This window comes from Coenobita brevimanus, chromosome 35, assembly GCF_032717465.1.
Source record: "Coenobita brevimanus isolate Jiangsu-jjx chromosome 35, ASM3271746v2, whole genome shotgun sequence".
NCBI lineage: Eukaryota > Metazoa > Arthropoda > Malacostraca > Decapoda > Coenobitidae > Coenobita > Coenobita brevimanus.
The window spans coordinates 16,356,764-16,643,440 of record NC_136988.1 but is presented as its reverse complement, the minus strand read 5'-3'; the positions used below and the strand labels follow the sequence as shown (position 1 = coordinate 16,643,440).

General features: G+C 41.6%; 1 protein-coding gene, 1 non-coding gene and 1 pseudogene across 2 annotated transcripts; 1 reads left to right on the top strand and 2 right to left on the bottom strand.

Annotated features, from left to right (window-relative positions):
• Positions 1–88,399: 88,399 nt before the first annotated feature.
• TRNAM-CAU (transfer RNA methionine (anticodon CAU)) lies at positions 88,400–88,472 on the top strand. Its single transcript has one exon. It is a non-coding gene; the product is annotated as a tRNA-Met (tRNA).
• A 15,912-nt stretch (positions 88,473–104,384) lies between these two features.
• On the bottom strand, positions 104,385–281,850 carry LOC145396193 (all-trans-retinol 13,14-reductase-like). The gene is made up of 15 exons (XM_080269632.1): positions 281,673–281,850; positions 253,067–253,078; positions 249,010–249,128; positions 237,966–238,110; positions 237,191–237,323; positions 213,010–213,172; positions 209,807–209,927; positions 177,524–177,625; positions 176,850–176,873; positions 165,915–165,992; positions 148,357–148,553; positions 146,246–146,360; positions 140,842–140,990; positions 109,131–109,281; positions 104,385–104,539 (listed from the first exon to the last, which is right to left on the bottom strand). Exons 1-15 carry the CDS (start codon positions 281,848–281,850, stop codon positions 104,385–104,387), a joined length of 1,842 nt encoding a protein of 613 aa, XP_080125758.1.
• On the bottom strand, positions 160,737–160,851 carry LOC145396282 (5S ribosomal RNA; annotated as a pseudogene).
• Positions 281,851–286,677: the final 4,827 nt, after the last annotated feature.

Genomic DNA, 286,677 nt, shown 5'->3' with positions numbered 1-286,677 from the left:
CATATCATATGGCATTACAGCAACATGCAAAAGTCTTTCCTAGTGTTACAAAACATGAGATCTCCCTAGCATTCAGTCATAGGTACTTGCCAGTATCCCTTTAACAAATCAAACTTACTTATGTACCTAGCCTTTCCGATCTTGTTCTATGCAATCTTCCACACGAGGGAGAGGGTAAGTGTCTGTTTTGGTTATCTGATTAACACGTCTGTAGTCGAATGCAAAGCCGCTGTGACCCACCTGGCTTAGGGACCAGAGTGACAGGAGAACTCCACTCGCTCTGACAGGGCTCAATCATCTTGTGGTCCAACAGGTAGCCAAGCTCCTTCTGGATGAGAGGAACTTTCACTGGGTTCACACGGTAAGGAGGCAGTTTAATTGGCTTTGCGTCTCCAACATCGACATCATGCATCAACACAGTGGTTCTTCCTGGAGTGGCACGGAACACTTGCGGGTACTCCTGCAGTAATGCCGAAAACTCCTGCCTTTCCTCGGGAGGTAGATGAGAAAGCTTAGTCTGGAGATCATTCATGATATCAGGATTCTTCCCCAAACTATCACTCAGGCTCATACTGCATGGGAGAGCTTCACTTGCAGACTCGGGTGGAACAGCTACAGTGCAGACTGGATTATTTTCGTCCCGCCTGTGATATAACTTTAGCATGTTGATGTGACATAGTTGCTTGTTCTTTCTACGATCTGGTGTGGCGATGACATAGTTGACATCACTGAGTTTCTTCTCCACGAAATAAGGACCACTAAACTTGGCTTGAAGAGGTTGCCCATGAACCGGTAGCAGAATCAAAACCTGATCTCCTGGCTGAAAGTGGCGTAACCTGGACTTCTTATCATACCAAGTCTTCATCTTCTCCTGAGCAGCTCCTAAATTCTCTCTCGCCAGCTGTAAAGCAGTGGACAGCCGTTCTTTGAACTTCATCACATACTCCAGCAGGTTGACGTCATCTTCCTCCGACAGCCAGCATTCCTTGAGTAGCTTAAGGGGTCCTCTTACTTCATGGCCAAACAGTAGTTCAAAAGGTGAGAAGCCCAGTGATTCATTTGGAGATTCTCTTGCGGCAAACACAACGAATGGAAGACCTTTATCCCAGTCTTTCTGATGTTCCAAACAGTATTTCTTGAGCATCGATTTGAGTGTTTGATGATATCTCTCCAACGCTCCTTGGGTCTGGGGATGGTAAGCTGAAGACGTGATCTGGGTGATGCCCAACTCTTTCAGAGACTGCTTGAAAACATTTGACATGAAATTACTTCCCGGTCTGACTGTACCTCCTTGGGCAGACCAAACTTTGTGAAGAACCCTAGCATTTCCTTAACCACGTTCTTTGCTGAGATATTTCTAAGTGGAATGGCTTCAGGATAACGAGTAGCCATATCAATCAGGGTCAACACATAAGAAAATCCTGAAGAAGTCTTAGGAAGAGGGCCCACAATATCCACCAACACACGGGTGAAAGGCGCCTCAAAAGGAGGAATGGGAACTAGAGGTGCAACCTTTTCGGTCTGATTACACTTCCCCACAACTTGACAGGTGTGACAAGACTTACAATACCAGGAAACATCCCTGAAGATACCTGGCCAGTAGAAGTGTTTCAAAATGCGTGCCACAGTCTTCCTCACTCCAAGGTGTCCTGCCAAACTGGAATCATGAGCCACTCTAATGATATCCTGCCTACAAACACGAGGGATGACAACTTGATGTACAACCTCCCATTCACAGTCGGCTGATGCTGTTGGGGGTCTCCACTTCCTCATAAGTACTCCTGACTTTATATAATAACAAGTAGAAGCACCAGCTGACTCTTCCTCACTGCAAGCAGAGTTAGCTAGACCTTTCAACTCAGGGTCAGCAACCTGCAACTCAACCAACTCTTGACGAGACAAATTATCAACACTACGGGGTACTGCCTCATCTGGTGAGTGGTCCAAATTAGCAAGAAAAGTGTCAGCTAGGATAACATCATCATCATCATTATCCTCTAAATCACCAGTAACTTTAGACTTAGCCCTAGTGACAGCACATGCAGGGAACACATCAGGGACATCACAATCCTGGGTCGCAGCCACTGGCTCACTAGACAACTGAGGAGCTGGACACACTTGACTTCCACCAATATCATTTCCAAGTAAGAAAGTTACACCTGACATTGGGAGTGTCTCAACCAACCCAACCATAACGGAACCATTAACAAAACCAGACTCTAAATTCACTCTGCACAGAGGGACAGAGAAGTAATTATTCCCTACACCTTGTAAGATTACAGTTTCATCAGAGGAATTAACATTAGAGCCTAGAACACTGGTCAGCATAAGGGATTGGCAAGCACCTGTATCACGATATATTTTAACTGATTTCCTGTCATTACTGTCCAGAGGACTGACAAAACCATCAGACAGGAAATTAGCACATGAACTCTTGAGAGTGTCACCCACGTTACTGCTCAAAAGAGGAGCTCCATCATGAGAATTTAAGTTACCCCTCAAAGCAGGTTCAGTTAACTCAGTTAAAGAATTCTGGGAACTCTCAAGGGTGGACACTAGACCAATTGACTGAATATTTAAAGACTCCTTTTTGTTCACATCACGCTGTCTCCTGAAACATTTCTCCGTAGTATGACCAAGCTTACTACAATAAGTACATTTACTTTTCTGAAATCTAGAGGTGAAGCTGGTATTTACTTCCTGAGAAACATCATCTTTATTCTCTTTCCTGTTACCTGTACTCTGAGTAGAGGCAACGTACTTACTCTCAGCTTTCCCTTTTTCTTTAGAATATCTCTTGTGAGTGAGAACATATTCATCAGCTAAAACTGCAGCATCAGACAAATTATCTATTCTTTTCTCATCAAGATATAGGCTTACATCTTTATAAATACACCTTTTGAAGTCCTCCAGCAAAATCATCTGCTTAAATTTACCAAAATCAGAATCCACATTCTTAGAATTTAACCACTGCTCTAACAGATCTTCTTTGATTTTTGCATACTCAACATGGGATTGCTTATCTTGCTTGTAAGTTGTCCTAAATTTTACTCTATAGGCTTCAGGAACAAGCTCATAGGCCTTAAGAATCAAGCTCTTAACTACATCATAATTATCAGATTGATCCTGAGGCAAAGATGCATAAGTTACTTGAGCTTTACCGGTGAGAACAGTTTGAAGGAGTACTGGCCAATACTTTTTGGGCCAATTAAAACCTGTAGCTACCCTCTCAAACAACTGAAAATACTTTGTTAAATCAGATTCATTAAAAGGAGGGACAAGTTTAACATTTTTAGCCACATCAAAATCATCAGAGCTAGATGATCCAGTTCCACCTTGTTTCATGTGATACTCATGGTCTGCCTGAATCCTAGCAATTTCAACTTGTGCCTCAGCCTCCTTAGAACGGGCCTGAAATTCAGCCTCCTTAGCACGAGACTCCGCCTCCTTAGCACGAGACTCCGCCTCCTTAGCACGAGCCTCCTGCAGGGCTAGCTGTAACTTAGCTAATTCAATCTGCGTTTGCTCATTTGGAGGAGTTACATTAAACAAGCTTTCATTAATCATGTCAACAATTTGATCTTTAGAATGATGAGAGCGAACAGCAATTCCCAATTGTTGAGCAACAAGCTTAAGTTCATTCTTTGTTCTGTTTTCTACATCACACACTGTTTGCACATTTGACAAAAAGTCTTTGGCTTCATCAAGTGTAGTAATAGTAGACATCATGAATAGGTAACAGTCACAAAATATCAAGCAATATCCTTATGATAATATCCTGAATATCCTGATAAGAGGCCGCCAAATTTATGTTACGGAACAGAGAAAGATAATGTACACTTTAAGTGAGAATACTAAAAATCACTACTGTCCCGTAAAGTTCCAGGTTCAAAACAAAAGAGTTAGGTAAAATTACAAGTTAAAGTTTAATGCTCAAACTAACAACAAAACATTCAGGACTCATAAGGATAATGTAATGGCAAAAAACAGGTTAAATATATGGTTAACTGCACTAGCCTCTATTAACACGAAATTAGCAAGGGTAAATTTATCTAAGTCAGACCTGATAAAATGAAAATTCACTGGGTAATGCTCAGTTAACGCAAGATAAATTATTACAGTTATAAAATATTATTATTGATGACTGACATAAAGAACCTCACATGAATTACAGAAACTTTACTAGGCCTAAGAATTAACAACTTATGCTATACAGTACAAGAACAAAATGCAATAACACTTATACTCAAATTACACAGCTGCTAGATGGATGGAGACTTCCTGAGCACTCACAATAATAACCGTACAGGGGAGGACAGAGATGTGAACAAAATGAGGAGTAGATCTAAGTGGCAATTAATGTAGAGACTGAGCTCATTATATATGGGCCGGCAGAGCTTGATACAACTTGCAAGAAGGACGCGCAAATGAAGCCATGGGGACAAAGAGTTGACAATCCTGCTCTGAACAACAGAAAGAACGACTTCCTCTACTATAACGGTAGAAGGGGGGAGTGAGGTAGAACACGCTCGTGATCAAACAGGCAGCACACTGTACGTTAGAATTACACAAAGGATGATGAGATCATAGGCTATGTAACAATATATATATATATATATATATATATATTTATATATATATATATATATATATATATATATATATATATATATGGATTTCTTAGTTAGGAATGCTAAAGCGGTGTGTGGTGTGGCAAGAGTAACAACAAAGAAGAAAGGTACGGCATGGTGGGATGAGGAGGTAAAGAGAGCGGTGGAGGAAAAGAGGAAGAAGTGGCTAAAGTGGTTACAGGATAGGGGTTCAGTTGAAATAAGAACTGAATATGTTGAGAGCAAGAAGCACGTAAAGAGACTAGTGAAGAGGAAAAAGAAGGAGGTAAATGAGGATCTAGGAAGAAAATGAATGCGAACTACTCTGAAAAAAGAAAGTTATTCTGGAAAGAGGTGTGGAAACGTAGAAGTGAAAGCGGTAAGAAATGGGATGGTGTGAAGGATGCAGGTGGTAGATTATTAACCCATGGAGATGAAGTAAGGACCAGATGGAAAGAATATTTTGAAAGCCTGATGAATGGGGATAGAGAGAGCAGAGCAGCTGTAAACATGATTGGTTTTGGGGGTGTGCAGAGAAGGAATGCAGTGCCAGGAGACGTGACACTCGCACAGGTGAAGAGTGCTGTGAAGCGGCTGTAAAATGGGAAAGCAACTGGGGTTGATGAGGTGTATGCAGAGATGCTTAAATGTAGTGGAGAGAATTGAATGAAGTGCTTGTTGGAGATATGTAAGAAGGGATGGATGAGTGAAACTGTGCCTGCAGAGTGGAAAAAGGCTGTGACTGTAGCCCTGTAAAAAAATAAAGGAGAACGAAGTGAGTGTAAGAATTATCGTGGCATAAGCTTACTGAGTGTGGTAGGGAAGGTATATGGAAGAATTATTATAGAGAAAGTAAGAGAGATATCAGAAGTCCTAGTGAGTGATGAACAGGGTGGCTTTAGGAGTGGCAGAGGATGTGTGGACCAAATATTTGCAGTGAGACAGATAGTAGAGAAGGCTTGTGAGAAGGACCATAAGGTGTTTATGGCATTCATGGATCTGGAAAAAGCATATGACAAAGTGGACAGAGAAGGATTGTGGAAAGTTTTGCGCATGTACGGTGTAGAGGGTAAGCTGTTAGGTGCCGTCAAGAGTTTTTATGATGGTAGTGAAGCATGTGTCAGGGTTAATGGGCATCTAAGTGAATGGTTCACAATCAGTGTGGGCGTGCGACAAGGTTGTGTGATGTCCCCATGATTGTTCAATGTATATATGGATGGGGTGATGAGAGAAGTGAAAACACGAGTAATGGAGAGAGGGATGGCATTGGTAATGAATGGTGATGGATGGAATATCTCAAATTTGTTGTATGCTGATGATGCAGTACTGCTTGCAAGTACCGGACAAGAACTTGGTAGGCTAGTGCAGAGTTTTGCTGATGTCTGTAAGCGTCGTGCCTTGAGAGTAAATGTAGAAAAGAGTAAAGTGATGGTTATTGAGAGAGAAGGTGACTCCCAGTGCAATGTAACAGTGAATGGAGAGAGACTGGAATTGGTGAGAGAGTTCAAATACCTGGGTACAGTGATAGAAAAGAGAGGAAAATGTGCAAAAGAAGTTGAAAGTAGAGTGACACAAGGAAGAAAAGTAGCTGGTGCAATGAAGGCCTTGATAAGAAACAGAGCCTTGAGTGTTGCAGCTGCACCAGGCTTACATGAAGGAGTGCCAACTTTAACATATGGATGTGAGACTATGATGTGGCATGAAAATGAAAAGTCAAGAGTAAGAGCAGTGGAGATGGGACTGCTGAGGAATGTATGTGGAGTACAGAGGGTGGATAGGATACGAAATAATGTGATTCGTGAAAGATGCGGAGTGAGGAAGTCAGTGGACACCAGAATTGAGGAGAGTGTACTGAGATGGTATGGTCATGTGGAGAGAATGGATAACAATAGAGTGGTGAAGAAGGTATATCTGAGCGAATTGGAAGGAGGGAGGAGGCGAGGTAGGCCAAGGAGAAGGTGGAGAGATATGGTGGATGAATGTGTGAGGAAGAGAGGTTTGGAAGTCGGTGAGGCTAGGGAACTGACAGGAGATCGAGCTGGCTGGATGAATTTTGTGAGGAGATATGCATGAGCAGGGATTTTTGGCACCCTTTTTAACGTGGCAGCATCTGGACTGCCTCTGTCAGATACGATATGTGAAGCTACAGAACGTGGTGAATGTTTTTGGCGTATCCGATAGAGCCAGGATTCCGGGGGCTTGAATGATGAGTGAATGGAAGCGTGGCCCATTGGATTGGGCAATTTTGGGCTGTCTGGACATTGCTACTCCTCACCCTGCCCTTGGGTGGGAAAGGAGGTCCGGATTATGATCATGTTTATATATATATATATATATATATATATATATATATATATATATATATATATATATATATATATATATATATATATATATACCAGTTGTGTGTGTGTGTGTGTGTGTGTAGACCACACACACACACTCATCGGGTGCATGTGCATGTATCGTCCTAGTGCTGGGATTTTGAATCAGGAGGTAATTTTATAATGCTTAATGTGTATGTGACTATGTATCTAGTTAGGGTATCTGTGTGTGTGTGTGTGTGTGTGTGTGTGTGTCCTTGTCTATGTATATATGAATGTATCATATATATGTGTATGTTGCACATTTCTATGTATGCACGCCTGCACACATACCCATATTCTTATACATGTGTACCTGTCCTGTACAGTACATGCAGTATGTCTACGGCTACATGGTCGTGAATATATACATATATGTATAGATATATACGTATATGTATGTGTGCATATGTGCCTTTCTCTGCATACGCATGTACACACGTGTGTATCTATGTACCACTTTACTAGTCTGAAAATATGTCATGATAATTGCTGTAACAACTGACGAGGAGAGTGTATGTGAGTGAGGTGGATGGGGGAGAGGCCAAGGATGAGGTGAAGGGATGGAGTGGAGAGGTATATGAGAGAGGAGTGTGTGAACTGGGAGCACTGCAGTGAAATGGTGGGGAACAGGGCGACATGGAGGAGATTTGTTTGTGGCCATCCCTTATGGGATTAAGGCGTTTGGCAATTGATGGATAGATAGATAGTATAGCCTAGACAGGCAATGTATATACGGTGCGACGAATGATCGAATTATGAGAAATCCGGTCAAAAAATCGTGTGTAATTTAACTGTTATTTCTTTAACAATCTGATTCGGAGAGAAAATTTGCTAAAGTTAACGGAAGTCTCGCATTTAGATCTCCAGCTAGCCTTGGCAGACTTCTATTTTGCTTAAATATTCATTGAAAATGCAAATAAATATATTGACAGGCATATTATACCCTAATTCCCGATATTTTTGGTAATTATCCGTAATTATTATCCAACATAAAATTTTTATGATTTGCGGCTTGTGTTCTTTGGGTTATATTTAGAGCAGTAATGCGACCACTGGACCATTTCTTGGCGTCTGGGATGAACGCTGGCATTTATGTAGGTTATGTTCTTTGTACTGTTTAGAGTTTATGATGCTAGAACTGTGCTTAGAACAGGTAAAGAGAGGCCACCTGGTGGTGGTGAATGCCACCAAGGGAGGTTGGTCAGCTGCCCTTAAATGTACTGGACCACTGTAGCCTAGCCTAGCCTCCGGCCCCTATACCTCGTAAGGAGGGTAGGCTAATTTCTGGCAGTCTTATGCAGTGCCCTGCTATCTACCATCCTACCTACCTGCCTACTGCATAACAACTGACACACCACTGTGACGTGCTACCTACCCACTTACTATAGTGCCTAATATCTGTTTACCCACCAACTTGTCTACCAGCCCACAACAGTGCCTACCTGCTACCACCAGTCTCCCCAGTGATTACCTACTTACCTACCAAAATACCTAACTACCTCCCTCCCTTCCACAGTCCCTATCTACCTACCTACCTATCTCTCACAGTGCTAATTCACCTATCTTCCACAGTGCCTAGCTACCTACCACAGTGTCTGCCTACCTACCTACCTACCACAGTTTTTAGTGACCTACCTTCCTAGCACATGTTGTACCTACCTACGTACCTACCTACGTACTACCTACCTACCTACGCCTATACCTACCTACCTACCTAAATACCTACCTGACAAAACTGGTAGTTACTACAAGCATTCTGTTCATTTAACGTCAAATGATTTTACTGAGCTACGTGTGAGTTATGGATAACATCTTTTAAATATTACTGATGTATAGTTTTGTAAATTGTATTAATACAGTAACTTACTTTCATTTCAGTATTTGTTAGACAATGAACCACAACACAACGAACAAAATTGCGAAAGGAATTTTTCGAGATGAAATAATCCTTCAAGTTCCAATAATTTTCTGATGCTGCTCGAGGGAAAACATTCATTTGAGCACCTCACGAAGGGAAAGAATTTTTAAAGAATAGCAGTTCGTCTAAGGATTGCCTTCCATGCCTCTGCAAGGGAAGGAAATTTTAGGAATACGGCCGTGCGTGTGTGTGTGTGTGTGTGTGTGTGTGTGTGTGTGTTTTCGTGTGTGTTTTAATAGAAAAGAAACTTACCTGGCACTTACTAACCCATTCACGAGTTGGATCGATGGTAATGGAGATATTTGGTTGAGGTGGAGATAATAATAGTAGTTGATGGTGGCGGTGGTGGTAATGATGGTAGTTGGATATGGTGGTGGTGGTGGTAATGATGGTGGTTGGTAGTTGGTGGTAGTAATGGTGGTATTTGGTTTTGGTGGTGATAATGGTGGTAGTTGGTTGTGATGATGGTGGTGGTAATTGTGGTGGTTAATAGTGGTATGATGGTGGTTAGCGGTAGTAAGTGCGGTGGTGACAATCCTGTTTGAGGTTAACCAGCCATTAATATTGGTGTAATCATCATCATCATCATCATCATCATCCTATAGTAATGTGTGTGTGTGTGTGTGTGTGTGTGAAATATACAAGTCCTTATATTATCGAATGTTATGGAAAGCCATAGAGAGTGGAAGAAAGAAATGGATTGATGGGAAAGGAATAGACAAGAGATGGAAACAAGGACGGAGGAGGGGAGGAAGGGAGACGGAGGATATGGATAAGGACGGAATATAGGGAAAAATATGAAAGAAGGAATAACAATTGGAGAGGGGATGGAGGAGAATGAAGGAAGTGTGCATTTCAGGGAGGAGGAAGAGTTAGAGAGAAAGAGAAAGACAGATGGAGGGACCATCATGGGAAAGGGAGGAAAGGAAACTGAGGAAAAGGGAAAAAGGAGAGAGGAGGAAGTGGAGGAAAGGAAAGAAGAAGGGGTTTGAAGGAGGGAGGTGGTGGAAACAGACATTAGAGGAGAAGAACTAGTGAGGGAGGGAAGGAGGGACTGGAATTCACCGGCTTTCGGTCATTCTGAATTTCTGCCTTGAACACTGGCTGGTGAAGGTTTCAACGATTTAAGATTTTCTTCCATTTTATGGTGATATTGATTTTACTTTGTATTGTAACGCCTGAGTAGTTTTAAAGCTTGCTCAGATAATTGAAATTGTAATAGCTGACAACAGATGGGCAACAGAGCTGTGTGAGAGGATGGGTGTGGAGTTTGGAGTTGGTGTGAAGTTCAGGTTTTGAGTTAATTTTAGTTTTCATTGTTACTGGATATTTTAGTGTTGATGTTTTTATTATTATTTTTTTTTTTTTTGTGATGGATTGAAACGATTTCTTTTTTTCAGTATGTCGAAAACAGCATGTCATGAAGGAATAATGTGGCCAGCCTTTATTGTTTCAAGTCATTTAGCTGTTATAGGCTTACCACCACTACCCTACCAAAGTACCACCACAACTACTAGCGCAGCCACAGCCATTCCTTTGAGGGAGGTTTTTATTGGATACTGATTTGGTGAGTATGCTACCATTTCAGTTTATTATGCTTGGTACTTCTGTGTAGGACCCCATATTATATTTACAAATCATAATAGATAGATAGATAAATAGATAGATAGAAGCAGGGAGTCAGATGATGAGAAGTGGGTCTGTGAGAATCGAGCAGTTAAACATGCTTACACACTCTTAACACTGAGGAAAGCTGACGACAGCGGCCAGTAAGGAGATGATGCAGTTAGCAGTCCTCTCGTGAACAAAGACCTAGTCCATCCACGAGGAACACACGTGACACACTGCTACACCAGATTTTAGGAAAGAGAGTTTAGAAGGGGACAAGCATCCTAGAGACAGGTCACGGGAGAACATTTGAGAGAGAGAGACAGATAGCGAGACAGGGAGGTAGCTACCCGGGACTTATACTGTTCCGTGTGAGAGACTTGTTAATATTTCCAAGACAAATAAAAATAGTCCCATACTATTCTTTACTCTCTCCTGTTACTACATGACATTTGGTAGCAGCGAACGTATACGAACCTCGTCTACGAATCAACATTAAATTCTACAAAATATCAAGATTGAAAACAAGAATATCTCTCAACCAACAACATAACCAGCTCCTGACGCTTCTCTCCATCCAGCCCCTCCGTCTCCCAGATCATCATGCTGATGCAGAGGTCAAGAGATCACACGACGCCTTGCAAGTAGCTTAACGACAAACCAGCAAATCTGCGGACATCGTCTCCGAATTAAAAGCAAATTTCTACAAAAGCAACCGAGACTCTACAAGATTAGCTTCAGTTCTACAGTGAATCACTACAAAATACAGCCTACAGTGCAAATAGTCTACAAGTCTACGAAACAATTCTATAATCTTCACGTAACTTCAAGCAGCAACAAGAAGAATATAAAACAAAGCATAAAGAAGAGGAAAAAGGACCACAAATCCTCGAGGAAGAACAACACAAACGAAGAGTGAGACACGACTCATAACCACCAGACCTCATCCTCTCTGCACATCCAAAAACGCTGCAGGAGTGAAGAGGTCAATACACGCAGCAAAACACCAAGTCCATATTCTCAACTCGTCTTACTCTCCAGTATTCACTCAAGTTACTCATCGCTACTCATTCACTCACCACAGCTACCAGTGTGGGAAGCCGACGTCACCATGTGCTGAGATGACATCACAACGCGAGTCTGCCATGCCAAGCAACGTGTGACTGACACCAGGCACTTCTCACCCACTACTCATTACTCATTATTCACATAGCTCCTACTCATATTCACTTATTTTCACAGTTAAGTTGGAAATTCGACGTTCTATGCTGAGGTTTGCCTGGGACAGCCGTTAACCACTACAAATACCAGGCCATGGAGTTTCCTGAGTAATATCGTCCATCAACACACCACTAGAATTATCAAGAGATCTTCAATCAAACCTGTATTTTCTTCCGAGATCGACTTGTATCGACACACCTCTACGATCTGTATCAAGTGGGTAAAATTATACTTGCTCATTTCTTCTCAGTGCTAAAAATTAGCTATATTCAACTTATTTACTCATCTAGTTTGCTAGGACATAAATAAACAAGAGGCGTATTTCATAACATCATATCTTAATGACAGGAATATTTTCGCCACCACCCACGTTAATACCAGATGACACACAAATTGCCACAACATCAGACTCACAATTAAGAGACAGCCCACCCTTGTACAACCTCACCACACGCTAAAGATAAAGAAACAAATGGAGTTTCGATGATGAGTGGGAAACTTCAGACATAGAGAGTGTCGACTTTGCAGCTGCCTTGCATACGTATGCCAATATACTTAACAGGGTTTTGGTCATACATATCCCAGCTACCAAATGTCATGTAGTAACAGGAGAGTAGAGAATAGTATACTATTTTTATTTGTCTTGGAAATATTAACAAGTCTCTCACACGGAACGAGTATAAGTCCTAGCTATCTCCTGTCAAATCATAATAGATAGATAGATAAATAGATAGATAAAGCAGAGTCAATGATGATTTGTGTCTAGAATCAGCTGCTAAACTGCACACACTCTTAACACTGAGGAAAGCTGACGACACCCAGTAAGGAGATGATGCAGTTAGTATCAGCAGTCCTCTCGTAACAAAGACCTAGTCCATCCACGAGGACACACGTGACACACAACTACACCAGATTTTAGGAAAGAATAGAAACAAATCCTAGCACAGGTCATCTTAGCGATTTGAGAGAGAGAATAGATCAGACAACACTACTTATAAGCCTGCTAGACTTGTTAATATTTAAGACAATAGTCCCATACAATTCATTCCTGTTACTACATGACACTCACAGTTTTCTAATTTGAACACATTAAATATGGTATGTAAATATTTGTCTAACAGTGATCACCAAGTTCCTTTGTCAGTTTTGTCTAGATGATACTAAACCAGGAAAGCATTATCAGATAAAAGATCCTCAACCCATTTTCAGTCTGTTGATACGTCAGTTGAAATACTATTCTTCACATACTTGACTCAGATTTGCTGCACATTTCATTAGCTCACCAGAAAGCAATGGAATCAACATGACATTTATTCTAGTATTAATGAAGTATTAATATAAAGATAGAGATAAAGTTGAATACATAAGTATCAGTCAAAATTCCTAACTCAGAATCCCCTCACAAAAAAAAATGCACAATCTTCGTATCATTTTGTGCCACAGAAAACCACCGTAGACAATTATTCCCACTTCTTCCTCTCTCTCAGAAATAGTAGTGTTTCATGTTCCATAATCAAAATATCTTCTTCTGAACATCAGAAAATGGTCACAGCAAGGTGAAATAATAGTTTCATTACATGTGCAAAACTTCATGTCTGTAAGGTCTCAAATAGAAGAGTAGACTCCACATCGCCTACTTGTGTAGAATCTATATTTTCAATGTGCAGGGTAGACTTCGTTCTAAATATCAAATACTTGAAGAGAAATGATTCTTGTTTAGAGGAAGATGAGACTCCCATTTGATTACTGTAGAGACAATCAAAGTACATACATGTTTTAATGAAACCTCCTTGCTGATTAATTCGAGACAGATCTCATTCCTCTTAAACACATAATGATACCAGAATTATATGCAACATCCACCAGCTCAGGTTATACTCATCAGATGTTCAAATACATACTTGAACACAATATTAACATAAGTATTAGTTTCCAGTGAAAACAAACTTTATAGTAAACAAGGAGAATTACTCACTAGACAGAAGCCAATGAAACGTACATGTGTACTAAGTTTATACATTATCATATAATTATGTAAACCATGGCTGATTGTTCAAATGAAACTGAGGTAGATTTTTTAATTTGCTATTTTCTTATTGTGATAGAACCAACAATATATATTTAATACTTTTAAATACAAATTTTTAATCTTCCAATATTTAGAGTGATGTTAAGCCAAACCATGAAGAAAAATTACGAAATAACACTGTATTCAGTATATAACAAATGAAATATAGGCAGATGAAACTTGTATATTTATGGTTGAACAATAAATAATTCATTAATAGAATAGAATAACAATGTCTGTGCTCATGTTTAAAAGATACAGTAATTTTATGATAATAGTTCAGTAGAGACATGTTACATTGTTTAAATTGAAAAATACTTCTCATTTTATATAATATAAATAAGAATGTACTAGAGGAAAAATCTAGACTAATCTGATAATTTTTGAAGAAAATATTATCTTGTGATCACAAATAATAGAAGGCATCGTAAAATAAAGCGACAATCTTTTTCCTATTAACTTTTTGTCTAAGAATGTGCTTCCCAGACCAACATTCGGATTTATGTGAATATTATCTTCATTCTTGTTTTTTATTTATATCTCCAGTGAAGAATCAGTAGTAATTAATAATGATACTGTTCTTTTTAATAATAATTATACCTATAGAATGATTATTACATGTTGCTTAAAATATGAATTTGGAGTTCATTTGGGATAATAAATTGTTCTTCTATCACTATTTTAAGTAGAATATTGACAATTCTAGATGTATTAGATTTAAATTTAGTTGTGCCAATTTGGAGATTTATTTATCTGGGCTAATATTTTGATCTGAAGTACAAATCTTGCCGCCTTCATTCTGAGATCTGATTAATCAAAATACAAGAGCAAAAACAGATGTTTATCAAGAATGTAACAAATACTAGCTATTATTGATAATAAATAAACGCAGATAAAATTATATGTAACAACTAATGAAGAAGGACATTTTGGTATAATTTCTAATAAATAATCTTGTTTTGTTATATTGGATTACTATACTGTTTAATTCTTTTTTCTTATAAATGTTATTGAATGTATTGTCACAGGATACATATGACTATCTTGTATCAGAATACAATGATAACAGCATTTTAGCGTGATAGAAATGTAATAAACAGGCACTTGTGATGTGGTGTTGGAATTTACATTGACGTAGATATCCTTGATTATTATCGCAGACCATAAATATGATATATACATATGTTATAAATATATACTAATACTCTACATGGTTATGAGGAATGTCAGAGTATTGTTGCCTGTACATCGTTTCATAACATTGTCAACTCTTGAATTTTTATAAATTGAATTAAATACAGTATACATAATATTGTACTCTAGCCAGCTCTCTAGCACTCACTTTTAACAAACACGTCGTTAAAGTGTATAAAAGTCTACGTGGCAACTAGTCCCCTTACACTGTTGCCAGACAAAAGGACTCACATCACACGAGTAGACTTGCTGCGAATTTATCCTGACGACTATACAGTCAACGGCAAAAGTTCGCTCGCCCCCCCTGCCTCTCCATCATCTGTGATTCAGACTCGTGAATGCGAAGCAGTGGACACAGGTGCAGAATACTGCTAACAGATGGCGTGGTGTGATGCGGTGTTGGGGTGGGGATTGGGAGGGATATGGGGAAGTTCCTCCGTAGAAACGAAGTGACGTGTCAAGTAAGCGACCAAGATAATATTGAGAGAGAGAGAGGGACAGAGAGAGAGAGAGAGAATGGGAGTAGAGTGACTATGAAAGCGTGAGAATGCTAGCGATACAGAATGAGGGAGAGAGAGGGAGCTGCATAAGCAAGAAGACAGAAGGACCGATGAGATTCGCTAGGAAGATATATTGCGGAACAATTAACTCCTTCTTCATTATCCAGTAACCCGCCACCATTCCCACAGCAGTGTAGTTTCAGTAAAATATATGTTTCATATGATTTTCATCTTTTGCGTTTCATTGTCTTATCTAATTCTGGTTAGCATACCTTTAATCCGTATGGCCCCTCGCCCTTCATACTCCGCCTCTCTCCCGACCCATCCCACCACACCATCTGTTTGCGATACCATGCACCTGTGTCCATTGCTTCGCATTCACGAATCTGAATCTCAGAGATGATAGAGCGGCAGGGGAGGCGAGTGAACTTTTGCCGTTGACTGTACAAATATGCTTTAGAACTCATTAGCCCTTTGACTACAATAAAGTGCTACCTCAACGCTAGTTGAATTTTACGAAAGACAGCTGAAGGCTAAATCTAACTCATCGATCTCAAGGAGTCTGTCTGTCAATATTCTTGCCACACATGTGCTATCTATCCCTCAAAATGAGGATGGCGGACTGCAGAAGGGTAATTTCAGCTTCAAGTCCCTCACATTCATATGCCGATAAATATGAACCCACAACTGTGTTAAGGGCTCTAGTAAACAAATTTTTCAGTAAAAAATACAATTTGCATAGTAACCAATGCACCTTTTCTTATATAGTATAATACTACTTCTCTATTCAAGTTAATGCAAAAAGTATCTAGTGATCTTAATTTTCCTTCACCCTGATCTCTTCCAACTAAGGATGGGGTGAGGTAGGGTACAAAAGCAAGAACAGAAAATACAATAGGGGAGTACTTATACCTGTCATCTCAGCCTCTTTATCCACCTCTGAATGTGGTGAGGCACGGTTCAGAAAAAAGGGGAGACTTAGCCAACATTTCCTTCATTTGTTCATTTATAAAGGCTCTAATATGCTTGAATATATCGACCTAGGTCATCTAATGGCAGCTCTTCATGTTGCTTGATCTCTAGCAGCTTCTCTATTCAGCCCCTTATCCCTGAGGTCACACTAACATCCCAAGTGTTTTTCAATTTCCCTCTCAACCCTACCCTCAGCATTCACACATCTCACCCTCTGCACCCAGGTCTTTTAATGGCAGCTCTCCATGTTGCATGATATCTAGCACCTTTATTTAGCCCCTTATCCCTGAGGTCACACCATGAACATTAAGTTTTTTCCAATCTCCCTCTCACAACTCTGCCCTCAGCATTCACACTTCTCATCCTCCGCACCCAACTATCCTCCATCACCTCCACATTCCCAACCATCTCAATCTACTGTACCTCTTCTCATCACAGCACCAATACTCTCAAGTCCTATCTTTCCCCCCAAACCATCACAATCTACCCTTTCCTCTCAGTTCTACCTTCAACTTTCACACCTCTCACCTTCCACTCTTATCCTCCATCCTCGTCACATACCCAGTGAAATGGACTACACAGTTTCTATTACTGCACCTATATTTTACCTTTGCTCTCATCCATACTGGATAAAACAGGTAGATCTCAAAGTTTCAGTCAATCTTTTTCTTACATGGTCTACTGTATCTTAACATCAGCATCTAAATACTGTACAAGATCAGATTAAAAATTATGCTATTTAAAGAAGCGCTATGGCAAATGTGTATAGCCAAGGAAGTGACATTCTGGCATTAAGCTATATAAAACTACAATAGAACAAAAATCTAACAAATTAAAAAAAATCTACCTCAGTTTCATTTTGATTTCTCAGCCGCATGAAAAATTCTTACCACTAGAAAATTCATACCTGATGGAACTGGTCCACTCGCACAACTTTAGTACGCAATAGACTACGCAAAATTTCATTAACTTCATAGTTACGGAGATGGGGATGAGTCTCCTTGTTTACTATAACCAGTTTGTTTTCACTGGACTGAACTAATACTCCTATTTCAATACTGTGTGGCTGCTTGAATTCAAGTATCTATCTATCGCCAGACATCATAATCCCATAAGGGGTGGCTATAAACAACTTTCCTCCACAGTACGCTGTCCTTTGCCATTTGGTTGCGCTTCCTCAAACCCTCCTCTCCCATCTCTCTCCACTCCATCCCTCCACCTCATCCTTGGGTATAATGTAGGAATGAGAGTCTTTGGTCAATTCAGTCTTCCATTATTACCCAACTAAACTAACGGCTGAAAATGCTAAGGGAAGTTATCAGGTTAAAACAACTACAGTACTGTACTTATTCGAAGAGTCTTCTGCCCCTCTCCTCCTAGCAGTCAAGGTCCCTCGCTACTTGAGTTCTCCAGGGAGTCTCCCATCGTTCCTCCTAAACAAGAATCAGGCTGCCCTCTCTGCAACCAGGATATCTTGATACTTCGTTTTCACCCACACCAACGAAGGGTCACCGTAGGACCACCACTGCAATGACTGCAGAAATATAGTACAAAATTCTTACATTCAGAGTAGGCAGTTACATAGTAGATACTACTACTACCTTCTATTTGCCATTGATTTTCTCTTACACCGACCATTTTGCATAGTTCATTGGCAGAACATGATAATGCCACAACTAGTTTACCTTTTCACAGCATCTCTTTGTGACCATTTTCTAGTATTCATCTACTGTTACAGCTCAAGTTACTTAGATATTTTACACCAAGTTAAAGTGACGAACATAGAATCACATTCTATTAAGTTTCTGTTACAGCTAAGTATTCAAAGTGGGAAGTAATTGCTCTACGGCTGGTTTTCCTGACAATGGGTCACTCCTACAAAATATACGAAGATGTGGTTGCATGGACTTTGATGAGCCTTAGTTCTGAGTTAGGAATAAATCCTTGACTGCCATACTGCTTTTACTGTATATTGGCCTAACTTTGCAATCTCTCCATCTTGAATGCCAAGTTTTAATACTTCATTAATACTAGAATAAATGTCATGTTAAGGGAAGACTGTAGAGCCATTCCATTGCCTTTCTGCCAGTGAGCTAAGTGAAATGTTACGTAAAAACGGAAATCTGAGTCAAGTTAGTGTGAAAGACCCATAGTCAAAATTACCCTCCCAGTCTGACTACACTTGGCCATCAACGAACTGAAAATGGGTTGAGGATCTTTACGAAGAGTCTTGGTCATGTTACGAATGCTTTCCTGGTTAATTAGTATCATCCCAATACGTTTACACTTGGCCACAAACTGACAAAAGGAACTTGGGATCACTGTTAGACGAAATATTTTACATACCATATGACTTTTAGAATGTGAAAATTAATGCCCAAATCCTCCAGAAAAACCATGTGGAAGTGTCATGTAGTAACAGGAGAGGTAAAGAATTGTATGGGACTATTTTTATTTGTCTTGGAAATATTAACAAGCCTCTCACACGGAACGAGTATAAGTCCCGGGTAGTTACCTCCCTGTCTCGCTATCTGTCTCTCTCTCTCAAATCGCTAAGCCCTTCTCCCGTGACCTGTGTCTAGGATCGCTTGTCCCCTTCTAAACTCTCTTTCCTAAAATCTGGTGTAGTTGGGGTGTGTCACGTGTGTTCCTCGTGGATGGACTAGGTCTTTGTTCACGAGAGGACTGCTGATAGCTAACTGCATCATCTCCTTACTGGCCGCTGTCGTCAGCTTTCCTCAGTGTTAAGAGTGTGTAAGCATGTTTAGCACTGCTCGATTCTCGCAGACACAACACCTTCTCATCATCTGACTCCCTGCTTCTATCTATCTATTTATCTATCTATCTATTATGATTTGACAGGGAGGTAGCTACCCGGGACTTATACTCGTTCCGTGTGAGAGACTTGTTAATATTTCCAAGACAAATAAAAATAGTCCCATACTATTCTCTATCTCTCCTGTTACTACATGACATTTGGTGGCAGCGGTGGGATATGTATGACCGGACCGGTGAACCCTGTTAAGTATATTGGCATACGTATGCAAGGCAGCTGCAAAGTCGACACTCTCTATGTCTGAAGGGGTTTCCCACTCATCATCCGAAACTCCCGTATTTGTTTCTTTATCTTTAGCGTGTGGTGAGGGTTGTACAAGGGGTGGGCTGTCTCTTAATTGTGAGTCTGATGTTGTGGCAATTTGTGTGTCATCTGGTATTAACGTGGGTGGTGGCGAAAATATTCCTGTCATTAAGATATGATGTTATGAAATACGCCTCTTGTTTATTTATGTCCTAGCAAACTAGATGAGTAAATAAGTTGAATATAGCTAATTTTAGCACTGAGAAGAAATGAGCAAGTATAATTTTACCCACTTGATACAGATCGTAGAGGTGTGTCGATACAAAAGTCGATTTCGGAAGAAAATACAGGTTTGATTGAAGATCTCTTGATAATTCTAGTGGTGTGTTGATGGACGATATTACTCAGGAAACTCCATGGCCTGGTATTTGCAGTGGTTAACGGCTGTCCCAGGCAAACCTCAGCATAGAATGTCGAATTTCCAACTTAACTGTGAAAATAAGTGAGTATGAGTAGGAGCTATGTGAATAATGAGTAATGAGTAGTGGGTGAGAAGTGCCTGGTGTCAGTCACACGTTGCTTGGCATGGCAGACTCGCGTTGTGATGTCATCTCAGCACATGGTGACGTCGGCTTCCCACACTGGTAGCTGTGGTGAGTGAATGAGTAGCGATGAGTAACTTGAGTGAAGACGGGTGAGTAAGACGAGTTGTGAATATGGACTTGGTGTTTTGCTGCGTGTATTGACCTCTTCACTCCTGCGTAAGCGTTGGGGGTTGGGTGGATGTAGCAGAGAGAGGAGGGTGAGGTCTGGTGGTTATGAGTCGTGTCTCACTCTTCGTTTGTTTTGTTGTTCTTCCTCGAGGTATTTGTGGTCCTTTTTCCTCTTCTTTACTTGCTTTGTTTTATATTCTTCTTGTTGCTGCTTGAAGTTACGTGAAGATTATAGAATTGTTTCGTAGACTTGTAGACTATTTGCACTGTAGGCTGTATTTTGTAGTGATTCACTGTAGAACTGAAGCTAATCTTGTAGAGTCTCGGTTGCTTTTGTAGAAATTTGCTTTTAATTCGGAGACGATGTCCGCAGATTTGCTGGTTTGTCGTTAAGCTACTTGCAAGGCGTCGTGTGATCTCTTGACCTCTGCATCAGCATGATGATCTGGGAGACGGAGGGGGCTGGATGGAGAGAAGCGTCAGGAGCTGGTTATGTTGTTGGTTGAGAGAGATATTCTTGTTTTCAATCTTGATATTTTGTAGGAATTTAATGTTGATTCGTAGACGAGGTTCGTATACGTTCGCTGCTACCAAATGTCATGTAGTAACAGGAGAGGTAAAGAATAGTATGGGACTATTTTTATTTGTCTTGGAAATATTAACAAGTCTCTCACACGGAACGAGTATAAGTCCCGGGTAGCTACCTCCCTGTCTCGCTATCTGTCTCTCTCTCTCAAATCGCTAAGCCCTTCTCCCGTGACCTGTCTCTAGGATCGCTTGTCCCCTTCTAAACTCTCTTTCCTAAAATCTGGTGTAGCAAGGGTGTGTCACGTGTGTTCCTCGTGGATGGACTAGGTCTTTGTTCACGAGAGGACTGCTGACAGCTAACTGCATCATCTCCTTACTGGCCGCTGTCGTCAGCTTTCCTCAGTGTTAAGAGTGTGTAAGCATGTTTAGCACTGCTCGATTCTCGCAGACACAACACTTTCTCATCATCTGACTCCCTGCTTCTATCTATCTATTTATCTATCTATCTATTATGATTTGTAAATATAATATGGGGTCCTACCACAGAAGTACCAAGCATAATAAACTGAAATGGCTTTAGCATACTCACCAAATCAGTATCCAATAAAAACCTCCCTCCAAAGGAATGGCTGTGGCTGCGCTAGTAGTTGTGGTGGTACTTGTGGTAGGTGTAGTGGTGGTAGGCCTATAACAGCTAAATGATTTGAAACAATAAAGGCTGGCCACATTATTCACCTTCATGACATGCTGTTTTTCGACATACTGAAAAAAAAGAAATCGTTTCAATCCATCACACCAAAAAAAAAAAAATAATAATAAAAACATCAACACTAAAATATCCAGTAACAATGAAAACTAAAATTCCACACTCAAAACCTGAACTTCACACCAACTCCAAACTCCACACACCCACTCCTCTCCACACAGCTCTGTTGCCCATCTGTTGTCAGCTATTACAATTTCAATTATCTGAGCAAGCTTTAAAACTACTCAGGCGTGTTTACAATACAAAGTAAAATCAATATCACCATAAAATGGAAGAAAATCTTACCAAAATCGTTGAAACCTTCACCAGCCAGTGTTCAAGGCAGAAATTCAGAATGACCGAAAGCCGGTGAATTCCACCCCGTCCCTCCTTCCCTCCCTCCCCCCCACTAGTTCTCCCCCCCCCCTCTCCTCTAACCTGTCTGTTTCCACCACCTCCCTCCCTTCAAACCCCTTCTTCCCCTTCCCCTCCTTTCCTCCACCCCCCTTCCTCCTCTCTCCTTTTTTCCCTTTTCCTCAGTTTCCTTTCCTCCCTTTCCCATGATGGTCCCTCCACCTTCTGTCTTTCTCTTTCTCTCTAACTCTTCCTCCTCCCTGAAATGCACACTTCCTTCATCCCCCCTCCCTCCTCCATCCCCCTCTCCAACCTTCCCCGTTACCCCCTTCCTTCTTTCCATACCCCCTCCCTCCTCCCTTCCCTCCATACCCCTCCTCCGTCCTCCCTCCCATCCATACCCCCTCCTCCGTCCTCCCTCCCGTCCTCCCCCTCCTCCGTCCTCCCTGTTTCCATCTCTTGTCTATTCCTCCCTTCCCATCAACCCCTCCATCCCCCCCCCCTCTCTTTCTTCCACTCTCTATGGCTTTCCATAACATTCGATAATATAAGGACTTGTATATTTACACACACACACACACACACACACACACATTACTATAGGATGATGATGATGATGATGATGATGATTACACCAATATTAATGGCTGGTTAACCTCAAACAGGATTGTCACCACCGCACTTACTACCGCTAACCACCATCATACCACTATTAACCACCACAATTACCACCACCATCACCACAACCAACTACCACCATTATCACCACCAAAACCAAATACCACCATTACTACCACCAACTACCAACCACCATCATTACCACCACCACCACCATATCCAACTACCATCATTACCACCACCGCCACCATCAACTACTATCATTATCTCCACCTCAACCAAATATCTCCATTACCATCGCCACATCCAACTCGTGAATGGGTTAGTAAGTGCCAGGTAAGTTTCTTTTCTATTAAAACACACACGCACACACACACACACACACACACACACACACACACACACACACACACGCACGGCCGTATTCCTAAAAATTTCCTTCCCTTGCAGAGGCATGGGAAGGCAATCCTTAGACGAACTGCTATTCTTTAAAAATTCTTTCCCTTCGTGAGGTGCTCAAATGAATGTTTTTTCCCTCGAGCAGCATCAGAAAATTATTGGAACTTGAAGGATTATTTCATCTCCGAAAAATTCCTTTCGCAATTTTTGTTCGTTGTGTTGTGGTTCATTGTCTAACAAATACTGAAATGAAAGTAAGTTACTGTATTAATACAATTTACAAAACTATACATCAGTAATGTTTAAAAGATGTTATCCATAACTCACACGTAGCTCAGTAAAATCATTTGACGTTAAATGAACAGAATGCTTGAGTAGTAACTACCAGTTTTGTCAGGTAGGTAGGTTGGTAGGTAGGTAGGTAGGCAGGTAGGTAGGTAGGTACGTAGGTAGGTAGGTAGGTACGTAGGTAGGTACGTAGGTAGGTACAACACTGTGCTAGGAAGGTAGGTCACTAAAAAACTGTGGTAGGTAGGTAGGTAGGCAGACACTGTGGTAGGTAGCTAGGCACTGTGGAAGATAGGTGAATTAGCACTGTGAGAGATAGGTAGGTAGGTGGGTAGGGACTGTGGGACGGAGGGAGGTAGTTAGGTATTTTGGTAGGTAAGTAGGTAATCACTGTGGGAGACTGGTGGGTAGGCAGGTAGGCACTGTTGTGGGCTGGTAGACAAGTTGGTGGGTAAACAGATACGTGGGCACTATAGTAAGTGGGTAGGTAGCTACGTGGGCACAGTGGTGTGTCAGTTGTTATGCAGTAGGCAGGTAGGTAGGATGGTAGATAGCAGGGCACTGCATAAGACTGCTATAGATTACCCTCCTTACGAGGTGTAGGGGCCTGAGGCTAGGCAAGGCTACTGTGGTCCAGTACATTTATGGGTAGCTGACCAACCTCCCTCCCCTGGTGGCATTCACCACCACCAGGTGGCCTCTCTTTACCTGTTCTAAGCACAGTTCTAGCATCATAAACTCTAAACAGTACAAAGAACATAACCTACATAAATGCCAGCGTTCATCCCAGACGCCAAGAAATGGTCCAGTGGTCGCATTACTGCTCTAAATATAACCCAAAGAACACAAGCCGCAAATCATAAAAATTTTATGTTGGATAATAATTACGGATAATTACCAAAAATATCGGGAATTAGGGTATAATATGCCTGTCAATATATTTATTTGCATTTTCAATGAATATTTAAGCAAAATAGAAGTCTGCCAAGGCTAGCTGGAGATCTAAATGCGAGACTTCCGTTAACTTTAGCAAATTTTCTCTCCGAATCAGATTGTTAAAGAAATAACAGTTAAATTACACACGATTTTTTGACCGGATTTCTCATAATTCGATCATTCGTCGCACCGTACATACATTGCCTGTCTAGGCTATACTATCTATCTATCCATCTATTGCCAAACGCCTTAATCCCATAAGGGATGGCCACAAACAAATCTCCTCCATGTCGCCCTGTTCCCCACCATTTTACTGCAGTGCTCCCAGTTCACACACTCCTCTCTCATATACCTCTCCACTCCATCCCTTCACCTCATCCTTGGCCTCCCCCTCCCCCTCCCCCCATCCACCTCACTCACATACACTCTCCTCGTCAGTTGTTACAGCAATTATCATGACATATTTTCAGACTAGTAAAGTGGTACATAGATACACACGTGCGTACATGCGTATGCAGAGAAAGGCACATATGCACACATACATATACGTATATATCTATACATATATGTATATATTCACGACCATGTAGCCGTAGACATACTGCATGTACTGTACAGGACAGGTACACATGTATAAGAATATGGGTATGTGTGCAGGCGTGCATACATAGAAATGTGCAACATACACATATATATGATACATTCATATATACATAGACAAGGACACACACACACACACACACACACACACACACAGATACCCTAACTAGATACATAGTCACATACACATTAAGCATTATAAAATTACCTCTTGATTCAAAATCCCAGCACTAGGACGATACATGCACATGCACCCGATGAGTGTGTGTGTGTGGTCTACACACACACACACACACACACACACAAGCTGGTATATATATATATATATATATATATATATATATATATATATATATATATATATATATATATATATATATATATATATATATATACATGATCATCATCCGGACCTCCTTTCCCACCCAAGGGCAGGGTGAGGAGTAGCAATGTCCACACAGCCCAAAATTGCCCAATCCAATGGGCCATGCTTCCATTCACTCATCATTCAAGCCCCCGGAATCCTGGCTCTATTGGATACGCCAAAAACATTCACCACGTACTGTAGCTTCACATATCGTATCCGACAGAGTCAGTCTAGACGCTGCCACGTTAAAAAGGGGTGCCAAAAATCCCTGATCATGCATATCTCCTCACAAAATTCATCCAGCCAGCTCGATCTCCTGTCAGTTCCCTAGCCTCACCAACTTCCAAACATCTCTTCCTCACACATTCATCCACCATAACTCTCCACCTTCTCCTTGGCCTACCTCGCCTCCTCCCTTCTCCAATTCGCTCAGATATACCTTCTTCACCACTCTATTGTTATCCATTCTCTCCACATGACCATACCATCTCAGTACACTCTCTTCAGTTCTGGTGTCCACCGACTTCCTCACTCCGCATCTTTCACGAATCACATTATTTCGTATCCTATCCACCATCTGTACTCCACACACATTCCTCAGCAGTCCCGTCTCCACTGCTCTTACTCTTGACTTCTCATTTTCATGCCACATCATAGTCTCACATCCATATGTTAAAGTTGGCACTCCTTCATGTAAGCGTCGTGCAGCTGCAGCACTCAAGCCTCTGTTTCTTATCAAGGCCTTCATTACACAAGCTACTTTTCTACCTTGTGTCACTCTACTTTCAACTTCTTTTGCACATTTTCCTCTCTTTTCTATCACTGTACCCAGGTATTTGAACTCTCTCACCAATTCCAGTCTCTCTCCATTCACTGTTACATTGCACTGGGAGTCACCTTCTCTCTCAATAACCATCACTTTACTCTTTTCTACATTTACTCTCAAGGCACGACGCTTACAGACATCAGCAAAACTCTGCACTAGCCTACCAAGTTCTTGTCCGGTACTTGCAAGCAGTACTGCATCATCAGCATACAACAAATTTGAGATATTCCATCCATCACCGTTCATTACCAATGCCATCCCTCTCTCCATTACTCATGTTTTCACTTCTCTCATCACCCCATCCATATATACATTGAACAATGATGGGGAAATCACACAACCTTGTCGCACGCCTACACTGATTGTGAACCATTCACTTAGATGCCCAATAACCCTGACACATGCTTCTCTACCATCATAAAAACTCTTGACGGCACCTAACAGCTTACCCTCTACACCGTACATGCGCAAAACTTTCCACAATCCTTCTCTGTCCACTTTGTCATATGCTTTTTCCAGATCCATGAATACCATAAACACTTTATGGTCCTTCTCACAAGCCTTTTCTTCTATCTGTCTCACTGCAAATATTTGGTCCACACATGCTCTGCCACTCCTAAAGCCACCCTGTTCATCACTCACTAGGAATTCTGATATCTCTCTGACTATCTCTATAATAATTCTTCCATATACCTTCCCTACCACACTCAGTAAGCTTATGCCACGATAATTCTTACACTCACTTCGTTCACCTTTATTTTTTTACAGGGGAACAATCACAGCCTTTTTCCACTCTGCAGGCACAGTTTCACTCATCTATGCCTTCTTACATATCTCCAACAAGCTCTTCATTCCATTCTCTCCACTACATTTAAGCATCTCTGCATACACCTCATCAGTCCCTGCTGCTTTCCCATTTTTCAGCCGCTTCACAGCACTCTTCACCTGTGCGAGTGTCACGTCTCCTGGCACTGCATTCCTTCTCTGCACACCCCCAAAACAAGTCATGTTTACAGCTGCTCGGCCCTCTCTATCCCCATTCATCAGGCTTTCAAAATATTCTTTCCATCTGATCCTTACTTCATGTCCATGGGTTAATAATCTACCACCTGCATCCTTCACACCATCCCATTTCTTACCGTTTTCACTTCTACATTTCCGCACCTCTTTCCAGAATAACTTTCTATTTTCAGAGTAGTTCGCATTCATTATTCTTCCTAGATCCTCATTTACCTCCTTCTTTTTCCTCTTCACTAGTCTCCTTACGTGCTTCTTGCTCTCAACATATTCAGTTCTTATTTCAACTGAACCCCTATCCTGTAACCACTTTAGTCACTTCTTCCTCTTTTCCTCCACCGCTCTCTTTACCTCCTCATCCCACCATGCCGTACCTTTCTTCTTTGTTGTTACTCTTGCCACACCACACACCGCTTTAGCATTCCTAACTAAGCAATCCATATATATATATATATATATATATATATATATATAAATATATATATATATATATATATATATATTGTTACATAGCCTATGATCTCATCATCCTTTGTGTAATTCTAACGTACAGTGTGCTGCCTGTTTGATCACGGGCGTGTTCTACCTCACTCCCCCCTTCTACCGTTATAGTAGAGGAAGTCGTTCTTTCTGTTTTTCAGAGCAGGATTATCAACTCTTTGTCCCCATGGCTTCATTTGCGCGTCCTTCTTGCAAGTTGTATCAAGCTCTGCCGGCCCCTATATAATGAGCTCAGTCTCTACATTAATTGCCACTTAGAGCTACTCCTCATTTTGTTCACATCTCTGTCCTCCCCTGTACGGTTATTATTGTGAGTGCTCAGGAAGTCTCCATCCATCTAGCAGCTGTGTAATTTGAGTATAAGTGTTATTGCATTTTGTTCTTGTACTGTATAGCATAAGTTGTTAATTCTTAGGCCTAGTAAAGTTTTTGTAATTCATGTAAGGTTCTTTATGTCAGTCATCATTAATAATATTTTGCATCTGTAATAATTTATCTTGCATTAACTGAGCATTACCCAGTGAATTTTCATTTTATCAGGGCTGACTTAGGTAAATTTACTCTTGCTAATTTCGTGTTAATAGAGGCTATTGCAGTTAACCATATATTTAACCTGTTTTTTGCCATTACATTATCCTTATGAATCTTGAATGTTTTGTTGTTAGTTTGAGCATTAAACTTTAACTTGTAATTTTACCTAACTCTTTTGTTTCGAACCTGGAACTTTACGGGACAGTAGTGACTTTTAGTATTCTCACTTAAAGTGTACATTATCTTTCTCTGTTCCGTAACATAAATTTGGCGACCTCGCCAGGATATTCAGGATATTATCATAAGGATATTGCTTGATATTTTGTGACTGTTACTTATTCATGATGTCTACTATTACTACACTTGATGAAGCCAAAGATTTTTTGTCAAATGTGCAAACAGTGTGTGATGTAGAAAACAGAACAAAGAATAAACTTAAGCTTGTTGCTCAACAATTGGGAATTGCTGTTCGCTCTCATCATTCTAAAGATCAAAATGTTGACATGATTAATGAAAGCTTGTTTAATGTAACTCCTCCAAATGAGCAAACGCAGATTGAATTAGCTAAGTTACAGCTAGCCCTGCAGGAGGCTCAGGCTAAGGAGGCGGAGTCTCGTGCTAAGGAGGCTGAATTTCAGGCCCGTTCTAAGGAGGCTGAGGCACAAGTTGAAATTGCTAGGATTCAGGCAGACCATGAGTATCGCATGAAACAAGGTGGAACTGGATCATCTAGCTCTGATGATTTTGATGTGGCTAAAAATGTTAAACTTGTCCCTCCTTTTAATGAATCTGATTTAACAAAGTATTTTCAGTTGTTTGAGAGGGTAGCTACAGGTTTTAATTGGCCCAAAAAGTATTGGCCAGTACTTCAAACTGTTCTCACCGGTAAAGCTCAAGTAACTTATGCATCTTTGCCTCAGGATCAATCTGATAATTATGATGTAGTTAAGAGCTTGATTCTTAAGGCCTATGAGCTTGTTCCTGAAGCCTATAGAGTAAAATTTAGGACAACTTACAAGCAAGATAAGCAATCCCATGTTGAGTATGCAAAAAGCAAAGAAGATCTGTTAGAGCAGTGGTTAAATTCTAAGAATGTGGATTCTGATTTTGGTAAATTTAAGCAGATGATTTTGCTGGAGGATTTCAAAAGGTGTATTAGTAAAGATGTAAGCCTATATCTTGATGAGAAAAGAATAGATAATTTGTCTGATGCTGCAGTTTTAGCTGATGAATATGTTCTCACTCACAAGATATATTCTAAAGAAAAAGGGAAAGCTGAGAGTAAGTACGTTGCCTTTACTCAGAGTACAGGTAACAGGAAAGAGAAAAAAGATGATGTTTCTCAGGAAGTAAATAACAGCTTCACCTCTAGATTTCAGAAAAGTAAATGTACTTATTGTAGTAAGCTTGGTCATACTATGGAGAAATGTTTCAGGAGACAGCGTTATGTGAACAAAAAGGAGTCTTTAAAAATTCAGTCAATTGGTCTAGTGTCCACCCTTGAGAGTTCCCAGAATTCTTTAACTGAGTTAACTGAACCTGCTTTGAGGGGTAAATTAAATTCTCATGATGGAGCTCCTCTTTTGAGCAGTAACGTGGGTGACACTCTCAAGAGTTCATGTGCTAATTTCCTGTCTGATGGTTTTGTCAGTCCTCTGGACAGTAATGACAGGAAATCAGTTAAAATATATCGTGATACAGGTGCTTGCCAATCCCTTATTCTGACCAGTGTTCTAGGCTCTAATGTTAATTCCTCTGATGAAACTGTAATCTTACAAGGTGAAGGGAATAATTACTTCTCTGTCCCTCTGTGTAGAGTGAATTTAGAGTCTGGTTCTGTTAATGGTTCCGTTATGGTTGGGTAGGTTGAGACACTCCCAATGTCAGGTGTAACTTTCTTACTTGGAAATGATATTGGTGGAAGTCAAGTGTGTCCAGCTCCTCAGTTGTCTAGTGAGCCAGTGGCTGCGACCCGGGATTGTGATGTCCCTGATGTGTTCCCTGCATGTGCTGTCACTAGGGCTAAGTCTAAAGTTACTGGTGACTTAGAGGATAATGATGATGATGATGTTATCCTAGCTGACACTTTTCTTGTTAATTTGGACCACTCACCAGATGAGGCAGTACCCCATAGTGTTGATAATTTGTCTCGTCAAGAGTTGGTTGAGTTGCAGGTTGCTGACCCTGAGTTGAAAGGTCTAGCTAACTCTGCTTACAGTGAAGAAGAGTCAGCCGGTGCTTCTACTTGTTATTATATAAAATCAGGAGTACTTATGAGGAAGTGGAGACCCCCAACAGCATCAGCTGACTGTGAATGGGAGGTTGTACATCAAGTTGTCATCCCTCGTGTTTGTAGGCAGGATATGATTAGAGTGGCTCATGATTCCAGTTTGGCAGGACACCTTGGAGTGAGGAAGACTGTGGCACGCATTTTGAAACACTTCTACTGGCCAGGTATCTTCAGGGATGTTTCCTGGTATTGTAAGTCTTGTCACACCTGTCAAGTTGTGGGGAAGTGTAATCAGACTGAAAAGGTTGCACCTCTAGTTCCCATTCCTCCTTTTGAGGCGCCATTCACCCGTGTGTTGGTGGAAATTGTGGGCCCTCTTCCTAAGACTTCTTCAGGATTTTTTTATGTGTTGACCCTGATTGATATGGCTACTCGTTATCCTGAAGCCATTCCACTTAGAAATATCTCAGCAAAGAACGTGGTTAAGGAAATGCTAGGGTTCTTCACAAAGTTTGGTCTGCCCAAGGAGGTACAGTCCGACCGGGAAAGTAATTTCATGTCAAATGTTTTCAAGCAGTCTCTGAAAGAGTTGGGTATCACCCAGATCACGTCTTCAGCTTACCATCCCCAGACTCAAGGAGCGTTGGAGAGATATCATCAAACACTCAAATCGATGCTTAAGAAATACTGTTTGGAACATCAGAAAGACTGGGATAAAGGTCTTCCATTCGTTGTGTTTGCCGCAAGAGAATCTCCAAATGAATCACTGGGCTTCTCACCTTTTGAACTACTGTTTGGCCATGAAGTAAGAGGACCCCTTAAGCTACTCAAGGAATGCTGGCTGTCGGAGGAAGATGACGTCAACCTGCTGGAGTATGTGATGAAGTTCAAAGAACGGCTGTCCACTGCTTTACAGCTGGCGAGAGAGAATTTAGGAGCTGCTCAGGAGAAGATGAAGACTTGGTATGATAAGAAGTCCAGGTTACGCCACTTTCAGCCAGGAGATCAGGTTTTGATTCTGCTACCGGTTCATGGGCAACCTCATCAAGCCAAATTTAGTGGTCCTTATTTCGTGGAGAAGAAACTCAGTGATGTCAACTACGTCATCGCCACACCAGATCGTAGAAAGAACAAGCAACTATGTCACATCAACATGCTAAAGTTATATCATAGGCGGGACGAAAATAATCCAGTCTGCTCTGTAGCTGTTCCACCCGAGTCTGCAAGTGAAGCTCTCCCATGCAGTATGAGCCTGAGTGATAGTTTGGGGAAGAATCCTGATATCATGAATGATCTCCAAACTAAGCTTTCTCATCTAGCTCCCGAGGAAAGGCAGGAGTTTTCGGCATTACTGCAGGAGTACCCGCAAGTGTTCCGTGCCACTCCAGGAAGAACCACTGTGTTGATGCATGATGTCGATGTTGGAGACACAAAGCCAATCAAACTGCCTCCTTACCGTGTGAACCCAGTGAAAGTTCCTCTCATCCAGAAGGAGCTTGGCTACCTGTTGGACCACAAGATGATTGAGCCCTGTCAGAGCGAGTGGAGATCTCCTGTCACTCTGGTCCCTAAGCCAGGTGGGTCACAGCGGCTTTGCATCGACTACAGACGTGTTAATCAGATAACCAAAACAGACACTTACCTTCTCCCTCGCTTGGAAGATTGCATAGACAAGATCGGAAAGGCTAGGTATATAAGTAAGTTTGATTTGTTAAAGGGATACTGGCAAGTACCTATGACTGAATGTGCTAGGGAGATCTCATGTTTTGTAACACTAGGAAAGACTTTTGCATGTGCTGTAATGCCATATGATATGAAGAATGCACCAGCCACATTTCAAAAGCTCATGAATGTTGTAACAGAGGGTTTGGCAGGGTGTGTTGTTTATATTGATGATGTATTAATCTTCTGTGACAACTGGAAAGTTCACCTATGCCATGTCAGTAAATTTCTTGACCGTTTGGTTCAGACTAATCTTGTAGCTAATTTATCAAAGTGTGAGTTTGGTCAAGCTAAAGTTCAGTACCTTGGGTACGTAATTGGTGATGGACATGTTGCACCACCAGCAGCTAAGGTTCAGGTTATAAGTGATCTTCCCAGACCTAAAACTAGGAAAGAGATACAAAGATTTTTGGGAATGGTAGGTTATTACAGGAGATTTGTTCTTAACTTTTCAATTCTTGTATCACCACTTACAGACCTACTGGAAAAGGGAGTTGAATTTGTCAGGACCGATAACTGTGAATCCTCTTTCAACAAACTTAAAGCTATCCTATTAAGTCAGCCAGTGCTCGCTACTCCAAATTTTGCTAAGCCTTTTAAGATGGCTGTTGATGCAAGTGATACAGGAGCTGGGGCTGTTTTGCTGCAAGAGGATGATCAGGGTATTGAACACCCTGTATCTTATTACAGTAAGAAGTTCACTCCACCTCAAAAGAACTACTCAACTACTGTGAAAGAGCTTTTGGCCTTGATTTTGGGTTTACAGCATTTTTCATTTTATTTGTGTTCTGGTTTTGACCCCATAGTCATTTATACCGATCATAACCCACTGAAATTCCTTAGTAAGTTTAAAGATAAAAATCAGAGATTGACAAGATGGAGTCTACTTCTTCAGGAGTATTCATTAGACATACAGCATGTCAAGGGGAAAGAAAATGTTATTGCAGATTGCTTATCTAGACTTTAGACAGATTGTTTTAGAGTAATAAGAAATTTCCTTTGTAAATTTCTTTTTCTTTGTGGGGAGGTGTTACATAGCCTATGATTTCATCATCCTTTGTGTAATTCTAACGTACAGTGTGCTGCCTGTTTGATCACGAGCGTGTTTTACCTCACTCCCCCCTTCTACCGTTATAGTAGAGTAAGTCGTTCTTTCTGTTGTTCAGAGCAGGATTGTCAACTCTTTGTCCCCATGGCTTCATTTGCGCGTCCTTCTTGCAAGTTGTATCAAGCTCTGCCGGCCCATATATAATGAGCTCAGTCTCTACATTAATTGCCACTTAGATCTACTCCTCATTTTGTTCACATCTCTGTCCTCTCCTGTACGGTTATTATTGTGAGTGCTCAGGAAGTCTCCATCCATCTAGCAGCTGTGTAATTTGAGTATAAGTGTTATTGCATTTTGTTCTTGTACTGTATAGCATAAGTTGTTAATTCTTAGGCCTAGTAAAGTTTTTGTAATTCATGTAAGGTTCTTTACGTCAGTCATCATTAATAATATTTTGTATCTGTAATAATTTATCTTGCATTAACTGAGCATTACCCAGTGTATTTTCATTTTATCAGGGCTGACTTAGGTAACTTTACTCTTGTTAATTTCGTGTTAATAGAGGCTATTGCAGTTAACCATATATTTAACCTGTTTTTTGCCATTACATTATCCTTATGAGTCCTGAATGTTTTGTTGTTAGTTTGAGCATTAAACTTTAACTTGTAATTTTACCTAACTCTTTTGTTTCGAGCCTGGAACTTTACGGGACAGTAGTGATTTTTAGTATTCTCACTTAAAGTGTACATTATCTTTCTCTGTTCCGTAACAATATATATATATATATATATATATATATATATATATATATATATATATATATATATATATATATATGCATGTACACAGAAATATATATACATATACATATTCAAGTATACACACACACACACACACACACACACATATATATATACTGTATATATATATATAGATAGATAGATAGATAGATAGAGGGCCATCGTTCTTCTCCTAGATATATCAACAGTGGTGTTCCTCAGGGCTCTGTCCTACCACCAACTCTCTTCCTTTTATTCATCAATGACCCTCTAAAAAAAAAAATAAAATGGGAGAAATGGAGTTCCCCCGAGCTAAGCCCTGTATTGGACTATATAGCCCCGCTAGGGTTACAGGAGGGAGCTACCCCTCCCGGCACGGCAGCCCGGGCGAGGCTCGAACTTGCAATTCCCCGATCACAAGTCCAGCGCGCTACCACTGTGCTACCGTGCCCCCCAGTGACCCTCTAATCTGTACATCTAACCCTATCCACTCATACGCTGAAGACTCCACGCTTCACTTTTCCATTCTTTTTCCCGCAACGTCCATCTCAGCAGTTACTTCAGCAAAAAAGGGATGAGGCTATGGCACACCTAATGTCTGACTTGGCTCGTATCTCTGACTGAGGTAAAAATATTCTTGTTGTTTTTAATGCATCAAAGACACAGTTCTTACACCTATCAACCTGACACAATCTTCCACAGGTTTACCTTCTAATGTTTAATAATACTCAGCTTAATCCTGTATCATCCTTGAACATGCTTGGGGTTTCATTCACTCGGCACTTATCTTGGAAAGATCATATTACATCTCTTGTAAAATCTGCTTCCAAGGGATTAGGTGTGCTAAGCCGACTCCGTTCCTTCTTTACCCCTGCACAATTGTTGACTCTACTATATGCAGGGGTTTTATCCGCCCCTGTGTCGAGTACAACTCTCATGTGTGGGGAGGCTCCCCACATACAGCTTTTCTCATTAGGGCGGAGTCAAAGGCTTTTTGTCTCATTAACTCTCCTCCTCTTACTGACTCCCTTCAACCTCTGTCTCTTTGCCGCACTGTTGCATCTTTATCTCTTTTCATCTTTATCTCTTTTCTATCGCTACTTCAATGGTCAGTGCTCCTCTGAACTGTCTGTTTGCATTCCCCCACCTCTACGACGGACGCGTAGCACCCGTCTAGCAGCAAACTTTCATCCCTTTTCTGTCCAACTCTCTAATGCAAGAGTTAACCATTACTCCCAGTCCTTCATTTATGGAACAGGTCAACTCTGGAACTGTCTCACTCTGTCTGTATTTCCTGCTTCCTATGATCTGTCTTTCAAACTCTGTGTGTCCAGGCATCTCGAGATCATTGGATCTTGAATTTGGCTCTCTCTTGTATTTTGTTTTTCTCTTGGAAGGAACAGTTATTCCTGGCTTGTGGCCTTTGGTTCTTTCTTCCCAGCATAATATATATAAATCATCAGCAGCAGCCATTTGAGTATCCACTGCAGGACCGGCCTATCCTGACCGAAGTCGGGACAATACAGCCAATGTATCTCTACAAAGTGGCTTATGCTGTCTTGTAGAGATTGTATGTAGAATGAGAAGTGCTTTTAAGTGTAATTGTAGTGTTGGAGTGGCTTTGGATGTGTGTGTACAGTAGTCTGTGAACCAAGTGTAATCGGCCCGCGCAAGCCGACTGGGTGCAAGCATGCAACACTGGTTCAACCACAGCACCCCTTGTGTCCGCCAATGCAGTACGTGGCCTGGTGAACACTCCCAAAGTTTATTACCCTGGCGGGACGCTAACCCTGGCTCACCCGTGTACGAGAACGCACACTGTACCACAGACGCTCTATATATATATATATAATCATTTCCTGTGGCACCCTCGGGGATGCATAGGGCCTCGATGAACTCACATCACCACATCCTATCTTGTGCTAACTCCTCAAGATCTCCCCAACACTCATCTCCAGCTTCCCGTCTCATTGTCCTCACCCACGTCTCTTTTGGCCTTCCTCTACCTCTCCTACCAAGTGCCACCCACCCTGGTGTACCTCGTACTATTCCCTGTCTGCAATACACACGTCCTAGCCACTTCCATCGTGAGAACCATCATGCAAGGAATACTCTGCCAGTTACCCAACGTATCAAAGTAACTCCGAAAAGCGTCAGAGAAAATGACTACCCGAGAAGGATCACTAATGCAATCTTCATTTTCTGTCTGTCAAGGTGCACTTATCATTTTATGCTTGATACAGTTAGCCGTTCTTGCCTGACCTGCACCGACATCATTCCACAAAGTAATGGGGATTTCCCTGAATCGAGAATGAAGCATGCAGACTTCATCTGGCAATATCTTATATGAATCCATGTATGTGGTGTCTCACTGTCTAGCAAGTAGTCATGAATCTTCAGTATCAGTAGTCTTCTGTGTACTGAAAGACCTAAAGCTTGTTTTTTTTTTTTTTTTTTTTTTTTTTTTTTTTAAAAAGGGCTAATTTATGGCCCGGCCTTCACTATAAGTGAAGGATATCTAAAAATGAAAGAACCTAAAGCTTGGCGGGCCCACAGGCCCGGCCCGGTCCTCCTACGGAGAGAAAATCTCAACACCTAAAGCTGCTAACGGGCTTCACTTGCTCATTTCCACTCTGACATTCAGGTGGATAAATCTATAACAACCTAAAGCTGGCTTCTCTCCATCATGAATGTTGACTTGTAGAAAAAGAGTAACGCTAGAATATGGTGCTAGTCACAGTGAAGTACTGTGGTAAGGGCGAAGAGCCGTAGCATTGTTTCTGCCCCTGGACTGCATGAGATAAGCTTCAAGTGAACGAAAATCTGGGCCCAAGAATGAGTGAAAACAATGTAGACTGTTGATACAGGCAGGGAAACAAACAAATCCAACAAATCCTGGTTCACCTCAGTTCACTGACAATTTTAGATGTGGGAGTATATTTAGGATGATTGGTGTCCGTCAGTCACTTATTAAGGAATTTCGGAAACGGGGGATGTAACTTCCGCAGAATTTTTGCGAAGCCCCATTTTAGGGCCGTGATGCAATATCATTTAGAATATCGTCCTTGTAGCTTATTCCTGATGCCGCCAGACGCCTTTATTTTGTATAGTAGAGCCCCTAGATGTAAAGGGGTTAATGAAGACTGTATGTAACCACTCCACAAGTATATATCAAGCGGTAATAAATCGTCTGGGGAAAGCAAAATTAAAATTCACAACACATCCTCTGGCTGAAGAGGAAAACGATAAAAATCAGTGGCCATTATCGATTACCAGGAAGCAAATACACAGTGTCCCGGGAGCAGAGAAGTTTGATTTTCTCAGGGTGATTTTTCTCCCATTTTCCCTTTTTTTTTTTTTTTTTTTTTCCTTTCATTCAACCTAACCTGTCCTAAACTAGTCTAACAGATTTACCTAGCCGACAAACACACTAACCTAACCCTGTTCTTAAAAACAAACCTAACCTAACCTAGACTTCCGTGGATAAGAAGTGCATTAATGGTACACAAAACGGAAATGAGTATCCCAAGAGGAAAGGACATAGCTTTGTGAAATGAGAGATAAGTGCGTAAAGTATAAAATAATAATAATAATAATAATAATAATAATAATAATAATGTATCAACATGGATCCAAACCTCAGCTGTTACGGAATTACATTTACTGATGGCCTTATGGGTAAATTCACGATCTACCCCAGGGATCTCGGCTAAAAATATGAGACTCCAACTCGCTTCATTATATTTGGTGATTAACTTAACCACATAATTTTAGTTGTGGCGTAATTTACAGATCGGGGAGGTGCATACCAAGAACGCTAAGTTTCCAGCCAAATTGAGAACTATTACTAATTTGATTCGCAACATATCATTCTATTCAGACACATTACGTTCATGCTTCTTTTACTTCTATTGTGTGATGACCTCTTATACTGTATGTTATCATCATGCTGTCACAAGATGATTATATTTTGCCCAGGCGAAACTTTCTGAACTGCAGATGCTCCTATCCTTTTTACCACAGGAAGTCTATCCTAAGCTGACGTAAAATTGTTCGTGAGTCGAAGGAATATAGGTGAGATTTCGTTTTCGCTTTGAAGAGACTGAAGCTCTGACTTATTCACTGGTAAAAATCTATTATGAGCGTCAGTATGTTCTTTTTCCCTTTTTGTCTGCGTAAATGGCGGAAGATCACGCATAATGCTTACTCTGTACTGATGTTATTACGATTTTAGGCGTGAGTAACCAAGAGGGGTTTTCCTGATAAAGCCACCAACACCCTGGGCATTACTATAGTCGCGGCGCACGACTCTGAGGTTGTCATTATCGTACCCTGGCAACGTTCCATTCAAAAATGCGTCCGATTTCGTATCATATCATACACGAATCATATTATTATGCACGAATATATTATACACTAATATTATTATACACGAATATATTATACACGAATCACATGTGTCTCATATTATACACGAAGTCAAACGCACTTTTGAATGGTAGGTTGGCAGAGCACGCAACAACGTCAGAGTGGCGCGCCGCGACTATAGTCTCAGTCATCTTATATTCTTCCTTCCTCTCTCTCTCCCTTCCTTCCCTCCTTTCTACACTCATTCATTCATTTCCTTCCCTCCCCTTCCCTTCCCTTCCCTTCCCTCCCCTTCCCTTCCCTTCCCTTCCCTCCCCTTCCTTCCTTCCTTCCTTTCTTTTTTTCAGTGCCTTCAGTATATATATGTAATACAGGTTTTTCGTTTCTCTTAGTACTGCAAATAAGCCATCATCCCCTTTTCTCCTTCCTCCTCCCCCCTTCATTCTTTTTTCCTTTTTTTTTCTTTCCACTCTTTCGTGCTGCTACCACATGAAAATCAGCCTACCTACCGGTCTGGCTGACTGTTTGTCCGTGTGAATGTCTCTGTATCGATTTTTTTTCAACTATTCGTAAAGAAGCGACGTTGGAGTTTGTACTCTCTCTCTCTCTCTCTGTTCGTGCATCCCCAGACCATATTTATCCCAGCCCATGCAGCCGGGTCTCATTAATTAAACAGGCAAAAGAAATGGACAGCCATCCAAAATATATTTAAAAATTATTCGACATTAAGTAAAACGGGGCACATTCTTCAAGGCAAAATAGAGTATGATTAAATGAGGCTTCTCATGGTAGGGGCAATCTAGTATTCGTTTTCAGCCAATACGGGGCAACTATTCGGCTGAGAGTGAGTCACAGGAGCCTGAGGGTGTAAATACCGTCACCATTAATCCCTCTATGATCAGAATAACTCTAGCGATCATTTCCAGCTGACATCAGACGACCTTCTTCAGCTGAGAGTGTCATAGGAGCCTGTGTTAAAAATTATACTCTATATGTGTAGATCAGATATTCATTCTTAGATCTTTAGTGGAAACGTTTCTAGAGAAGGGAAAGAAGTTGATGCGGCCTTCATGGATTTGGGGAAAGAAAATGACAGGGTGGATAGACAAGGATTGTGGAAAGTATTAAGAGTATATGGAGTAGATGGGAAGTTGTTGAATGCTGTGAAGAGTATGTATGATGGTGTTAAGGCTGCAGTGCGTGTGGATGGTGAACTGAGTAAATTTTTTTCTTTGAAGGTTGGGTTGAAACAGGGATGTCATGTCTCCATGATTGTTCAATCTGTACATGGATTGGGTAATAAAAGAGGTACTGTACAAGGTAGGGCAGTGGATGTTGGAGTGCCCCTAGTCAGAGAGGGTAGTGTTTGGAAACTCCCTGTACTGTTGTTTGCAGATCATACTGTGTTGTTAAGTGAAGACGAAGGGGAGCTGCAAGGCTTGGTGGATGAGTTTGGGAGAGTGTGTAAGAAACGGAATCTAAAGGTGAATGTAGGGAAGAGTAAAGTGATGGTCTTTGAGAGAGGTGAAGTCAGTGAATGTACAATGAGGTTGGATGGTGAGGAAATGGAAAATGTGAGTACGTTTAAGTGCTTGGGGAGTTTGATGAGTAAGTATGGAAGTTTGGAGGGTGAAGTGCTTGAAAGGGTACAAAAAGGAAGAAAGGTTGCTGGTTCCTTGAAAGCAGTGATAAGATACAGGGAAGTGAGCATGGAAGTGAAAAAGTTACTAAATGACAGTATTGTGATACCAACTCTAACGTTTGGAAGTGAAGCTTGGACGTTGTTGGAAGGACACAAGTCAACAGTGAGAGCAGTGGAAATGAGTTATTTAAAAGGAGCCTGTGGAGTCACATGGAGAGACAGGCCGACAAATGAGGATATAAAGGAGCGTTGTGGTGTGGATGTGGATGTGATGGGAAGTGTTAGGAGGAACACACTGAGGTGATTTGACCATGTCGAGAGGATGGAGGGTGAGAGACTGACGAGGAGAGTGTATGTGAATGAGGTGGAGGGGGAGGAGAGGGAGGGGGAGGAGAGGGAGGGGGAGGCCGAGGATGAGATGGAGGGATGGAGTGGAGAGGTATATGAGAGAGGGAGGTGTAAGTTGGGAGCAGGGCAGTGAAATGGCGGGGGACAGGGCAACGTGAAGGCGATTCGTCTGTGGCCATCCCGTACGGGATTGAGGCGTCTGGCAAGAGATAGATAGATAGATGAAATACTACTTATACTTAAAGGCCATACATGTTTGCACTGACGAAGCTCCATGCACGCTCCCACTTCCCTTTGGTTGGACAACACCGCTGAAACCAAATCTGTCTATCTATCTGTTTCTAACCAGAAGCCTTCATTGCGGAGAGGGTGGTCACAAACGATCCGTCTTCATGTCACCCTGTCCTTTGCCATCAGGCTGCCTTCTTTCCAACTCACACCCCCTCCCTCACATACCAATTAACTTCTGACAATTAATAAAGAATATTAACAGTGGGGTATCTAGAGAGGGGTCGAGGGAGCCAGGTTCCCCCCTCCCCCTCCTTTTTTTAATTTGTAAGCCTTGTATCTGTTTTTCCTGCAACAAGTTCACAGAATTATGGAATCAAAGCAGTAATACATGTTTGAAAGTTCCAAATAGTAGATTTCAACCCTGTTGAGGAACTCGCGTAATTAATGGTTGTAACAGAGATGTGATAATGCATAGATTGTTCCTTGTTGTTACTCTAAGTTAGAAATACACGACTGAAGTACAGGGGCAAAAGAGAGATAGGTTTGAGCTTCAGCTTCAGACAACTCCTGGATCCGTCCCTTATGACATTCTATTTAGCGTTTTCCATGAATGGGAATTAATGAATAAAGTTCTATTATTCACAATGATGAACATTAAATAAAGGCTGTTTTTTGCTTCCACTGGGTTGTAAAGAAACGAGTAAAACCGATACTTTATTGTTTGAGGTCAGAGCAACTTGAAGAGCTTGGGTAAGATTATGGAAAATGATTGATATTCTTAAAGTACATTTGCCTCTTGTTGTCTTAGTCTTTACATAAGTATTTTAAATCGACCAGTGTAAATTTATTAGTGGAGTTAGCACGGGATTTTGTTCTGTTAACAGAAATCCTGATCATCAGAGCGTTGACGAAAAGTCGCGAATTATTGTCTTTCGATGAACAAACGGAAATTACATTCTGTTTTAATTAAATTATGATATACTGGAAAGCTAACAAGGTTCCATGAATTAATTATTGAAAAGAAACCCTGGCTACCGGTATACGATTTAATTCATTGTATGCGATACCAATGCTGGTGAATGAGGTAAAGTAAGAGCAATATTCACTCGTATACAGATCAACCGACGCCAGAAACATGTATTACTACTAACAGTTTCACAGAAGAAAAGCTGGTCTCTGGAACTGCTGTAATAGTTCCTTCAAACCCTAGTGCCGTAAAATATAACAAATACAGGTTACTACTGCCCCTGTGTAACATCGATTAAAAAGAAAATTACCGAAACAAATACTTTACGTTAAAACGAACCTTCTCTTAAGTTTCTAAACCTTAAACAATTTGCTTTTTGGTACCGCCAGAAGTTACTGTTCAGCTAAGTTATTGCCTGTCCTTCTCTAATAATTTATGAAACAAAATTATATGGAATAGAGATCGGCTGGTTATTAATTAAAGTGCTATGGATTTTCCCCGTCATCCCTTGATAAACTTTGCATCACGTGAATACAGATTGACATTCATTTAGTTATTTTTACATACTAAATTTTTTTCGCTCTAATATTTATCCTGCGTCCATACTCACTGTTACACATTATTTTAGTAAGCCCCTCAGTGTGAGCTGAAGAAATTCTTTAGCAATAGCAAGAATGAAATAAACAAAACGCCATGTTCACTGATGTTATTTATTAATGCAAACAGCTTCTACCTCCGTCAAAAGGTGAGGTGTCTCCTAAAAGCAAAAAATACTCTGGCATGAGAGAGAAAAGAACTTCATTACAAAAAACTGTGACAAGAATAAATAAGCCAGAGAACCCAATCAGAATTACTGTTACGAAATATATTTCCGAGAGTTAAAATACAAATACTGTTTGACTTAATGTTACCAGCCTTGTTTTACTCGCATCAAACTACATTTTCTGAGGCACTTGAGTTTATTTATTCAAGGGGCAATGAATGCGATGATAAGGTCACTGTGTTTGTTAACGATTTGTAGAAGAGGAATTGGTTGACATTTCCTCAAAGGTCGTCTGCCTTAAAAGACCGACATGATGTGAGATTCATAATTCAGTACCTGATACGTTTGTTAGTCATTGCACTCCTGATCACAAGAGGCCAGAGGTCCGTAAGGTATGGTGTGCAAGGCAGATATGCTTTTGTGAGTGAAGTGGATGTGATTTTATGAGTGTGGATGGAATGGGTGTCGCTTTGTAGGTGTCGGTGTGGGTGAAGTGAGAATGAATGTTCTGGCTGTGGGTGTGGGTGTAATGGGTGCATGTGAGTTGGTGTGTGTGTACTTGGTAAGAGCTAAGGTGTACGTGTTGATGTGATCATGTGTGTGTGTGTGTGTGTGTGTGTGTGTGTGTGTGTGTGTGTGTGTGTGTGTGTGTGTGTGTGTGTGTTTTACTTTTTATACGTTCTTTATTTCTATTAAATTTCTAAGGTTATAGAAGCGAATGTCAAAATTTCTGAGGAGCTATTTCAAATACTCCTTTCTTTTCTTTTTTTTCAGGTAGGTATCCTCTATGTATATACACGGATATATACCCTATACAGATGGATATAAAGGAACATTGAAAGACAGAAGTAATCAGACAGACACACGAACTATTCCACTGCACATCATACCAACAAATAAAAATCAATTACCTTCTGCGTGCTGTGCATTAGACTCGTTTGGATACAGTAATTGCACTAATAGGTACAAATGCAGTTGTTATAGTAACTGGCTAATTCATTACTACTGTGAAATAATTACTGTGGGTGTATTATATAGGTGTGTGTGTGTGTGTGTGTGTGTGTGTGTGTGTGTGTGTGTGTGTGTGTGTGTTCTTACCTAATTGTATCTTTGCAGGAATGAGTCAAGCTCGTAATGTCCCGTGTCTTAAACCATATTTATCGTACATATCCTTAAATTGTGAATTGTTTTGGCACACACTATTTCATTCGGTAGTGCATTCCATTGATCAATTGCTCTGTTTGGGAAACTGAATTTCCTTACGTCTTTATCACCTCTCTTCTTATGCAGTTTTTTGCAGTGTCCTCTTGCTGATGCTTCTCTATATGTTAAGTAATCATTTATGTCTATTTTCTCCTTCCATGATATGCACTTATATAGCATTATCATGTCACCTCTTTTCCTTCTGTCCTGTAGTGTTGGTAGATTCAGTTTATTTAGTCAATCTTCGAAGCTTAGGTCCCTTAAGCTTGGTATCCATCTTGTAGCGGCCCTTTGAACTTTTTCTATCTTGTCTATGTGTTTTTTGAGATGAGGACTCCAGACTACTGATGCATATTCCAGGGTTGGTTTAATTAATGATGTTATTATCCTTCTTAGCATGTCTTCATTTATGTATGTGAATGCTATTCTCATATTTGCAAGCAGAGTATACATGTTCCGTACTTTCTCGCTGATGTGGTCAGCCGGAGATAGTTTGTTATTGATAATCACACCTAGGTCCTTCTCTCTTTCTGATGTGTGTAGGGTTTTATTTCCTAACTTATAATCCCAATCAGGTCTTTTTCCACTTTTACCAAACTTGATTACATGACACTTGTCCACATTGAATTCCATTTGCCAGGTATTACTCCATTCATGAAGTTTATTTAATTCTTCATGTAGCTCTTTACAAGAGTCTGTGTTAGTAATTCTCCTTTGTATTTTTGCATCATCTACAAACATATTCAGATAGCTCTCATTTCCAGTGTTACTGTTTATATCATTTATATACACTAAAAACATGATTGGTGCCAGCACCGAACCCTGTGCTACTCCACTAGTCACTTCTTTCCATGATGAGTAGTATCCTCTTAGTACTGTTCTCATTTCTCTTTTTATGAGAAAATCTTGCATCCAACAAAACAGTTTGCCTCGAATTCCTCCTTGATGGTACAGTTTCCATAAAAGTCTTTGGTGTGGTACTGTGTCAAAAGCTTTCTTGAAATCTAAATAGATACTGTCCACCCATCCTTCTCTTTCCTGTATTGTGTTTGTTACTTTGTCATAGTAGCTCAACAGATTAGTAACACATGATTTTCCTTTTCTGAAACCAAACTGTCTTTCTGTTATCATACTGTGTTCTTCTAGATGATTTACCCAAGCTTTTCTTATTAGCTTTTCTAATACCTTTCTTACAACACTGGTCAGTGATACTGGTCGGTAGTTGAGTGGATTTTGTCTATTTCCTTTCTTGAACAAGGGAACAATATTTGCTGTCTTCCAAATATCAGGTAGTTTACCTTGACTCAAGGATTTCTTGAAAATTAAAAATAATAGTTTACTTAACTCCTTTGCACATTCTCGTAGTACCCAACATGAAATTTCATTAGGACCACTTGCTTTTCCTCTGTCTAATTTACTTAACTCCTCCTGTATTACTTTTTCTGCTATTTGTATATCTGGTAGTATGTGTGGACATGCATGTTCCACATAGTCCCTTTCAAAATTTTTTTCTTTTGTAAAAACTAATTGGAAATTCTTATTTAGTGCTTCACAAATATCTTTCTCTTGCGTATAAGTGATTCCCTCGTCCGTAATGGATTGTATTATATCTTTTACTTTGGTTTTGCTTCTGATGTAGCTGTAAAACAGCTTTGGTTGATCACTGCTTTTATTTATTATATCCTCCTCAAACTGTTTTTGGGCTTCCCTCCTTATTCTTATATAATCGTTTCTTTCCTGCTTGTAATTATTATACGCCCTTTCACCATTGTGTCTTCTGTATCTATTCCACAACAAATTTCTTTCTTTTGATTTTTTACATTCTGTATTGAACCATTTCTGTATTTTCTTATCTGCTTCTTTGTGCTGTGGGATGTACTTCTGGACTCCTATTTCATAAAATTCACAGAATTTTTTATATACAGCATTTAAATCTTGTCCTCTAAGCTCATTTTCCCAATCAACTTCTAAGAAATACTTCTTTAGGTCTTGATAATTTCCCTTTTTATAGTTTAGGCTCCTTTTTGTAACTTTCATTGCTGTTAACATTGTCATATGCTATCCTGAAGTTGTAATTTAGTACTGCATGATCGCTTTTGCCGAGTGGAGGGTGATATATTAAACTGTCAATATCATTTTCTTGTCTAGTAAATATTAGATCTAGCACTGAAGGTACATCGAGTCCTCTTTTTCTGGTGGTTTCCCTCACATGTTGCGTTAGGAAAAACTCTTGCACGAGATCCAGGAGCTTTTGGTCCCAACAGCTTTTTGGCTAATTATATCTAGAGTATTCCAATTTATATTTGTATTAAAATCTCCAGTTAGTATAATTCTTTCCGATTTCTCTTCCATTTTATGTAGTAATGATCTTAAACTCTGAATTGTACTCTCTGCCAGATCCTCATATTCGTCTCTTTCCCATGTGTTTGCTCTGGGTGGCATGTACAAATTGGCTACAATTACTTTCCCTTCAGATGTGTTGATGTCTACTGCTATCAGTTCTACTTGTGATGGTATATCTAGTTTTATTTCATTGACTTTTAGATTTTTCTTAGTTAATATTATAATTCCTCCTCCTTTTTTTAAATTTCTGTCTCCATATATTGTATTCCTCTAAGTTTAGTATGTCATTGGATATCCTTGGTGTTAATTTTGTTTCAGTTAGGCATATGATTTGTGGTTCATTTTCTCTGACATAATCATTCATCTCTAGTAATTTAGATACCATTCCATCCACATTTGAGTACATCAACTTTATCATCTTGTTTATATACTTGTCATGACATGGTTTTACTACCTTCCTCCTTTTTATTCCATCCTGTTTATGTACCACTTTCGTACCTGCAATCCTATTACTTTGTAAAAAATTTTGTTCTTCTCCTCTTCTGATCTTCCCTCATTTTTTGTTTTTGCTTCCTCCCTCTTCTCTTTCAGTAATTCCAGTTCCTCTTGTGTTAGGCATCTTTTTATCCATACATTTTTGAACTCCTCTTTTTCCATAAGATTCTTTGTATTTTTTAGTATCTCTTCCACAGTGTTTACACTCTGGAAAGTCACCTTTAGAGGTCTTGTCTTGCTTTTCTCGTATTTCCCTAACCTTTTGTGTTCCTCTATGTCTTTACTACGGATTTCCTCTGATACTTCTTTCAGTAAGCTCATTATATTTGCCATCTCCTTTTTGTCTCTTGTGATCTTGTTTTTTACTTCTTCCTCTTGTATACCAGTGATTACTATTGATTTGTTTATCTCTACTGAATCTCTGACTAACTTTGGATTGCTTTGGATTATTCTTTTCACTTCCTGTTTAATGCTTTTTTCCTCCACCCTTGTTTCTAAGTCTTTCTTTACTTTCACCATTTCAGCATACGTGGTTTCCACATCATTTTTGTAGCTTTGCACAGCTTCATTCACCTGTGTTATCTTTTCCTCAATATCACTGCTTTGGTCTATCAGACTGCTTACTTGTCTAATTGTCTCTGTATCATTTTTGAACTCTTCCATAACACTTTCGTGATTGACTACTGTACTTGCCATTTCACTCATTTTCTTCCTAAGTGTACTCAATCCCACTGTTAGTTCAATGATGGTTGTGTCTTTCTTGTTGGCCTCCCTTCCTAGTTTTTCTATTTCTTCCTTTTGCAAGTGCATCTGCTTCTTTATTTCATCAATTTCATTTTTGAAAGCCATTTCTAGTTTGTGTACACGTTCAACCAGTCTATTGTGCATCTCCACTTCAACCAGTTCTTGGTAGAAATCATCATCTTGCTTTCTACCTTTATCCCTTTTCTTTTCCAAATTTGCTTTACTAAAGTATGTGTCCATTTTGCAATACTAAAAGCACAAAGTACATGTACTTACATACCCTGTGCAGCTGTAGTCTAAACAAACCTCAGCTGACTGAGCTCATTCTTTCACCTCTCGGTTCTCTTTTCTGTTTGAACAAGTCTTGTTTAAACTTCTTATTATTTTTTTTTCTTTTAATAATGAAAAATCATTTAGTCTAACCTGGTACAGAGCTTGACTCATATAAAGATACTAATTTAGGTAATGCCACTGGCCGTGCTGGTTCGGAGCGCCGACGTCGCACGTCTGCTATCTGTGACTCCCACTGTGTGTGTGTGTGTGTGTGTGTGGACAATCAAAGCTCAGCCCCTGCCATACAAGCACAGTTTCTACCTTGTCACATCACACCAGCCTCAGATCAGTGCCAGGACCTTACTTCCTGGCCAAGCTGAGGAATCAATACTGCTCTGTTCTCTTCATCTTAGCTGATATCGATTTCCCTCCTGAATTTCCCGTCTCGTGAAATCGATAGCTGTGGACACATTAAAAGCAGAAAATAAACGTAACTAAATTAAAAACATCTTCTCCTTATTTTGAGAAAATTGATGGAAGAAAATGTTGAAAAATATTGTGCTATAAACTGAAGAAGATCTGCGTTCTTGTGTCTGCGTAAAATAATAGTGTAAACTATTGGTAATAAATACTAGTATCTCACCTAACTTCTTGATATAATATACATTTCTTTTCCGAATCATGTATAGCAGTTTGTATTACAGATGAAAGAGATACGTGTTGCAATATTTAACAGGCTCCTACTCTACACATTTTAATTTGGATACTCTTTCATGCTCCACAAAGTATTTCACGATTCTGTACAAAGTTTCATCTTCCACTGTTTGCCGGGGTGGGGGGGGCACCAGTAGTAGACTAGAGCAGTGGGATGGGGTGGGGTGGCCGCAGTGAGGTGGGATGGGAGCAGCAGCAGTGAGGTCGAGTGGGTACAACAGTGCAGTGTGGAGGGTACAGACGGGGTGAGTACAATAGTGAGGTGGGATACAGCAGTGAAATGGGGTGGGTGCAGCAGTGGTAATGGGTGGATACAGCAGTGAGTTGGGTGGGTACAGCATTGTGGGGACTGGGTGGGTACAGCAGTGAAATGGAGCGGATGCAGCAGTGGGGTGGGGTGGGTGGACACAAGAATGATTTGCAGATGATTCAACAGTGAGATGGAGTGAGAATAACAGTGAGTTGGAGTGGGAATAACAGTGGGATGGGGTGGGTACAGTAGTGAGGTGGACAGGGCTTGTCAGAATACAGAGACAACCGAATAATGCTTTTTCTTTATATGCAGACAATTCATATCACTGTGTACGCTTGACACTAATTTGTTGATCATCTGTCAACATCGTAAAGCTCATCTACGCTAGCATACACGATCCTAGTATGATGTGCACTGCATTAGTGATATAAACCTTCGCATCGTTAACTTTACTGACGCTGTCAGTGTGAGAATAATGCTATATATACATTCTTAATGCAATTTTACCTTAAAAGCTGTATCCCGCTTATTACTATTGCTTTTTTTTTTATGCAAGAACGAAGGAACCAAAGGACAGGAGCCCGCAAACTGTTCCCTCCAAGAAAAAAACAAAAACAATACAGAAGAGAGCCAAAATCAAGATTCGTTCATATCGAGATGCCTGGACACACTGCGTTTGAAAGACTGGAGATCATAGGAAGCAGAAAATACAGACAGAGGGAAACAGTTCCAGAGTTGACCTGTTGCATAAATGAAGGACTGGGAGTAACGGTTACCTCTTGCATTAGAAAGTTGGACAGAAAAGGGATGAGAGTTTGTTTGTGATAATACAAATGAATTTATTTTTGGATTTTTATGTAATTTCTGCTGCGGTAGTAATAGGTGAATGTACTGGACTACACACGAATTAGATATGCAGTACATATATACTAGACGGCTTCTGTAACAACATACGAAATAAGCAGCAAGTTTTACATTAACAGAATTAATGACGATAGATAAGATTTAAGTACGTATCTCATCTAACTCTGCTAGTTAACAATAACTACTTAAATAAAGCATGATTATTTTCCTTCCCAAAACATTAGCATGCAAAGAATGTTCCTATAAGTGAAAAAGTTTCGTATATTATGATCTGACCATGCAAATAATATGGTCATTCGCCTTGACCTCCGATCGGGCAGAATTACATAAACGTGAGTCTGTCTCCGATCGTAAAATCCTAGCATTATCATTACAGTACTTAATGGCTTAGGAGAATGGAACGGAGAGAGAGCGAGAGCTAGAGTGGGAGGGAGAGACAGACAGGCGGACAGACAGACAGACAGAAACAGACAGACAGGTAAACAGACAGATATTGAATGGTAAACAGAGACAGACAGATAGAGAGGGGGAGATTAGAAATACAGACAAAGGAGATAGACAGTGAAAGAGCCAGAGAGATAGCGAGGAAGATTATTAGACAGGCTGACAGATAAATAGATAGACATAGGCAGAGTAATGGCATTAAGTATAACGCTGGTAATCCTCAGACCTGGGAAGGTTTCCTACAACTGGGTTGTTGCTGCCTTTATTACATAACTCCGGTCTGTCTAGTTGAGTAGACCAGGCTAGAATTGAGGAAAGTCGTTTGGCGCTAACTAAAACAAATACCTACCTATCTACCTATCATTTTATCTAACTATCTATCTATCCATCTATCTACCTATGTGTCTATCTATATCTCACTGCCAAAATGAAGGGCATTTTCGTTAGTCTGTCTCCTTGTATCTCATAACATTCTCTCAGACCCAAACAGTTCACCTCATGTGTAAAGTTAAGAATATAATCCACGTGTACCGCTTGATTTTTCATTTAAAGCACACAATGAGCACTACATTAACTATACATACCGCATAACCTACCCTACTCAGCACATTGATTATCTTCACGATTGAGAGGAGGGGTAAACAATGCAGTTGATGTAAGATAAAGTCCATTGCACTGAAAATCCATGGGGGGGTTGTGGTGTACGAATGAGGGAGGGATTCGGGGAGAAAATGGTGGGAAGAGGAGGGATTCGGGGGAAAAATGGTGGGAATGGAAGGATTTGGGGTGTAGGGGTGCGTGGGGAGGGACTTCGGGGTGTAGGGTGTGTGTGGGGAGGGAGTTCGGGGTATAGAGGTGTGTGGGGAGGAAGTTAGGGTTAGGGGTGTAGGGAGGGTGTGGAGAGGAAGTTCAAGGGCGAAGGGTGGTTGGTTGAGTGAGCGGGTAGAGCCAAGATAACCAGAGCGTAAACACGGTGTTGTGGACATGATTTTGGTACAATATATTCCCGCACTTCCGTAAAAGGGGGAGCCGGTGATGCGTTGGTTAGCACATCCAGTTTGCAGAGAAAGAACTTGAGTCCAATTCTTGACCCTGTCAGACCTAACTCGTTTTCCCCTTCCCCGTGTTCATTTTGAAGTACACAAGGTAAAAAAAAGTACCGGTGCACAGTTGGTCCGAAACAATTTGACGCCACGGACGATGGACTCTAGAAATGTTTGATGATTTTTTTCCCCCTTGTTGACAAACATGCTTACAGAAGTATGTAATAGATCAGTTTCTTACTCATGGTTGATATTGTTACTGGATGTATATTCAGATGATAATCAATTAATTTTCCAAGTACTACACAAACTATACTGATCATTTCGGATATCATCGTACCCCTCCTGCGCGATACCTTTTGTACCTTGCGTACAGTAATGGGCTTGAATTTCAATGAGTGAAAAAGATTGTGTTTTGGAGGCAGACTGAACCAATGAATATTGGTTCCCTGCGCTAATGACCCTTTTGCAATTGACAGGCAAAAAAAAAAAAGAAAAAGAAAAAGAAAAACTAAGCATTTTTCTCTTTCTAGGATTCATTACTTGGCAATTTTACAATCCGTTCTTAACCCATATACGCGACGTGAAGTTAATATTACACAAGTTCAGTCTTTCCCAAATCAGATTTCGAGGATAATGTCCATTCCATCACAGGCTTTCACTGGTCTGTCTTTATGCAGGCCTAGCTTACCTCGCATTATTTTAACTGACAGGCCACGGAAATGAACCGCCAGTTGCTCTTAGCGCATATAAATGAAAACTGACTGAGGTCCTCGTCCAGCTGTGTTTATTCTGAGACAACGAATATGTACTTTAGCAACATATACCACAGCGGAAGCATGTAAATTTTCAAATCAAAGGCCTTGTTATCTTCAATTACCTCATCCCTGTCATGAAATCCGTACTAGATAACCAGCCTCTCCCTAGCTGCCTAAATTGAATAAATCGTTTGGCTGTATTATGACTATAAGACTGGTGAGGATTTTTATCGTTCTGAAATGGTCATGCGAGTAGAGAGTGTCCTATAAAACAATATATACTGCTTAGAACCAATGTCCCTGATTGATATGATGCGTTATGGTTCTGTACTTGGTTGTATAAAATCTTCTGTGGCTAGGGACGCAGTTTAGTATCTTATTCGGGCCAACACGAGACAACTTTGCTTAGCTCAAGGCAAATCCTGTCACAGTGTTTCTTGATAACTGCGTTCGTGTGTGTGTGTGTGTGTGTGTGTGTGTGTGTGTGTGTGTGTGTGTGTGTGTGTGTGTAACATGTCCCTACAGTTGATAGAATCCGAGGCGATAATGGGTCAGAAACCAATATTATCCGTCGACAAACGTACCGAATGTCAACTCTCATATAATAACCAGGGAATGAATGAATGGATGGTCATAATACTGAGCTTGTAATCCGATAACGCAAATGCGAATCCCAGTTCAGGCTACCCAGCGGAGTTTTAATTGGGAATTATTATTATGGGTCTGTTTTAACTAATGTCGGTACTCTTACGAATACTTAAACCCACCAATATGTCTAAACGCTTTCATGGTCAAGATGAAACTAGTATTCTGTATAATCTTATAAAGATATATAAATAATCATCATCAATATATGTGGAAGGTGCGGACGCTCACCATCCACTCACTCGATGCAATGGTGATCTCGGGTGTCTGCCCTTTCCTCTCCCATTCTTTTCTTTCATCTTCTGTCTTTCTTTCCTTCATTCTTTCCTCGTCCTTCTGCCTACGGGTGACTTTACTTTCTCTCATCTGTCTTTCTTTCCTTCATTCTTTCCTCTTCCTTCTGCCTGTGGGTGAGTTTACACTGAGTGACAAGCCAAATAGTTTCCTGTACACAAGGAAACCATTTACTACGCTGGGTGGTAACCATAAAACCAAATTATGGCGCCTGGTGGTTAGTGGGTAATTACGGTGCTCCAGTCTGATTGAGCCGGTGAAGGTTTATATCCAAGGGATGGTTGGGGTTTAATGCTCACGTACTGCCACTCAGGGATGAGGGAGGCTAGTCACTCTCATATTAAATGTCAGGACCAACCTGCCTAGCCCCGGGCTCCTACGCTCATCATGAGGCAACGTAGGATTGGATGATGGATGGATGGATTATCAATATCAGTCTATGTATGTATGTATGTATGTACAGTATGTCTATACATTTTGCATGTGTGTGTGTGTGTGTGTGTGTGTGTGTGTGTGTGTGTGTGTGTGTGTGTGTGTGTGTGTGTGTGTGTGTGTGTGTGTGTGTGTGTGTCTTGCAAGTATATGTCTAGTCACTAATGGAAACTACAAATTCATGTAGTTGTATAAGCAGGTAAAAAATTTCATGAATTTTTATGAGAAAGACTGGCATCAGTCATATGATTTGTTGGTAGAGAAATACGTAGTGAATTACGGTTTTGCAGTCTATTTACCTGTTAGAAGACGATGGAAGATCACTGCGTTTACGCACTTGGAATCCTTGTCACTTAGAAAAAACAAAAATAACTCGGAATGGAGCCTCCTGGAAGTCGGAGGATATACGGGAGCTAATCACTCATCTCTCTCAATGACGCTGTAGCAGTTCAGTACTTCCTGAACCCACCAGTCTTGATGCTCCGACCTGGCGATAAGAGACAGTTTCACAATTTGTTTCATCCCCGTCCGAGTAGGTCTAAGCAGTCATAAGAACTTACGGAGCACGGCTGGTCTGTTTACCCTATCTCGTCCTGTGTATCTGTCTGTATGTTTTTTTTAATGAACAGTAGACCCATTATCTACCATTATATGTAGGTTACGATTGCCCCATAAGTTAAATTACTTGAGTAATCTGCTGGTGAATAACAGGTCCACGAAAGGATTGTTAGTTATCGGAAACTTTAAGAAGCATAAAGTTTTGATTATGAGAATTCTTGCAGCTGAATATTATGCTGAAAAGTTATCCATTTTTGTCATAAACTAATCAGACACCCATATAGATGCTTGTGTCAGGTAAGGTAGCTACGTTACTATGAAAGGTTCTTACTTTTCTCCCTCTGGTGCTTCCTTCTTGTTCTTTTCTGAGTTTCCGAACAAATGAACAAAAAATACGACAGGATGTAACTGGGTTTTGTTATGGTTTTGAGACGGTGAAGAAAATATACGAAACTCTGCCTAAAGTATAGCTTTTGAAGAGGAAATAAAGATGCTTATGGAAGAGCAGTGATGCTGTGAGAGGTTGACGTTCGTTTGTTTCAATTTTTGTGTGAATTCATATCTCAGAGTTTTCCTATATAACTGTCCAAGTCATTATTTTTAGCATATGAAGGATGTTTGACTCAACAGTAAATAATACACACGACTAGAAATGCACAGTATAAGTTCAGCAGAGCCATACACAGTGAGTTAATAAAATACGATTATCAATTCTATTATTGCTGTGTGGTCTGGCTCTGAGAGATGATTTTATAAATTGCTAGTGCAGAACAGTTATTCATGGCTAAACTGGTAATAATCTATCTATCTATCTATATACCTAGGCTGCTTCCCCCAAGGAAAGGGAGGTAGCCGAGACAGGACGACACACTCCCCATTTACTCATCCATTCAAACACATTCATTCGCATCTTAGCCCCAAAGGGGCTAAACGCAGTGCCCTTCTTCCAAATGTGCCCTACTAATCGCGTATGAATATGTTAGTAATTATCATAACCTTTTCTTAAATGCTAGAAAGTGGAAAAAAGTTTCCATATTTTAGCGTCTCCTATTCGATTAACATGGAGTATATTTTGTCTATCTGTCTATAGCAAGACGCCATAATCCCGTAAGGGGTGGCCATTTGTCTGAGTTAGTTGTTTTACAAGGAAGAGGACTTACCTTTACTCCAGTCCTTCATGTATGCAACAGGTCAACTCTGGAATCGTCTTCCTCTGTATTTCCCACTGTCTATGACCTCCAGTCTTTCAAACGCATTGTGTCCAGGCATCTCCAAATGAACAGATCTTGAATTTGGCTCTGTGTTATCTTATTATTTTTTTCGTGGAGGGAACAGTCTTGCAGGCTTCTGGTCTTTGATTCCTTCTTTCTTGCATAAAAAAAAAAAAATCCTCCAACTCACTTGCAGACACGCAGGGAACACGTATGGGTTGGTTATATGGTTACCACCCAGCGCTGGCAATGGTTTCCTGGCTTACAGAAAACCATTAGGCTTGTCACTCACTGTAAAGCCACCCGAAGAGGGATGAAGAGTAATAAAAAGCGACAGGAAAGATGAAAGAAATAGGAAGTGAAGAGAGCTAACAGAGAAAGAATGATGAAGGTGAAGGAGTGAGTAAATGAAATCCAAGTGTCAGATAGCAAAGATCATATGGCACAAAGTTATGATCTGGAGGTATAGTGCGGAGTAGGGAGGACAAGGCAGAGGATAATTAGAAACTAAAGGGGGGATTTTGGATTACGTAAAGGATATGAAACACCAACGGAAAGTCCTTAAACTATTCATGTCATGAAACCAAATGTGTAACCTGATAAGAGTAGAGGGGAAAAAAAGGCCGGTATAAACACAGATATATCAAGAAGAGAGGTATGACAGAAGAAAAGAAGAGAACAGTATGGAGACAAATATGGGAAACAAAAAGGCCCCTTTTAGTCGCCTCTTACGACAAATAGGGATACTGGGGAGGTATTCTTCCCCCCCCCCTCCCCAGTGGGATAAAAGTGAAGGAAGAAGTAGCCAGCACTGCACCAAGTGAGCGGACTATGGTTGCCGCCATCTTCCACCTAGTATTTTGTCATTCAGTATAAAAGCTCTAGAACAAATCTTTCTCGCCTTATGAGACAAGATCACAAAGCCAGCGTCAGTGGAGTACAGGACAGGTTTCAAGGAATAACATGATTAGGATACGTTTCACTCCTGCTTCTTTGTAAAAATACCTTCTTCACCACCTGCATGGATAAATTTATATCTATCTATCTATCTATTGCCAGTCTCTCACCCTCCATCCTCTCGACATGGCCAAACCAGCTCAGTGTGTTCCTCCTAACGCTTCCCATCACATTCACATCCACACCACAACGCTCCTTTATATCCTCATTTGTCGGCCTGTCTCTCCATGTAACTCCACAGGCTTCTCTTAAATAACTCATTTCCACTGCTCTAACTCTTGACTTCCAACAACGTCCAAGCTTCACTTACATACGTTAGAGTTGGTATCACAATACTATCATGTAACTTTTTCACTTCCTTGCTCGCTTCCATGTTTCTTATCACTGCTTTCAAGGAACCAGCAACCTTTCTTCCTTGTTGTACCCTTTCAAGCACTTCACCCTCCAAACTTCAATCCTTACTCATCACACTCCCCAAGTACTTAAACGTACTCACATTTTCCATTTCCTCACCATCCAACCTCAGTGTACATCCACTGACTTCACCTCCCTTAAAGACCATCATTCACCTTTAGATTCCGTTTCTTACAAACTCTCCCAAACTCATCCACCAAGCCTTGCAGCTCCCCTTCGTCTTCACTTAACAACACAGTATGATCTGCAAACAACAGTACAGGGAGTTTCCAAACACTATCCTCTCTCACCAGGGCCACTCCAACATCCACTGCCCTACCTTGTACAGTACCTCTTTTATTACCCCATCCATGTACAGATTGAACAACTATGGAGACATGACACATCCCTGTTTCAACCCAACCTTCAGAGAAAAAAATTTACTCAGTTCACCATCCACACGCACTGCAGCCTTAGCACCATCCTACATACTCTTCATGGCATTCAACAACTTCCCATCTACTCCATATACTCTTAATACTTTCCACAATCCTTGTCTATCCACCCTGTCATTTTCTTTCCCCAAATCCATGAAGGCCGCATCAACTTCTTTCCCTTCTCTAGAGACTTTTCCACTAAAGACTAAGAATTAATATCTGATCTATACAACCTCTTCCGTTCCTAAAACCTCCCTGTTCTTCTCCAACTAATTCCTCTGTTATTTCCCTAGATCTGTCAATAAGTATCCTACCACACACTTTTCCTATTACACTAAGAAGACAAATGCCCCTATGATTACCACACACTTCTTTTTCCCCTCTTCCTTTGTACAAGGGAATAATTATACATGACTTCCAATCCTCCGGGACTCTACCTTCCTCCCAGGCCAATCTGCACATCTTCCACATCCATTCTACTATTATCTCTCCCCTATGCTTCAGCATTTCACCACACACTCCATCAATTCCTGGGGCATTCCCCACTTTAAGTTTCTTCATTACTTCCACAACTTCTATCCTACTGATTTCTTCCTGTCTTCTCACCTCCCTCCTTCTCCCAGCCATTCCCCAGCCACTTATATTCGCACTACTTCCATCCTCTACGTTCAACAATTCCTTAAAGTGTTCTCTCCATCTGCTCACTTTTTCTCCCTTATCCACTAGTAATCTACCATTTTTATCTTTCACTCCCTTGCTAACTTCACTGCCACCCTGTCTTACTCTCTTCACCTCTTTCCAGAACATTTTCTTACATTCCCTCCACTTTACACTCAAATTCCTTCCAAATTCCTCATCCACTCTCTTCTTACTTCTAATAATCTTTTCACCTCTCTCTTCCTTTCTGCATATAACTCTCTCTTCCGCCTCTTAGCTTCTTCCACGCCCCTATTTCTCATCCATTCATTGTATGCTTTCTTCTTTTGTGCTATAGCCTGTCTTACCTCTTCATTCCACCATGCTATTTCTTGCACCTCCTTCAGTCTTCTTTTCACTCCACATACCAGATCACATGCTACACATATTTCTTCTGTGAATATCTTGCACACACCTTCCACATCCCTCATCTGCTCCAATTCATATTTGCCCAATCGTTCCTCCGCTTCTCTCTTATATTCTGCCTTTTTCTCATCCTCTTGTAACCTTTCCACTCTCCTCGCAACTACTCCTTCCTCCCGTCCCACCCTTCTTCTAGTTCTCCATCTTACTTGGATCTTGATTCTGGCCACCACCAAGTAGTGGTCAGAAAGTCCATTCCCCCAACGTTTATGAGTTCTTGCATCCATTACACATCTTTGCATCCTTTCATCCACACACATAATCAATCATTGCCTTCCTTTCACTCAGTTCACCACCCACCCTTCTCACCACTCGCCATGTATACCTGTGGATCAATTTGTGCCTGATGAGGGTATTGGCTATCACCAACCCTCTCCCAGCACAAATGTCCACTAAAGCACTGCCATTCTCATCTATCTCAGCAGGCACACCCCATTCACCAACTATTCCATCTACCTTCACATTCCCTATATTACCATTCATATCACCAATCAAAAACACTCTCATTCCTTACAAACTTTTGCATGCACACTTCATTTGTCCAGAACTCTTCTCTCACTCTGCTAACACGATCTTGCGTTGGCGCATACACGCACACAATCGCCTACATTTGTAGTCGAACTTTCAATCTTACCCAGACAATCCTTGAGCCAACTGATTCATACTCTCTTAGGTTCTTCTTCCAACTTTTAATCACAATAATACACACTCTTTCTTTTGCTCTCTTATTCTCACCTAATCCTGCACATATACCCCATCCATACTCCCATTCTCTCACACTCTCACCTGTACATTTAGTTTCAGTTACTCCACATACATCCACTTTCGCATCCTCAAGCACCTGGACAATCTCTCTCTCTTTCACCTCATCATTCGCACCCCTTACATTCCACGTCGCGATCCGTACCATGTCCTTTTTCCGGTCCTTGGTCGTTATCTTTTGGTCAGTCCTTGTCCGAGGCTTCTTGTTCGTCTTTTTAGTTAGCTGTTTTCCGGGGAGGGGCACTAACCTTCCGCCAACCCTTTTAGTCGCCTCATACGACAAGCAGGGATACTGGGGGAGTATTCTTCAAAACACCCCTACTCCAAGGGGAATAAAACTGTACTAGTTGTATCCATATTTTTGTTCTCATATATAATTATTAACTATATTTTTTATTATCTATTATCTTATCTACCTGCAGTATATATGTATATATATCATAACTTACGTCAGACTTACTTTTAGCATATTTAAAGATTCACATAGCATCACATAGCTTGCCTCACAGGCATTAGCATCGAACATTCAATGCACTGTCAGATTCATTCCCACGCCCCACTGTGAGCTTACAGCCGGCAGTAATAGCTAGGGAGTGGGGATAGTAAGACGTACTCATATAGCACTCAGACTTATATTGTGTAACCCCCTTGTACCTAAATGTATAATAGTGTTTGAATAGTCAAATATTAATTTGTTACACCAGACTTTATTTAACCTCTAAGCTATTCATTAATACACAGTTTGTGAAGGTAAACCAATATACAAGTGTGCTATGAGTGAATAAGGGAGGAGAGGGAAATGAGGGAAATATCAGCAAGCGACACAGAATGATATCGGCAAGCCAGCTACCCCAAACATCGAGAGGATGCACATCGCAGTTATTCATCTCCTACAAACGTGCCAGGCCTGATCTGTGGTGTCTGGTACAACACACAGCTAACATCAAAGTATATTATTCACCAGATAAACTTTAGAAAAATACAGAAACTATTCTGGCTCCTCACGTACAGACACTCCAACTGTCTTGGTTCACCCCTTCAGTTCGAGGACCTCATTTTTACTTATTTTTTGTGCTTGAAGACGATTTTATTCACCTCAGTAGAGACTTCTCGAATTGGAAGAATTATCTATCTATCTATCTATCTATAGCCCGATGCCCTAATCCCGCAGAGGGTGGCCGCAGATAAAACGCCTCCAAGTCACTCTGTCACCCACCATTTGACTACCCTCCCCCCAACTTACCCCCCCCCTCCCTCATATACCTCTCAACTCCATCCCTTCACCTCATCCTCGGTCTACTCCTCCCTCTCCCTCCCTCCACCTCACCTACATACATCCTCTTAGTCAGTCTTTCATTCTCCATTCTCTCCACATGTCCAAACCACCTCAGTGTATTTCTCCTAATCTTCTCAACCACATCCACATCTACCCCACAACGTTCCTTCACTTCTTCATTCGTCAACCTGTCCCTCCACGTCACTCCACATGCTCCTCTCAAGTAACTCATTTCCACTGCTCTCACTCTTGACTTGTTCCCCTCTTGCAAGGTCCACGCCTCGCTTCCATACGTCAGGGTAGGGATCACAATACCATCATACAGTGACTTCTTAACTTCCATACTCACCTCCCTATTTCTCATCACTGCTTTCAGTGTACAACAACCTTCCTTCCCTGCTGTACCCTTTCACGTACTTCATCCCCCAAAGTTCCATCCTTACTCATCACACTACCCAAGTACTTGAAGGCACTCACATTCTCCATATCCTCACCATCCAACCTCACTGCACACTCTGTGACTTCATTCCTCTCAAACACCATAACTTTACTTTTGTTCACATTACCTTTCAGCTTCCTCCTCCTACACACTGTCCCAAATTCATTCACCAAACCTTGCAACTCCCATTCATCTTCACTCAACAATACTGTATCATCAGCAAACAGCAACATCGGAAGCTTCCAAATCTCACCCTCATTCATTAGGGCCACCCCCACATCCACTGCCCTACCTTGCACCTCCTTTACAACCCCATCCATATATATATTAAACAGCCATGGAGACATCACACACCCTTGTTTCAGTCCCACATTGAGATCAAAGAACTCACTCAGCTCACCATCCACTCGCACCGTAGCCCTAGCTCCCTCGTACATACTCTTCACAGCACTCAACAATTTCCCCTCCACTCCATGTATTCTTAATACCTTCCACATACCTTGCCTATCTATTCTGTCATAAGCTTTCTCCAAGTCCATGAAGGCAGCATACACTTTCCTTCCCTTCTCTAGATACTTCTCCACTAAACATCTTAGAACAAATATCTGATCTACACACCCTTTTCCCTTCCTAAATCCCCCTTGTTCTTCTCCAACTAGCTCCTCTGTCATATGCCTAACCCAATCAATGAGTATTCTACCATATATTTTACCAGTCACACTAAGAAGGCAAATACCCCTATGGTTACCACATACTTCTCTCTCTCCTTTTCCTTTGTACAGAGGAACAATTATACCTGATTTCCAGTCCTCTGGAACCCTTCCGTCTTCCCAAGCCAATCTACACAACTTCCATATCCACTCCACAACAATCTCACCCCCATACCTAAGCATTTCACCACACACTCCATCAATTCCTGGGGCTTTTCCCAGCTTAATCTTCTTCATCGCTTCCACTACTTCCGCCCTACTGATCTCTTCCTCCCTCCTCTCATCTCTTCTTCTCCCAGCCATTCCCCAACCACTTATACTCACACTGCTCTCACTCTCTACATTCAACACATCCTCAAAGTGCTCCTTACATCTCCTCAATTTCTCTCTCTTCTCCACCAACAATCTATTATTCCTATCTTTCACTCCCCTATTATTTCCCCTTTCACACTGCCTTACTTTCTTTACCTCCTTCCAAAACAATTTCTTACTCTCCCTCCATTTCACACTCAGATTCCTCCCAAACTCTTCATCCACTTTCTTCTTACTCTCCTTCACCAGTCTCTTAACCTCCCTTCTCCTGCTCACATATACCTCTCTCTTCTCTCTCTCATCTTCTCCCCTACCTCTACTCGCCAACCATTCACCATATGCCTTCATCTTTTGTTCCACAGCTCGTTTCACCTCACCATTCCACCATGCTGTCCCTTGCACACCCTTGCATCTCCTCCTCACTCCACAAACCGCCTCACACGCTGCGCCTATCTCTTCCGTGAATATCTTACATACGTCTTCCACCCCTTCCATCTGCTCTAGCTCATGCTTTACATTAATACTTCCACTGCTACGTTGCTTTCCTAGACTGAATAAAATCATCTGGGTGCTGTAGAAACAGAATAAAAATGAAGTCCACGCGCTGAAAAGGTTTAAAAAAAAAATGGTTTAACGCCAGGTATCCCCGAAGGGCTAAGGCGTTGCCCCTGGGTAGAGGACTTTTGGACTGGAGCGTGTAGCATTTTATGACCGGATGCCCTTCCTGATGTCTACCAATGACCCCTGGGTGGATTCGATCCTCCGACTCATCGGTCAGAGCGGAACGCTCTAACCCACTGAAATGACCACAATGCTTCTGCCGCGTCCTCAAGCCTTTAACCCCTTCCCGACGATGACCTTTTTTTTTTTTTTTTTTTTTTTTTTTTTACCCCCAACAGATTTTATTCAGTTTAGGGGACAGCTTTAGAAATGGAGGGATTAATGAAGGTACGGAAGGCTATAGCTAATCTCGCAGTTCAAAGTCTCTCCTGTGCTGAATATAATCGTCTGGAGGTAGCATTGTGGAATCGGACTGAAGGCTTTGAAACCAAGGGCTGTATTTTCGTCAGTTTAGGGGGTTCCTTGTTACTTCATTATCATCTTACACTGTATTTGACACGTCAGCATTTTCATGTAATGTTACCACCATTATTTCTGCAGATGACACGTTAACATTGTATTGTATGTTATTCTAACTTGATGACAAGAAAACAGATATAACATACAAGGGAGTACTAATCACTGAAATACAACGTCGCCTCCTATACTTCATTCTTGCTATGTCCACACGATTTTATTTACTTTTGTCGAGACGCGTCGAGGTGGAAGAACATGGTATAGCTTCCATCGATTCCTTCATTACGAGCAGCTCTCCTAAACTGAATATAATTCTCTGCTGTCAGCAAGAATGAAACAACACAATGCGCCATCGTAGTGAAAGGGTTAAGGTACAACATGCAAAATACAGGGTGGTACATATATAACGCTCCTCTTCCACTCCGCTGGGTGATTCCTCGTGTGTTGCGGGAACGGCGCTGTTACCGTTATCGATGTTTATCCAGTATTAAGCATTCATGCCCTACTTCCACTGCCAATATCCAGGGCTTCACCAGCAGACTGAGCCGTTCCTTCAACACACAAATGTCCATCGAGCGAGTTTCTAGTGGAGTGCTTTTAACGGACCATCCAGTATATCGTCAAGGAAGATATGTTAGATAATGCCTCATAAACTCACGAGAATACAGTACCCAGGTCTTCCACCCCTTCCGTACGATATCGTCGTGGCACTTTCATTCTCACCACAACCACACGATTTTCCACAGCACAACAGAGGCTCCAGAGAGAGAAGAGACAAGAGACGGTCTCCCTTTATCCCCTTTCATCTAGAAATGTCCCCCACGGTTGAATAAAATAGTTTGACGGTAGTTTTGAGATTATCGTACAAAGCCAGGGACGTACTTAGGCAATTTACTTAGGCTAAACCCAGACGATTTTATTTAGTTAAGGGAAGTTCTAGCAATCAAAGGTGTAATTAGGATAATATTAACCGCAATGCTTTAAATACGTAGCGACGTGTCTCCTTACTGTGTTCATAGTTAAAAGGAGGACGATATCTCTGCATCCTGTACGAGCCAGTGTAAATTAACACTTTGCTTTCATATTTATTCCCGCTTGGCCTACAGTGACAACGTTCCCCGGAAATGTTGGGGCGTTTATTAAATGGCAGAATCTAAATAAAAATATAATTACTAGACCTTCTTTCAACTGAACAAAATCGCTTGTGGGAGTCTGTATAAACTGCCCTTGAGCGTCCATACCAGTGTAAATATTAAAACAATGAAGTATTTTAACGTCCTCAGTATGACGTCACATATCATCCTTGCTACCGAGACGGCTAATATATATCATATTATAACAGAGGAAATATTTAGAGTTCCGATAGAGGTGAAAGGAAATCATCAGCCACCTTGAATATCAGTGTTCCATCCTGATCTAAATCATCTCTGAGTACTCAGATTAAAAAAAGAAAACAAGGCATCACAGTGAAGGGGTTGAGATGTTAGCCACTTCAGTCAAACAACGTATTTTTCATTTTAACCTCGCTACTTTATTTAGGCTAAACCCAGACGATTTTATTTAGTTAAGGGAAGTTCTAGCAATCAAAGAATTGAGACACAATCTGGCCGCACTACGGGATGGTACTACTATTCTGCGGCCAGGTTGTGTTAGGAAGAATATCGCCACCGTATTCCCTGCGTGTCGTAAAAGGCGACTAAAAGGAACGGGGTGAGGGGACTAGGGACCCCCTCCTCTGTTTTTTAGTTCCTAAAAAGAGACAGGCCAGAGAAAGGGATGGGGGATTGAGTTATCCCCGTACCCTGAATATTGGGTCTATAAATGTGCGTGGATGTAGTACGACTGAGGCTAAAAGGGAGGAGATTGGGAGAATGTTTGTGAGACGAAAGTTGGATGTGTTAGCTCTGAGTGAAACGAAGATGAAAGGGAAGGGTGAGTCTATGTTTGTAAGTGTGAATGGAAGATTGTCAGGTGTTGATAGAGGAAGGGCAAGAGAAGGTGTGGCCTTGTTAGTAAGTCCAGAAGTACAGCAGTGTGTGATTGAATGGAAGGAGGTGTCATCGAGACTGATGTGGGTGAAAGCGAAATTTGAATGTGAGTTGTGGGTGTTTGTGAATGCATATGGGTCTGGTAGTGAAAGGGATGAAGAAGAGAGGGAGTCTTTCTGGAATGATGTTGATGAGTGTCTGCAGAGTTTTGGAGCGAATGTGAATGTGGTAATGATGGGAGATCTGAATGCTAGAGTGGGAAATGTAGCAGTTGAAGATGTAGTTGGTAAGCATGGTGTGCCTGGAAGAAATGAAAATGGGGAACGAATGATAGGGATGTGCGTTGGGCGAGAGATGATGACTGGAAATACCCTTTTTGAAAAGAAAGATATTTATAAGTATACATGGGTGAGACAGGAGGGTGGAAGGGTTGTTGATAGAGCATTAATGGACTATGTGGTTGTGTCCAAGAATGTAATAGGAAGATTGTTGGATGTGAGAGTTCTGAGAGGGGAGGGTGGAGGTTCGTCTGACCACTACCTGGTGGAGGGAAAGTTAAGAGTAGGTAAGAGATGGGTGAGAGCTAGGAGGGTTAGGTGTGGTAGGGAGGTTTTGAAAGTGTGTGAGTTGGATAAAAGAGAGCAAATGATAGAGTATCAGGAGAAACTGAAAGATGAGTGGAACGCAATGAAAGTCCAGGAAAATGGCAGTGTGGAGGAGGAATGGCAGTTGTTTAAGAGTACTGTGGTGGGGCATGCGGAAGAGGTGTGTGGTGTGAGACGTGTGGGTGGTGGTGTGAGAAAAGTAAATGAATAGTGGTGCGAGGAAGTAAGTATGGCTGTGGCTGAGAAGAGATGTGCATATGAAGTGTGACGCAGAGGAAGGATGAGGTGTCATATGAGAGATATAAGGAAAAGAGGAATAGGGCGAGAAGGGCTGTGCGTGATGCTAAAGTGGCAGCAGATGAGAGGTGGGGTAGGCGGTTAACTGAGAATTTTCAACAGAATAAGAAAAAGTTTTGGAAGGAGGTGAAAAGGGTGCGAAAGGGAGAGTCTGGGAAGGAAGAGCGAGTAAAAGCAGAGGATGGAAGGATGTTAATTGAGATGGATGCAGTAAGGAAGAGATGGGCAGAGTATTTTGAAAGATTGTTAAATGTAGAGGAGGAAAAGGTGGCTGAGATTGTGGCAGATGGAAGGGTGCAAGGAATAAATGTGTTGGGAGAGTTGAATGATTCTTTGATCACGAAGGGGGAAGTGCAGGAGGCAGTAAAGATGAAAACACAGAAAGCTGCAGGTATGGATGGGTGTGCTGTGGAATGCCTGAAGGGTTGTGGAGCGATTATTGTTGACTGGATAGTACGATTATTGAATGTGTGCATTGTGAAAGGTATGGTGCCAGTTGACTGGGCAAGTGCTTGTGTGGTCCCATTGTATAAAGGCAACGGTCATAACCATGAATGTACTAGCTTTAGGGGTTTAAGTCTGTTGAGTGTTGTAGGTAGGGTGTATGGTAGAGTGTTAATTAAGAGAGTAAGAGAAGGTACAGAGGGAGTGATTGGTGATGAGCAGTGTGGCTTTAGGAGAGGGATGGGATGCGTGGATCAGGTGTTTGCTGTGAGACAAGTGTGTGAAAAGTATTTAGCGAAAGGCAAGGATGAATTTAGAGAAAACGTATGATAGAATACTGTAGATAGGGAGGTTTTGTGGACTGTTTTAAGATTGTATGGACTTGATGGTAGGTTACTAAAAGGGGTGAAAAGTTTTTATGTGAATAATAGGGAGTGTGTAAGAGTGGGAAATACTGTGAATGATTGGTTTGCCATGAGAGCAGGGCTGCAGCAGGGATGTGTGATGTCGCCTTGGTTGTTTAACATTTATATGTGTGGTGTTGTAAAGGAGGTGAATGCAAGAGTTTTAGGTGGAGATCTGAGTCTAGTAAATGTTGATGGTAAAGAGTGGAATCTGAAGCAGGTGCTGTTTGCAGATAATACTGCACTGGTAGCTGATTCAGAGGAGAGATTGAGACAGTTGGTAGAGGAGTTTGGAAGGGTGTGTGAAAGGAGGAAATTGAAAGTAAATGAGAATGAGAGTAAAGTGATGAACTGTACGAGGTTGGTAGATGGTAGGAGGATGAATATAGTTTTGAATGGTGAGTTGCTTGAGGAGGTAGAGTGTTTTAAGTATTTAGGGTCACATGTTGCTGTGGATGGAAGAATAGATGCAGAAGTGAAGTTTAGAATGAATGAAGTAGGAAAGTTGCTGGGAGGAATGACAAAATTGTTTAGATGTCGTTCGCTTAGAATTTATGTAAAGAGAAGGCTGTATGAGGGTGTTTGGTACCGACGCATTATATAGGGCTGAAACATGGAATATGGGTGTAACAGAGAGGAAAAGTGGGAATGTAATGGAGATGAGGTGTCTGAGGAGTATGTGTGGAGTGACGCGTATGGATAGAGTGGGAAATGGTGAAGTGCGAAGGAGAACTGGAGTTGTTCAGGAGATGGCTGATGGAGTTGAGCAGTGGGTGTTGCGATGGTTTGGGCATATGGAGAGAATGGATAATGAGTGATTGGTGAAAAAGATAACTAGATCTGATGTGAGAGGTGTAAGGCTGAGAGGGAGACCACGAATAGGATGGACGGACAGTGTGAAGAGAGCGTTGGATGCGAGAGGGATGTCTATTGAGCAATAAAGAGTGGCTGTGCGTGACAGAAATAGAGAGAAATTGTGCATGAATAAATGATGACGCAGACCTGAGGGGATATTCTCCCGCATTTGGTCTGATCACCTAATCAGGTCAGGTGCAGGTAAGGGGATGGGTCTATTATGATGTGGCATGGGTAAACCAGCTCTGCTGTTGGGCCCTGCTGCAGATGTCACTGATTGCACTGCGCCCCTTTGGGGCTAAGATGCGAATGAATGTGTTTGAATGGATGAGTAAACTGGGAGTGTGTCGTCCTGTCTCGGCTACCTCCATTTCCTTGGGGGAAGCAGCCTAGGTATATAGATAGACAGATACTTTCAGAATTTATTTAGTTCTCTTGTAGTGAAGGGGTTAATGAGGGCTAAGTCTAACCTCCCCAGTTCGAAATTAAAAGCATGAAGGTAGGAAGAGTAAATAATAAAAAAGAAATCACGTCGTCAGATTGAAGGAAAAAATAACAGAATAATTGTGAAAAAAAAAAAAATCCCAAGCGAAGAGTTTACATACTGGTTACTGTAAAGCTATGGTTGCGGACAAAAATAATGATCCACTCCAGAATAAAAAATAACAAACTTTTAATGAATAATTTATGAATTTCTTGTATTAGACTAAATTCTGGAACAATATTTTTGTCCGGAACTGGACAATGGGAACTTGAAAAAAAAAAAAAAAAAAAAAAAAAAAGCCAGGCTTCACTAAGTATGGTTAGCCAGGTGTCGTTGGATGCTCCGTTTGTCCCAAGATAACATTGTGTATCATCTGGGTATGGGAGAGGGGAGACGGAGAATTGTCATGAGAGGGTTGGGGAACGGATGGTTGGGGAAGTGAGGAAAAGGAGGAGGAGAGTAGGTGGGGAGGTAGTAGAGAGGGAGGTCCCGTATGTGCAGTAGCCGTGAGATAAGGAAGTAGGGAAGAGGAGAGGGAGTGGCAGAGAGGTGAGGATGTTTGGGGGAAAGGAGTGGGTGAGGGAGTACAGACAAAGGAGGCTTGTGTGAAAGGGTGAGGCTGGGACATACGTGGAGGGGCAAGGCTGGGTGATGGTGAGACAGAAGGGATTGAAGGAGCAGGGATAACAGCAGGGGTGGTAGTTACATGGGAGCTGATTTGTGAGAGCTGTGGGCTAGGCAGAGAAGGAATATGAAGGTGAGAAAATACAAACAAAAGGTGGCTGTGTAGTTCCTCGTACTATTGTTACAGAAATCGCAGGGGAAGAAGGGGGGAAGGGTGAGCAGCTTGTTGCAGGGCACGGGGAGGGGCAGGGGTTGAGAGGGAGAGGAGGGGGTCATGATGTAAAGCCAGCGGTGGGAGGGTGTTTCGGCTGATGATCAGTAGCAGGGGTGGCGGTGGAGGCAGGAGCAGTGGCAGGGCAGTGATGCCCGTACGCCCACGCTAGGGGCACTGGAACTGCGGTTAATGTAGGAGAAGAGGGTGGGCAGCCATGGGGTTGGCAGAGGTTGGTGGGGCGGGTGGTACGGGCAGTTCCGGGAACTCAGATGAGTGGGGGTCAGGTGCACAGGGACTGGAAGAGTAAGCAGTGGCAGTGCCTGACAGGGCAGGTTATGGGTGAATGGGGGCCACTGCACAGACCACACAGTACTGCAGACCAGCAGTAGTGTGAGATGTGGCCGGACTCATAACAGCGATAACACAAGGGCTGTGATGATGTGGTCTCTACGAAGGTACAGTGGGAGAGGAGTACCTCATAGCTGTATTTTAAAGAGGAGGGAGTCCTCTCGCTCCCATACAACAATGGGACTGTTCATGGTTTCACCCAAAGAGTTGTACAGGTGACGTGCCAGCTTGGCGCCAGGTATGTTGTATTGGACTGTAACAGAACAGTCAGTTGCCAGGTGTTTTACTAAGTACTGTGGCAGCTTTGGGGGGCGAATTAGGGCATCTTGAAGTACAAATCTGACACCCATAAGTCCCTCAGTTGTTAGGGATTGGATGAGAACAAGATAATTCCTGTCGATGTAGATGTTAGAAGGTGCAGAGACATAAGGCGAACAGCTTCTTCAGGGTGTCGAGTGATGAGGTGGTGGATGGATGCACGCAGGCACCAGACACAACGGACAGCAGGTGTGCATGTGCAGGGAAATGCTAGGCACACATATTGGTCTCATGGCATGACAGGAGGGAGCCAGGGCTTGGGAGCGGGGGTTGGGGCCACAGGAGTAGTGCTGGTGGCGAGGGTAGAGGCAGGGTCATCACGGCTGAAGGGGTGTGAATTTATGGAATAGGGTCGTTCTGGGTGGTTGGTATTTGGCGCCGGGATGTTGGGGTCAGTGACTGCCAGTTCAGCATTACCCCTTGTTGGGAAGCATGAGGATCTATCATCGTCATCATCACCACGAGCACCATCGACCTTGATGCATTTAATTGTTCCTGTAAAAGGTTCGTTGGATGCAGCAGGATCACCAACAACAGCCAGGGCTGAAATGTGAGGGGCATCAGTGTCTGGTGGGGAGTGTGTGCGATGGTGTACAACACTCAGGGGGCAGCACTTGGTGTAGCAGCAGTTTGTGGTGTGGTGCTGGGGGGCTGGCACCCTACTTTAGTTTGGCTTTGTGCTTCCCCTTACCCATAATTCTGACCTTGCTGGGTAGGCTATATACAGTATGTTATTAACACTGCACAATGAGTAGGAAGGATAGCCCAGAAAGCCACACTAATGCCCGGGATAGGGGACACACACGTCTGCATGCCACCAAGGCAGGGCTAGGACTGTGGAAAAAAAAAATACTATCTAGCTCTTCCTCTTAGCTTGTCATTCCTTACCATTTTCTGTTGCACCCTCAATGAAAAGAATGGCTATTTAAAGCATAACTATTAGAATTTCTTGAGAGGCCTATACTCGATGACCTTCACCAATATGATATCCATAACTTCAGGCAGAGCAAGTAGCGAAATCTTAAGACTTTTTTTGGGGGGGAGGTGAAGCTGCAATGATAGTAGGCGATACGCATTCGTGGGCGAATGCTTTGGCTTTTATTAAATACACTACTACCTGATATTGTCTCGCTCATTGTGCTTCACGTGTTTTAAGTAACAGAAAATTTTTATCTGTATTAAACTCCTTTAATTAACCTTCCTAATATACAGAATATCTGTGAGTTTCCATTATTGATTTATCTGAAGAAAACATAATTATCCTACAGTGTTTTCTACATAATTTTTTGGGTGATGGAACTGGATTGTTGGTGGCAAGGTTAAAAAAGATTTCATGTGTTATTTTCCCCACAGTGAGCTAAAAGTTGTTGTTATTAGGATTTTGTTGATATATCACACGCAACTTACAGACCGGAAGCTTATTATTAGAATTTGGTCAGGCCTTTGATCCAGTGCAAAAAGGATTCCCTTAAGAAAGACAGAAAGGACAGACCAAGAGGTGATGACCAAGGATTGTGCAAAGGACATGGTACAAGTTTCAATGTACAGTGGGCTCGCATAGTGTGCGAGAGATTGGGCGATGCACGAGCTCGCGCACTGGGAATTCATTTACTAGGAATACATAATCTTATGGGAATAATTACATATGGGCGGTAACCCCTCATACCTGGACATTTTTTGGCTCTTAGAGACATAATAAAGGTCATATGTTTCAGACATTGTACTAAAGCTATAGCTACAATAACAAAAATATGGGTAGTCACCTTAACAACAGTAGACAACAGGCCTGATGACCCTTAAAAAACAGGGGATCCGAGGCGCGGCAACACTTACAGCGCCGCACTCCCGCTCCCTGGTACCCCAAGCTGCGCAGTAGAATGCCCGGGAATTTCTGTGCATCAACATGACGACATGTGACGCGCTTTGTGAGGGGTGGTCGCGCACTAGTAGAAAATGGCATTTTTGAACCACTCCTTGCCTCTGCCTCGCGTTCTGTGCGGTAAACTAGCGCATTAAAGGGTTTTTGGTTATGATTTTTGGTCACTCGTGCACAAGGCAAATCGCGCACTGCGGTGATGCGCACTGTGCGAGCCCACTGTATAATGTAAGGGGTGCGAATGATGAGGTGAAAGAGAGAGAGATTGTCCAAGTACTTAAGGCTGCAAAAGCGGACATATGTGGTTTCACCGAGGCTAAATGGCTAGGTGGCAGTGTGAGAGGGTAAGAGTATGGATGGGGTACACGTGCAGCAGTAGGTGAGAATGAGAGGGCAAAAGAGGGTGTATGCAATGTTGTGTGCAAGAGAAGAAAGAAGAGTATAAGAGAGTATGGATCATTTGGTTCAAGGATTGTGTGAGCAAGACTGAAAGTAGGATTACAAACGAGGGCTATTGTGTGTGTGTGTGTGTGTGTGTGTGTGAGCGCGCACGCTAACGGAAGACCGTGCAAACAGAGGGAAAGAAGAGTTCAGGGCAAATGTGGAAACGTGCATGGAAAAGTTTGAGAGGAATGAGTGTTCTTGATTTGAGATATGAATGGGAAAGTAGAGAATGTGAAGATGGATAGAGTACTTGATGAGTGGGATGTGTCTGCAAAAGGGGATGAAAATGGAAGTGCCCTAGTGGACGTTTGTGCAGGGAGGACGTTGGTGATACCCAGTACCCTCTTTAAGGACAAAATGACGAGTGATGAGAAGGGTGGGTGGTAAACTGAATGAGTGGTAGGCAATGATTGATTATCTGTGTGTGGATGAGAGAATGAGAAGGTATGAAATGGATGCAAGAGCATACAGAGGATGGGGGAGTGAACTTTCTAACCACCACATGGTGGTAGCAAAGTCAAGGGACAAATGAGATAAACAGAAGAGAACAGGAGGAAGTAGTCCATGCAAGGATGGTAGAAAGGTTGCAACAAGATGGAAAAAGGCAGAATATAGGAAAGAAGAGGAGGAATGATTGAGTAATATGATTTGGAGCAGATGGGGGAGGTAGGTGTTTGCAAGTCATTCATACAAGAAATCTATGCTGCATGTGAGTTGGAGCGCGAGGTGAAGAGAAGGAGAAAGGGGATGCAAGGAACAGCATGGTGGAATGAAGAGGTGAGACAAGCTGTGGCGTAAAAGAAGAAAGCATATTATAGTGAGTGGATGAGAAATAGAGGTGTGGAGGAAGTTGAAATGCGGAATAAAGAGTTATATGTAGAAAGGAAGAGAGAGGTGAAAAGATTAGTGAGAGAGAGTAAGAAGAGAGTGGATGAGGAGTTTGGAAGAATTTGAGTGTAAATTGGAAAGAATGTAACGAAATATTCTGAAAGGAGTTAAGAGATATAGACTGCGCGATAAAGAAGTTAGCAGGGAACTAAAAGACAAAAATGGTAGAGTGATAGTGGAAAAGGAAGAATCGGTGAGCAGATGGAGAGAACACTTTAAGGAATTGTTACACAGAGAGAATAAAGTAATGAGAGTATAAGTGGCTGGGAAATGGCCGGGAGAAAGAGGAAGATGGGATATAAGTAGTGGACGCAAAGAAGAATGTCAAAATGGGAACAAAACCAGGAATTGATGAAGTGTGTGATGAAATGCTGAATCATGAGGGAAAGATAGTGGTAGAATGGATATGGAGGATGTGCAGATTGGCCTGATAGGATGGTAAAGTCCCGGGGGATTGGAAGTCTATCTATCTATTTATTGCCAGACGCCTCAATCCCGTTTGGGGTGGCCATAAACAAATCGCCTCCAAGTCGCCCTGTCCCCCGCCATTTCACTGCCCTGCTCCCAACTCACACACCCCTCTCTCATATACCTCTCCACCCCATCCCTCCATCTCATCCTCGGCCTCCCCCTCCCTCTTCCCCCATCCACCTCACTCACATACACTCTCTTCGTCAGTCTTTCACCCTCCATCCTCTCCACATGGCCAAACCACCTCAGTGTGTTCCTCATAACGCTTCCTATCACATCCATATCCACACCACAACGCTCCTTTGTATCCTCATTCGTCAGCCTGTCTCTCCATGTGACTCCACAGGCTCCTCTTAAATAACTCATTTCCACTGTTCTCACTCTTGACTTGTGTCCTTCCAACAACGTCCAAGCTTCACTTCCGTACGTTAGAGTTGGTATCACAATACTGTCATGTAACTTTTTCACTTCCATGCTCACTTCCCTGTTTCTTATCACTGCTTTCAAAGAACCAGCAACCTTTCTTCCCTGCTGTACCCTTTCAAGTACTTCACCCTCCAAACCTCCATCCTTACTCATCACACTACCCAAGTACTTAAACGTACTCACATTTTCCAATTCCTTACCATCCAACCTCGCTGTACACTCACTGACTTCACCTCTCTCAAAGACCATCACTTTACTCTTTCCTACATTCACCTTTAGATTCCGTTTCTTACAAACTCTCCCAAACTCATACACCAAGCCTTGCAGCTCCCCTTCGTCTTCACTCGACAACACAGTATGATCTGCAAAGAACAGTACAGGGAGTTTCCAAACACTATCCTCTCTCACTAGGGCCACTCCAACATCCACTGCCCTACCTTGTACAGTACCTCTTTTATTACCCCATCCATGTACAGATTGAACAACTATGGAGACATGACACATCCCTGTTTCAACCCAACCTTCAAAGAGAAAAATTCACTCAGTTCACCATCCACACGCACCGCAGCCTTCGCACCATCGTACATACTCTTCACAACATTCAACAACTTCCCATCTACTCCATATATTCTTAACACTTTCCACAATCCTTGTCTATCCACCCTGTCATATGCTTTCTCCAAATCCATGAAAGCCGCATACAACTTCTTTCCCTTCTCTAGAAACTTTTCCACTAAAGATCTAAGAATGAATATCTGATCTACACAACCTCTTCCCTTCCTAAAGCCTCCCTGTTCTTCTCCAACTAATTCCTCTGTTCTTTCTCTAACTCTGTCAATAAGTATCCTACCATACACTTTTCCTATTACACTAAGAAGACAAATGCCCCTATGATTACCACACACTTCTTTTTCCCCTTTTCCTTTGTACAAGGGAATAATTATACCTGACTTCCAATCCTCCGGGACTCTACCTTCCTCCCAGGCCAATCTGCACATCTTCCACATCCATTCTACTACTATCTCTCCCACATGCTTCAGTATTTCACCACACACTCCATCAATTCCTGGGGCTTTCCCCGATTAACTTTCTTCATTGCTTCCACAACTTCTATCCTACTGATTTCTTCCTGTCTTCTCACCTCCCTCCTTCTCCCAGCCATTCCCCAGCCACTTATACTCGCATTACTTCCATCCTCTATGTTCAACAATTCCTTAAAGTGTTCTCTCCATCTGCTGACTTTTTCTCCCTTCTCCATTAGTAATCTACCATTTTTATCTTTCACTCCCCTGCTAACTTCACTTCCACCCTGTCTAACTCTTTTCCCTCTTTCCAGAACATTTTCTTACAGTCCCTCCACTTTACACTCAAATTCCTTCCAAATTCTTCATCCACTCTCTTCTTACTCTCTCTTACTAATCCCTTCACCTCTCTCTTTCTTTCTACATATAACTCTCTCTTCCGCCTCTCAACTTCTTCCACACCCCTATTTCTCATCCATTCATTGTATGCTTTCTTCTTTTGTGCCACAGCCTGTCTCACCTCTTCAGTCCACCACGCTGTTCCTTGCACCCCCCCTCCGTCTTCTCTTCCTTCCACACACCACATCACATGCTGCACATATTTCTTCTGTAAATATCCTACACACTCCTTCCACGTCTCCCATCTGCTCCAATTGAAATTTGTCCAATCGTTCCTCCACTTCTCTCTTATACTCTGCCTTTTTCTCATCCTCTTGTAACCTTTCCACTCTCCTTGCAACTAATTCCTCTCGTCTTTCCCTTCTTCTATTCCTCCATCTTACTTGAATCCTAATTCTGGCCATCACCAAGTAGTGGTCAGAAAGTCCACTCCCCCAACCTCTATAAGCTCTTGCATCCATTACACATCTTCGCATCCTTTCATCCACACACATAATCAATCATTGCCTTCCTTTTATTCAGTTCACCACCCACCCTTCTCATTACTCGCCATGTATATCTGTGGATCATTTGATGCCTGAAGAGGGTATTGGCTATCACCAACCCCCTCCCAGCACAAATGTCCACTAACGCACTCCCATTCTCATCTATCTCAGCAGGCACACCCCACTCACCAACTATTCCGTCCACCTTCACATTCCCAACTTTACCATTCATATCACCGATCAAAAACACTCTCTCATTCCTTCCAAACTTTTCCATGCACACTTCTACATTTGTCCAGAACTCTTCTCTCACTCTTCTAGTACTATCTTGCGTTGGCGCATACACACACACAATCACCCACATTTGTATTCCAACTTTCAACTTTAACCACACAATCCTTGACCCAACTGATACATACTGTCTTATGCTCTTCTTCCATCTTTTACTCACAACTATACATACTCCTTCCTTTGCCCTCTCATTCTCACCTACTCCTGCACATATACCCCATCCATACTCCCATTCTCTCACACTTTCTCCTCTCCATTTTGTTTCAGTTATTCCACATACATCAACTTTCGCACCCTCAAGCACCTGGACAATCTCTCTCTCTTTCACCTCATCATTCGCTCCCCTTACATTTCACGTTCCGATAACCATGTCCTTTGTCCGGTCCTTGGCCGTCATCGTTTGGTCAGTCCTTGTCCGAGGCTTATTGTTTGTTTTTTTAGTTAGTTGTTTTCCGGAGAGGGGCACTAACCCTCCGCCAACCCTTTTAGTCGCCTTTTACAAGCAGGGATTCTGGGGGAGCATTCTTGAAAAAAAAACCTACCCCCAGGGGGGAAGTCAGGTATAATTATTCCCCTGTGCAAAGGAAAAGCGGGAAAAAGAATTGTGTGGTAATGAGAGGGGCGTTTGTCTCCTTAATGTGACAGAAAATTTATATTGTAGGATACTTATTGACAGAGTTAGGGATATAACAGAAAAATTCTTTGAAGAACAATAGGGAGGTCTTAGGAAGGGAAGAGATTTTGTAAATCAGATATTCATCCTTAAGCCTTTCGTAGAAAAGTTTCTAGAGATGGGAAAGAAGCTTTGTGCCATCTTGATGCACTTGGAGAAAGAATATGACAGACTTGACAGACAAGGAATGTTGAAAAAATTAAGAATATACTTATGGAGTAAATGGGCAGCTGTTGAATGCCGTGAAGAGTATGTATGAGGATGCTGCAGTGTGTGTGGATGGTGAACTGAGTGAATTTTTCTATCTGAGCGTTGGTTTGAAGCAGGGATGTGTTATGCCTCCATGGTTTTTCAACCTGTATATGGATGGGGTTATAAATGAGATACAAGGTAGGGCATTAGATGTTTGAGTGGCCCTAATGAGAGAAGGCAGAGAAATAAAGTCACTGAATGTACAGTGAGGCTGAATGATAAAGAAATGGAAAATGTGAGTGAATTTAGTACTTAGGAAGTGTGATGAATAAGGATGGAAGTTTGGAGGATGAAGTGCTTGAAAAGGTACAACAGGGAATAAAAATTGCTGATACTTTGAAAGCAGTGATAAGAAATAGGGAGGTGAGCATGGAAGTATAAAAGTCGTTGCATGACAGTATTGTGATACCAACTCTAATATGGATGCGAAGCTTGGACCTTGTTGGAAGGACACAAGTTGACAGTGAGAGCAGTGGAAATGAATTATTTGAGAGGAGCATGTGAGGTCCCATGGAGAGACAGACCGGAAACGAGGAAGTGAAGGAGCATTGTAGTGTGAATGTGGATGTGATAGAAAGCGTTCGGAGAAATACACTGAGGTGGTTTAGTCATGTGGAGCGGATGGAGACCGAGAGACTAACGAGGAGAATGTAAGTGAGATGGAGGAGAGGAGAGGGAGGGGAAGGCCGAGGATGAGATGGAGGGATGGAGTGGAGAGGTAAATGGGGGGGGGTGAGCCTGGGGGAGGGCAGCGAAATGACGGGAGACAGGGCTATATACAAATGATATGTTTGTGGCCATCCCTTACGGGATTAAGGCATCTGGCAATAGACAGGTAGATAAATGAATAAAGTAGAACGTCTTCGGACTGGAAGGGTTAATGAGACACTCATTATATAACTCACACGTTTGTACCAGATACTTCTTTTCATTTTCATCTCACTCCACATATAGGGTATACAATATTGATAGTTGGTAGGATTTTCAGTAATAATTTATGTGCTAAATCACGCTTATTAGTAATGCATTTACTGACATTCGTAACGAGATGATGATTATGTCACTCATCAGGCACAACGAACCGTACAACCACGTAAGTTTTCTACGGCACAAACTCACATTTAGCTTATGGTGTGAAATTTACGAATAATACTTTATTGACTTCACTGCTTCAGCAGTGAATAACATTTTAGCTGACGGGAAGGCTGCTAATAATGAGCAAGAGATAAAACGAGGAATTGGGAAAGAACAAAAAATGTGACTGGGAGAACAGGAGAGCTGAGTAAGCTGATGAGGAAGAGAATGAGTATTGAGGGAAGAGAAAAGAAGGGGAGGGGGAGGGGAGTTTGAAACTGACAAATTAGAGAAAATGGTGTGAAGAGGAAAAGAAACGAAAAGACAAGCAGAGGGTACAAAGAAAACAGAAAATACTGTAAAAGAGTTTGGAAGTGAAAAAAAAGATGGTGTAAAGCAAATGTTAGAAAGAGGAGGGAAGTTACAGACATTTGAGTAGGGGAAATAAACAGGAAAGGGAGAGAATCGACTGGCGCTACAGTCTACTCCTCATAAATATATATAAATATATATATATATATATATATATATATATATATATATATATATATATATATATATATATATATGAGTAGACTGTAGCGCCAGTCGTACAGGGTAGTACTCCCGAGGTGATTGGCAAGCTGGTGATAGGGAGAGCTGGAGCTCACGTTTCATAAGCCCTCAGGACTTGATTCAGACCATCTCCCTTTGCTGAACATTTTCAGTGCTTTCATTTACTCAGAGAGTAGGCCAGCATACTCTCTTAATACCTCTACCTTCAACTGTCTACACTACACTACATGCACATATCACAACCTCTGTTCCCACTCCCTTTACCAATGGCCACTGCATCATTACTATCAGACGAGGTGGTACCTCGGATTGCCACCATCGGCAGGGTAGGGCTGGCAGCACAGGGTCCTCCCGGTCACCATCAAGCGGCTGTGCCAGCAGTGACTGTTGCAATTTCCAGTCATGCTCGTCAGCAGAGAAGTGAAGGTGTGGCCTTATTCTTCACCAATATTCGTGGCCTTAGCACCAATCTAAATTCAGTTCATTTTTTCCTACAGTCCATATCCCCTCTGGCCCTATTCCTCACGGAACCACAAATCTCACCCTCTACCAAAGTATCCCCATTTAGTTTTCCTGGTTATCATCTCACAAACTTCCGTAACAAGGGTGGCACCTATTTTTATATTAAATCTCAATTTACAGTTGACACTATTTTAAACTTCACTTGATCCAGATTTGATTACTCACTGTATAAACTAAATTGTCTAAATATTACCATATATATGTAGTCTATCGTCCCCCCAATGCTTCTTCAGAACCCTCTGTCTTTGACTCCATATCCGCACAGTTGAGTAACCTTAATCTTGCCCTTAGCACCGAAATAACCAGTGTGATTTTAACGTACATAATGTTGAATGGTTACGGTACTGCATTCTGCCAGGACTGACGATGCTGGTCTACAGTGTGAGCTGTTTACAGAATCGTTTAATCTCATGCAGCTGGTAAAGCAACCAACCAGATTACCAGATAATCCTGACCATAATGCCCATCTCTTGGATTTATTCCTGACAAATAATCGAGATCAATACAGGATAGAGGTACTGTCACCACTTAGATCCTCTGATGACAGTCTCATCAAAGCTTCATTAGTTAGCCCCCTCCCCCCCAACCTCCCTCTTCTGAACCTGTCAGGGTGACCCAATGGCACTTTGATAGGGCAAACTGGGATCTTGCTGACGTTCCATGGCAGTCTTTCTTCTCTTGTGATGCCAGTTCTACCCAGTCTTACATTTGCAACTTAATACTAGCTGGTAAGGATTTATACATACCAAGTCAACAGTTCACCAAAAGATCAAATTCTCTGAAATGGTTTGATAGCAACTGACGTGCCAGAGCAACAGCCCAAAAGTCATTAGCTTATAACTCGTACTTAAAATAAAAAACATCTGAATGACTCTCTTAACTTAAAGTTGCTAGAAACCATGTAAAAGCTGTAATATCTCCCTAAATCAAACTTTCTTAAAAATCAAAGCATCAAAACTCCTTAACAACCTCTAATGACAATAGAATATTCCGGTCAACTCTCAATTCTTTCAATAATAACTTTAACAAGTCATCATCCATTCCCTCACTAAAATCTTCAGATGGCAACATTACAAGTGACCCACGTGGGAAAGCAGATATTTTTGCCAGCACATTTGCCAGAAAATCTGCCATATAAGAAGTCAGCCAGAACGTCCCAGTACTAGAACATGACTCTCCCGAAATTGTTCCACTTAAAATTCAGATAAGATACCTAAAATCCATCCTAGACAACTTACCTGCCAACAAAGCTCCGGGCCCAGATGGAATTCCTCTAATTGTTTTGAAAAAATTTTCTCCAGAACTTGCCTCTGTTCCAGCTAAATTATTCAGATTATGCATACGTACTTCTTCATTCCCTAATTCATGGAAAGAAGTCAATATCCACCCAATTCCAAAGAAAGGAAGTTCCTCTGACCCCTCTTATTACAGACCAATAGCTGTCACATCTTCTCTTGTAAAGTATTTGAAATTTTAATAAAACACCTTGAGTCCAACAACTTAATAAGTGATAGACAATATGGTTTTCGCCACGAAAGATCCACCATTGACATACTCCGTCTCCTGATGCATACCATCCATCAATCAATCGACCTACATGGAGAAACTCATGCAGTAGCCCTTGATATTTCTAAAGCTTTTGACAGAGTATGGCACCGTTCCCTGTTGTCCAAACTCCTTTTGTTCCTCTGCTTTCCTCATATCTCAGTGACAGGAAAATAAGAGTAAAATTAGATGATGTATATTTCAATTTCCACTCACTTAACGCCGGAGTGCCACAAGGATCAGTTCTGGCCCCATCCCTGTTCCTCGTTCATATTAATAATCTCTAGTCTGTCACCCACAATCCCATCCATTCATATGCTGATGACTCAACACTTCACAGTTCATTCATATTCAGACACCCATCTACAAAGTCAAATATCTCTAAGTTTCAACTCAGTACACCCATCTCCATAAATCAAGACTTATCTAAGATCAATGAGTGGGGACAAAACAACCTTGCCTCATTTAATGCTGGTAAAACCAAATATATACAATTTACTAATAGACATATAATGCCTGATTCGTATCTTACCTTCAAAGCTACCAATATTCCCATCCCCCGAATTTGTGAAATTCTCGGCATCTCACTTAACAATGCCCTCAGCTGGACCTCTCATGTCAGATCACTTGCTAAAACTGCCTCAAAGAAACTTGGATTATTGTACAGAGTCCGTAACTTCTTCACTGACGAGCAGTTAGCTATAATTTATAAGTCATGTGCGCTCTCAGCTTGAGTACTGCTCATCCTTGTGGAGTGGATATGGAGAGGTTGCATTAAAACAACTAGACAAAATCCAGAACAGAGCTGTTGGAGTTATTAATAACCCTGCTGTTATAAATAAACTACTTCCCCTACAAGTAAGAAGGAATGTTGCCTCCCTTGCATTATATTACAGATATTTTTATGGCAAATGCTCAGACGAAGTTGCGTCCATTGTGCCACCTCTCCACGCCTTTCCACGAGCCGCACAGGCATCTGCTAGCACTCGTGACTTGAACGTCACTCAGCCATATTGCAGAACTTCTGCCTCTCAGAATTCTTTCATTCCCCGAACTGCATCTTTCTGGAACTCACTTTCCCAGAGTTGTTTCCCTCCAAATTTCAACCCACAGCTGTTCAAGTCCAACTGTTACAGATATACTATGAATGGAGGACACCAGTAATCTGGTGTATGGATTATTTTTTTTTTTATTCATATGTTTTTCCTTCCTCCTTTCTGTTATTTAATATACAATATATATATATATATATATATATATATATATATATATATATATATATATATATATATATATATATATATATATATATAAAATTTATTTATTTATTTATATTATATACATACATACATATATATATGTATATATATAATCCGTTGCAGCAGCTATTGCAAGTCCACTGCTAAACAAAGGTCTCCCCAAGCCATCTCTACGAACTCCTTGACTGGGCCAAACTCTTCCACATTTGCCTGGAAACTTCTTTATCTCATCTACCCACCTCCTGTGTTGTCTTTTCTTCTACACTTGCAGTCTTTTGGAGACCAGTCGGTCAGCCTTCTGTTCCATCGGGTATTTAGTATTCTTGCTATATGACCCCCTCATCTCCATTTTTGCTCTTTTATAATTTTTGTAATGCTTTTGGCTTTAGTCTGCTCTCTCATCCAAGATAGTCTTTTTCTTTCTCTCAAAGATATTTCTAAGATTCAACTTTCCATTGCTCTTAAAGAAGCGATTATTTGGTTTTCCATCGATTTTGTCAGCTTCCAGGTCTTACAGCTATTATGTCGTAGCTGGGATTTTACATTTGTTATATAGCTTACTTCTTGTTTCATACACACTGGGATGTAGAGTGGTCCTTATTACTAAGGGAGAAAATAATTTCTGGAATATTTTGTTTTCAGGCAGTGTATATTGTGAGTTTAGGTGTAAACTCTTGAGACACCAAATTTTAGTCGAATTGGATGATATTTACTGGTGTCGCATCTTACCCAAAGGTTGAGCCTAATAAGCAATATTCTTGTTGTGATAATCATTTTTATTTGAAAAAAAGTGTTTGCTTTACTTCATTGGAGGCTAGATTCTAATAACACTCGTATTTGTTTCTTTTATCAAGGATTTGCCTTTTGAGTTATTATTAAGCACTTATTTACTATGACCAAAATGAAATTGTCAAAGCCAGTGATGAAATGCAGGAGCAAATCCAAGATTGGCTTGTTGGCCAACCAAGTGAAAGACGACTTGGAAGTAAGTTACCTTCTTCTGGAGAAGTGTTCACGCAACTTTTCTACCTAATGCGAACAGAGACACGAACACTGAGGAATTCAGCATGTGTTCTATCTGAGGAACTAGGGGGATTCTGGGAGAAAGCTCGCATTCCTGCATCTGAGCCACGGAATCGTATCCCCCAAATCGAATCTCTCTATAAAGATTGAAGAAAGGTGAAGAAGAGTAAGAGCCAGAATAGAGAAAGAGAGGAGAAGAGAAAGAACTTTCAAGAACAAATGAAAGATCTCTTTGATACTGCACACACGAATGCCTTCGACTTCATCAAAAATCGTGAGTATAAGGAATTTCTTGTGATTCAGAAAGAGAAAGGGAGGCGAGGCTCAATTCTGGGTGATGATGTCAAACGTCACCGGAAAGAACGAAGACAGAGAGACAATAGATTGAACAGGAGAGTATGGAGCGTAAGGAACGTCATTGAGCACCATGAGAGAAAATAGCGGAGCTGGAAGAAAGCCCAACTAGTGATGAAGACGAAACAGGTGACGATTGCACAGATATAGCATGTCCTTCCTTTTCGGCTGCAGCTCCTCCTCTGAAACGCCAACAAGCACGAAAAACAGTTGTCACTTCTCCAGTTGCTGCTGCCTTAGATCGGACCAAGAATTCAGACCGTGATGCCGTCCATCTGCTATCTGCGACCATTTCTGTCTGTGGACAAGATCCAACAATGTATACTTTCAACAGGCAAAGTATCCCTAGAGATCGAATCAAGAGTCGGACGGAATCTGCAGAATGGCTGAAGAAATCATTCCATCCGACTGTGCCACTTGTAGTGCACTGGGATGGAAAACTAGTTCCCGATGTAACAGGAGCAAATGTCACTGAACGTCTTCCAATTCTCGTCTCAGGTGATGGAATTTCAAAACTTTTGAATGTACCCAGTTTGGAATCAGGGACAGGAAAGGCCATGGCCTATGTCATCACTGAAACCTTGAATGACTGGGGTATATCTGAACGTGTGGTAAGAATAGCACTAAACACCACTGCCAGCAATACCGGATTGTGGGCAACAACAGTTGCACAAAGATCTCCTCTACCTGGTTCGTCAGCATCACGTTTTTGAGATCCTTTTCCAAAAAGCCTTCACCATTTGCCCTGAACCGCCCTCTGGTCCCGACATTCACATATCCAAGCTGTTCAAAGCCAAGTGGACTACAGTTGACAGAACACGCCTTCAGACCTTGAATGACAATGAGGAAATGCCGGTGACTGATAGTGAGCAATGTGATGAGCTCATGGCATTTTGTATGAAACAGTTGAAAGAAATCCAACCTCAAGATGATTATCGAGAACTGATAGAACTGTCCATTGTTGTCTTGGGTGGTGTACCGTCCTGTGGAATACGGTTGCAGTGCCCTGGTGCTTGCCACCATGCCAGATGGATGGCTAAAGTTATATACATCATTAAAGTCTATCATTTCCATCATCAGACAAGTATCACACCGTAGCAAGGCCGACGATTGAAGCAGTTTGTTGTGTTCATCATGAAGCAATTCCTGAAATCATGGTACATGGCAACAAAAGCAGCTCTAGCTCCAGCAAACGATCTGAGGCTTCTCCAGGAATTATCACTTTATCCAGACAAGAACATCTAACAAGTCTGCTTAAAAGCATTTGGTCGTCACTTGTGGTGTTTGTCAGGGCAGTCAGTTGGATTAGCCTTTTTTTTTATATATATATCTAACTGTTGACCCTAAAGAGAAGCGAAAAATGGTGATGGCTCTTATCGAAGAAGGAAGCAAAGATCAACTAAAGAGAGCAACAGTTGAACTTGAGGCGATCACTGAATCAGAAAAGTTTCAAGTTTTGTGGCCAGTTACACCAAGAAGATCTTCACACTGCTTGGTCTTCTCCATTCATTCCTAGAAATCGATCTATCCACATGGGAAAGTCGTGAGGATTTCAAGAAAGCTGAGGGCCTCGTCCAGGGGGCTACAAGTAACAAGTGACTTTGTTGAAAGAAGGGTGAAAGAGGGGTAGAACTGGTTCAAGAGTTTAATCCAGAGTTGACCAAGAACGAAGATCAACAGCAGCTTCTTCTCCAGGTCGTTGAGCAATACAGGCAAGTGTATCCGGATGCGAAGAAGGCTACAGCTGACAGCAATTACAAGCCATAAAACTAGGCAACAATGAGTGGGAGTTGGGTTCCAATGATACCACCCCTCCCCCTGTCAGGGGCTAATACTCTGCAAAGAGGGGGCCTAGAAAACTCAATGGCATATTAACATTACGCCACAATAGTACAACTCTGAACATAATGCGGCATCAATTTAAATGATCTAATTAGCATGAAGATTTGCATACACTATTTTTTAATCAATAGGAACGAAGTCCGACAGCAGCTGATGCAAATTTTTCAAGCTGAAAATTAAGGACCATCCTATTGGAAAGCTACTTTTTATGATGTCTCCTAATTTACTGTAAGTTTTTCCACCAATTGCAATGTGTCATTTTACTTCTTTGTCATGGTGTTTCGTTAGTTTTATATTTGCTTCAAGCAGTTGTAATCCTCAACTTTTTCAACAATGTCATCGTTTATTTTGGTGACGTACTTTTGTGTATTTGGATTAAACATTACATTAGTTTTACTCCTATTCATTATTAGCCCCACTCTGACGCTTTCTCTATTTACGTCATTTAACATTTCTTGCAATGTCTCTGCTGTTTCTGAGATTATGACACTGTCATCTGCAAATTTTAACTTGTTTAAGTTTTCTCCATCTATGTTTATTCCCTTTTTCTCCCATTGTAGTTTTCTGGTAGTACTTTCAGGGCATGCTGTAAATAATTTTGGTGAAATTATACCATTCGACGCACGCCTTTTTCAGTTTTTTTTTTTTTCTGAGGCTTTGTGTAAGTAAACAGTAGCAGTTCCCTCTTTATACACTTATAAATTTTCAACCAGTTTTACAATGTGGTCTTTTACTCCTTGTTTCTGCAATGAATTTATGTTAGCTATGTGCGCTTCTGACTCAAAACTCTTTTTTCAATGGACAAAAACCGAAGCACAGGTGTTTATTATATTCTGTAGTTTTTCTTTTTTTTTTCAATTAGCTGCTTCATTGTGAGTACAAGATCAGTAGTTGAATGCCCGGTTTGGAATCCTGCCTGCTCATAAGGCTGGTTTTCTTGCAAATTTATTGATAATAAGCTAATAGGTCAACAGTTACGGTACTAACAATCTTTTGAGTCGCCTTTCACGTAAAAGCAAAATATCTGTTTCATTGCACTATGTTTTGGGAATAAGTGGGCGAGCAGGTTTTGAACTTCTACTCTTGCATCCGACAGCAAATCTGCTACTATTTCATCTTCTCGGAACCTTTCCACTTTCATACTTTTAAGGGAAATTTTTACATCGTCAGGTGTTACCTCTGGTTTTTCACTTGTGTCGAATGAAGAATTTAGCTATCGGTACTATTGTCTTTAATGCAACCAGTTGTTTCTAAACCTTTTCAACTCCCTTCATCATCTTCTCTCTGCATTTAATGACTTCACCATTTTTAATTTCAGTGACATAATTTGTTGCTTTCCTAGTGCCATTTTTCTTCGGACTTGTTGCAGACTTTTTACTTTTTTTTTTTTATGTGATCCATATTTCTCTTTCGTTTTTGTTTTTTCAGATGGTTAGGACACAGAGAATGGATGAGGGAAGAACAATAAAGAGATGGAATTGGACGCCGGGTGGTATAAGATCGATAGGAAGACCGAGAAAGAAGTGGCGAGATGGTGTGGAAGGAGTACTGGTTAGGCATGGAATGAATAACAGTGATGAACTATCAAGAGGCCTTAAAAGGACGAACCGGAGACTGCTGATCCACCTGACAGGCTAAGCCTACCTAGGAGTGGATGTGAAGTGAAGTGAACTGAAGTTTTTTTTTTCTCTGTCTCCTGTTGATAAGCTTATTTAATTCTGCTCTTTATGTTTCATCGTTCTTTGTTTTTAATTTCATCTTTCTTTTCATGAGCTCAAAGGCCAGTTTTTAATACTTGTTGGCTTTGAGTGTATTAACTTTCCCTATAATCTCCACTGAGTCCCTTGACACTTTTGTTAGTCTATCATTTTACTCATCAGTGTCACACTCGCCGTAACTTAGAGCTTGAAATTTGTTCTTTATTTCTAACTGAAGGTGGCTTTGTTTTCATTAACTTTCATTACGCGTATCTTGCTATTTTTAATCATCTTCTTTCACTCTAATACTGAATCTGGTTAGGCAACCCACCATTCTATGGTCACATCCTATATTTACTTTCTTGATAACTTTAACATTAATGGTTGTGTTGTTTTTATCTAGTAGCATTAATGAAGTCGATTTCATTCTTTGTTTCTCCATTCAGGCTTCTCCAGGACCATTTCCTCCCTGTTCCTTTGTGGAAGAGTGTCTTCATTACCTCCGCCAAGTAGGTTATGTTTTACCCCCGTTGGTTTGTTTTTTGTTTATTTGTCTGTCTGTCTGTTAGCAGGATTACTCAAAAAGTTATGAACGGATTTTGATAAAATTCTGTGGAAGGGTGGGCCAAGGGCCAAGGAAGAAATGATTAAATTTGGGGGCGGATCCGGATCCGGAGTATCCCGCACAACATCTCCAAAAGTTCTCTGTGAATTTCCATGAATTTTTGTGAAAAGGTGGGTCATGATCCAAGAAAGAATTGATTAAATTTGGGGGTGGATCCAGATCCGGATCCACGGATCCGGATTCTTTTTAATGGCAATGGCATTAGCTGAGGTATGTGTTCTCTCAGAGGTTCCTAGGTACTCTCGTGCTATACATTTCAGCAAATTTTACCACAATTTCACCTCTGTCATTCCTCTCTACTGCTCCGATATTTCCCTCACATACTTCTCCATTTTTCGGTTTGCCAACATTTTCATTGAAGTCTACCAAGAATATAGTTAATCTGGTCTTTTCTTCTTCCATAATATGGGAGATATTGTCGCTGCATTTTTCCATTTCTTCGTCTATGCTTTGAAAGGATGGTGCATACACTTGTATTACTTTTAGGGTGTATTTTTTTGCATAGTCTAATTACAATTCATGATAATATTTCAGACACTGTTGAAGTTAACAATGTTCTGTTTAAATATTTCCGTTAATTAGTGTCACGGGGTTTTTAAAATAAATGCAATTATTAAATGATAATGCTCAATAATACTGAAGAGCAGGGACAATGAATTGTCTTGCTAAATCAAGCAATGATTACTTTATACCGGCCCGCTTCGCCGACTCTCTCAGAACGAGAATTTATAAACTTTCTCAACAGTACACAGCAGAGACTAATTACTCAATTGCTGTTTATTAGTACTGTTAGCCTCTGGAGAAAGTTACTTCACCCCTGACAATAAATAACTAATACTATTAATAATATCAGGTTCTTGCTGATGCGTAACTCCTAGAAGGCACAACGGATTTTAAGCTTAATACAACAAGACTGGCCTAAGTACCAGTTATGAATAGCAAAACGTTTATGCAAGCTAGGAGCTATTAGGGAAATAAGCTTAATTGTGGAGAAATGAAACACGAGTTTACATTACATTAAGCTCAAGAAAAAGAACTGTTAAATTTATTGATTACAAAGAAATAAATTTAACGTTACATTTCAAATGAATTCAAAATAAAGAGATCGCACTCACTCACTCACTCAAAAGCTAAATTCTTAAACCTAGAAAAAAACAACATGCGGTGCAGCTGGCCAGCATGTGAGGAAACAGCACACTTAACTAAACTCTTAAACCTAGGAAAATATGAAAAGGAAATACTGGTCAATGAATGTAGTGTATCACCAAAGAAGGGTGGGAACCTGGAGAACTGTAGTCTAGTGGAGTCTGGGTGCTAGCTGACCTCTCACTCTCTCACTGCTGGAGCACAGAACCTCACTCCGTCACGACAGACACTTGACTGAATTCAAATACGATGCGTGTGGTAGGAATATGCACAGGCCACCGGAAGAAGGCGTGGCCAACGGTCGAGGCAAGCAGGGGCGAACAATAAAGAAACAATGATATCGCTCAGTAGAGCACTTAATGACGTGCATTAGATCGGTCACTTTTGAAACAGTGACGAATGTTTTGAAAAGTATACCACCGAAATGGAGAGAGAAACGGTTAACTGAACGATACACAGTGAGTTTTCCACTAATAGTTCGTGGCTTCTCACAAAAGGAAAATGTGGCGAATTTGATTCATGACTATTAGAAATTCTGCAACACTGATTTTTTTCACTCTGCCTCCCTTTGTAATATAATAGGTGGTTGCTGTCTTGGAGCTGAGTTAATATTTCTTATTTTCTGTGAATCTCACTTAGACCTATAATATCCCAACTAATGTTTTCTAATTCAGTAACAAAAGTTTCATGTCCGTAATAATCAGTGAGGCTTTTGACACTGCATGCGTAGATTTTCATGGATTTCTGTTAATTTAACATCTTTGTCGATGATTTGCCAAAGTAGTGCCTACTCACTTTCGGTGACATTGTGCCTGTAAACGCAGGAGGCAGCACGGTTAGACCATTAGTTTATATGATCTAACAGGAGCACATGAAAAATCATTAGCATTAGTTATAATTGGTTGGAGGTTAGTGGCAAAGAATATTACCTCCCTGCCACATATTCTCATGTGAGACGGAATTTATGTGCCACCTTATTCATTATACTCGGTGGAGGTCAATATATCTACAGAGGGTCCCATGGTCCCCACTGCCAAAGACAGTACCTTGTATATAGGCTGTATACGAGGCTTTCCCCTATCTGCCACACAGAGATGTACTAGGTAGCAGTGGGATCCTGTCCCTATAATATACGAGTCTCGATAGCACTGTAGGTAGTGCATGAGTCTCATAATCTCAAGGTCGTGAGTTCGATCCTCGCTCGGGGCTACCCCCTGGAGGTAGGGAGGTTTAAAGAATAATCCCCGAGTATCCCTGCTTGTCGTATGAGGCGACCAAAAGGATTGGTGGTGGGTTAGTGACCCACTCCATAAAAAGAACTAACTAAACAACCAAACAAAGCGCCTCAAACCAGGACGCACAATACGTTGATAACCAAAGAACGGACAAAGGACATTCTAAGGATGAAAATGTGGAATGTGAGAGGAGTGAATGATGAAGCGAAAGAGAAAGAGAGATAGTTCAGGTGCTTGAGAATGCAAGAGTGGATGTATGTCGATTAACTGAAACTAAATGAAAAGGTGAAAGGGTGAGAAAATGTGAGTATGGGGAATATGTGTGTGAGTTAATGAGAATGAGTGGGCAAGAGAGGGAGTATGTCTGATAATAAACAAGAAGTGGAAGGAGAATATAAGAGAGTATGGAACAGTGGGTGCAAGGATTAAATGGGTGAGAATGAAAGTAGGTAGACAAGCTTCGGCGACTGTATGTGTGTATGCGCTGACAGAGGACAGAGTGGCAAAAGTAAAAGATGAGTTTTGGGTGAGTGTAGATGCATGTATAGACAAGTCTGAGAGGAGCGAGAGTGTTTTTGATTGGTGACATAAATGGCAAAGTTGGGAATGTACGAGTGGATGGAGTGGTTGGTCAGTGTGATGTGCCAGCTGAAGTAGATGGGAATGGCAGTGCTTTGGTGGACACCTGTGCTAGTAAGGGGTTGGCAATAGCTAACACCTTCTGCCGGCATATGATAATCCACAGGTATACATGGAGTCATGAGGAGGATGAACGGTGAACTTGTTGAACGAAAAGCAATGATAGATTACGTGTGTGTGTGGATGAACGAATGAGAAGACAAGTGTTGGATGCAAGTGTGTGGAGAGGGTGGGGGAATGGAATCTCGGATGCCCAAGGTAAGGCTGCAAAGAAAATAGGTGAAGAGATGAAGGGGAAGACAGGAGGAAAAAGCTCCGGTGAAGAGAGTGGAGAAGTTGCAAGAAAGTGAAAAAATGGCAGAGAATTAAAGCAGCGTGAAAGAAAGATTGGGAAGGTATGAGTTAAAGCAGATGGAAGGGGTGGAAGAAGTGTGCAAGATATTCATGGAAGAGATAGGCGTAGCGTGCGAGGTGGTTTGTGGAGTGAGGAGGAGATGTAGGGGTGTGCAAGGGACAGCATGGTGGAATGATGAGGTGAAACGAGCTGTGGAACAAAAGAAGAAGGCATATAGTGACTGGCTGGTGACTATAGATAGGGTAGAAGATGAGAGAGAGGAGAGAGTGGCATATGCAAGCAGGAGAAGGGAGGTGAAGAGATTGGTGAAGAAAAGTAAGAAAAGAGTGGGTGATGAGTCTGGGAGGAATCTGAGTGTGAAATGGAGAAAGAGTTAGAAATTGTTTTGGAAGGAGGTAAAGAAAGTAAGACAGTGGGAAAGGGGAATTAGCAGGGGAGTGAAAGATGGGAATAATAGATTGTTGGTGGATAAGAGAGAGAATATGAAGAGATGGAAGGAGCACTTTGAGGATTTGTTGAATGAAGAGAGTGAGAGCAGTGCGAGTATAAGTGATTGGGCAATGGCTGGGAGAAGAAGAGATGAGAGGAGGGAGGAAGAGATCAGTAGGGCTGAAGTAGTTAAAGCAATGAAGAAGATCAAGATGGGAAAGGTTCCAGGAATTGATGGAGTGTGTGGTGAAATGCTGAAGTATGTATGAGATTGTTGTGAAGTGGATATGGAAGTTGTGTAGATTGGCTTGGGAAGAGGGAAGGGTTCCAGAGATATAATTGTTCCTTTATACAAAGGAAAAGGGGAGAGAGAAGTATTTGGTAACAATAGGGGTATTTGCCTTCTTAGTGTGACTGGTAAAATATATGGTAGAATACTTATTGATAGAGGTAGGTTTATAACAGAGGAGATAGTTGGAGAAGAACAAGGGGGATTTAGGAAGGGAAAAGGGTCTGTAGATCAGATATTTGTTCTAACATGTTTAGTGAAGAAGTATCTAGAGAAAGGAAAGAAAGTGTATGTTGCCTTCATGGACTTCGAGAAAACATATGACAGAGTAGGTAGGCATGGCATGTGGAAAGTATCAAGAATATACGGAGTGGATGGGAAATTGCTGAGTGCTGTGAAGAGTATGCGCGAGGGAGCTAGGGCGATGGTGCGAGTGGATGGTGAGCTGAGTGAGTTCTTTGATCTAAATATGGAACTGAAACAGGGATGTGTGATATCTCCATGGCTGTTTAATATATTCATGGATGGGGTTGTAAAGGAGGTGCAAGGTAGGGCAGTGGATGTGGAGGTGGCTCTAATGAATGAGGGTGAGGTGTGGAAGATTCCGGTGTTGCTGTTTGCTGATGATACAGCATTGTTGAGTGAAGATGAATGGGAGTTGCAAGGTTTGGTGAATGAATTTGGGACAGTGTATAAGAAGAGGAATCTGAAAGTTAATGTAAACAAAAGTTATTGTGTTTGAGAGGAATGAAGTTACAGAATGCACAGTGAGATTGGATGGTGAGGATATGGAGAATGTGAGTGCATTCAAGTACTTGGGTAGTGTGATGTGTAAGGATGGAACTTTTGGGGATGAAGTGCTTGAAAGGGTACAGCAGGGAAGGAAGGTTGTTGGTTCACTAAAAGCGGTGATGAGAAATAGGGAGGTGAGTATGGAAGTTAAAAAAGTCACTGCATGATAGTATTGGGATCCCTACTCTGACGTATGGAAGCCAGGCATGGACCTTGCTAGAGGGGAACAAGTCAAGAATGAGAGCAATGGAAATCAGTTTCCTGAGATGAGTATGTGACATGGAGGGACAGGCTGACGAATGAAGAAGTGAAAGAACGTTGTGGAGTGGATGTGGATGTGATTGAGAAAATTAGAAGACATACGCTGAGGTGGTTTGGACATGTGGAGAGAATGGAGAATGAATGACTAAGAGAGTGTATATAGGTGAAGTGGAGGGAGGGAGAGGGAGGGGGAGACCGAAGATGAGGTAGAGGGATGGAGCTGAGAGGTATGTGAGGGAGGGGGGATATATATATATATATATATATATATATATATATATATATATATATATATATATATATATGCAAGAGAATGTCAATGTCGGTCAGTCAGTCTGTCTGTCTGTCCTCTATTAATGCATATTAAAGAACTCTTAACATCTCTGATTGGTGTAACTTTTATGACAAATTTAAATAAGTCCATTACAGTTACTCAGGTGGAGGTTCGGATGGCCAGTATTAAAATTACTTAGAATTAATCAAGTCAGCATGGTGGAAACATGGCAGCCAATTACCGTGAAGTTTTTTCAATTTTTTATAACCATACCATTTTTAGCTACAGTGGGTCAGATGAGTGGACATATAGGTGGGACGAGCAGTTTTCTTGGGGTGAGTGAGCATGCCTTAGTGGGTAGGTGGGTGTGGAAGGGAGGCAAGGTGGGTGGAATGGGTAGGAGGTTGGGAGAGTGTGCGTTGTGGGGCTTGGTGGGTAGGGTGAGCAGGTAGAGTTGGATGGATGTGGTGGTGAAGCAAGGGTGGGTGAGCAGGTTGGCTGGGTGAGTGGGTGGGCAGGCTGGGTCCGTGAGTGGGAGAATGGGAAAGATGGATGGGTGACTGGAGAAGCAGGGTGAGTGGGAAGGGTTGGTGGGTTGGTTGGTTGGTAGCAGAAATATAGGTCTATTGTAGGAATAGGTCCATGGGAAATATTTCCCTGGGGAAATGTGCCCAAGGAGGAGCATAGGTTCAATGGGTAAAATGAGACCCCAGGGGGGAAGTGACCATCCAGGGTCCAAGGGAATGATGGTATACATTATCATCGGTTTTTACCCGGGCAACGCCTGGTACCTCTGCTAGTTAAACATAATATAACCCCTACGATACGCAATTCGATAGATCGAACTTCCCTGAAAACTTGTACAGTATATGGAGCCGATTATTCAGCTCTTACGGAGGTAAAAAGTTTTATGCCCAAGGGTTAGAGCTTGAATTTACACACCTTATGCCGCAATCCAGAGCATTTTAGACCAACTGGCTCATGAGCTATAGCCTGTCAAAGTTAAAAAAAAGTTACCCTTCTAGTCGAGGCAACTCCAGTTATCTATGCACTCCCATTCCATCCCACCCTCAATCCTCCCCTCCGATTACCTTCCTAACCCACTCCCATCACCCCCCTCTCTTCCTCTCCTCCCCTCTCTCCCCTGCCCCCACCCTTCAGAAGTTTCTAGCTCATTTTTTTTTTTTTTTTCAAACAATAGCATGCATTATAATTATGTCGATACCCGTATCCCAGACCACCTTGGAGAGAGCTCCAACATACTTGATCTCTTCCTTACAGCTAATCCTTCTGCTTACACTGTTAATCTTTTCTCTCCATTGGGCTTCTCCGATCACAACCTTATCACCTTAACCTGTCCTATCACTCCGGTACGGCCTGTGGACCCTCCAGGGAAACGTCGCCTGTGGCATTTTGGAACCGCAGATTGGGAGACCGTCAGGCAGCACTTCTTTGATTTTCCCTGGAGTGATTATTGCTTCCATGGCCAGGAGCCATCTGAGTGTGCCTTGCACATTACGGAGGTTATTCTCTCGGGCATGGAAACATACATTCCTTTCTCATATCCTTTGATTAACGCAAGAAAGCCTTGGTTTAATCACGCTTGTTCTAATGCTGTCCACAACAAGGAGAGGGCCTACAAAAGGTACCGGAGCCAACCCACCCCTGAATCACATCATCTTTACGTTTCTGCCCGGAATCGTGCTAAGTCTGTTCTCCGCTCTACTAAAAATAATTTCATCCATACTAAATGCTCTCAACTCTCCAACTCGAATTCTTCCCGCTCCTTCTGGCACCTTGCCAAAAACCTTTCTAACAACTTTACCTCATCATCCTTCCCTCCTCTTTTCTACTCTGATGGTTCTGTAGCTATTTCTTCTATTGATAAAGCAGATTTCTTCGCACAGACTTTCTCCTCTAATTCCACCTTAGACGATTCAAGTGCTGTTCCTCCATCACTTCCCGCCTCTGACTTTCTCATATCTGACATTAAAATTTCTTCAGTTGATGTATTTTCTGCCATCACTGGCCTCAATACTAACAAGGCATATGGGCCTGATGGAGTCCCTCCTGTTGTTCTCAAGAACTGTGCTTCTGTGCTTACACCCTGCCTAGGCAAACTCTTTCGCCTTTGTCTGTCAACTTGTACCTTTCCTTCTTGCTGGAAGTTTGCTCTCATTCAGCCAGTCCCAAAGAAGGGTGACCATTCCCAACCCTCCAACTATCGTTCAATTGTGTTAACGTCCTGTATTTCAAAAGCTTTCGAGTCAATTCTCAATAGAAAAATTTTAAGGCATCTTTCCTCTCACAACGTTCTTGCTGATGTCAGTATGGGTTCCGTCAGGGACGCTCCACTGGCGATCTTCTCACCTACCTTTCAGACTCCTGGTCATCCTCCTTTCGGGATTTTGGCGAAAGCTTTGCCATTGCACTTGACATTTCAAAGGCCTTCGATCGAGTCTGGCATAAATCTTTAATTGCCAAACTGCCCTCTTACGGTTTCTATCCTTCTATCTGTGCCTTCATTGCTAGCTTCCTTTCTGGTCGTTGTATAGCCGCTGTTGTAGACGGCCATCGTTCTCTTCCTAGATCTATCAACAATGGTGTTCCTCAGGGCTCTGTCCTATCACCAACCCTCTTCCTTTTATTCATTAATGACCTTCTAAGCTGTACATATAACCCTATCCACTCATACGCTGATGACTCCACCCTTCACCTTTCCATTTGGTTCCCGCAACGCCAATCTCAGCAGTTACTTCAACAAATAAGGGATGAGGCTATGGCACACCTAATGTCTGACGTGGCTCGTATCTCGGACTGGGGTAAAAATAATCTTGTTGTTTTTAATGCATTTAAGACTCAGTTCTGACATCTAACAACCCGTCAAAAACTTCCACAGGTATACCCACTAATGTTTAATAATATTCAGCTTAATCCTGCATCATCCTTGAACATGCTTGGGGTTTAATTTACTTGGGACTTATCTTGGAAAGATCATATTACATCTCTTGTAAAATCTGCTTCCAAGAGATTATGTGTGCTAAGCCGACTCCGTTCTTTTTTTATCCCTGTACAATTGTTGACTCTGTACAGGGGTTTTATCTGCTCCTGTGTGGAGAAGAACTCTTATGTGTGGGGAGACTCCCCACATACAGCTCTTCTCAATAGGGTGGAGTCAAAGGCTTTTCGTCTCATTAACTGTCCTCCTCTTACTGACTCCCTTCAACCTCTGTCTCTTCACCGCACTGTTGCATCTTTATCTCTTTTCTATCGCTACTTTAATGGTCACTGCTACTCTGAACTGTCTGCATGCATTCCTCCACCTCTACGACGGGTGCGTAGCACCCGTCTAGCAGCAAACTCTCATCTCTTTTCCGTCCAACTCTCTAATGCAAGAGTTAACCATTACTCCCAGTCCTTCATTTATGCAACAGGTCAACTCTGGAACTGTCTCCCTCTGTCTGTATTTCCTGCTGCCTATGATCTCCAGTCTTTCAAACACAGTGTGTCCAGGCATCTCGAAATGAATGGATCTTGAATTTGGCTCTCTCTTGTATTTTGTTTTTCTCTTGGAGAGAACTCTTATTGCAGGTTCATGGCCTTTGGTTCCTTCTTTCTCGCATTAAAAAAAAAAACTTACTCCCAACACACTTCCCCCCAACACTTCTTCCCTCCCCATCTTTCCTCCCCCCATCCCCTTCCCTCATAGCTGTGTAGCTGTCAAAATAAAAACGAAATTGAGCCAAAGCATGCAAAATCTTTTTCTTTGTGTTACTTATACACTCCACCATCCCCTCTCCTCTCACCTCTTCCCCCAATCCCCTCCCCTTTTCCCCCATCCCTTCCCCTCAGAGCTGTTAAATTAAGTAGCTGTATGAATTTCAAGGAAAAAAAAAAAAAAAAAGCTAAAGCATGCAAAATAATGATAATGGTGTAAGGGGAAGAAAACACAATTACACAATTTCCCCCACCCCAAAAAAAAAATAATAATAACATGCAAAAAACATGGAAATTCATTAAAAAAAAAAAAAACATGAAAAACACACATTCTATATTTCATGCATCGGTGTATGCACTTGCACATCAATAACATGGTACTGAATGAAAACATCTATCTATCTATCTATCTATAGCCCGACGCCCTAATCCCGCAAAGGGTGGCCGCAGACAAAACGCCTCCAAGTCACTCTGTATGCGACATAAATAGTAACAATGACGTATAATACTCTAGGTGGGAGGGGGGGGAACCACAGTGGCCTGATGGAAGATGGAGGAGGAGGGGGAGGGAGGGAGCAGGAGGCGGTCAGAGGCTAGGGAGGGGGAGAGGGAACAAAGGTATTGGGGTAGAGGAAGGTGGCGAGAGGGCACTGGGGGAATCACCCCCCCACCATAGGTAGGGCCCGGATTCTCCTCCCTCCCTACTCAGGACTTAGTTCTCATTCGTTTGCACTGATATACGTCACAGTCGGGCCGAAGCCTCGTGTCTGCAGTTTTTTTTTTTACAAAGGCTCCTCTATTGATCACATTCGGAATCTAGCAAAATTCTGGAAAAGGATCATTCGATCCTATTAGTACTTTAGGTGTTAAATGCTATAGGAGTTTTGATACCAATTTTTACTTAGCTACTTCTTGCCCATATTTTTGTTTGATATTCAGCATAGGTGAAAAACATGGAGGAGGGGAGGGGAGAATCAGGAATGATACCCCCCGTTTCCTTGCTCATTGTTGTGGTGGGGGGGCTTTAGAAAGGCCGACTGGGACTTAATGTGTAGGGGAACTAGAGCAGGGTACCTTAATGAACTCCAAAGTGTTTGGGAGTCTGGTTGCTAGGTGGATGTTGCACTTGTATCTCCACTCTGCTCTACCCACTACCTTCTCCTTGGGCCCCTGTCGCTGCCTCAACTAATTTTGCAAAACTCGTTTCTTCTACAATTGCTTCTTCTTTCCTCTTCTCCTATGCTCCCTATTCTATCTTTAGCTTTAAATAGAGTGGAAATTTCCACATTCATCAAAATTCTCATCAATGACCTCGAGTAAGTTGCAATAGGAAGGATAAGGGTGTGCCTATGGTCTACTGGTCTGGCCAATTATATGGATCATGGTGGTTCGGCACCACCCTAGTGTGTGGACCTATGCAGAGGTAGATCTCTGCAGGGGCAGATCTGCTTCTACACAGTAGGACTCTCAGTCAATAGCCGGTGGCCCATCATTGTGCTGGGAGACCTAGTTCTCCCACATGGTGTTACTATCCCTTCTAGGGTAGGGTAGGGAGTGCATACTTGGAGCTTGATCTCTACTTAGTTCATTGGCCAGGCCTCTAGACTCTGCATTCTGTCCATTTTTTTTTTCTTTCAACAGTCACGATGAGCCTTGTCCTTCCTTAGTAAAATTATGGATACAGTTTCAGGCTCTCCCTCCCCTGGTTCTGCCGATTTGTTTACCCAGACAACGACCCCAGCTTCTCTTCATGGTGCTTCTCCAACTCCTTCCACTATTCTCTTGCCTGCTTCTTCCTGCCCATCTACACCAACTCCTATCTCACAGTCCCTTCCATGTACAATTCCATCTACCCATTCCTCATCCAGAGAAACCCTTGCACCTTATCTACCTCAGTTGCTTCCTCCATCTATCCGCCCTGTTTCTTCAGCTTCCTCGTTCTGTCCTTATACTATTTCACGACTAGTTACTTCTACTTTGACCACCTCCTTTTTGGACCTCCAGAACTGGTCTCAGTATTTTAACATTACTTCCCAAACGGATGACCTGTCCCTTCATCTTTCTCTGCTATGGCAGGTTGGCTTTGATGTAACAGTCTACGTAAGATCGAATGGCTTGCGCCTCCTCAAAGTCCAGAATGGTGTACAAGCAGAGAAGTTCAGAATATTAGCAGACTCGTCAGGAAATCCAGTCCCTGTTTTTCCTGATGTTCAATTGAATTCCTCAACTGGTACTGTCTGACTTCCCTCATACATCTCTTTTAGTAGACCCTTCTCTGAATGTGCTGAGGATGTAAAACTCATCCTCCCTGAACAGCATCATCAAATCGTGTCCCTGCAATGTTATACAATCTCTCCCAAAGGATGCTGTCAACAACCAGCAAACACTGCCAAGATAGTTTCTGAGTCCCCTGACCTTCTCTTCTCCGTTATTATTGGAGGCACTGTCCTTTCCATCTAGGAATAAGTTTTTTTCCTCTTCATCATTGCACTTCCTGCTGGAGATTTGGACACTCTGGAAAATACTACCGGTTTGCCCCAATTGCTCTCAGGCTGTACACCTAGGGTCCATCTGCATGTCTACTTTCCAGTCCTGCCCAAACAGTGGGAGGCAACATACAGCTTCCTACAGTAGATGTCCAACCTACATTTTTGAAGCAGAAGTGTCTCACATCAGGTGGAAAACGGGGCTTACCCTTCGTGACGCTCATCATAAGGCACGTCGCTTGGGGCACTCCCCCGGCATCTCCTATGCCTGTGTAACAAGACAGACTCCAATATCATAAGTTCCAAGCTCTGCTTCTATTCCTCTCTCAAATTCTCTTGCCACTCTTCCTGATTCCTCTTCTTCCCCTCCCTCTCTTGTTCATTCTGCTCCCTCCACCCCACCTCCTTCCCATACTCTATACTCCCATTCTTCTCCTCCCTCACCTTCTTCTCCCCAAACTAAGAAATGTAAACATATTCCTGGTCTCTCCCCCTTTTCCTCTGCAATTCAGCCTATACAACCTGTCCAGTGTCCCCCACTCCTCCAGACAACAGTACCAAAATGCTATACCACCAGCTCACACTCAACCTTTGTCCTTTCCAATGGAAGCAGAATCCCTGCAAAGTACCGTCAATTATCACCATACCTCTTCCTTGTCTACGCTTGTCACTGCAGAAATACATTCCCCCCCTTTCTCTCTACTCCCATTCCTTCCATCTCTCCTGCACCTTCTCCTCCCCTTTCTACCTCTCCATCACCTCCTCTTCCTCTCTCTTCTGTTTCTCACTCTTCCTCCGTTCAATCACCCTCCTCCTCTATGATCTCTAGGTCCTCCCCATCTACCCCGATCTCTCCCATTTTTTGTTTACCTATGCCTGCTGAATACTCTCTCCCTCAATGTCGTCAGCAGTTTCTGCGCTCTTTCCACACGTGATTTTCCATGGTTCTGGCACTCCTTCACTGGAATATTAGAGGCTTCTGTTCTCATCGTACGGACCTTCGTTTTCTTATGTCCTCCCACAATCCTCTTCGTATCTACCTTTAGGAAATTTTTCTTCATACTTCCTTGGTTCCTATTCCTTGCTGTATTTTTTTTTGGATCCCCTCCTTCATATGACACTGCCCTTCTTATCCGCAATGGTGTCCCCTTTGAACCTCTTCCTATTTCTTTCAGCTCGTGTCTTTCTCCATTGGTGGATCACTGTTACTTCTCTCTATTTCTCTCCTTCTGTTCCTCATGATTTTCCTAAATTTGTCACGTTCCTTCATTCCCTTTCTCCCCCAATTCTTCTTGGTGACTTCAATTGCCGACATTCACTGAGGGTTGACTCTATGATCACTATGAGGGGACATTTATTGTAACAGTTTCTTAAGATTTTTTTATTGTTAATACTAGCACCTCTACTTACCTTGATCTCCGTATTCATTCCCTCTCTTGTTTGAATCTATCCCTTTGCTTCCCTTCAGTTTCTCTCCATTTTCATTGGTCGGTATTAGAAAACACTCATTTTAGTGATTGCTTCCCCATTATCTCCCTCTTGCCTCTTACTGTCCTCTTCCGCATCCCCCTCGTTGGCAGTTCCATGCTGTTGACTGGGAGTTATTTTCTTCTCTTACAGTGCCCCCACTTCCTCCTTCATTTTTTCGTCTTCACAAGATATGTTGTCCTTTTTCCTTGTCCATGTTTTAAGTGCTGCCCTCACTGCCATTCCCCGAGATACACGACCGTCAACTGCCAAACGTGTTCCTTGGTTAACTCCTGCTTGTTTACGATCTCTGCTTGTGGAACATGCCACTTGGAAATGTTTTCATCGTAAACAGTCTACACGCGATTGGATTCGCAGCCTCCTCATATTTCCCCAAGCTTCCGCTGCCTTGCGTCGTACCTTTCTCCAGGCTAAACGTTTTAGTTGGAGAGACTATGTTTCTTCCATCACTATAAATAATCCTACTGCAGCAGTTTGGTCCAGACTTCGTAGATTATCAAGCAAACATTCCCACCCAAAGCCCCAGTTCTTCACATCGATGGCCAGTCTATAGCCGATGCTTCCTTATTTGCAGATGCCGTAGGTAATTATTTTAGTCTCATTAGTAGTGGGTCTCATCTTTCTCAAGAATTTCATCGCCTTAAATCTGATTCTGAATCCGTATCGATTTCTTTTATGCTGTCAGCTGAGGGAGCTCTTAACACTCCTTTTCTCTTTGTGAATTATCGTCTTCACTTAAATCTTGTAAGAATATGAGTGAGGGACTTGATGGTTTTCATTATGATATGCAAAAACACCTCTCTCCACAAGCCACATCCTCTCTTGGCCCTTTATAATAAATTCTGGACGAAAGGTTTCTTTCCTTCTGATTGGCATATAGCGATGTTACTCCCGTTTCTTAAATTTGGTAAACCTGGACACCATCCTCAAAATTACCGTCCGATAGCTCTGACTAGCTGCTTATGTAAACTGCTTGAGCAGATGGTCAACACTAGGCTCATGTGGCGCCTTGAATCCCGTAGTCTTCTTTCTCCCTTACAGTTTGGGTATCACAAAACATGCAACACCTTACATTCCCTTCTCAAACTCGAATATTTCATCCGTTCTGCTTTTTCCCTCCGTCAGTCGGTCATTGTCATCTTTTTTATTTAGAAAAGGCCTACAATACTGCATGGCGGTATCATTCTTCGTTGCCCTCACTTCCTTGGTATGCATGGTGACATGGGTGTTTTTCTTCATAATTTTCCTTCCCTCCGGACCTTTCGTGTCCATCTAAGCGACCTTCTTTCCCGTTTACCCAGCATGAAGGTGTCCCCCATGGCTGCGTCAGTACAACCCTTTTTCTTATAGCCATTAATGGCATTTTCTCTTCTCTGTTCCTTTCTGTTTCAGCCTCTCTGTATGTTGATGATTTAGCTGTTTATGCTGCTGATTCAGATCTGCTGCGACTCCAGTCCCTTCTTCAGTCCGCCATTGATGCAGCTTCCACACGAGCTACTACTCATGGTTTTCGTTTTTCTACCTCTAAGTCCTGTGCAGTAACGTTTATTCGTTCGCGAACCATACCCCAGCCTTCTCTGTGCTTATATAACATCCCTCTTCCCTATCGATCTCAACCACATATTTTGGCCTCACATTTGACACTTGGTTAAATTGGAATGCACATATCTCTTCCCTGAAGTCTTCTACTCTTCATCGTCTTCGTTTGCTACAAACGCTGTCTCATCTTTTATGGGGTGCTGATCGCGTCACACTTCATCATCACTCCATCTTTATTCTTTCCAAACTCGATTACGGTTGCCAGGTTTACACTTCTGCCTCCACTCACATTCTTTCAAAGTTAGATTCTGGTCACCATACTGGTCTTAGTTTAGCTGTTGGTGCTTTTCGGTCATCTCCCAGTATAAGTCTTTGTGCTGAGTCGGGCATTTCCCCCCTCTTTTGTCGTCATTCTCTTCTCACTGTCACGTCCTATACACATCTCCTTCAGTCCCCTACGAATAAATTACTCCACCCTCCCAGCCTTCTTCAGCGCTGTTTTCGCCCAACCTCCCATCTCCTTCCATTTCCCCTTTGGGTCCCCACTCTTCTTCAATTGATTTTACCTTTCCTCCTATTCTTCCACTACGCCCAGTTTCTTTCACACCCTGACTTCTGCCTCCTGCTGTGGTCTGCCCTTCTTTTCTCACTTGTTCTAAGTCTTTTCTTCCCTCAGATATCCTTCGCTCCCTTTTTCTCGAACATATGTCCAGTCACTCTTCTGCTACGCATATTTTTACTGACGGCTCTAAATTCTGTAAAGGTGTTGGGTTTGCTGTTATGTTCCTCGACTCCTCCTTTCACAGTATGCTTCCCTCCATTACCAGTATCCTTACTACAGAACTGAATGCTATTCGTTTTGCTCCGAAATCTCTTCTGAGGTTCTCTTCTTCCACCTTTGTTATATTTTCCGATTCTCTCAGTATGCTCACTTCCTTACACACCACGCCCTCTTCTCATCCTCAAATCACCCAGATTCAGGAGTGGCTGTTCCGACTTTCTGTTAGGAAAAAGTCGGTCCTCTTCTGCGGGGTTCCTAGCCATACTGGAATTACAGGTAATGAACAGGCTGACTCATTGGCGTGCTCTGCTGCTTCCTCCTCTAGGTCCTCCCTCCCGCCCCATTCCGGCTTTTGATTGTTTCCCTCTCCTAGCCCTCCTCTTCCGTGATCGTTGGCAATCCTCATGGGACCAACAGGTTCACAACATACTTCATAGTGTTAAACCCTCTGTTCTTCCAGGGCACACAACAACCCACCCCAATCGTCGATGGGAAACAATCCTGGCTCGTCTTCGCTTAGGTCATACGCACCTAACTCACGGTCATTTGATAAGGCATGATCTTCAGCCCACCTGTTCACACTGTGACTGCCCTATGACTATCCGTCACCTTTTTCTTGATTGCCCATCTACATTCCAACAACGTCTTGCAGAGTTCCCCTTTCTTTCCTCACTCAGTCGGCCTCCACAACTTGCTGATTTCCTAGGTGACTCTCCCACTTTTTCTATTTCCAGTATTATCCCTTTTCTTACTGCACTTCATATCACACTTATAATTATCTACCCTCTCCCTTCTACCTTAGTGCCATATTGCCATATTTTGCCTTGGTGCCATTTTTTTTTTCAGTATTCCTTCCTTCCTTTCTTCAGGAAAGATACTGTGAAGGGAAACAAAATTTATATGAGAAAGGAAAAATGGAAGTGATTCTCTCTCTCTCTCTCTCTCTCTCTCTCTCTCTCTGTTACAGTCGTTTCATCATTTAATACAACAAAAAAGTGAATGACTGCACACAGTAGCATTGGTCTAATCATCTTTCTTAGTTTGATCTCAAAAGTATTGTACCAATATGTGTGTGAAAGTCAAGGACGGGAATGTTGTCCTGTTCTGTGCTTTGCATATGCTGTGTGTCGACTATGTGTGCTCATAAATTACCATAGGAGTATGGTTTGGCCGCACCTGTTGACGCAAGAAAATTAACAGGTAGTGATAAATATTCAGCACCCTGAATTAACAAACAGTGAAACGAGAAATTATCTACGTTTACAGTTTATATTTGAATAGTCAAAGAACATACCTAACTAAATGTGCTATTGCCTAAAATTTACAATAAATATAACAGTATCATATATAGGACTTAGCTACATCTTTTGCCATAAAAAGAAAACAAGGAAAGATGTAACTAAAAGCTGCTGTAAAACTTGTACAAATGCTGAGAAGGGAGCATATCAACAACTGAACGCAATGTCAAAATAAGTCTTGGTATGCAGGCTACTCTGACAAGAAACGTAGGATTATACTGTCATCTATACAGATAAAAATAACAGAAGGGCAACTTACCCATCCAAGTTTTGATTATTGAAATCTAAAATTTTTTGACAATAAACCTCGAAATATAAGAAAAATATAATAAAACAAAAAGTAATATGCTGTGACACAAGTGAGGGGAAAGACTAATTAAAAGAAAGTCGATTCTAGCCCTTTACAAAAAAGGGGACAAAAAATAGTATGAAGAAAAGATGCATTAAAATAACTATAGCATTTAGCTTAAATGAATATGCTGTTGCTTATTGTCAGAAAATTAGCAACAGATGAGAGCATGAGAAGCAACATGTCTGAAACAGAAAAAACACAATGGAATTGCTCATTATACCATTGTATGGTGTGGTTGAATAAGTGTCTGGCCCAATTCACTAATCAGGCTGTTGATAATTCTCCTGCTGTGGTACAGTGATTTTTTATTTCTTCGGTATCATTAGATATGAAAAAGTGTTCATGGTGGTTGCACCAGTCACATCAAGAAAGCAACATAACCACAAAAAGTGGTGCCAGGCACAACAAACCTCGTCCAGCAGCAGTTATTTTATTGCTATTAAATACTGAATCGGTACTACCATTTAGTGTCAGTAAACAATTAAAGTCTAAGGTGGTGGTGCACATGAAATGGAACTTGTGATCTGTCATTATGATTTGTAAAATATTTCATAATGAGTTCCAAAGTTGATAATACTAAATATCTCCCGAATTTCAACTTCTGCTAGCCCTGTGAAACTCTTTGACCTTGCATTTCATCTTTCAAACTGGAAGACATTTAGATATAACAAGTTATAGCCCCCTGAATATCCGTGACCTTGAGTTTGACTTTTCAAAGCCACTCCAGGTCAAAGGTATTGGTGCCAAATGAAAGCCAGTATAAGAGTTCCTTTATGCTGATGATAGTAAATATCTCTATCTTCAACCGGTTTCAAGTTATTGCCTTTTGAAAATCTGTGACCTTGATTTTGACTTTTCAGGGTCACTCGATTACCTCCAAAATTTAATCACTTCTTTTCATGATCAGTGCCCACATACCCTGAAAGTTTCATGTACTTTCATTCAGCTGTTTTTCCGTAATACTGCTAACAAACAAAGAAACTAAGACACAAAGAAACTCGACCAAAAACAATACCTCGACGAACTCCGTCCCGGGCGAAGTAATTAGATGTTGCTTTTGTAATAAGGTAAGACTAGATTAAGTTGTCTTAATTTCTGTAACTTAGGGAGCAGAAAGAAGGGACTCTGTCAAGCATAAATATCAGGAGACATCTCTGCGAATGTTAAGGCTCCCAAATTAGTTTTGTTATTGTTGCTTCTTGTCAGCTTCGATGCGTTTGTGAAGTGATGTGAGGTCTGATATGAGATTGCGCTGCAGGACTGATGAGGCACAAAGGAGGCCTCCATATATTGCCCCAGTGAATCCACAGGAGCACACGTCTTGTCCTGTCAGGTACAGACCTGCAGACACAGCAGGTAAAACATTAACCGACAGAAACAATTACTGAATGGCCAACTTAATAATAGAAGCAATAAACTTAGCAACAAGGCCAGTGACTGAAATCTTTGGCTATCAGAAATGACTGAACACCGGTACTTAAATTTCAATAAAAACAATTACTACATTATTAACTTACCACCACAAACAATGAATACATCGTTACTTACCAACATAAAGCATTATCAAATGATTAGAGTGCCAACAAGTTCAGGGAATAAACGGTGAACAAATTAACAAGAATAATGGGTAACTACTTCGTTTGCAATAAAACAAAGAAGTTGTTAATCGGTCCCATTTTATATGCAACAGGACAATGATAAAATAACTTGCGTACAAGCCAGCTGATAAAATGATCAGTTTACCCACAAGAACATAATTAACAATCCAGTGAGGATTCAAATAAACGTTTCCTTTAAGAATTATTTTGAGAATATTATGTTATTTTTTTTCATCTTAAGTTGTTGAAAATTTTCGTCGTTTTGTGGTTTTCATGCAGCTCAACGGCACAATAAGACATGTGCAACGTTGCATCACTTCCATAACATTTCCTCACAAATTAAACTCCATTCCACTATTCATTTTATGTTCAAGTGCAGTATTCATGATAGAGAGACGGCAGTCCTAGACAGATTAACCACTTCATAACGAAGATGTCTTTTTCGTATTATACTTATTGCCACCAGACTATTTTGTCCAAATCAAAGAAGGCCTCTTGTAGTGTGTGGGTTAATGAAGCCTGTAACCAACCTCGCCATTTAAGAAAGCCTATTCTGATATGAATGTGAAACTTCTGAACATATTAAGAACTAAATACAAGATACGTAATTTAGACTGAAACGGTCAAGTAGACACATTATACTTACTGGTATTCTTCAGGCAGCCCACAGCAAGGCTACCCATACCACATCATTCTATTGCCAGAATAAACGTGTTGGATTTCTGATGTCATTGAAAGGCGGCCTCTACTCTGTTCACCCTAACTTGGCCTAGTTATTACCATCTCTTCATCTTACGTAATGACTCTAATGAAAGGTTAACACAAGAACATGGCTACTGAATGGCGGTATGATCGTAGCATTTGATTATGTTGCTACTGAGCTGTGACAAAAAAAAAGCTATGGTCCTTTCACCGCAAGAAGTCCGTTCAGGGTGGGGCCCACCTGGTGAATCACCTGTAGCGATGTTGCCAAATCAACCGTAGTACATGCCTCTCTCTCTCTCTTATTTCCCATCTATGTGCTATTTGAAATTGTTTTTTATATTCTGTTTATAATAAAGGAAGCTATATAGTACATTGAGTATCACTTTTTAGAATTATAACAATTTGAATGAATTCTATGACACGTGGCAGTGCTTTTTTCCCATGTTGCCATGCCGAGGTCGGCGAGGGACCCAGGGTCAGAGAGAGGATTAGGCCTACAGGGGAAACCTCTTAAAAATAAAACGCACCTAGACTTTTACCTCATAGATGGTGTGGAAAAAAAGTTGAAAATAAATAATAAATATATATAATATACATATATAATATACATATATATAAATATATCTATCTATCTATCTATCTATCTATCTAGAGAGAGAGAGAGAGAGAGAAACAGGTGGGATGGGGGTAGGTAGGGAGAGTGATAATCCGATAATTGGTGGTCAGATTGGCAACGTCGCACTCGGGGAAATCCCAACTTCTGCCACACCCTGAACGGACTTCTTGCTGCGAAAGGACCATAGACGATAATCTTCCCAAGGTTAAGGTATATGAAAGATAATACACGGTGTCTTATATGTCTCCCGTATACCTGTTATTTTATTTTGATTACATTCGTTATGCACATTTGAAGAGAGAACTACCTTCTACATGAAGACGACAAAAACAAGCTTATCCACTCTCCTGTGTTGTTGTTGTTGTTATTATTATTATTATTATTACAGTATCATTATTATTACAGTATTATTATTATTGTTATTATTATTATTATTATTTATTTATTATTATTATTATTATTATTATTATTATTATTATTATTATTATTATTATTATTATCCACCTATTACATAGAAGACTTTTTTTTTCCTTGGTATTATTATTTTTCCAGCTTCAGAAGTACGCGACGATTCCAGGAGATCGGAGGCTGCAGAAGGAATCTGAAGGGCCCAGCATGTGTCCTGGAATGAGCCATTGGTGATGGAAAAAAATCCAAATCCTTTACGTGCAGTGGCAGAAAGAGTCAGATCAATATTATGAGTGAATGAGATAAGGTGGTCGTCTACTGGAAAGTTCAATGGGACCTGAGCAAGTATTCTGCAAATGAAACTTAGAAGACAGATTCCTGAGAGCTTATTTCGTTTTATAAAAAAAAGATACAAATCTCTCCTATGGGGTCAAGGCCATTGTAAGATATAGTAGGCGGAAACTAATGACTGTCCATAGGACTGTTACAGAGTTCAAGTTATTATTATTATTATTATTTTTATTATTATTATTATTATTATTATTATTATTATTGGTGGATATCTTTGTTTCTGTCATTATTTTTAATATTATAATAAAAATTATTATTATTATTATTATTATTATTATTCCGTCACTTTTAGTCTCTGATTTTCATCATATTATTGAGGATGTACAGCACGATGACCCTATTACAGTAACCCAATTTCAATGACCTTGACCTAATTTTCTGGGTCACAGGTCCAGAAATGTCCAAAAATCATGAATTTTCAACCTTAACTTACTCCCAAACTATTATAGATACATGAACATGGAAAGAAACCAGATGAAAAAATTATTTTCCAAACATTTGTACGGAAAAAATCTAAAGGTTATTCATGCGTGACATTATGATATTTCGGATGCCTGACTTTACAAAACTTTTCAAATTTTCTTCCATACAGGAAAAACCAAAATACAAATGATGCACCTCCTGGCTCTAGTCTTGGACCAGGTCTGTATAATTTTTGGTGGCAGTTAGACCTACAATTTCTGAATCATTAAAAAAAAAAAAATGGTTTCAGTGACAACTCTATAGTATTCTCAAGAACACAGGTCCAAAATGACCAAAAATCATAAATCTTCAACCTCAATTTCCCAGAAATCTGTTATATATACATTAACATGGAAGAAATTCACTAAAATTATTTTCCAAACATTTGTATAGAAAAAACCTTGTCATTCATGAATGGCATAATATTTTGGACATCATACTTTTCAACTGCTCTTCCATACAGAAAAAAATAAATAAATAAGGTACATCTTGACCCTAGAAGTTTTGCCTGGTCCTGGACCAGGTCTGTATACATTTTGGTTACAGTTTGACCAACAGTTTTTGAGTTATAACAAAAAAAGTTAGTTGTCCCTGTCAGCAAAATTCTCGTAAGTGGAGATCAGTAACTGTCTCTGACAGTTACAGGCTTCTAGTTTATTATTATTATTATTATTATTATTATTATTATTATTATCATTATTATTATTATTATTACTGTTATTATTATTTGTATTATTATCCATAGAGCGACCTATATCTCTGTGTACCACGTGAACGCGGGACAAATTATATTGCCTGTGGTCTATAAAGATGCCATGTAAATTGCTTTGGCCATTATTGCTCGGCCATTATTCATGTCAGTATAAACGAGAGGTTAATGTTCAGTTGTAAGCCATAGCTCCTACTGTACTTACTTTGTAATCTTATCCCAGACTGGATGGAAATAAAAGTCAGTGATTCACAGCAATGGCCTTAGTTCAGTTTAAGGCGGTCATTTGGAACTTTGTTAGACTGCACGAGAAACAGTCCGCCATGACGCTACTACTCGTCCAGTTTGGCAAACTTTTCCGAGTACCAGCAACGGGTCTTGTTGCAGTGTGAAACCATTGCTACCATTTACTGTGCTCTCAAGCAGGGGTGTGAGTGAAGGCTGAGAGTAAACTATGGCTTATCATTGTACCAGTTAAGAGGGTTCCCTAGCACCTATTCATTACATGTCTATGTCTGCATATGACAAGCTACTAACATTATGTGGGTAAATATGCAGTCTGTATCGACTTATATATATATATATATATATATATATATATATATATATATAGATATATATATATATATAACTTTGGGAAATGATGGATGATGAAAATCTAAGCAAATTATGTTTAAGAACATGTGTCTAAATCTCAACCGTTACGGAAATACAATTACCGATAGCCTTATGGGCGAAAATGGCCTCTTTCAAATTCGCCCATAAGATCATTAGTAAATGTAGTTCTATAAAGGCTGATATTTGGACCATGTTAGTATAGCATTTTTTGCTTAGAACTACCTCAACTATCAATTACCAAAGTTATGCCCTTTCCTCTCGGCACACCTTGTATATGTGTGTGTGTGTGTGTGTGTAGGTAGGTAGGTAGAGAGACAGACAGATAAACAGACTGATATAACAGAATGGTAATATATAGTACGCAAAATATATCGCTTACGAAAAGGTTTAAGAAAACCCCCTCAGCCGCCAATACTATGATGCCACGATGCAGATCCTTTACCACACTCAAGCCATAGTATTCACCTGGTATGTCAGTGTCAGGGCGCAGGAGGGCATTGTTCCTGAGCGAGTATCGGTCCCTGGTGTGGTCCAGCCCATAGATCTCACCCTTGGCTGATCCCAGGTATTTACGTTTGGATACGGGTGTCCTGATGTTGATGTAGTCAATGTGATCCTGAGGAGCATGAAAAAAAAAATGACTTACTGTGATGCCTTTCGACTGCACGTGTCATTAAAGCAGACAAAACTTTACTTGAATTCCAGTCTTCCTTGTAATAGGACACGGAACAAAGTTACATCCTAGTTCTCATTTGTACGGCTGGGTGAACATGCACATGGGGTGAAACAAACTGCATCAAAGAGTCTGACTGGCCTGAGAATCAAAGTGAGAGTATTTCACTTATAGGCTGTACGTACTAACATTTCTGAGGGGTAAAGAAGCCAAACAATACGTAAGACCACTGAGCAAGGACTCGTATTTAAAAATAAATTTGCTGTTAATGGCAGTACTCTGAACTTTACCTTGGCTTAAGTCGCCACCCCTCTGTGAGATGTGGGCCCGTAAATTAACTATCAAGATTTCAGGTGATCTTATAAAACCCCGCCTTCCCCATTGGATGATATACTGAGATTAGATGTTACACCTACAGAGTGTACTTGATCTTTGACATTCATATAATCTTTCAAGGCGCAAATAGGAAGTTTTCTTTCTGTGTTGCCCAATGTCACCCCAAGGCTGTTCACAGAAGCTCTGGTGTTCTCAGCCTGGCTCACAGATTGGGTCAGCGCGAAACATCCAGTTCCTTACTTTTACATTTCTCTCACCCTACTGGTGAAGCAAATATCTCCCGATATTTATTTACTGATACGGAGATCAACAGAAGACAATATAAATAAACAACATTGATATAAGTGAATGATAAGAAAAGTATGTGATAATGCATTATGCTAATAATAAGAGTTACCAGTTAACATGGAAAACATCAACCCAACTTAATGTACACTTAAGCTGGTAAATTCGCACCCACCCTAGATGTTTGTATCACCTGAGCTGGTAACACTGTGTGAGGGAGGAGTCAGAGTTGGTGGAACATAGTAGAGCGAAATTAAGTGTTAAGTAGATGGCCACTAATATACCAGTCAAAATGTTCTTGCAGATGGGTCTGGTACGATGTTTTGCATAATTGATAACGATGCGGCATGTAAAAAACGCCCATGAATGTTAATGAACGTACTGTAATATCACGTGGTAATGCCAAGAACCGCTGTCGTCGTAAGGCATCTGTTAATCACGTAATAATTGTGGTAGATGGCACTTTATTAGCAGGTGGTTACTGTGAAACTCCGTCCATGCAGGATTCTGCTCAACATTGTTAATTACAAATATGTAATCATGTAAGATGACACTTTACTTCATTATCCTCTATAGGTGCGACACATAGATGTCAGAATGATATTAGTAATGGTTGTGGGTGTCATTTTACGAAATCTTGGATGAATCAGTGACACATATTCCGTTATTCGATGCAATTACTGTCCCATACAAGCTGTCGCATTAAAAGCTCAACGCTGGCACTAATAATAAGTATGACTCAATTCCCTTTCACTGATATAGGTGGTAACCATATCTTGGATCAATGCCCCATGTCGGTAACGTCAATTATTACCGACGAATCTTACCAAACCAAACCTAATATCTGATACTAAATATGAGAGACGAGGGATACTGGGAGGGGTAGTGGATGGGGACGGTGTGTGTGTAGAGGTCACAAGACATGACAATAAGTCCATAATTATTGCATGGTCCCCTTTGCCACAGTTACTGTGTTTGTATTTAACAATGCTGAGCAGAATCCTGCATGGTCAGAGTTTCACAATAGCCACCTGCTAATAAAGTGTCATCTACCATAGTTATTACGTGATGATTGACAGATGCCTTAAGACAACATCGGTTGTTGGCATTACCACGTGATATTACAGTACGTTCATTAACATTCATGGGCGTTTTTTACATGCTCATCCTTATCAATTATGCAAAACATCCTACCAGACCTATCTGCAAGAACAATTTGACAGGTATATTAGTGGACATCTACTTAACACTACATGTCGCTCAACTAGGTTCCACCTACTCTGACTCCTCCCCCATACAGTGTTACCAGCTCAGTTGACACAAACACCTAGATACGGTTGGAGAAATTTCCGCGTGGGACACCGCGTAGAAGGCAGCAGGACCGGCAGCGAAATTTTTTTTCCTGCCCAGTTCCGTCACTTTGCACATATGGCAACGTTGCCCTGTGTTTAGTTTGGCAACGCCGCGCAGCAGTGAGCCATAGGTCATATAGTTTTCGCTGCCTTAGCTTAAATAAATATAAAAAGGGGCCATACCACTGTCTTTACTTCGTCACTCGTGTGCTGAGAGAGAGAGAGAGAGAGAGAGAGAGAGAGAGAGCTTGAAACAGTATAAAATAATAACATGCAGGGTCATCAATAAAAAGTGAGTATGCAAGGAAGATACTCTCTACACTTTGCTAAAATTAGTTATATGTTGATTTAATGAAAATACGGTACGTCTTAGGGGTGGTACATGACTGTTCGTTGAGAACACTTATCAGTAACATATGTCGTAGGCCTATACTACTTTACCTGTCATTTCTTGTCATTGCTCCCAGACGTACGATTCAATCAGCTGTCTTTACAGGAGAGAGAGAGAGAGAGAGAGGTTAATGACCCATAATATTTTATCACCTAAAACGCTTTTCATGATCATTCTTAAGGGTTAACCTTGGTAATTTCTGCTGCAAGCTGGGAAATATTGGTATCAATGATGCCTGAATATCAATGTTTCATTAGACATTTTCTTAGGTATATATGTCAGGTTAGATTTCAGATTATTTTCTTGTTTTTCTTAGGTATATTAGTAAAATCATTTGTCAGGTTAGATTTCAGATTATTTTCTTGTTTTTCTTAGGTATATTAGTAAAATCATATGTCAGGTTACATTTCAGATTATTTTCATGTTCTCATGTCCTTTATTTCATGTTAAGTGTGCTTGAAGGGTTTTTGTATTTGATGAAATGCAAAGCTTTATTTGTTACGGTATAATCGTTATTAAATATTAAACACCACCAGGCACCATATGCTATTTCCCATGTGCTGATGACAGGCATTGGGTCAGACATGAGACATTATAGACCATTGTGTGCAAAATAAGTAAATCAAGAGAAACAAGGAATTAAAAAAATAAACTCAATATATTCTATTTGGTAATAGCATTGGGCTGGGAACACATTTGCTGATCTTCAGTGAGGGACTGAATGTAAAATAATGATTGGAAAATAAGCAATTATTGTTGTCATATTAAGGGTCTACTTTGTTGTTCGTGAATAATCTCAGACAGTCTGTGCAACTGACCCAGTGATGCGCCATTGCCGATTGTAAACACAGCTGATTGAATCGTACGTCTGGGAGCAATGACAAGAAATGACAGGGAAAGTAGTATAGGCCTACAACATATGTTACTGATAAGTGTTCTCAACGAGCAGTCATGTACCACCCCTAAGACGTACCGCATTTTCATTAAATCAACATATAACTAATTTTAGCAAAGTGTAGCGAGTATCTTCTCTCTCTCTCTCTCTCTCTCTCTCTCTCTCTCTCTCTCTCTCAGCAGACGAGTGACGAAGTAAAGACAGTGGTATGGCCCCTTTTTATATTTATTTAAGCTAAGGCAACGAAAACTATATGACCTCTATGTCTCTATTAGTCTTTCAATCCATGTAAAATATAGATAGTCAGGTATTATATTTATAGTCAAGCATAAAAAAAGTAAATAATTGTGATGAATACTAAACCTGGCATCCGATATGGCTCACTGCTGCGCGGCGTTGCCAAACTAAACACAGGGCAACGTTGCCATATGTGCAAAGTGACGGAACTGGGCAGGAAAAAAAATTTCGCGGACCGGCAAATAATTTGATCTGGTAACAGTGTTGAGGGTAAAGGAGGGGTGGGACTTGCGGGGTAGGTGAGGGATTGCGGGGTAGTGGGGGGGTAGCTGTGTGGTGAGAGGGGTGGGAAGTGAGGGATGGGGGGGAAGTGGGAGTACCTGTGTGTGTTGGGAGAGATGGGAGTGGGGGTAGCGGAGTGGTGAGGAGAGGCTTAATAGCCACTTAATGTAATATAATTTGCTTTGATTTTAAATGAATGTATTTTTATGATAGGGGAACGCACGAAGTAGCAATAAGCTGTAAAGTGATGGTTCATGACATTATGAAAACTGGTCAGTTCAGTGATCACGCAAGGCTGATATAAACACACACACATCACCAACACGTAACATAAAATAACTCGCCCCCCTTCGGTATCCATAACAACCCTATTGTAACACAGACTACAGACGTTTACCCAGATACGTCTCAGAAAAGTTGCTCACACATTCTTAATTGTAACGTAGATATGTAGTGTATGGAAAATAAAGTAAATATAATATTCCATTTCTTCGTTGTTTCAGTCAGCTGTTAGTATTTTTTACTCCAAAAGGCATTAAAGTATGTCAGATATTAAGACAAATACATCTTTGTTAGCTGTCAATGTGAATTTGATATATTTCCTAAATCGCAAGCACATGCTGGCTGCTTGTCACAAACTAATTTAAGCATAAACCAGACCTAGACCTTTTCAGGTCAATCAATAGCGTCTGCGTGTGAGTGTGTTGTGCAGTGTATAATACTTGGTCTCTCGCTGTCTAATTCAGTTTGTCTCACAGAGACTCATAAGTAGGCTTAGAATAATCATGCATTTCCATATGTGCGTATGCAAATGCATATTCTAGCCATTTATGAGCGAAAGTGCATATTTCTACTTGTTTATTTATACGGCATATTCTTTTAAATTTCCTGGGTATTATACCTTCTTCAACCCGTAATAATATTTAAAGGCATAATATCCATCACATCATGGTGAATTATATACTGCTTAATCGGCTGTGGTTGAGAAGGCCGTGACTTGATGGTCACAGCTGAATGAGATGGATTCGTTTATCACCACTTGACTCACCAGAGTCTGAGACGCATATATATATATATATATATATATATATATATATATATAGATATATATATATATATATATATATATATATATATATGGATGGTGTTGTAAGTGAGGAGAATGCAGGAGTTTTAGGTGGAGGTCTGAGTCTGGTGAATGTTGATGGTGGAGAGTGGAATCTGAAGCAGCTGCTGTTTGCAGATGATACTGCACTGGTGGCTAATTCAGAGGAGAGATTGAGACACTTGGTAGAGGAGTTTGGCAGGGTGTGTAAAAGGAGGAAATTGAAAGTAAATGACAATAAGAGAAAAGTGATGAAGTGTACGAGGTTGGTAGATGGTAGGGGGATGAATATAGTTTTGAATGGCGAGTTGCTTGAGGAGGTAGAGTGTTATAAATATTTAGGATCACATGTTGCTGTGGATGGAAGAATAGATGCAGAAGTGAAGTTTAGAGTGAATGAAGTAGGAAAGGTGCTGGGAGGAAAGAAAAAAGTCTTTAGATATCGTTCGCTTGGAATGGATGTAAAGAGAAGGCTGAATGAGAGTGTTGTGGTACCGACTGCGTTATATGGGGCTGAAACATGGAATATGGGTGTAGCAGAGAGGAAAAGTTGGAATGTAATGGAGATGTGGTGTCTGAAGAGTATGTGTGGAGCGACGCGTATGGATCGAGTTGGAAATGATGAAGTGCGAAGGAGAACTGGAGTTGTTCGTAAGATGGCTGATGGAGTTGAGCAGAGGGTGTTGCGATGGTTTGGGCATATGGAGAGAATCGATAATGAGCGATTGGTGAAACAGATAACTAGATTTGATGTGAGAGGTGTAAGGCTCAGAGGAAGACCATGAATAGCATGGACGGACAGTGTGAAGAGAGCGCTGGATGCGAGAGGGATGTCTGTTGAGCAAGGAAGAGTGGCTGTGCGTGACAGAAATAAATGGAGAGAAATTGTGAATGAATAATGATGACGCAGCCCTGAGGGAATATTCTCCCGCATTTGGTCTGATCAGCTATCATGTCAGGTGCGGGTAAGGGGATGGGTCTATTATGATGTGGCAGGGGTAAACCAACCCTGCTGTCGGGCCCTGCTGCGGATGTCACTGATTGCACTGCGCAGTTGACCCTCGTGCAGTGTGGTGCAGTGAGAATCTTTCCCTTCTCCCCTTTGGGGCTAAGATGCGAATGAATGTGTTTGAATGGATGAAATGGGGAATGTGTCGTCCTGTCTCGGCTACCTCCCTTTCCTTGGGGGAAGTAGCCTAGGTATATATATATATATATATATATATATATATATATATATATATATATATATATATATACAGAGCTGGGGATAGCGCCGCTACTATTTTAATAGCGATGGTGGTAACGCAATTATTTTTTTTAGCCAGTAGTGGAACTGAGAGCGCCACTACTTTTTGGCTGTACTCACACGTTACCGTACTCCTCGCTACTCACGCAACGAATACAGGTCCGGAGTTGGTGAGTACATACAGATATGCCGACGGTTTGGTTGTATTTATTAATGACGAAATAATACTTTCGTCAATTCTGTCAATTAATGATGTTTGTTCTACATTACATCAGTAGTTTATAATTATTTATTAGCAATGTGGAGTAATTAGACATGAATTTGCTTGTTAATTATCGATTATTTTAACCTGCCCCATCCCGTCGATGTATGGGTACGTTGCAACGATTTGCATTTGCCAGTCCCAGCGACGTACCAGTACGTCGTGCAATTGCAAGGTCCCTAATTTGCACAATTTTCAATTTTCGTGCGTGATTTTTCGTATGTATACACGGGACACCTTCCTCTATTCCTCTACAAGATGCCAAGCAGGGACAATGCCTTACACCGTATAACCTCCCCCCTCCCCCCCTCACGCCATTGTCTTGGCAAAGGACCTGTTACCAGTGACCTGGCTAATAAAGATATTCAGGGCCAGAGTGATTCCCCAATCGATGACAATGTGGAGGACAATGTTTACATAGCATTAGAAGAAGAAACAACCAGAAATAATGATCTGGTAATGTGGCAAAAAAAGGTCAGGTATGGTGATTAGTTAGTGAGTGAAACAATGCTTATAATGCCTTTATTACTGCTTGAAAACCAATATACTCTCATACTACATATTCATTCGTACCAAGTAAATAAATAAATACCGTTTATGAGTGGATAAAATAGTTACCCTCCCATAGAACTCGTTTTCTTTGGTGCCAGCATGTTAGAAAACCCAGTCAGGTAAGGAGGAACTCCTACCTGGATTGGGTATTTTAAACCTCAGGTGAGCGATTTCTCTATGAATTTTCGATGTTTCTCACCAAAAGTGAAGGTTTTAGCCAAAGAAAAAAAAATCGAAAATACCTCGGGACTGGGGGATGTCGGAGGTGCGGAAAACCTCAGGACGTGATGGGTTAATTAAGATAAATAAGAATGTCAGCTAGATGTAGGCAACACACACACACACACACACACACACACACACTGATCCACCTGGTGAACAAGCCTACATCTTTTCTATCCTTAATGACCTAGAGCAGCTTGTACAGCACCCTACCCGTATCCCAGACCGCCTTGGAGAGAGCTCCAACATACTTGACCTCTTCCTTACAACTAACCCTTCTGCTTACACTGTTAATCTTTTCTCTCCGTTGGGCTCCTCTGATCACAACCTTATCACCTTAACCTGTCCTATCACTCCGGTATGGCCGTTGGACCCTCCAGGAAAATGTCGCCTGTGGCATACTGGAGCCGCGGATTGGGAGGCCCTCAGGCAGTACTTCTTTGATTTTCCCTGGAATGATTATTGCTTCCATGGCCAGGAGCCATATGAGTGTACCTTGCACATTACGGAGGCTATTCTCTCGGGTATGGAAGGATACATTCCTTTCTCATATCGTTTGACTAACGCAAGAAAGCCTTGGTTTAATCATGCTTGTTCTAATGCTGTCCGCAACAAGGAGAGGGCCTACAAAAGGTACCGGAGCCAATGCACTCCTGAATCACATCATCTTTACGTTTCTGCCCGGAATCGTGCTAAGTCTGTTCTTCGCTGTTTTGAAATAATTTCATCCGTACTAAATGCTCTCAACTCTCCAACTTGAATTCTTCCCGCTCTTTTTGGCACTTTGCCAAAAACCTTTCTATCATCCTTCCCTCCTCTTTTCTACTCTGATGGCTCTGTAGCTATTTCTTCTACTGATAAAGCAGATTTCTTCGCACAGACTATCTCCTCGAATTCCACATTAGATGATTCCGGTGCTGTTCCTCTATCACTTCCCGCGTCTGACTACCTCATGGCAGACAAAATTTCTTCAGCTGATGTATTTTCTGCCATCACTGGCCTCAATACTAACAAGGCATATGGGCCTGATGGAGTTCCTCCTGTTGTTCTCAAGAACTGTGCTTCTGTGCTTACACCCTGCCTAGGCAAACTCTTTCGCCTTTGTCTCAACTTGTACCTTCCCTTTGGGGCTAAGATGCGAATGAATGTGTTTGAATGGATGAGTAAATGGAGAGTGAGTCGTCCTGTCTCGGCTACCTCCCTTTCCTTGGGGGAAGCAGCCTAGGTATATAGATAGATAGATAGAAGTTTGCTCTCATTCAGCCAGTCCCAAAGAAGGGTGACCACTCCCAACCCTCCAACTATCGTCCAATTGCATTAACGTCCTGTATTTCAAAAGTTTTCGAGTCAATTCTCAATAGAAAAATTTTAAGGCATCATTCCTATCACAACCTTCTTTCTGATCGTCAGTACGGGTTCTGTCAGGAACGCTCCACTGGCGATCTTCTCACCTACCTTTCAGACTCCTGGTCATCCTCCTTTTGGGTCATCCTCCTTTCGGGACTTTGGCGAAAGCTTTGCCATTGCACTTGACATCTCAAAGGCTTTCGATCGAGTCTGGCATAAATCTTTAATTTCCAAATTGCCCTCTTACAGTTTCTATCCTTCTATCTGTGTCTTCATCGCTAGCTTCCTTTCTGGTCGTTCTATAGCTGCTGTTGTAGACGGCCATCGTTCTTCTCCTAGATCTATCAACAGTGGTGTTCCTCAGGGCTCTGTCCTATCACCAACTCTCTTCCTTTTATTCATCAATGACCTTCTAAGCTGTACATCTAACCCTATCCACTCATACGCTGATGACTCCACCCTTCACCTTTCCATTCGGTTCCCGCAACGTCCATCTCAGCAATTACTTCAACAAATAAGGGATGAGGCTATGGCACACATAATGTCTGACTTGGCTTGTATCTCTGACTGGGGTAAAAATAATCTTGTTGTTTTTAATGCATCTAAGACTCAGTTCTTTCACCTATCAACCCATCAAAATCTTCCACAGGTATGCCCACTAATGTTTAATAATATTCAGCTCAATCCTGCATCATCCTTGAACATGCTTGGGGTTTCATTTACTCGAGACTTATCTTGGAAAGATTATATTACATCTTTTGTAAAATCTGCTTCCAAGAGATCGGGTGTGCTAAGCCGATTCCGTTCTTTTTTTACCCCTGCACAATTGTTGACTCTATACAGCGGTTTTATCCGCCCCTGTGTGGAGTACAACTCTCACGTGTGGGGAGGCTCCCCACATACAGCTCTTCTCAATAGGGTGGAGTCAAAGGTTTTCGTCTCATTAACTCTCCTCCTCTTACTGACTCCCTTCAACCTCTGTCTCTTCGCCGCATTGTTGCATCTTTATCTCTTTTCTATCGCTACTTTAATGGTCACTGCTCCTCTGAACTGTCTGCATGCATTCCTCCACCTCTACGACGGGCGCGTAGCACCCGTCTGGCAGCAAACTCTCATCCCTGTTCTGTCCAACTCTCTAATGCAAGAGTTAACCGTTACTCTCAGTCCTTCATTTATGGGACAGGTCAACTCTGGAACTGTCTCCCTTTGTCTGTATTTTCTGCTGCCTGTGATCTCCAGTCTTTCAAACTCAGTGTGTCCAGGCATCTCGAAATGAATGGATCTTGAATTTGGCTCTCTCTTGTATTTTGTTTTTCTCTTGGAGGGAACTCTTACTGCGGGCTCATGGCCTTTGGTTCCTTCTTCCTCGCATTAAAAAAAAATAAATAAATAAACACACACACACCTCTAACTATCCCCGTCTCTAACTCCCGCTCTCTCCCCCAATCTCTCTTTCAGACTAATTCTCACTCACTACGTTATTATTTGGTAACGGTGTTACTTTCAGTTTAAAATAATGGAAAAAAAAATAGCTACTGTATAAATAGCCTTTAAAAGAAACCCCAAGTTCATTTTTATTTTCGTTTTCGTACATATCTTAAACAGGTATAATTGAAAATGTAATAAATCTATATAATATATATCAATGGTAGGCCATATTTTTTTGCCTTTTATTTACGTATGTTACTTTCAGTCGGTAAACTAAGTAACAATGTAAAAGAACATTTGTTACATTATACAGTAAATAGCTTCTTCCTGTACCTTCGGCTCTAAGATTCATTAAAGTGACACCGAGATGTATATATATTTTTTTTTTTTTTTTTTTTTTTTTTCAATATAAGTATATACTGACATTACTGGTACGCAACATAACCACTCAGACTGACTAATATCACACATTTTGTATACAGTGTATTGCTATATCACACATTTTTGTTAATCTTTCCTTCGTCTACCTTTTTCTTATCCAAAGTAGCGGAAGCGGGAGCGCCGCTACATTTCGTATCAGGTAGCGAAACCAGTAACGCCACTACTTTTTCGAGCTAGTAGCGGGAACGGGAGCGCCGCTACTTTATAATAGTAGCGTTCCCAGCATTGTATATATATATATATATATATATATATATATATATATATATATATATATATATATATATATATATATATATATAATCGTAGCCTTAGTCCCTGGTGGGGTCGGCCGCTCTTATGTTGTGGTCAGTAACTTCCGTTCGCTGCGTCCTCTTCCTCCAGGCCTAACTGCCTCATTTCTTTCTGAATTCCATCTCTTCACCTAATCCATTGTCTTCCTCTCGTTGTTCTCCTTTCCACCTGACTCCTCCATGCCACCTTCTCAGGATCAACTTCCTCCATCCTGGACACATGCCCATACCACCTCAAACGCGCCTCTCTTGCCTTCTCCACAACTGACACAACTCCTGCCTCTGCTCTGATGTCATCATTCCTCCTCCTCTCTCTGCGACACTCCCATCAGCCGTCGCAGCATCCTCATCTCTGTCCTCTCCAGCTGTTTCTCTTCATTCTTCCTCAACGCCCAGGCTTCTGCGCCATACAGCAATATAATAGCAACTTTTGGAAGCTGGCTTCAGGTCATTCCTCCATCTACCTCACACATCCCAAAGGGGGGCTCGTTCCCCAGTTTGGAAAGCACTGGTTTACAAGAAAATTGTCAACTGAGTGCTAACCCAACAGTCACTGGTATTAACACATACTATCAGTGACGTTTTTTGCTCTTGGTACAGTTAGTAATACTTGTTTATCCAGACAAATGTTAGAACGCGTAGTACTAGACTGATGCATGAAGTTTATCAGACAGTAGAATAGAATTGTTGAGTTGAGAAACACTTCTTGTTTAACTGTGATTGGACAAATAAGTCCTTCCTTCGACCTAATTCCCAGAAAGAATTATTATTCAACTATATTCTCCTCAACTGTGAGTTGTATGAGAAAATAAGTATGTGATATTATCTCTTAGTTTGTGTGGAAGGAGTAGGCGGAGAGGAGAACTGCCTGCAACAATTTATTGCTTTTGGGTGGGTATGTGTAATTCACCGGGTCGGTCAGGATAATGTGACTGACGTGATCGTCAGCTCATTACCCTTCAGGAAGTGAGCTGAGAGCTCATATAGTCTGATCTAGGGCAAGGCTGTGACCTTCACACACGCACACAATCATTCCCTCTGTCAAGAGGAAGAGTAACCTCCCACTTCGTTCATGAAACTTTTCGCACCCGATCCGGCGCGAACTAGATGACAGGCGAAAGCATTACCACTACGCCAGTGTGTGTGTGTGTGTGTGTGTGTGTGTGTGTGAGGCTGGTTAGAACAATATTGTGTGAACGGGGCGACCGCCACTACTAGCACATTTGTAGATGTTACATTACGAAAATTTCGTAAAACGTTAGGTGCATGCACAATTTGTAGCAATGCAAGTCTTACATAGTGCTGGTAATTTTGTGTGTGTCGTGTGTATTTTGTCAATTATATCACCATCTTTAATAGCAACCTTGGGTCCGTATTCACTTTAGATGACAACTGAAATATAGACTGATTGTATCTTATTCCTGCCAACCGAAAGGTTAACAATTTGACTGTACAGTATGTAAGGTAATCTACAGCGTGTGTCAGAGAGAGAGAGAGAGAGAGAGAGAGAGAGAGATTATGCACGTTTAATACCCGTATAATCACACACGTATGCACATAAGCATATAGTTATATAGGCCTATTAAGATATGAGGGATTGGCCCTAACAAAGTGTTGACTGGAATATGCTTAAATTTATAGTCTGGTATGAAGGCCAGGCTCATCCATCCGTAAGCAGGGTAACTGCCTATACGACTATGAAAGGATAACAAATTACGACGTCAGTCTAAAGGATGTATATTCCTTATTTTGCCAGTGTTCGATATTAAGTTAACAGTAGTTGACTTATGCAAATATAAAATGGACTATTACAGGATATTAGATTCGGTGTTTAATACAAGTTGCAATGAAAGTTTATCTTTGTTAAGCAACTTGCATGAGAAGCAGCTGAAATCAGTTCTATATTTTTGTAAATTCTCGGCCAACAATAGAAAGCTTTCAGATGAAGGGACGTAATGACGGAGGCGAAGGATAAGGTTACGTATTGGCGATACCTGTTTGCTTAGGTACTGAACTTATTCCATCAAATACTGAACCATCATTAGCAGCTTGTTGCCACTACCTTTTATTATTAATAGAAAAATCGTATTGGAATGATTATCTACGCAGAGTTTGTTGACACAATTAATGGTTACTTAACCTCTCCCTAACACTCACCTACCCCCACCACCACCCCTCCTCTCCCCCATCACTCACCGTCCCCACAACTCCCACCCCCTGCTTCACCCCTAGCATTGTTGCCAGATCATTTCTGTTTGTCGCTGCTGCTGCCATCTACACAATGTCCCACGCGGAAATTTCTCCAACTGTACGTGGGCGCGAATTTACCAGCTTGAGTGTACGTACAGTCGCCAAACTTTCCAACTGGGCCACCAAGCCGCGAGAACTGGGTAACAGGTGCTGGCAACAGTGTAGTTGTGTGTTCGTGTATACATGCTCGACGAAAGTTCGGATCATCAACTCTCGTGTTCCACAGTGAACCTCAGAGTTCATCCCAATATCCAGTTGGCAATTTTTAGCCAATAGAATTTCAAAGGAACTTCTGAGAGTATTGGATAATGCGAGTATTGAAAACAATAAGTACTGTAAAATAATCTAAAAGACCGCATCTTTACATATATTACATAAAACATGCTGTTTTTCATTATTACATGATAACCCCATGCTAAAAGTTGTCTACTGTATACTGGGAAGATGAACTGTCGTGAGACCGGCCCTTACGGTAGAAAAATAGATACCGGTGTCTGTTCGTTTTGCATTTCGCCAGTCCTGGGCCGGTCTCGAGTAAACCTATTGAAATACCATTCTTGATCCGAGACATGATTAGATAAGTTAGGTCATTAATCGTTACAGGATTACTCACTGACCGGATATTAATTTAAACTAAGTAAGAGAGATAGGAACTGTAGACGTCGAAGGTTGAAACTCGTTCGTTGAGGCAGAATACTGCCTCGAGTCAGCTAGTCATGAGTCGACCGATGTGATGTATCCACCCCTGAGATTATTATATGTAATAGTATATATCATAATATTATATATATACTACCGTATTATAAATTTAATATAGTCATATTTATTTGACCTTGACAGCGCAACCTGTGGCACATAATTTCCAGTGCGACCAGTTTCATGAACTGGCTGAGCCGTGGGAGAGCAGCCTTACTCCTGAGACATTTTTCTCCCCAGCCAACTCCGTACTCAACCAGCTATAGGATAAACTCTGACGGAGGTTCACTACAGACGAAGAGAGTTGATGATCCGAACTCTCGTCGAGCATGTACACATGTATCGGTACACGGCTAGCACTAAATATCGTGCCACCGCTAGCACCAATAAAATGTATCGTCGCACTGCTGGCCACCAATTTAATGTATCGGTACACGGCTAGCACTAAATATCGTGCCACCGCTAGCACCAATAAAATAATGTAGCCGTTATGGAGTAGCAGTTGACTACATATTAAGTGTTCTGCTGTTTAGTATAACTAGACCACCGTGTTGGATCGACGACACTGTCTGTAGTACACGTCAGCCACTCGCCATCACTGCCCGACACTTCCCACCAAAGGTCCTCTGCCACGAGAAGGTGGAAGCTGGTCTGTTATTAAGTGGTAGCGTAAGGTGACAGAAATGAGCAGATTAAATCTCTCTTTATTGGGCACAGAATAATATAACTGCGACCCGAGAGATATGTAAGAGCGATACAACCTCCCTTTAAAACTGTAAAACGGCCTCTGACGCTGTACGCTCACCGAGAGGACTAGGGCGCGGTGCTGAGGTCAGCTAAAAAGTGAGGTGCCGAGCATTACATATACTCTGGGCTTATGCAAAAAGTAGAGATAAATGACAACTCTACTAGCACATTATACACCTCTATTAAATGGTATTAAGTACATTCACATATACCAACATAATAAATGGTTCCCCAGGACTTTACACTTACGCACTATTCAGATATCTTTTCACTTCTCCTAACCTTCATTTTATAATTGAAACAGGGTGGCCTTGTGGTCTGCCATCCACCTTCTTCCTATACCACAGCTAACAGCGAAATGATATTTGGTTGTTCATCATTCACACTTCATTACACACTGTTAATTATGACTAAACAGCTTTAAAAATTATTATGTAAAATGTGTGATACTACAACTTCATATGGAAAAAGATGTTGACACCAGAACACACACGAACAAACAGATACACTGTTGCCAGCACTCGTTACCCACCTCTCGCGGTTAGGTGGCCCAGGTGGAAAATTTGGCGACTGTACAGTCAACGGCAAAAGTTCGCTCGCCCCCCCTGCCGCTCCATCATCTCTGTGATTCAGACTCGTGAATGCGAAGCAGTGGACACAGGTGCAGAATACTGCTAACAGATGGCGTGGTGTGATGTGGTGGTGGGGTGGGGATTGGGAGGAATATGGGAAGGTTCCTCCGTAGAAACGAGGTGACGTGTCAAGTAAGCGACCAAGATAATAGAGAGAGAGAGAGAGAGAGAGAGAGAGAGAGAATGGGAGTAGAGAGAGTATGAAAGCGTGAGAGTGCTAGCGATACAGAATGAGTGAGACAGACAGCTGCATAAGCAAGAAGACAGAAGAAGGACCGATGAGATTCGCTAGAAAGATATAGTGCGGAACAATTAACTCGCTCTATATTATCCAGTAACCCGCCACCATTCCCACAGCAGTGTAGTTTCAGTAAAATATATACTTCATATGATTTTCACCTTTTGCGTTTCATTGTCTTATCTGACTAATTTTGGTTAGCATTCCTTTAATCCGTATGGCCCCTCGCCCTTCATACACCTTCACCTTTCTCCCGACCCCACATCCCACCACGCCATCTGTTTGCGATACCATGCACCTGTGTCCACTACTTCGCATTCACGAATCTGAATCTCAAAGATGATAGAGCGGCAGGGGAAGCGAGTGAACTTTTGCCGTTGACTATACATACAAAGAAACAACACTGATATTATAAATGAATGATAAGAAAATTATAAAATATGTTGTATTAATAAAATGAGTATACTGGTTAGCAGGGAAAATATCTAGCTACCAAACTTAATGTCCATACATAAGAGAATGATATCATATTGCTATATGTTACAGTGATGAAAAATTCACAATGGTATCGCGAGAGAAGGTCTCGTTATACCTAAATAATTATCACATAATTAATTGGGTGTTCAAACGTCTTCACACAAATCAACACTATAGTAGGGGTGGAGTGTCCCATGATGTTCATTTTATGAGTCTCACTCAAATTTCTTCACCTTTAGTGCCAGGTTGCAAGTTCTCGTCAACAACTTTCACTGTTTGCCTTATTCCATACTGTAACCTAATCTCATGATGTCTCTTTCCCATATTATTAACACAGCAATGAACAAAAAACACCATGAGTAAAAATCCCAGCGAGTGAATGCAATAGAATGAGTAGACTAGCACCAGTCGAAAAGGGCGGTACTCCCGAGGTGGATGGCAAGCTGATGACAGGGAGAGCTGAAGCTCCCGTTTCACCAGCCCTCAGGACTTGATCATGATCATCTCCCTTTGCTGAACATTTTCAGTGCTTTCATATACACAGAGAGAAGACCAGCATAATCTTTTAATACCTCTACCTTCAAATTCCTACATCACACTACATGCACATAAGATATCACACCTTCTATTTCCATTCCCTTTAGCAATAGCCGCTGCATTAATATCAGCAAACAAGGTGGTATCTCGGATTGCCACCACCGTCAGGGTAGGGCTGGCAGCACAGGGTCCTCCCGGTCGTCATCAAGCATCGACTGTGCCGGTACCGATTGTTGCAAATTCCAATGATGCTCGTCAGCGGGAAAGTACAGGTGCGGCCTTATTCTTCACCAATATCCGTGGACTCAGTATCAGTTTGAATTCAGTTAATTTTTTCCTACAGTCCATATCCCCTCTAGCCCTGTTCCTCACAGAACCCCAAAGCACTCCCTGTACTGAAATATATCCATTTTGTTTTCCTGGTTATCATCTCCTCACAAACTTCCGTAACAAGGGTGGCACCTGTTGTTATATTAAATCTGAATATGCAGTTGACACTGTTTTAAACTGCACTTCAACTAATTTAAATTAATGACCGTATAAACTAATTATCTAAATATTACCAAATATATCTGTGTAGTCTATCGCCCCCCCCCCCAATGCTTCTTCAGAACCCAGCGTATTTGACTCCATATCCACACAGTTGAGTAACCTTAACCTTGCCCTTAGCACAGAAATTACCATTTTGGGTGATTCTGATGTACATAATGTTGAATGGTTATTCCATTCTGCCAGGACTGACGATGCTGGTCTACAGTGCGACCTGATTCCATAATCGTTTCATCTCACGCAGTTGGTAAAGCAACAAACCAGATTACCAGATAATCCTGACGATAATGCCCATCTCCTGGATCTATTCCTGACAAATCCAGATCAAAACAGGACAGAAGTACTCTCATCACTTGGATCCTCTGACCATAATCTCATCAAAGCCTTAGTAGTCAGCTCCTCAACCCCCCAAACCTCCCCTTTCTGAACCTGTCAGGGTGGCCTGATGGCACTTTGATAGGGCAAACTGGGATGGATTTAGAAATGATCTTGCTGACATTCCATGGCAGTCTTTCTTCTCTAGTAATGTCAGTTCTACCCAGTCCCTCATTAATGACTTAATTCTAGCTGCTATGGATTCATTCATACCAAGTCAACAGTTCATTAAAAGATCGAACTCTCCAAAGAGGTTTGATAGCAACTGTGCCAGGGCAACGGCCCAAAAGTCATTAGCATATAACTCTTACTTAAAATAAAAACATCTGAATCATTCTGTCAATTTGATTTTTTTTTTTTTTTTTTTTTATGTGTCCGACTTCTTGGCATAGGCTTCACAGCCTGCTCTCAAGGCCCAGTAGTCCTCCTACATACCATACACCTATCTACATGTCACCACTTCGGCGCTAACACCCACCGTCCATATTGAATACACGCTAGGGATGTCTCATACAGGACTGTTGTACTGGTATTAGCGGGGGTACTTTTATGACATGTCGGCGGGTCATCTGGTAGATCAGGAAAGTCTGCTTTTTATGAAATTCAAATCCTTAAACTGTTCCCTGCCCCAGCCGGGATTCGAACCCGGGTCCATCAGGACTGCAGGCCGCCTCTCTACCGATTCAGCCACCGCCATGCAAAAGCTGTAATAAATCTTGCTAAATCAAACTTTCTTCAAAGTCAAACATCATAATTGCTTAACAACCCTAATCACAATAGAGTATTCTGGTCAACTCTCAATTCTTTCAATAATACCTTTAACAAGTAATCATCCATTCACCCCTAAAATCTTTAGATGGTAACATTACACATGACCCGCATGGGAAAGCAAAGATCTTTGCCAGTACATCTGACAGAAATTCTACCATAGAGGAAGTCAGCCAGAACGTCCCAGTACTTGAACTTGACTCTCCCAAAATTGTTTCATTTACAATACATACCAGATTCGTAAAAGCCATCCAAGACAATTTACCCACCACAAAGCTCCAGGCCCAGATGGAATTCCTACAATTGTTTTGAAAAAGTGTTCTTCAGAACTTGTCTCTGTTCCAGCTAAATTATTCAAATTATGCATACATACTTCTTCATTCCCTAGTTCACGGAAAGAAGTCAATATCCACCCAATTCCAAAGAAAGGAAGTTCCACTGACCCTTCTGATTATAGTCCAATAGCTATCACATCTTCTCTTCGTAAAGTATTTGAAATTGTAATTATTAAGCACATTGTTAAACACCTTGAATCCAACAACTTAATTAGTGATAGACAATATGGTTTTCTCCACGAAAGATCCACCATTGACATACTCAATCTCCTAACTCATACCATCCATCAGTCAATTGACCATACTGAAACTCATGCAGTAGCCCTTGATATTTCTAAAGCTTTCGACAGAGTGTGGCACCGTTCCCTGCTGCCCAAACTCCCTTGCTATGGACTAACGTCTTTTGTTCCTCTGCTTTTCTCATATCACAGTGACTGAATAATAAAAGTAAAAGTAGATGAGGAATATTCCAATTTCCACTCAATTAACGCTGGCATGCCACAAGGATCAGTTCTGGTGCCAACCCTATTCCTAGTTCATAATAATGATCTCTTATTTGTCACCCACAATACCATCCATTCATATGTAGATGACTCAACACTTCACAGTTCATTCACACTCAAACACCCATTTACAAAGATTAATATCTCTATCTCTCAACTCAGTACAGCCACTCCATTAATCAAGACTTATCTAAGATCAATGAATGGGGACAAAACAACCTTGTCACATTCAGTGCTAGTAAAGCTAAATATATACAATTTACTAATAGATATTGCCAGATTCGTATAGTATGACAGAATAGATAGGCAAGGTATGTGGAAGGTATTAAGAATATATGGAGTGGAGGGAAAATTGTTGAGTGCTGTGAAGAGTATGTACGAGGGAGCTTGGGTTACGGTGGGAGTGGGTGGTGAGCTGAGTTCTTTGATCTCAATGTGGGACTGAAACAGGGTTGTGTGATGTCTCCATGGCTCTTTAATATATACATGGATGGGGTTGTAAAGGAGGTGCAAAGTAGGGCAGTGGATGTGGGGGTGGCTCTAATGAATGAGGGTGAGATTTGGAAGCATCCGGTGTTGCTGTTTGCTGATGATACAGTACTGTTGAGTGAAGATGAATGGGAGTTGCAAGGTTTGGTGAATGAATTTGGGACAGTGTGTAGGAGGAGGAATCTGAAAGTTAATGTAAACAAAAGTAAAGTTATGGTGTTTGAGAGGAATGAAGTCACAGAGTGTGCAGTGAGGATGGATGGTGAGGATATGGAGAATGTGAGTGCATTCAAGTACTTGGGTAGTGTGATGAGTAAGGATGAAACTTTGGGGGATGAAGTGCGTGAAAGGATACAGCAGGGAAGGAAGGTTGTTGGTACACTGAAAGCAGTGATGAGAAATAGGGAGGTGAGTATGGAAGTTAAGAAGTCACTGCATGATAGTATTGTGATCCCTACCCTGACGTATGGAAGCGAGGCATGGACCTTGCAAGAGGGGAACAAGTCAAGAGTGAGAGCAGTGGAAATGAGTTACTTGAGAGGAGCATGTGGAGTGACGTGGAGGGACAGGTTGACGAATGAAGAAGTGAAGGAACGCTGTGGGGTGGATGTGGATGTGGTTGAGAAGATTAGGAGAAATACACTGAGATGGTTTGGACATGTGAAGAGAATGGAGAATGAAAGACTGACTAAGAGGGTGTATGTAGGTGAGGTGGAGGGAGAGAGAGGGAGAGGTAGACCGAGGATGAGGTGGAGGGATGGAGTTGAGAGGTATATGAGGGAGGGGGGGGGTGAGTTTGGGGGAGGGCAGTCAAATGGTGGGTGACTGAGAGACTTGGAGGCGTTTTGTCTGCGGCCACCCTTTGCGGGATTAGGGCGTCGGGCTATAGATAGATAGATAGATAGTATATTACCTTCAATTAAAATTCTCGGTGAGTCCCTTAATAATGCCCTTATGTGGCATTCTCATGTCAGATCACTTTCTAAAACTGGCTCAAAGAAACTTGGATTATTGTAAAGAGTCCGTAACTCCTTCAGTGACGAGCAGTTAGCTATAATTTATGGGTCATGTGCGCTCTAATCTGCATATTGCTCACCCTTGTGAAGTGGATATGGAGAGGTTGCACTAAAACATCTAGACAAAATTCAGGACAAAGCTGCTGGAATTATTAATAATCCTTCTATTATAAATAATTACCTCCCTTACAAGTAAGAATGATAGTTGCCTCCCTTGCATTATTTTATAATTTCATGGCAAATGCTCAGACGAAGTTGCGTCCATTGTGCCAATTCTCCATGCCTTCCCTCGCGGGCATCTGACAGCACTCATGACTGGAATGTCACACAGCCACATTGCAGAATTTCTGCCTATCAGAATTCTTTCATTCTCCGAACTGCATTTCTCTGGAACTCGCTTCTCCGAAGTTGTTTCCCCTCATACTTCACCCTACAGCTGTTCAACTCTAACTGTTACAGATATTTTATGAATGGAGGATGCCAGGAATCTCGTGTATGAATTATTTTTTTTAATTGATTTGTGTTTTGTTTCTCTGTTCTGTTATATATATATATATATATATATATATATATATATATATATATATATATATATATATATATATATATATATATATATATATATATATATAGTTCCTTTGTTGATGAATGAGGTGTGGCAGAGTGCAATAAGAGACTACAAATATGTCAGCTCGAGGTGTATTTATGTCAAGTTCAAGTTTGAGAAGGTGAAAGTGGCAGTCATTGTAGCGTATGCACCGTGTGAGGACAGGAATGAGAGAGAGAGAGACAGGTTTTGGGATGAGCTGGGTGAAGTAGTGGGAGAAATGCCCAGGAGATTTAAAGTGATCGTGATGGGGAATATGAACTGAAGAGTAGGCACTGGTCCTGAGGATGACATAATGGGTTGTTATGGAGTACCAGGAGAAAATGATAATGGGAAGCAACTAAAAGATATGGATCAGGAGAGGAGGTGGTGCATTTGTAACTCGTATTTCAAACATAAAGATGCACATAAATATACATGGTATAGAGGAAACGAGGATTGTGTTGAAAGAAGCCTGATTGATTACGTGCTTGTACAGAGGTCGATGATGGGAATGGTTGCTGATACGAGGGCTGTGAGAGGAAGATCTGGAGGTCTGCCAGATCATATAATTGTGGTATGCAAGATCAAGCTGAGAGGAGCAGTCAGGGAGAAAGACTGAAAGTTGAGAAGCTGAGGATCTAAGAAATGGCAGCTGATTACAGGACCAAAACAGAGGACGAGTTAGAATCAGTGAACTGGAATGAATTGGATCTGGACAGCCTGTGGAATTCATATAGGGATTGCTTAGTCACGAATGCTAAAGTGGTGTGTGGTGTGGCAAGAGTATAAAAAAAAAGAAGGATACAACATGGTGGGATGAGCAGGTTAAGACAGCGGTGGAGGAAAAGAGGAAGAAGTGGCTAAAGTGGTTACAGGATAGGGGGTTCAGGTGAATTAAGAACTGAGTATACTGAGAGCAAGAAGCACGTAAAGAGACTAGTGAAGAGGAAAAAGAAGGAGGTAAATGATGATCTGGGAAGAAAAATGAATGCAAACTACTCTGAAAATAGGAAGTTATTCTGGAAAGAGGTGCGGAAATGTAAAAGTGAAAGCGGAAAAAAATGTGATGGTGTGAAGGATGCAGGTGGTAGGTTACTAACCCATGGAGATGAAGTAAGGACCAGATGGAAAGACTATTTTGAAAGCCTGATGAATGGGAATAGAGAGAGCAGAGCGGCTATAAACATGATTGGTTTTGGGGGTGTGCAGAGGAATGTAGTGCCAGGAGATGTGACACTCACACAGGTGAAGAGTGCTGTGAGGTGGCTGAAAAATGGGAAAGCAGCTGAGGTTGATGAGGTGTATGCAGAGATGCTTAAGTGTAGTGGAGAAAGTGGAATGAAGTGCTCGTTGGAGATATGTAAGAAGGCAAGGATGAGTGAAACTGTGCCTGCAGATTGGAAAGGGGCTGTGATTGTACCCCTGTACAAGAGCAAAGGTGAGCGAAGTGAGTGCAAGAATTATCGTGGCATAGGTTTATTGAGTGTGTATATGGAAGAATTATTATAGAGAGAATATTTTTTTCCTTAATAACAGAACAGAGGAAGGAGAAACAAATGAATAAAAAAAAATAATCCATACACCAGATTACTGGAGTCCTCTGTTCATAAAATATCTGTAACAGTTAGACTTGAACAGTTGTAGGTTGAAGTTTGGAGGGAAACAACTCTGGGGATGTGAGTTCCAAAGAGATGCAGTACGGGGAATGAAAGAATTCTTATAGGCAGAAGTTCTGCAATATGGCTGAGTAACATTCCAGTCATGAGCACTACTAGATGCCCGTGTAGCACGAGAGAAGGCATGGAGAGGTGGCACCATGGACGCAACTTCGTCTGAGTATTTGCCATAAAAATATCTGTAAAATAATGGAAGGGAGGCAACATTCCTTCTTACCTGTAGAGGAGGTAGTTTATTTGTAATGGCAGGGTTGTTAATAATTCTAACACCCTTGTTCTGAATTTTGTCTAGTTGTTTTAATGCAACCTATCCACATCCATTCCAAAAGGGTGAGCAATATTCAAGCTGAGAGAGCACATGACTCTTATAAATTATAGCTAACTGCTCGTCAGTGAAGAAGTTACGGACTCTGTACAATAATCCAAGTTTCTTTGAGGCGGTTTTAGCAAGTAATTTAACATGAGAGGTCCAGCTGAGGGCATTGTTAAGTGAGACACCGAGAATTTCAATACTTTTGGAGATGGGAATTTTAGTAGCACTGAAGGTAATATACGAATCTAGCAATATCTGTCTATTAGTAACTTGTATATGTTTAGTTTTACTAGCATTAAATGTGACAAGGTTGTTTTGTCCCCATTCACTGATAGTAAATAGATCTTGATTTATGGAGATGGCTGTACTGAGTTAAGAGGCAGAGATATTAGACTTTGTAAATGGGTGTCTGAGTGTGAATGAACTATCTAGTGTTGAGTCATCTGAATGTGGGTGGATGGGATTTTGGGTGACAGATAAGAGAACAGGGCCAGAACCGATCCCTGCGGCACACCGGCGTTGAGTGAAAATTAGAATATACATCATCTAATTTTACTCTTATTTTCCTGTCACTGAGATACGAGGAGATCAAAGGAACAAAAGACGTTAGTCCATAGCAAGGGAGTTTGGACAGCAGGGAACGGTGCCATACTCTGTCGAAAGCTTTAGAAATATCAAGGGCTGCTGCATGAGTTTCTCCATGTAGATCAATTGATTGATGGATGGTATGAGTTAGGAGATTGAGTATGTCAATGGTGGATCTTTCGTGGCGAAAACCATATTGTCTATCACTAATTAAGTTCTTGGATTCAGGATGTTTAACAATGTGCTTATTAATTAAAGATTCAAATACCTTACCAAGAGAAGATGTGACAGTTATTGGTCTGTAATCAGAGGGGTCAGAGGAACTTCCTTTCTTCGGAATTGGGTGGATATTGGCTTCTTTCCATGAATTTAAGAATGAAGAAGTACGTATGCATAGTATGAATAATTTAGCTGGAACAGAGGCAAGTTCAGGGGAACACTTTTTCAAAACAATTGGCAGAATTCCATCTGGGCCTGGAGCTTTGTTGGTGGGTAAATTGTCTAGGATGGATTTTACGTATCTTATCTGTATATTAAGTGGAACAATTTCGGGAGTCATGTTCTGGTACTGGCTGGCATCGTCCATGGCAGAATTTCTGGCAAATATACTGGCAAAAATATCTGCTTTCGCACGTGGGTCATTTGTAATGTTACAATCTGAAGATTTCAGTGGGGGAATGGATGATGATTTGTTAAAGTTATTACTGAAAGAATTAAGAGTTGACAAGAACATTCTATTGTCACTAGGGTTGTTAAGTAGTTTTGATGTTTGCTTGTGAAGAAAGTTTGATTTAGCTAGATTTATTACATCTTTTGCATGATTTCTAACAATTTTAAATTGAGAGAGTGATTCAGATGTTTTTGATTTTAAGTAAGAGTTATGTGCTAATGACTTTTGGGCTGTTGCTCTGGCACAGTTGCCATCAAACCGTTTTGGTGAGTTAGATCTTTTAGTGAACAGTCGACTTGGTGTGAATAAATCCATACCAGCTAGTATTAAGTCGCAAATGTGGGACTGGGTAGAATTGGGATCACTACAGAAGAAAGACTGCAATGGCATGTCAGCAAGGTAATTTCTAAATCCATCCCAGTTTGCCCTATCAAAGTGCCATCGGGTCACCCTGACAAGTTCAGAACGGAGAGGTGTGGAGGGGTTAACTAATGAGGCTTTGATGAGATTGTAGTCAGAGGATCCAAGTGGTGACAGTACCTCTATCCTGTATTGATCTGGATTATTTGTAAAGAATAAATCCAAGAGATGGGCATTATGGTCGGGATTATCAAGTATTCTGGTTGGTTGCTTTACCAGCTGCGTGAGATTAAACGATTCTGCAAACAGCTCTCACTCTAGACCAGCGTCATCAGTCCTGGCAGAATGCAATAACCACTGAACATTACGTATGTTAAAATCACCCAAAATGGTTATTTCAGTGCTAAGGGCAGGGTTAAGGTTACTCAACTGTGTGGATATGGAATCAAATACACTGGGTTCTGAAGAAGCACTGGGGGAGTGTTAGACTACACAGATATATTTGGTAATATTTTGACAATTTAGTTTACACAATGAGTAATCACAAAACAGGATGAAGTGAAGTTTATAACTGTCAACTGCATATTGGGATTTCATATAACAACAGGTGCCTCCCTTGTTATGGAAGTTTGTGAAGAGATGGTAACTGGGAAAACAAATGGGGATATATTAGTAGAGGGTGAGATTTGTGGTTCTGTGAGGAAAAGGGCCAGAGGGGATATGGATTGAAGGAAAAAATGAACTGAGTTTAAGTTTGTGCTAAGGTCGCATATGTTGGTGAAGAATAAGGCCACACTTTCACTTCTCTGCTGATGAGCATCATTGGAAATTGCAAGAATCGCTGTCAGTACAGTCGCTTGATGGCGACTGGGAGGACCCTGTGCCGCCAACCCGACCCTGCCGGTGGTGGCAATCCGAGGTACCACCTCATTTGATAGTAACATTGTAGCAGCCATTGCTAAAGAGAGTGAATAGGTGTGATATGTTACGCGCATGTAGTATGGTGCAGACAGTTGAAGGTAGAGGTATTATGAGAGCATGTTGGCCTTCTCTCTGTGTAAATGAATGCACAGAAAATGTTCAGCAAAGAGAAATGGTTAGGATCAAGTCTTGAGGGCTGGTGAAACGGGACCTCCAGCTTTCCCTTTCACCAGCTTGCCATCAACCTCGGGAGTACTACACTGTTCGATTGGTGCTACAGTCTACTCCTCAAAGAGAGATATCAGAAGTCCTAGTGAATGATGAACAGGGTGGCTTTAGGAGTGTCAAAGGATGTGTGGATCAAGTATTTGCAGTGAGACAGATAGCAGGGAAGGCATATGAGAAGGATCATAAGGTGTTTATGGCATTCATGGATCTGGAAAAAAACATTCGACAAAGTAGACAAAGAGAGATTGTGGAAAGTTTTGAACATGTATGGTGTAGATGGTAAGCTGTTAGGTGCTGTCAAGAGTTTTCATGATGGTAACGAAGCACGTGTAAGGGTTAATGGACATCTAAGTGAATGGTTCACGATCGGTGTGGGTGTGCGGCAAGGTTGAGTGATATCCCCATGGTTGTTCACTATATATATGAATGGGTTGATGAGAGAAGTAAAAACACGAGTAATGGAGAGAGGGATGGCGTTGGTAATGAATGGTGATAGATGGAATATCTCAAATTTGTTTTATGCTGATGATGCAGTACTGATTGCAAGTACAGGACAAGAACTTTGTAGGCTAGTGCAGAGTTTGCTGATGTCTGTAAGCGTCGTGTCTTGAAAGTAAATGTAGAGAATAGTAAAGTGATCAATACTGAGAGAGGAGGTGACTCCCAGTGTGATGTCACAGTGAATGGAGAGAGACTAGAATTGGTGAGAGAGTTCAAATACCTGGGTATAGTGATAGAAAAGAGAGGAAAGTGTGCAAAAGAAGTTGAAAGTAGATTGACACAAGGAAGAAAAGTAGCAGGTGCAATGAAGGCCTTGATAAGAAACAGAGGCTTGAGTGTTGCAGCTGCACGAGGCTTACATGAGGGAGTGTTAGTGCCAACTTTAACATATGGGTGTGAGACTATGGTGTGGCATGAAAATGAAAAGTCAAGAGCAAGAGCAGTGGAGATGGGATTGCTGAGGAATGTATGTGGAGTACAGAGGGTGGATAGGATACGAAATAATGTGATTCGTGAAAGGTGTGGAGTTAGGAAGTCGGTGGACACCAGAATCGAAGAAATTGTCCTGAGATGGTATGGTTATGTGGAAAGAATGGATAACAATAGAATGGTGGAAAAAGTATACCTAAGCGAATTTAATGGAGGAAGAAGGCGAGGTAGGCCAAGGAGAAGGTGGATAGATATTGTGGATGAGTGTTTGAGGAAGAGAAGTTTGGAAGTCGGTGAGGCTAGGAAACTGACAAGAAATCGAGCTGGCTGGCTGAATGTTGTGAGAAGAAGTGCATGATCAGGGATTTTGGCACCCCTTGTGAGCATGGCAGCATCCGGACTGACTCAATCGGGTACGTTTGTGTAAAGCTGCAGAATGTGGTGAATGTTTTGGAGTATCTGGTAGAGCCAGGAATCCCGGGGCTTGAATGAGTGAATGGAAGCGTGGCCTATTGGACTAGGCAAATTTGTGCTGTCTGGATATTGCTACTCTTCACCCTGCCCTTGGGTGGGAAAGGAGGTCCGGATGATGATGATGATATATATATAGTGTATGTATATATATATATATATATATATATATATATATATATATATATATATATATATATATATATATATATATCATCATCATCATCATCATCAGCCATTACATGTCCACTGCTGGACAAAGGTCTCCCCCAGCCTTGTCCAAGAAATCCTTGACTGAGACAATCTTTGCCACGTTTTCCCAGCAAATTTCTCTATCTCATCCCTCCACCTCCTGTCTGGCCTTTTTCTGCTACGCTTACAATCTCTTGGTGTCCAGTCAGTCAGTCTCTTGCTCCATCGATTATCCATTATTCTTGCTACACAGCCTGCCCACCTCCATTTCTGTTCTTTTATAACTTCTGTAATATCTTTGACTTTAGTCTCCTCTCTCACCCAAGTTGATCTTTTCCTGTCTCTTAAAGATATTCCCAACATTGACCTTTCATTGCTCTCTGAGAACGAATTAGTTTATTTTCCATCGATTTTGTCAGTTTCCAAGTCTCACAACCATACGTCATAGCTAGAATTATACATTCGTTTCTATACTTTTCGTTTCATTCAAACTTGCAAGCTACTTTTCACAATGTCCCTATGTTTACCGAAAGCTTTCCATCCAATTGTAATGCATCTTTTTATTTCGCTATCATTATCTTTCGTTAATTTTAGTATTTGTCCCAGGTAACTGTATTCCTCGACTTCTTCAAGATTTTCTCCACTTATTCTGATGACGCTCTTTAGTGTTTGAGGATTAAACATTACTTTAGTTTTACTCCGGTTCATCTTTAGCCCTACTTTGAGACTTTCTCTGTTCAGGTCATTTAACATTTCTTGCAATGTCTCTGCTGTTTCTGATATTAGGACAATGTCATCTGCAAATCTTAAATGGTTAGCTTTTCTCTATTTATGTTCATTCCTTTGTTTTGCCTAGAAGGCATGCTGTAAATAACTTTGATGAAATTGTATCTCCCTGATGCATGCCCTTCTCAATCTTAATTTTCTCTGAGTCCTTATGTAATTTAATTGTATATGTGTGTGTGTGTGTGTGTGTGTGTGTGTGTGTGTGTGTGTGTGTGTGTGTGTGTGTGTGTGTGTGTGTGTGTGTGTGTGTGTGTGTAATGAAGGCTAAAAAAATGATGACTCAAACCAATCTCTTCGGAGGGGTGGGTTTGTATCCCATTGCTGCCACCAAAATGTGAGGTTTTGGCCCGTAGATTAACTATCAGGATTCCAGATGATCTTAGAAAACTCAATCTCCACTGGATGGTTTATTGAGGAGGTTAGGTTTTACACCTACAAAGTGTAGATGATCTCTGACTTTCATACAATCTTTCAGGGCCCAGGTAGGGAGTTTCCTTGGTGTGTTGCCCAATATCATCCCCAGGCTGTTTCCAGAGGGTCTGCTGTTCTCAGCCAGACACACAGATACCTGTAGGTCAACAGGGAACATCTGGTTGCTTACTCTTACACTTCCATCTTGAATACTGACCATGAAAAAGTTGTCAATAATGGATTAGAGTGCTTGTCACGATAAAAAAAAAAAAAGGGTGTGGTAGTTCCTGTCACAATACAAGAAAATGATACATTTTTGCAAAACAAATCATGTCCCTGGAGTTCTTCTGAAACCTGCACTTTCATTGGAGATGGTGCGAAGCGTCTTGAACTACAGTCATCGAAAAAATATCTGAACCGAAGATGTTATTTCAGTATTATGCATCATTTCTGACACACATCTTTACCATGAAGAAGCTTATTAAGGAAGATGACAAAAAGACTTCGGTATGCCTAGGGCAAATCGTTCATGGATATAAATGGGAATTAAGATTAAACAGCCCAGGAAAAGGGGTTAATGGGATTACGTTATTTTGCTGTGACTTTGCACACTCGCCCGCCCCCTTTTGTTAAGGAAACATGAGTTTTAACGTTTTTATCAGAGATCTTTTTTTTTTCTTTTGCACTGTGGTACTGTGCCCCCAGCTCTGTAAATTAGTGCCGGACATCAAAATTGTCGACATCAAACATGACTTAACCATGGCAGGAAAATAATAACTTTCCTGTGCAATCCTATATCTCTAAAGTAAGTGTATATCTAAAATTTGTTTATAGAAACGATGGTGTAAAGCATCATGTTTTATTACGTTGGAGGCCCCACGTCATCTTACGTCATCCTTTGTTATATAAACTGTTTATCAAATTGCCTCTGAAACATGGAATTTCTGGTCAACAGAAATTTCACGTCTGTTAACTCCTTCAGTCCGAGTACGTCATTCAGTTTTTCTTTCTCTCTCTCTCTCTCTCTCTCTCTCTCTCTGCTACCAGACCATATTAATCAGTTATAGGAGCAGTTATAGGAGACAAGTAGAAGCTTCACAGAGTAAGATATACGGTACACTTCATTACTCCTTTCCTTATGAGGTGGTGGGTCACGAACCTGAATAAAATCATCCACATATACCAAGATTAAAACAGACAAAAACTCGCTGGTATGAAGCGGCTGAATTTGAAACAGGGGATAGATGGATATTGCAAGGAGATGCATCGCCTCCAGTCTTCACGAAACACAAGTTGAGGCAGCAACTGCAAGAAGGACGCAGTCTGCAAGACACATCCACGGACTGACAAATAAGTCATTCAAAACAGGAAGTAGACGTATTAGGTGTAATATGTTTAGGAAGGGCCTAAGAAGATTCGGGGCAGACATCAAGAAAAAAATTAACTCCCTCTCGAGACTCAGAGTGTGATTTGGAGGAGGGATTTGAGACGTGGGAAAATTCTACACCCTTCTTTCCATGTCTTTCCTGAAAACAAAAAATATGACTTATCATAAATTTCCTCGTGCTACAAAGACATTTTTACAGAAGGAACAATAAACAGGGAAAGCTCTGCCACTTTCCTCTCTTCATGTTCCAGCAAAGCTATGCGAGTAGTTACCAGAGGCAAATTTATCATAAATATTTAAGTGAATCTAGGTCTCCATTGCTGCCTTTCAGTGTGAATTCAGACAGCATAAGCTGTATTGAGAAGCATTCCTTTTGCAAGTAACATATTGTATTCAACTTTTTTTTTTTTTTTTTTTTTTTACAACCATGCAAGTGTCTATATCACTCTCACGAGGAGTGTTTCAAGTACTGCAGCTGACCGGCATTAACCCTGTGCGGCATTAAGTACTGATGATGTGTTGCTTCGATCTCGTTACTGAGCACTATAGCCTATAATATTAGGCTGCAGATTCAGGGACAAAACAGAGCCCAAGCACGGCTCCTGCACAGATTTAACTGCTAGGAAACAATCTTTTTTTTTTTTTCTTTTTTTTTTGGGGGGGGACAACAACACCAGGAATATGTTTAATGAGTAATTTGCTATCCTTAGTGCTTGAATAAGCTTCCACCTCATAGAAGACTTTCAGGAGTATGTCGTCGTTTTACCACTAGCAAGAGAGCCAGAGATGTTTACTCTCAGTTAATTTTGGAAATGAAAGGTTCGTCCCGACCCGGCCCGGCCCTACCCTACCGTCACGTTAAGCAGAAGCTAATAACTTTATTTCTATATAGAGTTAAAATTCTTTCTGCATTTGATACATGTATTATATAATTTTGTTATCAACTAGAAACCCACCCATAAGGCATAGGAACTCCTTGGATCTCGAGTTTTGCAAGGCAGTGTTCAGCTCTAATCGGTGAAAGCCTCAATAACGAAATCAAATTAAAAAAGACTTTCTGTCTCAACACTGTTTTTTGGCATCAACTCAAGCAAGTAAATATGGAGATTCTGCCTATAATTTTACATTAACGCTTTTGCTAAATTTTGATGGTGAAATCACCAAAACACCCCATTTCTGGTTTTAATCACCTCATCAGTAACCTTTGTTGTATTATAGTGAAAAGTAAGACTTTTGTCTTCCTCTAAGAGAATTTGTTGCCATTTTTGAGCCACACTCTTTCCACATGCTTCTCTCTCTCTCTCTCTCTCTCTCTCTCTCTCTCTCTCTCTCTCTCTCTCTCTCTCTCTCTCTCTCTCTCTCTCTCTCTCTCTCTCTCTCTCTCTCTCTCTCTCTCTCTCTCTCTCTCTCTCTCAGCCTCATCCACACCCACGTTACCTTTTCCTTCATATCTGGTAGGGGAGAACAAACCACCTCAACTAACATATAACCAAACTCCATCGTGATGCCTTCTTATTAGCACAGCATAGTGGCGGAACATACTTGCCAAGATGTAGAATATTTGTGTTTTGAGATCTCAGTCCAAGACTTCGCAAAGATCCAGAGAATTATAACACTTTTTTGTTGAAATATATCAAAGAAAATGTTATTTTCCAGAGATGCAAGTAACTAAAAGGTATAGTCGATTATCCTTACCCTGATGTCCGGGAAGAGATAACAGGCCAGTTGGATTGCCTTATGGCCAAACGCCTTCTTGACGGAGTCGTACTCCTCGTCCTCACATGCCTCCCATTCCTCCATCCACTCGTATGGCATCATCGTCAACAATGTCATCGTCGTCTTACCTGACAAAAACAATTTTTTTTTCCTCGTAGCTCGATAGCAAATAAAAAAAAAAAAGCATGTTTGCAGCAATTCTTTGGCACTTCATGACTAGCACGATATTCTAGTATCAATCTCAGTATCATTGATGCAACGAGTAAAAGGACTCCTTTGTTAGCTGCATCCATCCCAACCGAATCAGTACCGCAACTCCCCCTCCCCCCAAAAAAAAAGTGGTATTTGTCTTTATTCACACCCATTGGACACACCCAAGATGCACTCCACGAGTAGCTCAGACACGCCCTAGACACGACCCCAGATGCATACCAGACACACCAACAGTGTCCCTACCCATCAACAACTCCCCACCCTCCAGTATGCTCATAAAACTCTGCACTGGCAACTTGCCAGACTTTATCCTTTAAGAAGGTACAATAAGTGAGTGAGTGAGTGACACATTTACCAACACCGGTTTAGCAGCCCCGCTGGGTAAGGGAAAATGGCAATTTTATGGGAAGCAAAAGTGCACAATGCACAGCTTCTCTTCTATGAATCTAAATCTTTGACATTAATCAGCGCATATAGGAAAGCCAGAGTAATTATCACCACCTCAGATTTAACCAATTACTTATTATAATTTGAGCAGGAGTCCCTTTCACCTACATGTAACTACAGTGTGTTAAAGAGAAGTGACGTCCTGACCTGCAATGATTTAACATGACATCCATTCTCAATGAGCTTGTACTTGTAGCAACATACAGAAACATTCATTTCTCAAATATGTTCATGATTCAACAACTATCCTACTCCTTTACCCCTTGGGAATGCTAATACATGGCCTTACACAGACCAAACTCACATTCATCCACTTCACTTCTGCTCATATTTGTTTCACAGTTTCACACTGTGCCTTCACCTCATACCTGCAGTCATTTATTGTAACCTTTTCGATCGATTCTTCGTCTACACTTGTCCCACTTCACGCAGTCACTCAATCAGATCTAATCTAATTGGGCCCAATGCAGACAAAGAACCCAGTACTGAAGCCTTTATTGCCTGTATTAGGGAGACTGTCACGCTCATCTCTTTAAAACATTTGTGCCTGGCGTCCTCGAAAGTACGCATTTTCAAAGGTTAATAAAAGGGTGGAACCCTGGAGTAATGACCTATGAGCTTCGCGGCTATGAGCCGACAGGAGGTGGTCGTACACTTAGTACCCTTCCTGCACAATCCCTCACTCAAATGGTGACATATTCTTGCTACCAGCAGACGACCTTGTTCAAATTAGGACGGGCTTATAGTAGTGAAGGGGTTACTGAAGGTTACTTACACTCACTCAGCTTCAGAGAGTCTAATTTAACCTAATTCAAACCGTATGGACAAAGCAAAAATCGGAAAAATAACATTCGGAATAGTCTGCATTACTCATGCCCAGTCCCACAACCCGTTTCATTTTTATCTCGTAATAAATGCACGTAAATAACCCTAGGCACAAAGAGCCCTATATCTAAGCAGTCTACTGGTATGTTATTCTGACTAAGTGTTAGATCTATTTATGACACACCATTTGGGGTGAACGGGGTAAGCTATACTCATCAACCCCTTCAGTCCGGTGATGTCGTTATTAATATATTTTTGCTACCAACATGCGATTTTATTTACCTCGAGAAAGATCTCTAATAGTGAAGAGATTAATGAACACATGTAATCCCATAAAGTTTTGGAAGTCTCTCGTCATCATCATCATCCGGACCTCCTTTCCCATCCTAGAGCAAAGTGAGGAGTTGCAACGTCCAGAGAGCCCAAATTTGCCCAATCAAATGCGCCACACTTCCATTCACCCACCATTCAAGTCCCTGGAATCCTGGCTCTCTCTGATACGCCAAAAACATTCACCATGTTCTGCAGCTTCATATAAACGTGTCCGATTCAGTCAATCCGGACGCTGTCTCGTTAAAAGGGGGTGCCAAATCCCTGATCATGCACTTCTCCTCACAATAGTTATCCGGCCAGCTCGATCTCTTGTCAGTTCCCTTGCCTCACAGACGTCCAAACCTCTCTTCCTCACACACTCATCCACCATATCCCTCAACCTTCTCCTTGGCCTACCTCGCCTCCTCCCTGCTTCAAATTTGCTCAGATCCTTTCTCTCCGCATAAGTATACCATCTCAGTACACTCTCTTCGATTATGGTATCCACAGACTTCCTCACTCCACAACTTTCACAAGTCACATTATTTCGTATCCTATCCACTCTCTGTACTCCAGATACATTCTTCAGCAGTCCCATCTCCACTGCTCTTACTCTTGACTTTTCATTTTCATGTCTCACCACAGTCTCACATCCATATGTTAAAGCTGGCACTAACACTCCTTCATGTAAGCCTCGTGCAGCTGCAGCACTCAAGCCTGTTTCTTATCAAGGCTTTCATTGCACCATCTACCTTTCTTCCTTGTGTCACTCTACTGTCAACTTCTTTTGCACACTTTCCTCTCTTTTCTATCACTCTACCCAGGTACTTGAACTCTCTCACCATTTCCAGTCCCTCTCCATTCACTGTAACATCGCACTGGGAGTCAACTCTCTCAATAACCATCACTTTACTCTTTTCTACATTTACTCTCAAGGCACGAAGCTCACACACATCAGCAAAACTGCACTAATCTGCCAAGTTCTTGTCCGGCATTTGCAAGTAGTGCATCATCAGCATACAACAAATTTGAGATATTCCATCTATCACCATTCATTACCAACGCCATCCCCCTCTCCATTACTCGTGTTTTTACTTCTCTCATCATCCCATCCATATATATATTGAATAACCATGGGGACAGCACACAACCTTGTCGTACACCCACACCGATCGTGAACCATTCACCTAGATGCCCATTTACTCTTACACATGCTTTACTACCATCATAAAAACTCTTGACGGCACCTAGCAGCTTACCATCTACACCATACATGCTCAAAACCTTCCACAATCCTTCTCTGTGTACTTTGTCGTATGCTTTTTCCAAATTCATGAATGCAATAAACACCTTATAGTCTTTCTCACAAGCCTTCCCCACTATCTGTCTTACTACAAATATTTGATCCACATCCTCTGCCACTCCTGAAGCCACCCCGTTCATCACTTACTAGGACTTCTGATATCTCTCTTAGGCTACTTTCTCTATAATATTTCTTCCATATACCTTCCCTACCACACTAAATACACTTATGCCACGGTAATTCCTGCACTCACTTCGCTCACCTTTATTTTTGTACAGGGATACATTCAGAGCCTTTTTCCACTCCGCTCGCACAGTTTCACTCATCCATGCCTTCTAACTCCAACAAGCACTTTATTCCACACTCTCAACTACACTCAATCATCTCTGCATACACCTCATCGACCCTGGCTGCTTTACCGTTTTTCAGCCGCTTCACAGCGTTCTTCACCTGTGCTTGTGTCATGTTTCCGTGCACTGCATTCCTTCTCTGCACACTCAATCATGTTTACAGTGGCTCCGCTCTCTCTATTCCCATTCATCAGGCTTTCAGTTCTTTTTTCAGTTGAACCCCTCTCCTGTAACCGCTCTAGCCACTTCTTCCTCTTTTCCTCCACCACTCTCTTAACTACTCCTCATCCCACCATGCCGTACCTTTCTTCTTTATTGTTATTCTTGCCACACCACAGTTTTAGCATTCCTAAATGAGCAATCCCTATATGCATTACACAGGTTGTCCAGATCCATTTCATTCTAATTCACTGATTCTAACTCCTCCCCTACTTTGGTCCTGTATTCTATCTATCTATCTATTGCCAGACGCCTCAATCCCGTACGGGGTGGGCAAATACAAATCGCCTCCACGTCGCCCTGTCCCCCGCCATTTCACTGCCCTGCTCCCAACTCACACCCCCCTCTCTCATATAACTCTCCACCCCATCCCTCCATCTCATCCTCGGTCTCCCCCTCCCTCTCCCCTCCTCCACCTCACTCACATACACTCTCCTCGTCACCCTCTCACCCTCCATCCTCTCCACAAGGCCAACCTACCTCAGTGTGTTCCTTCTAATGCTTCTTATCACATCCACATCCACACCACAACGCTCCTTTATATCCTCATTTGTCAGCCTGTCTCTCCATGTGACTACACAGCCTCCTCTTAAATAACTCATTTCCACTGCTCTCACTCTTGACTTGTGTCCTTCCAACAACGTCCTGTATTCATCTGCCATTTCTTTGATCCTCAACTTCTCGACATTCAGTCTATTTCCCTGACTGCTCCTCTCTCTCCTGAACCACTTCACTTCTCTCAGCTTGATCTTACATACCACAATCATATGATCTGACAGACCTCCGCATCGTCCTCTCACGGCCCTTGTATCAGCAATCATTCCCAACATCGACCTCTCTACGAGCACGTAATCAGTTAGGCTCCTTTCAACACCATCCCCGTTCCCTGTATACCATATATATTTATATGCGTCTTTGTGTTTGAAATTCGAATTACAAATGCACAACCTCTTTTCCTGACACATATCCTCCAGTCGCTTCCCATTATCATTTTCTCCTAGTACTCCATTACAACCCATTATACTTAGGACCAGTGCCTACTCTTCCATTCATATCGCCCATTACGATCACTTTCTAGCTCCTGGGCATTTTTCCCACTGCTTTATCCAGCTCATCCCAAAATCTGTTTCTCTCTCTCACTCCTGTCATCACACGGTGCATACGCTATTATCACAGCCGCTTTCACCTTCTCAGACTTGAACTTGACATACGTACAGTACATCTCGAGCTGACATATTTGTAACTTGTTATTCCACTCTGCCACACCTCATTCATCAACAAAGCAACTCATTCCTTGCATCTTCCTCTCCCATTCATGCCCGATCTTACACATTTCACACTCTCCCACTTCACACCCTTTCTTTTTTGTTTCACACAGTGCCATCACGGCATATCTCGCACTCTTTAACACATTCACCAATTCCACCCTCCTGCTTTCCTCATTCACACCTCTCACATTCCACATGGCCATGCGAATCTGCCCATTTGGTTGGGGCCCTGGGCAGATATTGGGCCCTCTGACGCTCTCCGCAACATCTGCCATGATTAAGTGATTTTAGATAAGGGAATCTGGGGGACACTTAACCCGGCCAAAAAACCCGGTTATATAGTTACCAGCCATCGCAAGTTTAATCAAATTGCCTGGATATATCATGATGAACATAAATAGTACGTGATGGGGGTGATTGTATTAAATCTTGGTTTAAACACTTACCCGGGTATCGCTTTTGCCACTCAGGGTCTTTTGTAGATGGGAAGGCGACGAAGAGCAATGGAACATCCGCCTTCATGGCTTCCACGCGACTCATATGCAGGTACTCCGTTATTTGCTGTTCAATGGAGGGAATGAAGCATGCATTAGCTAAGTGGCGAGAATGAAGCATGCATTAGCTAAAGTGGCGAGAATGAAGCATGCATTAGCTAAATGGCGAGAATGAAGCATGCATTAGCTAAGTGAAGAGAAAAAAAGCACGCATTAGCTCAGTGGAGAGAATAAAACATGCATTAGCTATGTGGAAAGAATGAAGCATACATTATCCCAGTGTAGAGAATGAAGCATGCGTTAAGTGGAGAGACTAAAACATGCTTTAGCTAATTGTAGAGAAAGAAGCATGCATTAACTAAGTGGAGAGAATGAAGCATGCATCTGCTAAGTGGAGAGAATGAAGCATGCATTAGCCAAGCAGAAAGAATGAAGCATGCTTTGAGTGGACAGAATGAAGTATGAATTAGGTACCGGTAAACCAGGTAAAGCTAATAAGCCCTTCTCTACCATAACATATTTGTTTAGATAATTCCTACTGTGACTAGCAGATTTATTCATTCAATCGGTAAATGAAAGATATATATATATATATATATATATATATATATATATATATATATATATATATATATATATATATATCAAATTTGAAGTAATCTTTCATGACAAGAAAAAAGAAATAACAGGCTGCAAAAAGGTAATGAAAAATACCTCTTTGGACAAGAGTTAAACACTTTGGCCGTGGTGCATAATAATCAGCTGAATAGAATCGTCTGGATTTAGCTGGAATACGATGCAGAGTTCATAATCCTCTGCCAGAATGGGAAATCGAGAATTTATTTAAATTTTCGCTGTGCCTCGTTTGTCTGGGGTAAACGAAACTGTCCTTTGTTGGCCGAAAAAACACGGAGTTTGCATATCGTAGCTAAAGAGTTAAAGAAATCAGCGCCCAGACATCAAGTGTATTCTTTTTACTGTAATATGGGCTAAAGTGCCTTCTCTTCAACTTAATGCTGAGTTGTACCGTACCAAAACATTAATACTAGATAATGGTGCTAGGTATGAAGTGTCATGACAGGGATGCAGAACCATTTTTTTTTTTTTTTTTTTTTAGTTACCTGATATAGGCTGCAAAAGGATGAGGATTTGAATTAAGTTAAGGTGGACGAATTATAGTTAATTACCGTTATTCTCCCTTATGTTGGAAAAAACTAATGCCACCTCAGACGGTACCGCAGGGAGAAATACAAGAATAGATGGACAAATAGAGAGATATGTGGAAAATGTGATGTCGAAGTTGCTGAAACAGTAAAGCCGGCGTCACACTGGGCAGAAAACGGTTAACATGTTAGCTGTTTTTGCGAGCCGAATAGCCAGCAGTCAGTGGGATTCAGAGTGCCTGCTCTAGTATCTTATTTCAGCTATGGCATGATGATTTACACTTTTTATCTTAAAGTAAGAAGAGGCACATTAAAGTGTTGATACTATTGCCATCAACCCTCTCATGGAACAACTATAGTATTTTATTTCAGACAAAGCCAAGCGAGCCAGTTCAGCCGCGAGTTTATCCTAGGAGCTTGTGGGAGTTATGAATTACAGGACAACCGTGTAGTTTATGATCACAGAAACGGTAATAAGGATCCGAATGATGAAGATGGGCAATAAATGTATATTCAGTGTGTTAGCGATTTCCGAAGTTCTTTATTAAGAGCATTCATAAAATGGAATAATGAAATATTCGACCTGTATTCCGTTTACCTGTGAAGTAAGCAAATGTAACATGAATTTTTGAGAAGAATAAATTATTGTTATGTGCGCTCAGTGATAATATTCGCCAAGTACTGAACCTCCTTTGATACATATTTTTCTCTGCTAATGTATTTTCGGAAGCTGAAAAATGCTTGTTATTGTTCTCTCCCCAGAGATTTTTCTTTTTTGTATGTCATCAGGAAGGAAAGTGATAGATTTATTCTAAGAGTAAAATAGTCGCCCTGGATTACGTATATCCCTATATGTACATTTTTCTTTCAAACAAAGGAATGAAAAATTCAGCTTTTCACCTTATCAATGTCATTGGCCGTGTAGACCCAGGCATTCCTCCTGTGTATGATGTTGGCAAGTTTTTCAGCTGGTCGGTTTATGCCCACAAACACGGAGAGGCAGGCTGCAGCATGAGGCTGTGACTGGACGATGGGCCACAGGCGAGAGGTGGAGGCCACTGACTTGGGTAGCAGGCGCTCCATCGTGTTGAACAATCCTGCACCATTCACAAACCTCTGTCAGCAACTCAGTTTAGGTATAAGCCGTTATTATGCATGCGCTTGTGAAGTGAGAGCGAGTGTTGTTTTCACTGTGTGTGTGTGTGTGTGTGTGTGTGTGTGTGTGTGTGTGTGTGTGTGTGTGTGTGTGTGTGTGTGTGTGTGTGTGTGTGTGTGTGTGTGTGTGTGTGTGTGTGTGTGTGTGTGTGTGTGTGTGTGTGTGTGTGTGTGCTTGAAAAAAAAACAGCTTCTATCCGATTTTAGCCAAATCTAAAATAAAGGTCCAAGATATGCAAGTATGGAAACGTCACAGAGACCTACTAAAATCAACTAAGGACGCATTAATCCAGTTCTCATAAAAGTAGGAGAAAGAGTTGAGGATACTGCAAGAATTAAGTGATACCTTTTCTCCACAACGATTAATCACACATTTATATAACAGGGCATGGTTCACAAAAATCGCGTGCGCATATTTTTTTTCTTTTTTTATGCGAAGAAGGAAACAAAGCCAGCAAGCCCGCAATTACTGTTCCTTCCAAGAGAAAAACAAAATACAAGAGAGAGCCAAATTCAAGATCCGATCATTTCGAGATGCCTGGACACTTAGTTTAAAAGACTGGAGATCATAGTAAGCAGGAAACACAGACAGAGGGAGACAGTTCCAGAGTTGACCTGCTGCATAAATGAAGGACTGGGAGTAACGGATAACTCTTACAGTAGAGAGTTGGACAGAAAAGGGATGAGAGTTTGCTGCTAGGCGGGTGTACGCGCCCGTCGTAGAGGCGGAGGAATGCATGCAGACAGTACAGGGCAGCAGTGATCATTGAAGAAGCAATAGAAAAGCGATAAAGATGCAACAGTGCGACGAAGAGACAGAGGTTGAAGAGAGTCAGTAAGAGAAGAGTTAATAAGACGAAAAGCCTTGGACTCCACCCTATTGAGAAGAGTTGTATGTGGGGAGCCTCCCCACACATGAGAGTTGTACTCCATACAGGGGCGGATAAAACCCCTGTATGGAGACAACAATTGTGCAGGGGTAAAGAAGGAACGCAGTCGGCTTAGCACACCTAATCTCTTGGAAGCAGATTATACAAGAGATGTAATATGATTTTTCCAAGGTAAGTCCCGAGTAAATGAAACCTCAAGCATGTTCAAGGATGATGCAGGATTAAGCTGAATATTATTAAACATTAGTGGGTATACCTGTGGAAGATTTCGTCGGGTTGATAGGTGTAAAAACTGAGTCTTTGATGCATTAAAAACAACAAGCTTATTTTTACCCCAGTCAGAGATACAAGCCAAGTCAGACATTAGGTGTGCCATAGCCTCATCCCTTGTTTGCTGAAGTAACTGCTGAGATGGACGTTGCGGGAACCGAATGGCAAGATGAAGGGTGGAGTCATCAGCACATGAGCTGATAGGGTTAGATGTACAGCTTAGGTCACTGATGAATAAAAGGAAGAGAGTTGGTGATAGGACAGAGCCCTGGGGAACACCACTGTTGATAGATCTAGGAGAAGAACGATGGCCGTCTACAACACTGGCTATAGAATGACCAGAAAGGAAGCTAGAGATGAAGGCATAGATAGAAGAACAGAAAGCGTAAGAGGGCAGTTTGGAAATTAAAGATTTATGCCAGACTCGATCGAAAGCCTTTGAGATGTCAAGTGCAATAGCAAAGCCTTCGTCAAAGTCCCGAAAGGAGGATGACCAGGAGTCTGAAAGGTAGATGAGAAGATCGCCAGTGGAGCGGCCCTGACGGAACCCATACACACGATCAGAAAGAAGGTTGTGATAGGAAAGATGCTTTAAAATTTTTCTTTTAAGAAATGATTCGAAAACTTTTGAGATACAGGATGTTAAAGCGATTGGACGATAGTTAGATGGTTGGGAATGGTCACCCTTCTTTGGGACTGGCTGAATGAGAGCAAACTACAGCAAGAAGGAAAGGTATAAGTTGACAGACAAAGGCGAAAGAGTTTGCCTAGGCTGGGTGTAAGCACAGAAGCACAGTTCTTGGGAACAACAGGAGGGACTCCATCAGGCCCATATGCCTTATTAGTATTGGGGCCTGTGATGGCAGAAAATACATTAGCTGAAGAAATTTTAATGTCAGCCATGAGGAAGTCTGAGGGGGGAAGTGATGGAGCAACAGCACCGGAATCGTCTAAGGTGGAATTGGAAGAGAAAGTCTGAGCGAAGAGTTCTGCTTTATCAGTAGAAGAAATAGCTACAGAGCCATCAGAGTAGAAAAGGGGAGGGAAAGATGATGAGGTAAAGTTGTTAGAAAGGTTTTTGGCAAGATGCCAGAAGGAGCGGGAAGAATTCGAGTTGGAGAGTTGAGAGCATTTAGTACGGATGATATATATATATATATATATATATATATATATATATATATATATATATATATATATATATATATATATATATATATATATATATATATATGCAAAATAACCACAGGAGAAATTAAGGAAGCGACACTGAGTACTTTCTTTTATTACATCTTCGGACTGATTGATACAAAAACGTAGAGGGTAGAAAGCTTATGCATGCCCGTAGCAGGGAGTGGCACACAGAACAGAGGATAACCCGAATTAAAAATGAGAGATGCACATGACAGTAGATACCTGGCTTTTTTCCTTAGGGATGCACCTGACGAAAGGGAGTAAATACTGAGGCTTAACTTAAGACGTAGAGGATTAATGATAGGTGTGTCCGGCACAGGTGTGACTGTACTACCAGGCGACGACAAGGAACAGTCAATTGTTAGGCTGGAGGGTACTGCTTTAAAATTAATTCAGTTAATTTATCACACATAAAATGACCATAGCTCATGTTTACATTTCTTTCATATGTACCAGAAATTAGGCAAGATTCTATTACATTTCCTTCATGAATGATTTTTGATCTTGCTACAATCTTAGATCACTGGAATGATTTATGCTGAAATAAGCCACTGCTCTATTGGGTTGCCCTTACACTGTATTTATGTTGTGAGATCTTAATTTCCAAATCTTTTCCAGACTGTCCTATGTAAAATTTGTTACAGCTTTTTCACGGGATTTTGTAAACAACGCCTGAATTACTATATGGGCTGTTCTTGATTTGTTTGTTTGTGTGCGTGTGTGTGTGTGTGTGTGTGTGTGTGTGGTGTTCTCATATTTGAATACTACTTGTACATTAAGTTTCTTCTGTATGTGAACATCAAGAAAATGTTCATGGAAGGCGAGGACGTTTTTTTTTTTTCTTTTTTTTTTTTTAATATTCTGGCGATCTAGCTTACTAGTTTTCCCTTCAAGGAATCGTTTCTTGGCTGTATTGTGGCACTGAGTTCGTATACTTGGTGGATATTTTAGCTTCTCTCCAATGCTTTGAATCATTTTCTGTTCATCATCTAAAAATTCTGGGTCTGAAATTCTATATACCCTCAAATACATGGATATGAACACAGATCATTTGACATTAATTAGATCGTTTGTTTAACAGTGCACATACATAATATTTGTGGGTTTTCTGTATACTTTAGTCTTCAAAACACTTTTGTCCCTGATAACTTTTACGTCCACAAATGGCAATTCATTATCCATTTCCACCTCATGAGTAAACTTTATCGATGGAACTAACAAATTTTATGAGAAATTCATCAATGGGAAGACTGTTAGGCCAGAAGCACAGGATATCATCAATGTATCGGAGCCAAACTATGTTTTGCTCCTTTAAGGAGGTCAGTAAATGTTTCTCAAAATATTCCATGTAAATATTTGCCAGAACTGGGGAGAGGGGATTACCTATGGCTAGACCAGATTTTTGTGTGTAATTTTTGACTTCAAAGGTAAAAGATGAAAATACAATGCACATTATAATTAGCTTGATAATGTTTTCAGAAAGAAGACCTTCAATGTTACTACTTAGAATGCTTGGCACGAAGTTAAAACATCATCAACAGGGATATTTGTGAATAATTAACATCAAAGTTGACTTATTTGTAGGTGAACATGACATTTAGAGATTTTAGCTTCCTTACAAAATCCCCATTGTTTTCAACAAATGAATCTGAGATAGTGCCAACAACAGGGGACAGTGTTAAAAGCCGCTCTGGGAGCTTATATGTCGTAGAGCCTGGTAGGGTTGTTTTGCTAGTGGGCTTAAATTAAGCCATACATATACAGTATGGTGAAAAAAGGTGATCCAATTGAAAAACAAAAGAGAAAATTCCATAAAGAAACCAAGATTTTGCAAAGAGGAAAGAATTACTTGATCAAACAGTTCTCGGTGCAAAATCCATCTATACCATATATGTATGGCTTAATTAAATCCACAAGCAAAACAACCCCATCAGGCCAGTTGTAAGCTCTGTAGGCTCTACGACATACGAGCTTACAAAGTGGCTTGTAACACTGTTGTCCCCTGTTGTTGACATTATTTCCGATTCATTTTTACAAAACAATGAGGATTTGGTAAGGAAGTTAAAATCTCTAAATGTCATGTACACCTACAAATAAGTCAACTTTGATGTTACATTATTATTCACAAATATCCCTGTTGATGATGTTTTAACTTTCATGCCAAGCATTCTAGATAGTAACATTGAAGGTCTTCTTTCAGAAAACATTATCAAGCTCATTATATCGTGCATTGTAAAATCATCTTTTATCTCTGAAGTCAAAAATTACAAAAAATTGGCCATGGGTGATCTCCTCGTTCTGGCAAATGTTTACATGGAACATCTGTGTTCATACACATGCACCTGAGAGGAAGGGGGAGGCCAAGGATGAGATGGACGGATGAAGTGGAGAGGTATATGAAGGAGGGAGGTGTGATATGGGTGCATGGCAATGATATGGCGGGGGACGGCGACATGGAGGCGATTTGTTTGTGGCCACCCCTTACGGGATTAAGGCGTCTGGCAATAGATAGATTTTGAGAAACATTTACTCACCTCCATAAAGCAGCAAAACATAGTTTTGCTCCGATACATTGATGATATCCTGTGCTTCTGGCTTAGTTTTCCCACTGATGAATTTCTCCTAAAATTAAATTCGTTAGTTCCATCAATAAAGTTTACTCATGAGGTGGAAATGGATAATGGGCTGCCATTTTTGGATGTAAAAGTTATCAGGGACAAAAGTGTTTTGAAGACTAAATTATACAGAAAACCTACAGATATTATGTCGTATGTTCATTATTTTTCAACCATCATATTAATGTAAAAAGATCTGTGTTCATACCCATGCACTTGAGTGCATACAGAATTTCAGACCCAGAACTTAAGATGATGAACTGATTCAGATCATTGGAGAGAAGCTAAAATATCCACCATGTATACTAACTCAATGCCACAATACAGCCAAGAAACCATTCCTTGAAGGGAAAACTAGTAGGCCAGATCGCAAGGATATTCAAAAACTTGTCCTCCCCTTCCATGAAAATTTTCTTGATCCTGTGCACATACAAAAGAAACTTAATGTATAAGTATTATTCAAATATGAGAACACCACAAAAAAAAAAAAAAAAAAACTCATAATATAGTCATTCAGGCGTTGTTTACAAAATCCCGTGTAAAAGCTGTAACAAATTTTTCATAGGACAATCTGGAAAAGATTTGGAAACTAGGATCTCACAACATAAATACAGTGTAAGGTCAATCTAACAGGGTAGTGGCTTATTTCAGCACAAAGCATCCAGTGATCACCACATTGACTGGATAGGCTCTAAGATCCTAGCAAGATTAAAGAGCTTTCATGAATGAAATGTAATAGAATCTTGCCTAATTTTTGGCACATTTAAAAAAATGTAAATATGAACTATGGTCATTTTAAGTGTGATAAATTGTTAAATGAATTAATTTGAAAGCAGTACCCTTCAGACTAACAACTGATTGTTCCTTGTCGTCCCCTGGTAGTACAGTCACACCTGTGCTGGACACACCTAGCATTAATCCTCTAGGTCTTAAGCCTCAGTATTTAGTAACCCCCTTTCGTCAGGTGAATCCCTGAGGAAAAAAGGCATGTACCTTTTGACTGTTCTGTGCGTTGCTCGTTTCTAATTCGGGTCATCCCCTGTTCTGTGTGCCACTCTGTGATGCAGGTGTGCGTGAGTTAAGCCGCAGTATTTATCCCTTTTGCAGGTGCATCTCCAAGGTAAAAAGTCAGGTACCTATTGTTCTGGGTAGGGCTACCGATCAGTTTTAATTCAGGTCATCCTTTGTTCTGTGTGTTACTCCCTGCTGTGGGTGTGCATAAGACTTCTACCCTTTACGTTTCTGTATCAATCAGTTGGAAGATGTAATATACGCAAGTACTCACTGTTGCTCCTTTCATATCTCCTGTGGTTATTTTGCATACATTTCTTCACAGTGAACTGAAGTTTCTTCATATACATACGGTATATAACCGATCATGAATATTTGTAGGTATTCAGTGTTAATAGCAACTCGCGTGTCGCTCTTCTTGCAGAAAATAATTAAATGTAACAAAAATGAAATGCCGAGAATACGACTCCCGAGATGTCGATGTCAAGCGTTGGTCGGTATGCCTCAGCCAAGCCTTGCACACTGAATTATCATACAACCTCCATCACCTTGTTGACCTAATCAGTTTATCGTCCTTTCATGCTGTGCCACTGACAAAGGTTTGGTCGAAATACCTCGAGGGGTTCAGGGAATATCGCACTCACAATGATGAAATAAGTTACCCCATATGACCGTGACCTTTGACGTTGCTGATCGAATCTGTTCATCGCCTTCTCATAATTCATCACTGACAAAAGTTTGGTGAAAATCCGTCAATGGGTTCAGGAGATATCGCATCCATAAAAATGTTATAGACGCACCCACGCCCGCACGAATGGACAGACCAATCACTTAATGTCTCCTCCACCACGGGTGGACGAAGGCATAATAAAGTTTCGTGCAAAACATCGGTGCCGAAACAGGCATCACTGTGGAAAACAATAAACACTTTAACTACCTTAATTCGATGGCGTATTATATTGTTGTCTCAGTAAATGACATTATTTAGTCCAGGAGAGCCCAAGTTCTCATCATAGGAGATAAGTCAGTAAACGCTATTAGGTGATATATCAGACACTTCCTGTTTTTTAGGTCTATCCCAGCCCCCCCCCCCAAAAAAAAAAAAAAACTGTAGGTTTTAAAATGAACTTCGAACTAGTAATTAATGTTTGTACTTGACAAATTATTTATCAAAATGCTTTAACCCTCCAATAAACAACAGCTTAGTCATTATCATTCAAGGTCTATTTCCACCAAAAAACAGGGTTAATACAAACCAAGGAACAGGAACTTGATCTAAGAGTAGAACTATCAAGAAAGTTAAGGAATTTGATAGAAGAACTCTCAAACTCCATTACTACACAAACTAGCAAGAAAGTTAAGGTGTTTGATAGAACTATCAAACTCCTTAACTACACAAAACAAGCATCATTCTATATATATATATATATATATATATATATAGAGAGAGAGAGAGAGAGAGAGAGAGAGAGAGAGAGAGAGAGAGAGAGAGAGAAAGAGAGAGAGTGTAATATATAGTGTAATAGAAAAAGTATATGGCAGGATCCATATTGACAGAGTTTGGAAAATAACAGAGGAATCAGTTGGAGAAGAACAAGGAGGTTTTAGGATGGGAAGAGGTTGTGTAGATCAGATATTCATTTCTAGATCATTAGTTGGCAAGTTTCTAGAGAAGGGAAAGAAGTTGAATACAGTCTTCATGGATTTGGAGAAAGCATATGACAGGGTGGATAGACAAGGATTGTGGAAAATATTAAGAATAAATGGAGTAGATAAGAAGCTGCTGAATGCCGTCAAAGGTATGTATGAGGGTGCTAAGGCTGCAGTGCGTGTGGATAGTAAACTGAGTGAATTTTTCTATCTGAGGGTTGGATTGCAACAGGGATGTGTCATGTTTCCATGGCTGTTTAATCTGTATATGGACGGGAAAGAGATACAAGGTAGAGCAGTGGATGTTGGAGCGGCCCTTATGAGAGAGGACAGTGTTTGGAAACTCCTCGTACTGTTGTTTGAGATGATACTGTGTTGTTAAGTGAAGACGAAGGGGAGCTGCAAGGCTTGGTGGATGAGTTTGGGAGAGTGTGTAAGAAACAGAATCTAAAGGTGAATGTAGGGAAGAGTAAATTTATGGTCTTCGAGAGAGGTGAAGTCAGTGAATGTACAGTGAGTTTGAATGAGGAGGAAATGGAAAATGTGCGTGCATTTAACTTCTTAGGGAGTGTGATGAGTAACGATGTAAGTTTAGAGGGTGATGTACTTGAAAGGGTACAACAAGGAAGAAAGGTTGCTGGTTCCTTGAAAGCAGTGATAAGAAACAGAGAAGTGAGCATGGAAGTGAAAAAGTTACTACATGACAGTATTGTGATACCAACTTTAACGTATGGAAGTGAAGCTTTGACCTTGTTGGAGGGACAGAAGTCAAGAGTGAGAGCTGTGGAAATGAGTTATTTGAGAGGAGCATGTGGAGTCACACATGGAAAGACAGTCTGACAAATGAGGAAGTGAAGGATCGTTGTACTGTGGATGTGGATGTGATTGGAAGCGTTAGGAGAAACACACTGAGGTGGTTTGGTCATGTGGAGAGGATGGAGCGTGAGAGACTAACGAGGAAAATGTATGTGAGGGAGGTGGAGAGGGGGGGAGAAGGAGGGGGAGGTCAAGGATGAAATGGAGGGATGGAGTGGAGAGGTACGATATATGAGAGGAGGGGGTGTGAGCTGGGAGCAGGGCAGTGAAACGGCGGGGGACAGGGCGACATGGAGGCGATTTCTTTGTGGCCACCCCTTACGGGATTAAGGCGTCTGGATATATATATATATATATATATATATATATATATATATATATATATATATATATATATATATATATATATATATAAGCTTCATATGGGTATACTGTTTTAGAAATGTTTATGGAGTACAAAAAGAGTTATGCAAACCGCCAAGATAAATGGTGTGCAATGGTCTTACTATCGTTCATTTCCATTTACACTTAATCTATCCATTTCCATCCTTCCCTAAGTCTTTGTTTCATCAGCTTTTATACTTTCCTTTTTAAACATTCATTTAATATCCTCATATGTACTGGCCTGCCACGCCTCCTCCCGCCAGCACACTCACCCGAAAAATGAAACTGCCATTGGATGGATCCTCCCCTTCTCCCCCCCCCCCATCTTCCCCACCTCTCTTGTCTACTTAGTTTTCACCGGCGTGTGGGCAGTAGAGCGCTTGCAGGATTCAATCGTCTGCTTAGTTTTCACTGGCGTGTAGGCATTTAGCAAAAATTTTCGCACTTCATTGCAAAGCACACGATGGGTTTAGGAAACTAAGAAATTGCATTGTCAGAAGCGCCAGGCGTTTCTCTTCAAGTTGGTAAGAAAAAAATCGATTTTCGAAATTTGAAAAAATGCCGCTTTACAAGCCACTGGGTCCTGACAATTTCCGGACGCACGGCCAACGAGGGGTTTCAACCCCACCCAGCCAAGGCCATCTCTATGTGAAGGCCTGGGTGTGAGATTGGTTACGTCACAGGGATGAGTCGGACTGCCGCGCTGCCACTCGCTTGCTACTGTTGCTCGTACTACTTATTTCATTCCTTCATCTAACATTTATTGACTACTTTCTTATAACTATTTCTGTCAGCACTTACCTTTGGCAAGTATGATACTTTTCATTAGGTTAGGTTCCACTGACACTGTAAAGGAAATTAGGCTAATAATGCTACTGAAGCTTAGCATTTTTACTGTAAGGAGTGATAGCAATGGGTGTACAACTACTGTATGAAGAGAAACATAGAACTTTACAAAACAGAAACAATCTAGTCATATCTAGTTTACTCTGACAAAACAGAAAGAAAAGAAACAAAAAACAAAAAGAAACGAGAACTTCTACAGTGTAATTTATTGGTATCACCTAGAATGTGTAGGGATGTCACCAGCTTATTTTAAGGTATTTCAGAAAGCTAACTACATTTGGCTTGGTGAACAGCGTAAGTATAGTTACTAATTATCAAAGGTTACTCTGCTATTAGTGCCTTGCTGAAATCAACCACCATTTCATTAGTTTTGCAGACATTGAGCTACAAGAAGTTGCCCTTGCACCATTTAGTAAAACAGTCAAGTTCCTGCCTGTAAATAAGGTAACTGTTCATACAAAGTGAAATTAACGCAGTTTCATCAGCATACTGTACTTAAAAGGCCTACAGGAGTCATGTACACATCTACAATCACTTGTACCATATAAAAGTAATTAGAAAAGGTGATAGCGACTGTTTTGAATTTTTATCCATAAATTTCACATACTTGTACTAGGGTATGTGAAACCATGAATCCACAAAACAAGAGCCGACATTCACTGAATTTAGTTTCTTCATCAAAAGATGGGTCTGTGTGGTGATGAATGCGCTTGAAAAAACAACAAATAATATTTTTGTAAAAGTACTAAACTGATCTGGTGCTGACATTTTCCATACATTTTAGAACAAAATCTATGAGTGATAGTGTGGCATCTTCAATACACCTTTTCACTCTGTAAGCAAGCTGTAAAGTATTCATATTATATTTAACCTGCTCATACAAAAATTTGTTGATAACATGTTCAAGAAATTTCATAAAAATACAGTCATGTCAAAGCCACTGACCGATAATCATTATGGCATTTTGGTGTCCTGGTTTTTGGAGCAGGTACAATCTCAGAAATTTTCCAGTCTCGGTATGTATGCCTTGTTTAGACAGCAATGGAATATTTCACACAAAATTGAAGCTAGTTGTTCCTTACAGACAGAAACCGCCCTTGCACATATTTTATCAGGTCCAGAAGCTTTACCACATTTCACCCTCTTCAAGCTGTCCATGATGTCATTCTGAGTTAAAATTATTTGCTCATCATTTTTGGTTTTCAAGAATTCAGAGATGGTGTGTTGGTGTATGGAAAAGTCATGGATGTCAAACCTACAGTAGAAGTTATTTAGGTCATTACAATAATTTTCAGGATTCTGTATGTCTGGCATGCTTGCTTTCTTTGTAAAACTAGTGATTTTCCTAAGACCACTCCAAGCTGTCTGTCATACCTAAATAGGTTTTTTATTTTGTGTAAGTTTTTATTTATTTATTTATTTTTGCATTAGACAATCATATCAATTATTTTACTGTAAAGTATTTAAATCTGTCCTATCGTTGCCTACAACACAACTTTTTTTCTCATTCAACAATTGCTTAAGTTCATTAGTGATCCAGGGTTTACTTGGGCAGCATATCACTGTTTTACTTGGAGCCACAATATCAGCACAGAAAGAAATGTATGAATTTAGGACATCAACACTGATCAGTACTAGCATTTACATCATACAGCACACTCTAGTCGGTCTGATCTGAACAGCCCCAAAGAGTTTCACACTTTCACATGTATCCACACTCCATGTCTGGACAGATTTCACTACAGGTTTGAAGGTTTTTAGCTTTTGCTTACAAATGGGTGTTAATAGAGACATATTGTGGTCTGATAGTCTTAATGGTTTGAGTTTTTTAGACACACCCTTGTTTTCCAATGCCATAACAGTGATTCAAGATACTCTCACCTATTGTAGCAAAATGAATAGATTGTTGGTAATGAGGAAGACAGTTCTCAAAATGTGAGCCATTAAAATTTCCTGTTATTATTTAACCTGCATCTGGAGAACTAGACTGAATCCCGCACACTTCATCATACAAGTGTTCTTCAGCAGTTTTCACAGTAACACCACGTGGGATGTATACAACTATTAAGAAGGAATGACCTCAAAGACAACGACATGAACTCAATATTGTTTTTACAGACCTTGTTCACAAGTTATATCCCTGCACCATCGATTGTTGACATAAGCAGAAACGCCACCACCGCCGTTTTTCCCGTTATATTGATCTGTCGCTTCTAATTAATTCAAAGCCTCTATTTGATAAAGGATCTTGGTCATTCTCTATGTCAAGCAGTTAGCAGATGCTTTTCAGGATGCATAATTCCATTTGCACTGGGCCGCCAATTTTTTTTTTTTTTTTCATTCATTGCCAGACGCCATGTATCCCAAACGGGGTAGCCAAGGGCTTAGAGTCAATTGTTTTACAGGGAGGGGCACCAATCCTCCACCAACCCCACTTGACACGTAGGGATGCCAACAGCATCTGGTGTTCCCAGGCGGTCACCCATCCAAGTACTAACCAGACCCAACGTTGCTTAACTTCGCTGATCGGACGGGAAGCGGTGTACTCAACTTTATTCCTTACCGAGCGAGAGAGCGGACATTGCTTGACACACACACATTGGTAGAGGAGGTTTTGAACCCCTCCTTCTGCACCGTACTCTTATCCTGCAACGCAGTCCTCATTTTCTTCCATACCCAGTACATTTGACCATCTCAGGAATTCCATTTAGGGCTGTCGTGCCAGGAGAAGCCAGAGACAGAAGTTCGTCACGGCTGAAAGCGAGCCGCCCTTCGTTTTTTACATTCAGCCCGTCATTTCCGCCAGCTGACAGGGACGCCTCACTAAAAATTATACCTCCCAGCACAAACCGACAAAGTAATGACAAAAGTCTTGCTCAGCATGATCACTAGTCACTTACGTATTGCCTGGTTTATATGGAGACACCTCAAGCCATGACAAATTGCTTATAAACTCTTAAAAACAGGTAAGCTGAACACAATGGTCACCCTCTGTGTGGCGCCCCTCCAACTTCCACTGACTCCCCCTGTGACGTCATCATTAGCTGCCGCCAGTACACCCAGGCCTTCACATAGAGACAGCCTTGACCAAGGCCCTCTGTATGTGAAGGCCTGAGTCTACTGGCGGCAGCTGGTGATGACGTCACAGAGGGAGTCCGTTAGTGGAAGTCGGAGGGGTGATCATTGTGTCTTCCAGCTCCTCTGTTTTTATGAGTTCATAAGCAATTTTTCATGGCTTGAGGTGTCTCCATATATACCAGGCAATACGTAAGTGACTAGTGATCATGCTGAGCAAGACTTTTGCCATTACTTTGTCAGTTTGTGCTGGGGGGTATAATTTTTAGTGAGGCCTCCATGTCAGCTGGCACTGGCAGAAATGGCGGGCTGAATGTAAACAACGATGAGCGGCTCGTTTCCAGACGTGACGAACTTCTGTCCCTGGCTTTCCTTGGAACGACAGCCCTAAATGGAATTCCTGAGATGGTGAAACTTACTGGGTATGGAAGAAAATGAGGACGGCGTTGCAGGGTAAGGGTACGGTGCAGAAGGGGGGGTTCAAAACTTTCCCTACCAATGTGTGTGTCAGGCAATGTCCACCCAGTAAGGAATAAAGTGGATGAACTGGCGGTCCAGTGCCAATGGAATTATGCATCCTGAAAAACATCAGCTATCTGCTTAACAGAGACTTGGCTTGACACAGAGAATGACCAAGACTCTTCTTATCAAATAGATAGCTTTGAATTAATTAGAATTGACAGATCATAATAACTGGGGATAAACAGTGGTGGTGGTGTTTGTGCTTATGTAAACAATCGATGGTGCAGGGATATAATTTGTGAACAAGGTCTGTAATGACAATATTGAATTTATGTCATTGTCTTTGAGGCCATTCTATCCTAATACTTGTATACATCTTACCTGGTGTTAATGTGATAACTTCTGAAGAAAACATGAATGATTAAGTGTGCAAGATTCAATCTAGCTCTCCGGATGCAGTTAAAATAATAACTGGAAATTTTAATGGCTCACATTTTGAGAACTGTATTCCTCATTACCAACAATCTATTCATTTTGCTACAAGAGGTGAGAGTATCTTGAATCACTCTTATGACAGTGGAAAACAAGAGTGTCTAAAAAAACTCAAACCATTAAGACTATTGGACCATGATATGTCTCTGTTAACACTCATTTGTAAGCAAAAGCTAGAAACTTCCAGACCTGTACTGAAATCTTTCCAGACATGGAGTGCGGATGCATCTGAAAATGTGAAGCCCTTTGGGGCTGTTCGGATCATACTAACTGGAGTGTGCTGTATAATGTAAGTGCTAGTCCTGATCACAATGTCGATGTCCTAAATTCATACATTTCTTTCTGTGTTGATATTGTGGTTCAAAGTAAAGTAGTGAAATGCTGCCCAAATAAACCCTGGATCACAAATGAACTTAAACAATTGCTCAATGAGAAAAAAGTTGTGTTGTAGGCAATGGTAGGACAAATTTAAAAACTTTACAGTAAGAAAACTGATATGATTGTCTAATAAAAAAAAAAAAAATGCACAGAAAATTAAAAACCTATGTAGGTATGACACAAAGGCAGCTTGGAGTGGTCTTAGGAAAATCACTAGTTTTACAAAGAAAGCAGGCATGCCGGATGTACAGAATCCTGAATATTATTGTAATGACCTAAATAGCTTCTATTGTAGGCTTGACATCCATGACTTCCATACACCAACACATCATCTCTGAATTCTTAAAAAACAAAAATGATGAGCAAATAGTTTTAATTCAGAATGACATCATGGACAGTTTGAAGAGGGTGAAATGTAGTAAAGTGGCTGGACCTGATAAAATAAGTGCAATGGCAGTTTCTTTCTGTAAGGAACAACTAGCTCCAATTCTGTGTGAAATATTCTAGTGCTCTCTAAACGGGGCATACATACCGCGACTATGGAAAATTTCTGAGATAGTTCCTGTTTCAAAAACCAGGACACCAAAATGCCATAATGATAATCGGCCAGTGGCTTTGACATGTAATTTTATCAAATGTCTTGAACATGTTTTCAACAAACTTTTGTATGAGCTGGTGAAATATAATATGGATACTTTACAGTTTGCTTACAGAGTGAAAAGGTGTATTAAAGATGCCACACTATCACTCATAGATTTTGTTCTAAACTTTATGGAAAATGTCAGCACCAGATCAGTTAAGTACTTTGCAAAAATATGATTTGTTGGTTTTTCAAGTGCATTCAGCACCATACAGCCCCATCTTTTGATGAAGAAACTAATTTCATTGAACGTCAACTCTTATCTTGTGGATTCATGATTTCACCCCAGTACAAGTATGTGAAATTTATGGGTAAAAATTCAAAACAGTCGTACACACAGGGGCTCCGCAAGGTTGTATGCTATCACGACTTCTGATTACTCTTATATGGTAACTCCTGCAGGCTTTTTAAGTAGCCTACAGTATGCTGATGGTACTGCGTTAGTTTCTTTTTGTAAGAACAGTTATCTTATTTGCAGACAGGAACTAGACTATTTTACTAAATGGTGCAAGGGCAACTTCTTGGAGCTCTGTGTCCGCAAAACTAAGGAAATGGTAGTTGATTTCAGCAAGGCACTAATAGCAGAGTAACCCTTGATAATTTCTAACACTATTTAAGCTGTTCACCGAGCAAAACGTAGTTCGCTTTCCGAAGTACCTTAAAATAAGCTGTTGGCATCCCTACACATTCTAGGTGATACCAAGTTTGACATAACTTACACAATAGAAGTTTTCGTTTCTTTTTGTTCTTTGTTTCTTTCCTTTCTGTTTGTCAGAATAAACTAGATATGACTAGAATGTTTCTGTTTTATAAAGTTCTATGTTTCTCTTCACACAGTATTCGTACACCCATTGCTATCACTCCTTAGGGTAAAAATGCAAAGCTTCAGTAGCATTATTAATTTCTTTTACAGTGTCTGCATCCAAACCTAATGAAAAATATGATACTTGCCAAAGGTAAGTGCTGACAGAAAGAGTTATAAGAAAGTAGTCGATAAATGTAAGACGAAGGAATGAGGTAAGTCGTACGAGCAACAGTAGCAAGCGAGTGGCGGCGCGACGATCGGACCCACCCTGTGACATCACCAATCTCACACTCAGGCCTTCACATAGAGACGGCCTTGCCTTGACCCAGGCCAGGACCTTTGTCCGATTTTGATGGAAAACAATAGGCTTCAAGAGTTTATGGATATCTACCTTTTTTTTTTTTTTTTTTTTTTTTTTTCCAGAACGATTGGCTCAAAACCGTCACCTGTAGAGAGCAGAATTAAAAAAAAAAAAAAAAGAGAGAGAGACCAAGAGACAAACATACGGAACTGACCAACATGCTTGCCGAATCTTTCGATTTCGGCAAGCAATAAGCTTTTCATTGTCCTGTTCATATCCAATCTGTGTGTGTGTGTGTGTGTGTGTGTGTGTGTGTGTGTGTGTGTGTCTAAACCATGCTACCATTATTTTTTTTCCTACCCTTCACCAGCAATTTTCCTTATTCTAAATCAGCGTTTCTTAACCTGGGGTGCTGAAATCAATTTTAGGGGGTGCTGGAAAATGCTGCATCTTTGTTTTTGTTTTAATTGGTTTTGTTGTGTATTGGCAACCTTGAATTTTTTTTTTTTTTTTTTTTTTTGAGAAAGTATAAAACAAACTTTTAGGCAGTAGCTTACTTCACTTTACTTTAACCCTGCAGTAATGTAGCAACTGTAGTCCCAGTAAATAGATGTAAAGGAGTGCTGGCTGGATTGAGACCTTATTAGCGGGGGTGCTGAGGTCGGAAAAGGTTAAGAAACACTGTTCTAAATATATCACAAATCTCGGATTTTTATCCAATCCAACCTACACAACCTCTGTATATTTCTTACTAGTTTAATTTCAACTGCTGTCACTTTTTGATAAATTTTGGTATACCTTAAGTTACTATGGATTTTAACAAGCTTTATATATTGCTCCTGGAAACCCTGTATTCATTCGCCGTTTCTGTTAAAAATCCTCAAGGCAGCAACCACTTTCCCTAATTTCAAAAATACTTGATCATTTTTTTTATTTTAAGTGGTAGTGAACATTGCATCAAGAGGAAAAAAGGTAATACTCAATGAACACGCAGGAGTAAGTAAACGTGGAAGTAAACATCTGTAGTATCCCCATTTTATTTCATTCACTTTAGGATAGACTCTCCGAACTGCTCGAGTTAAAAAAAAATTATAACCTTTTTTATCCCTTCCACTGCTGGTTGTCCCTCCTAAAACTGATTAAAATTGTCTATTGATGACGAGAATATGATGCAAAAGACCACATTGAATTGATGACGGCTGAGGACTACGAATAACGAAAAAAATGAAGAAGCAAACAAAATTCCATTATGAAAAAGTCTGGGATAACCAAAAAGATACTTAGATGGAATTTTTAGCCTAGTGTTTCAGATGACGAAGTACATACACTGTAGACTAATTAATAAAATGCTAAATGCGATTGGAAGTTTCAAAAAAATCATACAACGGTTGTGATAATGTATGAAGCTTAGAGAAGACATGCAGCTTAAAGCGTTAATGGAGACAGGCTCTAGCATGAATCATAATCAACAAACCTGCATCTGAGATAACTAATGGGGCAGCAACCATTACTTGATCATCTCCCTTCTTCACCTGGACCCCAACTGTCCGTCCTTCCCTTACCAAGATCTCAGTCACCTGAAAGCATTGAACGTGGTATCAGATACTAATCTTAAGTTCAGTTGTCACATCTGATTCCCCAGGATTCACCTCAGCTTGGCAGACGATAGAATAAAAATACCCAAGTGTTTCCACTGCGGTGAAAAAGGAAGCTGAAAGGGAAAGGAGCGGAGTCCTGTAAATTTCATCTTATTTTATCCGCATAATAATATGGTACTTATACTGACCAGGACTTGTAATTCAGGTAGTTGAGTACAATCACGGCCAGTAATAATCACTCACCTGACTCTTTGTTTCGGAGTCCATATCACCTGCAATCACAGCGGGGTGGGAAGATAAGGAAGGAAGAGTGGTGAAGGCAGGTGTGGTCATGGATGAACAATGAGGTCAACCTTCAGTCACTCAAGGCGAGGAGTATGATAAGACTTTGGCTAGTAAACCATACCAATAAGGTATCTATGTTTTAAACTAAAGAATGAGAGGACGGAGTAGCTCCTTTGTAAAACCATTAGTGTGAAACTCAAGTGCAGCCATTTCAATGGTGTTTAACTTAGCAACAAATCTAGATCAATTATCAAATACTGCTATTCAGTTGTGGCATTCAAATAAACCTACTTTAATTAACAGAATGTAATAATATTTCCTTATAATTTTCTGCAGTGCGGTGTGGGGATGTGCCACAAATGTGTTTGTATGTGTGTGGGGAGGGGAGGGGAATGGAGGGGTTGAAATATATACCTATGTAGTGTTTACGGTGGGATGAATAGGGCTAGGGTTCAAGCTTATTATTATTATTTTTTTAAATAATATCTCAAGGCCCAATTACTTTCCATAGATTAGGGTCCACCGACACTTAGAGGGTTCGAGTGGGCAGAGAAATAGGTTGCTACCCTATGGGATGCAAGATTGATCCTTGGCTGGGGCATGCAGCAGTTCGTAGAATTCAATTTCGTTATAACATGTCTATAATGGCCTTCTACATGACATACCGACATATCGAAAACCATCCTTACTAATGCCATCACACTAGTACTGAATGAAAACATCTTATCGTGAATTAAGCATGGATGATGATTACCTGTCAGAGTGATAAAATTTAAATGCAATATTCCATGTAGGAAATCTAATACATCTAAGGAATTGGAATATGAAATATATAACATACTTCAAAAACTAAAAACAAAAAAAATAATGACGTCTACTTTGTGAGGATTACTTATATATATATATATATACTGGGTGTCCATGAGAATTTTTAAGAAACTTCTGAATGTTACTGTATGGTGAATCTTGACTTAAACATGTTATTTCAACTCGGGCCCAATTCTCAGCCGTTATGGAGATGCATTTACTGATGATCTTATGGATGAAAATAGTCTTCCTTCGTAATAGCTGATAATTGGACCCATGTTGATATACCATTTTTCACTCAAAATAAGCCCTTCCAAAACCTTCCGAAGTTTCTTTTAAAAATCTCGAAATTAGTTCAGTTTCCAACTCATAACAGCAACATCAGATATTGCAACAACGAGATCGGTCATCTGATCATCGTCTACCCAAGAAAATAAGTCCATTTGGAAAATGGCACGTGAGGGAAAGTGGGTCCATGGAGCAACAGGTTCCTGGGGAAAATAGCTCCATAGTGAAAATGCCATGAGGAAAATATACCCAGTGTTAAAAAAAGTTCACGGGATAAACAGTTTCACCAGAGAAAGCAGGTTCTTGGGGGGGAAAATAGGTCCTTGGGGGATACCAGGAATGGGGATAGGGTGACCCCCACCAACCAGTATTTTGAATGCATCATTGTATACTTGAATTCAAAAACTCTTGATACAGTGGTTTGAACTGTCAGCCTTTGTGGACACAGAGGGCATGTTTAGGTAATAGCCTAGGATGGTCGGAATACTATTAACAGGATCAGGCCGATTAGCAATATGCACAACCACTTAGAGAAATTCAAAACGTTATTATACATGCCCATTATTCCACATACTGGAATACTGAGTATAGGATTCAACTGTACGTTTTCCCTTGTAACTGGTATTACTGGAGAGATCGAGAACTCGATCTACATGTCATCGAGTGAACTTGAGAAATCGGGTTAAATGGTTATTTTCGAGTTTTACCCACACCACATAGTGGCCAAAGCATGGCTCCAATATTAACCCCTAAATGCCAGGCTATTTTTAAGCCAGGCACGCTCTCACCATGGGCATTTTTGGCAAAGTAGCATGTAGTATCTGGAAAAGTATAATAGAGAAATAATATGAAAACCATATTACTCACCAACTCTTCCTTTTGCAAATTAAATCATCCCCAGGTCTCCAGATTGTCCCATTGATGAGTACGGACGAGAAGATGAGTGTTTCTTCGGTGTTTTGAAGGAGAATGTCGAGTGCGTGCTGTTGGCTCCGGCCATGGAGCCTGGCTAGGATTGGCAGCACTGACCAGAGTGGTGATTGTAACACTGACTGGCCTTCCTTAGCAAACACTAACTTTTCCACTCTGCATTCCACTATTCCTTACGCACTGTAGTAAGGATGAGTCATCACCCCATCAGCAAGCCCATGTGGCTTGCCATAGGTTTTCCAGCCGTAACAAAGTGCCATTATTCCCCGTAGGTGCTTAGGAAAACTTACGCTGTAGGCTATGCCTTTCTTTACTGTTTTCACGCATCAGCTATAATACTTACCCTACAACTTATGGTCAACAGCACTTTTAGTGTACTTCATATCACACTTACGGTTTATTGCACTTGAAAAAAATCATTGCCCAGCATACTGAACGCAATATGGTTACGTATGAAGAATAGCCTACACTTGTACGTAAATTTTGGCTATTTCATCCTCTTCTCGGGCACCATGAAAATATTACTTATGTTCTACACAACTTATATTATTTGCGCTTCAGCTCACAAATACGCTTCATATCATATCTTCGCAAATATTTCAAGGGTAAGTATTGGAAAAAAATATATACTTCTACCAAATAAAGTATTACAGCTTAAAAACTCATTGTTCGGCATATTGCACACAGTATGGTTGAGTGTGAAGTTGTGAAAATATTACTTATGTTCTACACGACTTGTGCTTCAACATACAAATACACTTCATATCACATCTTCGCAAATATATCATTTTTTTTTTTTTTAGGTTCTTTATTTACCATTCAGTACAAGCCCCAGCACTGGGGAACACTGTCCCTGAAGGCCAAGCAGGGAGGGGTGCATGAGCAAAACAAAATCGGTATCACAGGGCATAGAAGGTACAGAAGGAATAATCATTACAAGCACAATAATGAACAAAGGCATACAATGATACATACATGGTACAAAGTTGGCACAGTAATTATCATTACATGGTTTGATATGAGTGAAGTGGTACATAGATAAACACGTATGTACATACATATACAGAGAGAGGCACATATGCACACATGCATATACGTATACATCTGTACATACATGTATATATTCATGCACATGTAGCAACAGACATACTGCATGTACAGGATAGGTACGTATGTATAAAGATATGGGTATGTGTACAGGCGTGCATACATATACATATGCAACATGCACATATCTATCTATCTATTGCCAGACGCCTCAATCCCTTTTGGGGTGGCCACAAACAAATCGCCTCCAAGTCGCCCTGTCCCCCGCGATTTCACTGCCCTGCTCCCACCTCACACCCCCCTCTCTCATATACCTCTTCACCCCATCCCTCCATCTCATCCTCGGCCTCCCCCTCCCTCTTCCCCCCTCCACCTCACTCACGTACACTCTCTTCGTCAGTCTTTCACCCTCCATCCTCTCCACAAGGCCAAACCACCTCAGTGTGTTCCTTATAACGCTTCCTATCACATCCACACCACAACGCTCCTTTATATCCTCATTCATCAGCCTGTCTCTCCATGTGACTCCACAGGCTCCTCTTAAATAACTCATTTCCACTGCTCTCACTCTTGACTTGTGTCCTTCCAACAACGTCCAAGCTTCACTTCCATACGTTAGAGTTGGTATCACAATACTGTCATGTAGTAACTTTTTCACTTCCATGCTCACTTCCCTGTTTCTTATCACTGCTTTCAAAGAACCTGCAACCTTTCTTCCCTGCTGTACCCTTTCAAGCACTTCACCCTCCAAACCTCCATCCTTACTCATCACACTACCCAAGTACTTAAACGTACTCACATTTTCCAATTCCTCACCATCCAACCTCGCTGTCCATTCACTGACTTCACCTCTCTCAATGACCATCACTTTACTCTTCCCTACATTCACCTTTAGATTCCCTTTCTTACACACTCTCCCAAACTCATCCACCAAGCCTTGCAGCTCCCCTTCGTCTTCACTCAACAACACAGTATCATCTGCAAACAACAGTACAGGGAGTTTCCAAACACTATCCTCTCTCACCATGGCCACTCCAACATCCACTACTCTACCTTGTACCTCTTTTATTACCCCATCCATGTACAGATTGAACAACCATGGAGACATGACACTGTCATAAAAGATTTTGTAGATACTTGTAGAGAAGTTATATATATTAGACTCGTGGACGAGCGGTTGTTATACTTGAGTTGTTTGTAAGTAGATAATCTTGGTTCCCATTTGTCATGCAATGACAGGAGAGGTAAAGAAGAGTATGGAACTATTTTTATTTGTCTTGGAAATATTAACAAAGTCTCTCACACACGAGTGAGTATAAGTAGAGTCCCGCTAGCTACCTCCCTCTCTCGCTCTCTCTTCTAAGTTGCTAAGCCTTTCTCCCCACTACCTGCCGATTCTATGGCCTCTCTCCTTCTGAGCTCTCTTCCTAAATTCTGGTGAAACAGGGGTCGTGTCACGTGTGTTCACTTTGGTTGGAAAGTTCTAGAAGCCTGTGTGTGAGTATGTGTGTATGTGTGTGTATGGTTACTAGGCTTTGTTCTCCTGCTGTTTCACTGACAAACTAACTGCATCATCTCCTGACTTGCTACTTCCTAATCTGTCGTCAGCTTTTCTTTAGTTTAACTTGCAACATCATTTCCCATTCCAGGGCTCGCATAGAGCTGTTTATCTGTCTGTTTATCTATCTATCTATTATGATTTGTAAATATAATATGGACTCATAACATTGCTCGGCCCACGCAGCTGAAGGTCCTCCGACAGCAATTATCATTGACATATGCTAATCTATTAGTACATAATATTGATTATAATATTGTATACATATAAAATTCATAGTAAATAGCAATTATTCAGTAATAGTATATTTTAAACAAGTTGTATACATCTTTGAATAAATGCATTAAAAGTAAACTATTTAATTGTAATACAGTATGTACTTGGGTTATTGTAGTGAAACGCATACATGCAAGAAAAAAAAAATAGTTTAAAATTAAGATTATGGTAAGAGGTATTGATATTTCATTTAAAGATAATGGTACTGGTATGCCATACATGGATCATTCTTCTTTGTGTGTATATATATATATATATATATATATATATATATATATATATATGTATATGTATACTGACTCCAAATTAGCAATTCTTGCATGCATTCTGTGCATTGCGAACAGCAGTACTGCAAATACAATGCAGAAGATTATAAAGACAGTAGGTGCTGGGCTATACACATAATATGGGTTGAACATACTCAAACTCAAATCTTTCCAGGGCTTCATTGTTTCATTGATCAGTTGCATATTTTCAAACTTAGGTGAAGTCAACTTAATACTTGTGCTCATGTTTAAGTCCATATCAGGCAGTGGGTGGAAATGTTTGTGTATATGATTGAGAATGGCGTAGTGATTGATGGTGGATAAAGTAGACATTGCTGGTGTACATACCGCACAGTAGTCTGGTGCTATGTATAATCCTGAGGCTGAAGTATGAGATGGTGGTATATCTGGACAGACTATGTAAACTGATGTGTTATGAGTGAAATAAAAAAAACTGTGAGTGTCCAATGCGTTGATGGTGTACAAGTTTATCTGGAGCAAAAGTGAAGTTGCAATGATTATGAATATTGTCATTTCTGATGATAGCCATTTCACAAGGGACTGTACCAGTAGGGTGAAACGTGAAAATGTACGCAGGACAAAGATGCACAGCATGTAAGGATGTGCGGCACTTTCGTTCAATCGTTGATTCACTTGCGAAAGTGACAGTGTCCCGTCTCTTGGAGACCATGATGAGTTCGGTGTCTGTGTTGATGTTGATGATGACCAAAGTGTTGTTATTTTTATAAGGGAAGGGATGTATTTGGTATACTGTGAACAGGTCTTCAGTTATGAATGGTACGTGAACTACTACTGATGCTGGTGTTAGTGTTGCTTCTAAATATGGATAATATTGCATGAATTCCCTACTGCGGAACAACGGCTTCAATTTATGTTTATGTATGCCTTGACTAATTATCTGACGTAACTCATGAACTGGGAGTAAGTCAATTGTGATCTTGCCATCACCAGCATTCGAAATTCCTTGCATAAGTGCCCTGAATCGATCTCTAGTGTTCTCTAATTGTAGTAGAATCGTGTCAATATGTTCTGTGATGATGGAAAAGTGTTGGAAAAGTGTAATGTTTCCTTCCATTTCATTTATTTTATCTACACTCTCGAGAGCTATGTTTTCTGCCTTTTTCAGATTTTTCACAATTGTCTTCATTGCTGAGTTCTGTCCTGTGATGAATTTATCTTGATATGTTAGTATCTGAGCTATTTTATTAAATTTGTTTATTTCTTTAAGGTCATCCTCTGTAGCCAATCCAAAGATGTTCCCAAGAACTGCGCCACCCAGGTCGAACAAACTGCGCTTTTGGCGAGTACGTGTGATGTTGTTCCTGTCGCTCAGTACCTCCGTTCCATAAGATGGGAGATCTTGGATCATGATGAGCATAGTTGACTTTGCCTGTTCTAGTTTCCATTTCGCTAACTTTACCATGTCATTCACTTCCTTTGTGTTATGTGCTTGTGAAACATAATTTCCTATCATGAAGTCCAGAGTTCGCATCGGCGTCGCAAGGCTGTCTAGATAAGTAGGTAATTCATATAAGTAATCTAGACTTATTTCAGTACTCATGACGTCCTTAACGATTGTAGTCGTGGCCGTTGGAGCTATGAGGCATCCTTGTCGTACTATGTGTTGGGGGTCTAAGTGTGCATATCCTCTCGCTGTGTAGAGGTGAATCCATAGCATAAGTTCCTTCATCGTAACCTACCGAAAAAAAAAAAATCTATTAATTTCCTAATATGGTCATGCTGTGGTCGATGATAGTGATGATGTGCGTTACGGTTGATTGTTATTTCATTTATAGAAGGAGTTTAAATCGATATTTAATTCTCGTAAATGATGTACTGTAGATTTGATTGGAACAGTTGCACCTATGTTCGATTGTTTGGTATATGACCTTAATTTCTTTTTGTAATCATTGTTGTTTTCTTGCTTGGTTTCTTGAGGTACGTTCACCTGTTCGGTTGTATCCGAGGCTGAATAATTATTGGATAATTCCCTTGAAACTCGTTTTAAATGGTCAATATGAACTTGTTTCTCTTCGCCACTTGACAGTGACTTAATTAAAACTTTGTTTGCTTTTATGTTAATTACTCTGTATGGGCCCTCAAATTTTGGGGATAATTTATTGTCTCTCGTATGAATGATACCGTAAACAATGTCTCCTAAGCTGATAGGTGAATCTCTTGCCTTCTTGTTAAATGCCTCTGTCATTTCTTCCTTGGACATCGTTAATTGTTTTTTGACTCTTTTGTGTATGTCCTGGAATTCACGTAAACGGAGTTTAGAGTAATCATCGTAATTGTATATGGGCAGACTGTCACCTTCTAGGAGCTCATAGGGTAGTTTTTTATCTGTCCCATAGCCTTATTGATGGATCAGTGAAATTGTTCCCTGAGGCATGTATCCAGGTGGCATCTCCATTTTATACTGGTATGACACTCGCAGTTGTCATACCAGAACCTTTATTTGAACTCATCATCGGCAATATTTCCGGTGTCAAGGATAGTTGCTCCGATGATGACGCTACTCAGACTTCGGCTGCTGCGGTAACACGAGCCATGGCTGAGGCTCCAGACTGTGTCACCCCAGTGATCACTGAATTGCCGCAAGATCTGATGTGTAGCCAACTTGTTGTACAAGAACAACATTCTGACCCGACACTTGCTGCCATGCGGAACAAACAAAAGGGTCGAGTGATCAAGTATTCACGGGGAGGTCGAGCCAAGTTCCTTCGCAAACAAGGACGGCTCTACCGTGAGTCACGAACACCTGAGGGCGAGGTTCGACTGCAGTTTGTTGTTCCCGCCAAGTACCGCCTAGCAGTGTTAGAATGGGGTCATTGTTCAGCCTCAGGAGGTCACATGGGCAAAAGGAAGACCCAGGGCCGTATCCGAGCTGACTTTTTCTGCCCAGGGATGGGACGAGACATAGATAGTTTTGTGCGTTCCTGCAATGTGTGTCAAGGTACCACTAATCAGGGACATGTCCTTCCTGCACCGTTTGTAACCACACCTGTAATCTCTGAGTCAGTTGAGAGACAGGGTAGTGGTAATGTGGGTGTAGACCTGATGTCTCACCTACTAGCTGCTTACTAACTAGCAACTGTTGTATGCTGGGTTCCGTAAGATAGGCGGCCTCAGAGATTTGAGTAATCCAAGGACCAGCCTGGTTCCCAGTTAAAAGTGTAGACCAGACGTCTCACTCGTTGGCCCTACAGGACAGAGTATATCCAGGGCCTGTACATACATGTATACCATAAGTTAAGGGGGAAGTTTGGGAACCCTGCAGAGATAGTCCGAGGCTGTGTAGGAATTACCTTGTGGAACGTCTCGAGCTGTGGGCCTCTCTGAGGATTCCCGGAGAATGCATATTATCCACATGAGTGTTCACACCCAAGGTGGGTGTTAAAACGTGACCTGCCCGAGATTGCGTAGCGATTTTCAGCTTCCTGTATTAGTCGTAAGTGTAGAGTTAGGTTAACCAGTAAACTGCCCGTACTAAGCAATTTGTGAATTCAAGAACTGGCACGTTTCCTGGTTAATAATGTTAGGTTAACTAGTAAACTGCCCATTCTAAGAGATTTGAGTAATTCAAGAACTGGCACATTTCCTAGTTAATAAGCGTTAACCAGTAAGCTATAAGGGTTCTAAGCAATTTGTAAATTCAAGAATTACGTTTCCTGGTTAATAATGACATAAGTACTGATTGCTAGGCAGAGAAAGAGAGAGAGAAATAACAGTTTTGATGCTCCACCTTAATTCCTTTCGCAGGTGTAGCTGCTGGGTGCAGCATTGCCGTGCAGATCAGCTGGTCGTTCCTGTTGCATGTTGCCGCCCCTTCTCTTCTGCCTCGTCGTCATTATTTTACTATAAATTTGTATTACTGTGTCATTTTACACGTAGGTACAGTTACACTACAACTGTCACACCTACACCGTGTATTACATACACTACACCCCATAACAACTAGTTATTAATGTAAATGTAGCGAACTTTCGCTCAGTTTGACCTGAGTACAGGATTTTCACCGTCGTCACGGAGTTTTTCCCTCAAGCTCGTTTCTATTAACGTAAATACGAGGTTTTTTCGCTCACTGGCAACTGCGACTTTCTCCTGTAGCAGGATAGCACACACACCACAGTGTGAATCTTGTGTGAATGAGTTAGGATGTATACATATATATATATATATATATATATATATCCACAAATTTTTTCCCATAAGGAAAAAATTTAATTTTGTAGGGGCGTAATGTCACGAATCAAATTCGCGACATTTCCCTTTTGTGAGAAGCCACGAACTATTAGTGGAAAACTCACTGTGTATCGCTCAGTTAACCGTTTCTCTCTCCACGTCGGTGGTATACCTTTCAAAACATTCGTCACTGTTTCAAGTGACCGATCTAATGCACGTCACTAAGTGCACTACTGAGCGATACTATTGTTTCTTTATTGTTCGCCCCTGCTTACCTCAACCGTTAGCCTTGCCTTCTTCCGGTGGCCTATGCATTCACCACACGCATCATTTGAGTTCAGTTGAGTGTTTGCTGTGACGGAGAGAGGTCCTGTGCTCCAGAAGTGAGAGTAGAGAGAGGTCAGCTAGTACCCAAACTCCACTTACAGTTTTCCAAGCTCCCACCTTAGTTCTCCAGCTTTGAGTGATACACCGCATTCATCGACCAGTATTTCATTTTCGTATTATCCTAGGTTTAAGAGTTTAGTTAAGTGAGCTGTTTCCTTACATGCTGGCCGGCTCCGCCGCATGTTGTGTTCTTTTCTAGGCGTAAGAATTTAGCTTTTGAGTGAGTGAGTGAGTATGATCTATTTATTTGAATTCATTTTGAAATGTATCGTTAAATTTATTTTTGTAATCAATAAATTTAACAGTTCTTTTTCTTGAGCTTAATGTAATGTAAACTCTTGTGTTTCATTTTTCCGCAATTAAGCTTATTTGTCATATAGCTCCTAGCTTGCATAAACGTTTGCTGTTCATAACTGGTACTTAGGCCAGTCTTGTATTAAACTTAAAATCCGTTGTGCCTCCTAGGAGTTAAGCATCAGCAAGAACCTGAAACTGTTATTAGTATTAGTTACTTATTGAAATATATATATATATATATATATATATATATATATATATATATATATATATATATATATATATATATGCATACATACAGATAGATAGATAGATAGATAGATATAGATACATATACTCACGTAGAAACGATAAATTTCGCAGAACTGATACATCTCCACCCAGATCAGGTTATTAGAATTGTGGGAACCGCAAGGACTGCTTCCCATTAGGAAGCAGCTCCAGTAGTTCAAAATCAGCGCCAGTACTCACTGTTAGTGTTTTACCTAAGGCACTGGAATTTCTAACAAAGAGAAATCTCAGTTCAGGCCAGGTTTTAAGCAGGATGGAACTACCCTATTTCCCACGGGGGGGTGTCCCCCGAAGGAACAATGCGAGTTTTTTCTCTAATAATACGATATATTGCACAATGATAGACCTCCACTTAGAAGAGGTTTGAGCCGGGGTAGGACCCAGTGGCGGGTCATGAGCGCATCCAGGGAACGGCAGTACATAAGGCTAAAGTTTTCGTCTATTTGTGAACAAAAAATTTGCACAGAGATACACCTCCATCCAGAATAGGAACTGGCAAAGTGGGACCCTCGACCTCCACTGTGCAGCCCACTTCACAGCAGGTGAAACCTGCCGTGGAGTTGGGCTGCACAGTTTTGCTTTGATTGTTTATACAGAGCACCCCAAATGATCACAAAAATGGGTAATATTAAAAATAAGCTCTATAGTATAGACTGCCGGGAGAGAATCCATGAATTATTTGTGGCAGTTTGAAATTGCCTAACAGACTGATCAGAGCTAGTTATATAATGAAAAAGCAAGAAAACAAAGCTTATCCTAAAACAGAGATAACAAGAATGACTCTCTCTCTCTCTCTCTCTCTCTCTCTCTCTCTCTCTCTCTCTCTCTCTCTCTCTCGTGGTACTAACCTCTGCCTTCACCAGAACTTTGCCTCCAGTCGCCTCCACCACAGGGATAATGTTAAAGGGGATCTCTGAGGCACCACCCACAGGGTATGCACCCCCAGCTGAAACCAAAATACCAGTGACAATTTTGGTCTTCCTGATTAACATCGCTGAAAACTTATAATAATTAAGTAAGCAAAAACAAATCTTAATAAATGGTTGCAATACTAAATTCCAAACAGCCTTAGCCGGAATGGCTCAAGTAATTAGACTTGTTAGTACATCATGCTGGATTAAACAGTATAGTATTTGACCACAACGGATACAAGTCTGACCTTTTTCAGGAAGGAGGTAAGCATCAGCGCCGGACGGTAATTGACAAGAACTGAAGCACAAAAACTTAGACAATTCCCAGTAGTATCTATGAATTGTTATTTAAAAAAGTACAGGATACATGGGATGATGCTGTGCTTTCTTTTCCTTGTTAACCCCGCCAACGAAATGTGGAAGAGGTTACGTAATCACCCTCGTTTACCCGTTTGATTGTCCACAAGATACCTTTAAAAATGTCGTTAATGGATTTAAATGAGGTTTTGTGGTTATGTACGTACGTCAGAGTACTGGTTTCTTATCAGGTGACTAATAGTATTCCAAATGGAGGTTTGTGGATATCTCCACTTTATTTAAGCAACAATGAATTTTGTATCCTGATACAGGAGCAATCTACCATACATGACATTACAATATACTCTAGATAGATAAACTGAATAATATGGCTTTTAATCCATTTAAAAATTATAGTGATTATTTTCCCCCTTATTTCGAACCTGATAATTACCTACAGAATACACTGGGGTGTGCTAACCCTGATTGTCAATACTATTTTTCTGATGATATATCGGGTAAATTGTCGGGCTTGCCATGTAATACCCTTTCAGTCATTAGCTTAAAAATTAATTACATACCACAAAATTTTGACAATTTGTTTGAACAATGCCTTTCTTCTCGACATTTTGATATACCGGTACTGTTTTTTAGTGAAACTACTGTAAACTTGCGGATAATATTGATCTGTATTGTACCTGTCAGAAGAATATGACAATTTCCATCTTGACGTTTCTCGACAGAGTGAAGGTTTGGCATTGTATATTAAAAAGAAATCTGATTGTTAAAGGAGGACCTGGTGATAAAAAAAAATCGAAGTTTTATTCATTGAAATAAAATGAGAGAATAAAAATATAATAATATGCAATACTTATAGGAGGCCTAACACCAATGTTCAATGCTTTATCGAAAAAATAGATGAAATTCTTTCTGTAATCAACACGGAGAATAAGGTTTGCATTTTATGCGGAGATTATAATCTTGACCTTCTGCAATCTGAAGTCGAAGTTCATGTTAAGGATTTCGTAGTAACCTTCCAAATGAAAATTTTTTTAACTTAATAACGAAACCAACTCGAGTTACGTATACATCAGCCACACTGAAATAGTCCAGCAATATAGAAGTTTTACTCAAAAGTGTTATAATTTTTAGTAATATTTCTGCTCACTTTCTTGAATTTGTTTTATTTAAGTTCCCTGGTGGGGGCATAGAGGATGCCACTACTAGGATTAAGTACAGGGACTTTTGTGAAGACAACATTTTATAATTTGAAGAGAGTTTGACACGTGTTTGTTGGGACTTGATTTTTGCTTTGGTGGATCCGAATGTGATATTATGTAACTTTTCTAGCATATTTAATGCCTCTTTCAATAAATGGTTTCCAATGCAGGAGTGAGAAATTAATGCTAAATGTTCTGAAAAGCCATATATAACCATCCATCCATCCATCCATCATCCAATCCTACATTGCCCCATGAGGAGCGTAGGATCCCGGGGCTAGGCAGTTGGTCCCGACATTTAAGGTGAGAGTGACCAGACTCGCTCATCCCTGAGTGGCATTACATGAGCAATCAACCCCAACCATCCCTTGGATATAAACCTTCACCGGCTCAATCCAATTGGAGCGTAATAATTACCCACTAAACCACCAGGCGCCAAAATTTGGTCATATGGTTACCACCCAGCATAGTAAATGGTTTCCTGGTGCACAGGAAACCATTTGGCTTGTCTCTCAGTGTAGAGTCACCCACAGGCTGAAGGAAGTGGAAAGAATGAAGGAAAGAAAGACAGAAGAGGGAGTGTAAAGTCACCCGCAGGCAGAAGGACAAGGAAAGAATGAAGGAAAGAAAGACAGAAGAGAATGGAAGGAAAGAAGGATGGAGAGGAAAGGGCAGACACCCGAGAGCAGCACTACATCGAGTGAGTGGATGGTGAGCGTCCCCACCTACCACAATATAAGAGAGACTAACGAAACTCTTTAGTGAAGGATTGAACACTATACACCTGTAGTGGTGTCCCAGGCCTCTCCACTTTACTTCGTCTGGTCATATATAACCACAGAAAAAAAAATAATAAATAAATAAAAAATAAAAGATTGCTGAGAAGAACAAACTCCAAAGAAAATTCGCCAAACATCCAAATTTGGGGAGGCATATAGAAAAATCAGGATTAAGTTTACCCAAACAATTAGAGCAGTTAGATCAAATTATTATAAAAACTAGAATGACACTCAGCAGAGCGCATACCTCCGACAACGCCCTATCTCGCAGTGTTAAAGAAAGTGAAAAAAATTCCTGGATCCGTACCTCTATCCCATCATCCACCCATGTAGTGTAGTGGTGCTCTGTTTTAGGGTAACTCTACATTGAGTGGCAAGCCAAATGTTTTCCTGTAAACCAGGAAATCATTTACAATGCTGAGTGGTAACCTTATAACCAACCAATATGTGTTCCCTACGTGACAAGTGGGTTGGCGGAGGGCTAGTGACACCCCCCCCCCTCCGGAAAACAGCTAACTAAAAATACTAAAAATACGAACAGGAAGCCTAAGACTAGGACTGACCAAAAGGTGACAACTAAGGACAGAACAAAGGACATGGTAAGGATAGCTGCATGGAATGGAAGGGGTGCGAATGATGAGGTGAAAGAGAGAAAGATTGTCCAGGTGCTTGAGGGTGCGAAAGTGGATGTTTGTGGATTAACTGAAACTAAATGGCAAGGTGAGAGTGTGAGAGAATGGGAGTATGGATGGGGTATATGCGCGGGAGTAGGTGAGAATGAGAGGGCAAAAGAAGGAGTGTGTATCATTGTGAGTAAGAGATGGAAGGAGAATTAAAGAGAGTATGGATCAGTTGGCTCAAGGATTGTATGGGTATGATTGAAAGTTGGACTACAAAATGTGGGCGATTGTGTGCGTCTATGCACCAACGCAAGATCGTGCAAGCAGAGTGAGAGAAGAGTTCTGGACAAATGTGGAAGTGTGCATGGAAAAGTTTGAAAGGAATGAGAGAGTGTTTTTGATTGGAGATATGAATGGAAAAGTAGGGAATGTGAAGGTGGTTGGAGTAGTTGGTGAGTGGGGTGTGCCTGCAGAAATGGATGAGAATGGCAGTGTTTTAGTGGACATTTGTGCCCGGAGGGGGTTGGTGATAGCCAATACCCTCTTCAGGCACAAAATGATCCGCAGGTATACATGGCGGGTGATGAGAAGGGTGCATGGTGAACTGAAGGAACGGAAAGCAATGGTCGATTATAGATGCGTGGATGACAGGATGAGAAGGTGTGTAATGGATGCAAGTGTATATAGAGGTTGAAGGAGTGGACTCTCTGACCAAGCGGTCAGAATCAGTGTCCAAATGAAATGGAGAAATAGAAGAAGGAAAGGACAGGAGAAGTAGCTCATACAAGGAGGGTGGAAAGGTTACAAGAGGACGAAAAAGGGTAGAATATAAGAGGGAAGTGGAGGAGCGATTGGGTAAATATGGATCGGAGCAGATGGGCGACGTGGAAGGTGTGTGCAAGATATTCACAGAAGAAATCTTTGCAGCATGTGAGGTGGTGTGTGGAGTGAGAAGAAGACGAAAGAGGGTGCAGGTGACATGTAGAGGTGTATGGTATGTAGGAGGACTGCTGGGCCTTGATAGCAGGCTGTGAAGCCTATGCCCAGAGTCAGATAAAAAAAAAAAAAAAAAGTAACAGCACGGTGCAATGAAGAGGTGAGAGAGGCTGTAGCACAAAAGAAGAAAGCATATAATGAGTGGATGAGAAACAGGGGCGTAGAAGAAGATGAAACTCTGAAGAGAAAGTTGTGTGTAGAGAGGAAGAGAGAGGTGAAAAGATTAGTAAGACAGAATAAGAAGAGAGTGGATGAGGAATTTGGAATGAATTTGAGTATAAAGTGCAGGGAATGTAAGAAAATTTTCTGGAAAGAGGTAGAGTTAGACAGGGTGCCAAAGAAGTTAGTTGGAGAGTGAAAGATAAAAATGGTAGATTACTAGTGGAGAAGGGAGAAAAAATGAGTAGATGGAGAGAACGCTTTAACGAATTGTTGAACACAGAGAACTCAAGTAATGCGAGTATAAGTGGCAAGGGAATGGCTAGGAAACGGAGATATGTGAGAAGAGTGGAAGAAATCAGTAGGATGGAAGTTGTGGAAGCGATGAACAAAGCTAAAATAGGGAAAGCCCCAGGAATTGATGGAGTGTGTGGTGAGATGCCGAAACATGAGGGAAAGATAGTAGTAGAATGGATGTGAAAGATGTGCAGATTGGCCTAGGAGGAATGTAGAGTCACGGAGGATTGGAAGTCAGGTATAATTATTCCCCTATACAAAGGAAAAGGAAAAAAAGAAGTATGTGGTAATCATTGGGGCATTTGTCTTCTTAGTGTAATAGGAAAAGTATATGGTAGGATACTTATTGACAGAGTTAGGGAAATAACAGAGGAATTAGTTGGAGAAGAATAGAGAGGTTTTAGGAAGGGAAGAGGTTGTTTAGATCATATATTAATTCTTAGATATTTAGTGGAAAAGTTTCTAGAGAAGGGAAAGAAGTTGTATGCGGTCTTCATGGATTTGGAGAAAACATATGACAGGGTGGATGGACAAGTATAGTGGAAAGTATTAAGAATATATGGAGTAGATGGCAAGTTGCTGGATGCCGTGAAGAGTATGTATGAGGGTGCTAAGGCTGCAGTGCGTGTGGATAGTGAACTGAGTGAATTTTTCTATTTGAAGGTTGGATTGAAACAGGGATGTGTCATGCTTCCATGGTTGTTCAATCTGTATATGGATGGGGTTATAAAAGAAATACAAGGTAGGGCAGTAGATGTTGGAGCGGCCCTAATGAGAGAGGACAGTGTTCGGAAACTCCTTGTACTGTTGTTTGGAGATGATACTGTGTTGTTAAGTGAAGACGAAGGGGAGCTGCAAGGCTTGGGGGATGAGTTTGGGAGAGTATGTAAGAAACGGAATCTAAAGATGAATTTAGGGAAGAGTAAAGTTATGGTCTTCGAGTGAGGTGAAGTCAGTGAAGGCACAGTGAGGTTGGATGAGGAGGAAATGGAAAATATGAGAGCGTTTAAGTACTTGGGTAGTGTGATGAATAAGGATGTAAGTTTAGAGGGTGAAATGCTTGAAAGGGTACAACAAGGAAGAAAGGTTGCTGGTTCCTTGAAAGCAGTGATAAGAAACAGGGAAGTGAGCATGGAAGTGAAAAAGTTACTACATGACAGTATTGTGATACCAACTCTAACGTATGGAAGTGAGGCTTGAACCTTGATGGAGGGACAGGAGTCTAAAGTGAGAGCTGTGGAAATGAGTTATTTGAGAGAAGCATGTGGAGTCACATGGACAGACTGACAAATGAGGAAGCGAAGGATCGTTGTGATGTGGATGTGATAGGAAGCATTAGGAGAAACACACTGAGGTGGTTTGGCCATGTGGAGAAGATGGAGAGTGAGAGACTAACGAGGAGAGTGTATGTGAATGAGGTGGAGGGGGGAGAGGGAAGGGGAGGCCAAGGATGAGATGGAGGGATGGAGTGGAAAGGTATATGAGAGAGGGGGGTGTGAGCTGGGAGCAGGGCAGTGAAATGGCGTGGGACAGGGCGACATGGAGGCGATTTGTTTGTAGCCACTCCTTACGGGTTTAAGGCGTCTGGCAATAGATGGACCGAGAGTATTCTGGGCCAAGGCCCATTCTTCTACCAAGTTTCGTGGAAATCCGTCTGGTAGTTTTTGTGTAATCTTGCTCACAAATCAACAAACACACAAAAAAACAAACGGCCAGGGGTGAAAATATAACCTCCTTGGCGGAGGTATTAAACTAGAATCAGTTTCTTGTAACAGCAAGAAAATGTGGAACACAATAAACTCAATCATGAACAAAGTAAGCCTAATCAGAAGAGTATGGCGCTTTTGGCTGACAACAGAAACGTTACAGAACCCTTGGATACAGTTACAAATTTTAACAATCATTTTATGAATATAAGGGAAGATATGGCGCAAGCAATCATGGAACCACCAACTGACTTCTACACGCATCTAGGAAATAGAAATACAAATGATCTAACAATCCCTCCCGCTTCAGAAAGTGAAATTCTTAAAATCCACCAGCAGTTAAAAAATACAGAACCAGGGTATGATGATATCCCTATGAGCATTATTAAGGAAGTTGCCTCGATTATTACTCCCATCATGCTGCATCTATGTAACTTCTCTTTTAGTATCAGGAATCTTCCCAGAGAGGCTAAAAATTGCGAAAGTTATCCTCATTTACAAATCACGTGATACAAAATTAACGAGTATACAACTATTGGCCGGTGTCACTTTTGCCATCACTGAGCAAAATATCAGAGAAAATAGTACATAATAAACTTGACGTATTTTGCACTAACAGTATCATCATATGTAATTCCCAAGTTGGTTTTCGTAAGAACAGAACAACTGAGACAGCACTTCTGACATTCACCGACGATATTCTAAATGCAATGGATGATAAAGACTTTACTGTGGCCATATCTCTTAATCTATCAAAAGCTTTTGATACAGTTGATCACCATATCCTACTCTCTAACCTTGAACATTACAGGATAAAAGGTATAAAGCTAAAATGGTTTGAATCTTACTTAACAAACCAACAACAGTATGTTCATTTATGTAACACAAAGTCATCCTTCCCATCCATTATTTATGCCGTACCACAGGGTTCAATTTTAGACCTTCTTCTGTTTAATCTATATATTAATGACATTGTGAACTCTGCAGTAATCCATTTTTTAGGTATATTCTACTTGCAGATGGCAGTAACCCCTATAGTGGACACTCCATTTTGACTGTACTGATGGCCCCAACAGATCAAGAGTTAAAGTTAAAAACTGGATTCTGGCAATCAACCTAACGTTAAACATCTGGATATCACATTATTTAATATTTACTAGAAATAAATGCAACCCTCTGAGTACTTTACCCCTAAATATTGGTAACAGTCCTCTCAAACAAGAACATAAAACTAGGTTTTTGGGTGTCACTGTAGATGATGAACTGAGGTGACAATGTCATATACAGTGCAATACATGGTTAATAAACAAAGTAAGCAATATGGTATAATATTTCATATACGCAGCAAGTTACCCATGAAATCCTTAATTCTTATCTATTATACTTTTATATACCGGGTACCCACACTTAATGTATTGCCATATATGTGGTGGCAGGTGCTGCTCGTCTGACATATAAATCCTTTTGTCACTGCTCACAAACGGGTTATTTGCACTTTGGCCTTCCTCAGAAGATGGGATCACACAAATGACTCCTTTAAAACACTTAGACTATTAAAACTGGGTGATATTACTTACTTCTTAAACAAATTATTTGTATTAAAATCACTAAACAATCAATTTGATAATCTCGCTAATTATTTTATTAGAAACAACTCAGAATACAGTGTTCGTCAGAATACTTTATTACAGATACCATAGAACCAAACAAGGTCAGTCCTCTATTAAATACCGGGGAGTCAAAGTGTGGAATGACCTACCAGTCTGTGTCAGGTCTCATCAAAGTTTCATATCATTTAAAAAAGATCTTAAGAAATACCTCCTCTAAAAATATTAATGTTATGTTCTGCAACAGTAGCCACTATCATTTATTTCAGATGTAGGTGATGTAATGTATACAGTGAATATTTTTTCATTGATAATAATGCTAATGTAAATACTTTAATTCTGCATGTGTGCATTTATTTGTGTATATCAAATCTTTGTTTGTTTTTAAAGTAAGCAAATGTACTGTTAAAATATGTACTATCACATGTGATTATTTTTGTACAATATGTATGTGTGTGTGTGTGTGTGTGTGTGTGTGTGTGTGTGTGTGTGTGTGTGTGTGTGTGTGTGTGTATACATACATAGACGCACAGTATGTGTTACATGTGTATATGGGTAGGTAAGCATTTTCCTATGTGTGGAGTTTAAGTACTTAACTATAAAATTATATCCTGATGTTTTGTCATAGCTTTGGTTATGTATCCACATTCGGTAGATGTGCATACTATATTGTTTATGAATGATTGTAAACGTGCAAAGTATGTATGTATGTATGTTGTATTTGTACTTTAAGTGCTTGTGTACATAGTTCAGTATAAGTGTATTCATATGTGTTTGTTCAAGTATATATATGTTATATGTGTGCATAGAGTAAATGTCTATCTATCTATCTATAGCCCGACGCCCTAATCCCGCAAAGGGTGGCCGCAGACAAAACGCCTCCAAGTCACTCTGTCACCCACCATTTGACTCCCCTCCCCCAACTCACCCCCCCCTCCCTCATATACCTCTCAACTCCATCCCTCCACCTCATCCTCGGTCTACCCCTCCCTCTCCCTCCCTCCACCTCACCCACATACACCCTCTTAGTCAGTCTTTCACTCTCCATCCTCTCCACATGTCCAAACCACCTCAGTGTATTTCTCCTAATCTTTTCAACCACATCCACATCTACCCCACAACGTTCCTTCACTTCTTCATTCGTCAACCTGTCCCTCCATGTCACTCCACATGCTCCTCTCAAGTAACTCATTTCCACTGCTCTCACTCTTGACTTGTTCCCCTCTTGCAAGGTCCACGCCTCGCTTCCATACGTCAGGGTAGGGATCACAATACCATCATGCAGGGACTTCTTAACTTCCATACTCACCTCCCTATTTCTCATCACTGCTTTCAGTGTGCCAACAACCTTTCTTCCCTGCTGTACCCTTTCACGTACTTCATCCCCCAAAGTTCCATCCTTACTCATCACACTACCCAAGTACGTGAATGCACTCGCATTCTCCATATCCTCACCATCCAACCTCACTGCACACTCTGTGACTTCATTTCTCTCAAACACCCTAACTTTACTTTTGTTTACATTAACTTTCAGCTTCCTCCTCCTACACACTGTCCCAAATTCATTCACCAAACCTTGCAACTCCCATTCATCTTCACTCAACAATACTGTATCATCAACAAACAGCAACACCGGAAGCTTCCAAATCTCACCCTCATTCATTAGGGCTACCCCCACATCCACTGCCCTACCTTGTACCTCCTTTACGACCCCATCCATATATATATTAATGGAGACATTACACACCCCTGTTTCAGTCCCACATTGAGATCAAAGAACTCACTCAGCTCACCATCCACTCGCACCGTAGCCCTAGCTCCCTCGTACATACTCTTCACAGCACTCAACAATTTCCCCTCCACTCCATATATTCTTAATACCTTCCACATACCTTTCCTATCTATTCTGTCATAAGCTTTCTCCAAGTCCATGAAGGCAGCATACACTTTCCTTCCCTTCTCTAGATACTTCTCCACTAAACATCTTAGAACAAATATCTGATCTACACACCCTTTTCCCTTCCTAAATCCCCCTTGTTCTTCTCCAACTAGCTCCTCTGTCATATGCCTAACCCTATCAATGAGTATTCTACCATATATTTTACCAGTCACACTAAGAAGGCAAATACCCCTATGGTTACCACATACTTCTCTTTCCCCTTTTCCTTCGTATAAAGGAACAATTATACCTGATTTCCAGTCCTCTGGAACCCTTCCCTCTTCCCAAGCCAATCTACACAACTTCCATATCCACTCCACAACAATCTCACCCCCATACCTCAGCATTTCACCACACACTCCATCAATTCCTGGGGCCTTTCCCAGCTTAATCTTCTTCATCGCTTCCACTACTTCCGACCTACTGATCTCTTCCTCCCTCCTCTCATCTCTTCTTCTCCCAGCCATTCCCCAACCACTTATACTCACACTGCTCTCACTCTCTACATTCAACAAATCCTCAAAGTGCTCCTTCCATCTCCTCAATTTCTCTCTCTTCTCCACCAACAATCTATTATTCCTATCTTTCACTCCCCTACTATTTCCCCTTTCACACTGCCTTACTTTCTTTACCTCCTTCCAAAACAATTTCTTACTCTCCCTCCATTTCACACTCAGATTCCTCCCAAACTCTTCATCCACTTTCTTCTTACTCTCCTTCACCAGTCTCTTAACCTCCCTTCTCCTGCTCACATATACCTCTCTCTTCTCTCTCTCATCTTCTCCCCTACCTCTACTCGCCAACCATTCACGATATGCCTTCTTCTTTTGTTCCACAGCTCGTTTCACCTCATCATTCCACCATGCTGTCCCTTGCACACCCTTGCATCTCCTCCTCACTCCACAAACCACCTCACACGCTGCGCTTATCTCTTCCGTGAATATCTTACATACGTCTTCCACCCCTTCCATCTGCTCTAGCTCATACCTTCCCAATCTTTCTTCCACTATGCTCTTATACTCTGTCCTCTTCTCACTATCTTGCAATTTCTCCACTCTTCTCACAGGAGCTGTTTCCTCCTGTCTTCCCCTTCGCCTCCTCAACCACTTTCTTTGCAGCTCTACCTTGGCCATCACTAAGTGATGGTCCGAGACTCCATTCCCCCACCCTCTCCACACCCTTGCATCCAACACTTGTCTTCTCATTCGCTCATCCACACACACGTAGTCTATCATTGTACCTTTCGTTCAACAAGTTCACCATCCATCCTCCTCATTACTCTCCATGTATACCGGTGGATCAACTTATGACGAAAGTAGGTGTTGGCTATTGCCAACCCCTTACCAGCACAGATGTCCACCAAAGCACTACCATTCCCATCTACTTCTGCTGGCACACCCCACTGACCAACCACTCCATCCACTCATACATTCCCGACTTTGCCATTCATGTCTCCAATCAACAGCACTCTCTCGCTCCTCTCAAACTTGTCCATACATGCTTCTACTCTCGCCCAAAACTCATCTTTCACTCTTGCCACTCGATCCTCTGTTGGAGCATACACACATACAATCGCCCATGCTTGTATACCTACTTTCATCTTCACCCATACAATCCTTGCACCCACTGTTCCATACTCTCTTATATTCTCCTTCCACTTCTTGCTTATCATCAGACATACTCCCTCTCTTGCCCTCTCATTCTCACTGACTCCCGCACATATACCTACACCGTATTCCCATTCTCTCATCCTTTCACCTTTCCATTTAGTTTCAGTCAATCCACATATATCCACTTTTGCATCCTCAAGCACCTGGACAATCTCTCTCTCTTTCACTTCATCATTCACTCCTCTCACATTCCACGTTCCTACTCTCAGAATGTCCTTTGTCCATTCCTTAGTCGTCAACGTATGGTCCGTCCGGGTACGAGGCGCTTTATTTGCTTTTTTAGTTAGTTCTTTTTACGGGGTGGGGCACTAACCCACCACCAACCTTTTTAGTCGCCTCGTACGACAAGCAGGGATACTGGGGGAGTATTCTTGAAACCCCCCTACCCCCAGGAGTAAATGTACAGTTAGTAATTGTACACATTCTAAAATCCTAATTTTTAAACTAATAACTGAATTTAGTTTTTTTTTTTTTTTACCAGATTACTTTACTCAGCCAAGTTTATTATAATAAAGTGTAACTGATGGTCCATTCTGTGATATAAACATACACTTAGGTTAATGCAGGTGCCTTTTAAGAGAGCTATAAGCTCAGCCTTGTTAATTGTGTGAACATAATATTCATTTCAATATTATATGAAATACAATATATGATATAACATTATGGCTCAATAAAAATGTATCAGTCAATCAGTTCTTTTATATTGCAAACACAAACCATCCAGTGGAGAAGCAACTAACTGTGCACTTGACTAGAGAGAGTCCCTGGGTTAATATATTGATATCCTACTGTTAAGAAGTGGGATTTGCCAGTTAGTTAGTGCTGGAGTATTCCTGACGATTCTCGAATTTGTCATGAAGTGTCAGAGTTGCCAGTTGCCCAGCTGTTTGTGAGTGGAGGTATTTTGTAAAGTTATGTATTAAATTTCATGCTCTTTTTCTCTATAATGTTTTATTTATTTGATTGTTCAACAATGTAATTTTATCTCAATCTGTATGCCAAATAAGTTACAGTATTATGTAATGTAAGGAAACTGTGGCATATTTTGGATGTCTTTGAGTTGGTAACTGTTGTAACCGTTGACCCTTGAGAATGCACAAGAACTTTGGAGAAGCAATACATCATGCTAGAATATAGGAAGCTTATATAAGGATGAGGAGGAGGCTAGAGCAGTTTCAGTCAGTTTCCAGTTCAGTTCAGTGACGCTGGCAAGCATTAAGTGTAACTGCAGTTAGTGAAGATAATATAGCTCCGATACTTGTGAAAATAGTGATGCTGGCAAGCATTAACTGTAATTGCAGTTAGGGAAGACTGTATAGCTCCGGTACTTGTGAAGACAGTGAAGTCTGGGAAGCATTAAGTGTAATTATTTGGAAAACAAAGACAGTGAATTTAACCCATCGCATCCAGGTGTCATGTATACATGTTGTTATGAGGGCATCCAGGTGACATGTATACAAGATCTAGCAATTTGCACCCTTTTTTGAATATTCAGTTGATTATATCCACCATACACAGCCACTGGCAACCCTCTGGCACACTTCCCAGTCATACTCCGGTTGCCTGCATACCTGCATCATGGACAGAGCTATGCAAAAATTTGTCCCTGTGTCCGGATCCTCAGCTGAGCACCTACAGCCGCCAACTTCAACACCAGTGAAGTCTATAGGCCCAAAAAGGAAAGGCGTTAGTGATAGTGTGATAGTGTGATAGAGATGGAACTGGACCTGCCATTATCGCCAATAACGAGTGGGGAAAATGACTCCTCTGATGAAAATGACCTCGCCATGCTGAGTGTGGAAATGTACACGTCAGATGAGGAGGGTGACAGTATGTTCTCCACTGTGCGGATATCTCTTCCCTCTGCACGATCATCAGCCTTTTCTTACGATGAAAAAGAGTCAGATGATATTGATGATCCTGCAAAGGGGGATATTCACACAGTGAAGAAGATGGAAGAGGAGGTAGGGAGCGAAGAAAGGGTGAAGGTGGAGGATGGTGGGAGGAGGAAACGCCACAGGTTGAGCTGCGCACCAGAGAGTGACTCACGGCCTATTGTGGAAATTCCACATATCCTCCCTCAACGCTAGCCTCTCCCACATGTCCTGCATCTGTACCTGCCTCACCACATGCCTTACCACGTCAGCCTGCCTCACTACAATCCTCACCACGCTGGCATGCCTCACCAAGTGCCTCGCTTCACCTGCCTGTCTCCCCATGTGCCTCACCACTCCAGCCTGCCTCACCACTCCAGCCTGCCTCACCATGTGCCTCACTATGCCAGCCTGCCTCACCATATGTCTCACCATGCCGGCCTGCCTCACCAAGTGCCTCGCCATGCTGGCCTGCCTAACCACATGCCTCACCATGCCAGCCTGCCTCACTATTTGCCTCACCACACCTGCCTGCCTCACCACGTGCCTCATCACCACAGCCAAGTACGTCAGGGTATGTAGGTGCAGGTGCATGACATATATTTGTTTATGGCCGGCACGCACCTGCTCGTCTGTGAATATCACCATCGCCATCACTACCATGATTACCATCACCAGCATCATCACCATCACCACCACCATCACCTGCCTCATCTAGTGATGATTCAGTTGACTCGCCACCACGGCGCCATGCTAGGGACCATGGCAGGGCACAGGGCAGCCCATGTGCACATCAGACAAGGCAGGGACCAAGCTTGGGTGGGTTTGAAACATTTGCCTGGGAGGAAGGGATGGAATTTCAGCCCGAGGTACCTGTGTTTGATGACACAAATGCAGGCATTGATTTTTTCATTGCATTTTTCACAACAGCAGTTATGGAATTCATTGCGAAAGAAATAAATGCATTCAGGGAGTTCTGCTGCAATTGGGTGAAACCTCGTACATAAGAGTGAGTGCGAAAATTAAAGAATGGACAGTGATGAATGTTAGTGAGATGTATGTTTGGCTAGCATTGACCATGTTGATCCCTGACATCATAAACCATAATATTCATGATTACTGGCTCGTGGATGACATCCCAGCGACCCCGATGTTCAGTAAGTAAATGCCACAGGACTGGTACCTCGACATCCTCAGGTACCTGCAATTCTCCATGAATATGGGCCCACATCCGAATGCTAGGCTGTGAAAAATTAGTCTGAGATGGAGAAATTTCGATCCTATTTCAGACCATGCCAAAAGGTTGTTATCAATGAGTCGCTTGTTCTGTTCAGGGGATGTCTTGCCTTCACACAGTACATTTCCTCAAAGAGACATCATTTTGGAATTAAGTTTTTTGTTTTGTGTGATTACAAGACCGGTTACGTGTTAGATTTTATTGTGTATACAGCGAGTGATGTGGAATTATCAAAGAACGACCCCCATGGCTTCTCTGACTATTGGATCATGTGGCACTGCCCGTGCAAAGAGGAAACACTGCCATGTTTTCCCAAGGGCATCGTGAAGGTGGAGTGCAGGACCTTGAAAACTGGTAAACTCCTTGCTATTCACTGGCATGATGAGAGAAAGGTAAATGTCCTCTCCACGGTCCATGAAGGTAAGTTGGTAGACACAGGCAAGGTTGATAAGAAAATTAGGCAGCCAGTCTTCAAGTCTGATGCCATTATCGGCTATAATGTCAACATGCGACTCGCCAATAAATCTGATATGCAGATCGGCACCATCGACTGTCTGAGGCAGTCCTGTAAGTGGTACAAAACAGCATTCTTACATGTGCTTGACATCTGTGTACTGAATGCCTTCATTCTGTATAAGGATGTTACACAGATCAGAGCATCCATGAGACAATTTGAGAAGAATGTAATTTATGGCCTCCTGGAGAGATATGGCCAAGTAATGCCTTCTGTGAAATGGACACACAGTGTAGCCTACAGCAACTGCCTGAGTGGCTGCAGTGCAGGGACTACCTCACTGGGCATTACATGGAAGGGCTGCCTCCAACACTTGCAGGCAAAGAAGCCTTCTGGTGTTGTTATGTCTGCATTCATTCATCACGTTAACCACAGCACCGCTGTATGACGAGATGGTGGTGTGCTGAATGTGAGGTGGCATTGTGCACTACTTGTTTCTTCAACTTTTGCACAACGACAGAGTGGTAGAAGTCTGGGTCGAATGCATAAGTCAGTGTTAGTTTAGTACCTACCGGTATGTTGGTTTTTGTATAATTAGAAAAAATGATGTTACTGCTCTGTGTATATTTATGTGAACAGTGGAAACAAAAAATTTGTTTCATGATAAAGTCGTTGCCTTATTTTTTACTGAAAGTTTTCGTGTTTATACGTGTTTGTTATGATGAAAAAGTACAAATCACAAGAAAGAAAAAATTCATAGTGGTAAGTATTTCTGATTATGGACAGTTCGAGAATAACTACTTTGTTCACAATATTTTTTTTTAGGCTTTTTTGTAGTAGTAGTTGTAGCAGGGAATGGAGTCTCGGACCATCACTTAGTGATGGCCAAGGTAAATTTGCAAAGAAAATAGTTGAAGAGACGAAGGGAAAGACAGGAGGAAACAGCTCTTGTGAGAAAAGTGGAGAAGTTGCAAGATAGTGAGAGAATGGCAGAGTATATGAGCATAGTGGAAGAAAGATTGGGAAGGTATGAACTAGAGCAGATGGAAGGGATGGAAAACATATGTAAGATATTCACGGAAGAGATAGGTGCAGCGTGTGAGGTGGTTTGAGGAGTGAGGAGGAGATGCAGGGGTGTGCAAGGGACAGCATGGTGGAATGATGAGGAGAAACGAGATGTGAAACAAACGAAGAAGGCATATAGTGAATGGCTAGCGAATAGGGGTAGGGGAGAAGATGAGAGAGAGAAGAGAGAGCTATAAGTGAGCAGGAGAAGGGAGATGAAGAGACTGGTGAAGGAGAGCAAGAAGAATCTGGATGAAGATTTTGGGAGGAATCTGAGTGTGAAATGGAGGTAGAGTAAGAAATTGTTTTGGAAGGAGGTCAAGAAAGTATGGCAGTGTGAAAGGGGAAATAGTAGGGGAGTGAAAGATAGGAATAATAGATTGTTGGTGGAGAGGAGAGAAAAATTGAGGAGATGGAGGGAGCACTTTGAGGATTTGTTGAATGTAGAAAGTGAGAGCAGTGCGAGTATAAATGGTTGGGGAATGGCTGGGAGAAGAAGAGATGAGGGGAGGGAGGAAGAGATCAGTAGGGCGGAAGTAATGGAAGCAATGAAGAAGATGAAGATGGGAAAGGCCCCAGGAATTGATGAAGTGTGTGGTGAAATGCTGAGGTATGGGGGTGAGATGGTTGTGGAGTGGATATGGAAGTTATGTAGATTGGCCTGGGAAGAGGGAAGGGTTCCAGAGGACTGGAAATCAGGTATAATTGTTCCTTTATACGAAGGAAAAGGGGAAAGAGAAGTATGTGGTAACCATAGGGGTATTTCCCTTCTTAGTGTGACTGGAAAAATATATGGTAGAATACTCAATGATAGGGTTAGGCAGATGACAGAGGAGCTAGTTGGAAAAGAACAAGGGGGATTTAGGAAGGGAAAAGGGTGTGTAGATCAGATATTTGTTCTAAGATGTTTAGTGCTGAAGTATCTAGAGAAGGGAAAGAAAGTGCATGCTGCTTTCATGGATTGGAAAAAGCTTATGACAGAATAGATAGGCAAGGTATGTGGAAGGTATTAAGAATATATGGATTGGAGGGGAAATTGCTGAGTGCTATGAGGAATATGTACGAAGGAGCTACGGCTAGGGTGCGAGTGGATGGTGAGCTGAGTGAGTTCTTTGGTCTCAATGTGGGACTGAAACAGGGTTGTGTGATGTCTCCATGGCTGTTTAACATATACATGGATGGGGTTGTAAAGGAGGTGCAAAGTAGGGCAGTGGATGTGGGGGTGGCTCTAATGAATGAGGGTGAGATTTGGAAGATTCCGGTGTTGCTGTTTGCTGATGATACAGTATTGCTGAGTGAAGATGAATGGGAATTGCAAGGTTTTGAGAATGAACTTGGGACAGTGTGTAGGAAGAGGAATCTGAAAGTTAATGTAAACAAGAGTAAAGTTATGGTGCTTGAGAGGAATGAAGTCACAGAATGTACAGTGAGGTTGGATGGTGAGGATATGGAGAATGTGAGTACATTCAAGTACTTGGGTAGTGTGATGAGTAAGGATGGAACTTTGGGGGATGAAGTGCGTGAAAGGGTACAGCAGGGAAGGAAGGTTGTTGGTTCACTGAAAGCAGTGATGAGAAATAGGGAGGTGAGTATGGAAGTTAAGAAGTCACTGCATGATAGTATTGTTATCCCTACCCTGACTTATGGAAGCGAGGCGTGGACCTTGCAAGAGGGGAACAAGTCAAGAGTGAGAGCAAGGGAAATGAGCTACTTGAGAGGAACATGTGGAGTGACATGGAGGGACAGGTTGACGAATGAAGAAGTGAAGGAACGTTGTGGGGTGGATGTGGATGTGGTTGAGAAGAATAGGAGAAATACACTGAGGTGGTTTGGACATGTGGAGAGAATGGAGAATGAAAGACTGACTAAGAGGGTGTATGTAGGTGAGGTGGAGGGAGGGAGAGGGAGGGGTAGACCGAGAATGAGGTGGAGGGATGGAGTCGAGAGGTATATGAAGGAGGGGGGAATGAGCTGAGGGGAGGGTAGTCAAATGATGGGTGACAGAGCGACTTGGAGGCGTTTTGTCTGCGGCCACCCTTTGCGGGATTAGGGCGTCCGGCTATAGATAGATAGATAGATAGTTGTAGTAGTTGTAGTGATAGTGGTAGTGTGTGTAGTAGGTTTTATTCAATGACCTAAGCTGTACATCTAACCCTATCCACTCTTACACTGATAATTCCACCCTTCACCTTTCCATTCGGTTCCCGCAAAATCCATCTCAGCAGTTACTTCAACAAACAAGAGATGAGGCTATGGCACACCTAATGTCTGACTTGGCTCGTATCTCTGACTGGGGCGAAAATAATCTTGTTTTTAATGCATCAAAGACTCAGTTCTTACACCTGTCAACCTGACAAAATCTTCCACAGGAGTACCCACTAATGTTTAATAATATCCAGCTCAATCCTGCATCATCCTTGAACATGCCTGGGGTTTCATTCACTCGAGATTTACCTTGGAAAGATCATATTACATCTCTGGTAAAATCTGCTTCCAACAAATTAGGTGTGCTAAGCTGACTCCCTACCCTCTTTACCCCTGCACAGTTGTTGACTTTATACACGGGTTTTATTCACCCCTGTATAGAGTACAACTCTCATATGTGGGAAGGCTCCCCACATACAGCTCTTCTCAATTGAGTGGAATCAAAGGCTTTTCATCTCATTAACTCTCCTCCTCTTACTGGCTCCCTTCAACCTCTGTCTCTTCTCCACACTGTTGCATCTTTATCTCTTTTCTGTCGCTACTTCAATGGTCACTGCTCCTCTGAACTGTCTGCTTGCATCCCACCACCTCTACGACAGGCGTGTAACACCCATCTAGCATATAACTCTCATCCCTTTTCTGTACAACTCTCTAATGCAAGAGTTAACCATTATTCCCAGTCCTTCATTTATGCAACAGATCAACTCTGTAACTGTCTCCCACTGTCTGTATTTCCTAATTTCTATGATCTTCATTCTTTCAGAAATAGTGTGACCAGGTATCTCAAAATGAACGGATCTTGAATTTGGTTCCCTTCTGTATTGTTTTATTTTTATTTTTTTTTCTTGGAAGGAACTGTTTGTGGGCTCCTGGCCTTTGATTGCTTCTTCCTTGCATAAAAAAAAGTTGTAGTATTAGTAGTAGTTGTAGTAGTGGTAGTTGTAGTATTAGTACTAGTTGTAGTAGTGGTAGTTGTAGTAGTAGTAGTAGTAGTAATAATAGTAGTATTTGTAGTAGTTGTAATACCCAGACTTCTAGTCGTACAGCAACGCAGGAATTGAGCGACAATGCAAGCTAAACATACATCTCCTTGTGTGTGTGTGTGTGTGTGTGTGTGTGTGTGTGTGTGTGTGTGTGTGTGTGTGTGTGTGTGTGTGTGTGTGTGAGAGAGAGAGAGAGAGAGAGAGAGAGAGAGAGAGTCTGTCTGTCTGTCTGTCTGTAAGGTGGTGTGGTGGTGAGGCGAGCAGCAGCCTGCCTCAAGGTCGTTGCTATGGTTACCGGCCTTCCAGCAGCAAGTATGCCCAATTATGGAAACATTTTCACGTAAATAGTGTTTGTGGTGGATTACGGTTTTCTGGAAGTGATACCGAAGTGTTATTATTGTAGAGGGCTAGTCTAAGTCTTAGTTGTGTCACCTAACTTCTGCCACACATACAGACACTGGCAAAAAAACAAAAATTGCCCTTTTTCCCCACTCACTCAATCTCCATACACACACTTCATGGACCATTTGATGCAATCAGCTTCATGTAGAAGGATTGGTGAGTATTATGACACTTTTTTTTTTTAAGTATTGAGATATAAAGGTTTAAAAATAGACGGTTTTCTCAGAAATGCCGGGCTGTGAGAAGGGTTCCCGGCGATATGTGCCAGACGCAATTGGTTAAGAAACCAGTGTTTTTTTTACAGTGCCTTAGCTGATCTTTTATGCTGTACACCGAAAGACTGACCATTGGAAGAACAACTTACTGGGCAACGTCCTGCCTTTATTATACTACTGCTGCTGGAGCCTGTGGCAGTGTGGGATGGGGATGTAACAGTGGTGTCAGGTGTATGGATCATTAGAAAGTTCAGCAGTGAGGCAGAAGGTGTACAGACAAGAGGTCAAGCTAGACAAGAAGAGGCATCATTGGCTGCAATTATGAAGCTATTTCCGGCACAAAACGTGCAATTACCAGCACAGAATGAACGACAGAAAGAACTCAAAGAACAATTACAGGCACAATGTGTACAACTACAGGCACAGAATGAGGGACAGAAAGAACTCAAAGGACAATTACAGGCACAAAATGAAGAAATAAAAAAAAACAACTATAAGCACAAAGTGAACAGCTAGAGACACACAGTGAAGAACAGAGAAAATGATATGAACAGCTTCAACAGGCATTACAGGAGTAACAGAGGGAATACAACTGAGGGTGCTAGTACAACTAGATGCTTTCATGGGGGAAATGAAGGAAAAGCAGCGACAGTTGAAGGAGGACATCTACGCTGAGTTACGGCAGCAGAGATATGAGGTAAACAATAATGTGACAGAGTGCAAACAGCATGTAAACGACCAGTTGAAGACAATTAGTGAGGGAATTTGATGGAGTGCAGACAGCATGTAGATAACTAGCTGAAACATGTACTCGACCATATGAAGATAATTAGTGAGAAAATTGAGGCTGTAGAGACATGTTGCACTGCTAAGCCTCAGGCTGGTGTACAGCGAGCATATGAAAAGAATGGACAGTGTATGGTGAATCTTGACTGATCCCAAGCATCTAAAGGTAGCATGACAGGGTTGAATAATTATAATGCAGAAATTCTAAGTCCTGGACTTAATCATGATGCCCCAGTTTTAAGGCCCCAAACCAGGAAAGTGCATGGCTATAAATGGGGGTACAATTAAAAAGAAACCTCAGGACTTTGATGTTAGAGTGGCATGGGAAGCTTACCGTGTGTAGTTTGAGTAACTTGCTGATCAGAATGGTTGGGATGATAGGCAGAGGGCAGTGCAACTTGAACTGGGGTGCTGCAATGGAAATTCTAGACCAGAAGTCAGTGATGGAGAACAGTTATCATTCCCTGGCAGAAATCCTGGGGTGCAGATATGGGACCATATACCAGACTGAGGTTTACAGAGCAAGATGCCAGACCCGTGTATCGGCTCGAGGCGAATCCCTACAGCAACTTGCTCATGACCTGGAGAGTATGGCATACAAGGCATACCCTGAAGCAGCACCAAATCTGAGGGCTATTCTTCTGACGGACCAGTTCATCGATGCTCTTGATCATGCTGAGGTGAAAGTGCAAGTGAAGCAGGCACAACCCAGCAGCATGCAAGAAGCACTAGCCAGGGCTCTAGATTTTGAGTCCTACATCAGGTCCAGTACTTCCACTTTTCAGGCAGGTCGTAGTGCAGGATTCAAGGCAAGAAAGGGGCAGGCAAGTAAAACAGACATTCAGGAAGTTGCTGGTACTGTGAAAAGTCAGGACATAGGAAGGAGGACTGCTACAAATGGAAGAGGGAACAGGAGAAGATCAGAGGAGGTTGCTGGTTCTGCAAGAATCCAGAATACAAGAAGGAGGATTGTTACAAATGGAAGAAGGGGCAAGCACATAGCAGTGCAAGGAAATCTACAATTGTAACAAAAGGGTGTTGAACATGTAGTGAGGTGGGACACTTAAGTTCTGAGTGTCCAAAGAAGAAAAAGGAGGATAAGAAGAAGGCTGCGGAAGACCTGAAAGAAGCAGAAAACTAGTGTAGGCTGGTGTTTAGGGGCAACCACCAGCTGGCTTTTCCCAAGTAGCCCCACCTCCAAGAAAATGCAAGAGAACTGTGATCAACAGTGTGGGAGTTGACGGAAGAAGTGTTCCCTGGTGATTGATTCAGCCTCAAAGCAGACTTCCGTGAGGCCTGATGTGTTACATCATCCGTATATGCCTTAGCCAAATTCATGGAAAGAAGGCAATATCCACCCAATTCCGAAGAAAGGAAGTTCGTCTGACCTTTCAAATTACAGACCAATAGCTGTTACACCTTTTTGGTAAGGTATTTGAAACTTTAATTAATAAGCACATTGTTAAACATTCTGAATCCAACAACTTAATTAGTGATAGACAATATGGTTTTCGCCACGAAAAATCCTCCATTGACATACTCAATCTCCTAACTCATACCATCCATCAATTGATCTACATGGAGAAACTCATGCAGTAGCTCTTGATATTTCTAAAGCTTTCGACAGAGTATGGCACTGGTCCCTGCTGTCCAAACTCCCTTGCTATGGACTAACGTCTTTTGTTCCTTTGATTTCTTCATATCTTAGTGACAGGAAAATAAGGGTAAAAGTAGGTGATGTATATTCCAATTTCCACTCAATGAACGTCGGCGTGCCGCAGGGATCAGTTCTGGCACCAACCCTATTCTTGGTTCATATTAATGATCTCTTATCTGTCACCCACTAATATTCCCATCTCCAAAAGTATTGAAATTCTTGGTGTCTCACTTAACAATGCCCTCAGCTGGACCTCTCATGTCAGATCACTTGCTAAAACCGCCTCAAAGAAACTTGGATTATTGTACAGGGTCCGTAACTTCTTCGCTGATGAGCAGTTAGCTATAATTTATAAGAGTCATGTGCTCTCTCAGCTTGAATATTGCTCACCCTTGTGGAATGGTTGTGGAGAGGTTGCATTAAAACAACTAGACAGAATTCAGAACAAAGCTGTTAGAATCATTAACAACCCTGCCATTACAAATAAACTACCTCCCCTGCATGTAAGAAGGAATGTTGCCTCCCTTGCATTATTTTACAGATATTTTTTTATGGCAAATGCTCAGATGAAGTTGCGTCCATGGTGCCACCTCTCCATGCCTTCCCTCGTGCTACACGGGCATCTGGTAGCGCATATGACTGGAATGTCACTCATTCATATTGCAGAACTTCTGCCTTTCAGAATTCTTTCATTCCCTGAACGGCATCTTTCTGGAACTCACTTCCCCAGAGTTGTTTCCCTCCAAATTTCAACCCACACCTGTTCAAGTCTAACTGTTACAGATATTTTATGAACAGAGGACACCAGTAATCTGGTGTATGGATTATTATTTTTTTTATTCATTTGTTTTTCCTTCCTCCATTCTGTTATTAAAAAAAAAAAAAATGTGTGGCATAACTGGGCACCGCACAGAACTGAGGGAACCCCTGGATGTCTGAACTGAAGTGGCAGGGCAAGAGGCCATGGTTCCAGTCTACGTAGCCGAGATGAAGGACCCTTGCCTTTTTGGTGTCAAATATCTGATGTCCATGGACTGTGAGCTGGACTTCTTTTTTTATACAAGGAGGAAGGAACCAAAGGCCAGGAGCCTGCAAACTGCTCCTTCCAAGAAAACAGACAAAAAAAAAAAAAAGAGAGAGCCAAATTCATGCCTGAACACACTGGGTTTCAAAGACTGGAGATCATAGGAAGTAGGAAATACAGACAGGGCGATAGTTCCAGAGTTGACCTGTTGCATAAATGAAGGGCTAGGAGTAGTGGTTAACTCATGCATTAGAGAGTTGGACAGAAAAGGGATGAAACTGTTGCTAGATGGGTGTTACGCGCCAGTCGCAGAGGTGGAGGGATGCAAGCAGACAGTTTAGAGGAGCAGTGACCATTGAAGTAGTGATAGAATAGAGATAAAGACGCAACAGTCCGGCGAAGAGACAGAGGTTGAAGGAAGTGAGTTAATGAGACGAAAAGCTGTTGACTCCACCCTATTGAGAAGAGCTGATTTTTTTTTATTTTATAACAGAACAGAGGAAGGAAAAAACAAATAAATAAATAAAAAACTCCCCAGACATGAGAGTTGTACTCTACACAGGGGCAAATAAAACTCGTGTATAAAATCAACAACTGTGCAGGGGTAAAGAAGGTACTGATTCGGCTTAGCACACCTAATCTCTTGGAAGCAGATTTTACAAAAGATGTAATATGATCTTTCCAATATAAGTCCAAAGAGAATGAAACCCCAAGTACTGTATGTTTAAGGATGATGCAGGATTAAGCTGGATATTATTAGATAGTAGTGGGTATTCCTGTGGGAGATACTGTCGGGATGATAGGTGTAAGAACTGAGTCTTTGGTGCATTAAAAACAACAAGATTATTTTTACCCCAGTCAGAGATACAAGCCAAGTCGGACATTAGGTGTGCCATAAACTCATCCCTTGTTGGTTGAAGTAACTGCTGAGATGGACATTGCGAGAACCGTATGGAAAGATGAAGGGTGGAATCATCAGCGTATGAGTGGATAGGGTCAGGCGTGGCTGAATCGGTAGAGAGGCGGTTTGCAGTCCTAACGGACCCAGGATCGAATCCCGGCTGGGGCAGGGAACAGTTTAAGGATTTGAATTTCCTAAAAGCAGAATTTCCTGATCTACTAGATGACCCGCCAACATGTCATAAAAGTACCCCCGCTAATACCAGTACACTAGTCCTGTATGAGACAGCCCTAGCATGTATTCAATATGGACGGTGGGTGTTAGCGCCGAAGTGGAAACATGTGGAGGTGTAGGAGGACTACTGGGCCTTGGGATGGGCCACTGCCCCCAAGAAATAGGTCCTGAGCCTTTGCCCAGAGTCGGACACGTAAAAAAAAAAAAAAAAAAAGATGTACAGCTTAGAAGATCAATGATGAATAAAAGGAAAAGAGTTGGTGATAGGAGAAACCCCTGAGGAACACCACTATTCATAGATCTAGGAGAAGAACGATGGCCATCTACAACAGCAGTTATAGAACGACCAGAGAGGAAACTATAGATGATGGCACAGATAGAGGAATAGAAACCTTAAGAGGGAAGTCTGGAAATTAAAGATTTATGCCAGACTTGATCGAAAGCCTTTGTCATGTGAAGTGCAATGGCAAAGCTTTTGCCAAAGTCCCGAAAGGAGGATGGCCAGGAGTCTGAAAGTTAGGTGAGCAGATCGCCAGTGGAATGTCCCTGACGGAACCCATACTGACGATCAGAAAGAAAGTTATGATAGGAAAGATGCTTTAAGTTTTTTCTGTTAAGAATAGACTCGAAAACTTTTGAGACACAGGCTGTTAAAGCAATTGGACGATAGTTAGAGAGATTGGCTGAATGAGAGCAAACTCCCACCAAGAAGGAAAGGTGCAGTTTAAGTTGATAGACAAAGGCAGGGTGTAAACACAGAATCAAAGTTCTTGAGGACAACAAGAGGGACTCCATCAGGCCCATATACCTTGTTATTATTGAGGCCAGTGATAGAGAATATACATCAGCTGAAGAAATTTTAATGTCAGCCATGAGGAAGTCAGAGGAGGGAAGTGATGAGGGAAAAGCACCGGAATCATCTAAGGTGGAACTTGAGGAGAAAGTCTGAGCAGAGATCTGATTTATCAGTAGAAGAAATAGCTACAGAACCATTAGAGTAGAAAAGAGGAGGGAAGGATGATGAGGTAAAGTTATTAGATAGGTTTTTGGCAAGATGCCAGTAGGAATGGGAAGAATTCGAGTTCGAAAGTTGAGAGCATTTAGTATAAATGAAATTATTTTTAGCAGAGCGAAGAACAGCCTTAGCACGATTCCGGGCAGACACATAAAAAAGATGTGATTCATAAACGGGTTGGCTCTGGTACCTTTTATAGGTCCTCTCCTTATTGTGGACAGCATTAGAAGAAGCGTGCTTAAACCAAGGCTTTCTTGCATTAGTCAAAGGATATGAGAAAGGAATGTATGCTTCCATGCCCGAGAGAATAACCTCTATAATGCGCAAGGCACACTCAGATGGCTCCCGGACATGGAAGCAATAATCATTCTAGGGAAAATCAAAGGCCTGAGAGCCTCCCAATCACAGCTCCAAAGTGCCACAACTGACGTTTCTTTGGAGGGTCCACAGGCCATATTGGAGCGATATGACAGGTTAAGGAAATAAGGTTGTGATCGGAGGAGGCCAATGGAGAGGAAAGATTAACAGTATAAGCAGAAGGATTAATTGTAAGGAAGAGGTCAAGTATGACTGAACTTTCTCCAAGGCGGTCAGGGATACGAGTAGGGTGCTGTACAAGCTGTACTAGGTCATTACGGATAGAAAAGATGTAGGCATGTTCACCAGGTGGATCAGTGAAAGGAGAGGCGTGCCAGAGGTGTTGTTGAACATCGAAATCTCCTAGAATGGAGATTTCACAGAAAGGAGAAATGGATAGGATGTGTTCCATCATATAAGTAAGAGAGTCAAAGAATTTTTCATAGTCAGTAGAATTAGGAGAGAAGTAAACAGTTCAGATGTATTTAATTAGAGAATGACAAGAAGCCAGACAGTAGAGAATTCAGAAGAATCAAGTTCAGCAACACTAGAGCAAGATAAGTCGTTGCATATATACACACAACATCCAGCTTTGGCTTTGAAATGCTCCATGAAGCTGATGGTTCGTGGAAAGTCGGCTCTTGCCACGGCTGTGAGACATACCAGTTCTGGTAGCGAGGTGAGGTCGTTCCACACCACAGTGATACCTCCCAAATCAGAACTATTCTTCCAATGCAAAGTGAGTGGTTCTATTGACAGCTGTCTGGGGGTGGTGGAGCCTGATGTGCAGTGCAAGACAATGGCCAGAGTGATGATGGGGAGAACTTTGGTGGAAACAGGTGTAAGTGAAGTGCGAGTTGTGGTAGCCAATTTCTCCCTTGAGTCACAGAAGATCAGTGAGGGAGAAACTGAGGGACTGTGCCAGGCGTTGGACCCTGAGTGGCATCAGAGGAAGGCCTGTAAAAGGAGTATAGTCAAAGAAGATGTGTATCTGCCAGGCCACTTACAAGACCTATTTTCAAGGAGTTGCCAATGTCTGAATGGCTCATAAATGCTGAAGCTAAGGCGGCTGCTGACGAAGTTTAGTGATGTCATTTCTACTGGAGACCTAAACTTGGGGTTCACTGATCTGATGCAGCATTGTGTAGATACTGGGGATCACCACCCGATTAAATAGCCAGCAAGAAGGATGGCGCAGGCTCAACAGCAAGAAATGGAGAAGATGATGGAGAATCTCCAAACCCAAGGAGTGATAGAAAAGTTCAGCAGTCCTTGGGCCTCAGCAGTGGTTCTGGTAAGGAAAAAGGATGGCTCAGAAAGGTACTGTGTAGATTAGTGAGCCCTGAATGAAGTGACAGTGAAAGATGCATACCCCTTGCCAAGAATTGATGACACCCTGGTTGCTCTGTCAGGTGCCAAGTGGTTCGCCATTCTAGACATGAAGGCAGGTTATCATCAGGTCAAGGTTGCAAAGAAGGACAAGGAGAAAACAGCCTTTTCATACGGGAAGGATTTATGGCAGTTTAAAGTGATGCCACTTGGCTTATGCAATGCTCCAGCTACATTTGAGCATCTTATGGATCATGTACTGGAAAGCCTGCACTGGCAGACAGCTCTCAGCTATCTGGACTATGTAATTGTGTTTGGACGGACTTTTGACCAGGAATTGGAGAGGCTGTCAGAGGTGTTCAACAGGATCCAATCAGTGCACCTCAAGCTGAACCCCAAGAAGTTCTCCTTGTTCCAGAAGGAAATGAAGTACCTGGGACACATTGTAGGCGAGGAGAGCTGTACTGATCCAGAGAAGGTGGCAGCTGTGGAAAACTGGCCGGTTCCAACTTGTGTGAAGGAGCTACGGAGTTTCCTGGGCTTGTGTACCTAGTATCAGCGTTTTGTCAAGGACATTGCAACAATAGCTGCACCTCTGCACAAGTTGTTGGGGAAGAGGCAGAAGATTCTGTGGACAGCAGTGACTCAGAAAGCCTTCAACAAACTCAAGCATGCATTGGCTAGCTCTCCAGTGTTGCCATAAGCAGATCAAAGTCAACCATTTATGCTGGATGTGACGCTAGTGACCATGGTACTGGTGGCGCCCGGTTGCAGAAGACGGATGAAAAAGAGTATTTGGTGGCGTATTATAGCAAGAAGCTCAGCCTACTAGTGTGGAACTACTGCGTGAATCATAAGGAGCTGTTTGCAGTGATGAAGAGCCTTGATTTCTTCCATCTCTACTTGTATGGGTCATATTTCATTATAATGACAGACCATGTGGCACTAAAGTGGCTGAAGACATTAAAGAATCCGGAAGGACAACTAGTTCCCTGGCCCAGAAAGCTGGACCAGCTCAACCATGAGGTGCAGCACCGTCCTGGGCTGGTATATGGCAATCCTGACAACCTGAGTTCTCGGTCTTGTGACCCAGGGACTATTTCATAAAGTGGCAAGAAGCCTATGCAATCCCTGAGCAAGAGGCTGAAACTGTTGCTAAGGTGTTGGCTGACCAGTTTTTCTGTCATTTTGGGATGCCACAAGAGCTACATTCAGACCAGAGCAGAACTTCAAGTCTGTTGTATTCCGCGAGTGCTGCATTTACTGGGGATCAAGAAGACCAGGACGACGCCACTAAGGCCTCAGTCAGATGGGATGGTGGAGAAATTCAACTGGACCCTGGGACAAGAACTGTCCAAGTACTGCATAGAGGGACAAATGGAGTGGGACCACAAATTAGCTGCGTTGCTGATGGCATATTGATCTGCATCCCGTGAGTCTACCGGCTGCAGCCCTGCAAAACTGATGCCGGGCCACGAGTTATGTTTACTCATTGGCTTGTTAATGGGAAGACCACCTGGTGAAGTGCAGCCTACAGACACCTCCAGCTATGCGACGCATCTTCAGGAAAGGCTGGCTGAGGTACGTCATCAAGTGCAAGGAGCCCTTAAGTATTCAGGCAAAGTGATAAGGTGCAAGTATGATGCCAAGGCAAGTGACGTGAGCTTCAAAGATGGTGACAAAGTTTAGTTATACAATCTTCAGTGAAAGAAGGAAATCACCGAAGCTACAGAGCCCCTGGTACAGGCCTTACAGTGTGTTGGACTGCCTATCAGACGTAACGTACCGGATTCGGGGAGGCGGGAAATCTCGGCCAAAGGTGGTACATGTGAATCGTCTGTGGCAGTACCATGGGCCAGAGAAGTACAGCTGGGCTATCTCTGAGGAATCATGCTCACCTGCAGCCGAGGATGTTGAAGAGGACCGCAGAGCTGAAGTACAAGAGGATGGTGACAGCTTGCTGAGGGAAGTGAATCAGGAAGAAGACTAAGTTATTCTAGGAGGAGTGGACTGTAAGGAGGAGCAAGGACTTCGTCAGAAGCGACATAGGAGAAGACCTGATAAGTTGAAGGATTATTTTGTGTATAATCAAATGTTAGTTTGGATTAAGGTTTATGTTTCTATACATTGTGTAGTTTTGTCGAGACGACAAAGGACTAGGGAGATGGTAGTGTTAAGAAGCAGAATTTGCCAGTTAGGTAGTGCTTGAGTATTCCCAATGATTCTCGAATTTTTCGTGAAGTGTCAGAGTTGCCAGTTAGCCTGCTGTTTGTAAGTGGAGGTATCTTGTAAAGTTATGTATTAAAATTTATGCTCTTTTTCTCTACAATGTTTTGTTTATGTGATTGTTAATTTATGCAAATTTATCTCATTTTGTATGCTAAATCATGTATGGTGTTATGTAAGGAAACTTTGGCATGTTTTGAATGTCTCCAAGTTGGTCATTGTTGTAACTGTTGCTCCCTTGAGAATGCACGAGAACTTTGGAGAAGTAGTAGATCACTCTAGAATCTAGGAAGTTTGTGTAAGGATGGGGAAGTGGCTAAGCAGTTTCAGTCAGTTTTCAGTTCAGTGAAGTGAAGTTGGCAAGTATTAAGTGTAACGGCAGTTAGTGAAGATTGTATAGCTCCGGTACTTGTGAAAACAGTGAAGTCTGGCAAGCATTAAGTGTAATTATTTGGAAAATAAAGACAGGGAACTTAAGAAGCCAGTGTTAATTTACAGCATCTGAGCTGATCTTTTGTGTTGTATACCAAAAGGTTGACCATAGGAAAAATAACTCACTGGGCAATGTCCTTCCAAAGCTGTACTACTCCTGTTGGAGCCTGTGGCAGTGTGGGACGGAGACATAACACTACGTGTTCTTACGACTCAACAAGCAGATTCTGATTCTGTTTGTACTGCCTGTACTGGCCTCTGAGTTTTTAACCCTTTCATGGTCGAAACAACAGTAGTAGTCAGTTTCAGAAAAACCTTCAAAGTTTTGTCAAGTTGAAAGTGAGCATGGAAATCTGATTGTTATTATAAAGAAACTTTACCTGTGTTTAATTTTGCATCTGGGATATATACCAGATAAGTGTGACGTATTAATCATGCAAGAATCTGCAGTGTTTACATCTGTAAAAATTGACCACGGTGTACCAGGAAGCAATATAGGGTCATTGAAATGTAACTAAAATCCCTTGCACAGCACACAACTCAGCCTCACTTAATCTAATACCGTGTTGACACTCTTGGGATCCTATACTCAATGATTCACTCTCCGTTGAATAAAATCATCTGGCGTTAGACGGACTAGTGTAAGAGTTGCCCTGGCCGCGCAAAGGATAACGATAACTGTATTACCCTCTCAAGTTTGTGTGCCGACTCTCAGTAAAATATAATCCACTGATGTTAGACTGAACACTAGGTTGTAACAGCTTTTAGAGAGTCAATGGATCAAGTACTGACATAATCCGGCTCTTATGGATCACTCAGCCGAATAAAATCGTCTTGTATTAGAGAGAACAGAATGACAGAGTTGTTTCGACCATGAGAGAATTGAACGTACAGTCGTGGCCATAAATAATCACCTATCCTCGTGTACCCGGTGCCTCAGACTGGATCGTTTATGCGCAGCAAGTCACACTGGAGTAAGAGGGGCTGAGAGGGAGGGGCCAGAGAGAGCAGGGAAGGTGGGTGGGAGGACGAGCGATGGTGCTGGGGTGGAGTGTGGGAGAGGAGGGAGGGTAGGTAGGGGAGGGAGAATGATATGCTAAGTTGTGGCCACATAATTTGTCTATTTTCTTTCATCCAGGGCATCATATAAAGGAGTTAATATTCAGTAGATAAAGCTGCATTACACCTTGTATAGCGGCGTCAGATAACAAACTTTAGATTGGTGGTGATATCAAGGGCTGACTCGTGAAAAAAGTATACTGATGTGACAGATCAGTTAGTAGTGCAGAGCCACAGAGATTGTGTGGGCCTAGACTGTCAACGTGAGGAAGCCAGAGAACGAGAGGAAACGGACCCGCCTCCTCCAACACACCAAGGATGAGTGGGAACTGTTCAGACGAAACCAGCAAACCATCAACAACATTGTTTCCCCGGTGCCGCGAAGCCCGCATGAGGGTTTTAAGGCATAAGGCCACTGGACTACTTACCAAGGCATTCCTGGTTGCTTTGGGTTGACCAGTGTCGGTAAATATTGACAGAGATATATTTTGGGAGTTTGGGTAGAATTTTGTTTCACTTTCCCTCTAACAGATTATGAGAGATACCGTTATCATATCCACCCACGAGCACAGACATCAAATTTATTTACCTTTTATGCACAGTTATTTTGAATAGCCTTTTCATATAGTGATATTATTTAATAATTATTGAATTGACATGATGGTGACTGTATAGATGGAGTGTGTACCGCGAGGGTGATTATATTTACTGTGGACACAGCTATGTCAAGGGTTGATATAATATTTCGTTCCAAAAATTAATTACAGGTAAGGGCAGAGGACGTTTCTTACACAAACATTGCGGAAGTCAAAGCCATCTAGATTCTACTCTCCGTCTGAAGTCAAAATACACGGATAAACACAAATATATGGTTCCACACTAATATTTGATCTGTCACGTCAGTATATTTCTCACGAGCCAGCCCTTGATATCACCACCTATCTAAAGCTTGTTATCTGACGCCGCTATACAAGGTGTAATGCAGCTTTATCTACCGAATAAAAACTCCTCTATATGATGCCCTGAATGAAAGAAAATAGACATATTATGTGGCCACAACTTCGCATTTAATTCTCCCTCCCCTACCTACCCTCCCTCCCCTCCCTTACTCCACGCAAGCACCATCGTTCGTCCCCCCACCCACCTTCCCTTCTCTCTCTTGTCCCTCCCTCTCAGCCTCTCTTACTCCAATGTGACTTGCCGCGCATAAACGAGCCAGCTGAGGCACGAGGTACAGGAGGATAGGTGATTATTTATGGCCACGACTGTACAGTTCTAATTTTTGACAGAAACTAAAACACTCTTTACGTAACTCTCAGTCTTGTTTGGCTCACTTTCAGATGAATAATATCGATGGGCGACATACAGAATACAATATTCGATTAATTTTGTTCCATCCATGAGAGTTAAATTGTCAGTTGCAATTACTGCTGCAAATGAATACACTGGTGAAGTACTGTAACTGGCGGACCTTTGATGAAGAGTGAGTGGACTAGTGCCTGCATGGGGAATCCAGCTTTGCTCGGTGGCGTACCAAAGTTGCCGTAGCTGTAGCACAGGATGTCACGCAACTCCTGAGTTTTTATCATATCCTGAAGGAAAAGCAGTACATTTATCATTACTACAAATCCTCCTGTAATCCGATATACAGTATAAACAAACAACATTGGAGAAATTATACTAGGGTACCCAACCTGGCTGAGGCTGCAGCCTAAATACACCAACCAACATGTTGTTTTCGCCCATTCATATATCTAGTAAATGTACACTTTTTCATATATTTACAAACGTTAGTGACAAGACCTTAGAAAGATAAGGACGTGACATGTCTTCCATTAGAATAATTCAATTCAATCTGAATTAACGACAGGACACATTACTGTATTTGGAAATACTGTGGTGAATGAATACAGTAGTTCTTTAGGAGACCGCAATGGGGATATCCATATGCGTAAGCATTCACAGAAATCACATTCAGTTTCTTTGATAATTTCTCATTTGCTTCGTTATTATTTTTACCTAAGTTTTCTCGGTACTATTCTTTATATTTTACCTGTTCACGTTGTATACACTAGTTTCGTCCGGGAAAAAAACAGATTCCTATTGTATTCTTAGACCGTTCACTAAGGTGACGTATTTCTCATTAAATGCAGGCTACTACCTGACGATTTTTTACACGGTAAGAGGAACCTGCAGTTTACTGATGAAAACAGTTAACGAAGGTCATATCTAAACCCAAAACTTGAAATGTCTTAGCCTGATTTAATAAAATAGGCAAAAGGCAATTAGAATATATGTAAGCATAATATTATCGATATGAAGTGATAAACATGCAATACACAGGCCATCTGTATGTTCACGGTTCTCGTAAGAATTTTCTTCGTTACCTCTGGATTGTGGTCAGCTACGTTACGCTGCCCAATTTAACTTTATCTAAAACGCCCATCACTCTGTCTTGAATGATAAGCTGTAAAAATATATTTACATTAGAATATAGTGGTAGTCGCGAAAAAGCGCAATGGAAGGTAGTAAGGCAGTAATATTGTCTTTTTTTTTTTTTTTGCTTGTATCCTAGAGACTAATCTGCTCAATTAATGAATATTTCCGTCAGCTTAAAGTGGACGAACTATAGCGTTATGTTAATAAAATAAAACTCTTATTATTTTCAGTCAAGCACTCTTCAAGAACTTTGTCTTCCATTTCCCAGAATGATTATGATATCGAGCTGGTTATTCAAAGTCATGCGGGTTCCAGTCCCAGAGCAACTAAAGGAGAATTTGAGGAATTACATTTATTAGCAATACTTTCAATGGCTTCCTACAGCTTCAACAAGAATATGTAAGTGCAGAAATGAGACCAAAATATATATCAATGAGAACAGCTATGATAAGTTAGAAACCACATGAGGCCAGATTACATATCAAAGATATGTGACACACTCAGCGAAATGACAAAGATGTTCAGGAAAATGCGAAGATTTTAAGGAACTCATAAAGGTGGATGTATAGAGAATCTGAAAGGAAAGTAAGAAGGCGCCTATGGAACGGTGGCGATAACAGTAATTAATGCAGAACTAGTCGGATTCGTTAAAGATATTCTGATGCGTGATCACCAGCAAATGGACCGCTGGAGGAAAAATGTCTGGTCATTCCATAGGGTATTTCCCATGAGTAACAAAAAGAAACCGGACGACTTCCTATTAACCATATTATTTCTGCCACTAAATTATTACATTCAGCAGCATCAGCTTAGGAAAAGCATCTGATACAGATGGTATTATTAAGGCTGTATCTAAACCCTCCATTACGAAAATCTACGTTAATAATAATAATAATAATAATAATGAGATCACGGGTAAATTCTGGGAGACTGTAATCTACAGTTTCCATGCGGTTCACTATGTAAGTATTAGTCTATACACTGAAAATTATTATCAAAGGGCCAAGTTCTAGATGTGCAGATGGAGGCCGGACTCTTTTTTTTTTTCTTAATGCAAGGAAGAAGGAACCAAACGCCAGGAGCCCGCAAACCGCTTCTTCCAAGAAAAAAAAAAATCAACAGAGCGCCAAATTCAAGATCCGTTCGTTTCGTTCTACTGTACAGTCACTCAAATGATGACCCGATTCCCATTTCCTTTCCCTCAAAAAGTGATATCTGGCCATTGTCAAGGCACAGTTAAATTCCCTTAATTATACACCAGGGAGAACAATATTTATGTAACATGAAAAAAAAAAGATATGTAAGTGTTGTTACCGTTTATATCTTGCATTACGTGAGAGTAGACCAAAATATACAAAAGTTGGGGCTTAACCTTACGAAAGAATGTGAAACACATGGCCTATCGCTCATTGGTTTTAAGGTTGAAATGAAGAGAAACCCTCTTACTGCATGTTTTACATCCTAGACGAACTATATTGGGAGAGAATCGTATAAAATAAAATGTACAGTTAAAATAATGTCCAAAACACGAGCATCATGAAATAACATAAATAAACATCTAAAAGGATATTCTTATCCACATCTAAATCTCTGCGTGGAATGAAATTTAGTCAGGAAAACAAAGCCGTGAGTGATGAGAGTTTAATGTTAAAAGACAAAGAAGAGTATCCGCTGAATTTGGTGAAAAAACAGTTTAATTATTTGCGAACAACAATACTGATTCACTTTAATCTGGCCTAGATTTTCGTCCTTATGCAGCTTATTTCACGTAGCTCAATGGAGCAAAGACAGTTCTACGGTTCCACAGTGTTTCCTTGGCACTTATGTCTAGCATCATATTTCGGTGTTCATCTGTCTTTACAATTCAGCATTCAATATGGAGATTTGGCAAATTTAGAGAAAGTTAGAAAAAAAAAAGTAGTCTTTTTTATTGACAGACGACGAAATTTCAGTATGTAATAGAAGCTGTACGGCAGTCTCATTAAAGAACTAAGTGGTCAAAAGCAGTGACAAGGAAGGGGACTAAATACGAATAAGTTGGTGGAGACAGACAGACAGACAGACAGAGAATACTGAAGTCTGTAACCAACTTCTCAGTAAACTCTCTACTAAGGCGACTGAAACTGTCTGACCTTACCAAACATGAATGAAGAGGACTTTACAGGATTGTAGGGGTTCACATTTACCATGGATATATAGAGAAAAAATTAAGGTAATCCTATACTTTATCCTTACCCAAATGACTTCCTTGAAAGTTTTGGCATTCCATTTGTAGAAAGTAGTGATGTAGTGAATGAGGCCGGTGAACTGTAGGATCCCAACAAGCCACAGGGGTAACAGTTTTACCATCATGGCACGGGAACTGCCGTCTGACACCTCCTGCATCACACGGAAAAACCTGTGCATAAAAATAAAGAATACCCTTATTACCATTATTACATAATTACTGAACATACTGTATATCGTTACATCAATTGCTTTATTACCCGAGATTTACCCAGAATATATTACGATAAATATTGCCAATATCTGGGTAATGCGGATATAAATATATATATACTGTGTGTGTATATATATATATATATATATATATATATATATATATATATACTGTGTATATATATATATATATATATATATATATATATATATATATATATATATATATATATATATATATATATCCATCATCCAATCCTACGTTGTCTGATGAGGAGCGTAGGCAGTTTGATCCTGACACTTAAGATGAGAGTGACCAGCCTCACTCATTCCTGAGTGTCATTACGTGAGCAACAAACCCCAACCATCTCTTGAATAGACACCTTCACCGGCTCAATCCGATTAGAGCGCCATAATTACCCACTAAACCACCATGCGTCAAAATTTGGTTATATGGTTACCACCCAGCATAGTAAATGGTTTCCTGGTGTACAGGAAACCATTTGGCTTGTCACTCAGTGTAGGGTCACCCACAGGCAGAACAAAGAGGGAAGAATGAAGGACAGAAAGACAGAAGAGGGAGTGTAAAGTCACCCATAGGCAGACGGACGAGGAGAGAACGAAGGAAAGACAGAAAAGGATGGAAGGAAAGAAGGATGGAGGAGAGGAAAGGGCAGACACCTGAGAGCAGCACTACATCAAGTGAGTGGATGGTGAGTGCCCCCACCTACCACAAATATATACCGGTATATAATATATATATATATATATATATATATATATATATATATATATATATATATATATATATATATATATATATATATATATATATATATATATATATATATATATATATATATATATATATATATATATATATATGTGTGTGTGTGTGTGTGTGTGTGTGTGTGTGTGTAAATATACAGAAAGAGAGAGAGAGAGAGAGAGAGAGAGAGAGAGAGAGAGAGAGAGTATTTTCCACAACTCACACCATATTAAGAATGACAAAAAATTCATGATACAGTTTTAACGGGTGTTTATTTGGAGAAGAAAAACACAGGCCTATCCCGTTCTATGTCAGCCCTTCAACTGGCCAGCAGTGGTGCGAGGGGAGCCGACTGCAGTTATCATCACAGTTCAACAGTTGCTAAGACCTGCACTTATGGTTACGTTGGCATGACAAAATTTACACACCACTTGGTACATGTACTGTTATACTTACACACTACAACATACATATATTATTAGTCTAGTTTGGAAGTTTAAGAAATTATTAAAGTATTGTTAAAGATGGCTTCAGTATAAAAAGTATGGTTACAAGAGAGAGATGTATTGGCCAGAAGGTATCATGGTATTCATTTTGTGTGTGTTTTTGCAGTCTTACAACATTTTAGTTTTCTTTTTCTTTTTTTTTTTTCGATAAAAAAATCTTGACAGCATTCTGCACTACTGTACTTCAGTACCACATACAGTATAATAACATTTTCCATTAAATTTGATAGTTCTTCAACCATATACAGGAACGAGTACTTTTTTCTCACCCATATGAACAAAGAATAAATTGCAGTCATTCTCTCATGCCTACTCTTTTATCTGAATTACTGCAGGTATCTGACTGGAATAAACAGAGTGATGTGAACAGAGGTCCGTGAGAATGGGTGATTTCATGTCCATTTTTATTTGTTTTTTTAAAACTTCCATTCTCCTATTTCTCACTTGAATCTAATGCTGTTTAATAGTGACCGCATCAGTACCCTTATTTTGCTATGGTTCACTCTCAGCTAAATAAAATCGCCTGACGTTAGCCGGGATATACAATCCCTGACTTGCCCAAACATAGATGGCTAATCAAGCGTCTATAACACATTTGTGATTTCCCATACTTATGAAAGTATATATATATATATATATATATATATATATATTTATATATATATATATATTTATATGTATATATATATATATATATATAGATATAGATATAGATATAGATATATATATATATATATATATATATATATATATATATATATATATATATATATATATATATTGCCAGACGCCACAATCCCGTAAGGGGTGGCCATTTGACTTTGAGTTATTTGTTTTACGTGGAGGGGCACTAACCCTCCAGCAACCCACTTGCTGACACGTAGGGAGCACGTATGATTTGGTTATATATTATTATTATTTTTTTTTTATGCGAGGAAGAAGGAACAAAAGGCCATGAGCCCGCAGTAACACGTCCCTCCAAGAGAAAAACCACCCAGCGTTGTAAATGGTTTCTTGGCTTACAGGAAACCATTTGGCTTGTCACTCAATGTAAAGCCACCTGTAAAGGAAAGAAAAGCAATAAGAAATGACAGGAAAGATGGGAGAAATAGGAAGAGAGGAGGACAGGCACAGAAAAAGAATGATAAAGAATGATAAAGGCAGCACTACATCAATATATATAGATAGATAGATAGATAGATAGATAGATAGATATCCAATGCTGATTAATATATATATATATATATATATATATATATATATATATATATATATATATATATATATGGATGTGGATGTGGTTGAGAAGATTAGGAGAAATACACTGAGGTGGTTTGGACATGTGAAGAGAATGGAGAATGAAAGACTGATTAAGAGGGTGTATGTAGGTGAGGTGGAGGGAGGGAGAGGGAGAGGTAGACCGAGGATGAGGTGGAGGGATGGAGTTGAGAGGTATATGAGGGAGGGGGGGGTGAGCTGCGGGGAGGGTAGTCTAATGGTGGGTGACAGAGTGACTTGGAGGCGTTTTGTCTACGGTCACACTTTGCGGGATTAGGGCGTCGGGCTATATATATATATATATATATATATATATATATATATATATTGTTACGGTGGCGCCAGCCCGGGGCTATTACAAAAAAGACAACAAGTCAGCCTTAGATGATCGGCCTCCACTGCGTTGCAAAAATAACGCAGACCCCGGCACTGACACTCCGCAAACTAGAGAAAAACTGCGCAACGGAAAAGTACTTACTTAAGAACGCAACACTCTGTACTTTGATAATAAAACGGAACAACCTACCTATAGATCTAGCCTACTATCGTCACTACCGGAAGTAATACCGCCCGAGACAGTATACAGGAACACCTCCCACTTACTTCCGGTGATGACGACTTTCTACTTAACCCGTGTCCAAGGGGGGACGCAGTTAATAGCTCACGATGGTTCTCACTAGCCTTGAGCAAAGAGATGGGATTAACTGTGTAGGGGTTAGGGGTGTGTGTGTGTATGTACGGGTGTTGGGGAACGTTAACAAAGGCAGCGAGAAGACCACGGTGAGCCAAACTGTCCCTCCAAAGACAACACGGTCACAAAAACAAATAAAATATCTACTTCCCTCAGTCAGCAACAAAAGAATAAAAATAAACTTAAATGAAAACGCCAGCTCGGCATAAAAATGACTGGGGAGAGAGAGAGTGTGCACACACGCACGATACGGAAGCTAGCTGGGAAGAGACTCAACTGGTGCTAGGCTCGTGCACGGCCAAGCGCGAACGCATAATCAAATTAATTAATTAAGAACTTATATTCGTGCCCCTCTCTCTCTCTACAATAAACTGGTACTTCTAATGCAAGCAAAACATTATTAAATATACTGGTAGCTCACACAAGACAATCAAAATAATCAAATGCATACTCAGCATGGTATGAAATAAAACTGCCCTCAGTGGCGAAGCAGAAAGAAACAAAAGAATTTGTAGCACTCGCTAATATAAACTCCGCGAATGACGCGGATACATACTGCATAATCCCCCTAGCCCAGCTGTAACGGCTGCATCCGTGGGAACGGAAAGGCGGACAACGTAACACGCCCTTCCCCAAGGGAAAATTTTGAGCCCTGGATCAAAATTTTCGAATCAAGACCCTGACCCCTCCCTGGATAAACAATCAGCAATTACGTTATCAATCCCCTTAATATGCCTAACTTCTAAATTGTACTCTTGCAAAAGCAAACTCCAGTGGGTCAAACGCTGGTTCTTAAATTTAAACTTGTTCAAAAACTGCAGGGGATGATGGTCTGAATAAATCTTGATCACAGGGCCAAAAGGGGGCAGGTAGACAGCAAAGTGTTGCAGGGCCAGGATAATCGCTAATAACTCCTGCTCTATGACGGAATAGTTCTTCTGGGCTCTATTAAACTTCTTTGAGAAGTATGATATGGGATGTTCAACCTGGCCCTCATCTGGCTGCATCAACACTGCTCCTACCCCTACTCGGCTAGCATCAACTGCCAGCACAAAAGATTTGTCAAAATCTGGTGCACGCAATATAGGGTGGTGGCACAGCAAAGACTTAACAGTAGTAAAAGCTTGCTCACACTCGGCTGTCCACTGCCACTTCTTATCCTTGCGCAATAAGTCAGTAAGAGGGGCAAGCACTGTGGAGTAATTCCCAATGAATCTTCGGTAATAGCCGATCATGCCCAAAAATCGCTGGAGGGCACGGCGACACTGGGGTGCTGCAAAGTTGGAAATGGCATCCACCTTAGCCCGAGGTGGAGCCACTTGCCCATGTCCCACAACAAATCCAAGGTACTGGACCTTAGCACGTACGAACTCGCACTTGTCTAAGTTGACTACTAAGCCAGCTTCCTCCAACCGCTTAATGAGCATTTCCACATGATCAAGGTGCTCCTCCCACTTGGTGTCATACACAATGACATCACCGATGTAAACGACACAATTGGGTATGCCATCCACCACTTTATCCATAAGCCTCTGGAAAGTGGCTGGAGCATTCTTCAATCCATAAGGCATCACCTGGCACTGATACACTGCACCACTGACAACAAAGCTAGCCACTTGTTTAGCCCGTTCCGTCAGCGGGACCTGCCAGTATCCTTTTACTAAGTCAAGTCTGGTGATATAAGTGGCATTTCCCACCTTGTCCACGGAGTCATTGACCCGAGGTAAAGGATAAGCATCGGTCTTAGACAGTGAATTAACTTTCCGGAAGTCCACACACAACCTAACCTTCCCATCTGGCTTCGGCTGCAAGGTAACTGGTGAACTCCACTCACTGAAACTCCTCTTGATCAATCCATGGTCCAACATATACTTGATCTCATTATCGAGAGCTTTCTGTCTGATAGGGTTGATGCGGTAGGGAGCTAATTTTACAGGCTTACTATCCCCAACGTCAATGTCATGAGTAGCCCAAGTTGTCAATCCCGGTGAATCTCCAAAAACTTTCGGATGTTTCCATAATCTGTTGCACAGCTCTTCTCGCTTTACTGGATCAAGGTGTCGCAATTTCTCCACCAGAGCTGCATAACCATTGCCCTCCCATAGGTCAGCTGGTAACATCTCACCACGACTAAGCACTTCCTCCTGCTCCTCCAACTCACTACCAACCGCCAAAACTACAGGAGCGCTCTTATCCCTGGTTCCCTCAACGTCCACTCCAAAGTCACCTTCCAGGGACTGTGGCTGTAACCCTGGTCCACTACTCACATTACCGGCACCAACAGCTCCCTCCACAGCACGTTCCCTTGATGCCACGTCCTCCTTTCCCCGTCCTTCACATCCCAGGTGAGAGACATCAGCAGTCATCCCACAGTGAGAATCAACTGGGCGGTAGTATGGCTTCAACATATTAATGTGGCACAACTGAGTACTCTTCCGCCTATCTGGGGTAACAATTAGATAGTCAAGTTCCCCAACTCTCGTCTTCACAATATAAGGACCACTGAATCTAGCTGCCAGAGGTTTTCCTTGCATGGGCAGCAGTGCCAAAACTTCATCTCCTTGCTTAAACTCACGACTTCTGACCTTCTTATCGTAATGAGCCTTCATTTTCGCTTGAGCCCCGATTAGATTGTCACGGGCAAGCTCTAAAGCGCAATGCAGTCTCTCCAGCTGAGTGCTGCAGACATAGTCAAGCATGGATTCCTGGTTGCCAGATTTGTTGTTACTCCAGGCCTCTCGCACCACATCCAAGGGACCACGAACTCTGTGCCCAAACACTAACTCATTGGGTGAAAACCCTAACGACTCAGTTGGTACCTCTCTCACTGCAAACATAACAAAGGGTACCGCTAGGTCCCAATCCTTTCCACTATCATAGCAGAAGGTGCGCAGCATTGTCTTTAAGGTCTGATGATGCCTCTCCAGGGCACCTTGTGACTGCGGATGGTAGGCACTGGACAAAATGTGTTTGATGCCCAATTCTGTCATTGTCTGCTTAAACAAATTAGATGTAAAATTCACTCCACGGTCAGACTGCAACTCCTTGGGCAGGCCAAAATGAGTAAAGAACAGGATAAGTTGCTTGACTACTGACTTCGCCTGCATGCTTCTGATTGGTATAGCCTCTGGGTATCGTGTTGTAACATCCATTATGGTTAACAGATACTTGTTTCCAGCAGAAGTAGGAGGTAAAGGGCCCACAATATCAATGATTACCCGGGTAAACGGAGGTTCAACTACAGGAATGGGAGTCAAAGGGGCCACAGGAAGAACTTGATTAGGCTTGCCCACTATCTGACACGTGTGACAGCTCTTGATGTACGCAGCAACTTGTCCCGGCATACTTGGCCACCAAAAGTTATATCTTAAGCGCTGCACTGTCTTCCTGTTTCCCAAGTGACCTGCTAAAGGTCCCTCATGTGCTAACTGTATTAACGGCACCCTATACTGCACAGGAACCACCACCTGCACTAACTCACCCACTCCTCCATCCACCGTGGCGCCAGTGGGCGTCCATCGGCGATGTAAAACATTGTCTTTAATCAGGAACTCCTCCTTACCACACTCCATACTTCTTTCTTCCCCTACTCGAGCAAACAAGGGCTTTAATGTTTCATCCTCCTGTTGCTTCACCCTCAATTCTGCTGGCCCAACACCCGCCAGCTCTACTGAGGACTGAGATAAGGGACTGGTCGGGACACTGGATTGCGAAGGGCGATCAATCTCAGCGTCACCCCTAGTACACTCGACAGGGGAAGGAATGTCAGACTCCACACTGACATCATCATCACCTCTACCCTCAACAGTGACACTCTGTTCCTCAGGCGCGTTTGACGGTGGTCCTGCATCCCCGCAGTCGACCCCAGCGTCCTGAAATTCTCTAATTCAGTCGATGGGCTGGGTTCAGTCTCCACACAGACACACTCAGCACCACCTCTAGTGTCCTGAGTGGGAAGTGGGCGGCACCCATGCACGCATTCCCTCTCCTCACCCACCACAGCAACACTCTGCTCACTAGGTTCCTCCATTGGTGGCCCTGCCTCATCACAGTCGACCCCAAGAACCTGTGACTTCACCAGTTCTTCCTCCCGGGCTGCAACCTGTGCCATAGATCGTGTAATTGCACAGACCGGGAACATGGCTTCCACTTCTGCATCAACTTCAATACCAATTTCTGGGGCGTCAAAACACTTCTCTGCCACAACAACTGGTGGGGGAAGAGATGGAAATACTTTCTCCCCAGCCAGGTCGTTCCCCAGCAGAAAATCAACCTCCTCTAGTGGCATTACATCAGCAACAGCTACTTGAGCTGCAGCCTGAACAATGGGGCAATCGAGTTCCACATGAACATAATCATAGTATTCATCTGAGTTCATGCCTCTACACAGCACATACTTCCCTGAGTTTACAGGCCCTCCAGTCACGTTTCTGCACACAGACTGTTGTGCACAGGTATCACGAGCCACAGTAACTGGATAACTGATCCCATGAATTTTCACTGTGCCGTGACACATAAAAGGTTTACACCAGTCTAGGGACGATTTCTGAGGCAGCAGTTCATCCGGAGGTGGCGTAGCATGTTGGGTAACTTTTCCAGCCTGAGCCGGCAGCGAGCACAGCCCGACTACACTCCAGCTTTCCCACAGACTTCTCCCTCACCGTTACCACTCTCCCAACTCCTCTCGTTCACCTGACTCGAACCTATAACTAGTGCCACTGGTTTGGCATTTCGGGGAGGCCTTCCACTTAGGACAGTTAGGCTTGATGTGCCCACTCTGTTTGCAAAAGTAACAAACTAGCTTCGAACTGGATACAGGGCTCTTTCTCCCTGAATTCTTTTCTCCTCTGTACTTCCATGGACTGATTCACGGGAGATTTATCCCAGGCAGGGCCACTCACAGTCCTCTCCCTGGAATACTGAAAATTAGCATACTTGCCCCCCATACTCCGCAAGGCAAACACCCGGTCATCAGCCCAGTCGCTGCTTCCTTCCACGGTCTTAAATCTCTTCTCCCTAATTTTAACACCAATTTCTTTGTCAGCCATGTTGGTAAAATGTTCCATCAAAAGCAGTTCACGCACCTCGTTATACGAAGTGGCGCTCTCACTCAGCAACCACTGTCTAACCCTCTCCTCCAGATACCTAGCGTAGGCCATATAGGTGTCAGCAGGCCTTTTCCGAGCATCACGGAACAACAACCGATAAGCCTCTGGTCTAAGTTCATATGCCTTCAGGATGGCTGTTTTAAATTCATCATAATCATCTACATCCTCAGGGCTCAACCTATTATACACTTCCAAGGCTTTTCCCTTCAGCACATTAGATACCAACCCCACCCAGCGCTGCCTTGGCCACTCAAACTCCCTAGCCTTCTTCTCAAATCTAACAAACCATTCTGTCACCTTCAACTCATCAAATGCTGGCACTAATTTTAGACTCCTTGAGAACCAACTCTCCCTATCCTCTGCACGGCCTGAGGTTTGGGTATCTGAAGTTGGTCTATTAGCAGTCACCTCCAAGCGAGTCTTCTCCAGCTCAAATCGCATTTTTTCACGCTGCAACTCCATCTCCTCTCTTGCATACTGCATCTCCATCTCCCTCTCTTCTTTTGCACGCTGCATCTCCATCTTTTTCAACTCCAACTGCAACTGAGCCTCCGGTGACAAGACTCCAGGGTATATGGGAGTGGAATGAACAGCTCCAGGGAAAGCACCAGACATACCCGGGGGAACTGCTCTAAACTGGCTCGGCGACATCATAGATGGTAATAGTGGGGTAGCGAAACGAGGCAACTCAGCACCATAGTCAAACTTAGGGCTCACACGGGGAGTACCTTTGCTATGTGCCTCTCGTTGTTCCATATTTTCCATATCCACAGGTGACTCAGCACGTACGCGATCTGGTGTAGACACGCGTGACTCCATGGCGACAAATCAATGGCAGTACTGAATAATGAAATACTAATGCTGACTGAGAAACTACAAACACATCAACTTCACCTCAAAGCACAGAGAACGCCAAGGTAACGATATCCTAGCAAGAAAAAGGCACTGTTAGGATATCCTGATGCGAGGTCGCCACTGTTATGGTGGCGCCAGCCCGAGAGCTATTACAAAGACAACAAGTCAGCCTTAGATGATCGGCCTCCACTGCGTTGCAAAAATAACGCAGACCCTGGCACTGACACTCCGCAAACTAGAGAAAAACTGCGCAACGGAAAAGTACTTACTTAAGAACGCAACACTCTGTACTTTGATAATAAAACGGAACAACCTACCTATAGATCTAGCCTACTATCGTCACTACCGGAAGTAATACCGCCTGAGACAGTATACAGGAACACCTCCCTTACTTCGGTGATGACGACTTTTCTACTTAACCCGTGTCCAAGGGGGGACGCAGTTAATAGCTCACGATGGTTCTCACTAGCCTTGAGCAAAGAGATGGGATTAACTGTGTAGGGGTTAGGGGTGTGTGTGTGTATGTACGGGTGTTGGGGAACGTTAACAAAGGCAGCGAGAAGACCACGGTGAGCCAAACTGTCCCTCCAAAGACAACACGGTCACAAAAACAAATAAAATATCTACTTCCCTCAGTCAGCAACAAAAGAATAAAAATAAACTTAAATGAAAACGCCAGCTCGGCATAAAAATGACTGGGGAGAGAGAGAGTGTGCACACACGCACGATACGGAAGCTAGCTGGGAAGAGACTCAACTGGTGCTAGGCTCGTGCACGGCCAAGCGCGAACGCATAATCAAATTAATTAATTAAGAACTTATATTCGTGCCCCTCTCTCTCTCTACAATAAACTGGTACTTCTAATGCAAGCAAAACATTATTAAATATACTGGTAGCTCACACAAGACAATCAAAATAATCAAATGCATACTCAGCATGGTATGAAATAAAACTGCCCTCAGTGGCGAGAACGAAAGAAACAAAAGAATTTGTAGCACTCGCTAATATAAACTCCGCGAATGACGCGGATACATACTGCATAATCCCCCTAGCCCAGCTGTAACGGCTGCATCCGTGGGAACGGAAAGGCGGACAACGTAACAATATATATATATATATATATATATATATATATATATATATACCGGTATATATCCAGGGGCAGAATCCGACTGCTACCTGGCTTGTCCCAGGGTGGCAGATAGGGGAAGGACTTGCAGATATACGAGGCACCATCTTAGGCATTGTGGACCATGGGGCCTCCTGTAGATATATAGGGCTCCACCGAATATAATGAATAAGATGGCACAAAAATTACATCTCACCAGATACTATGTAGCAGGGAGGTGAGATAGCCACAGTCCTCCCAACCAAACATGATTTCTGTTGCAAATGATTTGACGGGCTCTCCTGTTGGATGATCGTCTACTAAAGGTCCAACTGCACTGCCTCCTGTGCTTACGGGCAGTGTGCCACCGAAAGTGAGTAGGCACTGTATTGGCAAGTTAGAAACTGGGATATTAAACAAACTGAAATCCATGAAGATCTCTGCATACAATGTAAAAAGCCTCGTAGAAGATTGAAAACGTGATAATTTAATGACTAAACTGGAAAACATTAGTTGGGATACTGTAGGTTTGAGTGAGATCCACAGAAATGAAAAAGTAATTCAGTTAGAAGACTGCAACCACCTATATTACTATAGAGGAAGGCAAAATGAAAGAGTTAGTGGTGTAAGATTTCTAATTAACAGAAATCTTGCAGACAACGTTGTTAAATTCATCAGTGTATCTGCCAGAGTAGCATTGGTTGCAATTAGACCATCCAAAAAGTATACCCCGAAAGTAATACAAGTATATGAAACATTCTATGATGACATCTCCCAGATTATGGAAGACAAAAAGATGACATATACTATACTCATGGGAGACTTCAATGTAAAAGTTGGGAAATCAAAAAAAGGGGAAGCATGTACGGGAAAATTTGGAATGGGAAAAAGGAACGAAAGAGGAGAAATGCTGGTAAATTGTGCTGAAATGTATAACATAAGAATAATGAACACATTCCTTCACAAAAGAACAGGGAGAGACTGGACCTGGAGAAGCCCAAATGGAGAAACAAAGAATGAAATCGACTTCATTACAGCAGATAAGAATAATACGATAACAAATGTCACAGTTATCAACAAAGTAAATGTAGGTAGTGATCATAGAATGGTGGGTTGCACAGCCAGATTCAATTTCAGAAGTGAAAGAAGATGATTAAAGATAAAAAGATAAGCCCAATAAAAATAAACGAAAACAAAGCAGCCTTTCAGTTGGTAATAATGAACAGATTTCAGGATTAAAGTAGTGTTGAATGTGGCATTGATGGGCTGAATGACAGACTAACAAAAGTGCTAAGAGAATCAGCGGAGGTAGTAGGAAAACCTAATATAACCAAAGCCATGAACTATTCGGAAATGACACTCCAGCTTATGAAAAAAGGAAATGAAATGAAAGTAAAAACAAGGAAAGATGAAGCAGAACGACCGGAATTAATAAGTTTATCAGCAAAAGACAAAGAGAAGAAAAAAGAAAGAGAAACATAGATCAGATCAAAGAAACCATCAAAAATGGAAATAATCTGAAACAGGTCCGAAGTACATTGGCACTAGGAAAGCAACAATTTACATCACTAAAAGACAATAACGGTGAAATCATTAAATGCAGAGATAAGATGGTGAAGAGAGTTGAAGAATTTTACAAAAAACTGTATTCATCAAAGGCAGTAGTACCAATAGCTAACTTTTCAGTTGACACAAGTGAAATACCTGAGGTAACACCAGACGAAGAAAATATTTCTCTTAAAAATTTGAAAAGAGGGAAGGGTCTGGGAGAAGATGGAATAGTAGACGATTTACTGTTGGATGCAGGAGTAGAAATACAAAACAGGCTTGCTTACTTATTTACTCCATGTACTGGTATAAAGAAGAAGAAAATTCCCAAAAAATGGTGTAACGCAATGGTTATTTTACTTCACAAAAAGGTGACTCAAAAGATCTTAGTAACTATCGGCTCATTAGCTTATTATCAGTCATTTAAATACTCTTCACTAAAGTCCTTATAACCAGAATATAAACAAATTTGGAGGAAAACCAACCTCGTGAACAGGCAGGATTCCGAAGTGGGTATTCGACTACTGATTGTCTACACACAGTGAATTAGCTATTTGAGGTAACCACCGTGCTTCGCTTTTGTTGATTACGAAAAGGCTTTCGGCTCAGTAGAGCACATAGCAATTATAAATTCATTGCAAAAACAAGGAGTGAATGAGAACATTGTAAAACTGCTCGAAAACATATATAAAGATGGAACTGCTACAGTTAAATTACGTAAGGACTCGGCAAAAAAAATACGACTAAGAAGGGCGTGCGTCAGGGAGATACAATTTCACCAAAATTATTTACAGCCTGCCTTGAAAGTATCTTCAGAAAGCTAGACTGGGAAAACAAAGGAGTGAACATAGATGGAGAAAAGCTAAACCATTTAAGATTTACAGATGACATTGTCCTAATCTCAGAAACAGCAGACATTCCAAGAAACCTTTAATGACCTGAACAGAGAAAGTCTCACATTAGGCTAAAGATTAACCGGAATAATATTAATGTTAAATCTAAATACACCAAAGAGCATCATCAGAATGAGAGAAGAAATTCTTGAAGAAGTAGAGGAATGCAATTACTTGGGACAAATACTAAAATTAACGAAAGATCATGATAGCGAAATAAAAAGACGCATTACAATTGGATGGAAAGCTCTCGATGAACATACAGACATTATGAAAAATAGTTTGTCAGTTTTTATGAAGCGCAGAACATATAATGAATGTATATTTCCAGCTATGGTGTATGGTTGTGAGACCTGCAAATTGACAAAATCGATGAAAAATAAATTGTTCCGTTCTCAGACAGCAATGGAAAGATCGATGTTGGGAATATCTTTAAGAGACAGGAAAAGATCAACTTGGGTAAGAGAGCGAACTGAAGTCAAAGATATTATAAAAGTTATAAAAGAACGGAAATGGAGGTGGGCAGGCCATCTAGCAAGAATAAGGGATTACCGATGAAGCAAGAGGCTGACTGACTGGACAGCAAGAGATTGTAAGCGTAGCAGAAAAAGGCCAGACAGGAGATGGAGAGATGTGATAACTTTACAGGGAAATCGTGGCAAAGATTGGTTCAATCAAGGAATTCGTGGGGAAGCTTGGGGGAGACCTTTGTTTAGCAGTGGACTTGTAATGGCGGCTGCAGCTGCTGCAATATATATATCTATATCTATATCTATATCTATATATATTTATGCTTGAGGTTTCATTTACTCGGGACTTATCTTGGAAAGATCGTATTACATCTCTTGTAAAATCTGCTTCCAAGAGATTGGGTGTGCTAAGCCGACTCCGTTCTTTCTTTACCACTGCACAATTGTTGACTATATACAGGGGTTTTATCCGCCCCTGTGTGGAGTACAACTCTCATGTGTGGGGAGGCTCCCCACACACAGCTCTTCTCAATAGAGTGGAGTCAAAGGCTTTTCGTCTCATTAACTCTCCTCCTCTTACTGACTCCCTTCAAACTCGGTCGCTTCGCCGCACTGTTGCATCTTTATCTCTTTTCTATCGCTACTTTAATGGTCACTGCTCCTCTGAACTGTCTGCATGAATTCCTCCACCTCTATGACGGGCGCGGAACACCCGTCTAGCAGCAAACTCTCATCCCTTTTCTGTCCAACACTCTAATGCAAGAGATAACCGTTACTCCCAGTCCTTCATTTATGCAACAGGTCAACTCTGGAACTGTCTCCCTCTGTCTGTATTTCCTGCTGCCTATGATCTCCAGTCTTTCAAACGCAGTGTGTCTAGGCATCTCGAAATGAATGGATCTTGAATTTGGCTCTCTCTTGTATTTTGTTTTTCTCTTGGAGGGAACTCTTATTCCAGGCTCATGGCCTTTGGTTCCTTCTTCCTCGCATAATATATATATATATATATATATTGTTACATAGCCTATGATTTCATCATCCTTTGTATAATTCTAACGTACAGTATGCTGCATGTTTGATCACGATTCGCCTCGTGGCTTCCATAGTGACCAAGCTTCCGTGATCTGCCTCACTCCCCCCTTCTCCTCCCTTATAGTAGAGTAAGTCGTTCTTTCTGTTGTTCAGAGCAGGAGTGTCAACTCTTTGTTCCCTATGGCTTCATTTGCGCGTCCTTCTAACAAGTTGTATCAAGCTCTGCCGGCCATTATATACTGAGCACAGTCTATGCATTAATTGCCACTTAGATCTACTCCTCATTTTGTTCACATCTCTGTCCTCCCCTGTACAGTTGTTATTATTTTTCTGAGTGCTCAGGAAGTCTCCAACCATCTAGCAGCTGTGTAATTTGAGTATAAGTGTTATTACATTTTTTTCTTGTACTGTATAGCATAAGGTGTTAATTCGTAGGCCTGGTAAGGTTTTTGTGATTCATGTGGAGTTTTTGATGTCAGCCATTATTAATAATATTTTGTATCTGTAATAATATATCTTGCATTAACTGAGCATTATCCGGTTCTCTCATTTTATCAGGGCTGACTTAGATAAATTTACTCTTGCTAATTTCGTGTTAATAGAGGCTATTGCAGTTAACCATATATTTAACCTGTTTTTTGCCATTACATTATCCTTATGAGTCCTGAATGTTTAGTTGTTAGTTTGAGCATTAAACTTTAACTTGTAATTTTACCTAACTCTTTTGTTTTGAACCTGGAACTTTGCGGGACAGTAGTGATTTTAGTATTCTCACTTGAAGTGTTCATTATCTCTCTCTGTTCCTAACATAAATTTGGCGACCTCTTATCAGGATATTCAGGATATTATCATAAGGATATTGCTTGATATTTTGTGACTGTGATTTATTCATGATGTCTACTATTACTACTCTTGATGAAGCCAAAGATTTTTTGTCAAATGTGCAAACAGTGTGTGATGTAGAAAACAGAACAAAGAATGAACTTAAGCTTGTTGCTCAACAATTGGGAATTGCTGTTCGCTCTCATCAGTCTAAAGATCAAATTGGTGGCATGATTAATAAAAGCTTGTTTAATGTAACTCCTCCAGATGAGCAAACGCAGATTGAAATAGCTAAGTTACAGCTAGCCCTGCAGGAGGCTCGTGCTAAGGAGACTGAGTTTCAGGCACGTTCTAAGGAGGCTGAGTCTCAGGCTCGTATTCAGGAGGCACAAATTGAACTTGCTAGGATTCAGGCAGACCATGAGTATCGCATGAAACAAGGTGGAACTGGATCATCTAGCTCTGATGATTTTGATGTAGCTGAAAATGTTAAACTTGTCCCTCCTTTTAATGAATCTGATTTAACAAAGTATTTTCAGTTGTTTGAGAGGGTAGCTACAGGTTTTAATTGGCCCAAAAAGTATTGGCCAGTACCCCTTCAAACTGTTCTCACCGGAAAAGCTCAAGTAACTTATGCATCTTTGCCTCAGGATCAATCTGATAATTGTGATGTAGTTAAGAGCTTGATTCTTAAGGCCTATGAGCTTGTTCCTGAAGCCTATAGAGTAAAATTTAGGACAACTTATAAGCAAGATAAGCAATCCCATGTTGAGTATGCAAAAATCAAAGAAGATCCGTTAGAGCAGTGGTTAAATTCTAAGAATGTAAATTCTGATTTTGATAAATTTAAGCAGATGATTTTGCTGGAGGACTTCAAAAGGTGTGTTAATAAAGATGTATTCCTATATCTTGATGAGAAAAGAATAGATAATTTGTATGATGCTGCAGTTTTAGCTGATGAATATGTTCTCACTCACAAGAGATATTCTAAAGAAAAAAGGAAAGCTGAGAGTAAGTACGTTGCCTCTACTCAGAGTACAGGTAACAGGAAAGAGAATAAAGATGATGTTTCTCAGGAAGTAAATACCAGCTTCACCTCTAGATTTCAGAAAAGTAAATGTACTTATTGTAGTAAGCTTGGTCATACCACGGAGAAATGTTTCAGGAGACAGAGTGATGTGAACAAAAAGGAGTTTTTAAATATTCAGTCAATTAGTCTAGTGTCCACCCTTGAGAGTTCCCAGAATTCTTTAACTGAGTTAACTGAACCTGTTTTGAGGTGCACAGTAAATTCTCATGATGAAACTCCTCTTTTGAGCAGTAATGTGGGTGACACTCTCAAGAGTTCATGTGCTAATTTCCTGTCTGATGATTTTGTCAGTCTTCTGGACAGTAGTAACAGGAAATCAGTTAAAATGTATCGTGATACAGGTGCCTGCCAATCCCTTATGTTGACCAGTGTTCTAGGCTCTAATGTTAATTCCTCTGATGAAACTGTAATCTTACAAGGTGTAGGGAATAATTACTTCTCTGTCCCTCTGTGCAGAGTGAATTTAGAGTCTGGTTTTGTTAGTGGTTCCGTTATGGTTGGGTTGGTTGAGACACTCCCAATGTCAGGGGTAACTTTCTTACTTGGAAATGATATTGGTGGAAGTCAAGTGTGTCCAGCTCCTCAGTTGTCTAGTGAGCCATTGACTGCGACCTAGGATTGTGATGTCCCTGATGTGTTCTCTGCATGTGCTGTCACTAGGGCTAAGTCTAAAGTTACTGGTGACTTAGAGGATGATGATGTTATCCCAGCTGACACTTTTCTTGCTAATTTGGACCACTCACCAGATGAGGCTGTACCCCGTAGTGTTGATAATTTGTCTCGTCAAGAGTTGGTTGAGTTGCAGGTTGCTGACCCTGAGTTGAAAGATCTAGCTAATTCTGCTTGCAGTGAGGAAGAGTCAGCTGGTGCTTCTACTTGTTATTATATAAAGTCAGGAGTATTTATGAGGAAGTGGAGACCCCCAACAGCATCAGCCGACTGTGAATGGGAGGTTGTACATCAAGTTGTCATCCCTCGTGTTTGTAGGCAGGATATCATTAGAGTGGCTCATGATTCCAGTTTGGCAGGACACCTTGGAGTGAGGAAGACTGTGGCACGCATTCTGAAAAACTTCTACTGGCCAGGTATCTTCAGAGATGTTTCCTGGTATTGTAAGTCTTGTCACACCTGTCAAGTTCTGGGGAAGTGTAATCAGACCAAAAAGGTTGCACCTCTAGTTCCCATTCCTCCTTTTGAGGCGCCATTCACCCGTGTGTTGGTGGATATTGTGGGCCCTCTTCCTAAGACTTCTTCAGGATTTTCTTATGTGTTGACCCTGATTGATATGGCTACTCGTTATCCTGAAGCCATTCCACTTAGAAATATCTCAGCAAAGAACGTGGTTAAGGAAATGCTAGGGTTCTTCACAAAGTTTCGTCTGCCCAAGGAGGTACAGTCAGACCAGGGAAGTAATTTCATGTCAAATGTTTTCAAGCAGTCTCTAAAAGAGTTGGGCATCACCCAGATCACGTCTTCAGCTTACCATCCCCAGACCCAAGGAGCGTTGGAGAGATATCATCAAACACTCAAATCGATGCTCAGGAAATACTGTTTGGAACATCAGAAAGACTGGGATAAAGGTCTTCCATTCGTTGTATTTGCCGCAAGAGAATCTCCAAATGAATCACTGGGCTTCTCACCCTTTGAACTACTGTTTGGCCATGAAGTAAGAGGACCCCTTAAGCTAATAAAGGAATGCTGACTGTCGGAGGAAGATGACGTCAACCTGCTGGAGTATGTGATGAAGTTCAAAGAACGGCTGTCCACTGCTTTGCAGCTGGCGAGAGAGAATTTAGGAGCTGCTCAGGAGAAGATGAAGATTTGGTATGATAAGAAGTCCAGGTTACGCCACTTTCAGCCAGGAGATCAGGTTTTGATTCTGCTACCGGTTCATGGGCAACCTCTTCAAGCCAAGTTTAGTGGTCCTTATTTCGTGGAGAAGAAACTCAGTGATGTCAACTATGTCATCGCCACACCAGATCGTAGAAAGAACAAGCAACTTTGTCACATCAAAATGCTAAAGTTATATCACAGATGGGACGAAAATAACCCAGTTTGCACTGTAGCTTTTCCACCCGAGTCTGCAAGTGAAGTTCTCCCATGCAGCATGAGCCTGAGTGATAGTTTGGGGAAGAATCCTGATATCATGAATGATCTCCAGACTAAGCTTTCTCATCTACCTCCCGAGGAAAGGCAGGAGTTTTTGGCATTACTGCAGGAGTACCCGCAAGTGTTCTGTGCCACTCCAGGAAGAACCACTGTGTTGATGCATGATGTCGATGTTGGAGACGCAAAGCCAATTAAACTGCTTCCTTACCGTGTGAACCCAGTGAAAGTTCCTCTCATCGAGAAGGAGCTTGGCTACCTGTTGGACCACAAGATGATTGAGCCCTGCCAGAGCGAGTGGAGTTCTCCTGTCACTCTAGTCCCTAAGCCAGGTGGGTCACAGCGGCTTTGCATCGACTACAGACGTGTTAATCAGATAACCAAAACAGACACTTACCCTCTCCCTCGTGTGGAAGATTGCATAGACAAGATCGGAAAGGCTAGGTACATAAGTAAGTTTCATTTGTTAAAAGGATACTGGCAAGTACCTATGACTGAACGTGCTAGGGAGATCTCATGTTTTGTAACACTAGGAAAGACTTTTGCATGTTCTGTAATGCCATATGGTATGAAGAATGCACCAGCCACATTTCAGAAGCTCATGAATATTGTAACAGAGGGTTTGGCAGGGTGTGTTGTTTATATTGATGATGTATTAATCTTCAGTGACAACTGGAAAGATCACCTATGCCAGTCAGTAAATTTCGTGAGCGTTTGGTTCAGGCTAATCTTGTAGCTAATTTATCAGAGTGTGAGTTTGGTCAAGCTAAAGTTCAGTACCTTGGGTACGTAATTGGTGATGGACACGTTGCACCACCAGCAGCTAAGGTTCAGGTTATAAGTGATTTTCCCAGACCTAAAAGTGGGAAAGAGCTACAGAGATTTTTGAGAATGGTAGGTTATTACAGGAGATTTGTTCTTAACTTTTCAATTCTTGTATCATCACTTACAGACCTACTGAAAAAGGGAGTTAAATTTGTCTGGACTGATAACTGTGAATCCTCTTTCAGTAAACTTAAAGCTATCCTATTAAGTCAGCCAGTGCTCGCTACTCCAAATTTTGCTAAGCCTTTTAAGATGGCTGTTGATGCAAGTGATACAGGAGCTTCGGCTGTTTTGCTGCAAGAGGATGATCAGGGTATTGAACACCCTATACCTTATTACAGTAAGAATTTCACTCCACCTCAAAACAACTACTCAACTATTGAGAAAGAGCTTTTGGCCTTGATTTTGGGTTTACAGCATTTTTCATTTTATTTGTGTTCTGGTTTTGACCCCATAGTCATTTATACCGATCATAACCCTCTGAAATTCCTTAGTAAGTTTAAAGATAAAAATCAGAGATTGACAAGATGGAGTCTACTTCTTCAGGAGTATTCATTAGACATACAACATGTCAAGGGGAAAGAAAATGTTATTGCAGATTGCTTATCTAGACTTTAGACAGATTGTTTTAGAGTAATAAGAAATTTCCTTTGTAAATTTCATTTTTTTTTTTTTTTTTGTGGGGAGGTGTTACATAGCCTATGATTTCATCATCCTTTGTATAATTCTAATGTACAGTATGCTGCATGTTTGATCCCGATTCGCCTCGTGGCTTCTATTGTGACCAAGCTTCCGTGTTCTACCTCACTCCCCCCTTCTCCTCCCTTATAGTAGAGTAAGTCGTTCTTTCTGTTGTTCAGAGCAGGAGTGTCAACTCTTTGTCCCCTATGGCTTCATTTGCGCGTCCTTCTTACAAGTTGTATCAAGCTCTGTCGGCCCCTATATAATGAGCTCAGTCTCTGCATTAATTGCCACTTAGAGATACTCCTCATTTTGTTCACATCTCTATCCTCCCCTGTATAGTTGTTATTATTTTTGTGAGTGCTCAGGAAGTCTCCAACCATCTAGCTGCTGTGTAATTTGAGTATAAGTGTTATTACATTTTTTTCTTGTACTGTATAGCATAAGGTGTTAATTCGTAGGCCTGGTAAGGTTTTTGTGATTCATGTGGAGTTTTTGATGTCAGCCATTATTAATAATATTTTGTATCTGTAATAATATATCTTGCATTAACTGAGCATTATCCAGTTTTCTCATTTTATCAGGGCTGACTATGATAAATTTACTCTTGCTAATTTCGTGTTAATAGAGGCTATTGCAGTTAACCATATATTTAACCTGTTTTTTTGCCATTACATTATCCTTATGAGTCCTGAATGTTTAGTTGTTACTTTGAGCATTAAACTTTAACTTGTAATTTTACCTAACTCTTTTGTTTTGAACCTGGAACTTTGCGGACAATAGTGATTTTAGTATTCTCACTTGAAGTGTTCATTATTTCTCCCTGTTCCGTAACAATATATATATATATATATATATATATATATATATATATATATATATATATATATATATATATATATATAACCCTGGGGGTAGGGGGGTTTTCAAGAATACTCCCCCAGTATCTCTGCTTGTTGTAAAAGGCGACTAAAAGGGTTGGCGGAGGGTTAGTGCCCCTCCCCGGAAAACAACTAACTAAAAAAACAAACAAGAAGCCTCGGACAAGCTACTGACCAAACGATGACGACCCAGGACCGGACAAAGGACTTGGTAATGAGTACATGGAATGTAAGAGGAGCGAATGATGAGGTGAAAGAGAGAGAGATTGTCCAGGTGCTTGAGGGTGCGAAAGTGGATGTATGTGGAATAACTGAAACAAAATGGAGAGGAGAAAGTGTGAGAGAATGGGAGTATGGATGGGGTATATGTGCAGGAGTAGGTGAGAATGAGAGGGCAAAGGAAGGAGTATGTATAGTTGTGAGTAAAAGATGGAAGAGGAGCATAAGACAGTATGGATCAGTTGGGTCAAGGATTGTGTGGGTAAAGTTGAAAGTTGGAATACAAATGTGGGCGATTGTGTGTGTGTGTATGCACCAACGCAAGATCGTGCTAGGAGAGTGAGAGAAGAGTTCTGGACAAATGTGGAAGTGTGCATGGAAAAGTTTGGAAGGAATGAGAGAGTGTTTTTGACTGGTGATATGAATGGAAAAGTGAGGAATGTGATGGTGGATGAAATAGTTGGTGAGTGGGGTGTGCCTGCTGAGATAGATGAGAATGGGAGTGCGTTAGTGGACATTTGTGCTGGGAGGGGGTTGGTGATAGCCAATACCCTCTTCAGGCATAAAATGATCCACAGGTATACATGGCGAGTGATGAGAAGGGTGGGTGGTGAACTGAATGAAAGGAAGGCAATAATTGATTATGTGTGTGTGGATGAAAGGATGCGAAGATGTGTAAAGGATGCAAGAGTGTATAGAGGTTGGGGGAGTGGACTTTCTGACCACTACTTGGTGGTGGCCAGAATTAGAATATAAGTAAGATGGAGGAATAGAAGAAGGGAAAGACGAGAGGAAGGAGTAGTTGCAAGGAGAGTGGAAAGGTTACAAGAGGATGAGAAAAAGGCAGAGTATAAGAGAGAAGTGGAGGAACGATTGGGCAAATATGAATTGGAGCAGATGGGAGACGTGGAAGGTGTGTGTAAGATATTTACAGAAGAAGTATGTGGAGCATGTGATGTGGTGTGTGGAAGGAAGAGAAGACGGAAGGGGGTGCAAGGAACAGCGTGGTGGACTGAAGAGGTGAAACAGGCTGTGGCACAAAAGAAGAAAGCATACAATGAATGGATGAGAAATAGGGGCGTGGAAGAAGTTGAGAGGCGGAAGAGAGAGTTATATGTGGAAAGAAGGAGAGAAGTGAAAAGATTAGCAAGAGAGAGTAAGAAGAGAGTGGATGAGGAATTTGGAAGGAATTTGAGTGTAAAGTGGAGGGACTGTAAGAAAATGTTCTGGAAAGAGGTGAAAAGAGTAAGACAGGGTGGAAGTGAAGTTAGCAGTGGAGTGAAAGATAAAAATGGTAGATTACTAGTGGAGAAGGGAGAAAAAGTGAACAGATGGAGAGAACACTTTAAGGAATTGTTGAACGTAGAGGATGGAAGTAATGCGAGTATAAGTGGCTGGGGAATGGCTGGGAGAAGGAGAGAGGTGAGAAGACAGGAAGAAATCAGTAGGATAGAAGTTGTGGAAGCAATGAAGAAAGTTAAATCAGGGAAAGCCCCAGGAATTGATGGAGTGTGTGGTGAAATGCTGAAGCATGGGGGAGAGATAGTAGCAGAATGGATGTGGAAGATGTGCAGATTGGCCTGGGAGGAAGGTAGAGTCCCGGAGGATTGGAAGTCAGGTATAATTATTCCCTTGTACAAAGGAAAAGGGGAAAAAGAAGTGTGTGGTAATCATAGGGGCATTTGTCTTCTTAGTATAATAGGAAAAGTGTATGGTAGGATACTTATAGACAGAGTTAGAGAAAGAACAGAGAAATTAGTTGGAGAAGAACAGGGAGGCTTTAGGAAGGGAAGAGGTTGTGTAGATCAGATATTCATTCTTAGATCTTTAGTTGAAAAGTTTCTACAGAAGGGAAAGAAGTTGTATGCGGCTTTCATGGATTTGGAGAAAGCATATGACAGGGTGGATAGACAAGGATTGTGGAAAGTGTTAAGAATATATGGAGTAGATGGGAAGTTGTTCAATGCTGTGAAGAGTATGTACGATGGTGCGAAGGCTGCGGTGCATGTGGATGGTGAACTAAGTGAATTTTTCTCTTTGAAAGTTGGTTTGAAACAGGGATGTGTCATGTCTCCATGGTTGTTCAATCTGTATATGGATGGGGTAATAAAAGAGGTACAAGGTAGGGTAGTGGATGTTGGAGTGGCCCTGGTGAGAGAGGATAGTGTTTGGAAACTCCCTGTACTGTTGTTTGCAGATGATACTGTGTTGTTGAGTGAAGACGAAGGGGAGCTGCAAGGCTTGGTGGATGAGTTTGAGAGAGTGTGTAAGAAACGGAATCTAAAGGTGAATGTAGGGAAGAGTAAAGTGATGGTCTTTGAGAGAGGTGAAGTCAGTGAATGTACAGTGAGGTTGGATGGTGAGGAATTGGAAAATGTGAGTACGTTTAAGTACTTGGGTAGTGTGATGAGTAAGGAAGGAGGTTTGGAGGGTGAAGTGCATGAAAGGGTACAGCAGGGAAGAAAGGTTGCTGGTTCTTTGAAAGCAGTGATAAGAAACAGGGAAGTGAGCATGGAAGTGAAAAAGTTACTACATGACAGTATTGTGATACCAACTCTAACGTACGGAAGTGAAGCTTGGACATTGTTGGAAGGACACAAGTCAAGAGTGAGAGCAGTGGAAATGAGTTATTTAAGAGGAGCCTGTGGAGTCACGTGGAGAGACAGGCTGACGAATGAGGATATAAAGAAGCGTTGTGGTGTGGATGTGGATGTGATAGGAAGCGTTATGAGGAACACACTGAGGTGGTTTGGCCATGTGGAGAGGATGGAGGGTGAAATACTGACGAAGAGAGTGTATGTGCGTGTGGTGGAGGGGGGGAAGAGGGAGGGGGAGGCCGAGGATGAGATGGAGGGATAGGGTGGATAGGTATATGAGAGAGGGGGGTGTGAGTTGGGAGCAGGGCAGTGAAATGGCGGGGGACAGGGCGACTTGGAGGCGATTTGTTTGTGGCCACCCCAAACGGGATTGAGGCATCTGGCAATAGATATATATATATATATATATATATATATATATATATATATATATATATATATATATATATATAATAATGATAATCCAGTCTAAAATTTCTTCAGGTAAACACTGCCAACCTTGTGATGTTCTCTGCCTCTCCTGGGAATTTCTTTATGAGGTCACTCTCCCAGCGGCCTCGTCCTCCCATCACAGGGTACCTACGAGGCTTGTGATCCTTCTCTGCAATTATCGCTTCATCAAACACATCATCTGGCAAGGAATATACAGTATAAGCTGGAGGATGCTGTATACGATTACCTAATACACATCATTCAAAGAAAACAGATGATAATTTTTGGCAGTGATTTGAATGTACTTATGTGAATAGACAATATACTTGTATGCACTGATTTTATCATCAGTGGTAGAAGAAATGTGCCCAACAGCCCAGTGTGATTATGGTAGTAGATTATTATGTTGCCTTGCCTTCATGAAGGTATTATATACATATGTCCTACCATCACCTCTACACTGAGTATATGATTATTTGGATGGGACAAGAAGCTGACAGTTTTTTTGTTAAGGCCAGCCTTCATAAGATGAGGCATTAAGCAATAGATAAGAAACCGGATACAGTGGCCATGTGTGCCTATCTTTTTATCTGTCTGTCTATCTATCTATCTGTAAACATGACTAAAAAGGTTCCCTGAACTGCTGACTGAGTGTTACCTTTTCGACCAGTACCTTGCCATCTGCCTATCCATCTGTCGAACTATCAGTTTCCCTCTCTATCTATCTACCTACAGTATCTATTTTTCTGTCTGTCTGTCTGTTTCTCTATCTATCCGTCTATCTATCCGTGAGCATCAGGGAAACACATCGAATATACCCCATTTAGCCCCACATACTAACCGAGCGGCTCCCACTGTAGTTGTCCTTGTGTTATCTGGTCAACCAATGTCCTGCTAACGGACCCATGGGCCAAATCTCCAATGTAGTGGATTCCAACATCAAACTCGTAGCCGCTGTCAGTGAATGTATGGCAGCAACCCCCGGCCTACAGGTAACAAAGTTGCACATATGATATTGTGAGAATGCAGTGCCATCTGAATTAAGAGGTATATACATACAAATATATATATATATATATATATATATATATATATATATATATATATATATATATATATATATATATATATATATATATATATATATGAGGATGGTTCCTAAAAAATTAAAGTTTGAAATCTGAGTCCCCCAATGCCTCATTTTATTCTAACAGACACTTCATGTAACATGATAATTTATCAAAATATAGGCCTAAATTTATTTAGGGGTCATGCTAAAGTTTCAGCATTTCCAAAATTTCTAGTGAAACGTAAACATAACTTCCGAGACCATGCATTTTTAGGCACTGGATAGCATAATCAAACTTGTTGAGGAGCTCTTATTGTTTACCATGGCAAATTTTGGTCTGTTTCCGAGCTAAGGGAAGTGCAGACGGATGGCCCCAACTAGTTGGTTTTTCCGTCGCCAGGGGGAAGGGAGTGGGGAGAGCTTGCCAGAACTAATTCAGCAACTACTGTAGATAATATAGCGCGATTGGTTTCTTTTTTAAAGCTCTTGCTGGATAATGACTTGCCTTTGTGTGAAGCACTCTACATCACCGTTCATATGCAAAATAAAATTTATTGAATATCTAAATCAGCTGGAATTAAGTAAGGATCGTCTTCTATGAATCAGGAAATCGTAACCGAAGTTCAGCAACAGCTTGCAATAGGAACCATCTTTGTTGCTCGTTGAGTGTGATCTTGCCATTGTACTCCTTGACTACAGCTACAGCCCACTCTGTACTGTTGTTAGTCACATGAATTTCTGAAGCGATCTCCTGTGCCATAATGTAATCGTGAATGCCTGGACAGGACTCTGGATCTTCTTCTAGGAATCATCTCCTAATTCACAACTTATCTAAGAATTTGTGGGACGTTTGAGTTGCGAGATCTTCAAGATTAAATTTTCCCTGTGGCGCTGGAATGCGTTTAAGAGGGTCATCACTGCCCTGTTTGGTCCTCATGCCTGTGATGATCCTGCACTTTTCTTCCACAGATAATTCAAGATCGAAAAGCGCCAGAGGCAACAGCTCTTCAGACAGGTACAAAAGATGTTTTATTTCCACAATTTGTCTGATTATCTTGTTTGGGTACGCACGATCCTTTTCAAGATGGTGGAGGTCCTCACGGGCACACGCCATGGCGTCCGGCGCAGTAAACCATGCTCTTATGTAGCCCCTGACTCCGAAGGGAGAAATATCCCCTAAGGCTTCCTTCTCCTTCTTGGTGAGCTTGAACTGGCGATGAACGAGTAAGATTTTGATGGAATAGATGACTCTCAGCATCCATCGGGCATGATGCATGGGACCTTGCGTTTTGAATCTGAATTTCTTCCCCTCAATCTCTCGAATGCCAAGAAGCGAGAGAACTAGTTCCAAAAACTCCCTGTAATCATCCTGGACTGTTCCCTTCTTGAGTAAGCCAAAAACAAAGTTTGCCAGCCCCTCTTCCTCGGGAATGTTTTTGCTACCAACAGGTTCAGATTTGGCATGATCTACGTGTGACCAGTAATTTTGGAATTGCTTGAATAGGGGAACTTCGGAGCCGGAAGTGGCAACAAAATATGGCTCAACTGGTAGAGACGTGGCCTGCGGTCCTACCGGACCCAGGTTCAAATCCCTGCTGGGGCAGGGAACAGTTTAAGGATTTGAATTTCATGTAAAGCAGACTTTACTGATCTACCAGAAGACCCGCCGACATGTCGTAAATATAACCCCGCTAATACCAATACACCAGTCCTGTATGAGACAGCCCTAGTATGTATTCAATATGGACGGTGGGTGTTAGCGCCGAAGTGGTGAAATGTGGAGGTGTATGATATGTAGGAGGACTACTGGGCCTTGGGAGCAGGCTGTGAAGCCCATGACCAAAGTCAAACACATAAAAAAAATAAACTTCCATGATGTGGTGCCAGCATGGAAGGTAAAACAAATCTTTTTCTTGTTTCTGCTCTATGAGCACACATACCCCAGTTCGACGCCCGGTGTTAGAAGCCGTAGTGTCGAAACACATTCTGACCATTTGATGAGAGATTCCCCATCGCTCTAGGTCAGCTATGATAGCTGCAGCCTGATCCTCTCCAGTCCCAGTTAGAATCTTGGGAGCATTGAGTAGTTGGATAGCGTCCATGTTTGAGATGAGAACGGACAGTCAGTTCACGGTTTCATGGCCTGTGAGGTCACCAAGCAGCTTACCATCCCAGTGAAAAACAAACGGGCCTTTAAGGGAAAAACTTTCCTTGATCGTGAGAGCAGCCACCGACCGATGTCTCTCTCTCTGAACCGCTGGACACTGGACCAGCTGATGGTGTGCTCTGACTCGTCGTGGCCAGGGCTTTTGACTGTCTGTGCAAGGATGTATGGAGCATTGCGATCATTGACATCTGTTCTATCAAGGGCAGCAGTAACACATGGACTTATGACCGACTTTTACACACACAGTCGTTTGGGAGGCTATGTGTTTGTACTGGGTTCACCACCGTCAGTGCTCTCAGCTTTGCAAGTGTCCTCAGTACTGGAGGAAGAGGATTCCAGTTGGCCTGTAGTGACCACCTCAGTTGTCTGACGAGCGATGCATTCTCTATACTTTTCATATTTCAGTCTCCTCTGCATGGCAGCCTCCTCCCATTGAACCAAAGTGAAGGCGATGCCTGCCATGGACCCTTTGCGTCCTGATTCATGCTGGGCCTTGAGGAATTCCTTGTCCTTGGGAATGCTCTTGAGGTAGAGAGCACATTCATGGGCAATATCAAACAGATTCTTCATCGACAATCTGAAGTCCTCTTCATTGCTCAGCTGTTGTCCACCATACCTCTTGGAGCTATTCTTTAGGTTTTGCTACTTTGTGTAAAGCTTCATGAACTTCTCCATTGAATGGTCGATCCTCTTCGTGGGGATACGGGCAAGTTCATAACATTCTTCGGCATGAATGACGACTTGCTGGACAGTTTCTGCCACAGGCATCTTTTGGTTCAGGTGGAGATGGAGGAAAGTAGAGAGAGCTTTTCCATTTGAGGGCAGTTTAGCACCAAGCAGCTTATCTTGCCAATGCTCCATCATGATTGGAGGCTACCGCTTCTTCTGTATCGATGTAATATTGATAATAATCATTCACTTACTGCAAGACTTGAGAAAAAGTTGTTAGGTATAGTCACCAAAATGCAATGTCATCAACTTGTCCGGCCAATCAAGGTTTCTCCGCTTGAACATTTGGGACAACCAGGGCACAAGATTAATTCCAGCAAGACTGCATAGATGTTGTGCGGTTTCTTTTGGTACCATGCTGATTCATCGGGACTCACAAGATGGGGCACTCAGAGCTTTCATAGCTGAAGAAGAGAGTGTTTATAATGGGATGATCATTACACTTGGGGTAATTATGATGATGCAATGCAAGTAGCAGGCCAAATTAAAAAGTAGTATGTTTTATCCAATGAAAGATTTAAAAAGAAGCCAGTCACGCTATATTGTTGACAGTAGCGGCAGAGTTAGGCCTGACACACACCACCTCACATGCTGCACAGATTACTTCTGTGAATATCATGCACACACCTTCCACGTCCCCCATCTGCTCCAGTCCATATTTACCCAGTCGCTCCTCCACTTCTCTCTTATATTCTGCCTTTCTTCCACCCTCTTGTAACCTTTCCACCATCCTTGTATGAACTACTTCCTTCTGTCCTTCCCTTCTTCTATTTCTCCATTTCATTTGGACCTTGATTCTCACCACCACCAAGTGGTGGTCAGAAAGTCCACTCCCCCAGCCTCTATATGCTCTTGCATCCATTACACACTTTCTCATCCTATCATCCACATACACATAATCAATCATTTCTTTCCGTTCATTCTGTTTCATCTAAAAGTTGAAGTAGTAACACTGTCGTCTTACATATGTGTTACCATGTGTTATTAGGGAGAGGAATAAGAACTAGTCTGAGGTGGTTATGATACTGTTATTCAATCATTACGTTCTGCAGATGCTTAGTGTTTCCGATCAGTCTTCATTATAACCACAGCAAAATGTTGCATTACCCACCAATAACATAATATGACACTCCATTTTCACTTTGACCAGAGATGACGAAGACCAAGAAAAACACAAGTTAAATTGATCACCTTTATCATAAACGTGGAGGATGGGGAGTTAGAGAATCTGGGAGTTATGGTCCAATATGGGCGTTGTGTGTTGGTGTGTGGTGTGTTGGGGGGAGAGAGCTTCAGATATCCGGTGCAATTTTCATCAGCCACAAGTCCAACAGAACTAGGAATACAGTGCCGATGACCGTCCTCACAAGGATGAAGATCCCTACATTGCTCCGAGTAGAGGTGAATTTCACTGATACCTTGAAGGTGAACTGGGGCTGGAAGGCGCTATATATTTGGTTGTCATTCCCATGTCATCTAGCTGCATTATTTTTTCTAACTCCCCAGCAAGTTGTGGGTGGTCTAAGCACTGTTTGTTGGTAGAAGGAAGAGGAGGAGGTGGAGGATGCTAACAAATAACGTTGCATAACAGACTGAAAACAGTTTAAGTGGTAACAGCTAAATGCACTCAGAGAGCGCATACCTCCACCAATACCTACACCAGACAACTCAGATCACCAAAATATATTCTACTATTTCGTAGTCCATGACTCACATTCCAAAAAAAAAAAAAAAAAAATGAAGTCCACTATGATTTTTCGACATATCATGTGGACAGACAAACAAAAAACAGTTCTGAACCGGGACTCGAATGCAGATCACGACAAAATTTCACTGAAATCAGTCAATAACTTTTGGAGACATTTGTAACACCCGTCTAGCAACAAACTCTCATCCCCTTTCTGTCCAGCTCACTAATGCGAGAGTTAACTGTTAATCTCAGTCCTTCGTGTATGCAACAGGCCAACTCTGGAACTGTCCCCCTCCGTATTTCCTAATGCCTATGATCTGCAGTTTTCAAACGCAGTGTGTCCAGGAATCTCGAACTGAACGGATCTTGAATTTGGTTCTATGTTTTTTGTTTTTGTTTTTTTCTTGGAGGGAACAACTTGCGGGCTCCTGGACTTTGGTTCCTTCCTCATTGCATAAAAATGAATAAATAATTAAATAAAAAAAACAGGCAAACAGGGGTGAATACATAACATCCTCCAATTTCTTTGGCCATGGTAATTATGCCCTTGCTGAGTTAATCTATTTAGGATCTTCTGAGGTATAGTTTGCATATGTGAGCCTGTGAGTTTCATAGTGTTCTGCTGTCGACTGGGATTGTACAGTTTTATTGTATTTCTCTGCTATTCACTGTTGCTAGGGTCGTCACTGTCGTAGAGGCAGCTTAGTCCGTTACAGTGCTGCCTCTGGGGATCAGATGAGTTGAAACGAGGGCTCCAGTAGACGTGGAGCAACGTTCGTCCACGTCCACTGTCCTTGTCTTATCCATTGGTCTTTATTAACCTTCAGGAAAAACTGAACTTAATCTGCCGGATTGAAGGTGGATTTGAAGAATGTATTTCCACCGCCACACTAACCACTGTTTTAAAGAAGCCATAGATTAATGGCGTAAGTGAACTAGAATAGTACGATGGCTGTTCATTTGAAGAATCACCCATCAAATGAACAGACAAATGGACTTGTACAAGATATTAATGGTATACAATTACTAGAAGTATGCAGCTTCGTAATTTTCAAGGTCTCGGTGTTGGTGTAGAAGTTTGGTTAAATGTTTTTACATTAACCACGAATGCTGGTCTTGTTTGGTGGGTAGGACCTCCTTTGGTATTATATTATGTGGCTGGTGATGTTTCAGTTGCTAGATGCCTTCAGTAAAGCAGCCATGCGGTTGCTTACACAGACTGACCGTGTGACCTGTGGCCGGGAGTTAGGGAGTGCTAGAAGAATGGTTGCCCCAATGATGGTGAAATGATATCTGGATCTCCTGATTTTTTTACCGACATTCCACTTCTCTGCCTGCTGTGGTTGTAAATGTGGATAAAAAAAAATGTATTAGTATGAATCTGAACTGAAGATGAAAGAGTCCTTCTTAGAAAAACATTTAATGTGGAACTGAGAAATGATCAAAGGAAGCATGAGATGTTGCAACTTGGAGGGCTATCATCAGGTACAAATGTCCTCATGGAAATTCCCTCAGTCACATCCTTCCGATGATACATGTTGTATTCTATTTATTCTGCTGTCAGGCGATTTTATTCGGTTATAGAGGTAAATTTCGAACTGCAACACTTAGGTACAACCTTCATTAACTCCTTTTACTACTACAGCACTGTTATAACTCCTTTTACTACTAGAGCACTATCATAACTCCTTTTACTACTAGAGTACTGCCATAACCCACTTTGCTGCTAGAGCACTGTCGTAACCCCTTTCTCTTCCAGAGCACTGTCGTAACCCTTTTGCAATATTACCAGTGCACTATCGTAACCCTTTTTACCATACTACCAGGGCACTGTCGTAGCTGCATTTACAACTACAGCACTGTCGTCTGTCATAGCCTCTTTCTCTACAAAGGCGCTGTCGTAACCCCTTTCTCTACCAAACAGTCATAACCCCTCTTACTACAAAAGCACTATCGTAACCCCTTTCTCTACCAGAGTTCTGTCGTAACCGTTTTACTACTAGAGCACTGTCGTAACCCGCTTTACCACTTGAGCACTGTCGTAAGCTGAATAAAATAGTTTAATTGTTGCAAGAAGACATTGTAAAACGTGATCAAATTGCACATGAATAGACAATGAAGCCATTAGTGTTATGGTCAATGTGCACAGTAATTTCTTTATCAGCGCAACACCAAATTACTCAGCCATTTTACACAAATAAAAACACTCACTCTCATTATCCCTTAACAGGAAAAAAGTATGGAGAACTTTCCTTTAATGTATTCTGTCATCCTGATTTTCTATAATAAAAGTTGTAGTAGTATAAGACTCTGGGAATGAATAATAATGGAAACACTGAAGGAAATATTCATCTAAAAAAAACACAGAGCTTCAAGTTTTTCAATGTGATGATTTATATTACTATTTTCTTGAATATCAGAAGTATTACCTTTCTAAAATGCAATCAGGTTGAAAATTATAAGCCAAGGGGAATGATATGATACACATATCTTTAGAACAATATATCGCACATATTAAAAGTTAGCATTCTTTTCGCTTCTAGAGATAACTTCATTACTATCATCATCATCATCACATTATTTCCAAATAATCTTGTGGGATTAGCCTTCTGACACTAATTCTATCTATATACCTAGGCTGCATCCCCCAAGGAAAAGGAGAGAGCCGAGACAGGACGACACACTCCCAATTTACTCATACACACACACACACACACACACACACACACACACACACACACACACACACACACACACACACACACACACACACACACACACACACACACACACACACACACTTATTCGTATCTGAGACCCAAAAAGAGAAGGGACAGATTCTCACCTCACAACACCGCACGAGGGTCAACTGCGCAATGCAATCAGTGACATCCGCAGCAGGACACGACAGCAGAGCTGGTTTACCCCTGGCACATCATAATGGGTCCATCACCTTACCTGCACCTTACCTGATCAGCTGATCAGACCAAATGCGGGAGAATATCCCCTCGGGGCAGCGTCACCATTTATTCATTCACAAATTCTCTCCAGTCATTAATATCACGCACAGCCATTCTTCCTTGCTCGACAGACATCCCTCTCGCGTCTGACGCTCTCTGCACACTGTCCATCCATCCTATTCGTGGTCTTCCTCTCAGTCTTACGCCTCCCACATCCAGTCCAGTTATCTTTTTCACCAATCGCTCTTCATCCATTCTCTCCATATGGATCAACCATCTCCCGCATAACTCCATTTCTCCTTCGCACTTCATTTCTCACTCAGTCCATACGCATTACTCCACACATACACCTCAGACACCTCATCTCCGTTACATTCAAACTTTTCCTCTCCGCTAGACCCATATTCCATGTTTCAGCCCCATATAACGCAATCGGTACCACTATACCCTCATACAGCCTTCTCTTTACATCCATTCTATGCGAACGACATCTAAACACTTTTTTCATTCCTCCCAGCACCTTTCCTACTTCATTCATTCTAAACTTCACTTCTACATCTATTCCTTCATACACAGCAAAATGTGACCCTAAACACTTAAAACACTATCGCGTCAAGCAACTCACCATTCAAAAATATATTCTTCCTCCTACCATCTGTTAACCTCGCACACTTCATCACTTTACTCTTATTCTCATTTACTCTCAATCTTCTCCTTTCACACACCCTTTCAAACTCCTCTGCCAACTGTCTCAATCTCTTCTCCGAGTCAGCCACCAGTGTAGCATCGTCTGCAAACAGCAGCTAATTCAGATTCCACTCACTGCCATCAGCATATACCAAGCTCAAACCTCCACCTTACACTCTTGCATCCACCTCCTTTACAACACCATCCATATAAATGTTAAACAACCAAGGTGACATCAGACATCCCTGCCGCAGCCCCACTCTCACAGGAAACCAATCACTCACAGTACTTCTCACTCTTGCACACACTCTACTATTTAAATAAAAATTTTCACTCCTTTTAACAACCTACCATCAAGTCCATACAATCTCAAAACACTCCACAAAGCCTCCCTATCAATTCTATCATGCGCTTTCTCTAAATCCATGCACGCCCAAAACATCCTTACCTTTCGCCAAATACTTTTCACACACCTGTCTCACAGCAAACACCTGATCCATGCATCTCCTCCCTCTCCTAAAGCCACACTGCTCATCACCAATCACTTCCTCTGTATCCTCTCTAACTCTCTTAAGTAACACTGTACCATACACCTTACCAAACAACATTCAACAGACTTATACCCCGAAAGCTAGAACATTCATACTTATCACCCTTACCTTTATACAACGGAACCACACAAGCACTTGCCCAGTCAACCGGCACCATACCGCTCTTAAAACACACATTCAGCAATCTTACTAACCACTCTTCAGTAGTGGCTCCATCACCTTTCAGGCATTCCACAGCACACCCATCCATACCTGCAGCTTTCCTTGCTTTCATCTCTTTTACTGCCTCTTGCACTTCCTCCATAGTGATCAAAGCATCATTCAACTCTCCCAACACATTTATTCCTTGGCCTCTTCCATCTGCCTCACTCTCAGCCTCCCTTTCCTCCTCTACATTTAACAGTCTTTCAAAATGCTCCGCCCATCTCTTCCTCACCGCCTCCATATCATTTAGCAACCTTCCATCCTCTGCTTTTACTCGCTCTTCCTTCGCAGACTCTCCCTTTCGCAACCTTTTTCGCCTCCTTCCAAAACATTTTCTTATTCTGTTGAAAATTCTCAGTCAACTGCCTACCCTATCTCTCATCAGCAGCCACTTTAGCATCACTCACAGCTCTTCTGGCCCTATTCCTCTTTTCCTTATACTTTTCATATGACACCTCATCCTTCCTCTGCAGCCATACTTCATATGCACGTCTCTTCTCAGCTTCAGCCATACTTACTTCCTCGTAACACCATTCACTTTCCTTTCTTACACCACCATCCACTCATCTCACACCACACACCTCTTCTGCATGCCCCACCACAGCACTTAAACAACTGCCATTCCTCCTCCACACTGCCATTTTCCTGATCTTTTACTGCGGTCCACTCATCTTTCAACTTCTCTTGATATGCCGTCATGAACTCACTTTCAAAACCTCTCTGCCACATCTAAGTCTCCCAGCTCTCACCCACCACATACCCACTCTCAACTTTCCCTCCACCAGGTAGTGGTCAGACATACCTCCACCCTTCCCTCACAAAACACTCACATCCAACAATCTTCCTCTTACATTCCTGGACACAACCACCTAGTCCATCAATGCTCTGTCAACAACCCTTCCACCCTCCTATCTCACCCATGTATACTTATAAATATCTTTCTTCTTAAACAAGGTATTTCCAATCACTATCTCTCGTTCAGCACATTCATTCCCCATTTTCATTTCTTCCAGGCACACCATGCATACCAACTACACCTTCAGCTGTTACATTTCCTACTCTAGCATTCAAATCTCCCATCATTACCACATTCACATTTTCTCCAAAACTCTGCAGACACTTATCAACATCATTCCAGAAAGACTCCCTCTCTTCTGCATTCCTTTCACTACTAGGCCCATATGCGCTCACAAATATCCACAACTCACGTCCAAATTTCACTTTGACCCACATCAGTCTCGATGACACCTCCTTCCATTCAATCACATACTGCTGTACTTCCGGGCTCACTAACAAGGCCACACCATCTCTCCCCCTTCCTCTATCAGTATCTGACAATCTTCCATTCACACTTCCAAACTTAGACTCTTCTTGCCCTTTCATCTTTGTTTCACTCAAAGCTAACACATCCAACTTTCTTCTCACAAACATTCCCCCAATCTCCTCCCTTTTAGCCTCAATCGTACTACTTCCACGCACATACATAGACTCAGTCTTCAGGGTACGGGGATAACTTAGTCCCCCATCCCTTTCTATGCTCTGTCTTATTGTAGGAACTAAAAAAAAGGAGAGGTCTCTAGTCCCCTCACCCCGCCCCTTTTAGTCGCCATTTAGGACACGGGGGGAATACGGTGGCAGAATTCATCCTAGCACAACCTGGCCTCAGAGTGGTATTACCACTCCATAGTGCGACCAGATTGTGTCCCCCCGCCACAGGGAAAAAAATACTAAAATAGGAGGACTATCAGCAAAGCAGCCAAGTAAATAGCACACACATACCATCGCTCATCTCTCTAAATAGTACAAAATTCCTCCATCACTACAGTACCTTTTCATGCTGTTCCAGAATCAAGACCGTCTTGTTAGCCTTGGCCAAGAGAGCAGCTACCGACATTCCTCCGATCCCACTCCCAATAACGATGGCGTCCAGATTCTCGGGCACTTTGTCTTGGCTGAACTCTGCACATAATGTGATAAGAAGTACAGAGTACGTCACAAAGCATTACCATAATAAATGTTTAATATATCGCACACTATAAATAATTTCAAAACACATTGCAGCATTGTTGTAAGTTCTTTTATAAAAATAAACTGTGCAAGTTTATTGTTTATATTTTCTTTTACATAGTACTGACTGCCAGGTATAGTGAAGACTGAATGTCAATTATATAAATCCATATGTTGATTTCCACAACAAAATTATAATTATTTCGATACTCATTTCCACTCCATGGGCACATAATCTCCGTTGCATATCTTTTGATACGTTGATAAAAGTCTACCATTTGGCCAGCAGTGTTACTGGGATAGCAAAACATAAAATCACTTAATCGACTACATAGTTACTTGCTTTTCATTGCCTTAACAACAATTTCACCAAGGATATACGATTAAGCAGAGCTATAACAATGCATAAACACAGAATATGCATCACGTGGGAATAAAGGAACTGATGAATGATAAAGCCAGCTGGTAAACTGTGGCGGCCCTTTGGCAGAAATAAATGAGCACAGACGTATTAAAAAGTGGGAAAAGTTTCAAAGCTTGACAACTGAGTCAGAAATCTGCGAACTCTGCGCTGCAAAAAGTCGTTATATTTGGATATGAGAAAAAGTTGGAGAACGAAAGAGAGAATGAGTGAAAGTAAGCGAGTAAAGAGCACTGAAAGAGAGTGCTAGAGTGATAGGGTGCGCAGCAAAATGTAACACCGAAAATCAGCAAAATAATCGGAAAGTGTGTGAGTGATATAAGGATAAATGAGTAAGTAGGCGAGTGTCAAAGGGACTGTTAATATGTAATAAACAAATGTAAGCGTGAGTGAGTGAGTGGAAGGCAGTGTTTGAAAAAATGAATGAGTGTACCTTAGACTGAAGAAGTGAAAGACAATGAGTAAATGATATATATATATATATATATATATATATATATATATATATATATATAGAGAGAGAGAGAGAGAGAGAGAGAGAGAGAGAGAGAGAGAGAGAGAGAGAGAGAGAGAGAGTTTCAATGTAAATCTGAGGAAAATACTGTATGTTTAACTTTTTTTTTTTTAATGATAACCTGAACTGTTGGTGGGATGAATACACAGGATATCCCTCCATGCCAATTGTTGACGGGAAGAATAAACAGGGTATCCCCCCAGCCCAATTATTGGCGGGATAAATATATAGGATATCCCTCTAGGCCATGTGTTCGTGGGATGAATACACAGGATATCCCTCTAGGCCAATTGTTGCTGGGATAAATACACGGGATATCCCTCCATGCCAACTGTAGGAGGAATTTATTCCTCCGTCCCCCCAGATCTACGTTCATGTATCTCCAGATGATTTTATTAAGCTCAGCACCTTTTCCAACTACTGCACAGGTCTTAGCGTTAGCTTTCGTTTGCACCTTCAGCCACGGAGTGCCATCATAATCTGAATAAATCTGTTTGCCAGCAGTAACAGTTAGCTACCAATGACGCCCTCGGGCTGAAAAGGTTATTGTTCAAATGAACCTAATCATCATCATATATCTATCATAAACTTTTTCTTCATATTTGTTATGTGGCCATGAATCTCGGCGAAATATCTGGTAAGTCGTTTTCGTCAGTTGACGTATTTTCATATTTCTTTTCAACTGAAGGAGACATACGTGACCATCATCCTCTTTATTAACATGTAATAGGCGTTCACACTGAAAGTATGGAACGTGTTCGAGCGACCGAGCGAGCACGTCAGGCAGTGCTGAATAATGTCTCATGTGGCTCATCATTTTCCTCTGACTTCCTGGCCTGAAAATATTAAAAAGAATTTATTACACTAAAAATATTCCCTCACACTTCCTAAAACCAACTGCCTCAGCAATCGTCGGAAAATACTGCTGTGCTACTCATGCAGTCCTTAGACCGTTACTTCTTGCGCAGCCGGCTGTAACTAATCTCATCATCATCATCATTGCCAGACGCCATGTATCCCAGACGGGGTGGCCAATGACTTAGAGTTAATTGTTTTACAGGGAGGGGCACTAATCCTCCACCAACCCCACTTGACACGTAGGGATGCCAACAGCATCTGGTGTTCCCAGGCGGTCACCCATCCAAGTACTAACCAGACCCAACGTTGCTTACCTTATAAAAAATTCGTTTCCTCGATGTACGGAAACGCTATTGGGAATTACCGGTTGTCTACGAAATGGAAAAAAATTAAGGGTTTTTATGCGATTTCCAAATTGGTGTCTATCTTTCATGAAACTTCAAAACTGACTGAGATATCCTAAAAAGTTCGCTACTGTACTATAGAGTTTTCTACCGACTCCTGCCCTCATTTCTTGCAGATGCAGTAACTTTTTTGCTCGGATGCATATGTCGGGGGTCCAAGCTGTGACTAAATTTGATGTTCTTGCTCGCTTCACTTGCTCGAACAATTAAATTATCCAGCGTTCATAATGTGTCTGTGTGAGCCATGAATACCATAGGAATACATACATACATACTTACATATATATATATATATATATATATATAGATAGATAGATAGATAGATAGATAGATAGATATATACCTAGGCTGCTTCCCCCAAGGAAAGGGAGGTAGCCGAAATAGGACGACGCACTCCCAATTTACTCATCCACTCAAAAGCATTCATTTGCATCTTAGCCTCAAAGGGGAGAAGGGACAGATCCTCTCCGCATCACACCGCACAAGGGTCAACTGCGCAGTGCAGTGACATCCGCAGCAGGGCCCGACAGCAGAGCTGGTTTACCCCTGCCACATCATAATAGACCCATCCCCTTACCCCCACCTGACCTGATCAGCTGATCAGACCAAATGCCGGAGAATATACCCTCAGGGCTGCGTCATCATTTATTCATTCACAATTTCTCTCCATTTATTTCTGTCATGCACAGCCACTCTTCCTTGCTCAACAGACATCCCTCTCGCATCCAATGCTCTCGTCACACTGTCCATCCATCCTATTCGTGGTCTTCCTCTCAGTCTTACACCTCTCACATCAGATCTAATTATCATTTTCGCCAATTGCTCATTACCCATTCTCTCCATATGCCCAAACCATTGCAAAACCCTCTGCTCAACTCGATCAGCCATCTCCCAAACAACTCCAGTTCTCATTCACACTTCATCATTCCTCACTCGATCCATACGCGTCACTCCACACATACTCCTCAGACACCTTATCTCCGTTACATTCAGACTTTTCCTCTCTGTTACACTCATATTCCATGTTTCAGCCCCATATAACACAGTCGGTACAACAACACCCTCATACAGCATTCTCTTTACATCCATTCTAAGCGAATGAAATCTAAACATTTTTTTCATTCCTCCCAGCGCCTTTCCTACTTCATTCATTCTAAACTTCACTTCTGCATCTATTCTTCCATCCACAGCAACATGTGACCCTAAATACTTAATACACTCTACCTCGTCAAGCAACTCACCATTCAAAACTACATTCATCCTCCTACCATGTACCGACCTTGTACACTTCTTCACTTTACTCATATTTTCATTTAATTTCAATTTCCTCCTTTCACACACCCTTCCAAACTCCTCTACCAACTGTTTCAATCTCTCCTCTGAATAAGCCACCAGTGCAGTATCAACTGCAAACAGCAGCTGCTTCAAATTCCACTCTCCACCATCAACATTCACCAGACTCAGACCTCCACCTAAAACTCTTGCATTTACCTCCCTTACAACACCATACATATAAACATTAAACAACCAAGGCGACATCACACATCCCTACCACAGCTTCACTCTCACAGGAAACCAATCACTCACAGTATTTCCCAGTCTTACACAAGCTCTACTGTTTACATAAAAACTTATCACCCCTTTTTAGTAACCTACCATCAAGTCCATACAGTCTTAAAACACTCCACAAAGCCTCCCTATTAATTCTATCATAAGCATTCTCTAAATCAACGAACGCCCAAGACACATCCTTGCCTTTCGCCAAATACTTTTCACAAACTTGTCTCACAGCAAACACCTGATGCATCCGCTCCCTCTCCTAAAGCCACACTGCTCATCACCAATCACTCCCTCTGTACCTACTCTAGCTCTTTTAACACCTTACCATACACCTTACCTACAACACTCAACGGACTTATACCCCTAAAGCTAGTACATTCATACTTATCCTCCTTGCTTTTATACAACGGAACCACACAAGCACTTGCCCAGTCAATTGGCACCATACTTTTCACAAAGCACACATTCAACAGTCATCAATAGTCACTCCACCACCCTTCAGGTATTCCACAGCACACCCATCCATACCTGCAGCTTTCCCTGTTTTCATCTCCTTTACGGCCTTCTCCACTTCCTCCTTCGTGATCAAAGAATCATTCAGCACTCCCAACGCATCTATTCCTTGCACCGTTCCATCCGCCACACTGTCAGCCTCCCTTTCCTCCTCTACATTTAACAATCTTTCAAAACACTCTGCGTATCTCTTCCTTACTGCATACATCGCAATTAACATTCTTCCATCCTCTGCCGTTACTCTCACTTCCTTCACAGATACTCCCTTTTGCACCCTTTTCACCTCCTTCCAAAACATTTTCCTATCTTGTTGAATATTCTCAGTCAACCGCCTATCCCACCTCTCATCTGCTGCCACTTCAGCATCATGCACAGCCCTTCTCGCCCTATTCCTCTTTTCCTTATACCTCTCATTTGACACCTTATCCTTCCTCTGCAGCCACACTTCATATGCAGGTCTCTTCTCAGCCTCAACCATACTTACTTCCTCGCACCACTATTCACTTCCTTTTCTTACACCACCACCCACTCGTCTCACACCACACACCTCTTCCGTATGCCCCACCAAAGCACTTTTAAACAATTGCCGTTCCTCCTCCACACTGCCAATTACCTGATCTTTCACTAGGTTCCACTCATCTTTCAATCATCTTTCAATTTCTGCTGACACTCTATTATTTTCTCTCTTTTATCCAGCTCACTCGCTTTCAAAACCTCCCTGCCACACCTAACTCTCCTAGCTCTCACCCATCTATTACCTACTCTTAACTTTCCCTCCGCTAGGTAGTGGTCAGACATGCATCCACTCTCCCCTCTCAGAACTCTCACATCAAAACAATCTTCCTATTACATTCCTAGACACAAGCACAGAGTCCATCAATGCTCTATCAGCAACCCTTCTACCCTCCTGTCTCACTCATGCGTACTTCTATATATCTTTCTTCTCAAAAATGGTATTTCCAATCACCATCTCTTGCTCAACGCGCATCCCTATCATTCGTTCCCCATTTTCATTTCTTCCAGGCACACCATGCATACCAACTACATCTTCAACTGCTACATTCCCCACTCTAGCATTCAGATCTCCCATCATTACCACATTCACACTCGCTCCAGAACTCTGCGAACACTCATCAACATCATTCCAGAAAAACTCCCTCTCATCATCATTCCTTTCACTACAAGGCCCATATGCACTCACAAACACCCACAACTCACATTAAAATTTCGCTTTCACCCACATCAGTTTCGATGACACCTCCTTCCATTTAATCACACACTGCTGTACTTCCGGACTCACTAAAAGGCCACACCTTCTCAAGACCTTCCTCTATCAACACCTGACAATCTTCCATTCACACTTCCAAATATAGACTCACCTTTCCCTTTCGTTTCACTCAAAGCTAACACATACAACTTTCTTCTCACACACATTCTCCCAATCTCCTCCCTTTTAGCCTCAATCGTATTACATGCACGCACATTCATAGACCTAATCTCGAGGTATATATATATATATATATATATATATATATATATATATATATATCTATATATATATATGGAGGCTTTAGGAAGGGAAGAGGTTGTGTAGATCAGATATTCATTCTTAGATCTTTAGTGGAAAAGTTTCTAGAGAAGAGAAAGAAGTTGTATGCGGCTTTCATGGATTTGGAGAAAGCATATGACAGGGTAGATAGACAAGGATTGTGGGAAGTGTTAAGAATATATGGAGTAGATGGGAAGTTGTTGAATGCTGTGAAGAGTATGTACGATGGTGCGAAGGCTTCAGTGCGTGTGGATGGTGAACTAAGTGAATTTTTCTCTTTGAAAGTTGGTTTGAAACAGGGATGTGTCATGTCTCCATGGTTGTTCAATCTGTACATGGATGGGGTAATACAAGAGGTACAAAGTAGGGTAGTGGATGTTGGAGTGGCCCTGGTGAGAGAGGATAGTGTTTGGAAACTCCCTGTACTGTTGTTTGCAGATGATACTGTGTTGTTGAGTGAAGACGAAGGGGAGCTGCAAGGCTTGGTGGATGAGTTTGAGAGAGTGTGTAAGAAACGGAACCTAAAGGTGAATGTAGGGAAGAAGTAAAGTGATGGTCTTTGAGAGAGGTGAAGTTTGTGAATGTACAGCGAGGTTAGATGGTGAGGAATTGGAAAATGTGAGTAAGTTTAAGTATTTGGGTAGTGTGATGAGTAAGGATGGAGGTTTGGAGGGTGAAGTGCTTGAAAGGGTACAGCAGGGAAGAAAGGTTGCTGGTTCTTTGAAAGCAGTGATAAGAAACAGGGAAGTGAGCATGGAAGTGAAAAAGTTACCACATGACGGTATTGTGATACCAACTCTAACGTACGGAAGTGAAGCTTGGACATTGTTGCAAGGACACAAGTCAAGAGTGAGAGCAGTGGAAATGAGTTATTTAAGAGGAGCCTGTGGAGTCACGTGGACAGACAGGCTGACGAATGAGAATATAAAGGAGCGTTGTGGTGTGGATGTGGATGTGATAGGAAGCGTTATGAAGAACACACTGAGGTGGTTTGGCCATATGGAGAGGATGGAGGGTGAAAGACTGACGAAGAGAGTGTATATGAGTGAGGTGGAGGGGGGAAGAGGGAGGGGGAGGCCGAGGATGAGATGGAGGGATGGGGTGGAGAAGTATATGAGAGAGGGGGGTGTGAGTTGGGAGCAGGGCAGTGAAATGGCGGGACACAGGGCGACTTGGAGGCGATTTGTTTGTGGCCACCCCAAACGGGATTGAGGCGTCTATATATATATTTATGTGTCCGACTCTGGGCATAGGCTTCACAGCCTGCTATCAAGGCCCAGCAGTCCTCCTACATACCATACACCTCTACATGTCACCACTTCGGCGCTAACACCCACCGTCCATATTGAATACATGCTAGGGCTGTCTCATACAGGACTGGTGTATTGGTATTAGCGGGGGTATTTTTACGACATGTCGGCGGGTCTTCTGGTAGATCAGTAAAGCCTGATTTAATGAAATTCAAATCCTTAAACTGTTCCCTGCCCCAGCCGGGATTGGAACCTGGGTCGGTTAGGACCGCACGCCACCTCTCTACCAGACGCCTCAATCCCGATCGGGGTGGCCACAAACAAATCGCCTCCACGTCGCCCTGTCTCCCGCCATTTCACTGCCCAGCTCCCAACTCACCCCCGTCTCTCATATACCTCTCCACCGTATCCCTCCATCTCATCCTCGGCCTCCCCCTCCCTCTTCCCTCCTCCACCTCACTCACATACACTCTCTTCGTCAGTCTTTCACCCTCCATCCTCTCCACATGGCCAAACCACCTCAGTTTATTCCTCCTAACGCTTCCTATCACATCCACATCCGCATCCACACCACAACGCTACTTTATATCCTCATTTGTCAACCTGTCTCTCCATGTGACTCCACAGGCTCCTCTTAAATAACTCATTTCCACTGCTCACACTCTTCACTTGTGTCCCTCCAGCAACGTCCAAGCTTCACTTCCATATGTTAGAGTTGGTATCACAATACTGTCATGTAGTAACTTTTTCACTTCCATGCTCACTTCCCTGTTTTTTATCACTGTTTTCAAGGAATCAGCAACCTTTCTTCCCTGCTGTACCCTTTCAAGCACTTCACCCTCCAAACCTCCATCCTTACTCATCACACTACCCAAATACTTAAACGTACTCACATTTTCCAATTCCTCACCATCCAACCTCGCTGAACATTCACTTATTTCACCTCTCTCAAAGACCATCACTTTACTCTTCCCTACATTCACCATTAGATTCCGTTTCTTACACACTCTCCCAAACTCATCCACCAAGCCTTGCAGCTCTCCTTCGTCTTTACTCAACAACACAGTATCATCTGCAAACAACAGTACAGGGAGTTTCCAGACACTACCCTCTCTCACCAGGGCCACTCCAACATCCACTACCCTACCTTGTACCTCTTTTATTACCCCATCCATGTACAGATTGAACAACCATGGAGACATGACACATCCCTGTTTCAACCCAACCTTCAAAGAGAAAAATTCACTCAGTTCACCATCGACACGCAATGTAGCCTTAGCACCATCATACATACTCTTTACAGCATTCAACAACTTCCCATCTGCTCCATATATTCTTAATACTTTCCACAACCCTTGTTTATCCACCCTGTCATATGCTTTCTCCAATTCCATGAAAGCCGCATACAACTTCTTTCCCTTCTCTAGAAATTTTTCCGTCCGATCAGCGAAGTTAAGCAACGTTGGGTCTGGTTAGTACTTGGATGGGTGACCGCCTGGGAACACCAGATGCTGTTGGCATAACGTTCTCCCTACGTGTCAAGTGGGGTTGGTGGAGGATTAGTGCCCCTTCCTGTAAAACAATTAACTCTATGCCCTTGGCCACCCCGTTTGGGATACATGGCGTCTGGCAATGAATGAATGATGAATATATATATATATATATATATATATATATATATATATATATAATCATCATCCGGACCTATTTTCCCACCCAAAGGCAGGACAAGGAGTAGCAATGTCCAGACAGCACAAACTTGTCCAATCCATATATGCCACACTTTCATTCACTCATCATTCAAGCCCCTGGAATCCTGGCTCTACCGAATATGCCAAAAACATTCATCACATTCTGCAGCTTCACATAAACGTATCCGATTGAGTCAATATCCGGATGCTGCCATGCTCACAAGGGGTGCGAAAGTACCTGATCATGCACTTCTCCTCACAACATTCATCCAGCCAGCTCTATCTCTTGTCAGTTCCCTAGCCTCACCGACTTCCAAACCTCTCTTCCTCAAACACTGATCCACCATATCTCTCCACCTTCTCCTTGGCCTACCTCGCCTCCTCCCTCCTTCAAATTCACTCAGGTATACCTTTTTCACCACTCAATTGTTATCCATTCTTTCTACATGACCATACAATCTCATGACACTCTCTTCGATTCTGGTGTCCACCGACTTCCTCACTCCACACCTTTCACGAATCACATTATTTCGTATCCTATCCACTCTCTGTACACCACATACATTCCTCAGCAGTCCCATCTCCACTGCTCTTACTCTTGATTTTTCATTTTCATGTCACACCATAGTCTCACAACCACATGTTAAAATTGGCACTAACACTCGTGCAGCTGTAACACTCCAGCCTCAGTTTCTTATCAAGGCATTCATTGCATCAGCTACTTTACTTCCTTGTGTCACTCTACTTTCAACTTCGTTTGCACATTTTCCTCTCTTTTCTATCATTGTACCCAAGTATTTGAACTCTCTCACCAATTCCAGTCTCTCTCCATTCAGTAACATCACACTGGGAGTCTCTTTCTCTCTCAATAACGAACACTTTACTCTTCTCTATAATTACTTTCAAGACACGACGCTCACAGACATCAGTAAACTCTGCACTAGCCTACCAAGTTCTTGTTCGGTACTTGCAAGCAGTACTGTATCATCATCATACAACAAATTTGATATATTCCATCTATCACCGTTCATTACCAACGCCATCCCTCTCTCCATTACTTGGGTTTTTACTTCTCTCATCAACCCATCCATATACATATTGAACAACCATGGGGACATCACACAACCTTGTCGCACGCCCACACCGATCGTGAACCATTCACTTAGATGCCAATTAACCCTTACACATGCTTCGCTACCATCATAAAAATTCTTGACATCACCTACCAGCTTACCATCTACACCATACATGCGCGAAGCTTTCCACAATCCCTCTCTGTCTACTTTGTCGTATGCTTTTTCCAGATCCATGAATGCCATTATCACCTTACGGTCCTTCTCACATGCCTTCTCTACTATCTGTCTCACTGCAAATACTTAATCCACACATCCTCTGCCACTCCTAAAGCCACCCTGTTCATCAGTCACTAGGACTTCTGATATCTCTCTTACTCTCTCTATAATAATTCTTCCCCATACCTTCCCTACCACACTCAATAAACATATGCCACGATAACTCTTGCACTCACTTCGCTCACATTTATTTTTGTACAGGGGCACAATCACAGCCTTTTTCCACTCTGCATGCACAGTTTCACTCATCCATGTCTTCTTACATATCTCCAACAAGCATTTCATTCCACTCTTTCCACTGCACTTAAGCATCTCTGCAAACACCTCAACCCCAGCTGCTTTCCCATTTTTTAGCCGTTTCACAGCGCTCTTCACCTCCGTGAGTGTCACGTCTCCTAGCACTGTATTCCTTCTCTGCACACCCCCAGAACCAATCATGTTTACAGCCACTGTGCTCTCTTTATTCCCATTCATCAGGTTTCCAAAATATTCTTTCCATCTGGTCCTTACTTCATCTCCATGGGTTAGTAACCTACCACCTGCATCCCTGACAGCATCACATTTCTTTCCGCTTTCATATCTACATTTCCGCACCTCTTTCCAGAATAATTTCCTATTTTCAGAGTAGTTCGCATTCATTTTTCTTCCCAGATCCTCATTTACCTCCTTCTTTTTCCTCTTCACTAATCTCTTTACGTGCTTCTTGCTCTCGATATACTCAGTTCTTATTTCAGCTGAACCCCTATCCTGTAACCACTTTATCCACTTCTTCCTCTTTTCCTCCACTGCTCTCTTAACTTCCTCATCCCACCATGCTGTACCCTTCTTTTTTGTTGAAACTCTTGCCACACTACACACCACTTAAGCATTCCTAACTAAGCAATCCCTATATGCATTCCACAGGCTGTCCAGATCCAATTCATTCCAGTTCACTGATTCTAACTTGTCCTCTACTTTTGTCCTGTAATCATCTTCCATTTCTTTGATCCTCAGTCTTTCTCCCTGGCTGCTCCTCTCTCTCTCTTGATCCACCTCACTCCTCTCAGCTTGATCTTGCATGCCACGATCATATGATCCGACAGACCTCCACATCGTCCTCTCACAGCCCTCTTTTCAGCAACCATTCCCATCATCGACCTCTCTCCGAGCACGTAATCAGTCAGGCTTCTTTCACCACGATCCCTGTTTCCTCTATACCATGTATATTTATGTGCATCGTTGTGTTTGAAATATGAGTTACAAATGCACAACCTCCTCTCCTGACACATATCCTTTAGTCGATTCCCATTATTATTTCTTCCTGGTACTCCATAACAACCCATTATGTCATCCTCAGGACCAGTGCCTACTCTTCTGTTCATATCCCCCATCACGATCACTTTATAGCTCCTGGGCATTTCTCCCACTACTTCACCCAGCTCATCACAAAACCTGTCTTTCTCTCTCTCACTCCTGTCCTCACACTGTGCATACGCTACAGTGACTGCCACTTTCACCTTCTCAAACTTGAACTTTCACCTTCTCAAACTTGAACTTTCACCTTCTCAAACTTGAACTTGACATACATACACCTCGAGCTGACTCATTTGTAGTCTCTTATTGCACTCTGCCACACCTTATTCATCAACAAAGCAACTCCTTGCCCCATTCATTCCCGATCTTACACATTTCACGCTCTCCCACTCCTTTACTTCGCACCCTTTCATCTTCGTTTCACACAATGCCATCACAGCATATCTTGCAGTCTTGAACACATTCACCATTTCCACCCTCATGCTCTCCTCATTCACACCTCTCACATTTCACATGGCCACGCGAGTCTACCCATTTGGTTGGGACCCCGGGCAGGTATTGAGCCCTCTGAGGCTCTCTGAAACCACTGCCATGATTAAGTGATTTTGGATAGGTGAATCTGGGGGACACGACCCTACCAGAAACCCCGGTTATATGGTTACCACTCAGCTTAGTAAATGGTTTCCTGGGTACAGGAAACCATTTGGCTTGTCGCTCAGTGTAGAGCTCATACGGCATCACTCTACACTGAGTGAGTGGATGAGTGTTACGTCGTCTCCCCTTCTTTCGATTAGAGCTAAGGCATTGCCCCTTGGTAGAGGACTCTGGTTTTGGAACATGTAGCACATTATGACCGGGTGCCCTTCCTGATGTCTACCAATGACCCTTGAGTGGATTCGAACCTCCAACCCTTCGGTCAGAACGCTCTAACCCATTGAGCCACGGCTGCTACAACCAGCCATTTGATAGGAGAGTGCTACCTCATCTGGTGCAGGATGAACTCGGACTCTTCAGTCTTGAGCCAAGCGTACTACCACTGCCTCGCCTTGCCCCAGTGTCATCTTTTTTTTTTTTTTCTGATGGCTCAAAGGAAAGCCAAGGGTCAAGTTCAGATTTATACTGATGTTTGGGTTTACAGGAGGAACCAATATACATATTTTAGGATACAGACCATACACTTACACATGCCAATCAAACCCCTGGAATCTTGTCTCTAACTCGCAGGCTGATAAATACATACAGTACATGCATACATACTTAGATGTAGTTGCACCATAGGGTTCGTGCGTATGTTGAACACAACGCGTTGACAAGCCCAAATGTTAATCAAAGGCCACTTAACACTTCAGGATTTTGTTCCTTCCAGGCAAATCTGAGGTACTACACAAGCAAAGCATTGTCTTTTCTCTCTCTCATGCTGCCTCTGTCCTAACTCACTCTCAGTCACTCACTAACTCGCCTCAGTGTCTGACTGTCCCAGAACCCGGTGCGGACCCTTTAAATACCCCCAACTCTGCCTCTAATACAGTACAAAATATTTTAGAACCTTGGAAAGAACTCATATTTTCCCGGCCAATAATGTACTTAAAGAAAAGCATTCTGGAGCTGAATGCTAATCGCCTGCCAGATTATCCTGTTGACCAAGTTCCAAGAGTGGCCCTCTCCGGGGAGGGCCGGGGCCCGGCGACTCACAAGAGGCAGGACCAAAGGGTGGCTGGGGGGCTGGGGGTCTACTTCACCAGGGGGGCCTGGGGGCAATGTGCTCCCAGGTGGGGCCGTGGGGCTGGGCCCGAGGCTAAGGGGCGTCTCCTGCCCGTGAAGGCCGGGGGGCTGCGACCCCCCGGGGGGATCGAGGGTCTGCGCCCCCCTTGAATGAGCCGGAGGGTGGGGGCCCCCTCCCGGGGTGGACGAATGGCGGCTCCTCTCCCTGGGGAGAAACCATTCTTATGTTCTTATGTAATATCCAAGAGTAGGGTGAAGAGAATGTGCTTATGTTCCTATGTAACATCTCAGAGTAGAGTAAAGAGTACCGGTACATTATGTTCTTAAGTTCGTATGTAATAGCTTTTTGTCGGGTGAAGAGTACATTATGTTCTTATATAATATCTTAGAGTAGGGTGAGGTGAATTGGATGAGGAGGAAATGGAAAATGTGAGTGCGTTTAGGTACTTGGGTAGTGTGATGAGTAAGGATGGAAGTTTAGAGTGTGAAGTGCTTGAAAGGGTACAACAAGGAAGAAAGGTTCCTGGTTCCTTGAAAGCAGTGATAAGAAACAGGGAAGTGAGCATGGAAGTGAAAAAGTTACATGACAGTATTGTGATACGGAAGTGAAGCTTGGATCTTGATGGAGGGACACAAGTCAAGAGTGGGAGCTGTGGAAATGAATTATTTGAGAGGAGCATTTAGGTCACATGGAGAGACAGACTGACAAATGAGAAAGTGAAGGATCGTTGTGGTGTGGATGTTGATGTGACAGGAAGCGTTAGGAGAAATGCGCTGAGGTGGTTTGGCCATGTGGAGAGGGTGGAGAGTGAGAGACTAACGAGGAGAGTGTATGTGAGTGAGGTGGAGGGAGGGAGAGGGAGGAGGAGGCCAAGGATGAGATGGAGGGATGGAGTGGAGAGGTATATGAGAAAGGGGGGTGTAAGCTAGGAGCAGGGCAGTGAAACGGCGGGGGACAGGGCTACATGGAGGCGATTTGTTTGTGGCCACCCCTTACGGTATTAAGGCGTCTGGCAATAGATAGATAGATAGATAGATAGGGTGAAGAGTAGCTCAGCCTCCTCATCCTTTTGAGGCGATAGTGTCTAAATTCCCTGGGAGGGCGGGGAGCGCAACCCCCGGGGGTGCCCAAAGGCCAGAGGCCTGCAAATTGCTCCCTCCAAGAAAAAAACAAAGCCAATATACAGAGAGCTAAATTCAAGATCCATTCATTTCGAGATGCTGGGACACACTGCATTTGAAAGACTGGAGATCGTAAGCAGTATGAGAGACAGAGGGAGACAGTTCCAGAGCTGACCTGTTCCATACATGAAGGACTGGAATTAGTGATTAAATCTTGCATTAGAAAGTTGGACAGAAAATGGATCAGGGTTTGCTGCTAGAGGATGCTATGTGCCCGCCATATTGGTGGATAGATGCAAGTAGACAGTTCAGAAGATCAGTGACCATTGAGTATTAAAGGAAAAGAGATAAAGATGCAACAGAACAGTGCAGCAAAGATACAGAGGTTTAAGGTTGCCAGTAAGAGAAGGAGAGTCAATGAGACGAGAAGCCTTTGACTCCACCCTACTGAGAAGAGGTGTGTGTGGGGAGCCGCCCCACACATGAGAGTTGTATCTACACAGGGGCGAATAAAACCCGCATATAATGTCAACGAAGGTAGGGAGCTGGCTTAGCACACCCAACTTCTTGGAAGCAGATTTTACATGGGAGGTAATATGACCTTTCCAAGATAAATCCCAAGGGAATGAAACTCCAAGTATGTTTAAAGATGATGCAGGACTGAGCTGGATAGTTAAAATTTATAGGGTGCTCGTGTGGAAGATTTTGTCGGGTTGATAGATGGTAGAACTGAGTTTTTAATGCATTAAAAACAAGGTTATTTTTACCCCAATCAGAGATATAAGCCAAGTCAGACATTAGGTGTGCCCTAGTCACAACCCTTGTTTGTTAAAGCAACTGCTGAGATGGACGCTGTGGGAAGCGAATGGTAGGGTGAAGAGTGGAATCATCAGCACATGAGTGGATAGGGTTAGATGCACAGCTTAGAAGGTCATTGATGAAAAAAGAGAAGAGAGATGGTGAAAGGACAGAGCCCTGAGAAACACCACTATTGATAGCTCTAGGAGAAGAACAGTGGCCGTCTACAACAGCAACTATAGAACAACCAGAAAGGAAGCTAGAGATGAAGGCACAGATAGAAGGATAGAAGCCATAAGAGGGCAGTTTGGAAATTAAGAATTTATGCCAGCCTCGATCGAAAGCCTTTGAGATGTCAAGTGCAATGGCAGAGCTATCTCCAAAATCCCGAAAAGATGATGGCCAGGAGTCCGAAAAGTAGTCGAGATCACCAGTGGAGCGTCCCTGGCGGAACCTATACTGACTATTATAAAGAAGGTTGTGATAGGAGAGATGCTTTAAATTTTTTTGTGTTAGAACTAGACTCAAAAGCCTGATGAATAGGAATAGAGAGAGTAGAGCGACTGTAAACATGTTTGGTTTTGGGGGTGTGCAGAGATGGAATACAGTGCCAGGAGACGTGACACTCGCACAGGTGAAGACCGCTGTGAAACGGCTGAAAAATGGGAATGCAGGTGGGGTTGAAGAGGTGTATGCGGAGATGATTAAGTGTAGTGGAGAGTGGAATGAAATGCTTGTTGGAGATATGTATGAAGGCGTGGACGAGTGAAACTGTGCCAGCAGAGTGGAAAAATGCTGTGACTGTACCCATGTACAAAAATAAAGATGAGCGAAGTGAGTGCAAGAATTATTGTGGCATAATTTTATTGAGTGTGGTAGGGAAGGTATACAGAAGAATCATTACAGAGAAAGTAGGAGATATATCAGAAGTCCTACTGTGCGATGAACAGGGTGAGTTTAGGAGTGGCAGAGGATATGTGTATCAAATATTTGCAGTGAGACAGATAACAGAGAAGGCTTGTGAGAAGGACCATAAGGTGTTTATGGCATTCATGGATCTGGAAAAAAACATACGACAAAGTACACAGAGAAGGATTGTGGGAGGTTTTGAGCATGTATGGTGCAGATGGTAAGCTGCTAGGTGCCGTCAAGAGTTTTTACGATGGTGGTGAAGCACGTGTAAATGGGCATCTATGGTCTGTCTATTTTATGAAGCGCGTTTAGGCGTTGTCCCTCTTGGGAATTTCCTCGGCCGCCTCGCTGCCAACCGTGTACACCTTTCTGTCTCATGTCAGCTATTTACTACTTCTAAATAAAGTTTATTTACAGTATACATATATATATATATATATATATATATATATATATATATATATATATATATATATATATATATATAATTTTCTAATAAGGCTATATAATGTCTCTTTTTTTCTAATAATAACAATGACTTTTTATAAATACCACAAACACATGGCAACGTTGCTTTCCAACGCTGCCACGCTTGTAAGGGTAGAGTGACCGTGTTAATCCAGGTCATTTCCACTTTGGCCGCCACCTGAGATGGGTGCTCTAACTCCTGCTACTCGCTCTCGTGTGCTCCACAGTAGAGAAAAAGAACTTATTTACAGCTTAAATAAGTATTTTTTAAAAGAGAAGGCAAACAGAGGACCTATAATTGTTCCCTCAAAAGCTGTTGATTAGGCCTCCTGGGGAAAACCTCTATAAAAAAAAAAAAGCGCCTTGACTTTTACCTCAAAGGTGGTGTGGAAAAAAAAATCGAAATGATAGAGAACAAATAAAACATCATACTTTAAGGAAAGTATCACATTCATAAGAAAAACGTAATGTTGACTGACAGACAGTAACAGAGAGAGAGAGAGAGAGAGGAGGGAAAGGGAATGGAGATAAGGGGGATAGGCAGACAGCGAGGGAGGGAGGTTGGAGAGGCCGGAGATAAGGGAGAAAAGGCAAGACGGAGGGAGGGAGGGAGGGAGGGAATGTGGTGGAAATTGAATAGGAGCGCAACAAGACAGTCAGGAGGCTTTTCCTCACCCTCAAAGATGGTGTGGAAAATAAATCGAAATTATAAACCACAAATAAAACATCATACTTTAAGGAGAAAATCACAGGCATAATAAAAGAAATAGTGTTAGAGAGTGAGACAGACAGTCAGGAGGCCTTTTCCTCAAATTTTAATAATTCATAAAACCGTATAGACTTTTTATAGAAAGAGAGTGAGAGAAAGAGTTGTGTGCTGGGAGTTGTCATTTGCGCCTTTAATCCGATTAAGTTGCCCAGTACAAAGTATGGCAACACTGTGGGACGGGGACTCCCCAAGAGAGACAACGCCCAAACGCTCTTCATAAAATAGACGGACCATAGGTGAATGATTCACGATTGGTGTGGGCGTGGGACAAGGTTGTGTGATGTCCCCATCGTTGTTCAATATATTTATGGATGGGATGATGAGAGATGTAAATACGCGAGTAATGGAGAGTGGGATGGCGTTCGTAATGAATGGTGATGAATGGAATATCTCAGATTTGTTGTATGCTGATGGTGCAGTATGTCACGAATTGGCGCGAGCGTGTTTATAAGTTCGTGACATTTTTGTTTCAGTGTGAAAACCGCGAATTCTAGTGGAATTCTCACTGGATATCACTCAGTCCAACCGTCTTAGCGTTCACTCGATTGGGACGGTTTTCAGAACATTTTTCACTGTTTCGTAAGTGATCATCCTTGCGCACGACATTAGCGCCTTCACTGAGTGATTTTTTGTGAGCATATGTCGCTCACTTTCTTTCTGTTGACCGTTGAGCCAAGCACGGCCATCCCTCGCCCCCTTCCATAATTCGAATTTAGTCAGGCTTGGATCGTTGTGGGAGCAGATTCGTTTGTGCCCAGCGTGGAGCATAGCCGCCGTTGTACAGCGAGTTCCTGAAATTTCCACCTAGACGGTGAATCGGTGAGGTTTGGCGTGTTTGCGGCATCCGTTCTATGTATTGACTCTCAGTCATTCCGCTTAACCCCTCTACTGACCAGTATTTCTTTTCGTTTTTCCTAGGTTTAAGTGTTAGCGTTTGAATGAGCGAGTGAGTGTATTCTTGTTATTTTGAATTCATTTTGAGAATTATGTAACGTAAATTTATTCCATTGTAATTAATAAATTTTACAGTTATTTTCCTTTGAGCTTAATGTATAGTTAAACTCGTGTTTTATTTCTCCACATTAAGCTTATTCTAGTTGCTGCTCCTAGTTTGCATAAACACTTGCATTATTCATAACTGGTGCTTAGGCCAGTCCTTTTGTATTAAGCTTAAATCCGTTGTGCCAACCAGGAGTTAATGCACCGGCAAGAACCTGTTTATCATTACTAACATTACTTATTGATTGTCAGGGGTGGAGTCACTTTCTCGAGAGACTAACAGTACTACAAACAGCACTCGTGAGTAATTAGTCTCTGCTGTGTACTGTTGAGAAAGTTTATAAATTCTCATCCTTAAAGATCGGCGAAGTAAGCTGGCATAAAGTAAAACTTACTGCTTGATTACACAAGTCAATTTTTGCCCCTATTTACAAGCAACATTTTAAAGTAATTTTTATTGATAAATTCACATCCCCCCGTGACACAGTACTACTTGCAAATATCATACAAAAACTTGGTAGACTAGTCCAGAGTTTTGCTGATGTCTGTGAGCGTTGTGCATTGGAAGTAAATGTAGAAAATAGTAAAGTGATGGTTACTGAGAGAGAAGATGACTCCCACTGACTGGATAAAGACTGGACGTGGTGAGAGAGTTCAGATACCTGGGTACAGTGATGGAAAAGAGACAATAATGTGCAAAAGAAGTGGAAAGTAGGGTGACACAAGGAAGGAAAGTAGCTGATTCAATGAAGGCCTTGATATGAAACAGAGGCTTGAGTGTTGCAGCTGCACGAGGCTTACATGAAGAAGTGTTAGTGCCAACTTAAACATATGGATATGAGACAATGGAGTGGCATGAAAATGAAAAGTCAAGCGTGAGAGCAATGGAGATGGGGCTGCTGAGGAATGTATGTGGAATACACAGAGTGGATAGGATAGGAAATAATGTGTTTCTTGAAAGATGTGAAGTCTGTCGACACCAGAATTGAAGAGACTGTACTGAGATGGTATGGTCATGTGGAGAGAATGGATAACAATAGAGTGGTGAAAAAAGTATATCTGAGCAAATCTGAAGGATGGAGAAAAACGAGGTAGGCCAAGGAAATTGTGGAGAGATATGATGGATGAGTGTGTGAGGAGGTTTGGAAGTCGGTGAGGCGAGGAAACTGACAAGAGATCGAGCTGCCTGGATGAATATTGTGAGAAGTGCATGATCAGGGATTTGGCGCCCCTTTTTAATGTGACAGCATCCGGATTGACTCTATCAGAGACGTTTATATGAAGCTACAGAATCCGGTGAATGTTTTTGGGGTATCAGATAGAGCCAGGATTTCGGGGGCTTGAATGACGAATGAGTGGGAGCGTGGCCCTTTGGACTGGGCAAATCTGGGGCTGTCTGGACTTTGCTGCTCCTCACCCTGCCCTAGGGTGGGAAAGGAGGTCCGGATGATAATATTGATGATGATAATAGACTCGAAAACTTTTGATATTAAGGATGTTAAAGCAATTGGGCGATAGTTAGAGGGCCGAGAATGGGTTCCCTTCTTTGGGACAGGGTAAATGAGAGCAAACTTTCATCAAGAAGCACAGTTCTTGAGGACAACCGAAGGGACCCCACCAGAGTCATATGCCTTGAAATTTGAATGTCAGCCAAGAGGATGTCAGAGGGGGGAAGAGATGGAAGTACAGCGCCGGAATCAACTAAGGTGGAATTGGAGGAGAAAGTCTGAGTGAAGAGTTCTGCTTTATCAGTAGAAGAAATAACTACAAAGCCATCAGAGTGGAAAAGTGGAGGGAAGGATGATGATGTAAAGTTGTTAGATAGGTTTTCGGCAAGGTGCCAGAAGGAGTGGGACGAATTCGAGGTAGAGGGTTGAGCGCATTTAGTATGGATGAAATTATTTTTCGCAGAACAAAGAACAGTCTTAGCATGATTCTGGGGAGAAACATAAAAAAGATGAGGTTTAGGGGTGCGTTGGCTGTGCTACCTTTCGTAGGCATTCTTGTTGTGGACAGCATTAGAACGAGCGTGATTAAACCAAGGCTTTCTTGCATTAGTCAGAGGATATGAGAAACGAATGTATACTTCCATGCCGAAGAGAATAACCTCTGTAATGCGCATGGCACACTCAGATGGTTCTCGGCCACTTAGTGTAGTGGTACCCTGTTTTTTGGGTAGCTCGACATCGAATGGCAAGCCAAATGATTTCGTGTAAAACAGGAAATCATTTACAACGCTGGGTGGTAACCTTATAACCGACCGACACGTGTTTCCTAAGTGACAGCAAATGGGTTGGAGGAGGGTTAGCACCCCATCCCAGAAAACAATTAACTAAAAAGACGAACAAGAAGCCTCGGACCAGGACTGACCAAAAGATGATGAAAAAGGACTGAACAAAGGACATGATACGGATGGCGATGTGGAATGTAAGGGGTGCAAATGATGAGGTGAAGGAGATAGAGATTGTCCAGATGTTTGAGGGTGCGAAAGTGGATGTATGTGGATTAACTGAAACTAAATGGTGAAGTGAGAGTGTGAGAGAATGGGAGTATGGATGGGGTATATGTGCAGAAGTAGGTGAGAATGAAAAGGCAAAATGTGTATTGTTGTGAGTAACAGATGGAAGGAGAATATAAGAGAATATGGATCAGTTGGTTCAAGGATTGTGTGGGTAAGACTGAAAGTTGGACTACAAATGTAGGCGATTGTGTGCATGTATGCACCATCGCAAGAGCATGCAAGCAGAGTGAGAGAAGAGTTCTGGACAAATGTGCAAGTGTGCATGGAAAAGTTTGAAAGGAATGAGAGAGTGTTTTTGATTGGTGATATGAATGGCAAAGTAGGGAATGTGAAGGTGGATGGAGTAGTTGGTAAGTGGGGTGTGCCTGCTGAGATTGATGAAAATGGCAATGAGTTAGTGGACATTTGTGCCGGGAGGGGGTTGGCCATAGCCAATTCCCTCTTCAGGCACAGAATGATCCACAGGTATACATGGCAAGTGATGAGAAGGGTGGATGGTTAACTGAATGAAAGGAAGGCAATGATTGATTATGTATGTGTGGATGAAAGGATGTGAAAATGTGTAATGGATGCAAGAGCATATAGAGGTTGGATGAGTGGACTTTTTGACCACCACTTGGTGGTGGTCAGAGTCAACGTCCAAGTAAAATGGAGAAATAGAAGAAGGGAAGGACGGGAGGAAGGAGTATATGCTAGGAGAGTGGAAATGTTACAAGAGGATGAGAAAAAGGCAGAATATAAGAGAGAAGTGGAGGAACAATTGGGTAAATATGAATTGGAGCATATGGGGGACGTTGAAGGTGTGTGCAAGATATTCACAGAAGAAATCTGTGCAGCATGTTTTTTTTTTTTTTTTTTATGTGTCCGACTCTGGGCATAGGCTTCACAGCCTGCTCTCAAGGCCCACTAGTCTCCTGCATACCATACACCTCTCTATATGTCACCACTTCGGCGCTAACACCCACCGTCCATATTGAATACATGCTAGGGCTGTCTCATACAGGACTGGTGTATTGATATTAACAGGTGTATTTTACGACATGTAGGAGGGTCTTCTGGTAGATTGGTAAAGTCTGATTTTATTAAATTCAAAACCTTAAACTGTTCCTTGCCCCAGCGGGATTTGAACCTGGGTCTGGTAGGACAGCAGGCCACCTCTCTACCGACTGAGCCACACCGAGGTGGTGTGTGGTGTGAAGAGAAGACGAAAGTGGGTGCAAGGAACAGCATGGTGGAATGAAGAGGTGACACAGGCCGTGGCACAAAAGCAATAAACATACAATGAATGGATGAGAAATAGGGGCGTGGAAGAAGCTGAGAGATGGAAGAGAGAGTTATATGTAGAAAGGAAGAGATAAGTGAAAAGATTAGTAAGAGAGAGTAAGAAGAGAGTGGATCTGAAAGGAATTTGAGTGTCAAGTGGAGGGAATGTAAGAAAATGTTATGGAAAGAGGTAAAGAGAGTCAGACAGGATGGCATTTAAATTAGTACGGGAGTGAAATATAAAAATGGTAGATTAGTAGTTGAGAAGGGAGAAAAAGTGAGCAGATGGAGAGAACACTTTAATGAATTGTTGAACATAGAGAATGAAAATATTGCGAATATAAGTGGCTGGGAAATGGCAGGGAGAAGGATGGAGTTAAGAAGACAGGAAGAAATCAATAGGATGGAAGTTGTGCAAGCAATGAAGAAAGTCAAAATGGGGAAAGCCTCAGGAACTGATGGAGTGTGTGGTGAAATGCTGAAGCATGGGGGAAAGATAGTAGTAGAATGGATGTGGAAGATGTGCAGATTGGCCTGGGAGGAAGGTAGAGTCCCAGAGGATTGGAAGTCAGGTATAATTGCTCCCTTGTACAAAGGGAAATGGGAAAAAGAAGTATGTGGTAATAACTGGGGCATTTGTCTTCTTAGTGTAACAGGAAAAGTATACGGTAGGATACTTACTGACAGAGTTAGGGAAATAACAGAGGAATTAGTTGGAGATGAACAGGGAGGCTTTAGGAAGGGAAGAGGTTGTGTTGATCAGATATTCATTTTTGGATCTTTAGTGGAAAAGTTTCTAGAGAAGGGAAAGAAGTTCTATGCGGCCTTCATGGATTTGGAGAAATGACAGGGTGGATAGACAAGGATTGTGGAAGTATATATGGAGTAGATGGGAAATTGTTGAATGTCGTGAAGAGTATGTATGATGGTGCTAAGGCTGCATTGCACGTTAATAGTGAACTGAATGAGTTTTTCTATTTGAAGGTTGGGTTGAAACAAGGATGTTTCATGTCTCCATGGTTATTCAATCTGTATATGGATGGGCTTATAAAAGTGATACAAGGTACGGCAGTGGATGTTGGAGCGGCCCTAATGAGAGAGGGCAGTGTTTGGAAACTCCCAGTATTGTTGTTTCCAGATGATACTGTGTTGTTAAGTGAAGACGAAGGGGAGCTGCAAGGTTTGGTGGATGAGTATGGGAGACTGTGTAAGAAACGGAATCTAAAGGTGAATGTAGGGAAGAGTAAAGTTATGGTCTTCGAGAGAGGTGAAGTCAGTAAATGTACAGTGAGGTTGGATGATGAGGAAATGTAAAATGTGAATACGTTTAAGTACTTGGGTAGTGTGATTAGTAAGGATGGAAGTTTGGAGGGTGAAGTGCTTGAAAGGGTACAACAAGGAAGTAAGGTTGCTTGGTCCTTGAAGGCAGTGATAAGAAACAGGGAAGTGATCATGGAAGTGAAAAAGTTGCTACATAACAGTATTGTGATGCCAACTCTAATATATGGAAGTGAAGCTTGGACGTTGATGGAGGGGCACAAGTCAAGAGTGAGAGCAGTGGAAATGAGTTATTTGAGAGGAGCCTGTGGAGTCACAGACTGACAAGTAAGGATGTGAAGGAGCGTTGTGGTGTGGATGTGGATGCGGTAGGAAGCGTTAGGAGAAACATATTGATGTGTTTTGGCTATGTGGAGAGGATGGAGAGTGAGAGACTGACGATGAGAGCGTATGTGAGTGAGGTGGAGGGGGAGAGGGGCAGAGGAAGGCCAAGGATGAGATGGAGGGATAGAGTGGAGAGGTATATGAGAGAGGGGTGTGTGAGCTGGGAGCAGGGCAGGGAAATGGCGGGGGACAGGGTGACGTGGAGGCGATTTGTTTGTGGCCACCCCGTATAAGGAATTAAGGCGTCTGGCAATAGATAGACCGATAGATAGAAATTCAGTTTCGTTGAGCGACTCCTAATAATGACGCCCAATCCCGGAGAAAATTTACACACGTTTTTCCTTCAAGTGGAACATCCACGACAGTGGACAAAGAAATCCGACCACTTTTATTCTGTGGCTATACAGATATATATATATATATATATATATAGAGAGAGAGAGAGAGAGAGAGAGAGAGAGAGAGAGAGAGTTTTACGCCAGGTACCTCTTTTTTGGATAAGGGCTATGGCGTTGCCCCTGGGTAGAGGACTTTGGTTTGGAGCGTGTAGCATTTTATGACCGGATGCCCTTCCTGATGTCTACCAATGACCCTTGGGTGGATTCGATCCTCCGACCCTTCGGTCAGAACGGAGCGCTCTAACCCACGGAGCCACGGCTGCTACCGTATATATATATATATATATATATGTTTATTTATACACCTCACTTTTTGATGATTATGTCCAATGAGCACAGGTGTTAATCTTATCTTAGACTTGTAACTTCGGTCATCTTCACATTGAGAACTTATTCCGAGACATTCTGAAGTGCTGAATTGAATATAATATAGATAAAAACGCTTATTCCTCAGTTACCTGCATTTTGTCTACCAGCCAAAACATCTTACACAGATTATTTACCAACAAGATGCTGTATTCATCTTACAAATTCCATCAAAACCTACATCAGAATCTATTTAATTAAGGCCTCAGTGTGGAGAGGCCCTTAAACCCTAAAGAAGTACCGGTTCATATCAACCAGGACTTTGCATTTATCAAAGCCTGGTTGTGGCCGTCGGTGTCCTCATTAACACTTAACACTTCCTTGTACCTCTTCCTTAGCAGGATATTTTTGAAAAGGACATATTAGGTAATTCCTTGTGTGTTTTTTTTCTATGCAAGCATTGCCGTAGCAAAACTAATGAAGTGACATAAAATGGAATAATATTATGCTGTGTGGTTTGAAGCAGATGGGAGAAGTGGAAAGTGTGTGCAAGGTATTCAGAGAAGAACTCTGTGCAGCATGCAAGGCGGTGCATGGGGTGAAGAGAAAACAAAAGGGGGTACAAGGAACAGCATGGTGGAATGAAAACGTGGGACAAGCTGTGGCACAGAAGAAAGCATATAGGCTATTGAGTGGATGGGAAGCAGAGGCATGGAGGAAACTGAGAGATGGAATATAGTGTTATATGTAGAAAAGTAGAGAAAGATGAAATAATTAATAAGAGAAAGTAAGAGGACAGTAGATGAGGAGTTTGGAAGGAATCTGAGTGGAAAGTGGAGGGAATGTAAGAAAATGCTCTGGAAGTAAAGAGAGTTAGACTGGGTAAAAAAGAAGGTAGTAAGAGAGTGTAACGTAAAAATGGCTGATTGCTAGTTGAGAAGAAAGAAAAAGGAAGCACATGGAGGGAGAAGACTTTAAGGAATTATTGAGAATGAAAGTACCGCAAATATAGGTGATTAGGGAATGCGTGGGAAATGGAGGGAGATGACAAGAGAGGATGAGATCAGTAGGATGTAAGTAATGGAACTGATGAAGAAAGTCAAAATGGGGAAAACCTCATGAATTGGTGGTGTGTGGTGAAATACTAAAGCATTGGGGAGGGATGGGAGTAGAATGGATAAGGAAGATGAGCAAATTGGCCTGGGATGAAGGTAGAGTCTCGAAAGATTAGAAGTCAGGTATAACTATTCCCATGTACAATGGAAAAGAGGGAAAAAAGTGTGTGGTAATCATTGGGGCATTTGTATTCTAAATGTAATAGGAAAAGTATATGACAGAGTACTTATTCACCAAGTTGGGAAAATAACAGAGGAATTAATTAGAGAAGAACACGGAGGTTCTAGGAAGGGAAGAGGTTGTTTAGATCAGATATTCATCCTTAAGTCTTTAGTGGAAAAGTTTCTAGTAAAGAGAAAGAAGTAGTATGCGGCCTTCATGGATTTGAAGAGTGAATATGACAGAGTGGATAACCAAGGACTATGGAAAATATTAAAAATATATGGAGTAAGTGGAAAGCTGTTGAATGCCGTGAAGAGTATGTATGAGGGTGCTACGGCTGCAGTGAGTGTGAATGACCAACTAAATGAATTTTTCTGTCTGAATGTTAGACTGAAATAGGTATGTGTCATGGCTCCATGGTTGTTCAACCTGTATATAGATGGAGTTATAACAAAGATACAAAGTAGGGAGTAGACGTTGGAGCGGCCTTAAAGTGAGAAGGCAGCGTTTGGAAACTTCCTGTTCTATTGTTTGCAGATAATACTGAATTGTTAAGTGAAGCCTAAAGGGAACTGCAATGCTTGGTAAACGGGTCTGGGGGAATGTATAGGAAACGGAATGTAAAGGTGAATGTAGGGAAGAGTAAAGTTGTGCTCTCTAAGAGAAATGAAGTCACTGAATGCACAGTGAATCAGGATTGTGAGGAAATGGAAAATATCAGTGCATTTAAATACTTTGATGGTGTGATAAGTAAGGACGGAATTTTAGAGTATTAAGTGCTTGAAAGCGTTCAACAGTGAAGAAAGGTTGTTGGTTCTTTGGAAATAGCGATAAGAAATAATAAGAAAGTGAGCATGGAAGTTAAAAAAAAAAAATTGCTGCATGACAGTACCGTGATACCAACTCCAGCGTACGGATGCGAAATATGGACCTTGTTGGAAGGGTACAAGTTAAGAATGAAAGCAGAAAAAAAATGAGTTATTTGACACGAGCAAGTGGAGTTCCATGGGGAGAGAGACTGACAAATGAGGAAGTGAACGAGCACTGCGGTGTGGAAGTGGATGTGATAGAAAGCGGTAGATGAAATACACTGAAGTGATTTGGCCATGTGGAGAAGATGCAGAGTGAGAGACTAACGAGAAGAGTGTCTATGAGTGAGATGGAAGGGGAGAGGGAGGGGTATACCGAGGATGAGATGAAGAGAGGGAGTCGTGAGGTATATGAGAAATGGGGGTGTGAGCTGGGGAGAGAGCAGCGAAATTACAGGGGACAGGGCGGCATGGAGGCGATTTTTTTGTGACCACCCCTTGTGGAATAAGGAGTCTGGCTATAGATAAATAAATATTATGGAAAAGATGTAGTTTAGAAAGTGGTAGCAGTAAACTTCCCGGCAGCACGGGAATACGGTCGTGATCCTCTATAAGGGAAGCCTGGTTTTGGCCATTGATAGAGAATATGATTATCAATAAGAGTGGCTGGTTTTGGTCATTGGTGGTGGTGCCTGGCTACACAGGTCTGCAAAATTATTTAAAATTTAAAAATATTCTGAGTAGTTATTTTTTTCCACTTATGAACACAACAGGAAATACATTTATAATGTTTCCATCACGACACACTTTAATAAAAAATTAAAGTAATTTAATTAAAATACAGCTTATTATTAATATCAATCGACCTAGACAGCATTGTTCTAAATTAACTGGAAATGAAAACATTTATTCAGGGCAATTTTTTAAACATATACATAAATGAAACTATTTAATCCTTAACTCACATAAAATTTCTGAAGTCTTTGTAACTTCTCATTTTTTCTCCAAAACTTCATTTCGTGGCCAGTCGTTCGTACACTTTTTCTGGTGCGTCTTTATGAATCATCCAGCGTTAGTCCGCCATCATACTGACCTCCCAGCTTCCTTGGTACCTTTTTTCTATGTTCTTGATATCTTAACTGAATATTTCACCCTGTTCTTCACTCACCTCCCCATGATGTGTGTGGGGGTAGGGGTAGAGAATTCCAAATGCGAATCCAAAAAGTGAACTTTGAGACTCATGTTGCTACTAAACTCCTTGAACACAATTGACCAATACAATTCTCACAATTTCTTTGTCATTTAGATCCTTATTGTTACCAAAAACTTAGAAATTACTTCTTTGGATGATACCCAAGCCTCTCGTTCCAGGTTGTTCATTACACCATGAAAATCTGCACCAGAAATTAGTTTAATATCATGTCCAGTAAATACACCTTCTTTCAATTTAGCTTTAGACAAACCAGGAATCGTTCGAAACAAATACATAAATCAAGCTCCATTTTTTGACAGGACTTTGACAAATTGATTCATTAATCTAAATTTAATATGAAGCGGTGTCAGCAACATTTTATCCGGATTCACCAAACTGGATTAGATTACTTTTCTGGCGCCAAGCTGTAGATATTTTTCTGTTTGGCCATTTCTTCTGAATCCAATGTAAATCCTTGGCGCTGTTCTCCCATTCACAGAGAAAACATGGGAATTTTGAATACCCTGACTGCTAATCCAATAAGATACACAGAACTTTCGGGTCCCCACATATGAACCAATGATTATCATTGCAGCTGATTTTCTTGAGAAGATTTGCCAAATTCTGGCACGTTTCTTTTAAATGCACAGTATGAGCAACAGGTTGGATATTTATATTATGAAGTACCCTTTCACGTTTCTTTTAGGTGTATTTATAAATAGTCTTTATTCTTCTGCATTATAATCTCTGCCAAGTTTCGCACTATGCCACTTAAGTCAGTGCAATAAACCAAAGATTCATCTTTCTTGAAATATGGTACAAACTCGTTTTCTCTATTTCGGTACCATGAGATAGCTGTGTCTGGATGTAATAAGTTTTCATCTTTTAATTCGGACCCTAAGAGCTCAGCAGTATCTTTGGGGAGACAGAGGTCTCTTACTGAATCATTAAGTTCATCCTAAGAGAATGGCCGTAGTTCATTACTGTAACACGCTGGGACAAATTCTTCAACTTCTACTGCAACACTTTCTTCCTCTGAGTGATTTTCTACCTAATCAAGACTATCAGGTAGAGTAGGGACTGGTTGATCAGGTCTATGTGGTACACGTCGTACAGTATCATCTGCAAACAGCAGCTGCTTAAGATTCCACTCTCCACCATCAACATTCACCAGACTCAGACCTCCACCTAAAACTCTTGCATTCACCTCCCTTAAAACACCATCCATGTAAATATTAAACAACCAAGGCGACATCACACATCCATGTCGCAACCCCACTCTCACTGGAAACCAATCACTCACAGCATTTCCCACTCTTACACACGCTCTACTATTTACATGAAAACTTTTCACCCCTTTTAGTAACCTACCATCAAGTCCATACAATCTTAAAACAGTCCACAAAGCCTCCCTATCAATTCTATCATACGCTTTCTCTAAATCCATGAATACCCAAAACACATCCTTGCCTTTCGCTAAATACTTTTCACACACTTGTCTCACAGCAAACACCTGATCCACGCATCTCCTCCCTTTCCTAAAGCCACACTGCTCATCACCAATCACTCCCTCTGTACCCTCTCTAACTCTCATAATTAACACTCTACCATAAACCTTACCTACAACACTCAACAGACTTATACCCCTAAAGCTAGTACATTCATACTTATCACCCCTGCCTTTATACAACGGGACCACACAAGCACTTGCCCAGTCAACTGGCACCATACCTTTCACAAAGCACACATTCAACAATCTTACTAACCAGTCAACAATACTCACTCCACCACCCTTCAGGCATTCCACAGCACACCCATCCATACCTGCAGCTTTCCCTGTTTTCATCTCCTTTACTGCCTTCTCCACTAAAAAAGAAGATTATTTTTACACCAATCAGAGATACGAGCAAAATCAGACATTAGGTGTGCCATGGCCTCATCCGTTGTTCGTTGAAGTAACTTCTGAGAGGGATGTTGCGGGAACCGAATGGAAAGGTGAAGGGTGGAATCATCAGCGTACGTGTGGATAGGGTTAGATGTACAGCTTAGAAGGTCATTGATGAATAAAATGAAGAGAGTTGGTGATAGAACAAAGCCCTGAGGAACATCACTGCTGATAGATCTAGGAGAATAACGATTGCCGTCTACAACAGCGGCTATAGAACGACCAGAAAGGAAGCTACAGATGAAGGCACTGATAGAAGGATAGAAACCGTAAGAGACAAGTTTGGAAATTAAAGATTTATGCCAGACTCGACTGGAAGCATTTGAGATATCAGGTGCAATGGCAAAGCTTTCGCCAAAGTCCCGAAAGGAGGATGACCAGAAGCTTGAAAAAGATCGCCAGTGGAGTGTCCCTGACGGAACCCATACTGACAATCAGAAAGAAGGCGGTGATAGGAAAGATGCTTTAAAATTTTCTGTTAAGAATTGACTCAAAAACTGTTAAAGCAACTGGACGATAGTTAGAGGGATGGGAATGGTCACCCTTCTTTGGGACTGGCTGAATGAGAGCAAACTTCCAGCAAGAAGGAAAGGTACAAGTTGAAAGACAAAGGTGAAAGAGTTTACCTAGGCAGGGTGTAAGCACAGAAGCACAGTTCTTGAGGACAACAGGAGGGACTCCATCAGGCCCATGTGCCTTGTTAGTGTTAATACCAGTGATGGCAGAAAATACATCAGCTGAAGAAATTTTAATGTCAGCCATGAGGAAGTCAGAGGGGGGAAGTGATGGAGGAACAGCACCGGATTGGTCTAAGGTGGAACTGCAAGAGAAAGTCTGAGTGAAGAGATCTGCTTTATCAGTAGAAGAAATAGTCACAGAGCCATCATAATAGAAAAGAGGAGGGAAGGATGATGAAATAAATTTGTTAGAAAGGTTCTTGGCAAGATGGCAGTAGGAATGGGAATAATTCGAGTTGGAGAGTTGAGAGCATTTAGTACGAATGAAATTATTTTTAGCAGAGCGAAGAACAGACTTAGCATGATTCCGGGCAGAAACATAAATACGATGTGATTTAGGGATGGCTTGGCTCTGGTACCTTTTATAGGCCCTCTCCTTGTTGTGAAAAGTGTTAAAACAAGCGTGATTAAACCAAGGCTTTTTTGCATTAGTCAAAGGATATGAGACGGGAATGTATGCTTCCATGCCCGAGATAATAACCTCCGTAATGCGCACGGCACACTCAGATGGCTCCTGGACATGTAAGCAATAATCATTCTGCCTGAGAACCTTCCAATCCGCAGCTCCAAAATGCCACAGTCGACGTTTCTTTGGAAGGTTCCGTACCGGAACGATAGGACAGGTCGAGGTAATAAGGTTGTGACCGGAGGAGCCTAATGGAGAGGAAAGATTAATAGTGTAAACAGAAGAATTAGTTGTAAGGAAGAGGTGAAGTATGTTGGAACTCTCTCCAAGGTGGTCAGTGATATGGGTAGGGTGCTGTACAAGCTGCTCTAGGTCATTAAGGATAGAAAAGATGTAGGCTTGTTCACCTGGTGGATCAGTGAAAGTAGTGGAGAGCCGAAGGTGGTGGTGAACATTGAAATCTCGCAGAATGGAGATTTCAGAGAAAGAAGAAATAGATAGAATGTGATCCATTGTAAAAGAAAGATAGTCGAGGAATTTGTCACAGTCAGTAGAATTAAGGGGTAAGTAAACAACGCAGATATACTTAAATAGAGAATGACAGGAAAGTCGAAGCCAGAGAGTAGAGAATTCAGATGAATCAAGTTCAGGAACACGAGAGCAAGATAAGTCGTTGCGTACATATACAGAACAGCCACTATTGGCTTTGAAATGAGTATAGAGAAAGTAAGAGGAAACAGAATAGGGTTTGCTGTCAGTTGCCTCAGACAGCTGAGTCCCTATCAGTAAGAGGTGAGGTTTAGAGAAGGAAAGGTGGTACTCGACAGAGAGAAAGTTAGAGGAAAGGCCGTGAATGTTGCAGAAATGAAGAGGTGAGTCGGATAGTGGTTCCAGGCATCTCGTTGAGTCGTCACCCGGAGAGGAGCGGATGGGGGCATTTATGCCCCCCCCCCTTCCGGGGACTCCGAGGCCTGGTTATTGTGTTCCTTTTTTTTTTTTTTTTTAAAGGGAAGTGTAGTGTGTACTACGCATGTAGCTTTGTGTTGACAGAGAAACTTGTATTGGAGAGCTTGTTGGCCTACTCTCTATGTTACTGAAACAATGAAAAAATTCAGCAAAGGGGGATGGTCAGGAACTAGTCCCGAGGGCTGATGAAACGGGAGCTCCAGCTCTCCTTGTCATCAGCTTTCCATGCACCTTGGGAGTACTGCCCTGCTCTACTGGTGCCTGATTGTGGTCATTGGTAGGGATATCTGGTCGTTGCCATTGGTAGAGATGCCTGGTTGTGGTCATTGGTAGGGATGCCTGGTTGTGGTTATTGATGGGGTGCCTGGTTGTGGTCATTGGTAGGAGTTCCTGGTTGTTGTCTTTGGTAGGAGTTCCTGGTTGTTGTCTTTGGTAGGAGTTCCTGGTTGTTGTCTTTGGTAGGAGTTCCTGGTTGTTGTCTTTGTTAGGAGTTCCTGGTTGTTGTCTTTGGTAGGAGTTCCTGGTTGTTGTCTTTGGTAGGAGTTCCTGGTTGTGGTCATTGATAGGGGTGCCTGGCTGTGGTCACTGGTAAGAGTTCCTGGTTATTGTCATTAATAGCGGTACCAGGTTGTGGTCATTAGTAGGGATGCCTTGTTGTATATACCAACGTTCCCATGCATCATAACGTCCTTGCTGGCTAGTTAATGAATAAAGGTGATCACAATGAAAGATTTGAAATGTATGCAATGTATATATATAAAAAAATCTTACAATATAGGTATAGCAGAATTAAATTACCTATTTACCTTGCTTGAGAACAGCATCTCTCTGTTTCTGGTCAATCATCTTGGGTCTAATTGGTGTACGTGTATCGTATTTAAAAGGATTCACTGAGGAAGACTTTTCTCGATAGTAAAGAAACAATCTGTAGACCACAGCGATCATTGCCACGGCCAGCAACATAGACACTGATATCAGTTCCATCTTCAGATCTGTAAATGAAAACACTAATGATTTTCACAGCTAATTACTGTATTGCACAATATTTTTGCAGCAATGCTTGCATATACTTAGGTAGTTCCATAACATTTATCACTTCATCAGATTTACTTCACTCCATTATCCACTTCACCAGTCCTTGTGTCTGGATCCTATCCAGCCAGTTTATATTGATGGGAAGCTGGGTGGTGGTGCAGGTGGTGGTCATGATGAAATGTGCATTGTTTGAATTACAGTAAAAATAAACCTTCCATATAAATTTCTGATACAGTAGAATACGCCTAAGAATGGTAGAAGTTTGGTGAATCCCCATTTTGTGCAAATAGATGAAAGAAACAAAGGCTAGAAGCCCATAAAAGAGTTGTCCTGTCCAAAAAAACAGAAGAAAAGAGAACCCAGTTCAAAATTTGTAGATTTCGTGATACCTTAACACATACACCAACATCATTACCACAAAAAAAACACCATAACAATTACCACGCACTTATAAATTAGCTTCCTCAGTTCATATTCCACTTCATTATCATTAGTACCGTGGTTTCATTCTGTCAGTGGCATTCAGATCACTTATCTACTGATGCGAGTTCATATCGCCAAACATTACAAGTTTTGAGGCCTCATCACACTCTGGTCGGAATCTAGCATATCCTGACTCAAATTATCCTATCCAGTACGTCTGACTGAATTCTGAAAGGAGAACGTTACGATTCACTGGGCTACTTTATGAGCATTCCGATATTTAAGTGCCAGACCTAACATAGCCAGGAATGAGAAACGGATTACAAAGAACGTGGCCTTTTAAAACAGCGCGTTCTTCTTTCACCTTTAACCGTTGTCTTCAGGATGGGACAATGTGCATTAGAATATGTCTGATTCCTACCTCAGGTAGCAAGGCAGTCACAGTGTTGCCATAAAGAAACAAAGGAAGAGAATGTGTTGATGGACACGAACTTTAATGAGGAAGAGTACCATTTATAAGCCGCATTCTCTGATACTAATCCAACGTACCCTGTAGAATATTGTTGGCTGGTAACACAGAAAACAATTTTCCAAGTGGATTTCACATGATCAAAGATTTATGGTAAAATTTTAAAATGTTCTGTAATTGTGATATCAGGAATTATGGTGGCTGCATTGTATTACAAATCCAAATATGATATACATCAAAAGAAAACCCCTCATAGGAGCTCTCCAAAGGTATCGAAATAATTGTTACCCTGTGCGTAATTTATTGTAGCAACACATAACACATCAGAAACAAGGGGCAGGAGGAAAGAAACGATTCTCAAGCCAAGGGGGTACAAGGCCTGGCAAAGGGAGATAGTATGAGGATTATTTCTACGAAATTATGGGGAAGCTATCATTATAGCATGTGTGTGTGTGTGTGTGTGTGTGTGTGTGTGTGTGTGTGTGTGTGTGTGTCGTTTTCTTTCATGAAAAACGCAAACAGGGGTAAAAGTCAGTCTCCTGCCGTTAAATGTTCAGGACTAGGTTGAATGAGTTTATGGACTTAACTCAAAAAGTGTAATATGGGTTCGGCAAGTGGCATTGCCTATTTTCTCCCACTGATGTCTTTAACACACTTCCAACAATGATTTTACTTATCTTGGATACCTAAAAGACGATTGGCCATCGTTTGGATACGTCTAGTAGTAAAGGGATTTATGAAGGCTATACTTAATCCAGTGAGTTTGAAAATTCTCCTGCGGACTGACAAATAATACGTATAGAACGCCACCTTACAAAAGGGAAAAAATCTTAACTTTATGGCATATCTGAATGTTTGCGCAGTATGGTAATATATCACAGTGTACGAATAGAGTCAGATCGTACTGTACCGTGTGTGCTATGATATGCTGAATCATTTTCAAAAGTATTAGCTTATTCTGTGGCAACAGTTATAATAATAATAATAATATCTCAATGGGTAGGATTTACCATAAACAATAATCACAATATTACATTACAAACGAATTATATTAATAGAACCGTTCTTGCAGGTAGTCAAAATCTAATCATTGTTCATTAAATCCATTTATATACCTATTTTAATGTGATTATCCCTTGGGTTTTAGAGATTATCCGTGGCCTAAATCGTCTGTCGTTAAGTGAAATATAATAATGTTGTTCCGACGTGAGAGAGATAATGTTACCAGTTTTAGCACCGAGATTCTTATGACTCACCTACAGCTGAATAAAATCGTCTGGTGTCGCCAGATATTTTCATTTTCTTGTTCAAAATTATTTGCTCTGAGAGTATGGTAAATTGACCCCTAAATAATCTTGCTGTGTACAGTACATCCCTAAAGGTCTAGTTACCAAATGTGTTCCACACTTCTCGCCATTTAGAGAATTCTTTGGAAATTTAATGGTTATCGGAAAGAAAAACCAGATAAACAATAATATTAACACAGAAAAAGGGAAACAGCAGTAACCGTGTGACGTACATTCGGATCAAGGGTAAGAAACTTGAATACGTGATGGCATAAATATTTCACGTATTAAAGGTAATGTCACTTTCCGCTGAAAACAGTTATTTGTAGCAACTGCTTTAAAACTCAGTTTGTCGTCATTGTGAAATCTCTCTTACTTGCTAAGGTGCATTCTTGTAGTCTAGATTAATATGCTCGTAAAAATATAACAGTACTCGATGTAGTGCTGCTGTCGGGTGTCTGTCCTTTCCTCTCCTTCATCCTTCTTTCCTTCCATCCTCTTCTGTCGTCCTTTCCTTCATTCTTTCCTTGTCCTTCTGCCTACGGTTAATTTTACACTCCCTCTTCTGTCTTTCTTTCCTTCATTCTTTCCTCTTCCTTCTGCCTGTGGATGACTCTACACTGAGTGACAAGCCAAATGGTTTCCTGTGCACCAGGAAACCATTTACTATGCTGGGTGGTAACCATACAGTATAACCAAATTTTGGCGCCTGGTGGTTTAGTGGGTAATTATTGCGCTCCAATCGGATTGAGGCGGTGAAGGTTTATATCCAAGGGATGGTTGGGGTTGATTGCTCATGTAATGCCACTCAGGGATGAGTGAGGCTGGTCACTCTCATCTTAAATGTAGGGACCAACTGTCTAGCCCCGGGCTCCTACGCTCCTCATGGGGCAATGTAGGATTGGATGATGGATGAATGGATGGACGGATTTATTTTCATCACATCCTTCTCAAACAAAATCAACTTCGGTAAGTTTCTTGCTTTCATTATGAATTAATTAATCTTTCAGCCATTTAACGTCAGTAAATAATAAATTAACCACTACACTAATTTCAGGTATTTTTCAAACATATTCTTTTCAAAATTAAACCAAATATTTGTCGATATTGTACTTACGATTTCTAAGTGAAAAACGTAGTCAGTTTGCCACACCAAATCCTTTATATTGCTAGATGCATTACTCGCACTCGACAGTGTGTATGTATATGTTCGATTGAATGGCACATCATCACCTTGCGAGGCCCTACCGATCAATAATCCACGTCTGCTCACGCGCATGTGGCTTGAATTTTGCTGACGTCACACCCTACCTTTTAGACACAGGACTGATTGGGATAATTTTTTTAATCTTACAAAAATTCTATTTCTCCACCATCCAACTTAAAGCAGTCTATCGCAAAACTGTACATTAGTTACTAACAATAATTAGTTCAGTTCTTCGCCAGCTTTCAGTATTCTCTGTGTTACACTTTCTCGATAACGTTAATGGAATTATTACATTCCTTATCATGCAAAATTAGTTTCTGAGACACTGAGTGTGCTAAGTCGAGTACGAGAGAGAAAAGGAAATGAAATCTGAAAGGAGCATGTGGAGTTACGTGGAGAGATACACAGACAAGTGAGAAAGTGAAGATCTGTGAGGTGCGAGTGATGTGTTAGGAGAAATACTCTAAGATGGTTTCGCCATGTGGAGAGGATAGAGAATAAGACTGTGACTAGAAATGTGCGTGTGAGGGAGTTTAGAAGGAAGGAGGAGGGGGAGACCGAGGGTTGGGGAATGGGGTAGAGAGATATATGAGAAAGGGGCATGTGAGCTTGGGGCAGGGAAGCCTAATGACAGAGGACATGGTGACATGGAGGCGATTTGTTTGTCGTCAACCCTTACGGGTCCCTCAGTGGCCATGGAAATTGTCGGGACACTAGCCAGCCGACGCACTGATTTTTGAAATTTCGAAAATGGATTTTTTTTTTTTTTTTTTTTTTTTTTTTTGCCAAATTGAAGACAAAACTTAGGCGCATCAAGGAATGCAATTTTTAGCTTCCCAGACCCATCCTGCGCTTCTCAAGGTTAGTATAGATTCGTCCACCTTCGAACTGAAGAGTGGACACGGACAGAAAAATAAGCCCGTCATGTGCTTCGCAATGAAGCGCGACAATTTTAGCCAGATGACTGCAGTCATGTACGAACAAGATCAGTACATAATATGGCAGAGTTCTTAAAAAACAAAATTATTTTTTTCCACACTTTTTTTTTTTTTTGTGGTGGGGGGGTTATTATGTTTATACAAATTTCGCGTTCTTCTTTCAACTTTTACCGTTGCCTTCAGCATGGAACAATATGCATTAGAATATGTCTGATTCCTACCTCAGGTAACAAGGCAGTCAGTGTGTTACCATAAACAAAGGAAGAGAATGTTTTGAGGGACACGAACTTTAGTAAGGAAAAGTACCATTCGTAAGCCGCATTCCTGACACTCTAATTCAACGTACCCTGTAGAAATTTGTTGGCTGGTATCATAGGAAACTATTTTCTAATTGGATTTCACATAACGAAAGATTTATTGTAAAATCTTAAAATTTTCTGTAATTGTGATATC

Coding starts and splice junctions, on each gene's coding strand:
- LOC145396193 (XM_080269632.1), bottom strand. CDS start 281,850: ATGGAACTGATATCAGTGTCTATGTTGCTGGCCGTGGCAATGATCGCT. Junction 176,874..177,523: donor TCTGGTGAAGGCAGAGGTTA/GTACCACGAGAG, acceptor CCAGTGCCTTAG/GTAAAACACTAACAGTGAGT. Junction 140,991..146,245: donor GTGGCAAAAGCGATACCCGG/GTAAGTGTTTAA, acceptor TGTTTTTGTCAG/GTAAGACGACGATGACATTG.